Consider the following 288,358-nt stretch of genomic DNA (forward strand, 5'->3'; position numbering starts at 1 on the left):
AGACTGCCAGGAGCTGCAAACACCTTTCAGCAGCAGGAGGCTATGAGCCATGGCAGTGTACAAGCTTTTCATGACATTGCCTTCAGTGGTAGAGCTCCAAAGCTTTTCCCTAACAATATTGCTGCAAGTCTTCAGTTTAGAGGGGAAGAAAGCCATGCTACAGCAGCATCACCTGACTCTCTTGAAAATTTAATGTGAATAATACAGATCCTTGTTTCATGATTGTTTTCTATCAGACAGCTAGACTTCCATGACCTAGTGTTTTAGGTGATTTTAGATGTTACATTTTATACAAATATGCAAATAAGCCCAAAACAGTGAAAAACCCAAGCACAGGTAGGCAGGCTGTCCTTGCCATTAAGGTGTGTTTAGCAAAAGGATGGAGTCCCCCCAGCCCAAATTCACACCTTTGAGCTCTGGCCATCTCACAGATAAAATCCCTAGGAGTAAAACTCCATCTTTACTTAACCTGCCAGCTGTAGCTCAAGTTTGCTGATTTCAACTGGAGCTCCACTCACATTTATATAGAAGTTATTTGTCATCCTCCTGGCAATCTTTAGGGCAAATGATTGTTTTCCCCAGATTGTTTTCCCCATACATTTCCAAATATGGGAATGGGGGTTAAAAAAATCTATTGGTTTCCCAAGTGATCTCCAACGGGGTAATGATAGTTTGGCACTGGGAATGCTTGGCCTCTGTAGTTTGAGAACCAAACTGGGGAAGCTAGGATAGATGTTCAGGCTTTGAAAACACCAGCTATTTCTGTTTATTTGTATCTACATTTGCATTGGGATAAACAACTCTCAGAAGAAGAAAATGCAATTTGTTTAAGTATTTCAGCCAAAGAACAGCAATTATAAAAATAAGGCACTCCTTTCCCTACCTTCAAAGCATTTGCTAGTGTCAATACTAGGACCTGAGACCAAGTCCTGAGGCTTAAATCTCTTCTAACTGACACTTAAGAGATTAATCTCTTCTAGCTTGACACCTCAGAGATTTACTATTATGCATTAGACATTGTGAAATGTTGCAAGCACTTTCTAGTTAGAGCTTTATTTTGTCCCATTGACTAAAGAGTAGTCACACTGCAATGATGTCACACTGCAGTGATGTTTTAGACTCCTCCTTGAGAAATGAGCTGCTTCATGCTGTAACTGCAGATTACTCACAAGCCATCCATACATCTCAGTTGCTCTCTCTGGAACGTCTACAGCTCCCCACTTGCCAGGAATGGTGTTTCCTTAATAAATCACACAAAAAATCCTTAATGGTATTTTAACAGCACTGAGGATGCATTGTTTCTAGGAAAAAAACCCTAAAACCTCAAAAAACTCGGTGATCTAAAAGTGTATACCGGGAAGGACAATGCTATAGCTACAACTCACAGTAGCTTCTGATGTTGGCAGTGACAAAACAAAAGGGAGTCTTCTTGAATGTAACAAAGTCTTCCATGAGTTGATCAGAATATACAGAACTATTAGACCAAAAGTCACTTTTAAATAAAAAAGTCTGCCATATATAAACTATTATAAAAAATAAATTTTAAGGGCTTAATCAAATAAAATTTCTTTCACAAAAGATAAATTTATGGAGATTGAAAGTAATATAAAGGTTAATTGTTTGGTTTGTGTCTGTTACTGAAAAAGTTCTGCTAAAATAATAAAAAAATGCTTTCATAATTTTTTCTTCCTCTTAATTTTCAAGTCTTCTATATTTTCATTTTTGCATTTTCTCTCCAAAAAGCAGCTCAAATATTGGACCAAAATTACACTTGCAAACAAGCCAAATTGGTGTGATCTAGTGTCTCAATGCAGACTGCTGTGTTCAAAGACAGCAGATGGATCCTCTGTGAAACACTTCCCCGAAAATCTAGTCACCTCAGGCAAAGGCTATTTTGAATTTTATAACCTAAATAGTGCCAGACCGCCAGTCAGATGAGAAATATGCAAGGAAAAAAATGGAAGATATTTTAACGAAGTGTAATGTGGGGACACAGTAAATTTGGGTTTAGGACTTCCAGTGTCAGATCAGAAGTTGGCAGTTACACACTGTAAAACATTTTGGGAAAAAACCTTCATGCTTTTAACAGAATTGTTTGAAACAATCTTAACTCTGTGCAGGTGGCACTTGGGCTTATATTGATACTGTCAGAACAAATGTCATCAGCCAGTCTTCAGCTTCTTGTTATTTTGTCATCTGCAGGTTGGTGTTGCCAGTCAGTGTCCTTTACTTTCATATCCAAATCAAAATCTAATAATCTCTGTATTGCAGCCATTTCCATAATTTGCCACAGATACCTTGCATGTTCTTTTGACCTCTTCTTTTGCACCCACCCTTTGCCTCTCTCCTTGTATGCTGAAGAAAGTGAAGAAACTCAGGATGATCTCAGGAACAGATACGGGTTTCTATCTATAAAGAGGCACACTATAAATCATGTGCACTGTTTGTATTTCCCTAGCCCTGTCTGCCAAAATTCAGCCCTGTCCCAGGTTGTCAGCATACATAATGATAAAGTTTACATCATTATGAAGTTTACAGTGCCATTTCTATGTGGATATCACAGGATAGGCACCAAAGAGAGCTGGAGCAGTGCAGGGATGGAATTTTGAAGTGTGACTACAAGAAAGGAACTTGATGCAATAGGGTGCTGCTGGTTCCTGAGGTGACCAGCTCATCCAGAGAAAGTGGGTACAATGGGATCTTGAGGGCAGACTTCAAAGTGAAACTTTGAGCCTAAATCCTCTCATATCACTAAATAGAAAAGGATTCAAGGATTTTGAAGGGACTGTCCTAGGGGCAGCAGCCAAAGGATAGATGGGCAGTACCTTTTTTGTCCCTGCATGTTGTTTACAGCAGAATGTCAAAATAAAATAAAAAACAAAACCAAAAAACTTGCCTCTGACCCAAGTAAAGAAGCCACTGTGAGAGCTCTCTTTTGCTTGCATTTTTTATTTGTTTGCTTTATTTCTTTTGTGGGGTGCTCCAGTTTTCTGGGCACGTCTCCAGGGGTTGTGTGCTTTGCCAAGCGGCTGTTTCACATTCTCAGGCAGGCAACATCCTGGTTCCACCCTATCCTTAACACGGGGTGTGCTCACACACCCTCATCTACAGTCAAGAACACTTTATTTCAGATAGATGTCTGGTGGAGAGAAATGAGACTAAATCTGCATTTCTCCCATGAATTGGCCTTATTTGGTGTACTGGCACCTATAAACATGGGCTGTAGGTTGACACAGCAGTGTTTGAGAGATCCCAGAAGAAGAGATACTCCCCGAGATGTGCGCAGGCTCTTTCCACAGTCGGGCTCACAATGTTTCCTCAGGCATCATTTGCTGTGGGTTTATTGTGGCATAGTTTAAGTGACAAGGAACTTCAGCCGATTAGAAACTACATGAATCACTGTCACATTCTCCAGCGGGGCAGAGGCTTCACCTGTGGACCATCGCCCACAGACATTTACTGTCTCCAGGGCTGGCCCAGACAGGGAAGGAAAAAACCAGAGATGCTGTTTCTAAACAGAAAGGAAAATAGTTACTTATATGTGCAATAGAGGAGAACTGCTTAAATTTTACAATACTGCCCCGGAACAGGGATAATTCAAGGGAAAGATGATAAATCCACACGTGTAAAAGCTGGGAGAAGGTAGCTGGAGCGTCAAGGGGAGGGCTCAGCCCAGCAAGCACGTATGCCATCCCCGGTGCAGAGCTCAGTTCCCGGGTAGCCATGGGCAGCGGCCGGCTCGCTCCCGCACCTCCCGCTCCCAAGGAAGGGAGAGAACAACCAGCTTGGTCAGGGGAGCGAAACTTACTGCGCGGTGTGTGCCGCGGAGCCCTCACGGCCCGGCCCGGGCAGGCAGCGCCGGGCGGCGGCGGGCCCGGCCCGGCTCCCCGCGCTCTCGGGGCCGCTGGGCGGCGCTGCGGCAGCGCGGGCCCGGCCCCGCGCCCTGAGGGGACTGGCTTGCTCGAGAGGCTGGGAAGCTGCGAAAATTATAACTATATATATAGTATATATAAAAAAAGAAATAAAATAATGGAAAATCAAAAGGTGATTAAAAAAATTGGTTTAGGCGCAGAGGGAAGGTTCCGTGGGAGGATGACGTCCACGGCGGTGCTTGCGTACTGCAGCGAGCCCCGGTGGCCCTGTCCCTTTTCCCCCGGGAGCCCGGGCCACCGCCGATGCATCCATCCCCCGGCTCCCGAGGGAACTGAAGCACCTTCTCGTGTGCCTCCCACACCGAGGCAGCAGTGCCGGTGCTGGAGGGTTTGTCGGGATCTCCACGGAAGGACAGAGTGACAGGCGGCACGCAGCCAGGAGACGCGGCTGCCGTGTAGCACCACAGAAGGGCAAGGACGCCGCCGAGATGAAGAGCAGCATAAATACAGATAATAAACATTTCAGAAGAAGGTTTCTCTAAATGATGGTAACAAAGGGATTTTAATAATGTATTAATTGCTATATGGGGACAGTATATAAGTGACACAGCAACATAACAGTGACATAGGGCTTCAAGCAACATAGCTGTGCTCCAGTAGGAAACACTTTGAAGGGATTTGTTAAGACTGCCTCAGTTTTTACTCAAGTTTGCCCAGGATTTTTGCCTATTCACAATATAGACCAAACAAAGATTTGCAATTGGCCTGTTTTGGGAATTTCAATGACTACCTCAGTTCTGCATCTGGGAGTAAAAGCAAGTGGGGTCACTGCTGGGGAGGAAGAGTGGACATGTCAAAATGCTCAGAACAGCAGCCACTAATTCTAGACATTCTAACATCAGAAAATGTGTCAGCACCCCAGAACTTCCTACGAGCTGGCAGAAGCTTGTCATTAAAACTCACTTTCAGAAGACCTGGAAATCCAGGGGATCTCCTCAGGGTCAAAAGAAAAGTTCATAATGAAACAGTATTTGAAAGACACACAGAACAACCCAGGCAATTTAGGAAGTGAACTTCTGTCCAGCCCTGACATTGCCTGGATTCTTCTGGCTCTGGGCCTGATGGAAGTCCACATCCTGAAATATGTGCTGCCCAAAATGACTGTGTAAGTAAATACCAAGATAAAAGAAAGTATATTATTTATACTAAGTAGCATGGATTTACAAAAAACAGATTTTGCTGAGATAATCTGGTACCTTTCTCAGAAGAGTAAGACATTTTCATATAAAGCTGCGAGATGCATAAGGCTTTAGTTTTGTGCAGCTCTTTGATGGAAAGGTTATAGTATATCAGTATATCAGCTCACAATCCAGTAGTTAACTCTATCTTAATGTTAAACAATCATTGTGCAGTATCATTCATTGTTCAGGGGTATTAACTAGTGAAACTCCACCTAGACTGTCTCCTGGCTATTTTCCATTTTGATCTGTGGTACAGAAAAAACCCCATAAACTCATCCTATGGCAACAGACCAGAGGAACAGAAACAAAAATAGGCCACTGATGTAATCAGATGGTAAACAAAAAGCAAGCATGTAATATGCTATCCTATTACAGGTAAACATGAATCTATATAGCTAAGAACAGAGAATGAAGGCCACAAAATTATGCTTTGAAGCAGTGGCTCTGGAAAAGACTCATGAAAGAGGGACACAGCAACTGAACAGAAACTCCCCCTGAAAGAGGACCTAGAGGGATAGGGGAACCTTTAGATGTACAGGCAAGTGAGCTCTTGAGTTGGGCTAAGGAAGATTTTGAGATTTGCTAGTAATCTTGCCATTATGTGGAAATATTTGGTCTAGTTCTCCTAGTTTGGGTCTGGGAGGATGTTGCCACATTAGTGGGGGGAGAGGTCAGTGTCATTTTGCTATATTAGACCCAAAGCACACATTAAGGAGCTCCTAATGGTCCAGGGACTTCTCTTATAGACAAGAAAATGGTGTAATATAGCAAGCAGAACACTGACATTTGTGAAAGCAAAGCTTTTTATACCTGAAAGATTGATTTCTGGTTGTTATCAAGAATAACTTTCCTGGAACTGAAACCATTCAATACAACTGAATTTTCCTCCTAGATGGAAGTAAGTACCTTTGAGGTCAAGCTTTCCAGCTTCTACCTGTGACTGGGAACAAAATTATGTCCCATAGGATAGTTATCTGAAACACGAAAACCTTATGTGCTTCTGAGGATAAATGTAAGACTATTTCTTTACTGTACTTCTGAAAATAGCAAATTAAATCACAGAATCATGGAAACATTTAGGTTGGGAAAGACCACTAAGATAATTTAGTAAAACCATCAACTCAGCACTTTCAAATTTCCCTTCATTCTTTTTGCAAGGGTTTCCTCAACCTCAAGCACCCTTTCCTCTGCCCTCATATTTTGCTCTTGGACTGTTTTTGTGCAGAGTGGCCAATGCCAACACTTGCCTGTATCCCCGTGTGATCATTTATGTATTTGCAAGTTGCCTACACCTTGAACACCTCACCACTGTGCTATTTCTTTTCATTTTAGTGACAGCAGCACAGTGTATGCAACCAGGAGGCTGAAAGTGCCTAAAAGCGTCCTTTCTTTTTCACTGAGTCACTCTGCAGTTGCTTACTGATGATGAAAAAAGGGACAACTGGAGAGCACCTGCTCCGACCCCCTGCTCAGGACAGGGCCGATTTAACACATGCTACTCTGCGCCTTTTCCAGTCACTTGTAAATATGCCAAGGTATGAGATTCCTCAGTGCCTCCAGGCAACCAGTCCTTGAAAGGGCTTTCCCCCCACAAATGTTGTGATGGAATTTCCATTCTTGTTCCCTGATAGGCAAGTAAGTGTCAACTGGTGTTTACAGGGAAGGCAGTATGCTTGATGGTGATGCGATGAAGGACAAACGCAGGGAGGTGGCATTTACATTCTTCTGCTTGCTCTTGGTCTTACTGGTTGCTCCGCAACTCATCTCAGTGAAACCAGATAAGATTTGAGCAGCCACGTTGTTCTCCCAGTCAGCAGGCAGTTAAATGACCAGGTAGTTGACCCAAAGTGTTTGATGAAGTCAGAGCAGCTTCTGTTTTGACCAGGACTTTAATGAGCATTGTGCTTACCTGCCTCCATTTCATGTCCATCTTCTCAGGCCAGTTTTAGTGATTTCTGGTTCCCTCCTTAGTTGCATCTCTTGAAAGATTTCATAAACTGTTCCCAATATCTGTCTGTTTTCAGCTCTGACTTGCTGACAGCACTGGACTACTTCCTTGACTCTTCACCTCACAAGTGATGTGCTTTTTATCCTACCCTCAACTTTATTTGGAATTGAAAAGTTCAAAGTCTTGTGATTTTCAAGTTTATGTTTGCATAATGTTCACGTTCCTGATGCTGATGATTACAGCAGATGCAGATAGCATCCAAGCACCAAGAGTAGTCTCTGGCAACACTAAAAGCTGTCACCACAGCTGGAGCCCCTATCTGTAAGACACCACACAGCTCATTTGGTACTTTAGGAAAAGTGTTACTCTCAGGCAGTCTCTTGAGGAGGTTCCTGCTGAGACAGACAACAGCATGCCTTATTTTAATTTGGGGGTGTCAAAACCCAAGAAAATCTTTGGACTTTCAACTACAAAATGTTATGTAAAGCCAAACTTACTTATGAGGAAAAACCTTCCTCACAGACTAGAGAAAATAAAACAAAAAAACCCCCAAAATCAAACAAGACAAAAACAAAAGCCCAATCAATTAACCAACCAAAAAGCAGAGAAGGACAGGAATACCATATAAATTCATAGATTGCTAAATATGATGAGTGAACATACTAAGAGACTTAAATGACTTTTTGTTAATTCAGATGAACAAAACCTCTTTTTAAACAAACTGGAAAACCCAGAGGAATTTGTTTTGCATAACCTGGATCTGCCCTTTCTCTGGAGGTACTGGAACATGGGCCATTCAATACAATAAACATATAATAAGGTAAATGAATAGAGATTAATCCACAGCATTAATAAGTTCAGGTTTTGTAGCCCTCAGGATTTTCTTGCTCTTTTTGGCTGACTGGACAGCAGCTGTTTCTGGAACTGTTTCTAACCAGCGGAGCAAGCAGTCAGGTTTCCTTCCCTGGAGACAGCAATCACAATCCTGTCTGTTTCACTGTCAGGAGGTACCAAGAAACTGATACAAAAAAGCAATATGGAAATAAAACATGACCTGAAACTACACATTGCAGTCATGAGGATCCAACCATGTCTGAGTTGGGTCTGGGGGCCACAGATTGGCTGTTGTGGACTCCAGGGCAAAGCCATGCAGGGAGTTAGTGCAGCAGCCTTTCCTGCTGGCCAGCCCACATATCCCAGATTGCTTTCAATGCTAGCAGGGACTCTCCACCAGTTCTCTTTCGCTGATGTCACAAGAAGACCCACAGAAATCCAAAAGCTCTACAGCAAGTTGTTAGCAAAGGTAACAAACTCACTGTGCATTTTTTAGTACCGTGTGCTTGAGAGATGATAATACAGTAAAAGACAGAAAATTGCACTAATTTGATGAAACCGCTGGTTTTCCTGAGACACAGATGAATCTAACTCAGTATTAAATCCAGTAGTTTTGTGAGACATTGGCCTAAATTAATCTCCCATGAAAGTTACACCAGAGAAAGAGAAAGAAACAGAAGAGGGATAGTTGAGCAAAAGTATTTGTGATTAATACATTATAACTCACATACAAATTTATTTTTGCAATGAGATTTGTAGGCATATAGATACTTGTTTTTTAGGTATTTAACTTGGTTTGTTTTATTTTTTTCTTTTGTTGGAGAAACAGGAGAAACATCTGGGAGATGAGTAACTAAAGCATTCTTTGTCTGCACACCTGCAGAGTGCAGGTTGAGACATCTCAATGCCAAGACCCTGGAAGCTGCCCAAGAGAGGGATGGTAGGCATCTGACATGTTTCTGAAGCTCTGTGGGAAACCTTCACTGTGGAAAACCCAGCTGCTGGCAGGTCACACCCCATGGCACACACCCATTTTTCTTTCTGTGCTTCTTGAGCCAAGCTCTTTCTGCATTGACATATCTCTGTAAATTTTTCTGGAGAAGATGGAGATTTTATAAATATGGGAGTACATATCTGTGTAGGCTTAGCTGTTTGCCTCCACAAGACTAAGACAGCATTTGAGCCAGTTAAGATACAGTGAATGCTGGACTGAGTTCCCTTAGTGGGAAGGGAGTCTGGTTTACCATGATGTGTATGGAGCCAATAGGAAAACAGGGAGAAGAGTGAATTGCTGTTACTTCTGGCAGCTACACAAACCCAGTAACTTTACCATAGGCTACTTTAAGTAGGAAATTTTTCTGTGTAAAGGAAACAGTGACAAACCCATGAATAGTTAGGGCTTGTGAAGTCTTATCTACCTCACCTTAAAAGTATTTTCCGTTTGTAAGAACACCAAAAGCTCAAACACATCTGTGACTTTCTGGCAAAAACAAAACAAACTCACAAACCAAAATAAAAATTATTTTTGATAGATAGATAGATAGATAGATAGATAGATAGATAGATAGATAGATAGATAGATAGATAGATAAACCTACATAGGTAGTGCAAAACACTAAAAATTCCTTGCACTACAAATATTACACTTAGGCCATGGGTGACATTCCACTAAAGACATGGGTGATTTAATTGTGAGATGACTGTTTTTCACCTCTAAAATGACCAATTTCCATGTTTTGACTCCAGTATGGATTCAGGGACACTTTCTCTGCTATTGTTAACATACTTGTAGTTCATAAGAAGCACATCTTATGCAGTGCAAATATCTGTTTAAGAAAAGGGCAGTAAAAATAAAGTAGCAAAGGAACTAATTGCCATTTCCCAGCTGGATTCAGAATAAATATCCCAACAAATGTCAGCCAACACTAGCAAGGCAAATTAAATGGAGCTCTGAGCAACCTGGTCTAGTGGAAGTTGTCCCTGCCAATGGCAGAGTGGTGGAACTAGATGATCTTTAATGTCCCTTCCAACCCAAACTATTATTTTATGATTCTTTACCAACTTTTATGAGAGTCACTTCTCTTAGTGATCACAACTACAGGAAGCTTTGCAAATCTGAAATTTAAAAAACCAGCCATTGAGCTTTAATCCTCAAACTATGTCAGTGCCATGAGAAACCCCCATCTCTGTAAGCTCTAAATGTAAATGCTTATATGAAAATGCAACTTATCTTTTTGCCATATATTAGCCAGGGGACTCACAGCCAGCCTGTGAGTGGCTCTGTTGTGCAAGTCAAATGGTGAACAACAGGGAGAAATTTCTTATATCCCTGTTGTAAATGATCTGGTGATCCCAAGGAGACAGCCTGCATTCCCCCACCATTGGTGATGTGTAGGTACATAGACTCCCCTAGGTCTCTAAACTCACTCAAAAGTCAATGAGAACAAGAGAAAAGGGATTGCCTTTTGAAGGTGTTCATTTAAGAATGAGATGAAACTGCCAAGTCATTTTCACTGTCTATAAATAAAGATAGATTAGATCTCAAGTTTTATACCTCTAAAAGTTAGGGAAGACTGCCTCCTCTGTAAGTGAGGCCTATTTAAAAGGATTATTTCACTCTAGGCTATAAAATGATTTGATTCGAGTGGATGTGCTTGGCAATGGAGATGTGTCAATTAGAAGTAATGGATCTAAGTTCCAGTAGCGTCTCTGAAGGAGCAGCCCATGGTGAAAAATCCAGAGCAGACTGGATATTTTATAGAATAGCTAGTATGATGCATACCTTGTATTATGCATACCTTTTCCATTTTGTTGAGATTGCTTTTCGTATGGTCTCGCACTTTGAAAACATTTCAACAATAGGTAGTATTACCTTTTATTACATACAATTAGCTAAGTAGCATTGGCAAAATAATTTTTTTTAAACAGTATTTCCTGACGAAGAAAAGACTAATCTATATCTAGATGTCCCAGGGGGAAAAAACAAATCTTTGATCTATGGGCCTCATGAGTATACTAACTATGCACTCAAAGATACATGGAAATTCTTTATAATGTAGTTAAAGTGAACAAATCCAACTAACAATCAGAAAACACTTCTTGAATAGTTTCAAGCAGCCACCATGCTTTTAATTTCCCTTTAAAAATGATGGTGGTATTGATAACATTTTGTTGTATAGTAAAAAAATCTGTATCTTCTCACTGAAAGAGGTAAAAATGGATTGTGCTAATCACATGGTGTATAAAAACCAGGCTTGATCAAAAACCTGAATTCACAATGTGATTATTTTACTCAGCTATATTCTAAAGTAATGCACAGATTAGGTAACAAAAATGATTCCTTGATCATTAGCTAATAAAAATGATTCACTGAATGATCAGTGAATTCTGAAAGTGAAATATGGCATCAAAATTTGTATTAAAAAAAAAGGAAACATAAAAACTATGTAGACAGTCAGCTTTGACAAGTGCTCACTTAGAGTTTTCCATAACTGAGAACATACTTTTTTGCAATATGTGTGGTAGTACTAAAAAGGGGTAGTCCTTTTTCACTGCCTTATCTGAATCAAACATATTTAGAAAATTATGAAGAGACACACTGTCTCATGTAGTTCATTCACTTTCTCTCATGTAGTTAATTTTCCCTTTAGCTGGCATCCAGGCCGCTGTTAAGGACAGGATTCCTAGCAAAGGAAATGGCATCCTGCCATGCCTTTCATGATGGATGCTGTACAGTTGCCAATTGGTAAACCAGAGCTGACACTACTAAATATTTTATAGAAGTTTCTAAAAAATGGAGACTCTGTTATGGTTTCTAGAGTCAGTGTGACTGAGATCTAAGTGATTAACTCCACAACTTTGCTACAACTATCCTTTTCTTTTTGTGATTATCTCATTAACAATGGTCATTCTAAATGACCTTAAATCCTACCAAAATGGAATAGAAAGTATATGTCTATCACTGACTGTGTACTACTGCTGAATTTCCAGAAAAGCCTGATAATGAGTTGCTCAATTTCTATGGAGTGAGTAATGGAAAGGTAAAGCAAATATGTCCTTGCTAGTTGTAAGAAACACTCTTGTCTCCTTTATCTTGCTGTGCACTGTCAATTTTTTTGGTAGGAGGTGTGCTAAATATTCATGCTAAAAACACAAATGCCAAAATATGGATTTTAAAAACATTACCATGAAATAATAGTGATAAGGAAGTCTAGATATGATGACTTGGAATTGGAATTACAGCAGTGTCTGAGCATCAGATCTGAATTCAGTTTACCTCTGCCCTCAGACTGTCTGCATTAAAGACATCTAATTTTATGTACTTTCACACCCCATCTCTATCTCATGCTTTCTGGTTCATCCTATCCACCTATTTCACCCATTTAGAATAAATGTTTTTGGGGCAATAGCTCATTTCATAGATGCCTCGATGTTAAATAGACCAAATTGTATTGGTCCTAATCCTAATTACAATATTACAACTAGGGAAAGATCAAAATAATAAAGGGGTAAAGTATAATGAACCTTAAAAGGTCTTTGGTGATTCATATAGAAGGATAGAACTTATTTAGAAGGTTCAAACCAGAATTACTCATCAAGGATGGTGGGATTTGCTTTAGCCCCAAAAAAGAAATCAAAGCAAAGTCTGCAATCAGATTTTAATGATGACAATACCAGGTCTGTGGAATTTCAGCATTTCATTCAGGCAAAATTTAATACCAAAAGTTTCATAGGCTTGATCAACTAAAACATTGATACTAAAACAGGATAGAAATTACTGGGTTTAGTATGTATGAAATCAATAGTTCACAAATAATTAGAAATTAAAGCAGAGAGTTCTCTTGTGTGACTATTTGTTTATTTATTTGTGTTTTTTGAAACCAAATTCCTGAGGCTGGATACATCAGATTATCAGTGAATATTTAAATGTAACAGGCATGACAACAATCAACACAAGCTGCAATTCAGAGAATGATCTAAGATGAACTTAAAACCTTTGCTTGTAGGATTGAGAAAAAAGGTTGAAATCTGTTGGAAGTTTGCCTTTATGGCTTGGAAGAGGGAAATGGACTTCCAAAGCACTATATCATAAAGGACCTTATTCCTATTGCTCTCAAACCCAGCGAATATGGAGAAAGTGAAGAGACTTTCACTCATGTGCAGAGTGAAATGCGATAAACAATGAAGGCTCAGGTCGGAATGATACCTATCAACTTCTGCCGTTCCACTGGGCAGTGGCCCATCAATCTTTGCACAAAGTGTAGTATCACACAGTATTCTTATACAGTAGTCCTTTACAACACAGTAAAGGTGATGGTATCTTGCCTTGTGAGTATGGAAATGACCAAACCCCAACCTGTGATAGACAATTTTCTTCCAGGTTGCCTTGTTAGCAATCAGAAAATGCTGTTTGTTAGACAAGGTGCTTTTTTTTTGATGCTGTCTCTTTACCTCAGTATTAATTGACCTTGATTCCCAAAGTGAGTCTCTAATTGCCGTGTGAGTGCATATCTGCTGTCAATAATTCTGAGTGATTGACTTCAATTTCTCACTGCTTGAAGTTGTGCTTTCTTTTTCCCTCAAATGTTCTTTTGTTCTTGATGTCATCATGTTCCTCCAACTGTGTGGTCTCTCCTTTATTTCACTCCAGCAGCTGCTTTGGCATTCTGCTTCTTCTGTTTCAGATACACGAGTGGCTCTGCACATTTGTGTTGTGAATATCATGGCTTCAAACCCTGAAAGACTTTTATGTCCCAAAACGTTTTCTTTGCAGATTTTATCCTGCCATCTGATGTGCAATATGGCCCACAGATGGTGCAGATGAAACCACCCTACAAGCTGTAAATGTTGATAGTCAAAATAAGAAGTTAGAAGAAAACATATAATTAATCTCTTCCTTTTCAAAAAAGCAAAACAAAAAAAGTCCAAATAGGAAAAGAGTTACTGCATTAAAGCTACCAGAATAATTCTCACTCATTCAGTACGTATCTCTGATTAAATTCAAACACAAATTTCGAGGGAAATCTAGACTGCAATTACTGGGATCAATTTAGGTATAATTAAGTAATCTGAGTTAGAGTTATTACAAGCTATAGCACAGTATTATACAGGCACCTTGATATGCTTTCAAATCTCTCACAAACCTTTAATAACAACAATAGTTACTATCTAAATGTGTCCAGAGCCACATGGCAACATTATCTCAAAAGGACTGACACTGACATTACTTAATTCCATTATATTTGTGTGCAATATCAACAGCAGAATTGACATACACAGCATAAAAATGTACCTCTTAGAACTGGCAAAGTGACAAAAGTTTGATCCTGAAGCCCGACCTGCTTTGGTAAACTCTCTTAATCTCTGATTCAACTAAATTCTTAGCTACCTGTAGTTAAGGGTCATATTATTAGCAACCTTATAAATGCAGAGATACCAAGATATTTAAGCTAATGGAGGTAGCTTGTCTTTCAGGTAATCCATTTGAAGCCCAGCTTTAAGCAATTCAAGCATATGAATAGCCCTCTCAAAAACAATTGATGTAGCTATTCACATAAAATTTGCATGAAATCAGAATCAAAGTAGCCAACCAGTGAACAACCCAGTTGCAAAGCTTTATTTGGGAGGTGCCTTGGTTTTGAGCATTAAATGAATCTAGCCTTTTTCTGCCTTGGCTATAGCCATGAGTTCCAGAACTTCCTCACATTCATTTCCTGCCAGAAATGAGTTGTTCTCATTTCTGGACCAAGCAGCATTTTTGCAGTGCCACGCTGTTGCTGTGCCACCTCTACTTTCTCCAATGGGTATGGACAGTTCTTTTCCCTCCCACTTTTTGATGGGAAGGATGCTGGAACTTAGTGTTTTAACCAGCAAGTACAAAAGAAAAGGATGTGAGAAAAGTACTGGACTTCTTTTTCTCTATGTCACACTGCAGCAGGTTCCTGTCAAAGAAAATGAACAAACACTACCACTTTTTTGTCACCGTACATTTTTTTCTCAGGTGTTGAAGCAGAAAGATAAAACATTTTTATCATAGCATGGGATTGAGCCCTATGGTCCCAAGAGATGAGAAAGACTTTTTGAAAAGCTCTCAAGAAATACGTCCTGTGAAAAGCAAAAAGGGACATGGTTCATACACTTGCTTAATCCATCCAAGGCAGAAGGAAGGAAATGCAAAATAATTTTTTCCCCAGTTCAATGGATATTTACCCTCAGAGCACCTGGCTATATTTCTAGTCTCCTTCCCATGCTCCTGCTATGTCAGACCTTCATCTTTGTACATACCAAGAATCCAAACCTGCTTCTTCCCCATCCACTTGGACACAATTTACAGATCTAATTAAATGTTCCAGATCCTTCTGTTTCCAATCTCTCCAGACACAAATATACGCAGACTGCCCTTCTACTGTTTGCCTCCAGCAACCTCCTAGCATGCTAAATCCCTTCAGCTTCTACTTCAGCACCTCTGGACCAGCTCCATTGCCAACTAAACCCGAACACAACCTCCCGCCGAAATTTCAGCTCTGCCCACAGCTCTGACCAGCGTGCAGTGCAGGGCCATCTCCCACAGGGCAGAGGACACTCCCAGTGCCATCCTCTGCCCTACCGGCCACCGAGCCACGCTGAATATCCGACAGGGTTTTGACGTTTCCTAGCTTGGCTCCCCTCAGTGCTCTTTCCCTCACAGACTGGAAGCACCCTAGTTCGCTCCGTCCTCACCGAGTCTCTGCCGCTACGTCCCGAGCCTCACCTGCCTCCTCCCCTAACTCATGCCCACACTAGCTCCCGTTCCATCCCCTCGGTCCCTGACACGCCGCTGGCACCCCTCCCCAGCCCCGCCGTGACACGGGTGCTGCCGCCGGACACCCCCGCACCTGAGCGCGGCACTCCCGCGGGCACCGCTCGCTCCCGCGCCCGCCGCCCCCCGACCCCTCTCCTCCGGCTGACAGAGCAGGAGGGGCGGCACCTGCGGGTCCGCCCCATTCTCCTCCCCTCGCCTCCCCTCCCCTCCTCTCGCCGAGAGAGAGAGAGCGAGAGAGACCGAGAGACCGAGACCCGGAGGGAGGGAGAGAGAGAGAGGGAGAGACGGTGGCACCGAGGGCGCCGGGAGGGACTGCCTGAGCGCAGTGCTCGGCGTGAGGGGAGGGAGGGGGAAATTTAAAAGGCAAAACCAAACCCCCAAAATTACAAATATTTAAATTTAAACAAAAAAGTGAGGGAGGTGTAGAAGGAGAGTGCTTCAACTTTTTCTCTCTCTGCCCAGCAAGGTAAGGGAGCGGCACGGGGCTTTGCTTCGCTTTCTCGCCGGTTTCTGGGAGGGCCCAAAGGTAGCGGGATGGGGCGGCGGCGGCATCTCCGCTGGCGGAGTCGCGCCCGGCACTGTCACCCCGCGGAGCGCGGGCAGCCCCGGGGGCGGCGGCGGAGAGCTGCGGGCTGCCAGCGGCGCGGCGGCAGCACCCGTGTCACCCGCGGGCTGCGGGCGCCCGCCCCTGGGTGGGCTCCAGCCCTTTGTTACCGGCGTCGTGCATCGGGGCGGGGGGAATAACCCGAGCGGATGGGGCCGGGCGGGGGTGGGAGCAGCTCGGCCGGGGGGCTGCGGGAGCAAAGCGGCCGCTGAGGCCGGGCGGGCGGCGGGCAGCCGAGCCTCGGGACGGGGCGGGCGCGGGGGTGCAGGTGGCTCGGCCGGGGAGCGGGCGGGCGGTGAGCGCGCCCCCGCGCCGCGCTGCCAGGCGGGCGGCCGCCGGCAGAGGGCGCTCGGCCGCCTCGCCCTCCGCGGCCGCGGGAGGTGCGCCCGGGGCGGGGAGCGCCGGCCGTGGGTGGCCCGCGGGACGGGCGCGTTTGGGGGCGCTTCTGGACGTGTGCAAGCCGGGTTTGAGGAGGGAGGGGAGGACGGGCGCCGGCCCCCCGCGCGGGGTGAGGGGCTGTCGCTGTGGCGGGGGCACGGCGGTGTCCCCGGGAGACGCGGCGGCCCCGACGCGCGGTGGCGGCCCGTGCCCCCGGCGGCCCGTCCGTGAAGCTTCCACCGCGGGGCAGCTGACCCACACGGCTCCTTTGCTGTTGGGAAGTACGGGTAGAACGGGGGAAAGGCGGCTGGGATGAAGGCGGCGGCGGCTCCCAGCGGCAGCTGACAGATGTATCCAGGGGCCTTTAGGTACCGCCGGGTCCGGCCCTTCGCTCCCGGCGCTCCCCGAAACCCCCGAAAGATGAAAACTTTGTGTACACCACAGGATTTCGGCCAGCTCAGCGGGTGGGCCAAGCGTTGCTGTTTGTTTAGGCCCCAAGCCTGCAAATGTTTATCCGTATTCTGAAATTTAGGAATTATCAATAGTTAGATGTGTTTGAAGTGCGGGAGACTCTTTCAGTTACCCCCGTGGAAAAATATTTCCCATGTCTGCTGCTTGTCAGCATGTTTGCTTTGAATAGGCTCAACATACGACCTTTTTTTACATTATTCCATTTGCCTTTCTTTGAATTGGTGCCTCTTCATTCTTTTCCAATGAATGATACTTTAGGTATTATTGAAATAATACTTCATATTCTTCATACTTCATTGATACCTTGCTACTGAGAGCTTTTTAAAAGATGGAAATAAAAAGGCTGCTGAGAAGAAAGTGTTGTGTCTTATTGCTTGACTAGGAATTACCAGAGCTTTATTTTATTTAATTTATTTTTACAATTGTTACTCTTGTTTGAGAGGTGAAGCAAATAGGTGCATAGTTCAGTTTCAGGTACTGTTATATATGTTGCTTCTGAGACAGGTAAAGCTTTCAGCACTTTTAAATACTGTAAGGCATGCCTAAGTTTGGTTTTTATGAAGGGTTATGCCCTCTAAAGAGAAACAAGGATGGGTCTTATTTTGATTGAAAAACTTATTACATATGTGCTAGTGGATTAAAAAAAATCTTTACAGATTTTAAACATTATCCTGTTGAATTTGCTTGTGAGTACAACAAAAGCACTTACGAAGCTGGAGGATTAGCTTGTTAAATACCTCTTTGCAAAGGAATAGGGATTGTGTGAGTATTCTCAGAGCTGTTGAGAAATATTTAGTTATTTGTAATTTTTAACATTGGTGAATTTTGTACATATGCATACTTTTCTCACATATTCTCAAGTATTCCCAACAAAATGCTCCAGAAAGTCAATGAATAATGCTCAATATGTGCCTGCCTGTTTAAATGATTCGGTTCTGAGCCCTGAAGGTTTAATTCAACATCCATAAATACAGATAAAAAATACAGTGTTTATTTCTACTTACTGTTAGTAGTGTTTGTGCAAAACAATTTTTTTCCAAGTTGTTCAACAGGAAAAAAAAAATTAAATTATGTGAAGTTTCTTAAAATGGCATGAGGACATCACAGATGAAAGGAGGGGTGATCTGACTGTGTGAAAAGTTTGTCTAGAATTCAAAATAAGCACATTTGGTTCAAGGTCTTCCGAAACACATAGCTACTGGCATTGGTATTTGGCAGTTCAACAAGTCATGTCCCAAGTATTTTGCAGATACAATGTAAAGAAAATCTGGAGTCAAATTTAGGAGACTCTAATTAGTTACTATGGGATATAGAAAATTAGGCTTTTTTTTTTAAGGAAAAATGTCTGTACCTTGAAACCAGTCACACTATGAATGCTGGGCTGTTTATTCAGTGTAAAATTAGACTCAGTATAATGTCAAAAATATATTCCAGGAAACCTTTTAGTGAAAGCTGAAAAAAAAAGATTGAATGCTTTTCACTCTAATTTTCAGTGCTTCTAGGAAATTTGGAGTGGGCATAGGACTGTAAGGATTTTACTCTCAGTGGCGTAACCAGTTTTGTAGTACCTTTTATATTAAGCACGTGGCTTTTAAAAGTGCTTTTTTTGCTTTCTACGGTTCTGTACCATATGTTTTGTATTTAATTCTTTGAATGACCACTGAAACGTAGCCAACTTCGGGTAAATGTGGCAACTGTTAACTAGCGCTTAGCAACAGTGCACAATAATCAAGACGGGAAGTGAGGAAGAATACCATGTCTAATTGAAACTATGGGGGGCATTTAGCTAGGTAGGACGTAATTAACAAAACATGGAGCTTGGACATGATATTAAGGCATCACATCTTGACTCTTGCCAAAAAAGGATTGTGAAATCAATAATGTAAAAAAGCATTTCAGATACTTTACACCTTGGAAGAACAGCCTCATTGAGATGTATATTCTTTGCCTGTTCTTGCATAATCATTTCTTCTTGCATGTAATGCAAAAGATGCATTTTCTTTTGTTTCTAAAACATAATTGTGAGCAGAGGAACTGTTGGGAAAACCAACAAATGAAGCAGTAATAAGCCTTGACATTCTGACAATCATGTCTTTTACAGAATTAGTCCTGTGAACCGGAGTTCATTAGATATAGTGAGCAATTAAGAGATCTGTAATATCCTGAAACAGATTACAGCAGCACTCATAAAACAACACTAAACTTTTACAATTAATGTGTTGTTGGTTTTTTTTCAGAATTGCTGACTTTCCTCAAATCCTGTCTTGTCATTACTTTCCTTAATATGTTAAGAAAAGTATTGCTTGTGAGAATACTTACAAGCATGTGTACACTTACATTAGGCAAAAGCATTTTGAACATTTACGTATGTTCAAAATGCTTTTCCCTAATGTAGTTTCAGGTTTTATTTTTTAAAAATTCCAGACCTGATCATTTTGTTTCATATTGTATTCTTTGTGGAGATACATTCATGGACAAATTTTATGTCTTGTATAACCCAAGGACATCTTGTTTCTAAAAACTCTGAAGATATCCTCACATAATAAGGAGAGACCTAGTGAATAAACCATCAGCAAGTCATTGCAAAAGCTTATCTGCAACTCTGAGCAAGCTTCTATAGCCCCTGTTAATGGATTTGAATTTGTAGGTAGGTAGTGAAGATGATCTCAAATCAAGGAGCCATTCTTTCAAGGTGCATGTGTTGGTGAACTATCCAGTAGCATTAGGCTCTTAATAATTAAACAGAATCATTAGGGTTTTTATAATCTGGAAGTGAAAAACACAGGATATCTGTTGGAGGAATGTAGATGACAGAAATTTGGAGCAGTGTTTATTCACAGTGGGGACAGCCAAATTTCGTACACTGTTGTTCTTGGCTTGGAAGTATCAAACAGAAGTATGGAGCTCTTACACAAATTATAGGCTGGATTGATGGGCCAAGGCCAGCTGTATGAGGTTTAATGAGGTAAAATGCCAAGTCCTGCTCTTGGGTCATGATAACCCCGTGCAACACCACAGCCTTGGGAAGAGTGGCAGGAAATGTACCCGGTAGAAAAGGACTCAGGGGTATTGGCTGACAGCCTGCTGAACGTGAGCCAGAGTGTGCCCAGGTGGCCAAGAAGGCCAGTGGCATCCTGGCCTGTGTCATACTGTGGCCAGCAGGACCAGGGCAGTGGTTGTCTCTCTGTATTCAGCACTGGATGAGGCTGCACCTTTAATCCTGTGTTCTGGTTTGGGCTCCTCAGTTTAGGAAGGGTGTTGAGGTGCTGGAGCATGTCCAGAGAAGGGCAGCAGAGCTGATGATGGTTCTGAAACACAAGTCCTATGAGGAGCAGCTGAGGGAGGCAGGATTGCTTAGCCTGGAGAAAAAGAGGCCCAGAGGGGACCACCTTGCTAGATGGGTATTGATCTCTTCTGCCAGGTAACAGGGGATAGGATAAGAGGAAATGGCCTCAACCTCCACATAAATTCTGCATGGAAAGGTTTGTCCAGCATTGTAGCAGCCTGCCCAGGGAAGTTGCTGAATCACCAGCCTTGGAGATATTTATAAGAAGTGTAGTCATAGCATTTAGAGACACAGTTTAGTGGTGAACTCAGCAGCACTGGGTTGATACTTGGACTCGGTGATCATATTGGTCTTATTTGACCTAAATCATTCTATGATTCTGTGATTCTAAAATGTAATTAGGTTTGGTATTTGGATGACTGCCGAAGCCTGGTGAGCTGGTTTCTGTTGTCTTATTCTGTTGCACAATAATGTCACAATTTCTGTGAAATCCTTTCGGGACATGACAGACCATAGAGAATTGTGTAAATTACTACTTTCATTGAAATTTATTTAATGTTATTCTCATTGAGTTAGCATTTTAAGTTCCATGGCACCTCAGATGTTTAGTGAAAAATCTCCATATACTTGAGCTGAAAATATTGCATCATGTACTGTCAAGTGCTTTGGTTAATTTGGATTTAATTTTTTTTTTATATTTATATTAAATAGAAAAGATAGGAAGAACTATATGTTGTGACATAAAATCACTAGAAGAGTAAGAATGTAGGGAGCAGCCCGAGTCAGTATGACAAGATATGATTAATATTGGTCATGTAAGGTTTTAGAGAGGTTATTTTGAGGTAGTTTTTCAAACTGCTGGAGCTGTGCACAGAAAACAGTGTGGGCAGACCTAAGATACTGTTACTTAAGAGATTACCAGACATCTGTTGTACTGGTTCCATGAACAAGCCTGGAGTGACCAGTTTTGTGAAATGCTGTGCAAAGATCCTCTTGTTCTGTCTCCTATCTCCACCACTGTTTGCAATTACCTCTTTTCAAGACCCTTGGTGTGATTTGATCAGGGTACTTTGAGGCAAGTGACAAAGTTAGTTACTGAATGTAACAGTGGTCTGAAACACACTCCATTAATAGCCTTCCTTTTTAAAATGAAGATTCATCTGTGTGTGTCACCAAAAGTGATAATATTTCCCTAGAACTTACGGTGTGAAGCTTCTTTGGATGGTTATTTCAAGCTGCTGAACATTTTCTTGGTACTCCTGTCCTTTTGCACCAAATTCTGCTGCACCTCCCTCTGCAGCACCAATTTCTCTGTTGAATGGAGTGCACAGCACCAAAATTTCAGGGAAATCAGTAGCCTTTTTTGAAAGGCTCTGTTTATGCTGCTGTCTTTCTCTAGAGCCATAATAAATTTAAATTTGGCTTCATAAAGAATTAGTGTGCATATGAAACATTTTACCTCTAGAATTCTGCATATTTGAGAGCTATGATTTGTCCCTCCCCTTTCTTTTATAATGCTACCTCCAACTTCAAAACTTGCTTTCTTGTAGACTCCCAGGTCTGTAGGCATAAGGAAACCTAAGCACAATTTTTCTGGGAGTGTGATAGTTAAATTATGCTTTTAATTTGGTAGAATTCCCTTATGCCACCTCCCCTCCCCCCTCCCCAGCATTATTTCCAGCTGATCTTTAAGATAGAGGTGGTCATATGCAATTGTAATGCCAGTGCTCAGGGAGACTTGTGTATACCCTGAGTTGTATGGTCCCTTGTGATGTTATCACTCAGGAGTAATTGTGTAATTAGAGGAGTGTTTGGAAATTGCTGAGAGCCTGATCCTCCACAGTCTTCCTAGTGAAGAGGAAATGATCACTTATTAAAAAAAAAGTGAAGTGTGGCACAGTGAGATCCAAGCTCTGGGCTTAGTGAGATCCAAGCTCTTTCTCCATCACACCCACTTCAGAGAGATAGTGTAGTGGTAAAGAGCAGCAAATGCAGATAGCTGAGCAGCTGCCTCTGGTGCTGTAAGGACTCTGGGCAGCTGCCTCTTCACCCTGGAATCACTGGTGAAACAGAGGTGTTCACAGCAACATTTTATAAATATTACTGTTGCCTGCCCACACTCAGAATGAAGAGCCTGTGTGACAAAACTGTGTCTTGATGGCTTGGTTTGGGATTTGCAGAGCCAAGTGCTGTGTTCCCTGTCCTGAGCTCCGTGTCCTTTTCCTGCTGGTACAGTACTTCACTGCTATTAGTTCTCTTCTTACTTATCTCCTTGGTGATGATGTGTTTCACAGTGTACGACTGCATCTCAGTTTTGCCATTCAGCAGAGCAAGCCATCTACTTTTACTGCTTTTGTTCCTGCCTCGCTGACCATCTCTCTGTGGCTTCTCAGGAAGTCTCCCAAACTCTGTGTTGCCTTGCAGAATTAGATGGCTTTATTCTCCTGCTCTTTTACACTTTCAGTGCACTTGGAGAACAGCTGTTTAATAAAGAAAGCTTAATCTTGTAATTTCTTTAAACCACTTATGCAGAATCAAATTCTCAGTGCAATTAGGTGATTCCTTTGGGAAGACTGTGAAATAGGTCTTGATTTTTTACAGCTACAATGCACTGAATCAAGAAGTGGGAAACAGCTTCCTGCCAGTCGTGTTGTATGTGACATTTAAGAACATGGTGGTTTCCCATTCTTGTAAAAATTGCTTTCAAAAATTAATATGTATAGATAAGTTTTTAAGATACTGTTGTTACTCTTTTGAATCTTAACCTCTTAGAGGGAAATTTCTGGTTGTGAGAACAATTAGAAATTAGGTGGATTAGCCAAGTGATCAGTACCACCCCACAGAAGAGCAGTTATGAAGAAAATGTAGAGGAGAAGGGAAAGGCAAAGCCATTCAAGAACACTTTAATGCCTACAGGCATGCCAGAGGCACACTGAATGGGATATTCAAAGCTTCAAAGCAGAAGTCCAGAGTGAAAAATATGCATATCCTCAGAGTCCCTTTTGCAGCAGTTTTTGTAAATTTTGACAGTTAGTGCCTGCCATATTTTTTTCAGTAGAGTAATCAGCACTCAATTTCCAAGCCTTTTGAGAAGGATGAAGACAACTTGTCTGCCAGACTGTGGACTTGGAGGCAGAAGGTGAAATAACAATCATGATTATAGCAGATGTGGAAGGTGAGCTGGATTTCAAGGGCACGAAGATTAAAACGTTAGCAGTCACAAACTTTTGTGTCAAGAGCTATGAAATGACAGGGCATCTAAACATGCAGGTTTTTATGTTCTGTTTTGCTGCATTAACTTAGTAATACTCTTCCTTCTCACTATACATCTGAAAATGTTTTGAGTGCTGCATGGAAAATACATAGGAGTTGCCTTCTCCAGAGTACTCAAAGCTAGAGAGAATATTGTGTATGTTTGTGGATGTACATATATATATATATATATATATATATATATTAAAGAGAAGAAGACAGGAATTAGAAATGCTGAGGTCTAATATCATACGGGTCCAATTCATTAATAGGTCTTTAAAGAAGATTCTTTTTTTAAATGATTGACTGGCTGAGATTATTTATACTGGTTTTTTGTGTTGTTGACAGTTTTCCTTTAGAGACCAGAAGTTCTTAGTGGGTAGTAGATGTGCCACTAGTAATGTTATTCAAAACAGTATGCCTTGGAAGCTTTTAAACAAAGGCCACCACCACAGAAAAACAACAACCCAATGTAATTTTAAACAGCAGATGTGACCTTGTGGCAGAAAAGCCTGAGAAGGAAGGGGGAAAAAAGGATTCTTCTGGCTGCTCTCAGCTATCATAATGAACAGTGTTGCTTGTTGACTGTCCAGCTTGGCTGTTTTATTAAGAGAGGTCTTGTGTCTGGTGTCTGTGCAGATAGATGCTCAGTTTTCATCTGCAGCACAGCTGACTGGCTTTCTGTCAAGCTGGGCTTTGGGGAGATTCCAGTTGTCACATGGATTTGGTGTAGAAGGAGGGAGGCCATGCTTGCAATAGGAGTTAAGCACTCCCCTACATAGCACAGTGTAGGTTTTCAGCTCCATTTGCTGTCACTGTAGTAAATCCATTTCTGATTATGTGCTAAAGCCAGACAGATTAACTGCCAAGTTGAACTTGTGAAGTTGCATGTGTGTTGCCAGAGTCCCTCCTGCTGGAAAAGGCAGATCTGTATAACCTGTAGACTTAGAACAGTTGAAAATTCATCCTAACATTGTTGCTTTGATGTCTGTTTGAAAGCAAAAAAACATGTTTGCTTTTGATTACCATGTTTAAAGGATGCGGTCCCAGCAGTGTAATAAATGAGAATTGGATCTGGGACTTAGTTTCAGTAAAAAACAGTGTTCTTCCAGATGCTTTTAAATTGAATCTTCCTGTGAAAATGGGCTCAACTTTGAATTCAATAAACATGCAGTTCAGGGGTTTAGGGCTGAAAAAGACAGAGGAATGCAACAGATGCTGGGTAGTTTTGGTGCTTCTTATCTCAGACTATACTGATACTTTACTGATACTGTTCTCTATTCTGATTCACTGTATAAACAAGAACAGCATGAACCTCAGTGTATAACCTTGACACGACTGGATCTTTACTTTATAGGTCACTAACAGTTTGTCTAAATTGCAAAAACTGCATGTTGGGAAACAGATGAAGCATTTGCATTAATAAAATATTTAATTTCCTTTAACAAAAGCTGGCTTGTACCTTGGGCTTTTTATTTTTAAGAAACAGACCTTCAGTCCTTGGTTCATTGTACTCCAGCTGAGAATCACTGAGAATCTCACAGATTTGACAGGATAATAAGTCAGAACTATCAATGCAGATCAGCCATGAACCAAAATACATCATAATATGTGTTGTTTTAATGGGATTTCCAATATGGCCCTGCCAAGAGAGTGAGTTTGGACTGGTTGACCTTCAGAGTTCTGTGGTTTGTTATAAAACGGTGTAGTACAAAACCCATAAAACTTGGCAGTATTACCTATTGTTAAGATACAGCTTCCAGAAACAATTCATCTGGCCCAGGGCCTTTGCAAAAATACTCAAGGAACCAGGCTACAGACAGCCTGAACTGTTTTGGCAACCTGCTTTCCACTTTTCTTCTTTCTGGCCATTTTTCTGCTCTGTGCCCGATGTGCTTTCTGTATATGATCAGAAATGTGTGCTGGTTGCACATCCAGTGTTGCAGATGCTGGTTGCACATGCAGTCACACACACACATTGATGGAGAGACTCCATGAGTTCTGCTGCTGGCAGCTCTCTGCTGGTCTTGTCGCCTGGGTGGATGGCAACAGGAATGGTCTGGTGATTGAGGCATCGCTGGGCATGTGTTAATAGGAAGGCTGCAAAGCTTGAGTGATTTCCTAAGAGGTTGTTTGGCCTGTCTGAGATGGAAGATTGAGCATCAAAGGATAATAATGATACCTAATGGATTGACATTGTTGCATTGTCTAAAAACAAGTCTGTCTAGATTCACGTTCGTAATTGAATGTTTTACTCTAAGGAAACTTGGAATAAGCCCAGGAGTATTAATTTTAAACCTTTTTCAGGGCCAAAATAATGCACGCATAAAAAAGAGAGACTTGTTATTTCAGTCAATCACTTCTACTACTTATTTTGTTAATTAGTGAGATTTGGGAACTGCAGTTTTCAATGATGTGCCCTCCAGCATCTTTCTGTTGAGTTGTATGTGTGTCCATATGTTTTATTTTTCTGGACATATTGATTCTTATGTGATGATTCAGTATGTGGGTTGCAGTTTCTCCTTGACATATTCTAGCTGAACACACTCCATATGTAGAGGAAAACTGGCCAAGTGTGGAAAGAAGGGGGTTGTGCTTTTTTTTGTTGCAATTATAAAAAGAGGAATGGAGGCTGGATGATAAAATACCTTTTCCTGCTTCAAATGATTATCTGAATAAACAGGGAGTGATTAAGGTTTTGTAAAAAAACATAGCAAGGAGAGTGGAGGGGTGAGAGCTCGAAATTTGCAACTGCAGATTGAATTTTCTTTGAGAAATTCCATCTCAAGAAGAAGCTGACTGGCAAGTTAACAAGAGCCAGAAAGCAGAACTGTTTTATGATTCATTGTCCCGAAGACAGAAGCAAGTGCATTTTGAGGCCATATGCCTGGAAGGAGGCTGGCCTCAGGATGAATTAATTGAAACAATTCTGTCCTCCCTGTTCTAAAGTGCAGTTCATGCTGAGAGAGACTGATAAATTTCTCATTAGGAAATGCTTGTTGAAAATGTGGTCTATTCTCTGTGTTGTCACACTGCCTTTCTGATCAGGAATAAATTACATAAACTGTGCTCCTTTCAGCCAGCATGCAGAGATAAGAGAATGCACGGGTGAATCTTGTGTCCATTCTGTCATTATGTGTGCCAGGAAAAATAGCCCCAAACTAAATATATAAGCAGAAAATTGTTTTAAGCGAAATGTTCCCTTTTAACACTTTGATGTCAGCCTGGGGAGTAAATAGTTAAATGCAATGCCACCATATAGCCACATGAAGGATAATACTCAGTTTCTGATGTTCTTTGTTTTGGAAATGAGGCTTGCGATTATGTACTTGCAGTTTTTCACTGGCTTACCTATCCCTGTAGGTTATCCTTTTGTAATTGTTTCTCGTTTCTATGGATGAAGTTATTTTTACTTAACAGAGCTTTTAACTGATGATCACTGTTCTTTACTGTTCTATTCTTCTGCCCATCCTTTATTGAAAAGTAGTGCTATTATGATTTTAATAAGACTGAGGAATGCTCTTATCTTCTGAACACTGCTTATTGCTATTATATTTTATGGCAGAAAAGGGGACTTGTTTGGATCATTCTCATATACAAACTTTATTTTGCTGTTGAATGGCTCAGTTCAAGGTAAAGAGTCAAGTTAAACTAATTATTATAATAAACTGTGTTAGAAGACCTAGAGTTCTAAACCAGCAGTTTGAGAGATGGAGAATTCAAAGAAAAACTGTTGTGATTTTTCTAAGGAAAGGACACTAGAAGGCAGTTTCCTCAGACCTCATTTCATAGAATCATAAAATTATTGAAAGAGATTTAAGGTGAGCTTGTGTCATTTTACATTTCAACCAAAAAACATGCAATGTGTATGGAAATATCACCTTGGCCAGGGAATATGGAAATTTCTTTGGTCACTGAAGAAAAAGCATGATGATTTACTTAAGAGGGAAAAAGAAAACAACCTTGCTTTCCCCTCTTAGGTGGTTCCCTCTCTCTTACCATGGCAGAGTGGTCTAAAGTACATATATTTAATATAAAGGAAAACACCTCTTTTAAAACTAAAATAAATGCCTGTGCAAAGCTCTAATGTATGTTTTACTCACAGATGATGATCTGTGTATTAGAAGGTAAAGAATATGGAGCTTTTACTACCCTGGTACATTTAGCACTATTTACACTGATGCACAAAAGAAACAAAACCCTTGCAGTCCATAATTAATTTAATATCTATAGAGAAATTACTAACTTGCATTAGAGAAGGGTTATAGGTTTATGTCTTATTTAGCCAAATTCTGAATGTGTTAGAAAAATAAGTGTATCCATTCCTGAACAACTCTGGGATGACTATCATTGCCTGCCTGATTGGAGAGACTAGTTTTGGTAAAGAATTGGATTTAACCTACAGGTCTCTTGTTAAGCTGTGAAGAGGCCAAAAAAAAACCAGCTGTAAAAATGTTGATGTTGCCCATGAATTTACATAAATAACAACTTGCTTGCTTTCACATGCACACTCAGGGTGATATTGCAATGTGGATTGGGTCTGCGGAAGATCCAGTTTATTTCCAAATTCTGCCACTGAGAGATGGCACATGGCTTCTACATGCCTCAGGTTCCCTCTCTCTAAACCAAATATGTGTTCTTGGCCTGGGAGTTTTTGAAGCACTATAGGATAATAATGATTTGCTGTTAAGGTTTTTTATGGCTGAGGCTGGAGGGCCCTTAGTTCAAGTCCCCTGCTCAGGTCCTTGGGCTGCTAAGCTTCATGCTCCTGTCAGAAAGCTTTAGACCTCAAAGAACAAATGGTGTTCTTGGCACACGTACAAGCAGCTATTTGGCTTTTGTGTTCAAACCTTCTGTTTAATTTCAATTAACTTAATTTTAATTAATTGAATTTAGACATCACAGTCTCTGGTTTGCCTGTGAAAACTGTTTGCCATGTGCAGAAAGCTGGGGCGGCGTCTCCACTGAGGTGACTTTATGGTGAAATGGATTCAAAAGTCCAAGGCCTTTGGTCAGGGAAGCAGCCCATGGCCGTGTTTACCCACCATAGTGGTGACAACCAGTATCTGCACTGGTGTCAAAGGAGTACATGAAACACCCAGTGAAAATAGGCTGTGTCTTGCAGAAGGTCTTCAGCTGGCTAAAGCAAGCAGTACTTGAGGAGGGAGTAAATAAAGCTCTTGCAGACCACATGCTGTCACAACCTTTCCCTTCCCCCCACCCCCCTTTTTTTTCTTTTTTTTTTTTATTGGCCATATGTTTTAGTAGTCTAAGTATGTGTCAGCAGTAATCCCGGCTCTGCTTTTAAAGGATGATTACCCAGTTTGTTGCTGAAGTGAGACTTTTTCTTCCCCATTTAATTAATTTCTGTGAGGGTTGTAACCGTAAACCTTTTTTTTTTTTTTTTTTTAATTTATCACAGATTACGCTTTGTGTGGCTAAATTTAACTCTCATCTATTTTTTGCTGGCTGCCGATCTGTTCCCAGTTTGTATGATGGAGTGGGGGGGTCAAACAAACCAGTTTGTTCCCTGGATGCTAATCTGAATTTCAGAGGCGCTGTCCTTCACCCCCGGGCTCTGCTCCCCTCCCCCTGCTCCCTGATCTCTGCAAACAGCCTCTTCGGGTCTCTTTCTCCCCTCCATCCCACCCCCCACTCCAGCCCTTCTTTCCTCCACTGGCTCACCAGAATAGTAAATGTTGATTATCCTTTCCTACTCATCCCACACCCCAGTTCTCACTTAGGATGTTTGATGTACTATGGAATTAATGCTCCTGAAATTCAAATTATTTAAAAGCCTGCTGCGCTGTGTGTTGTATTAAAGATATCATGGTGGTTTTTTTTGGGAATTAAATTTTAAGGATTTTCATGGGTTAAAGCAGGTACAAGGTTTTCTGATGAATTAAAAAAAAAAAGGTGGTGACCTTTTGTCAGGATGTGATGAGGGTCATCTTTGTTTTATATAAAATAGTGATTAGGAACTCCCCTCTTTAGGGAGCAATTTCTCAGGTCACCTTGGCAGAGCAAGGAGGGGTTACTAACTAGCATTGGATCCCTGCTTGTAACCCGTCTTCATGGTAGTTCTTATAGCATGGATACAGTTAACCCCCTTCTTGCCTCAAAAAAAGGAATCATGGCTAGTGAGCATGCAGAAAGGCGTTGTCCTTGCACAGAATAAACCCTCCTACCTGATATGTGGAAAATAAACAAACCCACAAACATACCGCCCTAGTAGATTGAAATGTATGTGTGTCGGGGAGGAGGGGAATAACACGTAGGAAAAGATTTATGCCTTCCTTTGGGCTGTTGCTTGGTAACAGAAAATGCCTCTTAAGCCTATTTTTGGAGAGGGGAGGGGTGAAACTTGATTCAGTGACCATCTGTCCCAAGCTGGTTGATTTCCTGTTGAGCTCTCCTTTGTTTCTGTCAAACAATTGATTCTTACCCTTTACAGATAAGAATACTGTTGGTGACATTGCCCTGAATCAGCAGGTTGCCTTGTGGCAACCACAAAACAGACCTATTAATTTTAATAATTTTTTTAATGTTTAAGGGGTTTTGTATTTTTGGAGGCTACTGACCAGTTTTACTGGGATTTATTTATCTGTGTTGTGGTTTTGGTTTTTAGGTTTTTAGCTCTCTGGGAATGCCTGCAGTACAGTAGGCAAGTGTAATAAATGTAATTGAAACTTTCTCAGAGAAGATGTAATAAGCTGGTTTTTCACTCTGAAATTGTTGGGGAAAAGAAGCCATGGTTTTGGGCCCATTAAGCCTTTTGTCAGTCGGGGGGAAGCAGAAGTTAATTGAAGTCACTATTGAAGAAATCCCCACTGTTTCTGTGAAAACAAAACCCAGATTCTTGTTGCAAATGGAATATTTGCTATTGTTCTTGCTTAATTGTCAGAAAATCATTCTCTGTTTGACTGCCTCCTGATGTTTGCTTAGTAGTAGTGTGCTGGATAGATTTGAACTCGAGTTATTTTTAAATCATCTGTTTTATTTATATTGCAGAAGCCCGTATTTTTCCTTTAGTTTTATGCATGCAGGATACAAGGCCCATGCATATGCCAATATGTGTGTGGCCTCTGTAGCTGTGATTATTTAAAAGCATTCCAATGCCACTTTCTTCCCTGCCCTGAATTTCAGCATTCAGAGAAGCATTTCATAGTTCCAGGTATCTGCTGAAAGGGAACTAAGGCATGTGTGACACAAAGAGACAGGTAATATATGCAAAAAAACTAGTGAAGTCACCCAATGCAGTAGGAAGATGATAGTCACTGTTATTTCCTTCAGTCATTGAACCTCTTTCCTGGAGTATTTCCATTATGATGTGTTACAGAAGTGGGTGAGAAGGAAAGACTTTCAATACAAATGTCTTGGCATCTTACAGGTCTTTGCTTATTTGAGTTTAGCCTACTTGTCACTCAGTAGATGAAATTTGGAGGTAATTCCCAAAGGTCAATTCACAAACTTGGAGGTGTTAGAAAAGTTAATTTCCCTTTCTCTTCTACTTTTCCCATGTGCTTTCCAGATTGCTTTCCACAGGTAGGTTGCCTGCAGCTTTCAGCATGGTCCCGGATCCATGTGGACTCAGCTCCTTTGGAAGCCAATGGCAATATGCCTACTGGACAGTGATTTAGTGCATGGTGAGTCAAGGGATACCTGAGAGATTTCCATCCTTTCAAAAGAAAGCTGCATCTGTGATTTGGCTCAGTAAGGGAGGTTCACATGTGAATGAGCCCGTGGCTTGGGGTCCATCAGCCCTTGGCTCCTTGTTGGTTGCCCATTCCCTCACTCCAGTCTCAACCTTTCCCTCTATTTTGCTGCTGTTTGTTTGGAGCATGGTGGGATCTGGCAGAATAACTGATCTACTTGAAAAACAATGTAGTTTTCCAGGTTACTTTTCAGCTGGATTAATTCCTTGATCCAGTTTACCAACAGAGTGGCATGCCAAGCTTGACTGGTGCAGTGTAACACAATGGGGTGGAAGTGATCAGTACTGAGTAGATGTATTTTATTTTTTCACAAACCACTAGAGCCAAATATACTGTGAAGTGTTTTTAAGCATACATTCTCTTTTAGGTTGAGAAATCCTACTTTTGGATTTTACACTGGATAGGTGTAAAATTAATTGAACCTGCGTATATGCGTGCTGCTTTTTGCCAATTTTTTTTTGGTTAGAAAGTGATAGGTACCACCAACATGCCTTTTGGGTATTTTCTTTCTGTCTTGAAATTATACTGAGATCAAAAAAATCATTTGTAGAACTAGTGCTAACTAGGTTGATGTTGACCTGAGATTTTAAACTTGGCAGTGAAGGAACTGTTCTGAATTGTTTTAAGAACTGATTAAATTTTGTTTCTTCCTGCAGAGTTATTTTTGTGAAGAAAAAAAAAAAAACTGGGAATTTTATTTCAGGCTTGAAATAAATGAAAAATGGAGCCCTGTTCTAGATACTTGGAATTCATTTTTTTGTCTGACCCACAGAAGATGATGAGTGGTTGTTCTTCTCGGAACCCTTAAAAGAGCATTACTAAGCTGGATGACTCAAATGGTAGGGAACTGACAAAAAGTCCAGTTCTTCCGGCATCTGGGGCAAGCAGCTGAGTCTGTGACCTGTGCAGATGACACAGTTAGAATACAGTCCTGCACTTGTCTCTGTGCTTTCTCTGCCTGGGTTGTACTGCGCTTCTCCCCTTAGAACAGATCTGACATGGCCTTTGTTCCCAGATAAGAGCATCTCCAGATCTGCCAGTCAGGAGGCACAGTACCTGTGGCTTACCCTACAGACAGGATGGCAGTAATTCTAGAAAGGAAAGTTGGTAGAAGACTGGCATCTGCTTGCATTCACCTTCTCATGTTGCTTTTGCAAGGATGGAATTATTTATGAACGTTTTTTCCCATCTGAATGCTCTTCAGTCAACCAGAGTCTGAAGAACCGCTATTCAATGTCAGGGTGTTTGGCAGGGGTTTTCTTTTGGGAGGGGGAGCACAGAGGTAGGGTCACGATGAGCTGCTTCACCATGCTCTGTGAGTTCATTGTATGTGCCTCAGGTACTATGTCATTGTCATGCCAATGTCTCTATTGTAGTTCTGACTCAGCTGACATTTACAGAACTGACGGCAGTGCCACCCTTCGTACGAGTTTGAGAAATCTTCCTCTCCTGTGATAAAAAGGCCTATATGTGGTTTGCAGGACAGAGTTTGGTCACTGTAGCAATGACTTTATGCTGTAAGGATGAGAATGATGTGACCCTTCCCTCCCCAGCCAAAATCCCCAGTTCCAAAACCACATGCCTCAAAGGTGCAAGTGACAGGCTTCCCTTCCAGGAAGGTATGGCCATCAGCACCACTGACAGACACTTCAGGGAGGAAGCAACAAAGAAAAGGCTTTTAGAGAACCTTTTGTTTCCAGCAAATAGCTTTCTGAAACTACAAAATTGAAACTTTAACTTTGGGAAGGAAGAACCCCATGTTCTTCAATGGAGTTACTTCCTAGTGTACCCCAGCCCTGTTCTGTGTTAGAAGTTGCTGCTTAGGTGAACACTCACCTTTAAAAGAGCTCCAGGCCTTGGGCATGTTGGGCTGTATCCATCCTCTAATCTTTGCTTAATGTTCTGGGGCCTAAGCTAATGTTTCAAAACGTACCTTCTGCATATTTCTGAATAAAATGAGCTATTTTGTAACCTGTTGGCTCAATGTTCTTGTGAGTGTGCTTTCCTTTGTAGAGATGAGCCCATTTCCCACTCAGGAGTAGGGAATAACCGCTCCCATATATATCTAAAAAACATGTGAGTGGATCAGAAAGTATTCTTCCATTGATTTGATTTAATCTAGATCTTCTTTTTGATTTAACTTGTAAGTCGCAGTTGCCTGGAGATACACTGCTGTTTTGCTCTATGATCAGTGCTTTGAAAATGTAACTTTGGTGTTTACTCATAATGTTTAACCTGATCCAGACATTTCATATAATGCAGTATAAAACCAGAGAATCTGGACTATTGCATGTTAAACAAGTGTTACCTCTGTCAGGTATTGCTTTATATATGTGGGTCAAGGATTGCAGAAGACTGCAAGTCAGTGGAGGATGTAACTCTCACGTGTGTCTATGTTATCCTGGAATGGCAGTTTCTGTGAATAGAAAAGAAATACCTTATCAGCTGAAAAATAAGTGAACCAATGTAAAGCAAGGCTCTGAACTACTGTTACTCTCCAGCTTTTTGATGTAAGGGTTTTTGTCATCACATGATGGCCAAGTAAACCAATACTTCTACTTTTTCTTTTCCTTTGCTGAGCAAAGATATGTTCATTCCTTCCCCACCCTTATTCTCATGCAGTTGAATTTCTGGCTCATTTTTCCAATGGTTTTGCCTGGAAGTTTTTTCTGATCGCTTTCCTAAGGGAGTAGATAGCAGCAAGGAAAAAGGGGACAGAACTAAAATTAAACCAGCTAAAGCCAGCAGCTGGGAGATCTTTGTTCTGTTCGGTCTTGACCACAAGCTTCCCAACAGACATTGGTGGGGGTGGGGGCATGGATCTCACTTCTTTATCTTCTTAATTTTCTTTTCCCCCTTCATGAGTAAAATGGAAATAAAGTGTTACTTAAATAAGCAGCTAAATTATTCTTAGTGTTGGTGTTGAATTAACATACTCTATAAAGCCTTTAATAAACTGTGGGCTTACAGAAATATCCTGGGAGGATGTGCTGACTTTTTTTTTTTTTTTTTGGTTTTTTTTTTCTTGCAGTACATTTGTTTAAAGTGAATTATCTAAGTACCATGAAAGTGGGTCTTCATTTTACTCTTCTTTTTGGAATGCAATTTATTAGTGATATCCAGAGGGGTCAGCAGCATAAATAATGTTTGTTTCGAGTCATGTTGGGTGCAAAGGAGGGGGGTCCACAGTGAAGAGCTGTTTTGTTTGGTGTGGCTGATGAGGAGTGAGGCTGGAATTGCTCATAGCTGTCATTCAGGTTTTGTTTCAAAGTCCAAGGACCTACTGGGAAAAACAAAAAGCTAATGAAAGCTGACTGTATTTCAACCTAAACCCTGTGGAATCCAAAATGATGTCCTGACACTGCGTGTATTCTTATTCTCCTGCATTCCCATGGTTACTAAGGTAACAGGTTTTTAGAGGCTTTACATCTTCATTGTCAAGTATTTGCTACACTTATTGTTGCTGTTTGCAGATTAGGGCAATTTAAACAATGCCTTTTGAAATGGCGACCAAAAAAAAAAATACAAAAAGAAATATAGCAGAAATAGATGTAATGAATCAATTACCTTCCCTTGTGTAAATTTTCAGCTACATCTCAGAAGCTACGCACAAAATGTCACACTGGTTTAGTGTGGGGATTTTAGACAGAGGAAGATGCTTTCTTTTAAAGCATGTTAATTACAGAACTCTGAATACAGATGTGAGGAGTACCAAATGTGACTTGGTGCCTTTTTTGACTACAGAACTGTGAAGAAACTGAAGTTTGTGTTTGTGTCAGAGTGTTGTCACTCTATTTACAGTACATCTGAGACAGTGACCCGAATTTTGTAAGCTGTGTTATCTACTGCATCTGTGAAATCATACTTGAAAAATTAAGCAGCTGGGAAAAAAACCCACCTTTTTTTCTAACAAAGAAAAAGGCAGAACTCTTGTACTTGAACATACTTTATTGATGCTCCTCTGCCCATTTAGATCAAGCAGAAATATGCTCGTTCACATCTTCACTGTAAAAATGGATTATAGATGAGATGGTCTGGCTTGTAAGTGTATCTCCAAGAATACGATATTCAAATTGATTTACTACCTGCTGACTTCTTGCAAATGAGTGCATTGTGCAACAAAGATCTTTAGCATCTGTGCTAGGAGAATTGTTTTTAAAAAAATTTAGTGAAAGTAGTGAAGTCTTTACATCATGATGATTTGTGTTACACAGCTGAGGTATGGTACATAATGATTCCACTTTGTCTGACAGAAATAAAATGCTCCTAGTTGAGAAGAATCCTGCTAGACAGGGGAAATACAGGTAATGTTCTCCCTGAGTGTCCTTGAATTGAGTCTTTTGCCATGGACTCAAGAGCCCTTTGTTGGACAAACCCATGCAGTCGGTGACATCCCCGTGCTGCTGAAGGGAATCACCACCAATGTCCATGCTGTCCTCATCTGGGCAAGACTCAGAGTATGCCCTTAGACCACTTTTTTAATAAAGGTGGGTTACATGAAACAACTTTATTGCTGCTTATTGGCAGCTAAATATAGTTTCTTTGGAAGTATAAATGATGGTGGTGGAGGGGCCCTGTTGAGCACCATTTTATTACAGTTCTGCAGATGCTGCTGATGGTGGTTTGTGCTCAGCCAGGCATATGCCTGGTCTCAACCATCTCTACCCCCAATATCAGCAAGAGGCAACTTTCTTGAGGTAGACAAGACTTAGGAGTCTAGTGTTCAGATAAATACAGAGCAGATTACCCCAGAAAAAGGGAGGTGACAGATGGGTGGCTGACGCCAGAGGGGTGAAGCTGAATGCAGACTGAATTAGTCCCTGCAACCAAGGACAGAAGGTGCTTGGCACGCAGCTCTCACAAGTTATCATTTTAAAGTGTTTGCAGGGAAGCCTTTAATTTGATTAGGTCATTTCCTTAATAGTTTTGTACTTGTGGTTGTTACATTGCCCTGGACAAAAGTGTGATTTGACATCAAAATGGCGGCTAACATGTAGCTTTATAATAAGCCATTTATATATGATAAGATTTAAATTTTTCTGGTACATACAAAAAGCTGAATTATGAATGTATATGTATGTATGAAAATAGGTATACTTTTGTGAGATTACTGAAGGAAAGGTCATCTTCCTTCCATCTCACTTAAAAATATGTATAACGCATAAAAGAAATAAGGTATGCAACTCAAAAAATTATGTAGTGCATCATAAAAATGCAATTGTTTGTTAAATTTTTTATTTTGTTTTTATGGGATTTTTAAAACTTGTTTAAACCTGTTTTTTATACTTTCAGCACTTATTTGAGTTTTTTGAAAGTTGTAGAACAAGAGGGGAAAACAAATTTATTATTAGTGCTTTGCAAAGCTTTTGAGATTCAAAGCTACCAGTATTCGATATGTGTCAGTTGTAAGCTTACTAGGAGGGCTTGTAAATTCCTTAGTTGGAAAAAAAAAGTCTCTGAACTGTAAGGTTTTAAGGACAGACTCGAATGCAGAAGGAGCCACAACAACTTGTGTTTAAAAAATAAATCAAACAGAAAAGTCATACTGCTGTTTGCCAACTGGGGATAATCACTGAAAACTAATGTGGCAGGAGGCTGTAGCACCCTCTGGCAGAATTTTTCCATCCAATAATAAGTATCTTCCTTCCCTACTGGAACAGGGATGAACTTCCACCCATCTCTGATGTATGGAGTGTTTTAGAGGAGTTTGGAGGGAGCCTCCACTTTAGGGAGCAGGGAGGATATCAGGGTGTTTTGTTCATGCTTTGGCATTCCAAATCTGATCAAATATAATTTAAAAGCATTTGTATGGGCCTCAAAGGAGCCTCCCAGTTTGATAATGAAAATTAATCTTGCTCCTTCCTTCTTTTGGTCCCCCATCCAAAAGGCAGGAGCAAGTCTTGCACAAAAACATGTTTTTCAACCCATTTTTTTCATCAGTGCTACCTTTTTTTATATATATATATATATTTTTTATTTTTTTTTAGCATGATTCTTATCCCTTTTTGGTCAACTTTTTAGATTCCACTTTTAATTCCTGTTGAAAACTTCTCTTTCATGATAATCTTAAGAAAGGTTTCTGTTGGATAGGCTCCTTTCTTTTCAAGATAATTATTTCAGACAAACTAAAAGATGTTAATAGAATTATATGAAACTTAAACTTTAATGAGTCATCCGGTACATGTTCTCATGTCCTTCCCTTCAACGTGCTGGTAACTGATTAGATTCTAGGAGATTTACTGGGTGCTTCATAAGTAGCAGTGCCAGTCTTGACACTGAATTTGAGATCAGAGTTTGGCAACCTTGATTTTTTTTCAGCATTGTGTTTGTTGTTGTTTGGTTTTTTAGTTTTGATTGGTTTTTGGTTTTTTTAATGGAAGATGTTTGCATGCCTTTATTTTTAAATAGCAGCCAGAAGAATTTACTTCTTACTTACCTCTAGATCTTTCAACAGTAAATAATTACCATTCAGTGAGGAAAAGGGTATTTACTTCAGTAAGAACCAACTGTGGTTGAGCATCAGGGAAAACAGGAGGGGTTTCTTTTTCTGTATGGTTTGGCTGTTAAAAGCAAATTGAATTTAAACTCTGAGTTGACTTAGCTGTTTGCATTCTTATATATGGCATGCATTTCTGCAGTTGTCTTAAAAGATTTTAAAGACTGAAAGTGTGGGTAAAACCAACAAGATGAATTCGTTGCTGGAATGTTTAGTGTGCTCCTGGCTCAAACAAGGGAATGACTTTTATTCTTTGTGGATTAAAACAACTTAATGCTTTAGCAGACATATAATTTCTAGACTAATTGCATAGTATTTATAACCCATAAATGGGTTATAAATTTGCATTATCTGCAGCAGATGCAAATGTTTTCTTCTGAGCCATTAGGCAGCCTACCAGTTTATTCCCATTGATAATGATGGCTGCTGAAGAGGCACAGACATTGCAGGATCAACCTATAAATTTAATTTCTGGCACAGTGGAAGCTCTTCAAAGTGTCTTTTGTTGGCAGAGAAAATTCTTGCAATATAAATAAGTATCTTGCAGCCCGCATTGAAGAGAGATGGAATGAAATGTAAGAATATTCTTTGGGTTTTGATGAAGTGGCTTTCTCTGGGAGAACAGAACAGAGAAATAATTCAAGAACCCTTTTAAGGCTGCAAGATTTAACTACTTTATATCTTCTTCAAGCAGCCTGTGCTGAACGCCATTTGCTATATAAGAAACAGTGACTGAGTAAGTTGGAGGTTCTCCTCAATAACTATGCAGTTATTGCATAAAAGAGAGACTGATGAAAAGCAGTACAAACCTATTCTGTTCTAATCCTCTTTTTTTCCTATAAACTGACTTTTTGGAGTTTCCACACAAAAGTCTTAAAGAATGTCCCATTTTTTGACATGGCAGCTCTCAAATCTGTGTGGAAAAGCTGTTGGTCATGAACTAGAGCTAAAGTAAAGAATTCACTGAGTAATCTCTTCATCTGACACTTAGTGTTATAATAGAAAAATTATTATCACATCTCATTTATTCAGACTAAATTGAATGTTTCCAGTGATAATTAAATAGACAATTTTTAAAATGTTTGCATTAGCCTATTAATCTTTTTCTTAATTAAGTGTATGGGGTTCTACAGCCTCTGGTTAGATAGGTATTGGTTGAATAACCCTATGGAAAGAAATTTGGTGTTTTTCAGCTTTGTTTCACAAAACTAAAGTACTCCTAAGGCCAAAGAAGTACAAAAGATCAGTTGCAACTAACTTTGGTTTGCAGCAAGGAAACCAGTGGAAACCAGAAGGCCAAGGGGGTTGTCTTCCATCTGTGCTGAAGATGCAAAGTCATGCTATCTATAGGAAAAGAGAGATGACATTGCCCTTTAGCCTGGGTTTAATGTAGGTCAGTTGGGTCACCAGATGACATGACTTTAATGGCCAAACCGCTTTTAACAATTGCCTTGGGCAGTGTTTAATTTCACTGATCCTTGCCAGCCTCCAGGAGAGGAGAGAGGAGAAATCCACCTTATCTTTCGGTTTTCACACAGTGATGATTTAATCCTCTTTTGTACTGAAATTTCTCTAATGAAACCTATTACCTAGTACACACTTGTTATAGTTGAACGCAGCACAGGTTTGTATGAAATTTCAGAATGAGTTGACAAAGAGGTTTGTTTGTGTTCTTGGGCTGATCAGCTGCCATTTTTAAGTTGACCTATGGTTTATTATCTCTCTTTCACATGCAATGTCTTCCTTCTCCCTGCAAACTGGTGTAAAAATCAAGCATACTGTAATAACAGAAGAGGAAGGATAGAGCTGAATTCCAGTTGTCCTACTGTTTTTCCATCTGGTTGATGGACTGGAATAGCAGTTCAGGGAATATACAATGTTCTCTTTTGGAAATATCTCAGTATATATATATATATATATATATCTTAGAAAGTGCCTGGATGTCTGTCAGTTTTGTATAGATGCTCTGAATGGGCTACTGCCCAGAAACAATGCCATTAACGTGCTAGCTTAATGGTCTGTAATGGAGGGAGGGAAAGACAAAGAAAAGCAAATGTTGAGGCATTAATGGGGGAAAAAAAGGAAACCAAAGCAAAAAAAAATTATTCTGCCATGCACGTGCATCTTTAGGATACCTACATCTTGAAGGTCATGTGCAATTTGTCTCCTCCCTCTTGCTTTTGTGATAACACATATTAAGAGTGGAAAAATACAGAGAAATAAATAAGGTCGATCCAAGTGTAGAACAGCTACTATTATGTAAGGAATAACTACATTGACTAGACTTCAGCCCTGCAAGTCAGACAGCTGAGGTCCATAAAATACTGTGGGGCAGAAGGTGAGAGTTGTTCGTGTCTTCTGGAGGAAAAGAACTGAGGAGCATCAAATGAAATTAGCAGGGGCTGTGCTGAATGCAAACAAAAGGTGATAATTGCCAGTGTGAGGTGGGTTATCACACTCCTTTCTCAGGTCCCAGGCATGGTGTTTTCTAAAGCAGCTGGATAAATTTATGGTTCCTGTTAAATGAGCCTTGAGCTGCAGATCATTGGAGGTTGGGAGAATAGTTCAGATACTTACGACTGCAGGAACATCATGGAATTTGTGTTCTTTGAGTATCTGCTGTTGGCCACTGTGTGACCTAGGAAATGCAGCCTCTAGTCTGACTTTTAGGCGTGTCTGCTTTTAGGTTGATCTGACCCCTCCATTATTCTTCTTTGATTAGTGTGGGCCACAGTGTTGGGTGAGGTGGGCTGCAGAAAGTATTCCAGGTCTGCTCTATGCTCACAGTGCATTTTCTGCAGGCAGTGAGCCGGGTGAAAGCAGCATACAGGTGTCTTGTCTGCACCATGTTGGTTTGATAGGTAATAAAATTAAATATTAACAAGCAATTCCAGGGGTGCCAGAACTTAAGAAGCTAGTTTCCTAAAGATTTGTCTCTTTCTTTGTTAATAAACAATGATTTAAAATTTTTTCCTGTATTTAGGATGTGGTTAGGATCAGCCCTTCCAATGGCTTCCTGTTTTACTGCCATTACTGTCAAATGTCCTGCCTAACTGGCTAAGTTTCCTCATGAATATTGAGAAACTGAAATAATTTTCAGAGCTCTGTTTCTCTGTTTCATTTGCATGGAATTGTGGGTTTAAGAGGTGGTTGACAGAAAACATGTAACATGAGCCATGTTTCTTTTGGAAGCCAGGCAAACAGAAATAATGCAAAATAATTAGAAATAATACAAAAAAGCCAAAGGATCCTTCATCATACCGCAAAGTAGTATTAATATAGTTGAAAAATCACATTATTATAAAAAATAGATTAATGTTCATCTTTCTAAAGTTTTGAGTGTAATACAGGTTAGTTCAATGCTCATGGCTGTGCACAGGAGCAGTGGGGTATGTGTGACATCCTATTTTTCTTACATTATTTAGTAACTGACACACGCTGTGTTCTTGCTGGTTGTTAACAGCATGTGAATTATGAGGCCAAAGGGGTCTCCCTCATGACAATGGCTAATGTTTGCAGAAATGCAAAGGTCATGATCATGACTACTTTTTTTTTAATGCCAACTGGATACCAATGACAATTACTGAACTAGACAGTTCTTAAAGGGTCAGTTTATTGACTTATCTTCCCTGCTTTGGGAGGGGTGATGGAATCAAAGCAACTGCCTGGCTTCTGTTCTGATGTAAGTGACTTTAGCCTTGGATAGTTTTCCTTTATGTTCCTATGAAAAATGAGAGCAACTCCTTCACTAGGTTTATTTTTCTGTGTGGTGCTACTTGATTTGCAATATTATTGTAATCTTTAAAAGAGAATTAACTTCTTAAAACATACTTTGTGGTTTTGAGATAACTTTCTTTTCCTTCTAACCTCTATAAACTTTAATGGAGGAAAAAAAATTGGTGGTTTTGCACTTACAGATTGTAAGTGGTGACTGTAGTGTACTTTAGAAAAATAAGTTTTTAAAACAAATTTGAATATTGGTATCTTCAAGCTAAGCCCAGGATGTTAAATAAAGCTCTTTACTTACCTATGGCTGAAAATATGTGAATGAATTGTTTTGGTTTTCTGACAGACAGAATGTGTTTGGAGGAAATTGCAGCTGTAGGACAAATGGCCATGGGTTGTACCTTCTCTTTCCCAGCTCAGATGTTAAAAACTGAGTGTCCATGAGCTTAAAATTGTTTCTGAATTAATTCCTCTGCAATGCAGTGACCTTACATCTGTGGGATGCTGGAAGTCTGCACTGCAGTGTGTTCAGTTACCCCTCACAGTGATTAAAAATTTGAAGTGGAGACATGAAGGCTATTATTTGTTACTTTGAAAACCATACTTTCCAGTTACTATGCTGAGTGATTTCTGGAGTAGTAAAATCCTAGACTAGTATTTTGAGAGAGGGCAGGTCAGACATCAGGAAGCTGAGTCACAGTTGGAGTGGACACAGCACTAGGAAGTATCCTCCTTAATAGCCTGAGAAGACAAGAGGTATTAGATGACCTAATCTTTTTCCTGTGAAATTTTTGCTGTTGTGACTTTGTTTTCCTTGTTGCCAAGACTAAATGTGGAGGTCATCTTTTTTCTTTTTTTTTTCTCTTTTTTCTCTTTACGCAGGAAAGTTTCATCAACATACAGCTGGTTAGTTTGAACCTTGCCTGAATTTATGGCCTTCTGATGCAGGTATGGTAGGAATATGGTAGATGTGATACTAGAACTTAATTTTATCAGTTTACAAAACTGTTGATTAATTACTAGAAAGAAGACTTTGGCTTTATGATAAGAATCTTTGTCTCAAAAGAGGCTGGAAATTATGCAATCAATGACTTTGTGTTTGGTAATAGCAAATCCATATGAAATTTGTCTGAAGTTAAAGAAGTTGGTCTAAAGCCAGATGTATCAATGCAACAGCTGAGTGTAAGCTTAAATGTTCTTGTTTGCCTCCCTTTGGGAGCTGGGGAGTAGTGGTGGCAAAATGAAGGTTAAAAGTCTTGCCAAAGTTAAAACAGGCAGTGAAGGAAGAGTCACTTTCAAAAACAAACAGCAAATACCTTTCAACAAATTATATTATTTTATTGTCTATAGGTGAAATTTATAATCTGCTGAGATTTGCAAGTGGTTTCTGTGACACAATTTAGTATCCTAGTGCTTTACCAGACTTCAGTCATATGGCTGAAACTTTGGCTTGTTGAACAGCTGTTGAAGGCTACTCTGTGCCCTTACTTCAGCTGTTTGCAGTTTTTGGCATCAGGCACACAGCTGGAGCAATTGCTTTTCTTGCAGAAGGGAAAATACTGTGAAAACATTGTTCTTGATTGGTTTTGGTTTTTTATTTTATTTTTTTTTTCTTTAATCCTTGCTGTCTAATTACTTTGTACTTGGCAGGAGTAGATTTAATCTTGAGTTTACATCTTTGCTGTCTCTTCAGAAACTAGCCAAAGCTATTTAAGACCCAAAACTTTGAGTTTATTCATGCTCAGAAACTTGCTCATGCTGCACTGCTAAAGTTCCACCTCCCCTATGGTTCTGTTACAGCCTGCAGCTGTACAGCCTTTAGTTGTACCCTCTGATCCTTACAACCCTTCTGAAGATAACACACTGAAGCTGAGGAGGTTTTTAAGGGTGGCTGTTGTGTGTGTGTGTGTGACTGTATGACTTTACTGGTTGGATTTAGGTGATGTGTGGTGGAAGATGGTGAGGAAATGGAAATCATCATGGGGGGAGTAAACAAGGAGGCTGAGAAAGATAGGGAGTTTTGGAGTGAAGGATGTAGAACAAATTGAGAAGGAGATTGGACTGGCCATAACAGATTCTGAGGGCTTGGAAACTAAAGGGGAAAGCACATATTAAAAGAAATCAAGATTGGCTGGATGAGGAGGAAGTGTTTGAGAATCAGAAAGGGAAGTGAAGGGTGTTGAAGGCAAAGCTGGGCAGTAAGACTGAGAATGTGTTGACAAGGAACCTGAGAACTGCTGAGATGAGGGGGGAAAAAGGGTACTGAAACCAAGTGTTTCTGACAGATTTATATACAAATAGGCAATATCCTTTGTAATGAGTCTTGGGATGATGGGAGAGAGTTGATGAATTGGGATAAAACTTCAAGAGTGGGATGAAACCCCTGTGGAGTGACAAGAACTGGCACAGTGTGGCCTAGTAAACAGGATTCAGATTAAGGAAAGGGACTGCTCTGGAGTTTGACAAAACAGCTGGGAGTGGAAACAGTAGGGTTATATCAGAATAATATGTTTCCACAGAAATTTATCCATTGAAATGCCTAAAAAAGGATCTTTTTTTTTTTTTTGTTACTTTTCTGCGGTGTTTTGGGCTGACCCTGGCTGGACACTAGATACCCACCAAAATCACTCTATCACTCCCTTCTTGAGCTGGATGGGGGAGAGAACATCCAGCAAAAGGCTTGTGGGTGGAGATAAGGACAAGAAGAGATCACTCACCCATTGCCATCAAAATAGACTCCAATTGGGGAAGTTAGTTTCAATTTATTACTAATGAACCCAGGATAGGGTAACAAGAAGTAAACCCAATTCTTTAAACACCTTTCCCCAACTCCATCCCTGTTTCTGGGCTCAACATTATGGGTCCCCTCCCACTCAGAAGTTATATTCTGTGATACTTCTCTTCCTGCTCCCCTGCAGCAGCACTATCAGTTCATCACATGTTGTCTCTGCCATTCCTTCCTCCTCAGGGAGGACTTCTCACACTCTTCCCCTTCTTCTCCAGAGGGTCCCCTTTTCACAGGGTGCAGTCCTTCAGGAACAGACTTCTCCTGTGTGTGTCCTTTAGGGGGTCACAAGTCCTCCAGAAAATCTGCTCCAGCCTGGGCTTCTCCCTGCACTGGCCCACAGGCCCTGCCATAAGCCCGCTCCAGTGTGGGTTTTCCAAGGGGTCACAGACTCCTTTGAGCAGTGTTTTGGGCCCTCCATGGGCTCCAGAAGGGTCTCTGCTCCACACGGACCTCCCCTGGCTGCAGGAGAACATCCTGCCTCACGGGGAATGTGAGGTTCACAGGGGGTTCAGCTACTGAGCCTGGGGTACCTCCTCCCTCCCCTTCTTCTGTGACCTTGTTGTCTGCAGAGCTTTTTCACATATTCTCACCCTTCTTTCCAGCTGCAGTTGCAGTAGCGAATAAACTTTTCCCCTTTCTTAGCTCTGTTATGCCAGAGGCACTACCATGGTCACTGATGGGCTTGGTGTTCTTCTGCAGCATGTCTGTCTTGGACTCCACTGGCATTGGCTCTGTTGGACACAGGAACTTTCTAGCAGCTTGTACTTCAGGCAGTACAAGGATGCCTTCCATGCTCATGGAAGGCATCCTTGTACTCTTCCACCACCACGACCTTTCCACACAACCCAAATACATACTGTCAGTAAATATGATAAATCTTTTCAGTGACAGGGTCTTTCCTCGTTACTGGTGTTCCACATGAAGCACCTGACTCAAGGAGAGGAACTCCAAAGAGCTTTGCTGCTCCCAGCGGGACAAGCAGACATGGGAGCCGCAGTGAGCACCACAGTGTTCTCGCTGATCTGTGGGAATACTGGCTTGACTTCTGCTTGTCTCCATTAAAACAGACCATCAACTAATGGTTGCCCACCTCCTCCCCTGTTTGGGGGTTAGTTATCGCCACAGATACTCACAGCAGTCTGATCACACACTGCTGGAGTCAGGACGTTGGTGGGTTTGGCTTAGTTGTTGGGTCAGGCTGCGGCTGGGATAGAAAGGAGGTCACAGTCAGGGTCAGGAAAACCCAAGGTCAGAGACCAAAGAAGTCCAAACACATTAATCTTGGGGGCAAGGCAGGGGTGTGGATGCCTGGCTGTGATGTGGAACGTGGGAAGGGCCGGTGTGCCAGAGTAAGCATGAAAGCCCAGACGCTGGGCTGAGGCCGAGGCTGGACTCAAACAACGCACCAGAACACAGGAATGCTGAAAAAGGAGGCTGGTGAAGCGGGATGGTTGGGAATGAGTCCCAGAGTATCAGAAAGGCGGATCAAGGATTAGATGTAGAAATTGCAGCATAATACATAGTTTTAGGAAAATTGGCAAGCCCACAGAAAACCTTCTTTGAAGATCTACCTACCACTCTGAATTTGGGGCAGCTGTCAGGTGGGGCAGCACAGTGGGGGACTCCTTTCATAAGAAAAGTTCAATCAAAGCACTCTTGTAAAGTGTTTTTGTGTTTTTTCCTAACTTACTGCAGATGCCTAGGCCTCACTCTGTATGGAGCCTGTTCCACAACTGTGTTTGTAATGTGTGGTGGTTTCCTTGTTTTGTCCTGGGTATGGCAGGTACGCTGGCACAGACAGACGGTAAATACTTTTTATGCTGAAATCACATTCTGAGCTCTGATTTTACAAAGGTTTATGAAGAAGGTCCTGAGAACACAGTTAGGAGAGTAAAATCTGTTCTCTGGGAAACAGCTAAAGCCACAAATTATTACAATTATACGCTTGGCTGTTTCAGAAAATTAGAATTACTGACTTTTCATTGAGGAAAAGAAGGAGGTGTGTGTGCAAGCTGGTCTGAAATGTTGAAAGAAGAAAAAGTAATTAGTGAGGTTTCATGTAGGTGAAACCAATCTCACTTACGAAGGCTAACTAGCCCCTCATTTTCATGACTGTAATAAACACTCATTTATTCTTGGCTGCTGGCAACAAAAAGTAGCTGAACAATTAGTGTGGGATGGGCTCATCTGTGGGTGGCTTGTGAGGTAATACCAGTCATTCCTGAGGGGAAAACTCATACCTAGCTACCTGGCTCCAGTGTAGCCAGAATGGAGCAAATGTGGGTTTTGAATCTGAATTTCCATGGGATTTTGGCTCAAACAAATCAAGTGGCTTGCACTGCCCTCTGTAAGGTGGAAGCTCAGGTAGAATTAAGCTTAAAAACTTGAAAAAATAAATGCAAATTTACAGTTTTTGAGATGTGGGAATTCTGTTGACCTATTCAATGTTAATTCAGTGCTCTGCATGTGGAAGGAGAGGAAGTAGAGACAGAAGTGACTTGATGTTCCTTCAGACTGTCTTAGTGTATAATGCAGGTCAGAGGAGTTTCCCGGTGGTTTTCATGCTAAATCTTGGGACACAGGAGTGGTATAACAATTTTATTTGATTTAATTTGGTTTTCTATCCCTTAAATTTAATAATTATTATTGGCTGTTTGTTTGTCTGGGTTTTTTAACTTTTGAGGCACACACAAGGTGCTTTCCTACAACTTGTTTCGCAAGACTAGATGATATTTTGGTGTATGGACTTTGAGATTTTGTGGGTTTAGGGTGAGGTTGCCTTAAAAATGTAATTTTTTGCTGGTATATCAAACTGAATCTAAAAAGCATTTCTGTGTTAAATACAGTTAGCTTTATTTTCAAATATTCTTTCAATTAATTTATTTATTCCTTTCTTTTCTCCTCCCAACTCCGCTCCCTGAACTCTGGGAAAAGCCTATTCATTTGTAAAGCTTCATTCTTCTTTAAGGGCAGGTATTTTGGGAGGGCAGTCATACTGTCAGTTGTAAAGGGGCACATCAAAACCTGCAGTTTTTATTTCTTTTTTCTGCCTAGTGGGGTCATCCTGCCTGATTTAGTGCAGAGAGTGTAGAGTGTTGCACAGGATGGGATGGAGAAGGGAAACAGTGACAGAGTAATATACAGTGCTTAGTTTAATAAAATTTGGTTTTCTGTTTTAAAGCCTGAATTTTTATTTTGTCCTTTTTGTAACACTGGCTTTAGAGGAACATTTAAAATAATGAATCCATTTTCTAGGTTTAGAGAAGTGTTGTTTATTAGGCAGCAGTTGCAGGCAACTATAGCAAATTTTTTGTGCCTACACACAGTTTAATAAGGTTCTAATGACAGTAATTTTTACCAAAATATTTAGTATTACTTAGGAGAACTGCCAATCCACAAATTTCCTAAGTATGAAGATGTGCAGTTGGTGCAGCCAGCGTTTGCTGTATCTCCCCCTGCCCCCTCCCCTTTGATTCACTAATAACTCTGATTCTCTTGAAAATTTTCTTCCTTCCCCACCCAACAACTGCTTTATAGCTGACAAAAATAAGCAATTTCCTAGCCTTATCCTCTACCTACAGAGGTCATAAAAATTGCTAATGGAAACGCTGTTGCCTTCTGTTGTGTGATTCTAATAGGAAACGGATCACTGCAATTTATGGGGTACTTACCCTTTTCGGTACATGATGAATGGCTCACTTCAAATGATGTTTCCTCATTGATTTCCAAGTATTTATCACCAGAAAAGACAGAGCAGGAAGAACAGCATTTAAACATGAAGTTGATTTTGAAGATGTTGTCTTTTCACTACGGTGTGAATTCATGGCAATATAGCATTTGCTGTAGTAGAGAAGCAAAAGATGTGAAGTCAGTTCTTTACATTGCTCTTAAGATTAGGTCTTTAATTAGGTCTCCCACTTTTTGTTATGCTGTATTAGCTTTCTTGCCTGTTCTTTGATAGGGAGAGTGAGAGGCTTACTCTGTGTAGAGGTTTTGCTCACATTCTGCCTATTTGTTGCCATGTTCTTGAAACAAGCACATACGATATTTATGTGTCAGTAGTCTCTTTGCTGTCAAGCTTTTTCGGATATTTTCACTTAATTCACAGGAAAATCTATATGCAAATAAATTCCATGTAATATTTAGAAGGTGACTGAAATACTTGTACTGGTGTGATGTTTGTTTATTTTGCTGCATGAAGTATTAGAAGAGACCCTCTGAATCTGTTCCATTTCTGGCTGGTTGGACTGGACTGAATCAAAATAAAAACCATCTCTTAGTGCCTGCAGTGTTATACAATCTGTTTCTGTGTGTTGCTATATGAATCACTGGGCAAAACCACATGTAAGCAAGGTGGGTCATGGGCAGATACAATCCTACAAAATATGTTTGTTTTTAAATTGCCAAGAGTAGAAAATTGATACATCCCTGTTCCAAGTAGGATAACTTGCTTCAATTGAGAAGCATATTGCAGTTTTGCAGTTTGTAAGACTGGCTTAAATGTCATTGACTTGACAGTCTTTGAATACTGCAAATGGTCATAGCTATTCAGTAACTAAAATTTTAATATTTTTAAATGGTAAGGTTAAAACTTGTTTGCATTCTTCATTTCCAGAGTCCAGTACTAGATAATTAGATAATATGCTAGCAAAAATGAGACTGTGTTGGTTAGAAAAAAGCGTGGAGTTTCACAAGTCTCTTCAGTAGCTACTACTGCAATTAGGTTTATTATTAAATGGATATAAACTGATTTTTCATTAAAGACCTATATGAAACTATTGACGTAAAATGCACCTATTCCAGAGAACTTATAATAATTTTAACTTTTACTATGTAAGAGAACATCTTTATACTATTCTCTCACGTTATTTATCTGCTTCTTGAGATTAAAATTTTGCTCTTTTCTTTCTTATTGTAATGTGATTTACAAATTTTTAGTTTCAAGTCATAACGCAAACAATGGAAGTGAAGAATAAAATCTGCAGATGATAAGTGTGCAGTTTCCATTTTTTTCTCTTTTTCTGAAAGCTGTGTTGAGGAAATATCTATAAAAGCTACCAGGCTGCCCATGGATGACTGACAAAAACCACTCTGTATTGTCTGCTTCCATTGCCAAGATTTATAGAATTGGTCTTCAGATGTCTCTAGTGTAAACATACTGGATGTCAAAAGAAAACAAGTGAAGACTGTCATACCTCTCTGATCATATTTGCTCTAAAATGGGCTTAGTATAATGCACAATTTCTTTCTACATGAAAAAGCACTTTTCTGTAAAACCTTCCTTTTCAGCTGTCCTTTCCAAAATCAGCATGATCAAGTGTTCTGTTCTTAACTTCAGCTGCTTTCTCATGCCACACTGCAGTTACTTTCAAAAGAAAAGCTCTCATACTTGTGAGATGTCTCACATAAAATAGCAACAAAAAACTAGTTACCAGCCTTGCAGAACACTAGATTATATGTTCATGTTCTGGGCTAAAAGTTGTCCTATAAAAGGTTTCCTCAATTCTCCACAGTGTTCAAGTGGAACCACCACAGTCAGTGATTAATCTGTGTTTCTGTTGGAAACTGATGTTAATTGGTTGGACACTGAGGAATGGGTGATGGTGTGAAGAATAGGTGCAGCTTTAAATCTGTGTAATATTGGAACATAAAAGATAATTGAAATAGTATCTTCAAAACACAAAAATGGTGTCTGACTTGTTAAAAGGCAAGGAATAACGATATTCTTTATCTTGGGTATGTGTTAAGAGAAAGGGAAGGAAAAAATATATTGTTTACTGTACTTCATTTCAGTTAAAAACAAGCATTATTCAATGTATCTGCTTTTCTTTGTAACTTAGGGTTTGGTGTACATGCTTGAGGGGCAGAGGACAAAATGTACCTTTTGAAGATAAGAAATGTTCTAAATGATGAGAACAACATGCACTGAACAAGCACAAATCATTCAGATACCTCTCTAAATTGCGCATGTTGAATTTAAGTGACTCAAAATTAGGTTGAAGTAACAATCTAAAAATACATAGAACCTCTTTTTTCTAAATCCTGCTTTTAGAATTTATGTTCTTATTGTACATCAAAGAGCTGTTGACGGCAAGTCTCTAAATGACTGGCCCAAATCTGAGTTGAATCATATTTTGGAATGAGCTGTTCCTAGTCTTTGTTCTTCTAAACCACTTTCTTGTCTCTGAAAACGATAAACATCTATATTTCCAGTCTTGCCTTTTGCTCTTGGTGGTGGCATGGCTTGCATTGGAAATCTCACATCTGGAGGTCTGACATTTTGCTGCAGCTAATGAGCGTCTGAATCTTGATAGTCACAGAGCTGGAATGGGCTTGTTTGTAAGGCTGGAACAATGCTGGGTTTGGATAGTGCTGGTGAGTGTTGCTGGAAGATCTGTCAGTCGGGATTTCAAAACAAGGACAATTGGATTAAAATGTTGACAGAATTTTAGTGAAGTTAAAATTGCTTTAAGAGTGTTCAAACTTATTTAACTTGTATTTTTACCTTATTATCTGCCTCACACTGTTAATATGTAAATTTAAGAGCTGATTGCAAAAGAGATTATGCAGGTTCATGAAGTGTTTTGGCAGTACTACCCAATTCTTTCATTGCCTTTGCTGTAACTCTTGGTAGAGCTTCATGGAAACGCAGACCTCACTGAAAAATATTGACCTGAATTATTAACACCATGTACGGCTAAGAGTAGTCCTATGAAAGCTTTGGATATAACTTGGTTTTTCTTCAGTCAAATAATTTAAAATAATCATCTTAAATTATAAATCAGTAGTTTGTAGAGTATTTTGAAAACCATTTATATTGCTGTTTGTCATTTAGAGCACAGGTGAGAGAGACTCATAATTGAGAGGAATCATGTTTTCTTTGGCAATTCTAGTGGAGGGTTGTTTTTTGAGGTCTTTTGTGGAAAAAGAAATTAAATAGGTGACTTAGCAAAGTTGTGTTATCTCTAAAAACAATTATACTGGTCACGGTTGAAAGTCTTATTTTACTGTAGTCTAAAAAACATTAAGTTTTTTTCATTGAAACTGAATGTTTGAACAGAGGATTCTGTTGTAAATGAGAGTTGCTTATTGCTTTGAGTTTTGGAAGGGCAGATGGTATTTAATCTCTGCTAGCTGTGTACCACAGACAGTGTGAGCACTCCTCTGGGCTTCCTTCTTCAGGTGCCAGGTTCTGCATTGCTGGAAGGTACAGCTGTGGCTGTAAGCAAAAAGTCAGAGGAGCTTTCAAAATTCCAGTTTGTTCCTCGCTACTTGGTGCTGTTAAATAAATACCCAGCTAAGCCTATTTTATGTACTGGGCTTTTATCTGTTTATTCTATGCCTTGTTTTTCTTTCTGTGTTGTTTTCTGCTCTCTCTGAAACAAGTGGTATGTGTTTGCTGTTTAGTAACTTGTAGTTTCCCTACTTTTAATTTGTGGAAAGTCAAAACTCCTGCCATATAAACGAGTTGGCAAAGAAAAAGTTAACTTGTCATGAAACTTCATCACTGTCAGTTGCCTCTAGTACAGAAATACATTTTGTTTCCAAAAATGTAGACTAGCAAGTATTTGCATGTTTAGCACTCAGGGACCTGACTTTTATTTTTATGCATCAGAACTTAATCACAAGCTCAGTAAAATTCTCTGCTTGGATAAAGCTGATAGCAGGTTCTTGCCCATCAATACAGGGATGGAAAGTCATGTTCTTTGCTGTGTGAAGGGAAATGATCATATCCTACAAACAGCTGACTGGTGAAACCCCCCTCAGAGGGTCAGCAGGGAGAAAATGTCAGTCAGAATATTCTTTTTCAATACTCTGAGGAGTCATTCAGCTTCAGGATGGAGCTTCACTGCTGGAGTCAGCTTTTCCTTTGGTGCTCCTTCAGAGACTGATATTACACCTACAGCTCCTGGTGTTAATAGGACTGCACCTCCCTCTATCTGCAATTCAGACATCAGGATGGGAAGAAGCATTTGATGTGGTTAAACCTTGTCATGGTGCCGTAAATTATGACTTAAAATTTTAAGCAAGCCAGAAAGTACTAGTGGAAGTTGTTAGTAAAGCAGCAAGCAGTCTTTATTCATAGCTTTTTCTTCACTAGAATGAATTCATTGCCCAAGTGCCCTTTGGCCTCATCTTTCCAAAGGAATTCTGTGTTTCTGGTGAAGAGAACCTCACATTCAAACTCTGCTAGCTGGTACCTAAGTGCCCAAGAGGTATTTAGCATAGGGAGGAAAATGTTTTGTACTCAATGTTGTGACTATTACTTCCAACACAAAAGCATCCACAGCTCTGCTCCATGAATTTGCTTTAAATGAATGTGCATGTGCTGACAATCTTCTGCTTAATATATACAGGGGAATAGCACCAGTAGCAAATGCACTGCCTTCTTTTAAAGTGGCAATTTACTGTAAGGAATTTCCAGTTTGTGAATGTCCTGATCCATTCTATCATCACACAGAAAACCCACAGACATGGTATTTCTTCATATGCTTTTTCAGTGCAGTGCAAATGTACCCAAACGTGACTTTAGAGAAAGATTGGACTGGGATAGACACTGACCCCAGGACAGCAAGGAGCTCCATGTGAGCGATCCAGTCCACTGCTCAGAACATGATGCCCTCAAAGCTGCCTGCAGCTGTGGGTGGGCTCTTTCTGCTTCTTGAGCTGCCTCCTCCCTCCAGATATCTTTGCTCTGCGTGTGCTGGGAAGATACAGCCTAGTCAGGGCTGTAGGTCAGCTCCTGCTTTGTTAACAAAAGAAACAGACTCAAAGGCATGTCTTATCTTCACAGGAGCTGCTGCAGTGCTCTCCCATTCCACCACTGGGGGAGAGCTGCTCCTTTGTTTTCAGGCATGGAATGCAAAATTCATCAGTCAGATACTCTGAAATTGTTGTATTTGCTGTTAAACTTCACCTCTGACTGACAGCCCTTCACCTTGCTTTTGGTTTTTGCAAATAGGAAAGGGAATACAGACCAGTTGGATGTACAATGCTAGTGATTCTTGCATAGTTGGAGTCTCATTGAAAATAACCCTTTGCAGTTCTCTAGTGATTTTTAATGCCCTTGTCCAGTTCCTGTGATGCAGTAATACTCTATACAATGGCAGTAGACACTTCATAAATTTTTGCCACTGACTTGACAACAGAGAGGCGAAATGTTCAGCTGAGGAGTAGAGAGCTTTTATGGACAGAAAACTCTGTGATTTCCTCTACTCCAGGGAATTCATATTTGCCTGGCCCTGGGCATTTTTAAAGCTTGCACTTACCATTTATTGATCTATGTTTTTCCCCCCTCTAGTCTGACTCAGCATTCCCAGTTTAAGAAAATAGGTGGGACTGCAATCCAGAAAATATGCATTATTATTTCTGAGGCAAAAAAGATGACTTGCATATGGAGGAATACAGCTTTTTTGGTAGTTCATCCTAGGGATATGGGGAAGAAAGCAAATGGTCTTATTTGTATTTTTGCATTCCTTATATGACAATCTCCATTAGTAGCATTTGATATTTGGATTAGAGAATAACCTCAAATTTTGCACCCTGAAGTTCCAATATTCTTTTGTTTTCCATAGCCTTGTGTTTCATGGCCCTTGTGTTCCTCTGGACTCAGATTGCCTAGCTTTGCTGCTCTGTGTCTCATCAATTCCAGCCTAGCCCCTTCCAGTGTAGAAAGTCTCCTTTCTTCTTTAGCAACGTGCAGCAGAGACCACCTTGCTTCTTCAACCTATGTCCCTTTTGCTTCCCAGCTGGCATCCTCCCTGCATTTAACTCCAGGTCTTGGGATTTGGATGGTCTCTTCACCCATGCCAGTGTTCCCCATCTCTCCTTTATCTATCCTGTTGGCACAAGGACCTAATGGTCTGTTGATTTCTAAACCCAGCTGGGGAAACTACATAAGGAAAAGTAGGAGACTGCAGGTGGCTGTTCCTATTGTTGCCTCAACATCTGCAAGCATAAAATGCCAGTGAAGAAACAGGGAGATCTTCCTCCTTACAGTATTCTTGAGAGAAAGAATGTGTAGTTTTTTTACACTTGCTCCGACATAAATAATATTTAACTGCTCCAGCCTGGTTGGTATCCCTTGAAATTGCATGTAGTTTATAGCACGAACACCATGTTCACTTTTTGAATGGCTAATTTTACTCATAGAGATAAATAGTGGTAGTTGTTCTGGTATAAATGAATGAAAGAAGATTGCTTGGAGAGCTGGTCTGGGCCAGATAGCACAGGCAGCTATTTTTGTGGAACGGTAAGTCCTGAATGAATCAGTCAAGGTCAGAATGGTGTAGTTAAACCCAGCAGTTACCAAGTTCCTCTGACCCAGATGAAGGTCTTTTTCTTGGCAACTTCAGTAAGAAAACACTGGCTCTTATATGGCTCTGCCTTGGTTGTTCCATTGGTGAGACACAGATTGCGGTCTGATTTATATTTGAAACTAATATACATTTAAACTGAGTTGGACTTGCCCTGGCTGGCAACAGTTCACAGAGTGCCATGCCCTGGTCCTTTGTGACCTGGACTGGTTTCCTCTGTGACCAGCAATTATCAAAGAATTAGGATTTTTGTAAAGGTATGATTAACACAATGTCCACCCTTTATGTAAGTATAGAAAATAATTAAGTGAACATATAATTATGCCCAAATATTTTGCTTATCTTTTTGGGAAGGTGAGGGAGATGAGTGGAGAGAAACTACAAAATTTATATAAATATATACATAATATGTATGTAAGAAAAATACGTATTTCTACATGCAAACAGTGATTTATATACTAAGTATCTGTTTCTGAGCAGCGTGCAGAATCTTCTTTACATCAGGACACCTGTACTTAGGTTACACCAAATCAGTATCCTCAAAGATATGTTACTAGTGTGGGCTTTGGTGTATTTTGTAGTGTATGGTATCCCCCTTTAAGGAGCCACTGTATAATGTTTTCCCCTCGAAAACTGGAATTTCTTACAATCTTAACAGTAAGATATGTTAGAATTTGGGGTAAGTAAGGGAAAAGGAGGAAATTTCAACTGCTTTGTGAGAAAAATGATTTGATTCATTAGGAGTACCGAGCAGGCCCAGGGAGAGAAGGAAAGTGTGTGATCCTTCTCACAAGGGAGAATGAGAAGGAACTGTAATTCAATTCAGAAAGCATAATCTGTGCAAAACTTTTTTTCTTTACAATTTCTGCTCTTTCAGTATGCAGTAATGCTGACTGTCTCTACAATTTGTCTGGGTTTTAAATCAGATCAGTGTAATTAGCTAACTTTACTTATTAGCTTGAGCTGACTCTAGTGGCACAATGGTTGAATTGGTTGCCATTATATTTGTTTAACTGCTGTAAAGTAAGATTCTAACAATAGGTTCCTGCACTTAAATAGCACTGTTGAGCACTGGGCCCTATCAATCAGTCAGACCTCTCCCTCCTGCTGTCCGCTCTGATAGACAGTTCTGCTGATGGGGGGACTCTGGAAGAAGAGATCAGGAAGAAGGGATGATGGATAAAGACCATCTCCTGTCCTGGGAGGAAATCAGAAAAATCCTTTCTTTGACTATCAACAAGCTGCTTTGTCAAGGTGTCACAAGATTAATTATGCTCCTGCAAGAGGAGAGAGTGGCTGTTTTCCGTGCTGGTTTTGGTGTAATGGGGTGGCATTCTTCTGAACCATGGCAGAGAATTGTAAAGAAAGAGGCTTAAGAGATTTCAGCCCCCTAACATCACTGTCCTGTAAGCGTTTGTAAAGCTCTTAGGCACACATCCACAGTACTGTGAAGTTCTGCCAGTAATTGATTAATCAAAGTGTTTGTTCCGAGTGCTGTATGGACTTGATCTCATGAAACATTTGGTGCCAACTGCTGTTAAAGTCTGTCAGCATTATTGGTACTTGGGACTCTTTATATAGAATAAGCTTTCAGCAAAAAGATGCAGAAAACTTTTCCACAGCATAACAGTGAACATGAAAACATGCAACCACTCACTAGTTTTTGGAGTTTATAAATCAATGAAAGGGAAAATCTCCAGTAAGTGTTTGCAGTATTTCATATTGGAGCTGAGAAAATCTGCTTTGTTTTTTCTTTTATCCATTATCCTTTTGTATGTTTTTGAATAAATTAAAGTATAATAAAAAATTATTGATCTTACATTTTGAATTAATCTTTTTAGGAATAAATATAAGTAATAGCTTTAATTCTGAGCAGATTAGATTTTGGTAAAAAAGAAAAAATGGGGTTTTTCTTAGAATAAATCTAAATGGTAGACTTTAAGAAATTCACTACTTGAAATATGAGGTCATTTTAACTAAGTCACTTGATATATTAAAAGAGTATCTTCGAAAGCTCTTTAAATTTTGAACAACCTATGTCAGTAGAAGGACTCCTTCCATCTGGCCTAATCTGTCTAACTTAATCCCATGCTCAGATGAAGAAGAGCATTTTTTGTAATCTGCTAATTTGATACAGTTTTGGGTTTTTTCTTGAAAGAGTCAAGTCTTGAGTTAATAAAATGGAGAGTTAAAGAGCCACAATACTTTATTAGTTGTGGTTGAAGATATTTTGAACTCTTGTACACTGTAGTTGAAACTGTAACAAAACCAAACATTTTAAACATGACTGTGCCTGACCTTGAAATGCTGCTGATAAAAGCTAATGCTGTTAAATTGCATGCCAAATTAACCCTCATTTCCAAATGCTTTGTGTGTGTGTTTCCTGTAGGATAGGCTTTGATCCTGCCAAGCACACTTCTTTTACAATCAGTTATTTTTTAATGAAGTAAAATCAATGAACACGTTTCAGTAGCTGATTTCAGCGGTAGTGAAATGAAATGTTTTGTTTTACATCTTTCTGCCATTGTGCTTGGTGTGTTGTATCAGACAGCTGACATGATACAATGCTTTTGTGTTGAGGTAATGGTGATTTTCATCTTGAAACTTTATTTTGATGTGTGTAAACCTTATCAATGATTACAAGTTCGTGTGAGAAAGGCGCAAGAAACTGGCTAATAGACTGGGCAAGGAATACTTTCTAAAGCAGTCTTTTTTTAAAATCTTACTGAAGGTTAGCATCAGTAAAGTGGGGATTTAATCTAAATCAAGAGAAAAAATGGTAATTGCCTCACAAGTGTTTTTGCTTGAAGCATCCAGGTTCACATCATTTTAGCAGTTGTCCATTTTGGAGTGTTTGTTTTTAATTCAGAAGTTATGTTGCAGGAGCATCAGTCTGTGCAATCCATGGGTTTTTCATTTGCATCTTTTGAGAAATATAGACTTGGTATGAGATTTCATGGGATATAATCATCTCCCTTTTTGGACCAGCAGGCCTTGTAGGTCTGGTGATGTAAACTCCACTAAAATCAGATAACAGGCATGAGCAGAAACTGCTCACATACAGATACTGAATTTCTGTTAGTTCTTGTCTGTTGAGGACCTCAAGTGTTCTCCTTTTAAAATGGAAGTGGCTCTTTTTAACCCCTGACAAATGAACTGCCATCTGCATAAGTTCATTTGAGGGGGACATTATCTTCCTGTGTGAACTTTGGTGGGAAGTGCTTTCAGGCCATAAAGTGAATCACTGGTCTCCCTGGGCTGGAGCTTATATCTTGGTCTCTCTCCCTGGCATCTCCTCCAGGATGTTTAGCTCCTTGTCCTCTGTTGTGTGTCTTTTCTCTGCCACTATGCACAAGCCACCTATACCATGGCTGTGTCCTGTGTAAGGTCTCTGACCTAGCTGTATTACTTTTCATTTGGAGAGGGAAATACCATGGTTCAAACTTCCAGCTTCACCACATCAGGACTATGTTCATTGCACTGGGCAGATGTCTCCTTATGCCTGGTCTGTGTGGCCGTTGTTTTCTGAGTTTCACCTTGATTGTGTTCCCTTTCTTTTTGCACTCCTCTGCCAGCTTTTTCTTGTTTTCTTTTCTTGGTTTTTTTTTTTTTTTTTTTTTTTTTTTGGTCTTTATAATGTTAGACCAAGGTTTTTATCTTTTCTTTCAAGGCCCTCAAAAAAATCTCCAAACCTTGAGGGTTTTTTCTCTCTGTTATCTGCTACTTGTTCCCCTTTGTTATTGAGATGTCCGCCCCAGTGCCTCATAGGGCAGGTGACCTTGATCCAGGGCCAGCTGACTTTGATCCAGAGCCAGCCCAGCACTGGTGAGCCTTGTTGGGTGCCCACTCCCTGGCACCATCTCATTTGAGCTTTTGCATATGCTGAGATATTTTGGCTGCAGGAATGGAATTGTGGCTGCATGGAGCCCACCCAGACAGCTCCTGAGCCAGGGTGGAAGAGCCTTCTCCAAGCCAGAGGTGGCCAGTTGCTGCACCAGCCCTGCTCTGGGAAGGGCTTTTCTTTCACCCTGGTCCTGACCTGACCTTGCTGCTGTCAGGAGAGCTGCTGAAGCATCTCTGCTCTGTGGTCCTGCTCTCTGGAATTGGATTTTCCTGTTACCCAGTGTATTCCAGCACCCACTTCTCTGTGTACTGGGGGTAACTGTATTCCTTTGTGTGGCCTGTTGGCTCGTGTGGATGCCTGGGGAAGCAGCCAGTCTGTAGGTCAGGGCAGCATATTTCCCTGTACATGTACTGCCAGCTCCAAGGAACACAAACTATTGCAAACTGTATTGTGCTTTACCTACAAAAAGGTGCAGGCTATTTTAGAGACTTGTGGGGGTGGGGAGGTGTGAAGAGTGGTGAGGGAGTGAGCTCAGAGAGCTCAGGATTTTCCAAAGGCTTTGTGGTTTTTTTTTTGTGAGCTTTTAAAGCATCATCCCCTTTCCAACTCTAAATACAAGAATTAACACTGCTCCACACAGTAAACTTTGGTGCACAGCTGTTTCTTTATGCAAGCCCACATGGCTTTCTGCCTACTTTGTAGGACCCTGGATTTGCCTCCAGGAAAGTCCAGGGGCAAGGTTTCCAGTTTGTGCCTGGTGATGGGGATTTGCAGTGATGTGAATGGAAGCAGAGGGGATGCGTTGCCTCTGGAGCAGCAACAGATGCAGCTCGTGGGCGAGTGGATTGCTCAGGGCAGTGCTGAGGTGCTGTGGAAGGGCTGTCTGGAGGTCTAGTCCAGCTCCTGCTCCTAACAGGTCTGTTGCCAGCATTTGTGTTAGAGGAGGTTGAGAAGGTGATAGGCTATAACCAAAGATATTGCTGTATTATAGCAGAGAGGACCTTAGGAAATGCTAATAGCAGGAGGAAGAGGTGGGGATGGGTTTGTTGATGCCTCTTTTTAGCAGCATTTCTCTGAGAATTTAAGAGAAAATGAATTCTGCTGAAATGACCTTTTCTTCACCTCTTACTGGCTCTTGAAAGGCCTGTGCTCCCTGAGCTGTCCACACAAACACACAAATAATCCAAAGAAAAATCCAAGTGCACATGCTCCAAGGGATAGTTAAGCAGGTCTAAAAAAAATCCTCATCGCTGCTATTATATTAGAGGGCAGTTGTTTCTGAGTAAAATTGATTTTTTTCCCCACTTTAATACCTTAAAAATGCTTTTAATCTATCCCTAAGGAAAATGTGATAAGTTCTAAATAACTAACTAGAAGCTTTTTGAAGCCTAGAATATCTTTGTTGTTCTCCCTGTGCATGTTTTCCTGAGACTAAGGGCTTTGTTAAGATGTAGAAATAATATTTAGAAAGAGATAAGGTATCTGATCTTGCTAAGTCCTATACTTTTCTGTAGAAATTCAAGGTAATTGAAGATGCTGTTTTTTCATTTTAAAATTGTGTGCACAGCAGATAAAAGTGAGCTTCAAAAGAGGCTGTTCTGGAAAGGAAGTAACTTGAGAAAAATGGACAATTGAACAGGAATTGGTTTTTTAGCTTTCCTTTGAGCACAAAGCGTTCCTGTTACACTTGCTGACCTACCTGTCTCACCATTATTTCAGAACGTACTTATTTTCTCTTTGGTATTTTTGTCTTTCTATTCTTGGAGGAGTAATGTGCAACACTTGCCTGGTACCTGACAGCAGATCAGTCACATCTCTGCCTTCCTAAATGAGACTCTTTCTGTCTAATACTATTTTGGTTTTTTCAAAGAGGAGAACCTGTATTTTTCTATCTTGACAGATTAATGGCCATGAATGACACCTTGCAATAAAATCAGCATTCTGGCACAATCCCTGTTGGCCCTTTTGTTATTTGCAGGGTAGGAATCCCTGATCACCAGGTTGTTTTCTGTGCAAACACTGGGAGAATGCTGGGACCAACAAGGTTGAGCTGACCTTATGTGCTGGCCTGCTCACTGCCACTGACTGTCATGTTTCAAAGGTTAAACTAACTGTGGATGAAATGTAATCAGTAGTGCGCTGGATCCTTTCCAGAGCTCACTGGATGAGTGCAATAACCAGCATCGTTAGCTTTAGGAGAGCAAGAGACAGAGGTCATTACCTGTGTGCGTCTGAGCATGAGGAACCGACTGCCTTTCCTGCTACCTCCCACGTATGTTTATTTAAATCTTATCTGGAATTGTTATCCAGCTGGCCCCTGCTTTTTAAAAAAATATGTCTGTTTATTCTTCATACAATAATTTTCATCCTTCTGCTGCGTTCTCATAGTTTCCATGAGAAAAATGTGCTTCTCTCAAACCCTGTCATTAGATGGGATGAGAATTGATACTTGGGGAACCAGGAAAGGCTGAAAGAAAGAATTGCTGTGTTTTTAGATGACAGCCAAACCTAGGCCAGGGTAAAGCAGACACTGCTTTTAAGACAGACACATAATGCACCAGCAGAGGAAAGATGATCATGGTAAATTTTCCCTCCTTCACTGTTGGGTATGAAGGTAAAGAGCTGGTAAAATAGGAAGCTGGCAAAGGACAGAGAGCAAGTGTGGGAGGAGGAGGCCAAACAGAAGCACTGAAGCAAAGATAGCATTTCTGAGAATTGATTTCCTGTTTCTTTCTATAGCCAACCACTCATTTTCCCAACTCTCTGTCATTTGTGCAGTACTTTCAGTCCCCAGCGTTCAGATCTGCAGCAGGAGTCTGTTCCCAGCATCAGATAAAAAGGCTTTCTGGAAGGCACCAGAAGCATATAGGATATGGTGGGAAAGTATTGCTTATTGTCATATTAGGAATTTCAAGGGTGACAGGCATTGAAGTCAGTTTTGTTGGTTTTGTTTTTGTTTTTTTTTTACCTGTATAGCTTTTACGCTGCCTGCCTTCTGAAAATGCCTGTACAATAACAATAGATTTAAGTGAGGAGCAAAAAATAGTCTTCCTTTTGAATCCTGTGGAAAGATTATTTTTCATTCCATCAAAGCATTTTGTTTTCTTTATAGATTGGTGTGTGGGTATGGCCTTGAAAACCAATACATTTAGCAGAAATTGAGACTTTGCCCTTGAAAGAAGAGAGGGACAGATGGGGGACTTCCATTTCAGAGAAAATCAGAGCTGTAGAGAGGATTAGATTATCTTGATATATGTTTTGTTACACACTTGTGATTACTGTTATAATCAGCTGGTGGGAATATGAATGTCTTTTTCAGGATCTTCTTGTATTTGCTTTTCATTTTGAGTTAGTTTCTAAAATAGCCCTGACAAAAACAGAGCCCTGTACCTGTTCATAGGAAAGTCAGCTCCATTCAGAAAAGCTCAGTGTAAGTTGGTTATGGTTATCATTATCCTCCTTAGCCCACCTTTATCAGACTCACAGGTTTATAATCACAAGCAGAGAGTTCCTTAGCACTGTTTTTATCTGTCGCCCCCTCCTGTACTTCAAAAGTAGAATTTTTTATTTTATTATTTTTTTATTATTTTTTATTTTATTATTTTTTTATTCCTAGTCTTCATGAGATCTCTCTACTTCAGTGTGTGTGAGAGAGGACAAGGTATTCTCTTTCTATTTATTTTTCTTACTAAATTCTTATTTCTGAAAGGCCTTTTTTTTTTTTCCTGTGGCCATATTTTTTTTTTCGTTTCTCTTCATGAGAGCACTGGAGATGTGGAAGGATTGAATAAAAGCACTAACAATTGTCTTTTCCTTGTGAATGCAGAGCAGTATGCTTTCCCAGTCCTGCAGCTTTCACATGTCTCTTTGTCTATGCTAGATTTCTGTGTTAATTGTTCAAAAAGCAGCTTGATTTCTCTTCCCACTTTGAGGTAGAATGCTTCCATAGCCACTTCTGTAAATATTCCTGGACTTCTAGCATGGCACTTCAAGCAGTGTCTGGATTAGACATAATTTCTCTATGAATGGTTCCTGGTCTACTGGGATAACTATTCCAATGTCCAATATTTGTGGTCCAAAACTGTGCTCAAGGAAACTCTCTGGGCATTGTGAAAGTCTTCATATAAAAAGCTTCTCAACCAAAGCAGTTTTGATGTGAGAAAAGATGCAGACTCAAACTGCATAGAGGATGTAGATCAGCATGAGTAGTGAAGATGCCCTGGTCTCTTTGTGGTTTTCCTGTCAGGTCTATAAGGAACCCATCAATTTTTCTGTGTATGTGGGGATCTTTCTAGAGACCTTGTGCCAGCTCTGCTGAATGACCTTAGGAAGAAGAAACCAGTTTCTTCTACCTCCCAGGTGTTCAATCAACTGCCCAGAACTGGGTCCATGGCATTTCCAGCTAGGGGAGTACTTGTGAGTCAGGTGCTTGCCCCTATATAGAAATAACTAGAATTCCTCAAAGGGAGGAAAGGTTTTAACATTAGCATTTTTAGGAAGGTCTGGCCATACTCAGTGTTTCTGCACAAGCAACATCACATAAACAGCAAGCCCTGATGGAGTTTCTGTTTTTCTAGAGTATCTTAGTGATGGGAGCATTTAGGCAACACAACCTGAAATAAATAGCCTTGCTTGGGAAAGCCATTTGTAATTCCAATATGGGGTCTGCTTGTATTAAATATTTAAAGATGTTTTTTTCTTTTAATATTATGAACTGATCTGCTTCTTTGCTTAGAGTGCTCTGATATTTTATTAGAAAGATGCAGTGTAAAATCACTAGTCATAATCTAACTCTTCATGACTACCAAACATGTTGTTTTCTCTTTGCAGCACGAAGGCCAACTGCATTAAAGTGGATGATTTTATGTGATTACTAGCTGCATCCATCTTTGCATTCAGACTGGCTGGTTGCTATAAATACAAACACAAGTTTCTTTGAATGGTGACAGGCTGAATGTCCTCAGTATAAGGGTTCAAGATGAGCCAGGTGTGCAAGAGCGTCTTGTGTTTCCCCTCCAACTAGATTTCTACAGCACATATGTGTGCACATTTTGCCCACAAGTCATATTTATTTTTGAAATCTCCTTTCTTCTGGATTCTGTTCTTCACACCTTTCACATTTTCCTTCTGTGGATTTATAAAGGCATGTTTATGCCTGAGTGCTCTTTTGGGTAAGAAGATATCTTTCAAAGAACAATAAGAGCAGAGGGGCTTTTACTCTGTCTGTCTTGTCCCCATCCATCTTTTTCTTTTGGGTCATGTATGTGGCAAAATTACTAGAAGCAGCATGGATGCCATAGTAGTATTCCAGAGCAGAGTGGTTTGGAAGCAGGGAAGAACCGTATGTGCACAGTACCTACTCCATACCATTGGTCTCTTGGGCTTTGATGGGTATGATGGCACAGATGTCCCCAGAGATGGCCATGTTCTATAATTAGATGAGGGCATTACATCTTGCCCTTTCAGATGTGTTTCATGGCTCTGTATTTTGAAAAATTCACCAAGTAGCAGAAGGTGTTTGTAAAGCTTATTCTGACAAGCCTTTCACTGAGCAGGATTTCCAAGTCAGTGCATACCATATATTTATATCTGGACACAGCTGCAGGTTGTCCTTTTATGCTGTCCCCACCAGACTCTGCTGAGATGTTTTTCTGGGTCTGTTTTCTCTGCATTTGTCACTGAGAGGAATCAGCTGGCTGTGGATAGATACGCTGCATATGTGAGATCCCATCCTTACTGATGCTAGCGGGTTTAGTTGCTGTATGTGTTCAAAACCCAGGGAAGAAATGTGGTGTTCCAGGAAGGCTTGTTCCCTCACCATGTATCAGCCCTTCTGTGTTCTGTGCTAGCTGCAAGAGATGCAGAGAGCAAAGCCAAGCAAGCTGAAATGTTCTCTGCATTCCACAGTGTTCTTCAGAAAATTTCTTCTAGCCCGTGAGTATTTCATAGCAGGACAATTTACTGTCTTGTGAAGAAAGAAAAAGACTTGTTTTGGCTTTGAGTGTATAAGACAAAATTGCAGCAAATTTTCCAATTTTACCCTGGAAAGTTTTGACTTCTCTCTCTCTCCCTGATGTCTGCATATTCTTACAGACTTTTGCGTTTGAGTTTTGCAGTTTGGTCCTTGTGGTTATAGTGTGCCTGGGCTTTTTTTTTCAGGATAAAAATCCTGTTTTAAACTTCTGATAAGGAATATAATATGGTTCTTTCCTGTGTTGACAGTAAGTGAGGCACACACGTGAGGAGATGGGGACTGGGGGGAGAAGGCAGGCTTCTTGTGCAATTATGTGAGAATATTGTAGTATGTGCATTTTCTGCAGGAGACTTTTAAATACAGATCAAACTAGTGAATCTGTTCCCCCAGCCTAGCCATATGTGTTAAGTCTTCTAACTGAAATCTGTACAACAGATTTAAAAATCATTATTAGACCTTTAAAACGTCATAAAGATTCAAAGACAAAGAGGCCAGTTTGCCTCTTTAAATTATATGGCGTTCAAGGATGTGTTATTTCAGGAGCTTTTCCAAGGCACTGCACTGTCACAGCTTCATTGCTTCAAATGTCACTTCAAGTAGGAGCAGTTTTTATAACTACACAGTAAACTCAAGATGGTTTAATGGAAATGATTTCTTCATGTGTCAAAATGACCCCTTTGTTTCTCATTTTACTCTTTTGTTGCCTGCAGCTAATCTGGTTTTTGGGTTATCAGATCCAAGCATCTTACAATGCTGACTCTAGCAGCGGCATTCAGCTGGAATGCTGCCCTTTGTTTACTGGTTTCACCAGGCCTCCAGTGCTTTCTTTGGTCATCTGGTGGCTCCACTAATGTGATTTGCACTCCCAGGCTCTGCAGGTAGTCATGGGCTTTTAAAGGGAATTAGAGGAAAGCCTGCCACCCTGGTTGCTAATGAATCCACAGGGTATTTCTTACTGGTGTTTTGTTTTTCCAAATTCTTTTTTTTTCTGTTTTATGGTATTTTTCTTCTGTCTGCTTGGACTTCAGTTTCTAAAGTGGGTTTGCCTGGCTGTGGTGTGGTGACATTCACTGTGCTTGAAATAGAAGTACCAAGTCCTGTTGGTCAGTGTGTCCATTTGGGGTTTTCTCAGGAACTGTAAATAAGTATGGAAAAAATAGATGGCTACACAAATACTCAAAACTTCTTTATTACAATACATATTTTACAAAGCTTTTTCTTGGTAATAGGGGATGTGGTAAAAAGAGACAAACTTCCACCTTTATGAAAACTTTATTAAAATAGCAAATGTTGACTCATGTAAGGAAGTTGAAGTGTTTTGCTAATGAGGTGGCAGCTGGAATACTCAATTTTTGCAAGCACACCAGGAGAAAGGTGAAAGTTTACAAACAGCCTCATCACAGTCTGAGAAATGTGAACCAGTGAAGGACAAAGTCAAAGAAATATTCTATTACAGTTTTTACAAAAAACCAAATTATACTGGAGAGGGTTTTTTAATATGAAAAGCATATGCAAAAAGAGAATATATTATTAAAACATCTTTTTTTCTGGAGCAAAGGGGAGTTTCAGACTCGGAGGAGTTAAGTTGAGTAGCATGTCAGATGCTGAGTAAGATGCCATTCCTTCTTATATCCACAACCTCTTACTTAAGTATCCTTGTGGATTTAAGTGGGGATTAATAGACTGATTAGGGTTGGTTGGGGTTTTTTTTCCCCAGATTAGTCCTGCAGTTTTGTTAGGGCCAGTATTTGGCTTGCACAGAAACAAGCACAATGTCAATGTTTTTGAAGCTTCACTCTAGTCTAATTAAGACTCAGCCTCCTGTGGCAGGATGTGCAATGTTTTTATATTTTCATAACGTATTTTTCATCCATTTGTGTTGTTTTAGAATGGAAGAGAAAAAAATCAGTGATAAAAGCAGAATCTGAATAAGACTTTGGAAATAAATGGGCCCCTTCCATGCAAAAATATTTAATATTGAATCTGTTCTTATTGTTGCTTCCCTTGAGAGCAAGTCTATCTGTTTACCCAAGTCTGAAGAATTTAGACTGGTAGGAGTTGTGCCACTTATATGTGGTTTATAGGGTTGGGTCTTAAGAGCAGAAGAAAGCTTTAGAAAAGTTGAAGTACAAACAAGTTGAAGTAGAAACAAACAAGTTTCAGTGCCCTTGCTTTGTGCTCTTCCACAGTGTTGGTGCTGTAGGATTTATGTATATATTATATATGTGTGTTTATATTTTTAATATACAAGCTGAATATCACAGCATTAAACTGTGTTCAAAGAAAGTGAGTATAGTTGTGCAATTGGTATTTTTGCTTCAGAAAAAAAACCAACCCTGTAGAAATTTGGGTGCAGTGGTTTTAATAGTAGACAAATAAAACAAGAGTGTATTGATTCAGTACAAGAGTGTATTGATTCAGTTTTACTAGGCTGATAGCAGCACTGAAGGTCCTCGTGATGCAGAAGTTTGTGACCCATGAAATCTCCATTTTCCTTCTATTGGTAATGTACCTTGAAGTACAGAAGCCTGGAAAATGCATCCTGGGTGACCTAACACATTGATTATCTACAAACAGAAAATTATTTGAGCCTATTGCTAAAAATGTGTTTGGTACTAGTAAATATAAGGGATAGGCTTAAATTAGATTGTTAAACAAGTGTTCATGAGCACAAGTTCACTAAGGCAACAGCCAGTCCTTACAGGTATGAATAAGATCTGCTATATTTTCTTTTAAAATGCTAATTTTGGCCATTTTGCTGATTTAGCTTAATCAGCTTGCATGCTGGTGCCCAAAAATGAAAATTTTCCCTTATAAATGGTACTTGTGTCTGATGGAAGGAAATAAAGGGCAGTAAGGAATTGAGCAGAGTTATTTCTAACTAAAATGGGTAAGTGTCCAAGGTTCATGAAAAGGAGCCTGTAGCACACAGGGACACCAGCAGGCAGATTTTACAGCTCTGTCCAGAGCACAGAAAGAAGATAAATCATGGCCATCCCCCTCTCATTTTTGAAATGGTTCAACCCTGGGGTTTAGCTGAAGGACTTAAGGAGTTTTTGAAGTGCAAATAGACTGGTGAAGGGTAAACCTTTTCAGAGTTTCATTTAGATGGATTTTTTTTTTTTCTATGTGGATTTCTGGCACCAGCTGAGATCTGGAAAGCCACAGGATTGTTTTGTTTTTGATCAATCAAGCAAGCAGAACTTGCCATGGGGGTGTACATTCTCTGCATACATATTGATCCTATTGTGTTTAAAAGTAGTTAATTTAATCAGGGCTTTTTGAAACCTTCCCTGGTAAAACTTGCATTAATGAAGCTGTCATTTCAAGGTCATGTTTCAGTGTCAATAACTTAATGGTAATGACAGAAGTTACCTGTAAGTTTATTATCAATTTTTCAGTCATTCCATGTTAAAATTGCATTGAATGAGAACTGATTTTGCACAGATGCATGTAAAAATGCTCAGCTTCAATTGGAAAATATAAATCTCATGGAATGAGAGATTTTCAAATCAGTCTAGAGTTACCAAACACATTAATACTGACAGGTCTGGTACTGTTCACTGCTGTTTGGATCAGTACCCTTGGTCTGCCCTATTCCATATGGAGTTTGGCTCCAGTAATCTATTTTACACTTTGTCTCTTCCAGCAAAATGGTTGTAATAGCAGAGGTTTTTTTCAAGGCCCTTTCTAGTAGCTTTGACCTTTTACTCACATTTTGTCTTGTTTAAAAGCAGCAGCATGCAGAAGATGGATTGCATATTAATTATAAATACTTCCCTCTACTGTGATAAATATTTGGAGATAAAATGTGTAAGGGCTGGCTGCTTGATAAGATGCCCATTTGGGTGCAGAGTACAGATTTCTTAAGGCAGGATACAGTTTACTACTTTTTCATCATATCTGATGCCAAGATCTTCAAGTGTTTTGGGTGAAAGCATTGAATATTTTCAAGCCTTTTTTTCCTGTGAGGATGTTCAGTGCAGATGTCATTATTTACTTATTTGATTTATTTGGGTTGGAAGGAGCTTCAGAACGTCGTTCTGGACATGGTGACACTCAAGGTATAGTGGCGTTTGTGGGTTCAGGTACCTCAGCAGAATGTCCCAGTACAACCCCAGAGGCAATCTTCTCATTTCTTTTCTTCTTGGTGGTTGCAGTATGCCTTGAACCCTGCCAGTTGCTGAGATATGAGGTGGAAAGCAGAGTCTTGCACAAAACTTTTTCAATCATAGACCAGTAATGGTCTTCTGTAGATTTTCCTGTTCATTTTTTCCCAACTGAAGGGGATTTTGTCAGAGATTTCGGTGTCAGATCACTCAGGGGCTCAGAATGGGAGAGGAACTCTAAAGGTGGTCTGAGGCCCAGAACTGGGATCCTCTTTAGGAAAGACCAAAGTGGTTTTTAGTTTAATTTCTGTGTGTTGGATGTCCAAAATGGTACTGCAGAACCACCTACTGTGGGAAAATGGCCTATTTTTAAAAATGGTGTATTTATACTTTAATTCTGCATTTACAGTCTGGTAGTTTGATGTTATCTGCTATGAGAGCACAGCAGAAACACTCTACATCAGAATGGAGACCTAAAATCATACCTCATCACAAATTAATAAATATGGCTGAATAAAATCAATCAATAAATCTTAAGAAGTTCATGTTATGGTTTTTCCCTGACTTTACACTGGACAGATGTTTGATTATCAGGTCCCCCATTTTATTTTACAACTCTAACTTTACATTTGTACAACTCACATGTTCCCAGTCTCATGTACTGCAATGAGGGTTATTTCATGAAGTGAAGGGTTTGGAAACTGAACATGAGATGCTGTTTAAAGCTTTACTGAGAGACAGGGAAATTCTTTGTATCTCACTGCAGACAAGGGGTTCTCAGCATTTGTGGTGTCACCTTGGCAAATATATCACCAGGAAAAGCTAATATGACCTTCCTTTTTTTTTTTAAGTAATATTTTCTACCACCCAGGACTCTTCAAAAAGTCCTGTTCCACTGACTGGATGGAGAATTTTGGGATCAGCATTTTTTAGTTCAGTCTTACAAGCATAGAGGACAGATTTTTGTTTAGGAACAGGCATCACTCCATAGCTGGATATGTGGGTGTTGGCTGGAAAATCTATCATTCTAATTTAACTTTGTTTTTAAGTGTTGCATGCTCAAATGTCAAAACACTGAGGGGTTTTTACTTGCAGATTACACGTTTATCAAGCAGCTGTGACATTAAAGTAATCTTACTCTGGTTACAGTATGCATTTTTCAAGGGCACAGGCTTGCATGATGATTCTGAATTCCTGTGGAATTTAACTGAGCAACAGCTGGTCTGTAGGATGTGTAGATTTTAACAAGGTAATGTCTGTGTTTTGGCAAAGGACTTGTGTGACCTTCTGCTGAAGCTGTTCCCAAGTGCTTTCTTCCTCCACTCAAGTCTGTAGGGGTCCTGAAACACTATTTGTGTGAATTTTCTCCATTCTCTCTTCTCCTCTTGATTTTGTCACAAGTAAATTCTACAAAATTCTTCAGTGGGGTATTAGGGGGGAAAAAAAAGAAAATAAAAAGGTCATCAACACCACTCACTACAGCTTAGGATGGAAAGAATACTCTTTTTGCTTGTAATTGTGTCAGATTCTTTTTCCCCACAGTTGTTGGTTGGGTTTTTTTTCACTTGAGAGAGGTTTATGGTGCTGTCTCTGCCAGGATAACCATGTCTCAGGGCTGAAGTTGTATTTCTCCTGGAGTTCCTAGAGGTGATGTTATCTTTTGTTCCCTCAACAGTATGGTCATTCCTGAGAGCATCTGTCACTTTGGGCATTGTAAGATGGATGAGTCTCAAGTGAACTGCTGGTTGAAGCAAATGGTAAAAATAAGAAAAGACGTGGGGGTTGGGGGTCTTCAGAGGAGACAGGCAACAAGGAAGCACTGTTAAAAATCAAAAGTAAGGCAGACCATAGTGGAAGAAAGAGCCAAGATGTGGGTCACGTTAGCAGATCTCACAGGTCTTGGCAATGAAGATTGGTGGTTGATGAATTCTGAGGAGATCTTCTGCATCTTGGCAAAAATGCTGTTGATTTGTTTCTTATTTCATTTGCAAATAAGGAAGGATAAGAAGGAGATGACCTGAACATAAGACGAAAAACATTTTTTTTGTCATGTTATGTTATATGGTCAGGGCAAATTAATGTTGTCAATATTCAGGAAAAGGGTCAGTGGTATTTCATGTGTCTTAAATGTTGTGTGATTATCTGTAATTTCCGAGTGGGCACATAACAGTATAAAAATCAGCAGTTTAGCTTTTGGGGAAAAAAAAGGAAACTTAAAATTCATGGTTGATGGCATTTAAGAAGGTATTTAATATTTTTAAAAGAGATAAGGTTCCCTACAGCATCCCTGATTTAGCTGTACTAATTGAGTTAGAATTTTTAGCAGAGAGAAAATGGTGCAAAAACACAAAAACCCCAAGAAAACTCCCTTGAATGCTCTGACAAGCAGATCTGCACCCCCCACCCCTAAGCTGAGCAAAGGTCTGTGTTTGCAAAAGCAGCCAGCAAAGGACAAAAGGCACTCACAGCCCAGTGTGTGTCAAGGTTTGGGAAGGGTCCAGGAGGATCTTGGCTTGAAAAATTATTTTGTCACACTGTTGGCATTGGTCCATAAGGGGAAGCACTGGTTGAAAGGCGAAGAAATTAAGATGATTAGAAGCTTTAAAGCTTCACAAATGGTGGAGTATCTCTCTTCTCAATGGATATAAATAATAGATGAAAGACTGAGAGTGACAACAAAGGCTCAGGGCCTTTAAGAGAATGTGTGCAGCCTGAATAGAGGTCTGTGGCCTAGGGCCAAAGGTCTTAGCTTTGAGTGTAATTAGAAGAAAATACAAAAATGTCATTACTAGCAGGTGAAATGTTCAGCACGTGTCTGAAAAATAGCAATTTCAGAGCCAGGAGCAGTTGGAATTGGATTACTGACGTTCTGCAGTGGCTGCAGGCTGTGCAGAGCCCTACAGTTTGGTCGGGGGCTCTGTGTTATCCCTGCTGTCCCTCTGCTCCAGAGACGCTGCCAGCGTGGCAGGGATGGACGTGGGGGCAGCATCCGTGCTCCCTGGCAATAGAGCTGTTTAGTGCCTTCCTTCAGGACACAACAATCCTGCCCAAAACCTTCCCTGAGCCAGAGGAGAGCAACACAGCTGCTCTCGTAAACAGGCTGATGCTTAAAATTGAGAGGAGGAGGAGGAAGCTTTGAGGGCGTTAATTTTAAAACCTGGAGTTTGAATTTGGGGTGTACAGCTGAGTTCTGGTTTTGCCAGTGGGCCTGTGCCTGTAGTCCCAGCTTTAAGCCTTAAAATCCCATCTGCGAGCACCAGGGAAAATTCCTTTAAATCTTTTGGCAAAATATGGTCTGTTGCTATTGAGAAACCAAAGCAGTTTGTCTGCCTAAGAAAGTCTTGTCAAAGTCCACTCAATGACAACTTAATTTAAATCTTTTCCTGATGTTAATTGGTGTTCTGTACAGCCCTAGGTATTTCAGAAGTTACTCTTTTGCTTGCTCCTTGCTACACCATTTTTACCATTCCTTGGGATATTTCAGGTGTATTTTCTTTTATTAAGTGCAATTTCTACTAGTAATGTTTTCCCTTCAATATTTTTATGGAAAGACAGATAGGAGAGCAACCAGCTAATTCTGATTTAATTTGGAACATTGATCTACAGGACAGATAACTGCTTACCCATTTAGTTTGTTTCTTTATAAATAGTAAAATAATTGCTTCTGCATTATCTGCATTATTATATATTTTTTAATGTTTCTACAACAGTTAACTTTGTCATGTTAATGTGGTAAATTCCTAATCTGTCATATAGTGACTTCAGTGCCAAAAATGTGCAAATTCTGAGTTTGGACTTCTGGTAGAATATAGAGAAGCAACCAAGCACTTTCAACCAAGTATTCCTCTAAAGAAAAATGTGCTTTTTATAGTCACTGGTGCTCCTTTCTTCACCCTAGGCCAGGTTTCCACAGGAAGGTTTTTTGTCTCGTTATAAACTATATGCTGGCATGAGTAATTCTGATTATTTTCTCCCTTTTTATTTTTCAGGTGGTCAGGAGTTTTAAACAATGCAGCAAGGCTTCACAAACTCTTAGCTGCATCCTTTAATCATGACTGCATTTCAAATAGGTTGAAAGGAATCTGAGAAGGTACCGTACTTGCCTTTCTTAATAGACAATACACTGTATGTTTGTGATCAGCATCTCGGCTTTCATTTCCATTGACTGCATTTTAGGATCTGTGTGGACTGTAAATCATGATTTTATTTTTGCTTCAGGCATGTAAAATGTCCAAGTTCTTTAAAAAAATCATGAAATTCAGTTCATATAATCAAAAAGCCTTCAAGAGAGGGCTGATTTGTGCTTCCATTTTTTTCTTATATACCCGCAGTGAGGTCAACTTCATTATTTAATGACACTTCTTTTGAAGCTGTAACAATATTCTTCTGCTGTTTTGCTTAGAGGCTCTGCAAATACCTAAGCAACTAGTTAAATATATGTTTTATGCACTTGGAGGGTGAATGTTTGTTTGTTTATTTGTCCTCTCAAAGGGTTTAAAACAAATGGGAAGAAGAATGCAGATCTTGGTAATGATTGGGGTAGATTTGTGCTTCCAACTGAGATTCTCACAGGTCTTTTTTTCCCTGACTTCTGAGGGGGGGAGGCTTGCCTCCGTACACAATATTGGGCTCACATAGTTTCTTGCTGCATTTAAATAGCCAGTGTACCCAGAAGGCTGAAGATCTATTCCTGCTTTATGACCTGTTGTATCCCTGGGGGCAAGGGCAGCCCTGAGCAGAGCAAGGGGGTCATGGCCACAGCCCAGGTTCTGCACAGCCCTGGGGGCTCCCAAAACCTGCCCGCCGGAACATTCTGCTTGGCAACATCTGGAACGTGGCATAAATCTGGAAGAGGGGGGAACCTCCAGGATTTTGCTTGGCCAGGTGCTAGGAGGAAGCAACATTAGCCTTTTTGATGGGGGGGAAAGGCAGATTCTGTGACCCTGAAGTTAGGCTGGACAATTGCAGAGGTCAAAGGACAGCTGAGTGCGGTCAATGAGACACCCTGGGGTGTATTTTGTTACTTAGTAAAAGGAGCAGCATCCTAAAACCCTAAAGGATTCTCTTGAAAATCTGTGTTGTGAAAAGGTTTTATGAGTCTGATGGCAAAAAGTGCTGATTTAGCTAAGGAATGCTTGCTTTTGTCTAAATGAAAGGCTAATCCTTACCAAATGTTGGCAGCTATTGTAGTGCAGTCAATGCAGGTCTGAAAGGACAGTTAGAGTAGAAGTGTACTTTGGGATCCCAAATGTTTATCATTTTAATGGTTCTGTAACTGAAAATATTTCTGAAACTTTCACACTTTACCCTAAAATTTAAACCATGAACAAATTATCTGAAAAAGTAATAAGTAACTCTTCACTTATAATTTACAAAACTGTTCATAAGGGAGCTGTGCCTGCCTGGTTGTTCTGTATTCCCTGACAAATTTGCTTTAGATTTTCAGGGTACCTCCTGGTTTAAAGTGTAACTTCCTTTAATCTGCTAACACTTATTAAATGGCAGGGGGAAAAGTGTGGTTTTTTCTGGTCTTGAGTAATTTTTACTATTCTTGTTTCAATGCTCAGGACAAAAAAAATAAAAAATAGGCTTGGGGTAATTAATTCCTATAATTTGTTTAGCATTATCTTTCTTTAAAAGGACAGCTTATTAACACTTAACATTTGTCATAGAAACAGATAAGAAATCAATGTCAGAGCCAAGACCTTGTAAATAACCCGAAAGGAAATGTAATAATGGCCGTCTTCAGCACAGAGGTGGTGGGGGAAGGACTGGGCATGTGGCAGAAAAGGTTCAGAGCTTTTTGTTTTCCTTTGGAAGGGGGGGCTGCTGCAAGGCATGACCCGGAGCCTCTGACTCGCTGGCCCTGCTGTCTTACACAAACACTCGTGGTTGTGTTAGGAAGAAAAAGGTACTTGGGAGCCGGTGGTGGTGGTTGTGGTGTTTTTATAGTGACCAGCCTGGTGTTTCATCGTGATCTGTAGAAGAACTCTGTAAGAAGAGGAAAAAAAAGAATAAACTGCATAATTTTCAAGGTGGGGGGAAGTGAACAAAGAAGTTGACAAGTTGGTTTGGTTTATTTTTGAAAGAAACCTTCTTGCAAAGTAGAGCTCTTTGTAGAGTTTAATTTTTAAACTCTTCAGAAGTACTCCATACAGATGGCTAGCATTGATTTATGTCAAGGTTAAGGCACCTTTAAACAAATAAAGTCGGGAATGGATAAACCTACTAAAATACAAATCACCTATTAAACACAGAAGATGTTTGTATAGCATTCAGGTTGCCACAAAACTGACACATGTCCTGAAATTCTCCTGATAACCCCTTCTAAACTCATCAGGAAATGTTGGCATGTGTTTGAGGGGTACACAAGGGAGCAGCCAGAGAGGATAGAGATGGAAGGTCAGGCTTTAGCTTTGACTTTCTGGGCTTCAGCTTCATGCTTTTGCAATAGGGTGATGGCAAATGAAGAAAGGATTAAGTGATTTATTTATCAATGAGATTGTTCTGGCTTCTGCTGTAGGAATTCAATGAGAGGTCTGAGACTATTTTCAGCTTTATCCCTACAGACAATGACTATCACATTTTACATATATATCTATGTGGAATTAAGTGCTATATCTGTATAATTAAACTGCTTAGAGCTGTATTGTCTAATTTTGTTTCTAACTTCAGAATTTAACTACTCAGAGTACATAAAATAGGCTTAGATGTGTTATTATATATTTTCTCTCATCTACTGGAGAAAATTGTTCTGTGTTTATAAACTGTTTATTTAGGAGGGGTTTGAGTTTTTAAAAAATTTTTAAAGCAGATTTTCACCCGCAGTGAGAATTTTATGGATAGTATTTATATTCTGCTGTGGCAACAGTCACAGAAAAATATTTTGAGTATTAGTTTCTTGAGTGTCAGGATTTACTGGAAGTTTTATGTGCATGCCATCAAGAATGTGTAGAACCTGTAAATATTCTGTGTTACTGTCTCATTAAACCGTAACAGCAGCTTTGGGAATTAAAATTGCCTGTGCTAGCATGCTTATGTTGCATGTAAATTAAGTCCACCCTGTAAACATCATTAATATTTTGGAGAGAAAAGTACAGAAGTGTATCTATTTCCTCCAACAAGTCAAATATTTTATTACCATTTTTTTTTCATGTAAGACACAGCTGCCCCTCCCTGCCCCCCCCCCCCCCAAATTTATCATAGTGGTTGATGAGTTCCGTTACAGAGCAATATAAGCATTAGAAATTGAAAATTATTTCCTTCTCCTATTAAGTGTTAATAGTATGTGATTTGAATTTTTGGATTTCTGTTTTTAGTAAAGACAAAGGTGGGGATTTTTTCCTAATGGTGTTGTATAAATGTCATTTGTGGACATTTATCCCACAAACAACTTTTGAGATTCCTAAGTATCTAGAAAAGGTAGCTTGTATGTCAAAACTCTTCTTTTTTAGCCATATCTGGTGTTTTTTAGCCATATCTGTTGTTCTGTTGATTGCTTATTTCTTGAAAATTTCATCCTAACTAAAATCTGGAATATTCCAGATGGTCCAACAGTGATGTGCATCTTTGATCTCAAACAGGGTTGCCTCTGGTAATTTCGGAGATCCTGGACAGGACTTTGTTTATTTTACAGAAGAATTTGTGGTATTCTGGGGAGGGGAGAAAGTAGAGTCAGCTTTGACACGTGACAAACACATGTTGTGGAAAAGGAAGAACTCTACAAAGCACTCTGCACTTGGAAGTTCATTTCCACTAAAATTATCTATGAAAACTTTGGACACAGTTTCCCACCAGCAGGGAAGTTGCAAAAAGTGTCTGATTGATATTAAATTGACATTACTTGTGGATTTAAGCAGATTGTTACGGTTTTGACCTATAGAGGGTTTTCTTGTCTGTTCAGAGCATTGTTTTCTGCATAGAAGTGGCCATGAAAGCAGCTGGCTTTGCTGTGTTGGTCTTTTCTTGTCTCTGCTGAAAATGGGCTGAAAGTGACTGCAGAAATGTTAGATGTGCCTCTCTATCTAGTGGCTACACGGGAGCTTCAGATAAGAAAAATCTTGTTCTGTTCTAAAACATATTTTGAGTCCAAAAGAGCAGAAGCATGATCATTTTGACTTATTTGAAAATGGTACTTTTGGAAAAGCTGTGCAGGTACGTGCTCTGAGGGAACTTGACAAACATTTTGACACAAGCCTCTGTGGAAGAAGAGGGGCTCATTTCCACCTTTGCTGGTTCCTTTTTAGGGGTGACTAAGCCTTGTAAAACTGAGAAGAACTCTTGTTCAGGCTTGCCTGTTTTCAGACTGGGCTATAGAGGAAAAAACAGTCCTTTTTCAGAGGATGTGAGGAACCAACAGCTTACCTAACCTTCTACCCAAGTGCATTAGTGAAGGCTAGTTTAATTACTTAAGACTGACTTTATTTCTTCTTGATTAAATTTTATTTTTAAATCTAGAAATCTGTGTTAGGGATTCTTTCAATAATCTATCTGAAGAGGGAGAGGAACAAAGCTTGATGGTGCTTTTGGCAGAATTATGCACTTTACAAGTGAAGCAGAAGGGGGAAATGCCATGTGTGAGTCACTTGGATGCAGGGTGTTGCCCTTTATACAGAGTCATAAAGTCATTTTTCTTTTTTCTTTTTTTTTTTAATTGTAATCCTGAAATTACTTTCAAGTTGCATATTTGAAGAAGTGCCATGGTACATCTCCAGCTCTGCCAGCTTCATGGGGGAAAAAAGTTTGCTTGCAGCAAAGGAAAGGTTGGAGTCAACAACGTTTTACTCCAGGGCTTTATTTTTAGCCTGTTGCAGCTGTCAGAAACCAGAACATGGATCAGATAAGATGAATATGGTGGAAAAAGAAAGTATTAAGTGGGTATTTGTGAAGAATTGGGTCATCTTTGTTTGGAAAGTTTTAAGAGCCAATGTAATCTGTATTACCATTATGGCTATTATTCAGAAAGTTTTATTTTTATTAGTGTCAGTTTGTATGTGTTTGGAGAACTGAGAACTTTCAGAACCACTAATGTCTCTGTGAAATGAATAGCGATTTGTTTATATTGCTTGGCAATAAAAATATCTTTTCCTCTCATATTTAGCAGCACTTTCACATGAGAAAAGTTTAAAAAAGAAACAAAAGAAAAGAAAAGAACATGGGGAAAACCACTTTTATTGTAGATATACATATCTAAAGTTATCTTTATTAAGGATTTTCTTTTTAATGCTGTACAATCTGGTGTTGAGATGTGTCAAAATGGATTACATTTTAGCTTCCATTTTCTGTATCTTAATAGGGTTTTGTTTTTTTCTGTTTCCTATCAAGTAGTGTCATCTTGGTGAGCAGTCTTTAAAAATGTCAAGCATAAGTTCCTACGCAAATGGTACCTTCTGCCTACAATAAATAATTAGCATATGCTGTGATGTTTAAAACTTTAAATTTTGCAGCCCAGTGGCCTAAGGATTTACAATAATTTACTTACATAAAAAAATAAATAGCACATAAATGTATGCTAAGCCCTAATGCACAGTCCTACTCCATAGTCCTACTGAAGGCAGCGCCAGGCAAGTGAATATGAAGAATACTGAGTTCTGAAAGCAGATCAGGAGAACTGGTGTAGAGACAACTTGCAGGAAAAAAATGAAACACAAACAAGCTGAGCAAACTCAGTGGCTGGAAATTACTTCAATATCATTAGCTTCATATGGGGATCTTTGTTAGTCCAGTTGTGATGAAGAGTTGGTCCAAAAACTCAATTGATAAGGCATTCTAAGTGTGCCTGGGATTGTAGGTGAAGTGCTCAGCTTCTAGGTGCCCCATCCTAAAGTGCTTAATAGATGATCATTCCTCTCATTTTCACGAGCAATGCCAGCTGAGATGCCATTGTGATTGCTTGTTTTTATGGCATTACAAGGCTCTTTTGAGACATTGGTGACTTTGCCTTTCAATTTCTCAGGATAGAAGCAGCTGGAAAAAAAAACCCAAACAAAAATCTAATTCATAAAAGTCAGCAATTAGTGATAATTACCAGCATTAAAATTGGTGACAAGCACAGATTTCTGTTTATTTAGAAAGATCATTCACTGAGCTTCCCAGTTATAAAATTTTTTTTAATGGTGGAATATTAGACAGTGTTCTCTTGAAATTAACATTAAATCATAATTAGAAACAAAGCTTTAAATTAATGGGTGCATCTGAGAATATAATTTACTTCATAGATTTTTGTAAACTACCTAAATAGATTCTATATCTCTAATGCTTCTGAATAGTTTGTTTTAAGTGGTAATTACTAAATATAGTTGTTAGCTAATAACTTAAAATAAGATCTGTGTATTAACGTAATATATGTTGTTAGTGAATGACTCAACATTTATGTATGCAAGAAGTATATAAAAGTAACAACATTTCAATCAAAATGTATTTGCTTTGGGAACAGTTACTGAGTTTGAATACATTATTTGAGGAACAAATTTGTTCTTGTTTTATTATGTTAATTGCCTACATACTATATTAATTTTATCTGCTGTGTTATTAAGAGTGGTAGCTAAATGAATTCATAGAATCATAGAATGGGTTGAGTTGGAAGCGACCTTCAAAACCATCTAGTTCCAACCCCAGAGCCTCACCACCCTCACAGTGAAGAATTTCCTCCTAATACTTACTGTAAATCTATATTCTTTCAGCTTAAAGCCATTTCCTCTTGTTCTGTCACTCCTTGCCCTTGTCAGAAGTCCCTCTCCAGCTTTGTCCTAGTCACTGGAGGTCTGCTAGGAGCTTTCTCTTCCCCAGGCTGAACAGCCTCAACTCTTACAGCCTCTTCTCACAGAAGAGGTGCTCCAGCCCTATAATCTTATTCATGATCCTCCTCTGGACCTGCTCCAGCAGCTTTACATCATTCTTAGTATGATGGAGACTCCAGAGCTGGATGCAGCACTGCAGATGGGGTCTCACCAGAGCAGAGCAGAGCAGAGCAGAGCAGAGCAGAGCAGAGCAGAGCAGAGCAGAGCAGAGGGGCAGAATCCCCTCCCTTGGCCTGCTGGCCATGCTGTGTTTGACAGAGTGGGATGCAGTAGGCCTTTGGGACTGCAGGTGCACGTGGCTGGGTCATGTTGCTCCTCTTGTCCGCCAACACCCCCAAGTCCTTCTCCTCAGGGCTGCTCTCAGTCCATTCCCCATCCAGCCTGGCGTATTTAGGCCTGGGATTGCCCCAACCCAGGTGCAGGACCTTCATGAAGTTTTCATGTGACCACTTCTCAAGCCTGGGACATCCCTCAGCATGGGGTCCCTTCCCACCACTCTCGCCCCATTGTAGAAGATTACTAAATTTTCAGGCACAATTTGTCCTTAGTGAAGCTGTGCTGGCTGTCACCAGTCACCTCCTCATTTTCCATGTGCTTTAGCAGAGTTTCCAGGAGGATCTGCTCCATAATCCTGCTGGGCACAGAGTTAATTCGAGCATAACTGCCTGACTCTGTGAACACGCCAGGTTGTGAGAAGAATAAATTGTAATTCATGTCTGCTACTAATTGCAAAATCAAAATTACACAGCAAAAATATGCCTTGATCCTATAGCTAGGACTAAGCATCGTTGCTGATTTGGTTGCATTGCACTGGCATTAATAATGTGGTTAATAGTCCTGTTGATTTAGGACAGAAAACATAAGTGGGGAAAGCTATGTATGAGCGTGCATGTTTTAAGGAGGCAGGCTGGGATTTTCAAAACTGCTCCTTGGTGATTTATTTGTGCCATCCCTGCCACGACTGTGTGAGCATATACTCCTTTTAAAATAATGAAGTCTTTTAACACTACCTAAACTTCAAAATCAAAAGTGATGTTTGTAGGTTGATAACCCTTTTTTTCACACGTGAATGTTTTTCTATTGAAAGAGAAGTGTATCCATTTTGTTAAGGGTGCATAGTAATGTTCCTTTTCCTATGTATACTGTGAAAGGTCCCTGCAGCATAAAAGGATTTGCTCCATCTTCTACTAATTTGTTTAGAAAACCCTACAAAACCTCCACAGTAACTTATCTGCTCATTTCATAACCATTTGAAAGGGCTCCAAAAGCTTTGCAGTCAGAGTAGGCTAAATCCACGTAATTAACTCCTGAAAGCTTCATCTGCTTATTACATCTGGGTTTTTTTTAGGAAATGGCATCAAATGAAGCTTGGAACATGCTTAATCTTAAATCACCTCAGCCCTCACTAGAGGAATGTGTTGGTGCACTGGCTGCACCAGTTTTTCTCTCACTGTGTTGTAAGGTTTTTAACTCATCCAGAATGCAGCATTTTTTTTCCTGAGTGAGAGCCATAACCTGGAGAAAAGTAAAGCCAGTGCCATTTTGTAAAACTTGACTTGAGCTCAGCTTGCAGTGCCTTCTGTACCATTGTGTGTCTCAGTGTACTCTGTGTTTGATCGTGGTAGTAAACTGCTCTTTGTGTGCACAGCTCAGTGGATAACACTGTTAAAAAGAACTAAAGAAACATTTCAAACTTGAGGTAAAAGAGATGAGATGGTGTTTCAGTGCTATTTTTTGGTGGTTTTCCTTTGCCAGCCTCAGTGTCACATCACTGCTGGTTTATCCTGTGAAGCTGAAAACTCCCAGGTCACTGAATTTCTAAAACTGCAATTCAGACCTAATTTTTGCTTTAAATCACATGGGGGTGATTTGAAGTTCATTCATGTAAGTTCAACTTAGTAACACCATCCTGCATCCAGGTGTTAATTTTACCTTTAGTATGTTTATTATTTTGTGAGCTGTTCCTGAGGACTTTAGGAATAGTCTTGGGGTGGAAGGGATGGAGCAGTAGGGGCATAGCAGTCTCCATATTATGACCACTGGTGATTTGCTTTCTGTTTGATGTTGTGGGGAAACAGCTGCCCTCTTTCACTATCCTGCATTTGGCTGTGTAGAATATGCATTTTTCTGTCTCTGTGCAAGGAATTGTCCAAATCCCAGATAATCTGATGCAATACTCCCAAGTACAGATACCATTAATTGAGCAATAAGAGAAAGAACCTTGTCAGGAAAAAATATGTGTTCTTAATCCTTCCCATTCCTTTCACACAGTAGTGGCAACATTAGACTGAATGACGAGACTCTAAATGGTATTGGATGCAAACAATATTTTCTTAAAATTAAAGATGAGAGGAAACTGCACTGTAAATAGGGTAAATCCAAACTAATAATTAATTTCTCTTGAAAGACATTGTGAATGAGTTATTTATCTGTCACTTGCTACACAAGATCGTAAGCTCTTTTACAGTTGAGTTTGAATATCCCTAAATGAAGACAAAACAGGATGAGAATCTCAAGACTTTGAAAAGATTGTGAGGAGAGAGAAAAAAAGGGATCTTACAGTGGTTATGAATTAAGGCTTCTACTCCACCTTACAATCTTGTTTTGAGTCACACATAAGTCTTCCTCACTGAATGCTACTGTTGATGCTGTACATAGACTTTTGACTTTGAAGTGTGCACTTTTGGTGAGTATATATATTTGTTATTGTCATTATTACCTGACATTCTTCCTGCTGTATGCGTGTTCAGGGTACATCCTAGTGATGTTCTAATGGGAAAAAATAACACTCCCAGAACATGACTAAGAATGATGTAAACAATCAAAAACACTAGCTGTACCTGCAACAACCAGTTCAGTTTTTCTGCAGCACAAATAGATGCCTGCTCTCTCTTTGCCTGAGATAACCCTTTGAGATACAGAAGCTGTGCTGGGCCTGGCAGTGCCTTTGTGGAGCAACTTGCTTTCTTTTCCTTTGAAGAGAAACTTCTCTGTGGGGTAGGCCAGATCAGAAGCCAGATTATGTGTTTTGGAGAACACAATTACATTATTAGGTTAAACACAAAGTAAGGACTTGATAGAGCTGACTTAATGGAGGGTGTTTGCATCAGATTCATCATTCGCTATCAGGTAATTGTGAAATTGCTTTAAGCCATAACAACAACACTCACCCCTCCCTCATCCTCCTGTTCGGTTCCTCTCCTTTAAAGTCTCCGGGGTCATGACCCACCTGGAGGCCAAATATGTGGTATCTGGTGTACTGAATGATCTGATTATATTTTTACTAGCAGAGCCTTCAACTCAATGTGCAGTTCTGGCTCCCAGGAGTTATTGAGTCATGATCCACTTTTCAGAGGTGACTTTTATTTTTGTTTGTTTTGTTGTTTGTTTTTTTTTTTTTGGTTTTTTTTTTTTTTTTCCTAATGCAAAGAAGCATAGTCCCCTTTTTTCCTGTCTCAAAGTGGGTAGTGGTTACTGTACTTACACACTGCTGGACCTGGGCTCTGGTTTTTCTCAAACATCCCATGTCATGTTTCTGCACAGATCTTTTGAAACCTGGGTGAGCACATGGAACAGGATTGTTTGCTTGAATTGACAAGGCCTTTTTGTAAATTCAGCTTCTGGCTTTGAAAGAGTGATTAGAATTTCCCTGAGTCCTTCACCACACAGCAAAGTAATGCAGCGTTAAAATCAATTCTCTTTGAAATTTTGCTTTTGTTATTTCCATTTCTGTCTGCCTTGATAGAAGATCATGGTAATTGTAGTTTTGCTTTCCACAATGAATGCCCATATTATTTTATTTAAAGCTACTGAAATAATCCTCCTTTACCTGTGGTCAGGTTAGAGGAATTTCCCAATTGCCTTGTTCATGTGTCTTTGTAAGGAAACAGATGGAAATGTGAGAGCTGCCTTCCAGCTCCGTTTTAAGGCAGCTCTCACTCCAGGAAATCTCATGGTTACTCCTCTAGTTCAGTGATGGGCCACTGCAAAGAAGACTTGTAGTGGGTTTAGGAAATTTGCTTTGTAGAAGCACAGCAGAAATGGAGATGTGCTGGGTGGTGCTTTAGTATCTGACTCTTTTCAGAGAAGAACACTGAGAGTGATAGAGCCTGGAGGTGAGGGTGATCTAAATTTTAGGAAATTCCCGTATTATTTCATGTTTTCTTTCAGATTTAATTTTGAAATTATTAAATTCTGATAATGTCTTCTAATCCCCATAGTAAGTTTTGAGGAAATTAAATAAAATTCATCTCTGTGCAGTGAGAATGTTGTTGTGGTAGAGGGGAAGCCTTAGAAAGAGTGTTGCCAAATTGGCCCTCCTTCCTTGGTAGGGTGCTTGGGAAGGAAAAAGTATAAATACAGCTAAATGCACATACACTTTGCACATACTAGCATTCTTTAGGGCTCAATCCAAAACAGACCTTAAAAGGTTGCCAAGAGAAGTAGGCAACTTAAGAATTACACTGAGACCCATCCAGTGGTGCAGGTACAAGGAAAGGTGAAGGCTGGAATACTGAATTAGGGGTGTGCAGATGGCTCATTGCCAGGAATCTAACCAGCTCTGTGCTGAGTTAGCTACAATTAGTGTGCAGGTAGATATGGAAATGATTATTTACCCTCTCACCAAACCTCCTGCCCACTGGAAACCTCTCAGTGCATGCAGGTTGGCTCCAGCAGAATTCCCTGCCATGTTGCTGGATGTGGAGCAATGGACACGAGGGTGAGCTCTGATGTGCCAGAGTTGGCAGCATGAAAACAGGTTTGTGAGATCAGGGAGGAGCTCCTGAGTCAAGTCCAGCTCTGTTTTCTCAGTCACTGTGTCAGATTGGCTCAGATGAACTCAACAATGGAATGTCTTTCCCACATCCTCCTGATGCATCTGATGCACCTCACTGGTGCATCATCAGATGGGCAGAATTTTAAGAAAACTTTATCTTAATTTCACTATGAAAAGCAAGAGGGGTTGGTTTGTTGGGGTTTTTTTCCAAATGACCTCATATATGAATGTTGGATAGACATATTATTTGGGTAATTTTTAAACAACAAACATTAATTTAGTTATGTTAAAACATTGGCTTTGGTCATATTTAAATGCAGATATGGCAGATACATGTCTTAATAAGAGAAATGTTCTTTGGTTTTGGTGGTTTGGTTGGGTTTTTTGTTTTCCCCTTCCTTTAAATTCCGTCAATTTATTTTTCCTCCAGGCTCTGCTGCCTCCTCAAGCCCCCTCAGCACACTGGAGTCCATTTACAGCATGTTCTTCTGTCTCCTCTGCTGCTGCTGAGGTGTGGTCCCATTTACACTCTGAGGAGGAAAATTAACCATTTCCTAATTGCACCAGGCATCTAGGGCTAGAATCAAGTGCAGACACACTAAGGAGTTACTCCCTTGAATTGGTGCTCCAGTTTTGGGGAGGCTGGATCAAGCACAGCCTGACCCAGGCAGCAGCTCACTGCTGGAGGGTCCTGCCACCTCCTCTCCCCTCCCCGGCTCCATTGAGCTCCAAATGAGGCCCAGCTGCCCTAATGGCCTCGGGCAGTGTTAGGAAATCAGCTGCCCGTGCTGTTCTCCAGGGCTCCCAGCTTCCTCAGCAGGACCCGGGGCCACCCTGCCCGACACCTCTGCCTGCCCCATCCTGCACAGGCACATCCCTGCATCCCTGCACGCCATCCTCCTGCTCTGCTCCCACGCTGCAGGGACCAGAACTCGCCCCAACTGTGCTTCCCGAGCCTTTCTTTACTTGGCATTTCCACCAACAAGCTTGTTTTCTCTTGGCAGGCCAGAAACATCCTCTGGTAGCATTAACCATTAACCATTTCTCTGTGGCAGTCTCCATCCACAGGCAAGTCTCCTTGTAGAGATGCCAGGGAAGCAAATTAAATTGCCAGCACTTTTGCTGTGTGTGTGCGCTATGCTTTATTAATAGCTTCCCATCAAAATTAAAATAGTTGTCATAGATTTTATACAACAGGTAGGCTGTAGAAAACATGGAAAATGAACGGACTTCACGCAGAGTTTGTGCTGTGGGAATTGCAAATTTTCTGATTCATGAAGGTTGATTCATTTTCATTATGGCGTTTTAACTAAAGTCTTTTAATTTGAATGCAATCCTGAAACTTACCTTAAGCACCTCATAACTGACATAAATAGCACAGAAATTAAATTTTATTGCATGAAATTTGATAATAATCTGTCATGACTTCACTTATATTTATGGAAGTATTGTGACCAATTTCAGCAAAATAAGTATTTCAGAGACTTAGCTGATTTCCATAAATTCTTTTTTTCAAAGGCACCTGACAGGCTTTAGGCTACTGCAGCCTTAATATTGCTACTGGGGAAAACTTTTCTCTGTTGAAATAAATTTCTCTGAAAGTTCAGTCTTGTGTTCTGAATATTGGAAAATTATAGACTGCTTTTTCTTTGGAACAAATGTCACTTGAATAATGATTTAGCAAAGTGAAAAATTTCATATTTCAGTGAGTCTCCCTTAGCTCATTTTAAAACCTTCCATGGCCACCCTGTTAGTAAAGGTTTAAGTTTGAGTGTCCATATCCCAGTGCTGGGTGCACAAATATAACAGTCTTTGGGTTGTGTGATGCCATCCAAGGAGAAGAAATGGTCTACAGGTCTGTTTGTGCTTGAGTATTTAATTAAGTTCCTAAGTTCATCATCGATATAAATAGAAATATTAATTGTTAAAGCAGATATTTAAATGATTGTTATCACTCTCTGAGTGTAAAGCATAATTTCAAAGAAAGACATTTCACTGCATTTGCTGCATGTGGTTTAGAAGTTATTTATTTCTCTCTTTTTATGTTATATTTTGTTATAACTAGATACTTTGATAGGTCAGACTACATGTAAATCGCAGTATTGCATTGAAGACAGGAGGTGAAGAGATTCTGAAAGACAGAGAAACTGACCTTTCATGTAATTTCAGTTAATATGAACAAGAGCAAAAATTCAAGTTATTGGATGTCTTTGTGTAAAGTTTTTCTCCAAATAATGGTATACTGACAAGTGAAAAATGGTGTAAACATACTCTTTGGTAAAAACTGATGAAGCCCAACTTGATTTTTAATTTTTTTTTTTTTTTGTTATGTACTGTTCCATATTCTACCCTGAATATCCTAAAAAACCCCAAATAATGATGATTTTATCTATCCTCCATTAATTTTTTTTTATGCCAGGCAGCTTCTTGAGGCTCTTGAGAGGCTGTGTACCCAGAAGACACAGAGCAGTGTGTTGGAGATGTTCTAAAAGCTTGGTGGAACAGAAGGATGCAGTCTGCCAGACAGAGAGAAACACTTGACGTGTGCTGCTAGTTAGAGATGTTGTTTGCACAGCATATTTTCTTGCTGACTTTATATCACTGTCATGAATGATAGTGAGATCTCTGTCTTCATTTGTAAATTCTCTGTGCATGGGCATTCCCATCATTCCCATCCCCTTATCAGCTGTTTCCTTTGTGTTTTTAGATCATGGGGAATTCATATGCAGGGCAACTGAAATCTGCCCGTTTCGAGGAAGCTCTCCATAACTCCATAGAAGCTTCTCTGAGATGCAGCAGCGTTGTCCCACGGCCAATCTTCTCCCAGCTGTACCTGGATCCTGACCAGCCTCCTTTCCTGCCGGAAGGTAACCATGAAAGTATGGCCCGTTTCAGTTGTTTTTCTGTGTCTTGAAAAGGGTGGGGGGTGTTTCATTAAAAAAAAAAAAAAAAGAAAAAAAAAAAGGCAGAAACTGCACAGCAGTTCATTGTGTTACAAAATCTGAATCATGGGCATCATTAAGGGGAAATAATGGCATGCTGGTTATTTTAAAAGGAGATAAATATTATATTAAAAGGAGATATGTTGAAAAGTTTAACTTTCTAGTTTATTTTTATCTTTACTATATTTTATTATTTTTTCTATTTTTATTCTTCAGATGTGAAGCCAAAGGTAGAAGAGTTGGATAAAGAGTTAGTACATCGCTATTCACAAAATGGAAACCTGGACTTTTCTACCAACCAAACTGTTAATGAAATGGAAGATGAAGAAGAGGATGAAGACATGTCAGATTCAAGCAGTCCACCAATCCCATACTCGCAAAAACCTGCCCCGGAAGGGTCTTGCACTACTGATGGTTGGTATCCTTGTGTTTTACTGTATGATCTTCACTACTGTATGATTCTAATGATAATGTGCATTCTGTCTCTGCAGTTACAAATTCTTGAGCTAGAAAGTCTGAAAACACAGTTTGGTCAAAGCCATGGATCTGACAAAATACAGTTATAAGGACTTGTTTGAGAACATAAAGTTCAGTGTATCCTTGGAAAGTAGTGTTGAGAACTGGCTGTGGCACGCCGTTTGTTCCTGAAAGCCCCTTTTTTGTCTGTGGTTTTCATTGAGTCACTGTCCTTAGAGAGGTTACCTGAGTTGGCATCACTATGGCTGGTTCTCAATCTGTGCCTAAGTGATTCTCAGAAACATTGGCAAAGCTGGATTTAGTTGCTTCCATGGGCTGAAGGAAGAGTTTGGAGAAATAAAATGGGGGACGCTTAGTGTACTTTCTGCTGCTGAGGTGATAAGAAGGTTGGTAGTGGAAGCTTGTCTGTTTTGTCTTCCCCATGTGCCTGCTGGCCATTGCTTCCTCACCCTGAACTGCCCTGATTTGTTGTTGCTCAAGATAAGCAAAATTATTTGCTATATTACTATATACTATATACTATATACTATATACTATATACTATATACTATATACTATATACTATATACTATATACTGTATTTGTTTGGGTTTAAATGTGTCAAAGAAAGAACCAGCTAATTATGCATGTACCTACTTGGCCTAAGAAAAATTGATGTGATTGGTTCATCTTATCCCAAAATTGTTCTATTCTGAAGTTTAACTTCCTCAAAAAAGGAAGATCTGCTTACTGTTATCAGATGTGTTTCTTGTTAAAACATCTCCCTGCTGACTTCAGACACCTGAAAACAAGAACTGTTCCCACCAGATCCAAATGCCCTTTTTGACTTTTTATTCAATATCCCTCTGAATCATGGAAATCCTTGTGCACAGTTCATCAAAAGCTGTAATTTTGAAATGGTTTTGCACCTTACTGAAGTATCTGGTTATCTGAAGTGATAGAAGTAAGGACCAACTGCTGGTAATTCTTTGACATTTCTGGGGGGCGGGCATTATTGGCATGTATTGTCATCTTTGCCTTTTCCACTTCCAAATGCAGCTCACAGGAGCATGTTTACCCTCTCTAACAGCATACTGCCCATTCCCTGTAGCCCAAAGAACAGAAGGGCTGGCTGGCTACTGTGAAAATATGGGGAATATTGTTGGGAGAATTCGTTACTCACACAGAAGTGTGGTTTTCTGTCCTTTGAAGGCTTGCAAATTTGAAGGAGGAGGGAAGGAAAAGGTACAAAACAATATATTCCTAGGAAAGTGTTATCAGTTGAAGACAAGTATCAATAAAGTCTGCAAAATCTCCTGTGGAGAGCAGGAGCAGTGCCTTTTTCACTTCACATATTATATGTATGTAATGTTAAACTTCTTAGTATGTCCTGGGATTGACCTTTCAGGGGCAGTTTTGTGTTTTGATTTTTATCTATAAGGCTTTTATGATCAAAGCACTCTAGAAGAAAGTTTTGTGTGTTACATCTACGAAGTTTAGGGTTGTTCATTACTCATTTTTAAGTTTACCATTCTGAGTTTACAAAATCTGCCTTACTTTTAGATGTTCTCAAGGAACCAATTTAAGAGAGTAGTGGGTTTGTGTCTGGAAAAGGAATGGAAAACAGATTTTTTCCAAATACTTCTGGTGATCTGTTAGGACAGTTTTGCATAATTGTTTAAAATGCCCTGGTTCCCAAACATTCACAGTGCAGACCATATCTGAACAAGATATTAATCTGATAGCTCATCTTTCATCTCATGAGTATGCCTTCCAGAGATGTAAGACAGGATCACTGCCATTGTTTGCACCCCTTATCTTACTTATTTAATTGCAAAGGTAAATAACATTATGAAGATGTTAAGCAATACTGATAGACCATTTGAACTCACTGTATTTGGATACTTTAAACTAAGCCTGTATTCCATTGTTTATCCAAGAGCAAAATATTGGTACTAGAGCCTGCAGTTCATAGCTCTGCTTGCTGTAAAACTTGTTTCCCACCTTTTGGATCAGGTGGGATGAAACCTTTTTCCCTTTGAGGTATTTGTGCTGTTTGTTTTCCTGAATTCAGGATGTGTGCCATAACCATCATATTATTTTCTGTGGTGACTTGTTTTTTTATTCAGATGCATTTGTCAGTCACGTGGGTGCAGAAGGTAGATCTTAATGCCTTTAGTTGTCAGCTAAAAAAAAATTAATGCCTCACAAGTGAGTTTGTTGGAGATTCTTTGTCAGCTAGTATTAGATGTCTTAACTCTCTTCTTAGCCCATTGGAAAGAGCAACTGTATTTGCCACTGTACCTTGCTATTAGTCATGAAAGTAATTCACTCATTTTCAGGGGATTTGGGGGTTTGTTTTTGTTGTTTTTTTTTTTCCTGCTCAACACAAATTTTTGTAACTAAAATTTCCATGAAAATAGGGTTTCAAGAAAAATAATTTATTTGTTTTCATATGGGTTTCTCAAATAGTCACCAAAATTCTTGCATTATCAAGAAGGTGTTCTTAACCGAGTGCTTGCTGTAGCTTTAAAAGAGGCTGCTTCTAATTTGTGGAATAACATTCTATGCAAGCTGTGGGAAACACAATAGTATCACCTTTCTTTTGTTAGCAAATCCTCAATTTACCTGATGCTTAAAGAAAGGCCAAGGTAGTTTTAGAGGCAATTAGGTAAGCAGGTACTTAACACCTGATTACTTACTGTGAGGTTACAATAGCGAGTGACAGTGACCCCTAATTCATATGTAATTCCTGGAAGCTAATTCCTTATGCAAATACCCCATTTATTACAGTGCAACAAGGGGCTGGTGCCCCACATGGAAACTACCTCTTCTTACGGCGGGGAAAGGGAAGACAAATACAAGTTTCGTTTTTAAGAAGATTCTAGGACTTGTAGTCGTTGACAGCTGTGGGGATACATTTTCAGGAAGATGGGACTGGGTTACATTAAATGATGTTGGAGAATGCAAATGTGCTTCTCAGAAACAAAAACTAATGCAGAGAAATGCAGATGTCTGTAAAAGCTGTTAATATTCTAATTTTTTGGTGACTGCTCCTGGTATTTGCAAATCTTTAATTGAAATATAAGTTCCTGTTCCTTATTTGAAACAAAGCTGAGATCCTGTGAGAACATTTTTTTTAATAGCTCAGCAGTTACATATCGATAAAAGATTTCACAAAAAGAAGTTGGTTTGGTTTACTGACTCGTGTTTTCTTCTCTTTGTACTTAGATTTTCTTAAAACGTACACAAGTAAATTAAAGTGCCATTCTTTCTTCTTTAGAGGAACTGTTTTACTGCTGTTTAACATAGAAATGTAGGTGCCAGCACAGTTATAAATGAATAGCTATGGAATGTAAATGGATTTTAAATGTTCTCAGACATTGATAGCACAAGTTCATCTAGTACTGAGACATTGTCTTGTCTTTCCTAATGTGGAAATTATTATTTCTAACATATAATTAATTACCAATGCAAAAATCAGGCAAAACAGAAAATAAGGTTGGGGTCTCTGTGGTGCTTGCTAGTTAGAAAAAGACAATGTAACAGGGAGAGGGTTAATCTCCCCTTTATCTCCCCACAGTTACTTGCTTCCAAATCAATGTGTTTTGGGTGGAATTTCCTCATTCAGTTTCAAAAAGCAGCAGAAACTTAAAAGAGTGCTTTTCAGGCCTAAAAGGGAAAGAAGGATAATGAAGGGCTCTTGAAGTATCTGCATGTCTTTGAAGGAAACTTCAAACCTTTTACTGCACAGGGGCAGATTTGCATCCTCTCCCATCTCCTGGTGGCAGTAAGTCCGGCTGTGCCTGGCCAGGCTCTGCAGCCCTCCCTGCTTCTCCTGGGGCAGGGGTTCCATGAGCCAGAGAAAAGTTCCTGGAGCTCTGGGGGTCTGTCAGGGCTGCCTCTCTCCCTGCCCACCCATCGGCATCCCGTTCCCTCTCGGAAGGGAGCCAGGGGAAACCATTTGGTGTCAGCCCTGTTTATTATCTCACCACCTCAGAAAACGAGATTTTGGCAGTCGCCTGTGAGCTCTGGGCTGGTGGCTGCTTTCTGCCCTTTCTGGCCGTGAATTATAAAGGTAGTGAATTTCAGCAAGATTTGTGAAGTTCAGGAGCTGGTTGGATGACATCGGTGTCCCCAAACTGAAGTCCCCTGGGGCAGCAACATAATTATAGCTCTCTCACGGGCTGAACATCACAGAGGCATGTGCTGGCCAGCCAGTCTGCACATGCATACCTCTCTGATCCAGAGATGTCGCCAGCCAAAGCCCAGGAGGATGCCAAAGGAGATTGTGAAAGGAGGGAGAAGGGGGAGCGTGCAAAGGGTCTGGGAGCACTGGCTGAGTAAGAGATGATACTGGGGGTGAATCGTAGGTGCTGCTTGCAGATCCAGTAGGATGCAGCATTCCTACAGTCCAGTCCCACATATCCTAAATGGTGGGAAATATTAATATCTACGGCCTCTCAGCAAAGAGGCCGCTGTTCCCATGATAGCAGGCAGTTACTGAACTGTGCTTGTAAACTTGTTAACATGTTTTTCCTTAGGACTCTCCTGTAGCTTCTCCCTTGGGGACTGATGCAGAATGGTGACGCACAGATGCCCAAAGCATAGCTGAAGTTGTTTTGCTCGTAGCCCAGATAAAGCTGTCGTTTCTTTCACCTGGGATGTTGTGGAGCCCTGCTTCACTTCACTGGGACAACAAAACCCTCAAGCACCCCAAGGGGCTCAAAGCTTCCCTTGTGATATTCACCCTTCTCAAGGTTGTGTGCTCCTTCAGGAGGCAAGTCTGTATTGACACACAGCAACACTTGACAACCTTGCTTGTGCCAGTATTGCTGTTGCTAGCAATTCCTTCAAAAGCCTTCTCCTGTTGGGCACCATTTGTGCTTCTGGGCATTTCCAGAACATTTTTAGGTAGAGATTGGGCTAGAAGCTAATTGTGTAAAACATGGGTTTAAATCTGTGTTGAAATCTTACTGCACTTGCTGTTTCATAATCCTTATCTACAGATTTCCTGTTTGCCCACATTGTCAGCAGTGGGCAATTTTTCTGCTTTAAATCTAGATGTAAAGTGGTATTTTCTAAGCATGTCAACTACTCAGATTTCACTGAATGCCTAAATATTTAAAGTCAGTTTTGAAAATTCTGGATTTAATGCCCAAGTGACATAAACATTTGAATAAGCAAATATTATTTTGAATGTAAGGATCTTTTCCCCTGGGTTTATCTGAGACTGTTTCTTTCTAAATTATATCACAAAGTCTAGGTAATACTTAGCCTGGTACCTGGCTTTCTATTTGACTATGATCAATATGTTTTTAGAGAACATGCCTTAAGAAGAATTCAACAGATTAAAATCAAATGACACCTAATCAGAAAATAACTAATTGTGCTTTAAACATGCAGATTTAATACTTCTCTTCTAAAGCATACATAAGTTTTTATTGGTAAGTTATTGATAAAATCCACTGATTCGATACATGAAAACTTCAGGTGTTTCATTTCCATTCATTGCCTGGAAGAAGGTGTGTGTGAGGGGTGAATCCAAGCCAGCTTTCCATGAGCTGCTGCTGGAACTGAGCTGATTGAAGAAGTGAAGAAACCATTCAGCCAAGAGCTGGTTCAGCCGATTGTGAGTGTAGGCACAAGACTGAACCTGTGTTGGACCCTGTTTTCAGCAAGCTGCTGCTTGTGAGGAAATTCATGCAAGCTAAATCTGTGCATTCCGCTTTGCACATGCTCTGTGCCTGCTGCAGGGCTGAGATAAAACCAAAACCCATTAACTTCCATAATTTTTGCTGAAGTTGCTGTAGGTTTTGACCCAGGAGCTAAGAGCACAGTCATATGTACCAATAATGGCTGAGGTGGCTTTTGGTTAAGCTGTGATCACATTGTGTTACCACATGCTTACACAAGGTCTTTCTCCAGGATATTTTTCTTCCTTAAAATTTCTGTTACAATGAATATTATTTACATTAGTAATATTTTAAATCAAGTGTAAGTAATACGTATTTATAGCTATTGCAGTAATTTCAAATTTAGCAGTAATATTGATTATTGTGATTGTGGTTTTCTTTATTTATTGCTTATTTAGCCTGGACACTGCTCTGGGTTGCCTTGCTTTGCTTTTTGTGTCACCCAGCCTGCTACCTGCTCACTGCAGGGCATAGAACAGCAGAAACTCTCTCGGGTCCCCATTTTTGCCCACTTGTGCTGCTTTAGCTCCACACTGATATTAGAAGGCCAAGAGGCAATGTTATGTCCTTATTTTGTGGGCATATGTGTATTTGAGTGGACAAAAGACTTAACTGGGGACTGGAAAGTCCTGCAGTCCACTGAGATACTTCAAGAGACTCAACTGGAGACATTGCAAAACATGATTCACATGTCTAAAACTAGTGAATTATTTATTTGATGGAATTTCTAAAATGTTTGGAGAATTTAAAACTTAGATATTTAATTATTTTAATGTAATAAAATGATTTTTACTAGCCTCTACTAAACTTTCATCATCAATTTTTATTATTCTTTTGTATTACTTAATGGTGTTCATGTATCAACGCTCGCCTTCTGCAAGCAACTAAGACAAAATAGTTTCTCTTGAAAAAACTGTAAACTAAAGTTTGGCAAAGAAAAAATAATCTTTGGCATGTTTCAAGAGCTGTTTTCTGTCATTAAATCACAAGCTTATCCTCTTATTTTGATTGCTTTTGAAAAATTGGGTTTTGGAGCTATTTGATGTCTAATGTTTGGACACTTAAATTTCTTTTGTGCCCATATATCTTCAGCATATTTAAAATAATGTTATCTATTGCCTCTGGAACTCTCTGCTAGTGGTTCTGGTGAGATGCTATCTCAATTTCCTCTATTTCCCTTAAAAAAGATATATTAAAATTCCAGTTATAGCATCAAGTTGTGAAGGCCATTTGCTTTTGCAACTGATAAAGCAAAGAGAATTAAATGAATTCTTCTGAAGAGTTATCATTTGTTTTGCTTTGTTCTGTAGGTTTTTGTCAAGCAGGCAAGGATTTACGGTTGGTATCTCTGTGCATGGAGCAAATTGATATCCCAGCAGGCTTCCTGTTAGTAGGAGCCAAATCTCCCAACCTTCCTGAGCACATTCTAGTCTGCGCTGTTGACAAGAGGTTTTTGCCAGATGATCATGGAAAAAATGCACTTTTAGGTAAGAGATCTTTTTTTCTTTGTACCATAACAATTTGGAGGAAAAAAAAAAAGCCAGTTGAAAATTATCTAATGTCATTTCAGCTAATAACCTTCTATTAGAAATGTGTTGAGGAGAGGACTGACTTCATTAAATCAAATCTGTAGATGAACCTGCCTTAAAAGCCCATTTTAAAACAAGTCCCTGATTCCACCATTAATCGCAATTGAATCTCCCAGATTTCTGTGTGGGCAGAAGTCAATTGCAGCCCTGGCATTCTAAATGTGAGCTATCCATATTCTCTGTATCTCAGCTGGAGCTTACAGCATTTTCATTTAACAAGAAATATGCTCATGCAAGTACTGAAAATGAACTATATAATTTTATTTTTTATTATTAAGGGATGATTTCTGCCCTTGGCTTCACCAGGATCATTGGTCTCAGTAGAAGTTCTGGGAGCAGTTTGCTTCCCAAAAACCAATACATAGGGACACCCCACCTCACCTTTCCCAATTATGTCATAATCTGTTACTTTTATGAAGTTTAAAATTTTAGTACAATAATGAATACCTCTTGGTAATTGAAGAGAGGCCTATGTGCACCTAAATTTCCTGCCTGGGTCACAACTGGTGCACATTTTAACAAGCTAGTAAAAGTGATTTAATGTATTTTGGATTATTTAGCCAGTTTTGAATTTACTCTTTTATTTATCCCTCCAGTCATTGCTCTGCCTAGGATATATTCAGAAAGACCTTTCAACAGGAAAGAAATTACAACAAAGGATAAATACCCCGATTTAACTGCATTGCTCAAATTCTGGTGCAGACCACCAATATTTAGTGTAACTCTTGGAAACAGCTTTGTTTTGTGCTTTAATGTTACATCTCCATTAAATCAATTTGATAAATCCATACACAGCAAACCTTTGGGCCTAAGGCAGAAGTTAGATAGAGGCCTAAGGCCTGAGTTAGAGAGAGGCTGTGGTGTGATGTGCCCTCACTGGTTTGACTGGGGATTTGGGATAACAGGGTACACTTCAGGATTCAGAGGAGCTTCTCCCCTGCTTAGCAGGGGAAGTGTCAGGAGCTGACCAATAAGAACTGATAGGCAGATGGTGTTTAAACCTGATTAAATGTGGTACTGCTTGTCTTTGTTGGTAAGCTTCCCCCTCCATCCCAGCTTTGTATCCATCCATCCATCCATCCATCCATCCATCCATCCATCCATCCATCCATCCATCCATCCATCCATCCATCCTCTCTGGTCTCATTTGTTAAGGAGCCTGGTGACTCACACCTCTGGCATTGCTGGAGTTTCTGACACTGGCACCTGTGAGCAAAGAACTGACTCAGTAGCTCTGAGAGACCCTGGTTACTCTTTCTGAAAACTGTGGAGATGCGCCAGTAGATCCTGTGGGCTGCAAGAGAGTATAATAAAGAATGATTCAGTCCCAGGAGAAACAGGATGAAGGGATTTGCATCTTGGCATCCTCATCGAAGCTGATAATGAGGCATAGTAAGGCTAAAGACAATGGCCTAATTATTAAGAGTTTTATGGATAAGGCATTTTGTCAAAAACACTGAATATCTTTGTCATAAACCTGTTATTTTGGCTGACAGGTGAGTGTAGGAACCAGCATCCTCCAAGGTGTTTGTCACTGTGGAAAATAACGATAGTAGTAAGAATGAAAAATTGATTCTCTTACAGATCTTGAACTGGTTAGTAAATGGAATACAACCCAAACAAACACAAATTTCCACTAGGTATTAATCTGCTAGCACTTTTATAAATCATTATTGATATTTCATAGAAAATCTGTTTAATTAAGGGTTGAAAGCAGTTCAGAGATGAGTGGCATGACAAGTGAGACAACAGGGCTTAATTGTTTAGCATTAGATAATAGAGGGCTGATTCAAACCACAAAGATTTTAAGGCAGACCCATTTCAGAACATACCCCTGCTTTGTTCTATGAAATGTTAGACTGGTGCCATCGTTAATCCAGATTCCCATTAACATAGCTGTGAATGGCACTGGAAATCAAGGCTGCTTATAATTCTTAGTCTGGATTATATCCTCCAGACCTCAACTCAAAATTTCACCCTTTTCTGTGAAACCTTGTTGGGAATGTTGCAGAAAAACAGTCTTTGTCCCTAAAATGGTTACTTTCTTGAGAAGCTGTAGGTTTTTAAAACTGTTTTTAAGCACTCCTAACTCCAGCCATGCAAATCTTGACATCAAGTGATTACTTTCAAGACTGTAATAACATGTAAGGTTCAGCTTACTTAGAAAGTATTCTATGTAAGAAGCCTCAGGGAAATTTTATTTGATGTTAATTTCAGCCATATGAAATTGCTCTGATGAATTAGCCACTGTTTTGAGAGACATGTCTGCAGTTTGGAACCCATGGTTTTTTGATATAGAAAAAAATGGCTTTTTTTTTTACCCTCATGGAAATTTCCTAGTGTGACAACATAGTTCTCCCCCTGTCAAGTAGTTATTCTTCTCTAGGCTGTGTAGAGTGGAAAATTGGTGGCAGGGTTTTGGCATGGGTCAGTATGCCCTAAAGAGATGTAGGAGTTCAGAAGAGCTCAGACTGACACCCATGTGCTGTGCCCACAGAAGCTGGCTGCCTGGGGGCCTCCAGTCCCCTGGAACTGGAGGTGCAGGTGGCTTTAGATGGCCTTATTCCTAGCAGACAGTACAGGACATTTAATCTGTTTGTGTATCTTCTGCTTCCTTCTTCCAGGATTTTCTGGGAATTGTATAGGCTGTGGAGAAAGAGGATTTCGGTACTTCACAGAGTTTTCCAATCATATCAACCTGAAATTAACCACTCAGCCAAAGAAGCAGAAGCACTTAAAGTACTACCTAGTAAGAAGCTCCCAAGGTGTACTGTCAAAGGGACCCCTTATCTGCTGGAAAGGTAATAAAGGTGCCCATTCAGTTAGGGGTGTTTTATGCTATTAGGGGTGATGCTGAATAAAAAATTGAAAGTTGCTGTTGAAAATGTATGCATTCAAAAGCAACTGCTTGAAGGGAGAATTCTCACTGATTTCACTAAGTTTGGATTTTGCCAAAGAGGTTAAAGTCTTAATAATAACCATGTGACTCTAAACACTCTTCTTTCATCTCCCCATACTTTTGGTGGCAGCCCTACATCTTCCCATTTTAGAGTGTGCAGTCATGTTGGTAGAAGAGAAGAGGCTGCTCAGTCTGATGATTCCTTTATGTGCCTGAAGCACGCAGCCAGGCCTGCAGCATTGGTTTTCCACTGATATTCATCTTTGCAGGTGCAGTCCAATCTGTTTTGTGTCTGAGGATAACTAGCATGCTGTAAGATTAAGAAAGCTCAGGGAAAGAAAAGACTTGGATGCTCCTGCCATTTGTGGTGTTTTACACTTAGTCTTACCCTCTACCAGAGCAGCCTGTGCGACATTATGTGCTACAGGAGGGTGCATTTGTGACCCCAAGGCAAGGTAGCCATGGGGGTGTCTTATTGGAGGATGCAGGGTTTTGGAGCTAGAACCATGCAAAGACTCAAGGAAGGAGTGGTTTACCCACTCACTGTCTGCCAAGCTGGTTTGTGTGCAGACTTCTTGACCTTTTCATCTGTGGTCTCACTCAGTGAAGACAGAGTTTGATCTGGTCCCTGTTGTTCCAAAAGGTTGATGTGAGGAGAGGGGAAGCTCTGCAGGAGAATTGACAGACATCTGAGGAGTCACATCCTCATGTGAATAGCAGCATGACACCAGAAAGAGATGGTTATCACTGAGCTGTATGAGTGATTATAGTTTGTATCAGTCAGTGTGTCAGAAGGATCCTGGCTTCAGCTGCTTTTCTCTGTTACAAGGAGAATTAACTACAACTTTAGAGTGCATGTTGCTTTTCTACAGCATTTTTTCCACAAAAATGACACAAATATTTAATTTGGTAGTGAAATTCCAAATAAAGACAAAGGCAGACTTATTTTACTTCTGGAATCTTTTTTCTGAAACCCCTCCTGATGCTAATGCAGTTGGAGTTGGTGTGTGTGCTGGTAAATGCCATCAGGAGTAATGCTCATGTGGAAGAAGCACATGGTTCCACTTTTGGTTATATACTAATTGCAAGTGCTCTGGGCACCCATGAAAATCCAGAAAATCAACTAAAAGTCAACCTCATGGGCATTACTTTGATAGGTCCTATCTCTGTATTGCTGCCATCCATCTGGTAACCTTTCACTCTTCACTTACATTATAGGTCTAATTAGAAGAAGGGTGCTTTTAAACACTTAAACCCTTCTTTTAAATCCTGATTAGATCTCAGTTTTAAAATTGGATTAATATGTGATTTTCAAGGTGACTTTCTCCTCCCTCAACTCAGTTTTCATCCAGACAGACACTAACAGCACTGAGATCTCCTTGAAGGTTTGTGGAAGCATATTAAAAATCTGGGTTTCAGCACAATTTCTCCTTTTAAAGGGCAACATATGACAGTTTGTATACAGGTTGTGCCACAGAAGTCTCTGAGTGTTTTCTGGGACATGCCCAATACCTTCAAATCTCTTGGAAGCTGTGATCTGAGGGCTCTTGCCATTTTGCAGCATCTGCTGTGTATTTGCCTGGCCCCCTGAGTGGCCCCCAGGGAGGTTTTCCTAATTAGGAGACAAAGTTGACAAAACTGTGAATCCGTATTTTCCTTGGATGCTGCCATTTGCCGCTGTTTGTTGTACGTGCTCTGTGTGTGCTCCTAACGTTTTGTCGCCTTTCGCCACCGCGTTGCTGAACTTTGCTGCTGGGAGGAGGCCTTGTTAATATGTACTGTAGCTGCTTCATTTGCAGAATGTAGAAGCAGGCAATCATCTGCTGCTAGCCTCTCTGCTAAGCCAAATCCTTCGGTGTCACCGTCCGCGACCCCAGAGGGTGGATCCGCTAATGGATACAAGTCAGGGTTCACTCAGACAGGTAGGAGCTGAAAGTGCTGTAAAGATAACCATTGGGGGTGGTAAGTTACCTCGGCCACTGCTGGGTCAGGGATGCTGTAAACAACTGGGTATTTACCTTGAGCCATGTGGAGATTACACTGGAGAGGATGCCTTTCAAAATTTGCTTTGGCAAAGATTAAGACCCAGGTGAGGCTGAAGGTTAGATCAGTCTCAAAACAACAATTGATGTAAAAGCATTAAACAGTCTTTGATTAAGTTACTTGATTCTGTCCCTTCTTGTTGAAACCTTTTTGTTTCATTAATTTTTTTTGTGCATCTCAAAAAACTTCAATTACATCTTTGTAGGGAAGTGTTTGCTTAGTATATAAACTAGGGTATTTGTCTGGAAAAGGAGAATAATCTCCTTTTAGGGAGAGGGGACCAGATGTTATTTTATTTACTTGCTAATTTCCTTATTTTTTTAAATTTTATTGCACAAAAAGGTGTACTTAGAATTGAAATTTCGCCATATGCATAGAGTGGGTTTTTGGTATGTGAGCTAACAGGTCTCTCACAACTATTCTAGAAAGCTATTAATGATACCCTTAAATAAGGAGGAAATATAAAAATCAAATAGACATCGACTGACAAAGAAGCAACATCTTAATATCATGTATCTATTTATTTATTGCAAGTAGACAGAGTGCTTTTGTTTGAGCTTCCTTCCTCATTACTTTATTGCAGCTTCATCTATGCTGTTATATGTTTTTGTGTCTGTTTGTGCTATTTCTTGAAAAATTAAAAACAAGAGAAAATGGCCTGTTTGTTGTTATAAATTGATATGAATGTCCAAAACCACATGTTTCTTTAAAGGGAATGAAATGCAGATAGAAAGCAAGATGGTTAAAATACTTTTTACACCTAGAAAGTTTGTCAAAAGGAGTAATAAACAAAAGCTGAACACAGGCATTCATATGAGACTATAAATCACTGATTAGTATTTTCAGAGGCACTTCTCCCAGGTGGTTGCCCCTGTCCCTGTTGAGGAAGCAAAATGCTTTGGGCTTTGGGTAAAATTAAATGACAATGTGGTTAAAACACATCTGCTGCATTTCATTGCATGATCCCTTGGCTTCCAGACCCAGGCATGAGAACTGTGCAGATGCATGAGAACCTGTTTATTTGGAGCAAGAAGCATTCTAATATTTACACAGCTTTGTCTTCTATTGTATCTGCCAAGTTAATAGATACACCTTTTATATACGGCTTTCTCCTTATCACTGCCTGCCATTTTCAGTGTGCTTGGTGTTTCTGTGTGTCACTGTTTGTACTCCTGGGTCATGCTCATCAAAACCTTTTCATCTCCTTCTCCTGTTATCTCCTGGTGAAGATAATGCCACACACATACACATGAATCCCCTGTGACTGGGAGAAGAGGGGAGAGCACCTTTTATTCAGTGGCATAAATTCTGATGTGTCACCTATGATGTGGGGCTTTTCTGGCTTTTTCTCTTCTAGATTCTGCAAAGCTCTTTCTACTGGAGTTGGCTTCTAGGTTGTTTTAAAACAGGACTACTTATTAGCAGGTTGTTTTCTGAAATTGTTTTCAGCTCATCACCAATTCATACCCTTTTTTTCTTTAAAAGTTGTGTAAATGTTTCTGGTGAGCAGCTCAGTCTCTGAGTTCTACAAGATATATGTAGGTAGTTATGGGCAGACAGTATCAAAAATATGGTTTTGGGCAGACACTTGAGGGGAAAATTCAATTCACACGTTAAGCAACTGGAAACAAGGCTTTACAAGAGAAAGATGAAGAATTTTAATAACTTATATTTTAATAAGTCCTGATTAGGTAACAGAGTGGTGTTTAAACATATACCAGCCACACCCACATTCACAGATAAAATTTCAAGAAAATGTATTACAAATAGAGGGAGGACAAAAAAAAATCCCCAAAGCTTCGAGACAGTTTACTTTAAAGAAACTTTAACACTACATATTTGCTGCATCATATTTAATGGCAGACCAGCATCTCCCTCCAAGGGCCCAGACCTGGTGGTCTATTTTGTTAGCCTTTCAGTGTATTTCCTATGAGCATGGATAAGATTTTCTGGTGGGGCAGCAGCAGCAGAGGCTCCTGTGTTTGCTCTCCATGTCAGTTCTCTGTCTGGCAAAGAAGAGCTTCCTCCCACTCTCCTCCACCAAATGGTGTGTGGCCTGAGGGTGAATGTGTTTGGCAGATCAAGTTGTCTTTGTCTTCTGTTTTCTTTAGCTGGCTGTTTTACTGGGACATCTGTAGGTGAACTTAGCCTCCTTTGCCTACTTGCTGCAGACTCCTTTCTGAACTGGTGCTGAGTTAATATTCTTTCACTCTGGTTATAAGAATTTGGATTTGCAAGTGTATCAGCATCTGAATGCCATTTTTTTCTTGAAGTAAATTGCAATTGTGAAATACCTGATATTATAGGAACTTACATGTTGAGAGGTTTGGAATCAGTTTGATACTGGGCAAATTTTCAAATTTGTTTGTTCTTCAGTTTATCCTTCTATAAAATAAGATTTATAGGTTTTAGCTGTGGTAGAGTGCTCTATGAATTTTGTTAATTTATGCAAAGAGTTTGGGCTCAAATGCCCTTAATTTTTTACCCAGATTTATAAATGAGCATATGCTTGTTATAGTTTTATAGACAGTAGTGCTGTAAGGACGCTATGTTTTTGGGTTTGGTTTTTTCTGCCCTTAGTCAAGCTTAGCTGTGTCTGATAGAGATTCAGTAGCTTGTTGTGGAAAATCTCAGGTGATGGAGATTCCACAACCTCTTAGGTAACTTATTCCAGTGCTTATTCCCTGTGCTTGCTGGCTGCAATTTCCATAAGCTCTTCATCTTAGCTTCCTCATGTGAGCCATGAGAAAAATGCATTTACTTGCCTATCCCATGAGGCTATTTTGAGGAGCAATGAGATAACCCTTTCTACAGTTAAAATATCTTTTGAGTGTGCGCGAGTGCAAAATATTGTGGAAGTGATCAATCATGGGTTCAGTGGATTATAAGATTCTATAGAAACACCCAGTTAAGTGTTTGTTAAAACTCCTGAGAGATACATGGTAATTTCTTGGGAGTGTAAAAAAATTGTTTGCAATTTATGCAGAGATGAGTGTTGATAAATGTGTATGTAATAAAAAAAATTATATATATATGTAAATTTTAATAATTAATGAAACAACTTCTGTTCTCAGATTCTTCAGTGTTCAGTCCAGCAAAATCATCTTCTGCTGCTGTTAACTTAAGTGGAACACAAGACCCATCCCGGAACAAGAACATTGTGAAACCTCTGGCTCTGTCAGTACAGCTCGTAGGAAAGGCATTTGCTGCAGGTATGGCTTTGCTTTCCAAAACATCTGAGAGCCAAGGGAATCATCAGCTTAACAGCCAAGAAAAGAGGGTGTTCTTTTTTTGGTGGAAAAGGGAAAGGAAAGCATTCACTAGCATTCTCCAGAACTGTCATATTCTTGCAGTCTTTGGCACAGGAATTTTTGCAGTTAGTACTGTTCCCAAGCTTGAGCCACACCTTGGCTTTCAGATTTAATATCCTGGTAGGAGCTCTCTTCCTAACTGTAAGAGAGCATAAATGTCACTTCTTAATATCACTCTGATTCCTGCCTCAGTAATTGAGAGTTGTATGCAGTTCTGCATTTCTAACATTTATAGTTCCTCCACATACATTTGGTGGAATTTGGTCTTGTTTTAAGGAGTTTTAATATATCTGCTGTTTTAATTGCTTATTTCTCTATTGTGTGTTTAATAAATTGTAACTCTTAACCGTGACATCTAAGTCCCACACTGAACTCTATTGAGGTAATCTGATTAGGTGATTTGTCTTTAAGCAAGAAAAAAGAAATCATCACACTTATTGCAGGACAGTGTGCTTGAATAAGAAAATGTATCAATTTATTTAGTTTATATATGCACATGAGCATTACACTCTATACATTATGTATTACATCTGCTATTTAATACTATATATACTGTTATGGTACATAACACAATTGTGTTGTGGCTAATAAATCATTAACAGTTCTTTGTGCAAAATACCTTTCCCCCTCCACACTTGCATGATTTTATTTTGCACTGAAATTTCTTCTCAGCTTTTCAACCACTTTAGCTGACCCATGTCCACCATATCTGCCTGTACAAAATTGTTGACTCCGAGTAGAAATGAGGAGCTAGCAATGGACAAGTGAGGTTATTCATATTTTGTAATTGGCAATTGTACCAGAATTTATTTGGATGTCTGCAGCTGGGGAGTTGCATTGTTTTAAGCTGCATACCACATCTCTAACACTTCCAGTTGCAGCTGCCATCTGCCAGCTGCTGCACCATCTCCTGGTGTTCCTCCTGGAATGTGTTCTTGGGAGCTAAATCCTTGTGAAGCTGGCTGATTGCCAGCAAGGAACTGGAGTTTCCACTGGCCTCCATTTTGGCAGTTTATGCCATTTTTTTTCTTCTGCAAAAACTGTGTTCTAAAAAAGAGTGAAAACGATGAGTGATGGTAACTTCTGGTGATCATCTGTTGTGCATATAGCAGGTCCTGCTGAGTGTCAGGCTTGCTGGGACTGGAGAATCACCTTAGGCAGAGGTAGCAAAATTAAGCATGGTTTGCCTCAGTAATGCTCGGGCCATGTACACTTTGCAGGAAACTGCCCTGTCTTCCCCTGCCCAGTGTCCTTTGCTAAGGCTTTAGATGAGAGCCCTGTAATGAATTACTGTGCATGGCATAGGGATGACTGGGGGAAAATTTCTGAGCCACTTGTGGCTTAGAAATCTTTACAAGCTGAATTCGTGATGTATATTTAAAAAAAAATCGCTGTGTAAGAAAATATATCACAAACTTTGCAATAATTTTGTGTGTGTGATTTTTTATTGTATTTTGGTGGGGCTTTCTTTGCATTTTTTCTTCCACCTATCCCTCCTCACCTTGAAATCTGGACACCCCTTTTCAAGGCTTAGATTTTGCAATCTGAATGTTTCCCTGCCAAGTACATTTCATGCTTTCCCTGGAGTATGTTCTTTCTCAGTCACACATCTTGCCCTGTTCTTTTGCATCAGTGTGTGGCTGTATTATTTTATTTGTTTGTTTTCAAGACTGTCTCAAGCCACACACTCTGTATTTTATTATACTCAGCTCCTCTTTCACTGCGTGCCACGGATGTTGCTAATGGAAACGCTAATGGAGGAAGAAATAATGCCTTGAGTACTACAGTCTCTCGGCCAATGCCTCACTCGACATCTCCAAGTCCTGGCTGTGCAGCTGGAGATCAAGGTAAAGAAAACCTCTCTGTTTTTTTATTCTAAGCTGCATTGGATGGTGAGCTTGAAATTTGTGATTTTGTTCTTCTTCCGATTGTAGCTGTTCCTACTGTTCAGTCTTTACAGATCCATTTGCTTTTTGGCATGACCATTAATGATAATGCTGGACATTTTAACACAGGTGACAATGTTTTTCACATCACAGACTGGTTTTATGTAAATCTAGGTATGAGCTTCTGGTGCTCTGCAATGTGATACCTGCTCAACACTGGTGGGAAATGGAGGGTGGGCTGGAATTTCGTCATTTGGGAGGACAGGGTTTACAATTAGTTTTTGCTTTCCTTCCAGCATCCATGTCCAGTTCTGGACCACCAAAGAAACGCCACCGAGGATGGTCTCCTGGGTCCCCAGTCCCACCTCCTGCTTTAGCAGTACCTGTTCCTACGATCCGGCCTGCGACAAGAACAGGTAAAACTTGAATGGTGCTGAGATTTCATTTGTTAAAACGTGAACTCAGCCAACCCAGCAGCCCCTTGCTGCACCTCTCACGTGTCACACAGCAAACGTAACTGATCTTGTTGAAGTATTTAAGCGCACCATGGAGTATTTAAGTACACCATGCCCCCAAAAAAGCGCATAGGATTGCAAGGTCCCAGTTGTTGTAATCTAAGATGCAACACAGGGGAAGTAAAACTGCTGGGGGAGAGAGAGGAAAAGAAGAGGCAAATAATATTATTAAAAATATAATGCTAAAAGAAATCCATGGTTCCCCCAACTGTACCTCAGTTGTTCTAAAATTGTGCAGGTGTATGGATATATGAATATATTTCAAGGATTTTTCGTTAGCCTTCGCCTTGACTGTCGTGTTTCAGTGTGGTGTGGGATGATACAGAAGCTGTACACTCTGTTTCTGCATGGGAAAAACAGCTTTACATAATTTTGGCCTAACAAAGGACACTGATAGTGATACACTAGGTGATCTTCAGTTAAAAGCAGAAAGTGAGACCAAATGTTAGTCATGCATGGAAAAGCTGTAGGAGTTTAATATCATGGCAGGAAATAGAATTAATTACAAGTACTCATTGATTTCCATGTAGGTACCTCTTTATTCATAACTGTTCATAAAACTGTTCCCTATTTGAGTACTTTTCAGTTGTGAGATTTAGCATATTTTCTAAAGAGTAATAAATAGTTATTTATTCTTTTCTCAGTAGAGTGAGAGAATAAGCAACCAAGGAGTGAAAAAAACCATTCATCAATATGCACAATGCTTTTTTAACTCTGCTCTTGAGGACTTGGTTTTAAGATATTTTGGAATTATTTTCAGAGATACTCATCACAGGAGGAAGGGTTACATGGTAGTGCAGTCCTGCTTTTCTGAACACCTGAAATTGTAGCTTTTGTCAGTTTCTATCTTCAGAAACCCACTGAAGAGACATGATATAAGGCAATCTCCCCTGTTTGTTGAGTTTGTCTCCACTAATCTGCTACCTCTCTTGTGTACTCCATTTTCTATGAGTCTTTAGTAGTACTTTTTTCTGTTGGATAAACAGTTTCCCCATGTGAAACATTCAGGTATGCATTCATTCATCCTGACTTTGATGTTTTTCTCTTGGTGGCATGGTTTGAAAAAGTGGTTGCAAACCGCCAAATGAAGCCTAAGAAACTTGTGAAGCAGGCCTTACTCTGAAACCTGATTACAGATTACAAAATTCTTGCACTTGGCTTCCTTTGTTTATGAAAGCTGCTTCTGCTCTTTCATGAGTAAAGCTTGATTTTTATCCTTGTAGCAACTATCAAAGGGCACCTTTGAGATTTTGGCCTGCTTGTATTTTTCTTGTCTACATATATTCTGGGTCAGAAGTTGAAGCAGTTTCTTCCCTTGTATTGAGAGGCAGTATTGGAGGGTGGCCTTTTGGCTCAGTACTTGGCTTTGTTTAAAGATGCATATTCAAACCTGTGTTTTGCTCTCTCATTCTCACCAACAATACAGTGGCCAGAAAAAGTTTTATTTTGGGGGTGGGGCTACAGGAGGATATAGGCTCTTCATTTAAATTACTTAAAACTATAGCAGGAAATGCAGAGACCTTTTGAATTTTATTACAGTTAGTGGTTTGCAGTAATTTTTTTCTTATTTGTTCATAAGGCCAAATCACAGTATGAGCCTTTTAGTAATGGAAGTCTCTCTTTTCTTTATTTTATAGAGCCTCTTTTGTCAGTCCCAGTTCCTCAATCCATGTTAACTGGAATTTTACAGCCTCAACCCATCCCAGCAGGGGAGACTGTAATAGTTCCTGAAAACCTGCTGAATAACTCGGGAGTCAGACCAGTGATTCTGATAGGTAAGTCTTACACTGGGGAATCAAATGCTGCATTTTGTACTAATACACACTCCCCAGGACAAAGGGGTTTTTTTTTTCTTTTTGTCGGTCCTGTACAATACAAAGTTGGTTGTCACAGATAATTTCCTTTAGTTGCTCAATATTTAAAACTGAAAGTCAGGCGATTTCTGGAGAACCTGATTTGCAAACAGGTCACCACTAGGTCAAATTTATGCAGAACCACTGGCCAAATCTAAGTTTTATACGAATAAGATTTTTATAAAACCCAAAAAGAGAACAATTTCCAAGTAATGAAAATAGCTTTCCGGTATAAACAACTTATAAACCAAGCAAATATTTCCTGCAGCATTTATAGTTCAGATCTTGAAGCCCCAGAATTCTACATGAGAACCAGAAAATTGATTTGCATTGACTAAACAGAAGTAAATCATACTAACTTTTTGTCATTTATAGTCCATAGTTCTTGTAAGCAATTGAGATAAGAGATCAGGCTTCAGGCTTTTAAAATCCTTTAGCTGTATAAAGTACTTTGTTAACCCTTAGCAAGACATTGTTTTAAGAGTATGACGTTTAATGTGAATATGCCTTTCAACCTGAGCTATTTGGGCATAATACATTAAAATAGATGGGTCAGCTAGTGCTGCCAAAATTTTGATGAGTGAATTTTTTTTTCACTCTATATTTTATTTAGGTCCAATATAGTATAGATGGTCATATAAAGTAGCTTCAGTGTCAATAGAACATGCTTGTCAAAACAGTCTGTAGAATGATTTCCATGAAGGAATGGAGAAGTTCTCCAAGTCCCGACTTGCACAGATAATTTTAATACACAGAGCTCCTGGAGAATTACCAGGGCCATGTACACCAGTAAATCTGTCAAGGATAGGGTTACGCTTCTGGCTTGTTTTGCTCAGCGTTGTTTCTGGAAGCCGATTATAAAGCTCGAGCGTGGTGCTCTAATGGTTTTCAGAGAAACACTTCCTTATTAAAGATGAGGGTGCCTACAGCCATCAGCTTAAGTGCAAATTGAATGCAGCCCTTAGGCTCTTGGAGAGCTGCCATTAAGTCCTCAGTTAGGCTAAACTGTTAGTGGCCCTGAGAAACAGCGTCCTATTAATAGTACAGAACCAGATGTACCCAAAAGGATGGATTTGGCAAAATCTCTGTGGAAATGCTTCTTTTGAAATGAAAAACATTCTGAAGGAAAAGAGGAGTTAGCCTGTGCTCATGTGCTTTACCTTACAGAATAGCATGTTTAGTTGTCGATGTTTATTTTACCTGTTTATGAAAACAGAATGGGGAGGTGGCAAAAAAAGTGAAATCAATCCCAGCAATACCACAGTGGCTGAATCAATGCTAATGTGACTTATGCTGCTTTTATAATGTTAAGATCAATGTACTTTTGCTTTCATTGATTTTTTTTTTCTTTGTACACTATATTATGGAGAATTTGTATTTAAAGGTCAGGGTAAGACCCAAACAGATAATATTCTCAGCTGTATTTGGTTAACAATAGTTATTACCCTGCTGGATATCATGCAGTTAATGTTAGTTCTTGCAAATGTATGTGATCACTTCTTGTAAAACACAGCAGAGGATCACTGGCCTATAATTTATTTTTTAGGCTATTATAATGCCAAGAACAATCATTGGTGCAATGTATTTTACCAGACAGCTTTAAGAAAATGTTTGGAAATGTATTATTGTGCAAGATTTCATGTAATGGGCAAATTTTATGAATTTCTGTGGGGGTTTTGTTTGTTTTATCATAGGCTATGGCACTTTACCTTATTTCTATGGAAATGTTGGTGATATTGTTGTAAGTCCCTTGCTGGTGAACTGCTACAAGATTCCACAGCTGGAAAACAAGGATTTGGATCTCTTGGGCTTGTCCAGCAGTCAGCTGCTAAGTGTGGAGAATATGATACTTTTAACTATTCAGTATCTTGTCCAGCTAGGTAAGCAATTTGTCGTAAGTACTTGGTTTTATTTGAGACTGTCCTTTTTTCTTCATACCTTCTTTACGTCCCTTTTAGGGCCAGTTTTCTGGCTGCTTTTGTGGCTGGGAGAGGCAAGTGGCTCCATCTAGTGTGTGCGACTTTGCCACTTGGCTCCTGAAACGGAAGAAGTGAGGTGAATTTAAAGGCTGATACTGCTTCTACTCTCCATATGGGGGATTGACCAGGTCACCTTTGTGAAATGGATTTGCAATGCAGATAACTCATTTTCTTAGGGTATCAAACCATCAGTTATCACAGCCCTTTCTAAGGACACTCGGTCTGTTTTATTCAGTTTTGTGACAAATGCTGGCAGATGTGTGATGGTTGTCATTGTTTTGGTGACAGCACTGTTTACATGAAAACCACATTTGTTATTCAGACTAAGGCAAGTGATTCAGTGAATATCTCATTCTTGTAAATGTTTTTGAAATGGACTTTTTGCAAGTTTGAGAGCAAACCAGCAAGCCACATTTTTTTCCTCTTCTTGCAGGTCCAGTCATTTTCCCTACCTTAGAATAAAAAGAGCAGTGGTAGCAGCAAGGTTTTAGAAGTTAAAAATGCAGGATAGTGTTGGGAAACTTCTACAGTAGTCTCACCCTAACTTTTGTAATTGAAAAGATGCCACTTATCACAGGGGAGTGTGAAGTTACTTTTGTGAATAGCACAGTGCATCTGTAATACATAATGGTATGAAATATGCAGGTGTTCCAAAAGCAGCACAACTGCTGATAGCCTTACAGTTTGGGGACCAAATGTGCTCCAAACCCCAAACATGCAGGTTTCACCCATGAGTGCTTACACTTCTCTGCAGTTTGTGGAGGAGACAGGAAGGAAACCATTTTCCATGTTGTAATAATACTCTCTGAGTGACCTGTTAGCTTTGTTTGTCATTCTCTGCCTCACTAGTTCATTGGATACCATGTTAGAACTGACAAGGGGTTTCTTAATTTTTTACAGGATGTTTTTCTGTTACCTTCTTTCTGTGGGCCTAAATTTCTTATTTGAGATTTTCATCTTTATTGGGAAGTTGTAGAGTGTGTGTGGTAAAACCAGCTGCTTCACACAATTCTGGATTGATAGAGGCAGCTTGCAAATTTGAGGCCAGCTGATAACAGCCTTTCCAGTTAAAAATAAACTATTTGTTGAAACTGTGAGTCAGTGAATCATGCTCCATGAGCAAGTCTAACTTCAGATGGATGCATCAAGTCTATACTTGCTGCAAACTAGAGGAGGCTTCATGCAAAGCTTCTGTAGCAGAACTGTGTTCATTGAGCATTGTGACTTCAGCATAAAGCAGTTCTCTTATTAGCAGGTGTTTGGTTTGCCTTTTGTTCTTAGCTGGGCAAAGCTGAATAGTTTGCTGTTTGACCTCTTGTGGAGACGTGTGCCAGTGCTGTAAGATGAAAGAGCCTAATGAGGAGAAAAGTAAAAACATTCTGTAGAGGAGGGGATCAAAACATGTTGCTGGTTTGAATATTGCTGTTAACTTGAAACTGTTGGAATTGTGACGGCTGCACGGAAATGTAGCCTTTGTCCCATGTTGTTAAATCAGAGCAGATTAGAAATGAGTGGGGGGTGGCCAGATTCAAAAGTTTTTGACAAGAAGAGACCAATACAGATATAAATTAACAATTTATTAATATAAGCCTCTTTTTTTTAATTGAGAAAGTAGAACTAACATGTTTTTCTTTTCTCCACAGTATATTGCGAAAGAGTAAGATAAAGGCAAAGATAAAAAGCAGGCAAAAGCATGAAAGAGAGGCTTGCCTAATTTTTTTCAGATCTCACTACTTGTATAAAATGTATTTGCAGATGACTGTGATTACAGATGATAAGACTATTAGCTATGGAAGTGCTCCTTTTTTGGAAAAAAAAAGGGATATAGCTGAGAATTCCTGTCAGTGTTCTTGTGAAATTATGGCAGCCTTAATTGTAGGATGATGCTGTTGTGTTTTCAGGAATCAGCTGAGCAGCTCGTGATGATATTACAAATCAAAGTAAAAAAAAACCAAATGCATTTCTGATGCTTTAAACCTTATTTAAACCTGTTATTGTGAGCTGTAGCCTGGCTATAAATAAATTCCACTGACTGTGATGAAGGAATAAGTAAAAAAAGATAAAGAAGTGTGTTTGATTTTAGTGGTTTTTCTTTTTTTTTTGGTCTACCTCCAGGACTTATTCAGATTTCACATTTGTTATCTTTGGCAGCATTCATGGTGAAATGTTCTCAAGCTTTGTTTTTATGTATCAGAATGCCCATATTTGCAGTATGGGTTACATTCCACCATCTGCAATCATCAGCTTTTTACTGTTGTACTGCCTTTTCTACAAACACCATCTCAGCCTATGCAGTGCTAAGGTGGTCTGTGTTCTGGTTGAAAAAGATTTCTGAAGCCTTTGTTATACCTCCTGTTTAGGATTCTGAAATCATTCTCCTTTCTTTCTTGTTGTGGTGCATTTGAGTCATTTTGGCTCTAGATTTTGTGTGCTTTGACACCCAGAGGTGTTTTGTAGTTTTATGTCCAAATGCACATCCAGAGTCAAGGCTCTTGTAGGGCTTTGCTTTGAGTGGAGGGATAGTCAGAAACTAAAAGCAAGAGCTTATTCCAGCAATTCTCCTGTCATAGGTGGTTGGAGAAATAGTCCCTGTGGGGTGTACCCTGAAGTTTGTCTACCCAGAAATGAGTGTCGTCCAGAAGTCGATGGCATTTGAACATATTGACTTAAACTGTATAGAATAATGGAATAGAATCATAGCAGCATTGAATCATTTAGTTTGAAAAAACCTTTAAGATCAGTGAGACCGATCATTAACTCAGCACTGCCAGGTTCATCACTAAACCATGTCCCCAGCTGCCACATGCATGTGTCTTTTGAATGCCTTCAGGGATGCTGAGTACACCACTTCCCTGGGCAGCCTATGCCAATGCCTAACCAACCTTTCAGTGAAGAAATTTATCCCAATGTCCAATCTAAACTTCCCCTGGCACAACTGGAGTGGTTTTCATCTGTCCTGTCACTTATTGTCCAAGAGAAGAGACCAATCCTCACCTGGCTACAGCCTCCTGTCAGCTAATGGTAGGTCCTCCTGGCCCCTTTTTTCTCCAGGCTAAACAACCCCAGCTCCCTTTTCCCATAAAACTTGTGTTCCCCAGCTCTGCTGCCCTTCTCTGGACAGGCTCCAGCACCTCAACATCCCTCCTGCAGTGAGGGGCCCTGAACTGCACACAGGACTCGAGGTGTGGCTTCACCAGTGCTGAGTACAAGGGGAAGATCCTGCTCTGGTCCTGCTGGCCACATTTTTTCTGGTGGAAGCCAGGCATTGGCTTTCTGAGCCACCTGGGCATATATATGCTGGCTCATGTTCAGCCAGCCATCAACCAGCAGCCCCAGGTGCTTTACCAGCAGGCAGAATTCCAGCCATTCTTCCCAGGACTGTTGCTGCTAGAGGTTGTTGTGACCTAAGGGCAGGACATGGCACTTTGTTCAGTTGAACTCTCGGGCCTCTCGCTGGTCAGAGTGACCCAGAGAAGAGTTAGAAAGTCTCTTATCCCAGCCCAGTGCTTGAAGAAGGAGTCAGGGCTCTTCAGTTCTCAGTCTCAAGGTTGTTTATTGTTCCTTATCTATAATATTTTCCCCTGTCCAACTGAGGGCTGTTCAGCAAGACAGTCCAGGCACTCTGCCTGCCCCCGGGGTGGTGTTATGTCTTTATACTAAAAACTACAAATACAATGTTTACAATTACTTTTCAATACCTATCACCTGTGTTAGACAGTGAGCTTCTACTCTAAACCAATCTAACAGTGCCAACATCACAGCAGAAGATGGAGGCCAAGAAGAAGAAGGAGAAAGGCTGGACACTCCCAGGTCCTTCCATCTTGCCCCCTGAACCCCCATTCTAGAAACTCCAAAATCTACTTTTTCACCCCATGATAAATTCACTATTATTTTACTTAACTGTCGTGGCCTGCAGATCTTCATCTAAGGTTGGTAACTTGCTCCATGGGTCATTATCAAAACCACAGTCATCTTGGGCTCTGTGCCAGGGTCTCTGAGCCCCCTGGCAGGGTCCTGGCAGTTCAGGACAGCCAGAGGGATGTCCTGGGTCCCGACATTGAGCCTCAAACCATTGTCCTCAGCCCATTGATCCAGCCTGCCAGATCCCTCTGCAGAGCCTTCCTGCCCTCTGTCACCTGCAGGCTGCCGGAGGGTGCTCTCATACAGAATTACTGGATACTGGGAGGTGAAAGGGACCCATAAGGATCATCAAGTCCAACTCTTAAGGGAATGCCCCATGTGGAGTTTGAACCTACTACCTTGGCATTATTAGCACTGTGTTCTGACCAACTGAGCCAATCTCACTCAACCCCCTTGTCCATACAGATATTAAACAGACTGGCCCAAACACTGGGCCCTGGGGAACACCACTTGTGACCAGACACCAACTGAATGTAACTCAGATATTAATATTTTACTATATTGTTTATTTTGCAGTTTTGTTTTTGAAATCAAGGTGATAATTTGCATGCTCATTTCTGTAGAGAAGCTTCTATATATTCCCTTTTAGCATTGATATTTTTTAAGGAAACTATTCACAATCAAAATCAATATCTATCATTTTGTTTTACATCTCATCTGATATTAGTTCCATTATTTTTTCTGCACTGCTGTACTTTCTTATAAGTAATCTGAGTGAAATTCTGTGTATTCTCATACTGAGAATCTGCTTTTCCATTTGTACCATTATTTTAATCTTCTTGGATTCATGATGATGACCCTTGTGTTTAGAGCCTGTCTCTCAAGTAGCCTCCCTCAATCAGCAAAAGCTTGCTTTAATTTCTGTTAGTGGCTAGCATAATTTTCATTTGTTCCTTTATTTCTGCAGAGGAACATTCTTCTCTACTGATATATGTCTAGTTTTGTTTTTTTTTTTTTTTTTTAATTTGAGGTCTTCAAGGACCTAGAATGTGTGATGCTTTCTTGGAAGGAAAAAGAAAATCCATTTCCAAAAGAGAGCTCAAAAAGAGAGCGTTATGCCCATGCTGTGTTAAATTGGACTCTTCAGAATTTTTCAGTTTGCATCAAAAATGAAAACAGCCTTGCACTTACAAGTTTATAGTTGTCTTACTATCCTGTGGTAATTGGATGGTGGCACTTTCCATATGTTACTTCTCAAAAAGGCAAAAATGACAACAGGTGGCAGTTTTTACAGATTCTGTGCTGTGGGTTATTTACCCACACCCTGTTTCTCACACAACCTTTCTGTTTCTTGGCCTGAAAGAAAACATAAAACCAAACCCACTATTTCACATCTCTCTGATATTTAAGCCCTCCCTGTTTAGTCAGAGAAAAGCAAGATGCTGAAGTGTGAAGCTGCCTCCTTTAGCACTGATATGAGATCTTGGCAATATAAGCCATGATTACTTTTTTATTCTGTGTTCATGAATGTTTTTGACTGTTCCTGAATATCTTTGACAATGAGACAAACTGAACAGAATGTTAATTGAAGTTCAATTGGAGGACTGATGTCAAGATAGGATGGCTTATATTTCTGTTTTCCAGTTCAAATTGACAGTACAGTTGACAGAGTCTGGGGAATGTAGATTTAAACTTATTCTTCTTTAGGTTAGGTGCTTGCAGATTTGCTAAATTAATTCAATTAAGTTAAGGAAGAGGTTGAACATGTTTATTTGCATCCATGCTTAGTTGATTAGTATGCAAGATGAGAAAAAGCAAAACAAAGAGCACTTAACAGGCTTTGTCAGGCTGCATGGCTGTGATTAGGGTACAAGGATAAGCATTTTGGTTTTCTGCTGCAAAAACATATGGCTGCGTGCTTAATCCTTCTCTTCCAGGCAAAAGGCACATATTTTCCCACTCCGTTGTTTGTCCCACCAGTTGCTGAAGCTAGGAGTGAGATGGAATACCACATTGTTTGGAGGAGGAAAAAAAGAAGGCGGTGGTGGAAGAGAAAGGCTTCTAAAATAAAAAAGAATAAGCCACGTGGGTAGATATCCACTGAGCAGCAAGTGGTTTTTTTTTTAATATTAAAAAAAATATGGTGAAGGAGCTTGTCAGATCAAGACAGTCATGTAATTATTCCTGGGTCAGTAACATTTTTACATGAGACACTGTTCTTCTAATTGTTTGTTTTCATTGTAGGTCCTGACCAGATACCCCTGAGGGAAGAATTTGAGCAGATCATGCTGAAAGCTATGCAGGAGTTCACTCTGAGGGAGAGATCCTTGCAGATGAGTGCACAGTGTATCTCCGTGTCACCAGGTCAACTCCCTTGGCTTGCCAGGTTAATCGCCAGCGTGTCCCGGGATCTCGTGCACGTGGTTGTCACCCAGAACTCCCTGGCAGAGAGCATCTCGGAGACCTTGAGGTCTCTCAATGAAATGAAGCATCAGCAAAAGCTGCCAGATTATGTAGTTGCCATTTGTGCATCCAAGATTAGAGGAAATGAATTCTGTGTAGTGGTTCTAGGTGAGTATATTTGCAGACTGCTTCAAATGGCAATGCCAAATTCATTTTCTTGAGTTACTGATCTGGTTTTTAAATCCCTTTTGTTCTTTTTATTCTCCTTCGTATTGTTGCGCTGCAATGTCACAGCTTACTGTATCTTCAGCAAGATTTGGAGTACTGAAGTCCATGAGGATATAGAAAAATATCTTTATGCCAGTCATTACTACTTCTTCAGAGGCCTGAGAATTTATTGTTTGTGTGATTGCCTTAGAAAATATCTTGAAGTGACCCAATGACAAAATAGTTGCTTTGTCTTTGTTTCATGTAAGAACTGTAATATTTTACATGGCAGGGTCTTCTGTAGACTGCTCAGAACAGAATGTGCTTTTCATCCTTTTTGTCCTTATTTTTATCCTTTTTATTCTGCACGGATGACTGGCTGTGCTGTCTGTGTGTGAATGAGTGTGTCTGCATGGAAATGAACTTTGACTAGTAATCTTTCCTTTTTAGGCAGATAAATCAGTAATGCCATATTTTACTTTTTTAATCTTTTTTCTCCCACTCTTGGGATAGTTACTTTTTTGCTATTTATCCAGAATCCTCCATTTATTTTAAGGTGAAAATACTTATTTTGAGTATCACTTTGTCATACAAGTATTTAAAATGATGTGCAATTGCAAAGAACCTGCTAAAATTAGTTATATGAACTAATTCTCTAGTCACTAATGAAGTAGACTTGAGACTGCTCTCCCAGTCTACTGGGTAAAGGCAGTGGAGATCAATGATTGAAGATCAGAATGCCCCAGACTTCTAGGATGAGGAGGTTGTGTTGACAATAAATTGTGTTAAGGTTTGCTCTCACTCTTTCCCTCTCTCTTCTCCAGGTCAGTATCAATCTCGGGCACTTGCAGAGAGCATGCTTACCACCAGTGAATTTTTAAAAGAGATCAGTTATGAGCTCATTACAGGGAAAGTTAGTTTCCTGGCATCACATTTCAAAAATACATCTTTAGGTGAGTGATTCTAAGAAGCAGAAGTTCTAGCCAAGACTTTAGGGTTGGTGTGTCTCCTGTTTGGCAGTTAAAACGCACGTGGATACAGCTCTGCTCTCTCCATTGAGAGGCATGCTGTTTCTCTCCTCCTTGTTTGTAAAAGAGTGCTTGTCTCCTTCACCTGTGGTGGCAGTTCATAACCCTCTGGCAAAACATTTTTAACCCTGTTACCTGTTGAATATAATAGCAAGGCATGTAATACCTATGTAACCCATAAGTGCACAAGTGTTTTCTAGTTTGTGCTTTTAGCAAGGTTTTAGAGGTTGTTTTATGGTGTGTATTTCTTTGTAATCATCAGATGTCACCAGCAGCTGTAAAGCCACAGACCTGAAATTATACAACTGTGGCTCCTTTTTAAAAAAAAATAGAAATTAATCCAGCTAGTAAATCAGTAGATAGAAAAGTATTCTCCCTCCTTCTCTTCTCTGTATGCCCAGTCCCTTGCCTAAATGCAGATTTGACACCAGCTGTGGGAGAACATGGGTGTGTGTAATGTTCAATGGTGTTTCTCTGAAATGGTTTCCTGGTGCTGCTCATTCTGATCTAGGTGATGATTTGGATAAGCTGCTGGAGAAGATGCTACAGCAGCGAGGGGAAAGTGTCATTATTCCTTTTAATGGAGATGTTAGCGAGTGTGTGTCATCTCAGGAGGCAATTGCCATGGTTTCTACGCAAGAACCAGGTAATTTTTTTTACATGCAAGATATGAATTAAGTGAGTAGCTCACTAAACGTCAGAATGCATACACCTCAGGAGAATCTGAGGGCACATTTGCAGTCAGTGTGCCAACCTTAAAATACTAATACTGCCAGCTAAATGTAGCAATACAGCAGTTGCTCAGACAGAAAATCTCTGTAATAACCTTCAGCAAATTTTTTCCCCTGATGTTTTTATATTCTATTAGCTAAAACATGTTATCTTCTGTTAGGCATCAGGCAGAGTAGAGAAGATGTTTCTTTGTAGCACTGGCAGAGTGGATTCATCTCATCTTTTTGCTCAGAGAAAAGGAATGTAACCTTGAGTTTAAGGCAGAGGGGAATTGTGTTCTCCTTCTGATCTCCTCAGCTGTCCTCCTGCCTGGTAATATGCATTAGACCATTGTGCTCTGAGGCTTAAACTTCTATGTGTTTTAATAGCTTGGGCTGAAAGGGCTAGGGAAGTGTGATCTGTAATTTGTTGATCTCAGATGCATCTTATTCAGCATAATGTGATAAGATTCTTAAGTGCAAAAGGTAAGCTAGGATTTCCTGTCTAAAATTGCTAATTTTCAGAATTGTTTAGCTATTCAGAGTTCTAAACATACTTTTCATATCATGATACTGGGAAAAGATACACTGAGCTGTTGTGAACACTGAGATTCTTTCAGGTCCAGTATCAAAGCAAATTCAACCTCCAGTAAAGCTTTTTTCTGTGAAAGAAAGGTATGCTATTGGTTCATATTAGTTAACTTAAATTCATCTATTTGGTATTAAATCTGCATGAAAGCAAAATGGTTTATTGTCTCCACATGGATCAGGAGATCCAACTAGAAGGGCTGCCAGGCACTGTGTTCTGGCACCCTCAGAAGTACAAGTCTCAAGCTTCCTCAGAGGATTAATTTGAAGGGAGAATGATCTTTAGATTCTGGGGTTTTTTTTCTTCTTACTGTGTACTTTTTTTTAAACCTTCATATTTTCTCAAAGAATTGTTCTGAGTTAGCTTTGTCCTTAACATGTGGCTGTACAGTGGTTGAAGCTATTCAGAAACTGCGTGAATAAAAAAAAAAAATAAAGTAGTAAGTCTCCTAGGCAGTGAGAGGGACATTTCTTCCATAGCAGACCTGCTGAAATGGACACTAAAGCATATTTGAAGAGGAGATAATCACATGGGCATATGCACACATGAAAGCACATCCTTGTGTAAAACCAACACAGTAGTAAAAGTGGCACTGTAATACCATTTTAAGATTTAATCTGGTAATCTGCAAGTTGAAAAGTGGTTAATGAAGCATGGATTGTTGGACATAGAATTTACCTAATGGAAATACTGAAATGGAACATGCTTTTTATTTTGAGGAAACATGAGTGCTCTGGTCAGTCTCTCAGTTCTCTGCATCTAGTGTGATACTGACATTCATTAAGTCCAAATAAATCTGAGTTTCAGGAGAACATTAGAGCTTTGTACGTCTCTCTGTCTGCTTTTTATTAAAGGTACACATGCACATCTTTTTCTATATCTAGGTATGTGCATGCATATTATGTATGTGTTGGTTCATTTAACAGAATGCATTTCATTGTGTTGGCACTGAGGTTTCCTTGGGTTAGAAATCCTTAAAATGCTTAGGACATATTAAAAAATGGTCAGTGCAGTACTTGAAGTCATCTGATATATTACCACATTTTTATCAAAGAAAGAAAGTTGGCATTTGTGATCTGGACCAAACTTTCCAGAGAGTTGAGATTTATTCTGGTGAGTGATGTTTTTTTCCTGATAATAGAGGGTAGGCTGTTTGGAGGGTCACGTTTTGCTGGGGGGGGTGGGAGAGTAAACATGTTTCTTGCTGTGTTTTGTTTTCTTTTTCAAACAAACACACTCTAGATTTGGATGTTGATACCTTCCAAATTTACCAGCCACAGCTCACAGTTGCCAGAAAGCTCTTGTCCCAGGTTTGTGCTATAGCAGACAGTGGCAATCAGAGCCTGGATCTGGGCCACTTCAGCAAGGTGGACTTCATCGTTATCGTGCCCCGTTCGGAAGTCCTGGTGCAGCAGACCCTTCAGCGGATTCGACAATCAGGTAAAAGGGAGGGGAGGGCAAACAGGCTGATAAACACCAGTATGGGATTTTACTCCGCCATTTCTGGTGTATGGGGAAAAGTAAGCTGCCCCAGCACATCTTTTGTCCTCATAGTTGGTCTTTTATTGTACTTCTTAAAAAAAAAAAAATTTACAACATCATTAAGACCCTTAAAAATACCTAATTGATGCATATTTCAGAATAGTTTACTTCTTTAATCCAAATGGCATTCAACGTCGTATGCATTGCACCATGCCTAATATATGAATATGACAGCAATATATCTTTACAAAGACTGGTTGTATTGACACAAACATTGAAGCAGAGCATGAAAAGTATGATATGATTGATATGATATGATGTATGATATGATGTATGATATGATATGATATGATACAATACGATACGATACAATACGATACAATGCAATACGATAGGATATGATTGATATGATATGATATGGTAATAGGAAGAATCAATTTTACATAAATTAGTGATATTTGCAAAGGAAAGGTCAGGGTGACTTTTTCTGGCTCAAACAATATTAATATATTAGCTTAATATAGGTAAGTTTGGCCTAGGATTAGTCATGGAGTGTAACCAACTGAGTGCTGCTTTGGAAATATTTGTGGAGGCCTGATGTTTTCCCCCCACTTTTTTATAATGCGAGAAGTTTTCAGGCACCTTCTGGAGGAAATCCAGAATCCAAGGAGCACATTTTGGCTTCCATTGTGAGAGAAATCGCATTTGGATAATCGTCTTCCTACTGGGGCCTATCAGTGGTTTGGCAGACAAGTGGCAACTTCCCATTGACCCTTCATTTTTGGATGCACTCAAAGGAAAATATTTCTGTTGTATTCTCCTTTTTGACAGGTGTGCTTGTGGACTTGGGCCTAGAAGACAATGGGACAGCCTATCAGAGAGCTGAGAAATACGTGGTCCGGCTGGACAATGAGATTCAAGCTAAATTTGAAGTGTTCATGAGGCGGGTGAAGCAGAACCCCTACACGCTCTTTGTGCTGGTTCATGACAATGCCCACGTGGATTTAACCAGGTAGCTGCTCCAATCTGCTGAAGGCAAACCACCCTCTCCCAGCATCTTCCCATTAGGTTTTTCAGAAGCCTTACCATCTTAGACACGTATTACTTTGCCTAGGTGTTTTTAAGGCATTTTGTGCCTTATAATCAGAAAGAATCTCTTTTGGTTCCCCATGATGTTTGTTACCTAATTCTGATTCAGCTGAAGGTAGGTGAGACTAGTTTCAGATTATTGGATGCCTAACAGGACTCTTTCTAGGGTTGTGTGCTATGGTGCTGAAATCTAGGGGAAAATGCTGGATTTTGCAAATTCCTTCATTCTTCTTGTCTTTTTTTTTTTTTATTCTTCTTTTTTCTGTGCTCAGACCCAAATGTATCTGATGCTCACTAGCTAGTCATGCTTTAATTCATGCTTTTATCCCTGATAATAGTGTTGTTTGTGATATGAGAAAGTTTACAGACATTTTAAGTCATTATCATAAGAAAGATGCCATAGCTTCTGTAAGAAAGAGATTTTAAAAAATCAGCTGTATTGAATTTGGCTTTAGGTCTAAACACAACATGTACACACATGCAAAAACATTTATTCACACCAAGTCACAAGTTCATATTGAAAGAAGAAAGAAATAAGTAAAGCTGATTATTCTGTTCTTGTTCCGTGAGTAAACACGGAGAATATGTTTAAGAATATGAGTAAAAAAGGAGAATATGTGGTTTAAACATGAACTATATAGTTGTGGAATTTTTTCCATATTAAAAATAGTGAAAGGTGTCCCTTCCCATGGCAGAGGGGTTTGAACTAGATGGTCTTTAAGGTCCCTTTCAACTCAAACCATTCTATGGTTCTATAATAAGCAAAATACTCTCCTTGAAGGACAGCTGAAAAGAGAAAAAAGCAACATTATTTCTACCTGGTCTTCCCATTCACTTTTTTACTGTCCTGGCTATACTTTGAATTTGGAATTTCTGAATATATAATGGAAGTAGAGGCAATTTCAGGAGCTCAGAACATCAGTAGACTTTCAGGCTCCCCAGCCTTTTCGAAATTTGTTATTTCAGACTGGAAATGCCACTGGATTTCATAAAATTGCTACTATATCCTATCCCCACAGCTCATGGAACAGTGTTTCTTAATGAGAAGGGTTTAATCATCTTTGGCTTATTTTTGGTTTCCTCCATGTTATGCTTTTTTAAATTGTCACACTAATCCACCTTCTCACTGTCAACAGATTTGATCCTTTATTTAGGTGTTTGCTGTTTTTCTTTTTTTCCCAAAGTTTACCCACAGAGAACAGTCAAACATTTTTTGAAGTCTTTTACCTTTCCAAAGAGATTTTTGAAAAACAAAAACATGGTTCTCTGTGTCATGTTAATTTAGAGATTTTTCTGTAGGAAGAGAGTAATCCATTGAATTTCACAATGTCTGTAAAGCAATTCTTTGCATTCTTATTTCTGCAGTGCCATTTCAAGTTCCCTGTCACATGGTGAGCCTAATCATGGTCTGGCTGATAGAGTTATTAATTGCAGGGAGGTGCTTGAAGCGTTCAACCTCCTTGTTCTTCAGGTCAGCTCTTTCCCTTATGCCCTGCAAACACAGCAGTCCCGGATCAGCTCTAGCAATGAGGTACATTGGATACAGTCTGACACTGTGGTAAGTGTTTAACTGTGAATTTTAACTGTGAAATTTAATGTGGAATTCATGCCTAACAGAGTCTAGAAAATGTGTGTGTTGGGAGGGAGCTGTTTCTCTGCTGGAGTTTATTCTCTCAGATTCCAGATGGACAGCCCTGAGACAGTGATGGTAGAGGTAGCACCTGATACTTAGGACCAGGAATTAAACAGTTTCCTTATCTAGTCATGCAAGATGAGAATCCACTTTCTGTGCTCTGGTCAGACAAAGCTATGTAGATGTGCCATGAAGCTCCAGAGCTGGCTTTTCCTTTTCAAGCACTCTGACTTTTGTATAGTTATACATCTGTATAGTTATACATCTGTAAGTTATACATCACATATCCTGTCAAGTCTGTTCGTTTCATTCCCAGTCCTAATTAAAGTTGTGTGCTAGGTTAACAAGTTTTGGTGTAGTAGATGCTATCATTGTGCAGAGGAAAGATCCTGTTGGATATTCTGCACTATTAACTTTTTCCATCATTTCAGCCAGCTGATTCTGAGGATGTTTTGGATAAACCTGCTAAAAATAGCATTTTCTCCAATTACTTGTTTGGTCTATTTATATCAGATTTGACTTTACCGTGCTGAGTGGACCATTAGTTTCTGCAAAGTGTCTTAAAATGGGAGCTGTAAAAAATAGTTAATCTAAAATGACAGAGTGAATAAATATTCTAAGTTTGCTTTTTGGTTGATTGTTAATATAAACCATGTGGTGACCTTCTAAAATGGTCTAGACATTTTTTTGTTTCCCAAAAGTAAAAAAAAATTAACAACTTTCAGTCTCCTAATTAAAAAAATAAGCTACAAAAAAGCAGGGAGACTGTAGGTGGTTAATTATATTCCTAGGGATTACTGCTGATATAAATGTACTGGAGAACATGCTGTGTTTCTGTCAAAGGCTCATGAAATTTGAAATACAAATATTCTGTCTTTCTGATAGCTGAATGCAGATTTACATTCCAACAAAAAAAATTACTAATTTGTGGTTTTCATTAGAAAAGCATGTAGACTCTGACAATCAAGAACAACTTTGGAAATTAATAATCCTTCTCTTTTCAGGTTCTACTCTAAATAGAAATGAGATGACAGTTGTCAGTAGATTTAAAGCCAGAGATAGGGAATCAGAAAATAATTAGCAGAATTCTAGAAACCCGCTGCAGTCACAGGTAGTAGGTAATGCTGAAAAATTTGTAAGGACCTGGCAAATAATAAGTTAAGTAAAAACACAATTTACATTTTATTGTATTTGTTGAAACAAAAAAATAGCATCACTTAGGGAGAATGGATAAAAAGAGAAAGGATTCTTTGGTTGGGAAAGTGCTTTTCACTTATTTTTTGAAATGACACAAGAAATAAAAATTTGTTCTAGAATACCTTATATTTTTGCTGTTTGTGCATGAAACAGGATGATGCAGCAAGTGAAGAAAAGCTATACTTTGGTTTGAATGAATACAGCAAATCCCTCCAGTGGGGAGTCACAAGTCCCCTTTTGAGATGTGATGAAACCTTTGAAAAAATGGTCAACACGCTTTTAGAAAGGTAAATAATAACATGGAAACTTGGGATTCTGCCCAGTTGGGATCTTAAAGATACATCTTTATGAGCCCCATTATGGGGAATGAAGACATGATGACCTTTGATGTTGATCTTGGGAAACATGAAGTATGTGCAATTTTATTTTTGTAACAAATTTAGTGCAGTTGAAGAAGGGAGTGGATATCCTTCATTTGTTTATAGAAGAGATCAGGCCCATTCAGCAGCAAGCTGGGCTCAGCTGTGCTTCTCTCTTCTTTTGGCTCAGCCCTCACTGAGCTCAGAAGGTGGCACAGGTTTCATGCCTCACCACTTCTGGTGTCTCTCTTGTTGGTGGCGAGGGTGTTTCAAAAACAATTTTGTTATTTCAGTAGTTGTCCATGGTTTTGGTTCCTGCAGCTCAGGGCCTATTAGTACCCTGTAGCTCCCTGAAAAAGCTACTTTCATGGCACATATCCAAGATACAATTAAATGTGCCCATTTCAGGAGTGAGGGGAATACTGTCATTTCCAGCAATGTGGAGTTAATCTGCTGTGCGTATCACCAGGACAGATCCCTTATAGCACTTCAAATAATAGGTCTCACATTTTCATATTTGCTAAAACAGGATTGTTCTGTGTTCAGTACTGTGTTTTCTGTTTTAATTAGGTCAATATAATAGTTGTAAATGCATCTGTATTTATTAAGTAAAAATCAATATAAAATGTGTTAAATCAGCAGCATTAATAATTAAGTACATCATAAATACTTAATATTGTTATTATCTACAAATAGACAATAATAATTAGGTCAGCTCCTTAGATTTCTCCTCTTCTTTCTGGTCCAATCCAATGGAAGAGATAGTGGTCACTATCACTCTATTTCTGTTCAAGTGCGAGTGGGATGAATGATGAAGGAGGATTTATGTATGTGCAAATAATCATACTAGATTAGGATAATACTAGAAATTGATGGCGGGTGAACCTCTCTGCCTTGGAGCCAGGCTATGTTTTTGTGTGAGACAGTTTATCAGTTTAGGCTCTGTTTTCAAGAAACTGGGCTACTGTCTAGGTGGATGAGCCATTCAACCTTACAAGCTGAAAATATTGCTGACATTTTTGTATTATAAGAAAGGCTCCATTTGTTTTAGTAGCAGAAGTGCAGTGGGCACTTTTATGGCAGGAAGAGTAAAAAGTATTTAAAAACTGACTGGTTTAATGACTGGCTTATGGTATCCAGAACAAACTACTGTATCTACTGGCTAAATGCAAACCCAAAACTTTCTTTAAATGGATATCATGTTGTCTATTAGATTACTCAAGAAAGAGACCAGAGAAATTTGGAACTTCTAGTTATTTTAGTTATTTGGACTTATGTGACACAAGACTGGCACTCAAGGCGTAATAGTGTAGTGTTTTTCTGTATTATGATGGCAATGGAGCTCATGGGAAATGTCACGAAATCGAGTGGGTTTTTTTCCTTTAGTAGGTTTTAATTTTATTTCTCTTAAAATTTTACTTCATATTTGTTGTCACTGCATGTAGCTGCAAAGAAAGCAAAGATGTTGGCTATGTAAGTTAAAAGGCAAAATGGCAGTTCAGATTTGGCTCAGAGCCAGCAATTCCTATTGGCACATCCAATAGGATGAGAGATTGAGAGTTGTGATATGATGAAGTACTTCTCCCACAAACCACTTGAAGCCATGATGGTCCTCAAGTTTGTAGAAGAAAAAGCTTGTGGAAAGCAAATCAATTATAAGCATGTGTTCTGGGAATAAATTGGATCTGAGGTTTCCTTATCTCCATCAAGCCAAAAATCTTTGGCTGAAATGTTGGACTAGATGAGGGTAACAGAAGTTTATAATTCCTGTTACTTGAGCTCAGGACTTGGACCAAATGCAGAGAATTTTTGTTCAAAATTTTTGTCCATGAAAATGGAAGACTTCATTCTTTGACCACTACTGGAAAAAATAGTCACTTCTCCACTATGCAGTCCTGCATTTTGGCTGATTTTCAGACAGTGCTGTGATTTTGCACATGCTAAAGCAGAACTGTGTCTCCCCCAAGGTACCCGCGGCTGCACAGCATGGTGATCCGCTGCTACCTGCTCATCCAGCAGTATTCCCAAGCTCTGATGGCCCTGACCACCATGGCCTCTCTGAGGGACCACAGCACACCCGAAACACTCAGCATCATGGACGACCTCATCACAAGTCCAGGAAAGGACAAGAACGGCTGTGGCCACATGCTGGTCATTCGGGTGCCGTCGGTGCAGCTGGCCATGCTGGCCAAGGAGCGGCTGCAGGAAGTCAGGGACAAGCTGGGGCTGCAGTATCGCTTTGAGATCCTCCTGGGGAACCCTGCCTCGGAGCTCACTGTGGCCAAACACTTCGTCACACGGCTCAAGGTCAGCAGGAGCTGAATGTTTGTTTGTTTGTTTGTGTGCTCACTGTAGTTGTCTGGCTGTTGTAGTTGTTCTGTGGTTATTCTCATGTGTTTATGGGTGAATTATTCTATAGGGAAAGGGCAGGTGTTCTGTATCTGTCACTTGGAATGCATTTCTGTACTTTGAGCATGAAAGGTAGAGAGACTTGGAGCAAACTGAATTGTTACTGGTCCATGAAGTCAAACACCAGCTGTTATTTCACTTCTTAAAGGTGAATAACAGCATGCTTCAGATAGGGTTCATCTCTAAAAGCAGAGCTCAGATCTCTGTAGGCAAACTAATTATTTCCACCAACTTATCTGTCTGTCTAGTGTATCTGTTGTCTGCTCTGTTCATCCATCTTCTGCCCTTCTGATAACTGGTAAAGTATGCTGTTTGTCACAGATTTCTTTCCTCAACCCTTGCATGCTGAAAGCCTGAAGAGGCTACATGCATATATGCCTAGCGTATCTGCACCTGCCTAAAATTTTGCATGGATTTACAAAAGCATGGTTCAAGTAGCCAAACCCACTTCATGTATTGACCTCACTACATTAAACAAAGGGGCAATGGGTTGTCTGCCTTAGGTATCAGCCTGAAAGTAGTACTGGTTATCTGTCCTGATCTTTGCTTACAGAGAGTGTAATTTTCTGCTTCTACTATGAGTTATACAGTGCATTCAAAACCACGGAAAAGAGAAATGAAAGCCACAGAAAAAAGGAAGGAATTTTGTGAGCCTGTCTGAGAGAGCTTGCCTACAGCCAAAAGCAGATAAAATGTCCTTTAAAGAAGCTATGACTCCTGCTTCTCAAACTTTATGTGCAGCAGGACAGGGAAGAATGTAGTCATAAATGAGACAATGACATGTAAGATTAACTGCTCTGTGCTGGTGGTTTTTATTTGATAGGCATGAATCCCACTCTTAAATAATTCTGAGTTGAATCCTGTGAGGGCTTCTTAATAGTGCTTTGCCATAATGAGTCCAGCCCTTACACACTGCTGAAGCAGCCTATGAGGCCTCAACTGTGGAGCTGTTGCAGGTGGATATCCATGTAGACATTGGTCTGGAATAGAGGAATTTTATCAGGTAGAGAGTGAAAAACCTTCTAAATAATTCTTCTTCCTCTCTCCAAAACATAAGATGTGTTTTTGGACTAAACGGAGCTGTAGGATTCTTTCTTCTTTTCTTGCAGTTTACTGCAAGAAAAGCCCTCAAATCTGAGCCATGCATATGAAGGGAAATTCATCAGCCTAGGTTATTGCAGCCAAATTTGATTTAGTCTCTATGCTGCTGGGCATTTGTTCTGACATTAGGTGGAGTACTGAAACTACAGGACTAGAGCCAGTGGAGAGCTTTCACTATAAGCATCCCAGCCCTTTTTTTGATGTGTGTATGGGGAGAGAGCAATATGAGGCTACTGAGGGCTGAGGCTCAAAATGTGGTCCCACCAATAAATATTCTTGGTTGCAGGAAGGATGAGACCTCATCATGACCATTTTCAGAGGCAGGGAAGGAAACTTTACAGGTGTTAGTGAGCCCAGCTGAAAAGTGTGGCTTAACTTAGTCCCTCTCTCAGATGGCATTAGCAGGGCGTGTGATGCCACAGCAGGGCAGGGAGGGTGGGCAGCTGTCTCTGCAGTGCTGGTGGCTGCATTGTTCTGTCAGACAAGCCTGCTGATCAGCCAGACCAGCCAGACAGGTCATTCCTCTCCATCAGGGAGTCAGAGCCACAGAATAAAACAAGAGATGGAAGACAATTTAAATAACTATTTCACTGACAGGGATGCTGACATGGCATGCCCTTTAAGTGTAACCAGAATCAAACTGTTTGGGAGACATGCAGAAGTGAGGCGCCCTGAGGGTTGCACCTCTCTGACCTTCCTGAGAAAGGTGGTCAAGAAATATATCTGCTGTATGCAAGTGTACATCTCAAAGCCCCAGGCACTCATTATTTTTAGGTTCTTATGCTAGCAAAAAGAAAATCAAGAAAAATCAAAAGAAAAATTGTCTTCCCCTATCTCACTTTCCAGTCATGCACTTTCACAGAAACTTTGTTCTGTGGAGAGGCAGAAGAACACAGCTGGACTAACCCTTTTGAGCCAGAAGTTCTCTCTCTGCTGCCAAGGCTGCTTTCCCAAGTTATTAGATACTGCTAGTTAATTGGAGAAATAAATTTTTTCAGTAAGCTCTGCTGAACCAGGGGAATTGTAAGGTATAAGGACATGAGACTGATGCTGCCAACCTTTCCAGTGCTAAGGGAAAATTGTGCAGTTTTGCAGTCTCAGGCCTTGATAGACTGTGGGTAAGGACTTCTTTTAGGGGGGATTACCTCCAGGGAAAGGTGAAATGTGTTTCTGTCACGTAGTCTTTCATTGTATAAAATAATTAAACAAGGTTCATTGTCCCATTTTCATACTCCACTTCAAAGTCTTACTTTAGCTTTACATTAATATCTTTTATCCGTGCAAACTGAACGCATCAATGGCTTTTTTCTCTGACAGGCCACACTAATGCCACACCTGGTGAATATTTCCAGCACTGAATAACGTATGCTATGCACCTGTTATTCTTTGCATTTAATGCTTGGCTAACTGTTGGCTACCAGAAAATAAATGCATGCCTGCACCCAAGGTCTCCTTCCTGTTGGCCCTTGAGTAAGCAAGCCCTGTATACAAAGCAAAAGCAGGAACTGGTGAAAAAAAGGAAACAGATGAAGATTTAGAAGATGTCATTTAGGTGTGACTGGAATATTCTCTGTTCACAGGCTTGGAGGGGCAATGAGCAGGATGACTGGATTCCTCGCACCTATCAGGATCTGGAAGGTCTACCTTGCATTGTTATTCTCACTGGCAAAGACCCTCTGGGAGAGACTTTCCCCAGGTGCTGTTATTACTCTTTCAATATGGTTGCTCTCTAACATGTTTAGATAAGTTGGGTTTGATACCATCTAGCTGTCTTTTCACAAAAGAAGTGTATTTTTGTAGACTTCAGTTAAAACTGTTTAAAGGTTTGCAAAGTGCAGTTTGTGAAAGGTCACGTGTGGGTCAGTAAATGTCTGTGCAAAGTACGAAGGAGCAGACCTTATGTGCTAAATATTTAAAAATCATTTTATATGTACGGGCTAATAAAATTGTTAATTTATTAACATATTAATATATTAACATAAATATTAATAATTGAATATTTAGTAACCAATTAAAGATAGGGAGTGTTCTTCAAAGTCAGAGAAAACAAAACTTCTTTTTTCATTTGAGTTGGCTTTCCTAGGTCGTTGAAATACTGTGACCTTCGACTGATTGACTCCAGCTACTTAACTCGCACTGCGTTAGAGCAAGAGGTGGGCCTGGCATGCTGCTACGTCTCCAAGGAGGCAATTCGAGGGCCTATTGTAGCTCTTGACCTCAGTGAGAAGGAGCAGGAGAAGGCAAATGGCAGCGAGAATGACTCTGATGAGCTGCTGATAGACTTGGACCGGCCCCAGAGCAACAGCAGTGCTGTCACTGGAACCTCAGGTCAGTTATCCTGCTGATGGTCTGGAAAACAAGTCTTTATTCCTGAGTCACTGGAATCTGGATGCAAACAGTGAGATGTTTTCTCAAATGTGGGTTGCTTAGCTGGATTCAGCTGCAGGCTAGACAATGAAATGTTAGTTGCAGATTCTTCACACAGTGAGCAATTTTCCTGTCTACTGCTAAAAGGAGACGGTGTTTCCATGGAAGGGCTGGTGTGCCATAGCTTAGCGTCCTTTGTGATTTTGATTTTTAAACTTTCATTTCACATTTGTTGCTGGCTTGGATCCTGAAAAGATCTTAAAAATCAGACCAAAAAGGGCTAGTATAAAATTCTAGGAATAGAAAAATGCTGTGTAACTCTGGAAATACCTATGGATGAGGATGGATATCTGCCTCCTTATCAAGATCAACAGAATGGTTGGATCTTGTCCTACCTCTTCAGGCATCACCTCCCACCAAGCCTTCCCTTCTTTGCCTTCTGCAGACACTTCTGGTTCCTTCCCTTTATTTCCCTATGAGTCTGAGGTATGAAGGCAGCTGAACTGGGTCTTTGCTATGCACCAGGTCTTCCCATACACTAACTAAACCTGACAGGTAGGGAGGAGGGGACATAGCCCAGCTCATGTCCAAGTTGCAGTGAAATAAATGCTCTGTTCTTCATAGAAAGGAAGATGCAATTGATCTGTGTATACAGTGGTTTGTTAAACTTGACTTTCACAACGTTGTATTATCAAATTCCAAATCCTAGATGGGAAATGATAGCTAGCATACAGAGATGAGGAGTGAGCACTTGGAGTCTGACCCGTGTTGCAGCAGGGCATTGCCTCTCCAGCCAAAGGGACAGACAGATGTAAATTATTTCTTCTTACATGGTGAAACACTGACCTAAGCCACAGCAGCATTCACTGAACAGAAGTGTTTATGCATTAGGATTGTTACATAGATCAAATGAATTAATGGACTTCTTTCATCAGTCAGTAACTTTTCATTGCCTGCTGTTTGTTTTCCCAGGCTCCCTGGCTGACAATGGTGTGAGCTCCTCGAGTGCCACAGACAAGTCTCAGAAGCAGGCCCCATCCCTGAACTTCCAGGCTGTGGCACACAGCTCAGTAGATGAGGGAGCTTACTCCAGCTTTACAGCCAGAGAGACCCTGAAACAGGAATGTGACTCGCTGGGTAACCAGATGGCCAGCAGCACCACTCCCAAGCTCTCCTCGCTGTCTTCAGTCTCCCAGACCTTCCAGTGGCCTGCCCAGTCAGCCAAGGACAGCAGGGCTGTCCGTGTGGCGCTGCCGCGCATCGTCATCCTGTCCAAAGCCGCCTACTGCCTCCTGAGCTCACAGAAAAATGGGAACTTGCCTTCCTCCTCTTCCCTCCTGCCTCACGCTGACGTGTCTTGGCTGAGCTCCCTGAGGCCTCTGCTGCACAAGGACATGAGCAGTGAGGAGCAGTCCTTGTACTACAGGCAGTGGACGACGGCCCGGCAGCACCACGCGGACTTCAGCAATCAGGCCGAGGCGTCTGGCACCAGGACTTTCCACCCCCGGAGACTGCTTCTGACAGGGCCACCACAAGTAAGTTCCTCCTGCCTTTTGAGCAGTCTGAGGGGGGCCAAGTTTGCAGTGATGTGTTCTGAAGTCAAAAATCAAAGTCAAATTTTAAGGCCAAGTCCATGCTGAAAGTGGTAAGGAGAGGAAGGGTCATGCTTCATGTCATGTTTTAGCCTAAGTGAAACACGTGTGGGTGGCACTGGGCATAACATTGTCATCAGGAGAGAAGCAATTATCACTGCTGATCTCCCTGCATACCAAAGTGACACAGACTGTGACCAGGTTGTGCTCAGAGACCAATTTAGTAAAAGTGTTTTCAGTATAGTGGGCAATGCAGTGTTTTCAGGCAGAGCTGAACACAGAGCTCTGGGGTAAGCCCAGAGGCATTTATCTGAAATTTACCAAACTTCCACTGTAGAACTTTGGGTTGGCATTTAGACTTTTTTCCATCTCTGGCTCAGGTTGGAAAGACTGGTTCATACTTGCAGTTCCTGAGGATTCTCTTCCGCATGCTGATCCGGTTGCTGGAAGTGGATGTGTATGATGAAGAAGAGATTAATGCCAGTAAGTATTTAGTAGGTATTCTTAAGATGTATCATAAAGAGCCTACTTGTGTATTAGTCAGCAAGGAAGTTTTTAAGCTCACTAAAAGTCTATGAATTACACCTACTACATGTCCTCTCCATTGGTGTGTAGCTAGACTCTAGGTGTCTGCATATTTTTCAGTATACATTGATAAAAAAGTGGACTTTATGATGGGCTTATCTGAGAATTATTAAATGTATTTTAGGCTGATACATCTGTGTAGAACTCAAACAAAAGTGAGCACAAAGCTTTAAATGGGTAGCATCTGCCCATATTCTCTCTCCTTGCAGGTTTTTAAGTGCTGTCTGCTTTTAAGTAGACAGGACATTTAAGAACATTTTGTTCCTGGCTGAAACCTAACTATTACTTATATTTATTTAGAAGTTATGTATCCTTTTTCAGTAAGATTGTCTCCTGTCTGCAGTTTGCAGGTTTTATGCTGAGGATAAAGGGGAATGGGATCCTCTTTGGATTTGTGCTCATTTGTCAGATCTCGCAGATCCATTAACTGCCATGGCAGGACTTTGCCTTGAGAAAAGCAAAACCTTTTAAAAATTAGTCCTTTTCATGGTGTTCTGGTACATAATTCTTATGATCATTAGACTGGCATTCTGAAAATGTAGTTGCTGTTGGACCTTTGAAAAGACTAATATTTCTGTTCTACAGTGTTATTAATGCAAAAAAGGAAAAAGAGAAAAGGGAAAATATATTTTCCTTTGATTTTGAGCTTTGGGGGCAGTTATTCCCTTGTTATTTGAACTAAAGTACCTCAGAAACTTGGGATGAAATGTGAAAATGCAGGAGATGTTCTGCACCATGCTGACTGGCCTGTTGAGATCATGGCAATGTGTCACACCCCTGCCAGGAATGCATGGAACTCCAGCAGAAGAGCAGTTTGGGTTTGGTTGGGTTTTTGGTTGTGGCTTTTTTGCTCCCACTACTTCTGTTGGAATGCTTCTCCAGAGCCCTTGTGTTCTCATTATTTTTAATACTACTTTATTCTCCACTCCAAATATGTTTCTGTCCCATTTATACACATTCTGTTTAGGATATTATGTATAAACATAATAATTTAAATTAAAATACTTTTTCTCTTCTTTGAGGTTTGTTTCTTTGGAGTGGTCAGGCAACTATCTTACCTCCCCTTCAGCATTCATCTAGGTAGTCTGGATCTTCTTACAGGATTCTCACAAATGACAGGCTCTTCATTCTCCTTATCAGTTTGGTACTCTGGCCTGCACATCTATTTTCAATTTATTCTTCTGGTGCATGGGTGAGCAGAACTGAATGTTTAACCAGCCCAGCCTATGACAGCTCATGTGTTTCCCTGCCCCCACTGAAAGCCCCATGATTGATGAAACCTGTGAATGGTCTTTTCCATTCTCCCTTTTCAGTGGCATTGATGCTTAGCTTGTACTCCAGGGTTTCTCAGCAACTCTGTCATTTCCAACCAAGGTGCTCCCAACCTCCTGCAGAAATGCTTGTTATTAATCCTTTAATGTACATATGACTCACAATTTTTCTGTTAAATATCACCAAGTTTTTGTTGTCACAGTTGTTCAGGCCATTGAATTCTGTCCAGCAATTCCTTTTCCATGTTGACAATGACTCTTAGGAGTGTGCCACCAGCAAACTTAAACCAAATTTTTGTTTAAACTGGTGAGAATAGTGAAAATATTAATCAATGTGCCCCTCTACTGACCTTTTAACTTCACTGGTAATCTCACCTGCCTTACAATGTTTTATGCTGCCATCTTCTATTTATTTAGTCAACTCTTTCAATGTACAGACCATTCTCCATTTTCTTCAGCTGCATTAATAATTTGTCCTATAGTATCATGCCAAGTACTTGAGTCCAGAAGGATAAGATTCATTGCATTTCCTTTGTTCAGTGAATAGGTATTTCATAGCCATATAATGAAAGTAACACAGGATTTATTGAGTCAACCTATATTCATTTTACCACATTTTTCATTTAATTCAACATCTTTAATTACTTCTTTCACCCTCTCCAAATTTTGAATATTACTCAGGTCAAAGTAACGGATTCAGAGCTCTTTAGATTACTGTGTCTCCTCTTGCATCAGGGCATGGTGAGCCTGTGCTTGTCTGTAGACCCAACCTTCATTTCCCTTGAATTCACTTTTCTAAAATCAGTAACCTCAGTTACACACCTATTTTCAAGTGTTCTTCCATCTCATTTTAATCTGAATTGACTCATGTTCAAGCTGCACTCCAAAGCTGTTTTCTTAGGCCAGTGTTTTCTACCATTCCCATTGCTGAAACATGATTTTCTACTTTAGACTTATGTCTGTTGGATCAGTACAGAAGAGTTTCATTTGATCCTTCCTAGCCACATCCTATTCTGTAATAGGAGCATTTCTTCTACTGCCTTTATCATGTACCACCAGCTACTATAAATATACACAGCCTCTCTTTCCTTGCTTTCATCCTTCTCCCTTTGGATACTTTTGCTTCTCATTTACCCAGTGCTCTTCATTCCATCACAGAGGGGCTCTAAACTACTACACCTGTGCCTTCTGCACAAATAGGACCATTCATCTGAGCATTTTAAGCTTAAACCAGAGTGTATTACACCTCAGCAGCATGAAAGATACTTAGGAAGCTTCTTCTCCTGCACATAGTTTCTAAGAAATTGCCATTTCTTTGAAATGGCTTTGTGGATTGTAATTTCACTGGTAGTATTTATGATGTTCAGAGATGTTGCTCTGTGTGTGTATGTTTACCTGTGTGAGTTCCAATGCAGCTGTAAAGCAGCAACCATCACATAAGCATCGTTTGGTGGGTATCTGATTCTGCTTACCTGAAGTGTGTTGTTGCAGATCATACAGAAAACAGTGAAGTTACTCAGTCTAGCAATGACCACTGGCCAGACATTGAGATCTTCAGCAAAATATCTTTTGACCTGAGTGTACATGACCCTAAGTACAGAAATATAAGTCCTGTGTACACAGAGCAACTCTCAAGAGTGAAACAAGGTAAGTAAAATGTAGACTTTTTAAGGAATACTTTCCTACAGAGATTCAGTGTTTATTGGTTCATTTCAACACAAGTTCACAAGAACCTTTAATCGCCACAATGAAATTGAAAAAATACATTTATGTATTCTTCACATTTTTTACCAGGATCACAATCTCTGTTTTTTAATGCTCCTAAAATTTCTGTTACTTCTTTTCTTTGTGCACAGAAGCAAGCAAAGAAACAAAATCAGAAGAACCTAAGAAAAGGGAGACCGTGTCCATGATGCTGACTAAATATGCAGCTTACAACACCTTCCATCACTGTGAGCAGTGCCATCAGTACATGGACATTAATCCTGCTGCCCAGGTTGGTGTCAAGGTGCAAGGGGAAACTGCATCCTTGGTTTTTTATTGTGGTCTCTCCAGGCATACTGCTCTCATCTCAGGACTCATGCTTTCCACTCATCCACCTTGCCTCAGATGGAATTGTTTAATTCTTCCATTCTCAGGGGAGATATTGAGCTACAGACCCAGGAGCATCAACTGTGTCTGCCTCGTTCTGCATGAGCAGTTTTCCTCTGCAGCTGCCTCTGGCAAAGGGTGAATATTGTGATTAGTTTTCTGAAGCCAAAGCATTATTCAGCCTGCCCAGAGGGTTTCCAGTGTCTCAGCAGAGAAGACTGTAAAAAATAAGAGAAATGCTTGTCTAACCTAAATGCCAGCCGTCCACACCTGTGATGGGAGATGGCAAAACCTCCTTCTTCCTTTCTTTGTATGTAACTGTGCATCCTTCTCAGCAGTAGCTTATGAGTCACTGGACCAAAATGAACATTTTAATCTGTTTAGTTAAAAAATCCTTTCATTTCTAAAGCAAACAGTTATGCTCACAGAAGACTGGCAAGTAAGATTATTCCTGGTTAATAGCTCACACATTATTTCTTAACCACCAGCAGCAATTTACCTGGAAGTTTCTATCTCCATTCATTCATTCCTTGCTTGCTAATGTTTTCCAGCAGCTTGCTATTAAGATATGGCAGTGTAGACACCCCGACCTGGCAGTGCACAATGCCAGTTCCCTCAGAGCAGCACCAGCAGGTCTGATCTAAACCTCATGCTTCATTAAGTCCATTGACAGAAGCAAATCCTCCCCAAGGACATCTGTTGTTCCCTCCACTTATCTTTGTGCATGTGGTTAAATATAACTAGTACTAATAAATATAAACATCTACTTCTATGTGCCAGTGTAGGCTGTGTATATAGAATTAAGATAATTAAGCTCAGGAAAATTACACTTTCAAAGGGGAGTCACTGGATAGCGAACATGAAGAGAGAGGGATTCTTAAATGCTTTAACACAACCTAAATAAAGTCGCTTGCATTTTCCATCTTAGGCTAATTATTTCAATTTTTAGCAAAAGATTATAGAAAGCTCATTGGTAAGAGTAAGTGATTTGACTTTGTAGTAAGACAGATGCTTTTGTAGGATGAAATCTATCAGCTGTGTAGGCATTTGTATGCACTTGCATGGTTCAGTGAAGTGCTGTGCAAACTTAAAATCACCCAAATTCTTCATAGCCTTGTTAATGGTGTGGTCTGCTTTGGTCACACTACTACTTAGGAGAGTATTGCCACAGGATGAATACTATACTGACACCAATACAGGAGTGCTCCTACTGAGGTGTCTGAATGACAGTGCATGCTGCTGTGGAGGCGCCCCCACATACTGCACTGCTCTTTGAATCTTCTAGGTAAATTGATGTGGACAGTTCTTCTGATGTGCATATTTGTGTGTGTGAGAGTGTGTATGTATCTGTGTATTTGACTTCTCTTTGTAAATACTGAGAAATAATTCCTAGCTGAAATGGACTTCAGAAGAGTCCAGTTTGGCCAAAGACCATTACTGGTACAGAAAGCTGATTCCTTTAATAGCAAGGCCTCAATAATGTACCTTATTGTGAGAAAAATTATTACTGAAAGAGAGTGGTTTGGATGTTCTTCTCTGATGGCTACCAGTACTGAAAGAACTGAAAGAACTCCTCCTCCTTACATACTCCTTCTCCGTTACCTGCTTGGAAACCTCTTTTTGCTGCTTATTTGTCTTCAGGTGTCTGACTCCACTCTGCATGCATTCACGTTTTCATCCTCGATGCTGGGAGAAGAGGTTCAGCTGCATTTTATAATCCCCAAGTCCAAAGAGAACCATTTTGTCTTCAGCAAACAGGGAAAACATCTCGAAAGCATGCGACTCCCACTCGTTTCTGACAAGGTGTGTTCTGTGCTGCTCTCACCCATCTGCTGCATGAAGGCAGCTTGCAATACATATGCAAATTAATGGGGGGAGGTTTTTCTGTTGTCTTTTTGTTTTAAAGTCCTTTGTGTAAATCTTTCCTGACTGTCCTTAGAATGGGTTTTTTGATGGCAGACATCCTGTTTTTCTGTTCCTAGTGTCCAGATCATATGTGTTGCAATAATCAGTGATGTTAAAATCTGGTATAAAAAATAAACAAATGGAAGTCCCTACCAGGAATAACCTGCTTTTTTACCTAATGTTGCCAAAATACCTTGTGTTCCGGCAGAATTTGAATGCAGTCAAGAGTCCTATCTTTACCCCATCGAGTGGGCGTCATGAGCATGGGCTCTTGAACCTCTACCATGCCATGGAAGGCATCAGCCACCTGCACCTCCTGGTAGTCAAGGAGTACGAAATGCCACTTTACCGAAAATACTGGCCCAACCACATCATGCTTGTCCTGCCAGGCATGTTCAACAACGCTGGAGTTGGTAAGAGACACCATCAATGCATTGCTGTGAAGGTACCAAAATCTATGTTGGACAATGTGGATCATGCTGTTGCAGGAAATGCAGCAGCTCCTCACATACCTGCTGTGATAACAGCAGCAATGTCTGTGCAAAAATGTGGAAGAACTGCTGTCAGGGGCATGGAATATATGTTTGCATGGATCACTGCCTCCTCAGCTTAAAGTCTGATGTTTTATGGGCCTTATTCACTCATTTTACTCAACCCTGCTGTGTAAATTCTAGATGTTTTACACATATTCAAGTTGCAATGTTTTTGTTAGCAGAAGGTAAATATTAACTGCAGCTGAACACTGGGGTCTTGAACTTTGGAATTTGTTTTCATGGATGCTGAGTTTATTCTGCAAGAAGTTTTACATAGCTTCAGTTTTAGAATCTTAGCCCCTTCTTGGTTCAAGTTACTTCATTAATACCCAGAGAATTGTGTTCTGCAGAGTGTCTTAAAGCATCCAGTCTTCTTGGAATCTGCCTTTTAGATTTAATCACACTGAAAAAGGACATACAGATTTCTTTTCAAACTAAGGTGATATGAGCACTAAGTTCAGAAAGGGTAATGACTGCAGATGTTTGTGTTACCTTTCTCTGGAAAGAGCGATAAAATCTAATAAAGATGTCTGCACATCATCTTTATGGTATTTCCTCAGGTGCTGCCAGGTTTCTTATTAAGGAACTTTCCTACCACAACCTGGAACTGGAGCGAAACCGCTTGGAGGAGCTGGGAGTGAAGCGCCAGTGCGTGTGGCCCTTCATCGTGGTCATGGACGACTCCTGTGTCCTGTGGAACATGCACAGCCCCCACGAGCAGTCCAGGTTGGTGCCCACCCACGCTGGCTCCTTGCACTGCTCCAGCACTGCCAGCAGCACATCTGTGACCAAGGCTCATCTCCAACATCTGGCAGGGATGCCAGCATCAGAGCAGTAGGAGGGCCGAATGTTTGTCTTGTTGGCCACCAGCATTCAGTTCAACACCTGCTGTTGAACACTTCCACATGGCTGTGCCCTTACATCTGTGTCAGTACCTCCAACAGACCTCTGCTTGTGTTTGTTCTTTGCCCAGAGCCACTCTTCTTTCTAGCCACTGTTTGAGGGATTTTTCAATATGTTACTTTCTTTTGATTCAATTTCTGCTTCCCAGAGCAAACAGTTTATTTGGGGAACTTAGAAGGCATTAAGCTCTTGACCTTCTCAGTGCTTACACTGTCCAGTACAGAGAAAATAGCATTCCAAAAATTATGTGTAAGGTGACTTCTTTTCCCTTCTTAAATTGCTGTGTAAGAACTTACTTTGCTGAAAGGCTCATTTTCTGAATGGTTGCCCTGATGAGGTGCAATTATGAGTCTTCATTTATGTACATATTTTTACAGCATCTGGAGTAAACATTCTCAGTTGTCAATGTAATTTTTTGGTCCTTTTTATACACACACATGTATGAATTTTCAGTGTATGTAATATAAAAATAATAAAATATGTTTGTATGTTGTGTATGATCATGTTTTGCAGCCAGTCCCTGGAGCCTGGGAGTTTCAGCAAGAATGTGTCTTTGAAAAGTGTCCTCCAACACATTGAAGCCACCCCCAAAATTGTTCATTATGCAATACTGGGTGTTCAGAAATGGAACAGCAAGCTGAACACCAGGAAATCAAAGGCTCCATTCTCCAGGTGCCATGTGCGTGATTTTATACTGCTCAACATAGACCTGACCCAGAATGTGCAATATGACCTAAACAGGTAGGCAGCACATATATATATCTGTGGAAAAATAGCACATTGGCTTGATAACAACCTTTTCACAATGTTTCTGAATGCTGTTGAGATAAACAAAAATATCCTACCTTAGGTAATGAGTGCAGAATCACAAAAATAAAACACAACGTGATATACATTTCATCTGAATGAGTAAGGCATCAAAATAAAACTGCTGTAAGCCAAGAAAACCTGGGGAAGACAGATCAAGGGCAAGGAAGGGCTTCAGAGGACTGAAAAAGTGAGGAAAGAAGAAACTTGAGGAGAAAAAATAATTGGGACACCAAAAGTACAAGAAAGGAGCCAAAATGGCATCAGTTACAGGAAGAATGGGGAGCTTCCAGAATGCCTAGAGGGAGGGATTCCTTGTATTTCCTTCAGAGATAGCTGTCCTCCCTCTTGCCACTTGAGTTTGCAAGAAAAACAGATGAAAAAATTACTTTCTACTATTTCCTTCCTTCCTTCCCACCCCCCCACCCCCACTCTCACCTGACTTCATCCTAAAGCATTTTCAATAAAGCACCCATATCATGGGCCTTTATTGCTAGCTCTCATCACAGATTGAAGAAATACCCAATAATTCTTCTCCCCAGACAAGCGAGTTCCAAATAAACCCTGTCTCTGCTGGCCATAAATGGCCCTGGAGCTTCTCACCCTGGGCTTCTGCTGCTGTTTTCAGGGATGCTGTGTGTTTCAGTGAGGAACTGTGGCCTTTCAGTGCAAGCTGGTGTGACTTTCGTAGCTCTTAATTTCACATTCTCTGTCAGATTGAATCATGAGGTGGGAGTCAGCCCATAGAAATGAACAACATCATGAATAGTGGAGGACTAGGATTACTTCCCAGCAGCTTTTTTCCCATAGCCAAGTATTTGTTAAAGCCATATTTTTCCCCTAATTCCAGTTTATGGAGAAATATGTCATATGGAACTGGTTTGTTCAGAGGTGGAAGTTGGTCACTGCAGAGCTTCTGCCAAGTCCAAAATACATAATACAAAAAACCCCAAACATAAAAATAATTTCAAAAAAAGAAGTAAAGGGTGGGGAGGAAATGATTGATGCCAGTGTGTGATGAGCATGAGTGCAATCCAGATTTGGTGTGGGGAAGAAGCACACAGGCACGCTGAAAAGTGAAGACTAGTTTGGGTTTAGGGTGACCAGCAGCTGCTTTCCTTGACCAGGAGCACATTGAAGGAATGAGTCTTTGGAACTCTGCAGAAAATTTGTGGCACCATATCAGATGATCTCCATAAATATCTGCTGAGCCCACAGTGGTGCATTTCAGCAGGGGGTGTGGGAATAGCTGTGCACAGCAGCCACACAGCTGCTTTAGTGATCTTGTGTTTAATGTCCAGGTACTTCTGTGAAGATGTGGATTTTAATCTGAGGACCAACAGCAGCGGCCTCCTCATCTGCCGCTTCAACAACTTCAGTGTCATGAAGAAACAAATTCAGGTTGGAGGACAAAAGGACTTTGTTGTTAAGCCAAAAATCATGGTAAGTCTGGTGTACTTAAGGGGTAAAATCAGTTTCCCCTAGAAATAATGAATTCTCTAGTTCTTAGATTTATTTTGTACTTATTTGACATCTGACATTCATGGCTTAATCCATGGTAGGGCTGCTGCATCAAAAATAGAAAACGAGAAACATTTTGCTATTTATAAATTACTAAACAAATCCTCCTAATCTATTAGAATATGGACTGAGATTGGGAAGAGTTTGGTGTAGTTTTTCAGTGATATCTCTGATAGAGGAAGATTTTGCAGACTGATCCAAAGCAAGCAAGTTGTACCAGATTCAGTTGCAAAAATTCAGCACAGCTACAAGTTTCTGGTGTTTGCTGATTCGTGATGGGTTTCAGTCCTTGCACTTCCTAACAAAAAGAGGGCTGAGGAAAGGCTCTGAAAACTACAACCTTCTGAAATCTCCCCAGGAAATCCAAGTATTTTTAAAAATATATAAAATATTTTACACAGAATTTGTTACACCTATGCCTATGGAGATGTATTTCAAAGGATTTTCTTTAATCTAGGAATCTTACAGTTTGTGTTCCTGGTGGTTTTGAACACATCCCACACCATCTTCCTATAGAAAAGACACCTCCTGTACTTCACAATTTAACTGACTAAACTCTGGGTTTAAGTATTTCTGGGTTTTTTAAGAATTTTTAAGATAATTTTCCCATTTTCCTTTTCTTGTGGTTGCAGTGGAATCTGTAGTAACAGACTGGCCTATGAGAAAACCCCATTGAAAACACTTTTTGTGGATGACTCCGCACAAGGAGTATGTAATATATAATGCCCACAATAAGGCAGGATGAAGGCCACTGTGACAGTTTGAACTCCCCATTTTATGTCCCTTCTTTAGGCAACCAGATATCCACAGAAGTACATAGCAAGCACAGAATGAGCAATTAATTTATTTCTGTGCTTTGGTGCTTTGTGAAAATCGAATGGAGAGTTTCGATCCTTTTGTTCCTCGTCTCTCTCTTCCTGCTCTGTCCATGGCAATCCCTTCCCCAGTTAGAGGAACTCCAGCAGAGCAAATACACAGAGCAGGTGGGTTAAAAGGGTTCCCCTTGGTATCACTGCAGGTCTCAGACAGCGTGGCACCAATAATGCCTCTTCAGTATGTCTGTGCCCCTGACAGCGAGCACACATTGTTGGCAGCCCCGTCTCAGTTCCTCCTGGAGAAATTCCTTCAACATGCAACATACAAACTCTTCCCCAAGGCCATCCACAACTTCAAGAACCCGGTATTGGCCATCGACTGCTACCTGAACATCGGGCTGGAGGTACAAGAGATTTGCAGGGATGATGGGGACACAGAAATGCAAACCTTTACTTCAATATCTTTGTTGTGTTGAAATGCCCTTTCTCAGCATCAAGGGTAACGTTGGAAGACTTTGGTCTCAAACAGATTCTGCTGCTGGAAGTAAAGGAGCAATCCACTGGAGGAGCTGGTGGTGAAGCCTCCAGCTGGCTGGTGTGGGTAGAGACCAGAGGTCTGTGATGGATTAATGTGGCTGCTGGGCTGTGCCAGGTCCTACACTTGGGTCCAACAACGCCACGCAGTGCTACAGGCTTGGGGAAGAGTGGCTGGGAAGCTGCACAAAGGAGGAGGATCTGGGGGTGCTGAACATGAGCCAGGGTGTGCCCAGGTGGCCAAGAAGGCCAATGGCATCCTGGCCTGGACCAGGAATAGTGTGGCCAGTAGGACCAAAGAGGGGCTCATTCCCTTGTACTGGGCACTGGGAAGGCCACACCTCCAATCCTGTATTCAGGTTTGGGCCCCTTAGTTCAGGAAGAACACTGAGGTGCTGGAGCATGTCCAGAGAAGGGCAGTGAAGATGGTGAAGGGTCTGGAGCAGAAGTCTGATGAGAAGCAGCTGAGGGGGCTGGGGGTGTTTGGCCTTGAGAAAAGGAGGCTCAGGAAAGACCTTATCACTCTTTGCAACCACCTGAAAAGGAGGGTGTAGCCAGCTGGGGATCCACCTCTTCTGCCAGATGACAAATGATAGGACAAGGGGGAACAACCTCAAGTTGTGCCAGGGGAGGTTTAGATTGGATATTGAGAAAAATTTCCGTGGAAAGGTTTGTCAAGCTCTGGAACAGGCTGCCCAGAGTAGTAGTGGGTTCACCATTCCAGGAGGTATTTAAAAACTGTGTAGATGTGGCATTTGGCAACATGGTTTAGTGGTGAACTTGGAAGTGCTGGGTTAACAGTTGGAGTCAGGGATCTTGGATCTCATGGACCCATGATAACAGTGGGATCTCAATGAGTGTAACCTAAACAATTCCATAATTTGCAAAGGAATTGGGCATGTCTATCTGAAATAATATTTCATACAAAGCAAAACCCCAAAAGTGATGCCATTCTTGACAAAACCTGGTGTTCATCCTTTGATGTTTTTCTTTTTATGAATCTGGGTTTCAAGGAAATTAGATTTTTGCAAATATGTTCTAGATGTCTGTAGGTGGGGAGTTTAGAATTTTTGAACCTAATGGTCAGCTTGAACTGGGTCTGGAGCAGGGTCAGTGTCTAGCAAGGGTGTTGTTCAGACAAATTTTATGGAGGTCAGTGGTAAGATAGAGGAGGCACTCTTTGTTATATAACAGCCACCACAGCACTGAGACACAAGAGTGCTTGGAACCTCAAGCATCAGGATTTCCCCTACTTATGGAATCACTTTGTTTGATAAATGTATCCTTATTAAAATAGCCTGTATAATCTATACAGTCATTATAAGCAGGTAATTTGTAGAGGAAAAAAAAAAATCAAACTGAATTACAGAGAGCCCTGAAATAATATGTTGCAGACTTAGTGACCAAATTTGAATCTAGGTTTGTTCCATGTGTTACTTCTTTGGAAAATTTGCTCAGTACTGCAATCTTGTTGGATTGGATTTTTATCAGAGCACCAGCTGACTTGCCTGTTATCACTTAAGTTACATTCCATTCCATATAAGTCATCCTTAGACATTTCTGAGACATTTCTTTCCCCCTTGTGTTTCAGGTGGCCATCTGCTACATTAGCTCTCGCCCCCACTCAGTCAATGTCAACTGTGAAGGGGTGTTCTTCAGTGGACTTCTGCTCTATCTCTGCGACTCCTTCGTCGGTGCAGACCTCCTCAAGCGGTTCAGGTTTCTCAAAGGTAACCTCACTTCTCTGCTGGGCATCCTGGCTGCCTCTCTCCAACTAATAACAGCATGGATGAAAAGGGAAAGGCAGAGGAATAAACAGCCTGATTAAACAGCACCATTATTTTCACAGTTTGTTTTGGCACTGTTTTCAAAAGAAATAGATGGAGTGGTTTTTGAGGGGTGTGTGAAACTTCTGTTCCTGTTGGCAGATAATTGAACCTTAGGTAAGCGTTGATAAATGACATTCATTAAGTTATTTTAAAGGGACATCAGCAAGGATTTTGGAAATCAGGCAGTGAATTGTGCAGTCAGCAACTTGTGAGAGTTGCGAGCACAGATGTTAGTGATGAGGTTGGGAAATTCTGCTCTGGCAATCAGTTTATAATAGCAGTAAATCTTCAGTTCTGTAATAAGGAAGGCTCTTAGCTGAAGGATGATTTTATCTGTCTCACCAGAACTTGATAAATCTCATGAAAATCTTTATTTTTGTCTTAATGCTGGCAATTAGCAAATTGCCAGAGGAATTCAGTAATGCTGAAGTGAGTTGCAGAGCTCCAGTGCAGTTGTGGTGGCACAGCTGAGCCATTTCCCTCTCTTGCTGACTGAGGATGGTCCATGTGCAGGGTTACCTTACCACAGGGATGACCCTCAGCCAGTTCCAAGAACCACATTTTGAAGTGTGCTCCTCTGCCCTCTTGGGCCCTGCAGGGCAGGGACAGAGGAAGAAGGCTCAAAGACACGTTGGGTATGGTCCTGAAGGTGTCCAGTTCTCCTGCTTATTAAATGATCATGTATAACACCAGGTGGAACAAAGTTTGTATATTTGTCAAGCCACAGAAGAAATTACAGACTCAGAGTGCTTTACCTAGGGCAGCTCTCATACTTAAGGAAGTCAGCAGATTTTCTTAAGTCAGTAATGAGACTGGTTTGGCTTTGTAGAATTTCATCATTGACCTTCTACAAACCCAAATGTCCTATGAAATAAACAGAAAAGTAGGCTTTATTATTTGGGCTTAATTATCAATAGTAATTTAAAGACCTACTTAATGTTCTGTCTGCTGCAGTTGATGATACTAACACCGCTGTCAGGCAGTGACATCCTGTGATCCAAAGCACATCCCACACCATGCTGGCTTCTCCGTGTCTGTGCCTTCCTGCAAATGGACACATTCATTTCTGTCCTGAGGCTCAAAGGATTGATCTGAGCCTGGACTGGCTGATGGTGATATCACTAATACTACTTTTTTCCTCCTTAGCAGCAGAGATTTCTTTAAAATATCTTAGGAAAATCAATGAAGGAAATGAGTTGTTATTGTACCTCGAGAATCTAACGTGCTTTTCAATTGAAGGTGCCACCCTGTGTGTCATATGCCAAGACAGAAGCTCGCTACGGCAGACAATAGTCCGCTTGGAGCTGGAGGATGAGTGGCAGTTCCGACTTCGGGATGAGTTTCAAACTGCAAACAGTAGTGATGATGAACCACTCTATTTCCTTACGGGACGCCACATATAAGCTTCGCTGAGACACTGCTAACAAAAGAAAAAAGAACTTTTTTTTAAAAAAAGTACAATCACTGTGGAGCAAAGTGCAACCAATATTTATCTTGACTGCTCTAAAGGATTCCCCACATTCTGAAGTAGCTTTATTCTTTGGGGTAAAATTACCACATCAGTTATGATTAAAAGGATCCTGGATTCCAGTTTATTTTCACATCATTCACAACCACCGACACCAATCACACAGCCAACCAAGCTGTAGGATCTGGGAAGAGGATGTTGTTTTGTCAAAGAAGAATCCTTTTTATATTCAGCTGAGTTAGGGGAAGAAGCTGCTCCCCTCTTGCAGCTGTAAGCTTGAATGTGTTACCCTAGCATGTGGAATTTATCGAAGATAGGTGGAGAGCCCACCACGTCTCTTCAGCTCTGTGCTGTGGTACAGGATTACTCAGGGGTTTGAAACTACAATATAAAGTAGATATTTGTATTACGAGGAATAGTCTTGTTCTCTGTGCAGTGTTAGTTTAAAATTTGTAATTGTGTACGTATTGAAACTGTCTTTGGCAAAATTTCCACAGGTGTTCAAAGTTTACTACTTAAACCTGAACAAATGGGCAAATGCATGGCAGGCACTGTGCACCCTCAGCAATGGTATTTCGCCCCAGCAGGCACCCCCTCCTCAGCTCCAGGGCCCAAAGCAAAAGGCTTCTCAGAGCTGCTCTCTCTTCAGTTAGAGGCCAGAGTAACTCCCCAGCAATTCACCCTCAGTTTCTCACTCTCCTCAGAGCTTTGGAAACTTGCAGTCCATCCCTCTTTGTGTATGGAAATGCATCCTCCTGTTCGTCCGGTGCCTTTGTGGTGGACTGACTGCCTGCAACTCCCTCTCCGTTTCCTTTACACTCAACTCCAGCTGGCTGCAGAGCTGAGATCAGGTCTGAGTTGTACCTGTATGAAGCAACACACCAAGAAATGTGCAGGAGAGTAACAGTGCCTGAGCTGGACCCAAGAGAAACAGAAAATATTCCACAGTAGCTCCAAGGGGGGGAGCAGAGGAGAAATCCCAGGGAGCTGGGAGTGCTCAGGAGGGATTCTCCAGCAGCAGAGATGTGTGACCACATCACCTGAAACCATCATCCACGTACCTCTATAAACACTGGCTCTGCAGCAGCCACACACAGTTGTATTTCCAGCTGCAATACTGCTCCTTGTGAAGGTGTTCCAGAACTAACTCAATGCTGTAGCATTTGGCTGTCAGAAGTGGATGCAGCAGGGCTCTGTTCCCCTCCCACTCAGCAGGTGTTGTCTCACTGAGGTTTGCACACACACCTCCCAACAACTGTCCTTCTGCACATCGTGACCCCCTCTATCAATAAAAAAAATGCCAAGTGTTCTTAAAGGCTATTCAGGAATATGAATTTACTCCCCAAAAAAGCAATGAAATTAATGCATCTTTATACCTGACTTGCAGTCATTGCAGAAGGACCTGCCAAAGCTGCATTTTTTTTTTAAGGCATAGTGTTAATTAAGCAACTTTTTTTATCTTGCAAAGAGATGTTTACAGATGAATAAACATAATATATTTGACAGAGGCCAAAGTAAAATGGTTTGCATATGTCTGTGTTGATGTAGCATTATTTCTGATGCTGTAAATTTAGCAAATTTCACATGAACACCCCCTCCTTTCAGTAAATCTATTTTTATTTTCCTTCAGAAACAACCTGCCTTACCTATTTTAACACAGGGAAGATGTAGGGATATACAAGATGATTCTTGCGGCGTTTGCTACATGCCTGAATGTATTCCAGTAGCTCTGGTTTTGCCAGAGGGCTTAAGGCCAGCCCCCAGTCTTAGCGTGGTGTAGAAAAGTGTCAGGTACTACATGTTCAAAAATGGTTTCCTTTTTGTTCGTGTATTTGATGTTTGCACTAAGTTCTTAAAATTCCAGGTGCTGAGACTACCAGGAGGAGCTAGCCCACTGGTGGAGCAGAGCAAAATCGTCCTGAGGGCTGAGAGTGCATTTAGAAAATCAATGTATTTGCCTGCCTTTACCAGCTAATAGTTAAACCCATTTTCTTAGTGCTGTCCCCTACGGAAGCAAGTTTTGGTAATGCTGTGGCCACAGTGCACTACACCAGCCCCAACAGCACAGGCCTGTCCCATGGAACACTTTAAACTGGCTGCCTGTGAATTCCTGGCAAGGAGACCCTTGGTTGACAGGCACATGATTGCTATTCCATTTTGGTTTTAAGCCTTGCCATTAAGGCCATTCTTATGAATGTATGAAAATTGGCCAGCGTTATATTTTACCTGTAGATGTTCTTGTCTATTCACAGGTTAAAACTGAATGTAAACTAAGATTTAAAGAATCATATGCAGATGCTTTTTGCTTAACTTATGTAATTGCTTTTTGTGAATTTTGGAAGAGGGTTAAAAACGTTGCTTTCCTAGTGTAAAGTTTTCTTAACCAAAAACTTGGTGAATCTAGCTTCACTAGTCAGTCTACCTCATGTTACTGTTTATGAACTGAAACTGTCTGAAGTTGTGGCTATGGTATGTTTATAATGTGCTTTCATTAAATTTGAATATATTAAGTTACCATTCCAGACTGCCTCTCTCTTAATGGGTCCTGCTCTTCCTTTCTGAGCCCACCACAGAGGATCGCTTCTAGAGTTCCTGTGCACCTGCACCACTTTTCTGACAAAGCTCTTTACAGGCACAGTCCCCAAAAATCACACATGGCAGCTTGGAAACAAACAGCCTCTGCAGCCCAGAATCCAGCACTGTTCTGCTACTCCAGCTTTAAGTACTCTTGAGCATTGTTTGGGATGTGGTGGCAGGTCTTAGCTTTAGCTCTAGACCAAGGACAGCACACCATGAACAAGCACATCCTGACTGCACACAGGTTCCAAAATGGAAACAAATGTTAAGTTTAACCTTAGCTAAATCTTTCCCATCTTCCATTAGGGCTTTAAACTGTTACTCAAGACTGAAGGCCCCCCCACTCACCTCACTATAAAACTTGTACCAGGATGGTCTTGATCCAGAGCTCCTGGGGGCATTGAGCATCAGCATGTTATTTTTTTCCCACCAAGAAAAATATGAAATACACTAAAGATTCATTCACACTTAGTATTATACAGAGTAACTTTAAAAAAGCTATCAAGTATTTTATTTTTAATCTATCTACATTATGTACAGATCAAGAAAGGCCACAGCAGTTTTTCAACATACAAACCCTTTGAAAGAGGAGAGATTTATGAAGGAGTGACAAGTATCAAAGTGAAGTCCACTAACAAAGGTATATACTCAGTACAATACTTGAAGAATGACGAGTACACCAGTCCTTGGGCTTTTCATTCCACCTTTAACTCCAAAACTAATCTGGGGGAGAAGGGGACAGGGGCCACATCAGGATTCCAATGCTGCTGCCAGGGAGCAGGGTGCAGGGGCACCCCGGAAGGCACCGTACAGCCTGTGAGGGTGGTTGCCCACACTTCCTGCCCCAGTTCCACTGGGCACAGCCTGGAACTCTGTCAGACAAGTGCTGGTAGTGGGAGCTGGGGCAGGAGCCCAGCGCTCCAGCACTGGGAAGCACTGGTATATCACCTCAGTAAGAACTTCAGCATGTACTCGTCAGCCAGACTAGAGTCTTTGCATTAGTTTACAGTCCACTATGAACAATTTTCTGCTGCATGTAAACATGAATAACTAGATAAAATACAATCAAACTTTTGTAAAAGTTAATAAAATATCTTTCTTTTAAAAAAACAAAGTTAGCCTATTACTGCATTGTTTACAATTTTAATAAAATAGTACAACCGTTTGGTTGTTACCAGTCCTGAGTTCACTGTAATAAAAATGGCCCTGGCTTCTGCTGAAGGTCTGCACCAACTCCATGCAGTTTGGCAGAAGTCTCCAATAAAAATGGAATTCCTGCAGAGCAGTTAAGTCTGGTGCTGTCCATTGAGGAAGTTGTACACCAGGAACTGGCCAGTGCCACAGTACTGTGTTGCAAAGAGCTTTCCATCAGGAGTGGGGTCAGAGAAAGCAATTTCTTCCTTGCTTAAGTATGAGCCATATATGAAGTTGCTCCTGTTTAAAAAAAGGGAAAAGGAAAAAATAAAAGATGATAATTACCCTCAGAGAATCATGAAAAATATTTATGCTATTAGGTGACAAACCATTAATTAAGTGGCACAGACACTCAAAAGGAAGTTCTGTTATGAGGAGATGGGTCTATTCACAGGATTTATCTCCTCCTTCCAAAGAGCAAGAAGGACCACTTGCTCTGGGAGACGGTTTTACAAGGGTCTGGTGTTTTAGAAGGAATATTTGTACAGAACAATTACATCAAGAGTTCAAATCCAGAGTTTAAAATAAAAGGTTGGAATTCATTCCAAAGATTTTTTAACAGAAATGAGAACACTAGGGCTGCGCCTACAATCACTTGGTATGAAAACAAGCTATTAATCAGTTGGGGTGCTTATGGAGGGGCCTCAAGGGACCAACCCCAAGGCATAATTTCTAAATACACATTCAGTAATTAACTATACAAAAAGAATTAACTTGTTCATGAAGAGTATTTCCTATATGTTTTAGTCTTATTTGAAAGGAGAATGGGAATCAAGTGATAGCATTCTAATTCCCTGGCTGGCTGTGTGAGCCATTTTAGAAAACCGAATTCAGGGTTTAAGACCTCAAGTGGTCTTAAAGGGAGGTGTTATTTTATCCTTAGAAACAGAAGAAACTCCCTTTAGACTTAAGTTCTTTAGTTTCTATAAAATAACCAGAAATGTACTTGTAGAGCAAGTAGGAGCTTCACTCATATGGACATCACCATTAAATACTGAGGAAAAGACAGAAAGACCAAAATCCTTTTAATAACTACCAGCTTTATTCTCTTCTCTTTCATGTGTTCAGGAAGATGATTTGGCAAGGCTAAGGCCAAGTGGATTTCTGTGACTCCAAAGTACTGTGATAGCCTGAGTGAAATGGGGCAGACATTCTCAAAATGAACTTCAGTCTGTTATGATGCCTTCAACATTTTGAAGTCAGGATTTAGCTGGTTACCAAAATTATCCCATTCCAAGTACCTTTTGCTATGGAAAATGTTTAGGTTTAGGCAGCTGAGCAGACGTAAGTGCTTACTGCCATCCCAAAGCAAGTCTGACTCCTTTCCTTTGCCTTCTGTAACTTCCTAGGCTCCCTCATCAACACCAGCTCTAGAGCTTATCAGATCTTTCTACAAACCAATAATGCACCAAAATAATGCAAAACTTTTTAGTGAATACAGCAGTGAGCTAATGGAAGGCCAAACAAGCACCAGAGCACAGCAAAAGGGGAGGTGCTGTGCACAGTAACAAGCAAAACTGAGGCCTTGCTATCTGCAACAGGTCATCAAAATGTATTCTAAAGATCCTTTAGGGCTGTAGCTGAGGAAATAACTTCAGCATCATTTTGGAAGAGAAATCTTTCCTTTAGAAATAGTTTCTAGGAAGCTACAGAACACACTATTAAAAATCTGCCAAAAACATAAGCAAATCATCAAGTTAATACACTTCTGTGAATACAGCTTTACTGTCAATAGGTCAGACAAAACATGATCTGATCATGATTTGCTCCACCAGCTGGGCAAGATGAAATGTGCAGGGCAAAACAGCTTTGCTGAGCTTTCCAAATACCCAAGGGGGTGAGGACTGGCAGAGGCAGCAGTAGCCATTCTAGAAACTCCAAAAAGATGAGGCGAGCACAATCCTGACAACCCAGCCATCGTTAAGATTCGAACAGTTCTTGCCATTACTCAGAACTGACATTTAAACTTCTTGGAAAGAAACCTAAGGTTTGGAGATTCAACATTTTAACATTTATCTAGACAATAGCACAGATGTTTGAGTCCTTTTTATGGACTCAGACATTCAGCTGGAATACAGTCACCACTAGCTACTAAAGCTCCATGGAAACCGAAAATATCCAGAAGGTTCAGTGAACCTGAGTATACATAAAAGAGCTAAAACATAACAACAGCTGGAACCACCAGACTGCACCCAATAGTTTGGTGCACTGGGTCTCTGTTGCTTCCATCTTGCTACCTCTAAGTAATGGACAATCAGCCAATGGTTGGGTCCCAGTCCATGGGTAATCTCACACTTGGACCAAAGACAGTCCTGTGTCCTTTACTCATAATTACTGTGGAGGAATTTCCCCCAGAGTCTGCCAGGGTGACTTGTTACAATTTACACTCAAAGATTTCTGCAAAAGACAAACGACTGTAGAGTACTGACATGAGTTACTGAACTCTCCCTAATACTGGAACTGTCAACTGTGCTCAAATCCGTATCTCCAGTAGCACCAGCAGCTTGGAAATACAAGCTTGGGATAGGCATAACAATCAGTGTCTTGCAGGGAGTTGTGTGTAAACCACGTGTGGCTGAGGAACGTTGCCCTCTCACCTGAGACACTCTATCATGCGAGAAGCGATCTTCTTGCGGCGCATCATGCTGAACACCCAGATCCGACTGATCCCGCAGATCGCGGGCTCTGGAGAAGTTGAGCAGCACCATGCTTTCTGTCTCTCAAATATCACTTTCTCATTTTCTGAACTGATTTCTGGAACCTTCTCTTCTATAACTCTGTAGCCCTGCAGATGATGTAAAAAACATTCGTCACTTTATAAAAGCATCACTAATGACTGAAGAAAAGAATTAATGTTTAATTTATTTCAGTTAAACACACTTGGCTGCTAAAATGTGTTACCAAAAAGACTGTATTTTTGCATCTCATTTAACTTCTCATAACAGTTCCAAAAATCAAGAAAATTATAAAAGATTAAATAAAGAAAAAACCCTCTGAAGTTTCTCTCACTTAAAATAACAGCAACAAATAATCCAAACCTTATTACTACCTGTATTAAAGTGTTTGCATCAATTTCTCTGGCTTTGGCTAGGACTGTTTTGCTTGTTGTCTGATACTCCCAAGGGACAACAGAAAACAATACACTTTGGAATGAAGAGACAGATTATGTGACATCAGTGATTAGCACTACAATGATCTCTTGTACTGCCTTCCAGTGCAGTTCTGTCCTCTGCATTTATTTCCTGTGGAGCTGTTTGACCCTGTGGTGATTCAACTCAATCATACAGAACATCCACTCTTTCATCCATGTTGGATTTCTGCTGGGTAGGGAGTTGAACCTGCTTGTTGACAAGCAAGAGCACAGCCAGAACTGTGTAACAGCAGAGGAAGAAAAATTCCACCCCTCAGCTATATCAAGTTTTTAAATTATGAGGTCTGAGCCAAGTGTGACATCATCTGTGTGTCTCTGCTCAGTGTCAACGACACAAAACTGACTAAACACATTTCAGAATGGTCCAACCACCCAGTCTCTTCCTCTGTGGAACAGGCACACACAGAATAATAATTTGCTGTGTAAAACAGTTATTAAGCACTGACATAGATTATCTTTCTCCAATTCAATCACTTACCCACTGGATATGTTCTGCAATTAAGCAGCCAATGACTTTTTTGTCATTCGAAATAAAAAGAAGAGTTTTAGTTCTAGAGTAGCACATGAGAGGAGTTTGCTGAAATCCCAAGTCATTGTCTACCATTTCTCTGATTTCTTCAACCTGTCAAAATAATTGTAAATGCTGTATAAGAAACACATCTAAATGCACATTTTTATAAATTTCCATTAAAATCACAGATCTGCAGAAATGTATTAGGGTATCTAGAACACTGAAATCTATTCCAAAAGTTAAGGATCAGCCCAAGTAACCTGCAACACATCATCTGCATAAATGTTCCTTCAACAATACTGGTCTGGAAATAGGAAGAGTAGAGACCCTCAGTCAGCTTCCATTAAGTCCAAACTTCACTAGACAAAGGCTAATAGAGAGAATGCAGATAATCAAACTGTGAGCTCTGATATTTTAGAAGTCAATTAGATCGCCAAGGAAAGTTAAAGCAGTTTAGGATTTTTTGTTATTTTTGAAGTCTTGAAAGAACTAATCCATTAAGGGTTTTGAGCAGATACCAGCAGGCACAGTGCCAAGGCAGGTAGAAAATACAGGCATTTGTTTTAAAGGAGTAACTATTTTCTCTTTCCTTCAGCTTTTTACTCCTCCACTGGATTTTCAAAGAGCAACTGAAACTAAAAATAAAATTTTGTTTAGTATTAGCAAGTTTAGAAGAAATAGACAAACACCAGCATGAACATAAATGAAAGCTTATGCATGAGCTTATATTTTACTGAGGCATTCCTGAACCTACATCTGGATGTTGGAACAGCCTCTAACATCCCTCATCTCCTGTAAGACAAACAAGGTGCCCTCACCTATGGAGCATTAAATGGCATAGGCTTCTTGAAGGCAAGTTGTAGTTACAGCAGAAATGCACAAGGAGAATTACTGATGCTGTTTCACAGAATCACAGAACAGGTCAGGTTGGAAGGTACCGCATCTGGTCCAACCTCCCTGCTCAAGCAGGGCCATCCCAGAGCACAAGGCACAGGACTGCATCCAGACAGTGCCTGAATATCCCCAGTGAGGGAGACTCCAAACCCTCTCTGGGCAATCTGTTCCAATAAACAGGCACCCACACAGTAAAGAAAGCTGTGTTAAAATGCTTTAAAAATAAATTTTAACAGGTATTAATTACTCTCTATTTTCTCACCTTCAGGCACTAATCATTTAATGACACATCCTATTATCTGAAACACCAAGTAAAACTATTCTTGAAATCAGGCACCCATGGTTTTGACAGCTGTAAGATTCTATCAACTTCAGCTACACAGAACTAGAGAGAACTCTGTTCCTAAATGACTTAATTTGCTACAGTCTTCCTTCTTTTTCTGCAGCCATTATATTAAAAATGCATGTACAACTAATGTAGTAAAATTAGGGGAATCCCACAAGAAAAATAAAACTTAAAGAATAAACTTATCTGCATCAAATGGGAAAATCTGTAGTTTCTTTTTAATTCAGTAACTTAGACTAAAGAAACCTGCTACAGCCACACCAGCAGCAAGAGCTGTCTTGGGCATCCATTCAGCCTCCAGAAGCGCCTTCCAACCTCAACCATTCTGTGACCCTGTGACAGGGATACTGTAAAAAGTCCCCATTAGCCACAGCAAATCCCCAGCTAAGCTGAGTCAGTGCCAGGCTACAGTGGAATGACACTTTCAGATGTATGAACACAGGTTAGCCAGCAGGACACTGAAGTACCAACTGCTTTAAGTCCCCACTAGTGTGCTGGGACCAGTTTTAGAGCTTCAGGGAAGACACCAGTCATGGCACAAATGGAGATTAGCTAGAAGAGAGCATGATAATGAATGGAGCTCTAAAATACATTATTTAGGAGTATAAACTAAAAAAACCAGCACATCCAGTCAATCTCCCTAAGCTAAAAAAAAATCAGTTCAGGCACAAAAAATCGGCTGCCAGGAGGAAAAGAAGAATGTTTTCTTTAGCTGTGGCAGAATGATTAGTACTAATGAGCTTAAATTGCAGTATGGAGATTCTGTTAAGACAGACATTCATCCTAATGTTATGGTTAGCAAAGCACTGTAATACAGTCTGAAGAGGTCAGACAAACATTTAGTGGTAGAATTTTTAGAAAGTCGTCAGATGCATCATAATCAGAACAAATTCTGCTTTGGACATGGCAAGGGACTAGATGACTTTAAGGCCGCTTTCCACCTAATTCTGTTTTTATCAGAAAGTCACCCAGAGAATGGTGCCACATTTGTGCTATGTTATAAAGTTAATAAATTTCACTGCATTTAAATAAAACAGGAAGTTTATATTACATAAAATATCTGTCAGACATTCTGCAAGGATACTTAAAACAAACCAACCCCAAACTTTAAGAAGTCAGTTGGCTGATGCTCTTCCCACCCCTGCCCAGGCCCAGCCTCTCTATGAAGAAACCAGCAGTGCTTAAGAGTGAGGTACCTGACCTTCTGGGGAAAAGGGCACAGAGCCACTGCAGTTTTGAGTCCAATTTCAACTGTTCACATGTAATTAACACAAAATTTTCCATGAACATTCTCATTACTTATATGAAAACATCAAGCAAAGCAAGACATACAAGTCCAGTCCTTCTCACCATACCTTTTTAAGTGCATACTTCGGGTCATCAGGAAGAACCATTATTATCTTCCCATCGGGATATTCAGCCAAGATTCTCTCCTTTTTCCAACCCTAAATAAAACAAACACTTATCTAAATCATATACACGATGTACTTTTACAAACAGAAGTGGCAAATTATTGTTCTAGACACTGAATTTATGCAGATTTCTCAGAATTTAGCAGTTGCTTTGCTAGAGAAGTAAACTTCATCTAGCCTTTTAAAATATGCATAACAGATAAAATGTTATTTATACAATAATTTATACAGTAACCCAACTATATCTAAAAACAATGTGAAAGCATCTTACAATTTCCCAACTAGATTCTCCCCCAGAAGTGCAGAGTAAACTCAATTTTAGAACAGAACTAACAAATTCAGCTCACATAACTGATTTCCAAACCATGTAAATACTTATTTTTTGAAGTCCAGTGAATGAGAAAGCCCTAAGTTTTATTAGAAGATTTCTTTTTAACATAGTTACCTCCACAAATACACACTCAGTTTTAAAAGTCTGGCATGCGAAAGACCTCCAGGAGGTTCTAAGTGAACTGATTGGCATGCAGCTGCCCAAAATGTAAGGAATAGTTTATTTTGTTACTGATCATAATTGTTAAAGCCACAAGAAGGATACTAGAAAAAAATTTATAACTACCTTCTAAGAATCTAATAGGGAAGGAGACTACGTTGTGTGTATCTGAAGTATAAACATACTCAAAAAAATAGAGGTAATTAACTCTTCTTCAGATCCACACTCGTGGTGAATAATGAGCAGTACCTGCATGGAAAAAAACAAAACAAAAAAGCCACTTAAATCTAGCAAGATGGGACTGGTAGATATTAGAACTCAAGTTGCTTTGAGGGGACCTAAAAATACTGAATGCAGAAGTAACTTCAGCCACTAAAAAGGCTGATCTACAAGTCTTACTTCAAAGCAACTTTAAATAAAAAAGTCTTTGAAGAAACAATACTGATGGAGTGATTCTCATTGAAATCTGCACCTTCCCATAAAATAACGTTTGACTGAAGACCAAGCAATGGAATTTGGCACTACATGAATGCCATATATACTACCACAAAAAAAATGTTAAACTTCAGTGTTGTAATACTTGATCTGCACCTCATTTTATTCATACTGATTTTACTTCCTTACCCCAAGGAGCACATGAAGTGAAAAATTTGAGATATGTATCTACTTGCTGCTAGCCCTGAATCTATTTAAGTATTAGTTTAGCACCCAGCACGGCAATCATTGCAACACAGACACAATTTTAATCCTGTCTGCTTTTCTTCTCAGCAATAACTGAACAAAAGAAGATCCTACTTGAATTTATTTATATTATGGGCTTAACACAAAGGGCAGTAAACAGCAGTGTCATCATATTTAGGGGAGCAGGAAAGTGTAATTTGTGGGATTGTAAAATGCTTCTTGAGACTGTCATCAGGAAAGGCATCAAAAATCAGGGAAAGATTCCTACTCTCCAACCTCAAACCCTACCTCTCTCAAATTTTTGTCTTTTTCTGCCTTTTGGCTACCTGTTTGCTCTACAAGAGCTTTTTACAGCTTATTTTAAATCATCACTCAGGATATAAATGCAATCTGTTTGATAATCCTGCCATTACAGCATCCAGACTGCCACAAGATTAATGAAGAAAATTCAACACTAATTTTCACGTTAAGGTATCCTGTTAATGGTATAGCCAAGTATTTCCACAAAACGAAATCAAATAAAGAATACAACACTTCCCAACATCATAGTATTCATGCCTTTAAGCAACAGTATATTAGCACAAGTCTAAAAATCTGTAAAAATGCAATAATTGGTTCTCAAATGTATAGGACTCATTATTTTCCTTACTGTCCACCTGTTCATCTTCATAAATGATCTGTATAATACAGAGACTGATGATATTCACAGGAGGAGTCGTTTCTAAATGGAAGTATTTTGGAATTCAGAAATACATCTTTTAGATGCAGCTTTCCAAAAAGTTTCTGCAAAGCCTAAGCTCATCCAGATTTTTAGTGAAGCTGTTTTACAGCCATATTGAGCCTTTAAAGTCATATGAAGCTCTAATAATGTTATAAAGAAAAACTATGATTTTATATATTTATCTGCACCTTATTGCAGAGTTTTGCTTCCTTTAAACCATGGAAGAAATGCACAGGACTGGTCACAACTCTGTGATATTATAACACTGAAGGGAAAGTGCTACAGCCGCAGCTGGGACTAATCCTAGTGGATATTTACAGTACACAAAATATGCTTTAGTGTCAGCATTCTCATGTGGTCTGAAAATCATTTCCCTAAACACACCTATTAACAGTTTTTAACCAATGCCCCACAATTTTAACACTACTAAAATACTACAGTCTGCAAGGTATTTCAATCATTGAGAACTACAGTGGGACTCTTTCAGCAGGCAGATAACAAGAACATCTCAGTAGATTAAGAAACAGAAGTCTTATGTCTGCAATATATAGTATTCTACTGCAATGACAGAAAAACTGCTTTGCCTTTACTTTTAATTGACATTACTTTAGGACATTAAGACTTATTTACTGTTAAATCAGATGCCCACTGATACACATCTCCTGTGATGACCAAAGAAGTTAAAAGGGAAGCTACTGTCTCACAGGGAAACATGTTCTGCAAGTACACGTGTTCTGGAGTAAAAGCAGATGATTACAGCACTCATCCCTGATGCTGCAAGTCTGTGCCCAACAACAGATGACCTGCAGCCAGCAGCAGCAAGGCAGGCAGAGACCCTTTACCACAGCTGGGCAGGTTGGTGCTGCAAGGGGGTGTGTAAGCACTAGCAACCCCTTCCTCTCTCCATGTTGGGACTATTGATCCTACAAGTATTTGTAACTGCTTGAGAAAGCAAGGCAACTCTGCAATGCACTGTTAGCTCCTTCCCAGTCTACCTCTAACTTCCTCCCAGTTCAAACACGAATAAAGGCTGCTTAGGAGTACAAAAGACATCAGTACAAAAAGGGCAATAGAGAGAAGCACCTGCTACCAGATCATGAAATAGTGTGGACAGTAGCTACCACTACAGAGTGCAGCTCATTGTTTTCACTGGATATGATGTAAGTATATAAAAAATGAGGTAAATGAGGTGTAAAGATGGCTCCAACATTAATAATACAGTAACTAAATGTTCAGTGCTCTGTTTTTCATGAGTTATGTTCTGCTTATAGTTTAAAATAATATCTGATGTAGATTTGTCTTTAAAAGTGTAAGTTAGCAGATGTGATAGCCTGCTTTCCATGAATTTCCTAAGTTTTTAGAAATTCTTACATATGAGTAGGAAATGATACAGCAATGCTGATGCCTTTCTGTTTATGCTAGTTCTGGCTTTTCTGTACTCACTGTTTCTCAACCGAACACAAAAAGATGAAAAAAATCAGTGTTATTTTCTTATAAAGCTTTTTGCCTCAAAAATACTGAGGAATACATGGTTAATACTGTATAATTCCTGATCTTCACTACAAAAAGTATTTATGATTTTTTTTCCCTAGTAATGAAGTCTAGTGTGAAATTTTGTAAACTATTGTCCTCGACAATTTGCAGCAGAGAAATGGGTCTGCTGCGTTATTCTTCCTGACAAGTACAGATATTCTGCCTCTCCTTCCTAGGCATGGAATGTAGAGAATGAGTTTTTGACTGCAAAACACATTAAGATCCTTGGATATAACTTCTAAACTATTAAAACTTCTCACATTAGAAACTAATGGTAAGAACTTCATTTGTAACATTATTTTTATGTCATAGAGATACACTACTTTCGGAATTAATGCAAATCAAGACAAGTATGAAATCTTCTAAGATAACATGAAGTTCAGCACCATCTTCAATCCAAATATCCTATTAACTTCAGATGCCAAGAAGTCAAATATTGCTTTTCTTTAAATGTGAGAATCCTACGAAGCTCAGAGACTAACTTAGGTACAGTTACAGCAGAATAGCTATAAACTTATCAAGATTACACAGCCCAAATAACAGTTTCCCCCATTTTCTTAAGCTCAAGATATTTTTAACCAAGAAGATGAGCTTGAAATACAAACACATTAACTGCAATCACATATGACACCTGAATCCACAGGCATTTACTAACAAGGTTTTGGCTTTGCAACTTTAGAACACCGTTAAAAATGCCTTGTTCTTAAGAAAGTATTTTTCAGAAATACTAAGTTGATCCCATGTGGTATCAGAGAGAAGATGCAGAATTGATACAGTGCAGTATCACAGCTAGATAATTTTATAAAACTGAATCATTTATCCATCCCACAGAGCTGCCCATCCTGCTGGAGCTAACACCTGATGTGTACATCACTGCTCAGTGCACACACACACAAACACTAGAATGCATCATTTGTCTGTCTGGAGACTTTCAGATGTCTGAAACCAGAGGAAATTGAGACACATTGCTCCATTTGTCTGCAGCTGGGGACATCTCTCATTCCTGCTCCAGCACTATCCTTGGCCATCTTATCTGCTTGCTAATTTATTCTGCATGCTTCTATTAATAGAAAGTGTCACCCTTAGGAAAACAATCCTTGCCAATCTTCTCAAACTTAGAAAATGTCATTACACTTGTCAAATTTCCTCTCTACACACAAGGCCTACAATTACCTTAACATCTCTAACAGACACCCACGACAAAGTAAGCATCCAATACTAATTCCTTGTTAGCCTGTCCCTCTTCTGGGGTCACCATGGTATTTCTAGAGATCTAAACAGATTTTTTTACTATAAGGAGTAAGACAGGCCTTTAAAATAACCCACCGAACAAAGTTGTATTTTGTTGAAGATAAGTAATTTATTATTTATATGCAAACTACCTTCTGGCTACTCAAGACTTTTTTAAAAACCTACAGAGCACCTCCAGGCAGGTGGGAAAGACACTAACAATAATGTCCATTTTCACAGTTCACAGCAAGGAGGTCTAGAATGACAATGTACACAGACCTACTTTTTTTGAGTCTGTGAAATGAATCATAGAACTACTAAGCCCACAACAAGAGGTGCTTAAAAGGGAGAAAAAACTGAGAAAAGTTTTCTCCAGTCAGACTGGGACATCATATGGCATGGAGAATGTGAATGACAAGAGAATGACAAATACTTATAAAATCCCTTAGAATGGCCTCTGAATCACAAGTAATGCCAAACATATTAACTACGTATAAAGAGTGTCTGGAGACCTAAGAAGTAACACGTCAAGGTCACTGAGACCACGTGTTCCTGGACCAGGATGCCTAACCAAGGAGTTACCAGGACTTTCCCAGTTAAGCCCCTGATGCTACTGTTCAGTTAACACTGTCAGGGCAAGGAAGACAGTTAAAATTTCAATTCAGTTAGCTATATCCAGAAACCATCCTTCCAACAACCCCCACTAAAAACCTCCTAGCAAAACCAGGAAAATTAGCAATCATTCCAGTATTTCTGGCTGACTAAGAATTAACAAGTAGTCACTTGGTATACTAATTCGCTGCCAAGAAGACTTATCTTAAATTGAAGTTATTTTCTAAGAGGAGGCGAGAATGTTTCTGTCACAATACTAGCAACCAAGAACCAGTGACTCCAGATCAAATGACTGGTGGTAAAAACTCATCTATTTAGAATGGCTAAAGTTACTCATCCATGCAGAAAACAGTGTTAAGATTGTTAAGAGGGGAAAAAACCCAGAGGGGAATTTGAAGACTCCTGTGAGTTCTTCTTTCACCTCTTACTCTAGTTTCCATTCCAGAATAACCATCTAAATCATGGCTCTACAGTCATCTACAAAATACAACAAAAGTCTCAAAAGATTACAGAGAGACAACTCTTTACTCATTGAACTATACAAATAATTTGCTTGAGTACACATTGTTGGAAGTTTTAAGAAGATGGTTAGCAACTGAGAAAACAATAGGGAAAGCATTTTTCAAATTAAAAGCATACCTAACTCTGTATGAAATTATTTATGGCTGGTTTAAGGCAGTCCGCTCATTCACGCTCATGTTAATTATGTACTACCCTAGACATACACACAAGTGTGAGATTTCAGCTCATTCAACTTCCAAAATATCCAAAACTTCAGTGCAGCTTCTTACCTACGTGAAGCTACTGAACTCATGTGCCAAAGAGCTTCTGTCCAAAAGAACTAAACATCATCTTCTGTGAATTATGTTTACATCTTTGGTAACATTCAAGATCTGAAAGCACTTGAATGGGTGGGGAGAGGGAGGACAAACAGGAATAAAATGGGGAAACGTGTTTTATGCTGCCATTTTAATGTAGTGAGTCCCATCACAATTTCTGCCCAGTCCCACCCAATGATGTACCTAACGTGTATCAGAAGAGATCTTTCCAGATGTCCAGATAATTTGGCAAAAACTAACCAAGGACAGAATAAATACCAAAACTATTCTCCAGAGACTTTCAAACACTTTAGGGATGAAGTTATATCTTTATATTTGCAAACAGTGGGATAAAAGTATGCTTGAGATTTAAGAGTAGCCCAACAGCCATTTGGTGGCCTCAGTTCAGTTATCCTGGAGGTCTTATCTACTCGAGTGTAGAGTACTGAAGGTAACATGTATGATAAGAAAATAGACTTTGTGGATTCTGTTCTGGATTTCAGACATGTGAACAGGCATTTCCCAGGTCTTGTAATATCAGCTAGTGTAAAGTAGCTGATTTTACAATACACTTGAAATTATACAGAATTTTTCAAATCTGAGATTTAATGAGAGATACTCAGAGAAAGCATATATAATGAAATTTTCAAATGCATATTTTAAATATCACATTCTCATAAATTCAGAATAGCTTCAATATGCTATGAAATTGTATCAGTTGAATTCCTAGGCAGTGTCTCCTCAAATTACACATAATTAATGGAAAAGTAATTTCTAAGTCTTCTAAGATCACACACTTAAAAAAACAGGACAGTCAGCCCTTCATCTGACTATTAAGTCAACTGCTGCTATGAACACCAGTTGTAGAGAAACCTGTATTTAATACTTTCAGAACAGTGACATTCCTTTGTTTTCCTATCGCTACCCTCACACCTCCCCAAGATCAGGTAATTGTAGCAGAAGTAATAATATGGCAATGAAACACCATTATTGTACTAACTATTTTTATACATAATATATAACCTGTCTATCATGGATCTTAAAAACATTTATTTCCCTAAGTGCATGATTTATGCCCTACCATGATAATAATTTAATTAAACACAACTTAATGTAATATGACTTGTAACTAGTACAGAGCAAACAAAAGATGCTGCTTATGTCTTTCAAAAGAGAAGGTTTTCTTACCACATATTTAACAGCACTTATGAACTGGTTGTGGAATAACAGATGTTGGGTTTCATCCTCTGGATTTGACACAGTGTAAAGCATTCCACAAATATTACAGGAAATAGCACCAAATCTCTTCTGTCCTCCATCCTATTAAAAAAAAAAACAAAACCAAACCAATAACCCACAAAGCAGCAACTTATCAATTCCTTGCACAGTAAATACAGTCAAACAGAACTTTCATTGAATCAAGTATCCCTCCTAATAGCATATCTCCTGGAAACTCAACACAAAGACTAAAATGGGGTGAAACAGGAGAAACAAGCACAGAGTTCAGAATTTCAACAACCCATATGCCCTTAAAAGGCACAGGCAGCAATCACAAGGCAAACTCTACCTTAAAATAGTAGCTCCACTCCCATTACTTTTGAACAAATTACTTTTATTCTGTGACATATAAAGAACAGAAATTTCTTCCTTCATTTCACCATCTGCTGAAATACAAACATCTTCCACAAAGAAAATTCCCATATCCAGCCCCACACGACTTAGTTTTTCCTACACTTCTGCTGCTGCCTTTGGTTGTGAGCTGCTTTGAGGTAGGCCACAGGTGAGCCATTTTCCTCAAAGTCTGGAAGCTTATCATAAAAAACAAAAGTTATGGAAACAATTATTAAGATCAGCAATATGTCTGCAACAGCTGATCACTACCTCCTTTGGTTTTTAATAACAATCAAATGTTTCAAAGCAATTTTTGAGATACTGCATAGCAGCTACACTGCAAAAGGAAAATCATACCACTTATGACTTCTAGGTTCTCCTGCTACTCTATATGCAACCAATACCAAACTCATGACGCTACTCAATACCTACTGCTTTATGTTTATGCATTAAAAGTGAATTAATCTGGGAACGTGCTGAGATTTTGGAGTTAGTGCCTAATGAAGAGTAAGTGAAGTATCAGGCGCTGGGGTTGCCTTTTGCAAAGAACAAGAGACTACCAGATAGAATAAAATCTCTAGCCAAAAAAAGCATGTTTTAGTTACAGCTTAATGCTCAACTCCTTTTCTTCCTCTTTAACTACATCTGGAAATTGAGCTTATATAAGAAGCAATAAATGTCACTTTCAATTTATTTTAACATACATCACAAGCAATAGAGAAACAGGAATTTGCTGTATGCTCTAAACCAGTATACCACACAAGCAAAAAGAGATTTGAGGATGTTTTTTTAACATTAAATTGATCTGTGTGCACACTTTGCAAGGAAACAGATCACATGAATGTAGTATTGTTCTCTAAGAGCTGAAAAGATTCAGAGTAAAAAAAAAACCCCTACTTTACAGAAGAAAGCATTTTGCAACACGTAAGTGTTTACAAAACATTTCCTATTCCTTCCATCTTCAAAGACACATCTAGCAGCTAAAGAACAGTTCAACTCTCTACACAACAGCAGCTTATTTCAAAGAGACATGAGTGCCATGTAAACTGTAGGTACCAGTATTTTTCCAAGAAGAGACTAAAGGCACAACAGGCCAGACAAACTCAGAGCTGAACATCTTAGGAGCACATCTATGGAACTCGGCCAAAAGAAAGAAGCTGAATCTGGGAAGTCATTGCTTTAACCATATATCAATGTACAGATCCCTATCATACACAGAAGGAGAAACAGGAGTACACGATGTTTCTGAATGAAAAGGGAAAGATGAACGCTGAAGTTAGATTTGTCAAGTCAGAATAAGATGAGCTTTCTAGAAGTCCAAAACTTGAACCAAACACATTTTATTTCACTTGCAGATTTCCTTTAAAGCAGCAAAAAAAGTACCCACCAAAAACAAAGTAGTCACCAGAAGACACTGCATTTCAAGGGTTAATACAAGAAAGTTAAAAAAGGCAGTGCAGCTGACTATCTGAAGATGAACCCACTGAACCAGATTTAAGAATCCTACCTTGAAGATGGAGAACATATCCCCTACACCTAGAGTAGGATAAGTGAAAAGGAAGTGTATTTTGATGCTTGGAATATTTGTCAAAAAAACATCTCCATCACTTAAATTAGAAAACTGGCGACATAAAGCAAGTCTTAAGTGTTGGTATGCATTAAGACTTCTGACACAATTTCTGCTCAAACCATAAAGAATCTAAAGGGATTAAACTAACCTGTAAATTTACTATCAAAAAAATCTCAAGCCAAAGAAACCTCAATTATGCAGGAAGTAATCAGAAAACTCAAGGCAAGGATATCCTCAAATCTGTCCAGCTCCCTAGCTCACCCCGTTTTGCCTAGTCAATACAAACAGTTTTGCCAGTTTCCAGGAACAGATTAGTTCCCGGTTTACAATCAGACTTTGTCAGATGTTGCTGGTATCAGTGGCTTTGAGTTTTGCAGGGGGAGATTTTTTCATTTGGATTTATTTTAAGGATTTCACTGATTTTACTATTCTACACATGTTCAGTTAATATAAAAACCCTGTTTCATCAATTATCAGAAAATACACATTGTAGTATATAAAGCAATCTTTTGAACTCTGTACCCCTAATAAATGTGGACTATAGCCTTTAGGGAATATTTTACAGCCTCCTGAAGACAAGGAAGAAGATTTTTGTAAAACTGAAGTACTATTTCAAAGCCACAGCACAGGACATAATGTTTCAGGCAAAAATTAAACGCAGGAGGTTTGAAATCCAATACAGACTGCAGCAAGCAACAAAAAAAGACATGCAAAATAAAGTCAAGAATTATGATGAATTCATGTTTGTACCTCAACAAAACATCTACAGGATGACTATTTTTAAAGTGATGTCGTTGCATAAGCAAAAGTGGAAAGGGCATGTGCATCCAGAGCAAAAAAGTGCTCCCAAATCATAACAGTGCATTAAAGCTTGCCAGACTTTTCTAAGGGGAAGAGATCATCAACAACAACCACCCAAAAAACAAAATGAAACAACGCCAAAAAAACCAAAAAACCAAACCAAACAAAAAACCCCAAACAAAACCAGAAACAAAAAAAAAAAAAAAAAAAGAAAAACCAAACACCTACAACCTAGGAGCACCTTCTGTACTATGTATGAGAGTAAATATAACAGGGATTTGAAAGTGGAGGGGTGGAATCTTCTCAGCAAGCATCAGATACTGAAAAATAAAGTGCTGACTTGTCACAACTAAAAAAATTTGGAAGAGGTTTGACTCTCAGAACTTAATGTTTTTCAGAGCAACAATATTCAGGAAAATGTGGGTTTTCAGGCAGAAAAAATATTGTTATTCCATTTACTACTCAGTTTTCCAAACAACAATAAAGAGAAAAAATACTTTTACTTCTAAAGCAAATTCTGTACATGTACATGGCAATTAAGAATTCCAGTATCTCAGGCAATCCTAAAGTACAGGATATCCACTGTTTTAAGGCTAACTGTAATTGAACATTGAGACAATACTGCCTTAACTCCAGAAGGTTTCTTAATTCTGTGATAGACACAAAGAAAAATCTTACCAATATCTTCTTTGAGAAGATGCATGTCTGCTGATCCTCCATATGTGCAATAAGGAACCCTGCAAGCAAAAAAGGCATTTGGTGCCTCTGTAGGAGATGAAAAGGGGCCTTTTTTTTTCTTCCTTCCTTTTCTGTCTCTTCAGTCACAGACTGGGTCACCTCCTTCTTGATTACCTAGTATTAGTTAGAGGAAAACTGCTTTTTCCTCTTTTCCTCTAGCATTTTCACAGGACAAAGAATAAAGCCTAGCCAGAGAAATAGGCAGGCTGAAAAGGAAATACAAGAAATGCAGGAAGAAACAACACAAAGATTTTGGGGCTCTCTGCAGAAAATTAAAAGGTCAAAGAATGCTATTTCAGTGAAAGACGCATTCAAGGCTGAAACTGATGGATAGACCCCCTTGCTGACCAGGAGGATCAGAAGACATGTCCCAGCTCAGAATAAAATCCAGTCTTCATTTTGAACAAAAAACCCCAACCAACCAAGAAAAGAAAAAATCCCAATCAATTACCAGTGCCCATCTTCCTTACAAGGCTATTTTAACAAAAGGATATAAATCAACTTGAAGCTTTCAAAGCTGTGATACATCTAATTTTCCTTAACATATTTGAAAAATGAAAATGGAGGGTCATTATCCATCACGAAATTATATCTTCACTGGTCGTTGGCTAAAGCAGTATGAAAAGCAATACGAAGTAAGAAAATAAATCTGCGCAGTATTTACGATGGACAGGTAATCCACTCTGAACTCATATAAAAGTACTGAGCAGGACTATTACAGAAAAGCGTCCTGATGAGCACAGGATTTGGCTTGGATAAGGTTAATTTCCTTCACAGCAACTGCACTGGTGCTGTGTATTAGATCTGTGACCAAAACAGGGCTGATAACACAGGGCTGTTTGAGCTACTGCTGCACAGTGCTTACACAGCATCCAAGGCCTTGTCTGTTTCTCACACTGCTGTGCCACTGAGGAGGGGGGGTGCCAAGAAGTTGGGAGGTGACAGAGCCAGGACCAGCTGATCCCACCTGAGCAGAGGGGTATTCCGTGCCACACGGCATCCTGCCGAGCAGTAAGAGCTGGGGAAAGAGGGAGGAAGGGGAGGATGTTTGGAATTAATGGCATTTGTCTTCCCAATAGTTACACATGATGAAGAGAAGGCTGAACATCTGCAAGCTGACAAACAGCAGTGAACGAATTCCTTGTTTTGCTTTGCTGGCACGCACAGCTTTTGCTTTACCTGTGAATCTGTTCTCCCCCATCCTACTTGGGGCCGATGAGGGAACAGCTGCACGGTGCCCAGCTGCCTGCCAGGGTTAACCCAGAGCTCAGCGTCAGCAGCCTTGCTGCCCGAATTCCTGCAGCAGCTCAGTTACAAAGCATTCTCACCTCCCTTCAGGACAAAGGACACCAAGAACAACCCACCTGAATTTGCAAGACAAAGCTGGGCTGCTACAGAGGAGAAGAAATGGGAAGAAGTGATAATAAGAGAGGATACCATCCCTGTAAGAAGAGAGCACCATTTGTGTGAAAAGAAAAAAACCTGCTCACAACTACCAAAATCTCTCCCTTTGGCTTACGAAGTAGACACTGTCTTGTCTTCTCTGGGCTTAGAGGACAGAAGAGAGGCAGTACTTAACTAATGAGAACAATTAAAGATTGCCTAAAAGCCATTCTCTGAATCTTCAGAGAAATTGCCTAACCAGACTATGCCAGTTTAGGGAAGAAAATAGTAAGTTTAAATGATTGCTATGTAACTTTCTTCATGAATTATTCTCATAAGAAATTACTCTTACACTTATTCATCTTAAAGAAAAATATTTTTTCGATATATAACCTATTTCAGTCAAGCAGGAAACTATGCTCAAATTCAATCAAAATATTTGTAAGGAAAAATTCAAACATGATATCCAAATGTGTGAACTGGATTAGCATGTATTTCACATCCACATGTAGCACCAAATCAAACCTCAGAATCAAAAACACCCTCCCATCAAGCAATCCTGATCCATGCACTTGCTGATACTTATAAGGATCAACTACATTCAATCACATTTGCTGGCATCCAGGCATTAACTCAAGAGTTCTAGAAAGGCAAAAAAGTCCCCGTAACTTAAAACTATCCTTCTATCACTTCAGTGATTTGTTTTCACTGTTCATCCATTTTAGATGTGCCTTCCTAAAACTGGTAGCTTACTTTCAAACTAGTCAAATGCAAAGGAACAAACCTCAAAATGGAACAAATATCCCTGGTGCTTCATAGGTAATCATTTAGGAGATTTCTTTGTAACATTAATGCTTTTATCAATTCTTATTTTTATGGTCAAAGTTTTGTCCTAGGTCTGAGAGGCAAGCAGAATTTTTACAGGACAAAAACAACTGACTTTCCTTGTCTTGCTTGTAGAGCATCTCTCATTTGATGAAAACTGAGAACACATGCTTTGTGCATTTGTATTTCTTTCCATTTCAGAATTTAAAGGAACAGATGATTTCATATTCAAGTTCTCATATTTGTAAATCACATTCAAGTAATTGCAAAGTCAAGAACAATTTTAGTGCATTACTCTACAAAGCTTCCTATGGTGCTTCATGCAACCTGAAAACCTACCAACTGAACACTTAAATGGAGTGTAAGAGGGTGAAGTTCACAAATATTCACAACAGACTATTCCACCAAACACCAAGTCACGGATTTGGAACACAATGAATTTTTAGCCTCAATCTTAATTTCTTGCCCCTAAGAGTGGGGAAAGAAAGAGAAGGATTTCTTTCTCCTAAAAGAGACCATTTCAGACTCTCTTTAGTCTGAACCCAAGTCTTTGCATATCACTTCAAACACCACTGTTTTCTGGCACTGCTTGCTTAATGAAGTGTCTTGGAGCACTAGATGCTTTTCTGTTCTCAGCTAAGTTCTATGCTCTGAAGAGACTTGCTTTTTAAGACGTGTGACAGCAAGCAAATCTGAACAGAAAAAACCCATCATTTCACTTAGATGTTCCTCTACAAAATGAGAACTTTATGTTTGAAAGCTGCCCAGATAACTAGATGATGTGTACTAGGAAAGAGAACGGTGCAAGTGCAGCTACTAAGTATTTCTTCTACAAACAGAATTTGTGTTATTTTACTTCTGTTACTCAAATAGCCTTAAAGCTTGTTAAAGATTATATCACTTAAGAAAAAAAGAAAATTAATCTATTCATTCTAGTAACCATATGGGAGAAGAAGGAAGCTAAGATACATCTTTAAGGATTAAATATAAAAAGCCCAAAGCATATTGTGAAAAACAAAGCCCAGGTTTACCATAACACATCTCTAAATACAGCTCAGGGACCAAAAAGATTAGAATACACAGACAATACTGTAACATTCCAGACTCTGAGCCTCAGATACCACAAAAAACTGAAAAGGACAAGGGTCAAACTTTTATATAAAAGACAAGGAAAATTCAGCAGCAAAACAAAAATTTTGCATTATGTGACTAGACAAATAAAAAATTAGTTTTTCAGCTTTGGTTAAAAAATGAAAAAAGGATTCTGTACATACATAAAGATGGACTGGCTTGACACATCTCTGAAAGAATCAGATCTCATACTGGAGAGCACTAAATTGCATCTTTCAGGTATTTAGTTTTTTTTAAAAGTGTAACAAAGCTCTAATTAAATGTCTCTTGCTAAGAATAAAAGCATGACTTCCCAACTTTGCTCAAGGTAAAGAACAACGAAACTCCTTCTCTTAATACACCGTGCCAGAAACTTGAAACAAAAATGATTTCTAGCTATTAACTATAATTTTTTAGACACTATAAATGCTAATTTAAGTGATTTGACCTTGCATAGTGAGACTGCTCTCCACATAGGAGAAACTTCAACCTCAGCAGTTTTTAAACCAAATTACTAATTTCTCTGTTCTCACAGGAGCATTGTGGAACTACATAAACACCTTTGAAAATAATTACTACTAATAATAGAAAAATAAGCCCAGCCATTCAGAATCCAAATTTTAAAAGCTCACCATGGTTTTGCAAGCAAAACTATTAATTACAAAAAGTACCATAAATTATACGCATTTAATCCCACATCTTTTGAGTATTTGTAGGAGGAGAGCTGGTAATTTAGAAGTTAATTTAGCCACTTTTCACCTCTAGAAGCTGGCACAAACTATTCTAAACATAACTATGTCTCATCCCCACTGTAACCAAGGTCAAGGACAGTATTTAACAAAGTGGCTTAACTAATATTTGGGTTCTTCTACATGTTTTGACAAAAAAGCAGTTTTTCCCAAGGTAAAAGAGTTACAGACCAATACTCTAGCTAATGTTGTCTTGGTAAACTGAAATATAGGCATTATTAAAATTCCCTTTCCACACAATAAAAAGCTTACTCTGAACTCAATGAAATCAAAGTGAACACAGTATGAAGCGCTGAAATATGTAAGATATTGTGAAGCTGTGACTTACACATTTAGAAATTAAATACCCACTTGCATTTTCCAGAAATACCCATAGAAAACCACAAACCAAGTCTCTCCCATTCTTCCTCATTTTCTCCATTGCTCTACATCAATGAACCTTTCTTTAAAATTTTGCTTGGTAAATAGCTTTTATTGTTGTATACCTGAAGAAAAAATTACTCTCCTAATTCTAGCTGAATATAAGGACACTACCAGCATAATCAGTAACTTGCAAAAAACCTCTTTGTATAATAAACACTGCAAAGAGCTACACAAGCCCTCTTCAGTAGCCAAGCAGGAAGTTCTGTATTTCTTCATGTCAAAGATCCTAGCAAGTTCTATCACTGTATGAGTAAAAATTAAGTTAGTTTCACAGAAATGAAAAGGGATATTCTGACAATTATTTTAATGCAGTTAAGATATTTAATAATTCATTTTAATTCTGTTGGTAAAATAGATTTCAAAAAGGCAGTAATTTAAACACTTCTTAAATGTTAGATACAGTTCAGTTATCCTGTGGCTGGGCATTCACATGCCTAGATTTGTATAACATCAGATAACTGGAGGATATCACTTTAGATCTTAGAAGCTCTGATTTTAAAATACCTCACTATGTATATAACAGACTGTTCAGAATTAATTTGGTTCTATTTCAGTTAATATTTTCATGTGTATAATCCATGTAATATATGAAAAAAGAAAAACTTAGTAACACCTCCAATAATATATGTTAGAGGTATCATTTCAGAAGAAAACTCCTTCCTTCCTAATGGCCTGGATTCCTCTCCCTCTCTTAACTCTTCATTTCTCAAGGATTATGGGCATTATTGAAAACACAAACCAAAACAAAATCGAAAACTCCCAACTTTCTCACAATGAAGTTGTGTGATCCTACACGATGACAAAACAACTGTGTCACTCCCTTCTCATTTCATGTCTTCTTGTTACCTGTATTTTGTAGCCAAAAGGGTAAGAATAAATAACCCAACTGGTACTACTGCTTAAATTGTAGGGTAAAAAAAGTGCATGCACTGGGAAATCTTCAGGTTGGTCTCAGAAGAATTGACACTTAAATTACACAGGAACAAATCTATTGATGCTAATTCTGCACACAATCTGCCAGATGCACCTCCCCCTATAATTCTGAAATTTTAAGAAACTGAGAATTTATACATAAGTAAAGGCATATTCATTCTCCCTTCCCTATTTTCAATGAAAAACCACTCTAGTTAAAAATTGCAGAAATTTATTTTAATAAGAAATCTAAAACATTAAGGCTTGCTGACACCATTTTCCCATCAACACTGAATGGCAATCTAGTACAGGTTCTACTTTTACAAGTCATTTACAACAGTGTTAAGTAGTATGTATAAGTAATGATTTTTAGACAAGTTGTAAGTAGTATGTATAAGTAATGATTTTTAGACAAGTTCATTAAACCACAGCACGGCAAATTCAGAGGTAATTTCTTCAAGAAGCTCTAACCCTTTCAAAAAGGGTATTACTTACTGTGATGAGCTGCTTATCACCATCTTTTCCTGCTTCTTTTAGCTTCTGAATAGGTTCCTCCGATGATGGCAAGTTAGTGCATTTTGATGCTAATGAAGGATTCGACAATGGAGCCCTTGAAATACAAATATATTTCATGTTAAAAAGGGAACTGCTTATACACGTCATGCTAGATACTCAAAACGTTGTGATTAGCACAAACTCTACCAAGATGCAAATCCAAATTAATTAAATAAAATACAGTCCTGGTATATTTTAACGTGCAAATCAAATGGAAAAACAAGGAAAAAAAAGGATTAATCAAAAACAGTTTGTAACTAGCCTAATTACAAGGGTTTTTTTGTTTCTGAAAAAAAATTTATTATCAAGTGGGTAGGCTGGCCTCAACATTAACACCAGCATTTAAAAGAGGCACTATCAGAGCATGACTGATGGTGCCTAATGCTATGTATTTCCAAAGTAAGATTTAGGTATCATACATCAGGCTGCTAAAGGAGACCATGTAAATATATTCTCACAAATCTAAGTCAGATGTCAAATCCCTACAATTCAAACTTATCCTCTTCTAACAGGTGGCAGTGAAGGGAGGAAGACCCAAGGAATAAGTGCGTCGGTATCACTGCAATCTTACTCAGTTTAAACCTCTCCTTGTCACAGCTGAAAGAAATACTGGAAAATAGAATAAACTATCACCAAAACCATTCTATGAACTTGCTCCTATATTCAGGGGGAAAAAAGTGACATTTGTTCCAGGTTTGGATAAAATTCGTAGAGATTGCCAAAGCAAAGCACACACAAAAATACACATACTTCAACTAGGTATTGACATATTTTTCTGCTTCTGAACAAATTTAATTGTGGCACCTCCTGTAGCACAGGCAGCAGGTTAATCCAGTGAGCTTTTAAAAAAATTAACTCTTGCCAGACATTTTTAAAACAACATTTTGTGCGAAATCATTACACAGGGGTAATTTTTTTATTCCACTCCTGTGCCCTAAAATTTGCCTTATGTAGCTACATCAAAGTTTGCCTTTTCCTACAAAGCCCTAAAGAGAGCTACAAGGTAGATATGCACACAGGTAACAGATTACTCTATTTTATGGTGGGATTACCACAGGAAGAACGATGGCTTAAGTGTTGGATATCATACAGAAAGCAGGGTAAGAAAGGTCTCAGAATTAGAATATATATCCAGATAACAGTAAAGCAATACAAGCTCATTCAGGTCATAATGGTAATAAATGTAAGTATATACCATAAACCTGTTTGGCAGTTGAGAATAAAAGTAAAAAAAAAAAATCAAAGTTATTGCAGTGCTTATCAATACATTTTAAACCACTCATTTAACTAGTTTGCATCTACCTTGTCAACCATCTTCTGTCAAGTTCCACAGAAGCAGAGTTTTCCAACATGTACAAAAGCTGGTTAGTGAGAATTGTTAATCTGGCCTCAGAGAGGTGTACTGAAAATTACCTGAAACATTTCTTCTTGTCCCCATTATGAATATAGAAAACAGTAATAACACACTGGCCACTGCTGCTGCTCAAGGTATCAAGTACAAAGAAATTTTTGTCTTAAGCTTGTAATTGTCTAAAACCAGAGCCTATGTCAGAACTGCTCAAAAATGGTAGCAGTCAATGTGATTAAGGCTAAAATACAAACTAGAATTGTAAGACAAATTCAGCACTAAGAACTTTTTCTTTTTAAAATGGCTGCTGACACCTTCCTTTCACAGCAATCACAAAATTCTGAATTAAACCCCCGCCTCCTCACCTAAAAAAATTCACACGTACAACACTCCCATAGTACAAGGAAAAGAAAAACTCCTCCAGATGTAAGTGAAATAATTCAGTACATGAAAATCACGTGGCAAATCCTTCCCCAAGTCCCTGGTTCTCATCTGATTTGAGGAAGAGACCAGTATAAACGTTTTTCCAACTCTGTTAAATAATACTTTTTGAAATAAATGTGCAGCTACAAATATCTTGATTATTTTCTTAGCAAACTAAAAACATGCCTAAACAATGGGATAAAATGAAAGTCTGTTTTTACAAAGGACAAGTCACTTATTTGAAACTGAAAACTGAAGCTAAGAGAAAACTGCTTTATAATGAATTCTCTCCTAAGTCTATCCATACAAGGTTACTGTAATTTCATAATTAAATACCATATTAAATACCATACCTGTTCTCAGATTCAGAAGTTTGACCTGTTACTGAAGTTTGCATCAACTGTGTGGGAGCCAAATCTGCAATTAATCAAAGATTATAACTTTATAATGAAGTTTTTAGTTGCAAAAGAAATTTGAGTTACACAAACAGCGATTTTCAAAAAACATATTCAAAACAATTTTGCAATCTGTTCACGGCCAATAAAAAATATTCAAGTTTGAGGCAGTATTCGTGTGTTTCTCCAAGTATATTTAGAAAAAAAGGCATTTTTCTCCTTCTTCTCAACATTTTGACAGCAGTTCTGCAGGACAGTTTGCCAGAAGCTAAACAAAGCCAGCAGTAAACTACACAGGAGTTTAAATATGTTTATGCTGACACACATATAAATAGCTGTCTATATTTTATTAGAATCATAAATGTACAGTATCCCCCCATCTGAGGCATATTCTAGCACACTTAAGGAAAAGAAACAATCAAAAACAGCAAAAGAAAGAAATTTTTTTTTAATTCTGTAACAGAAATTAAGAGTAGTCACTCTTCAAAAGTATCCTACAATGACAGGCAAAAAACTCCAACTATTTGGTAAAGCTAAATAATAAAACAGTGCACAGTGCAGGGTCAGATTTAAAAAATACATGAAAATCCCAGAACAAACCCCTCACCACTAAGAATAGAAAAAAAAAATAACGAAGAGACAACTTAGTGATTTATTGACAATATTTCTTAGTCAAATGTACTTCAGTCAAAATATTCACATCACACTCATCATAAACTTTTACAAACTGCATTCACATGCTGATAAATGAAGAAATAATAAAAACAGGAGAGTGATTACCCAATCAATAATCTGGTTAAGATCAAGTAGAAAAATTTAGAAGAAACAAATGTAGATACTTATTCAAAGGAAACAGAGCAGAGAATTAACAAAAACCAAGCCAAGAGAAGAAGCCAACAGAAATATGCAAGTTTTACTGCTTTATTACATGGAAAAGGAAAGAATTTGGTTGGGTTTCTCCTCTTTCCTACTCCACAGCCCAGAGAAGAAAGTGCATTTCAGTGCTGCTCAAGTGGCCCTGGGTGTGACACAAAGGAACACAAAACCCTCTGGCCAAAAGTTGCAGCTCCTGAAGTTTAGTTCTGCACCAGCTAAGCCTTACTCTGCAAACCATTCCACTTAATGGGAGACTTATCCTTCCTACAGAACTGATCAAACCAAGTGGAGAAATCTGCAGTACACAGTTACCTTGAGGTTCACTTTCTCTGGGTTCCTTTTTCAATTGTTTTGGTGGTCTAGGAGCTGTAACACACTTTACAGGGGAACTTTCCGGACTCGATTCCAAATGTAATCGAAAGTTCTAAGCAAAAGAGAAAACATTAAATTAAAAAATGTCTAAATTATTCAATGCCTTTAACCATAAAACCTCTAATTGAACTAAGTATTAAAAGGCATCAGTTTTATGTTAATTTAAGCAGACAAAATGCAACTTATTAGCTAGTCTATACTGAAGTTTGTGATATTAATTTAGAAAAAAATCTTTTTCATTTTATATATAAGCTTGTAAAATATTTTCTATAGAAATGTTATCCTTAAAATCCTAAATTTTAGTAGAAACACATTCAGATAAGGAAATGAGAGGAAAACAAGTTCATTTACTCCCAAGGTGTAATACAGCTTTGCAAAACAAAACTGCTAGAGAAGCTGAAGCGTCCATATGAATCCATACAACCTTTGGCTCCAGCACAAAATTTTATTGATCATCATTTAGTTAACAACAGATTCTAGGAGGGTGGAATCAATTAATTTTTCAGCTTACTATCACCCATCTATAACAACACAGCAGTAAATCTCTAATACATTAGAAAAATTTAAGTTACTGTAAAAGAAAGCCATTGTTCAAACAATTCTGAACATGGGATTCTCAGAAAACAGAATAGATTTAGAACACCCTCCCACTATACACCATAATTAAAATAACTTACCTCATCTGGTCTTGGCTCACATAAATGTTTTGTCAAGTTAGGCAACAGACCATTTTCTGCACCTTTCCTTGTGGGCTGCTTTGTTTCTAATGTTACTTCTTTAGCTTCAGCTCTTTCAGATGAAGGATGTGATTTCTCCTGTGCACAAGTTGTACTTTCATTCTCAAAGAGTCCTGTTGACAGCTTGCCTTGTGCCTTTGAAAGCTCTGCTTCTGCAGCCATTTGACTTGCCTCTGAAACTTCAGGGAAATCTTTTAAAAAAGGAAGCCTGGGGACATTTGGAAAATTTGAATTACTTTGCTTCACATTACTAGCTTTCAGCAATTTAATTTTGGTCCATTTAGAGTTTTTGTTTGAGGAGTTATTTCTGCCATTCAGAGTGCATTTGACAGGCATGGCTTTTTTGCTAGGGAAAAACCGTTTGCACTGAGTACTTTGACTGGGTTCTTTCTGAGTAAGCATTTCACTTTGCTGCAACTGTGTGTCATCGTGCTTTTCTTCTGCTTTGCTATCCTCTGCATTAGGGGAGTCTTTCCTCACTTCTACTGTATCTGACTCAATCTCACCTGCAATTTCTTCACAAAGTTCAAGGATGCTCACCCTTTTGGATTTTGCATCATTCTCTGGTTGATCAGCCACATTTGTGTCACTTACAGATGGCTGTGAAGTATTTTTTGGTTTTGTACTGGGTTTTATGTTCTGATGTGTCTGTTGCTTTTCCTTAGATGCTGTAGAATTTGGCTTAAGAGAATCAGTTTCCACTTTCTTTGTGTTGCTAGAATTGGGAGACACAGAGCCCGTTTGGTCTTTCTTGACTTCCTCAAGACTCTCAGCAGGACATGACGAGGATCCTTGAACATTTTGTTGAAGGCTACTGGAATTATCCTTTTTATTGTCTGCTTTACATTTTTTCGCTTTCAGAGAGCTGGTCACTCCTACACGTATCTCTTTATCCTTGTTTGTATTGTTTGGCTTTATCTTTGCGTTTTTCTGTTCCGTTTTCCCTCCAGCAGATTTCAGTGGTTTTGCTGCAACGCTGGGAGTGTGTTTTTTTGCCTGGCTACTGTGCTTAACTACTGGAACTTTTTCTTCTTTAACTTCTCTGCTGCGCAGGGATCTTGCTGGAACATGCACATGTGTTAACTGCTGCAGTCTCTGTGATCTCCTCATTACTGGCTCGTTTGGTGCAATTAAGCATTTTGACTTAGGAATTTCTTGCACAGATTTCTTCTGGCATACCTCCTTATTTTTTGCAGATTTAGGTTGCTGCTGTTGCACTGTTTTGCTAGGTATTGTTTTACTATTTGAGTTGAGTGCTGATGATCTTGTAGTCATGCATGTTGCTACTTCAGGTTCATTGGTGTTATTACTGAAAGAGTCAAATAATATTTTTTTTCAGCATCCAGAAAGTACAATCTGTTGTAAGATTCTTTTCATTCCTCCTCTGCCTCTTTCTTTTCTTTTTAAAAACACTAGATCTTATACTTTCACTATTTTTGGAATAATTTGCTCAAGAATTATCCCAAAAAGGCGTTCACTTCCATCTAGTTACGCTTAAGTGTTGTATTTAATGTTTTTTATGCATGGCAAAACTGAACTATGAACCCCAGCTAAATGCTTTTTAACATTTCTACCAGTTTTTAATCACTGACCCTTGTGACTTGCAAATGAAGTATGAGTTACATATATAGATAGATAATATTAGATTTATTTTTGCTTCAAAAACTTTTTTGAAGGAGGTCTTTCTGGATTTCAAGGCACTTAGATGGTTCCAGGGAAAAATCGTGTAGCAGTCAGCATACATACTGATTTAAATCTGATCTCCCTTCTAGCACTATTTAACTATTTACTGAATCTTTAACTCAGATTCCCTCTGCTTAGATTGTTTCTGCACTAATGTAGTCTAGCAAGATAATGCAGAATTATGTAATTTTTTGTCACTGACCTGTTTGGTTTGACAGAGGTTTTCAGCACAGCTTTCTCCTGCGCTGCACACTGACTGGGCTTTGATTTATTTGAGCCATGTTTTGTATCCGACACTTCTTTTTCCTTCTTTGACAAAGAGGGTTTGCTGTTCTTGTCCAGCTTTGGACGTTTAGCAGAAGGTTCTACTAACGTAGACTTCCTTTTCTGAGCTGCCATTTCTGCAAAAAAACAAGCAACTCAGCATTGAGACTCTTTGCCAAATATCATATATTTCCATTTTTTATATATTCACTTTCCTTTTACAGCCACATCATGCTGTGATCAGAAAGTAAATCATTAAAGCAATCTCAAATCAAATGACACTCATTTTACTTACAGGTTTTTACAAGAGGCAATCGATGTTTAGGCCAAAGTAACTTATCAAGGTGTGACAAGAGCATTCCTTATGCATATGCTTGCAAACAGGATGTTTCATGCCACCTATGAAGAACAGAAAATGTTCATGCAGTAAACACTTCACAACTTCCAATTCAAGACTGCATTTCCACCCTCTTCCATCCCCTCAAACAATGCTTAGCTTTAGAGTTTCATTGATAAGGAGCTAAAAAAAAAAACCCAAACCAAGAATCAACAAAAAACAACAGACAAATTTTATTTTTTATTACCATAGCTAACAATTTTTGGCACTTTGCTCTCTTAAGTGCTGTCCTTTTTACCTTTTGAAACGTGGCAAGTAACAGTACAATTCAAAAGGAAGTTTCTCAGTCTTTCACCTTCTCCAGAAAACAGTGTGCTGCTCTCTTTCAGAGCTGGCAAAAAACGTGGGGCTGCTGTCAATCCTGTGCTTCACAGCAACAGGGAATAAATCCATTAGACTCAGTTACCAAGTTCTGTGGCTGCTACAACAGAACTTCACAGACTCCAGCAACCACCTACAACTGATCCTTCTAATATGACTTAAGCTACAAATCAGAGATGGAAAGGCTAGAAAATAGCATTGTTAGAGACATTTGCCTTGGGCAGTTAAAGACAATGTTTTCATGAGAACTGAAATGATGTTAACGATGCAGAAGTTACTCTGCGCAAGTCTGAGAGCTAACAGAGATTCTTGAGAAAAATATCCTCACAGATTTGGCTGATCATCCCTTTCATATACATTTCTGACTTGTGAAACTTTTCAGTTCCCTTATTTAAAGACACCGTTATTGTATTATTATATAAGTAATAATTGTTCAATAAAGTTTCACTAAAAACTTCATAAAATAAAGTTTACTGGAAGATTCAGGGGTCAGAACTTCCACATCACCTTTTTCAATCACAAATTACCTATTAATTTTTGTCACTGACAGACTTAAGGATTATATAGAGATTTCTATAAAACTACATTGCTTTTCAAACCTGAACTGATGCTAAATATGACACATTTTTAAGGTCAAACATGAACAATTCACCAGTTTTGTAACACAGACCAGACACTTTCAGTTAATTATAACTAAAGTACAACTTCAGTATTGACAAATGTATGTCTTTCTCCAACAACTTTAAAGATATTTATGTTAAGCTCCTTTTAATAACTCATCATTATCCAAAAGGAAAAAGCAAACAACTGCATTTTTTCTTTTCTTTAGACTTTATATTGTCCTTAACCTCATTTTCATTTATCCACTTATGAAAGCATTTCTAACCATGAAAAACTTCTAATTTTGTCAAAAAAGCTGGTGAAAAACTCAGATTCCAGATACCAGTGCTGTCTTCTTTCTCCTTTAAAGAAGATACATGATAAACAACCCATCTTTGAGGTATAAATTTTTTAACTCTACCCAAGAAAGCAATCTCTAACAGCACTTTTTGTGGTGCTACTTTCATGTCTCTCCCTAAGGACTAGGTGGTAGAATTGCATGCCTACATTCTAATAGCTCATGACATCTCCCAAGTCTATGGGTTTCCACCAGTCAAAGGAAACCCATCAGAGATGCAGAATGGTCACTCGTCCTGAAAACAGCAGCCCCAGCGGTTGAATAGGTCCTTGGTCTCTTGGAGAACAACACCGACCCTCCGAATCTGAGAATATCATGACACTGCATACACCTGGACCTTCTTTGGATTTTTGCAGACATGACAGGGCACACTCGTGAAAGACTCAGAAGTACAAAACAGAAAGTACAGAACTTCCCTCGCTGGTACTCCTTCTCAAGCGACTAAAACATACACTCTCCTCCCACGGAGCTCTTGAACGTTAATTTCTTTCCTGCTAATACTTTGTACAACAGAGCAAAGTCTTTTCCAGACATTCCAGAACTGGCAGTCTCTGCCCTGGAGAAGTCACCCTCGAGTAAAAGCCGGATTATGGAAAGCAGGGAAGACACAGAAGTGCAGGAACAAACTAGAACGCGAGCAAAGAAAGGACTGGTGCAAGAAATACGGGGCGGGGGGGGGGGGGACCCGAAAACAAACCCAAAAAATCCAAACCAACAAACGAACAAATCAGAGAAACGCGAGCCGCACAGCTTGCAGTCTTTAGAGCAGGGGCTGAGGCAGGTTGCCCACCAGCTGGACAGGGCGCGGGGCTCTCGAACCTGAGCGGTCCCGGCTGAGGGCCAGGGCAGCGCCTGGCAGCCCCTTCGGCACAACTCAGGACGAAGGGAAGGGAAGGGAAGGGAAGGGAAGGGAAGGGAAGGGAAGGGAAGGGAAGGGAAGGGAAGGGAAGGGAAGGGAAGGCCTCCAAGCGTGGCCCGGTGTCAGCCGCCCCAGCGCCCCGCGGTGACAGCCCTCCCGGGGCAGGGCCTGGCGGCGGGACCCCACTCCCGGCCGGGAGCTCCCGCGGCCCGGCCAGGGCCGCCGGGGGAAGGGCGGCGGTGCCGGGATAAGGCCGGGCGCCCGCCACGGCTCCCCGCTCCCGAGCGGGCACGGCCAGCCCGCTCCCCCCGCGACAGCGGCGGGCAGGCCCGAGGAGGAGCCGCCGCCGGGCTCTCGGCCCCGGGCGGGGGCGCGGGGGGCAGCGGGCACGGGGCAGCCGGGGGTGACGGGACCCGGCGGGACACGGGTGGGGTGAAGGTGGGGGGAGTGTGGAGGAGAGCAACTTCCTCAGCGCCCCCTCTCCCACCCCACGGTCTGCCAGCGGCCGCTTACCTCGCGAGGGTGTCAGCGACGTGCCGGCGCTGGCGGAGGCGGCGAGCCCGAGCCTCGAACCCGCCCACAGCCGGGCACCGCCGCGGCGCCGCCCCGTCCCGCCCGCCCCGGCGCGCCGCGCCCCGCCCGCCGCCGGCCCAGCCTCCCCCAGCGGGGATGGAGCATCTTCCGGCGGGAGTCGGAACGGGCAGGGCGGGAAGCGGCGGGGTTCGCGCATGCGCAGCCGCCTGTGAGCGGGCACCAGTAAGGAATGCAGAGACGGGACTAATTAAAACACGCATCTAAGGACTGGAGGGGCTTTACTAGAGCGCCTATTAACAGGACTAGGGGGAATAGCTTCAAACTGAGAGAGAGTAGGTTTAGGTTAGGTATTGGGAAGAAATTCTTTAATGCGAGGCACTGGAACAGCTTGCCCAGAGAAGCTGTGCATGCCCCATTCCTGGAAGTGTTCAGGGCCGGGCTGGATGGAGCTCTGAGCAGCCTAAGAGACCAGCACCTCCTGGTCTATTAGGAGGTGTCCATGCCCACGGCAAGGGGGTTGGGACCAGATGATGTTTAAGCTCCCTTTCTGGCAGCAATGTCCCAGTGGCTCAGCCTGCTCACACTGTTGGGCACCCGAGCCTCGTCCTTGCGCTAAAAACAAAGGGGAAAAGCAGCGCCCATGTGTTGTGGGGCCAGTGGGGACAAAGTGATTGCGGTGGCGGCCTGTGCTGTGTCAGGGGCTGACACCTCACAGCTGGCAGCCGTAGCTAAATAAAGAGAGTCATCTGGGAAGGGGCTTCATCAATGTGTATAAATATCCAAAGGGTGTCAAGAGGATGGAGCAGGCTCTCCTCGGTGGTTCTAAGCAGTAGGACATGAGGCAACGGGCAGAAACTGATGCACAGGAAGCTCCACATGAACTGAGGAAGAGCTTTACTGTGTGGATGACTGTGGACTGGGACAGATTGCCCAGAGAGCTTGTGGAGTCCCCCTCACTGGAGATATTCAGGAACCATCTGGGCACAATTCTGTGCCATGTGCTCTAGGATAACCCTGCTTGGGCAGGAAGGTTGGACCGCATGACCCTCTGTGGTCTTTTCCAACCTGACCGATTCCGTGTTTCTGTGATTCTGAGTCCCACCAAGTTCCTGGTGGTATTACAGCAGATGTGCTTCCAGCAGCATTTCCTTAGTGTTTGTGAGCCCCTTCTCACAATTATGTTTGCAGACACCTTTGAAATAGGTTACTCAGCTGCTGCTCAGCTGTGCAGTTGTGCAGACAGCTGCCAGCCCCTTTGGTACAGGTGTGTCACTGTGTCAGTGTATGTCACTTAGGTGTAAAGCAGGATGGATGCTTGTTTGTGTCTGGAATATTAAAGAGGGCTCTTGGGTGTGACTTGGTCCCGCACCGTGTCCACTCCTCTCTCCCAGAGCAGTGAATTCACTCGGTGAGCTGCCCTTTTGACTCCATTTGTCCAACTGGCTAAGTCCGGCAGTAACTCTGAAAGTGCCAGCTAGCTCAATTCTGTGTATTCTGCACCACAGAATACACAACTCACTCTATAGCATAACCACCTATTTGTGATTTTTGCCATGGTCTAGGATATTTCAGTCCCTGCTACACTTGTGACAGGTGTAAACACCTCACCAAACCTTATGTCATGGCTTCTTTGCCTCAGGATATTTATGTGTCTGCACAGGCAAGTATGAGAAGTTCTGAAGAAAAAGCTGAAGATCTGACATCCACACCTCTGATGTGGCAGTCCAGCTTTTGTCGCTGTGGATGCAGTGACAACTGGAGTTTGAATATATTGTGTTCTGGGGGTGTTACTGTGGGTTTGGTTTCCTTAAAAAGGAATCCATTATGTACACTCCAAGACCCTGGATGGTAAGTGGGAGCCATCAGAGGATTCCCTTCAGAAGTGAGCTGCTGATCCTATCTAGAATAGTGATGCAGAGGTACCTCATGCATACCTAGTGTGCTCCATCCATATTACCTTCCTAGGGGTAACCTGGAGCAGGTCCTACCTGAAATGCACATAAGTGTGTCAAGATCTCAACATTTGGTATCTTTGCTCTGCATGTCCACTCCTATCAGTCTGTACTTGCCGGTATAGACAGCCTCAGTTTATTTGACTGTGAATTCACCTAGTGGTGATGTGTATACACCACTGGAGAACAGTGTGATGAACCGCAGCCAAAAGCCATGAAAAGTTTTAGAGGAAAAGGTAGTGTGTGACAGGGTTTCTCACAGAGATTTCTGATTTCCTTCACATTTTCTGGTTACAGTTCACTGATCTAAAGGAGACCACGGAAGTATTTTATTATTTGGTTCTGTAAATATTCATTTGTTAATGCTTGAAATATTTAAAAAAGGGCTATTTTTGTTTTTATAATAAACATTCTAGGTCTGTTTTATAATCTTCAGAACATTTTAGTGATTTCTATTGTTATCGCATTTATGAGATTGTTGGAAATTGCTGTCAAGTTTCCAACTACCATAAATTTGTTTATTTAAATATCAAATTTACCTGGAGACACTCTGTTTTGCTTGTAAAGTTTTCTGTCTCTTTGTCAGCTGGAACACAGAACTGCTTTCCTTGATAAGTCCTCTTTCTGGACACACTTCACTGAAGCACAGTTTGTACTGGATAAATGGGAATTTTCAGCAGCTGTAGTTTTTTTTAAAAGCTGATAGGAGGAGATGTTATTTATAACTCCCTGTAGCAGCTCCTCTTTAATGCATGATAATCTGCTGTGACTTTACAATGAACGCAGCCACATGTGGTCTCCTGCTCTCCTTCAGTAAACGACAGAATATTTTCCAGATTAAGGATATTTTAATCACTAGCCTGCACGTAAATTTCCTGACGGATGATAAAAGCTTTTTTTTATGTTACCATTATCTTTATGAATTTAAACTTATGTTTTCCCATGTCTCTTTCTTAGGAACATGAAGCAACTAAACTTAGATTTTCTTCCATCCTTCCATGAAATAAATTGCTGTACAGCAGGGAAATAGTAAAGTAGCAGGCATTCTTATAAAGTATTAAATTGCAAAATTTGGAGAAACTTATTTCACGGGATAGAAGAATATCAGTAATTTTCCAGTTTTCCACAGAAGGTGGCAGCATTCTGAAGCACTGATGTCAGTGTTAACTTGCTAGCAAATGCCGTTGTTGAAAGAACACAAACTTTACAGAAATTTACTCTCCTTGGAGAGTATTGTGGTGAATATAAACAGGAGTGCTTGGGCATGAATTGTTGTTGAACTGGGGAACCTGGGGAGGGAGGAGAAACTACAGTCACATAAGGGGAGTATATCAGTTAGGACAGATTTAACTCCAGAAGATTTAACCCCTTTGTTAATTTAGCCGTGTTTATTTACCACTGCAGTAATACTGCTGGAGTGACTCTTGTCTGAAGCTATGTGAAAAATTACTTGTTTCTACGTTATGCCTTTTTTCACGGAATAACTCAGCTGATAATGGATCACTCCAGTAATTGCAGAGAATGTCCTGTTGGGCTGCAGCTTTGGGAGATGAATGTCACCAGAGAGTGGAAGCTTCTATTATTTTCTCCACTTCCTTTGCCCACTGCCAGCAGCGTTCTCCAGCTCCTTAACCATGTCAGCCTCCATCTAGCACCTGAGGGAGCCCCCATAGACATGCAAATTTGCTCCTGAGCTAGCAAAAAAACCCCCAAACAAACAAAGCCAGTGGAAAAACTGTCATATTCTACCAGAGTAAGAAAGGCTGAGGACCGTGTGACTGCAATCAGGATAAGGAAAGACGGGGAGGAAGAAGCGCAAGCCTTCCCCTTTTGGCATGAGGGAGCTGTTACCATTGACAGCTGCTTGTGAAACCGCAGCTTTAGGGCGGGCTGCACAGTCACAGGATTGGGCTCCTGATCCCAAACTCCATCCCAGCGCTCCTACCAGCACGCGGGTTTTACAGCCCCCTTTGACATGCAAACACGCTTCCCACTCTGCCCTCCTTGTTATCAGACATCTCATCTGGGCAAGGAAGTGGTGACAGACAACCAAAAGGCAGGAGCTGCTTAACCTTTCACCGGTAATTAACCTTGCAGGCACCGCTCGAGCCTCAGAATGCCTCAGACAGGTGAGGTAAGGCCACACGGGAAGCTCATTTGAACCAGTGGCTTTCTAATCACTACATATGCAGAATATTTAAGGAACTGGAGGAGCAGCTGAGACAGCTCAGGGCTCCGATTTTCCTCCTTTCAGCAGATTCAAAAAGTCTCACTATCCTGGGAAGAAGGGAGAAGCTGATTTTTGCATCTCCAGTAGAAGGAATGAGACAGGAAAATTGGATCCTTAAGAGGAAGAGATGCTTGCCAATGAAGAACCACTATCTGCTTAGCAAATTTTTCCTTTTCTTCTGTTGGAATGAAAATTAAAGAACAACAACAACCCAAGCCCCAAAAGTGCCTGAGATATTCCACAGCAGATTGGCTGCAGCAGTTACCTGGGGGGACCCAGCATGTATGCTGGACGTCAGTAACAAGTCCACAGGGTGAGACTCTTGGGCTTCTTTCTGCCTTTCTTATTCATTGCCATGAGCACTCCGAGGCTCTTTTTTACAAGCTGGCATGCTGGGATGAGAACCCCAGTAAGTGGCCCAGGTTGAGGTGTGCCTGTGTGTTACAGCAACTCGATGACTCAGGGAACAAATGTTTCCTTTTTTTCCCTCGGGGTGATGATGCATTTAGCTGAAGAGACCCGGGGAGAAGCAGACTGCAGGGCTAAAAGTCTCCTTCCTGGCAGGTGTGAGTCATTGGCAGGAACCAGGTAGCTACAGGAGCTGTAGGTGAAAGGCAGTTCCTCTCTGAAATTCCTGTGTAGATGGCACGTGGGACAGCAAGGAATGCTGAATGCCCTGGCTGCCTGGAGTTAAAGAGCTTTACAGGGCAGTTCGTTGAAAAAATGGGGGGCCATGTTTGAAATGGGGAGAGGTAGAATTTCAATACTTGGTTTTCTTTTGGTGTTTTCTTTGTGCAGGGAAGCGGGACAAAATATTGGGCTGGGACTTGTCCACTTTGCTTGCATGCCAAATGTGAATTTGGGTTTTCTTGGGTTGGGTTGTTGTTTTTTTTTTTTTCAGCAGAAGAGGGTAACAGGAATTTTAAAAACTGCAGATAGTACATCTGGAGGGAAAGCTGGTATAGTTGGCTTACAGAGATTTGGGTCTGGGACAGAGAGTCAATATATGTGTAAGTGGTACACAGGGGTCTAGACCATTGCAGAAAAAGGGGAAGAGGCTGTTGTATGAAACATTTGGGAACTGCTGAGATAAAGTAAGCTGCTCCATTCTGTTGATTTGAAGATCTCAGCTGGAAATTGCAACTTGCAGCATGGAGAAGATAAGGAGAAGCTTCCTGAACCACATCTGGGGAGCAATTCTTGAATGTGGAGCCCTTTTCCAATCTCTGTAATGATGAGTCTAGGCCTCGGAGTGACTGCACTCTGCAACAGTCAGCATGTTGGTACCTGAAGTGTGACGCTCAGTGCCACATTGACAGGACCATGTTGACATGCCTGGAGTCACTGCTGCTTTATTGGCATGTTTTTGAAGCCAGTTCTTGTGGAGTTGTAGACTGTCATCCACAGCCCTTTCTGCTAGGTATTTTCAATGGTGCTGTTAAGTTTCTGAAAAGGGCATTAATTCTTCTGTTCGGTGTGAAATGTGTACCATGGATTTGTTTCTCTGTATTCAAAGAACCATATTTTCCGATTGGAAATTTTCAGTTTTTAAAGTTTTGGGTTTTTTTGGTTTTTTGGGTTGGTTTTTTTTGTGGGTTTTTTTTTTTGTTTTTTTGTTTTGTTTTGTTCGGTTTTGTTTGTTTGTTTTGGGTTTTTTGTTTGTTTGTTTTGTTTTGTTTTTGTTTTTTTTGCCAAGAGTGCACATAATAAATTACACCTTTAAGTCTTGGTCTTTTATGATCTGGTGCTAAGACAGCTGAGGCCACAAATGGCTCTTGGGTGACTGAAAGCCTCACAGAGAAAAAGAACTGTACTATACATTGACTCCAAGGGATAAATGTTAAGAGGTGGATGTTCTGGAGCACGTATGTGATATGTCCTGTCTTAGGAGGGTGGAACCAGATAATCTCTAGAGGACCCCACCAGCTTCAACTCCAGCTACTTTGGAATTCTGAACTAGGAAAAAAGACTTTTTAAGAGGTAGGTGTCTGCAGCCTTCGTGGGCAGGAATTTCATTTTTGTTCTACTCCATCTTTACAGTAAAAAGTACATTGAGAACTAACAACTTTCTCCCACCTTCAGCATTACCTATCTCTGTTGATGCCTGGATACTCAGATCACATGAAAAGCCAAATAAAGACCCTGTGAATTCACACTGTTTTGAATAGAGGGCACACTGTGGACTTTGGCTCACTTTATAAAAACTGTGTGTGAGGTACAAAGTTACTACACAGCAAAAATGTTTATGGCACTTGCTTCTAGCTTGTGTGTACCCTGTAAGAACTGAGGTGTCTGCATTTTTTGTTTCAGAAAATCTGGCTGGGAAAGCTTGAAGATACTCATATTAAAATTTGATTGTTACCACCTTGCACACTGTGCTTTTTCCCTAATGAGATACAAGGGCACTGTACATCGGGGGGTTGGGGGGAACACCAGCTTCACAGATTTTTGCTTGATGCAGCTTTAAAGATAACTGTCTCATGGAGATCTGTATAGGGATCAGGCCTAAATTAAGACAGTGCAGAGAGACAGAAATTCTGGCATTAATCATAATACTTTTATTTAAATGGTAAGGTGTGATTTAATGTAAGTGGTTTTATTTTTATTAATACTGTATGCTGAAATTTGAACAGTACTGTACCTAAACAATTTTACAAATATAACACTAAATACACTGTTTATTGCTCTTTTTTTTTTTCATGAACATAAAACCTGGAAATGAATACAAGAATAAATAAGGCACCCTACTAATATGCTATTTTTCTGTATTGTAGTAGCATGCAAAAAATTTCATTTTGCTTTTGCAAGTCACTTTCCTCATTTTTCTTACTAGAGAAAAAATAAGAGTTCCTTATTTGGGGAAGTGCCTGTTTGAAAAGTCAAAACTTGAAACACTTTTTAATTTTCTTAATTCAACAGTCTACCTTACAAAACAGCTCTTGTATAGCATGTCCTAATTTCTTTTTCTAAAGACAAAAAGTATTTTTGTTCTTCCTTTGCTGTTACTAGGAAACATGCCTTGCAAGAGGAGTGTTCACGTACTGCTTGAGACAAAAGACCTGACTTGCTTTTTTTAGCTGCATTTTCTTCTTGTACTGACCCCGCTCAAAAGATAAAAATAAAAATGCAGAGGCATCTTTCCTGACTTCTTGTACGTGGCTAGGCCAAATCAGCGATCAGAAAAGATGGCAGCTCCAGAGATGCTGCTTAAGGGCCTGTTCTAAATTTCAGTATGCCCTAAATTAGGGCTTCCCAGTAGTTTCAAAATCCATTCTGTCCAACTGTCCTTTCTGCACACCAGCTGTCACTCTGTCAGGGCTCAGGAGAACCGCGATGCCTTGGCCACCCTCACAACTTGTCAGCTGCTAGGGCAGAAGTTGGTTTGCAGTGGCTCCAGTGATTTGGCAACCTACTGCCAACATGGTGACAAATGACCAAATAAACAAACCAGAGGCACGACTATGACCCTCCATCCCAACTTTCTTTAAACAGTTTGTTCCATTCTTTTCAGAAATGATATTAGACAAAAGCTTTGAATTTTTCTTTTTTAATCTAAAGCAGATTATATAATAATTTCTTGATGCTCTAATATTTATTCTTTAAAACTGAAATGTTCTTGCAAGGTAATATAAACATAGCAGGTTCAATCACCAAGTTTACCAGTTATATGAAGTATGTGTTACTTACTTATGTGACAACACCCAGCTTTACATAAACTCTGAAATGCAAAATGTCTTTTAATTACATAAGTTATTACAGTACTGTTTTAAAGGAATCTTTTGGTTATATGTAAACACTATAAATTAGCTCTTTAAAAAATAACCATGTAAGACAAGTATGGCATTGACATAGTTTAAAAAACAATAAACAGTCCTAAATCTGAATATTCTCAGGGCAGAACAGCAAAAGCAGGTATCAGTCTAATGCTGTGGAATAACATGCTGAAATTTCAACTTATTTGAAGAATCAGTACTTTTATTTGATCCCTCCTTTTGTTGTAGTATTTTAATATTTTCACCTTTAGTGCTCTAAGGAATGGGCCAAGTGGTACTATATGTGACAGGATAATATAAGCTCTTTTGAGTATTGCCATTCTAATAATAAAAGCCATCTAAATAAAGTCTCCTAAATACATACTGATTTAAATTAAAATCCTGAGGAATTATAATCTCTCTACTTGATAGTTTTGGTTAAGTGCAATTTGATGTATGCAGAACGCTGTTTCATTTAAGGTCATTCTTAGTAAGGCATATTAAAAATAAATATAAAAGTGACAACATAATGTTTAATTTCTTGCTACAAAATCTTAGGCAAAAATATTTTTGCATGTAGTAATAGACTTTATCCATTTGCTGGCTTACAGGAGTTAAAATTTGTGCACTAAGCTTAACTGCCCTTGTCAGAATGTGCCACTGTGCTATTACAGTGGTCCAAAGCTACATGCTAAAGATTTTATTTCCATGCTCAAACACAGCTTGCACAAACTGCTTGAAGACTCTGTCCATGTAAGTGCACTTCCTTGGCCATATTCCTTCCAGAAAACCGATATGGCCTCCACATGAAGTCAGAACCAAAGCTACGTTTGCGTTTTGTTTGGCAGTTTCTACTGGTATAGCTAAAAGGGAGGAAAAAACATTTTAAGTCCTTTACCTTCTATGAAATGCCAGCCATTGAAAAACTTCTCTTAAACATTTCTCATATTATGTACGAATAAATAGGTACAACATTAATATACACTTAAATGTATTACTTAATATTCACTTAAATATCAGGGTTTAGAACCATAGCTGTATTAAAAACCATTTTTCTCTTCATCATTAACTCACCTTAACTGTGTGATTTTTTTTTTCCCTGGCTGCTGTAAAAATTCCAGCTTCATCTGTCTTTCACTCACACTGATGGAACAGCACCCATGTTAATGCATACTTAGGATTTGCTATAAATAGTGTAAGTAAAAGGACAATCAGCCCTCTTAATTTTTAACTGTTATTGCAATATTCAACTTTAGAAAAGCTGATGAACTGGGACCTCAATTGCAATTGTGTGAGACTCCACAGAACCTTTAATGTCAGGATAAGATTTAGTCTGTAGGATATCCTATCAGCTAATATAAAAGATTACATTATATCTGATCTGCCATATGTTTACACCTGCGTGTTTAGAGCACACCATGCAAACACACTGGGGGATGGTTCTTGCCCTGAGGAGCCCATAATCTAAGACACAAGGTAAACAGAGAAAGAAGAAGGGGCAAACAACGGTACAAGGACACAGGAAAGCTGATCCATGCCACCCAGGAGATTAGTGGCTCTCTACTGAATAGTGACTGCTAGAAATTATTTTAGAATGTAGATTATTAGACTGGATAGTAGAAGGATTTTTCTTTTGCTGGGTTAGTTTTCCTGATCTGATTAGCACCCTAATCTAGCTCCCCATATTAATGCCAACATCTGAATAGAGGCAGCCACAGTCAGCCTTCAGTGAGGTGGCAATGGCCTACAATTAGCCTAAAGTCATCAGTAAATGACATCTGAGATATGCACTGATCTGGAAATGTGTAGGAGGGAGGCTTCAGTGCCTCCTATTTTGACTCTGCATAGATGTGTGGCTTAATCAGTTTCACCACCTGGGCAGTTCCCTTTCTGAAGGAAAATAGAGGTCACTTAGCACAGACTGACACCAGAGGAAGCATATGACGTTACAAAGGATACTTGGTGTGATGGGATCACCCTGGTATCATTTGAACTGGCTAACAGCAGTGCAGCTTTACATGAAGACTGCAAACACCACTGATCTATAAAAATTAAGTCATTTAAGCAAATTCCTCTGGAGTTTTAGGTATGCTAAGTAGACATCTGAAGGAGCAGAAATCTCAGCACATTTCAGTAAAGCATGCATTTCAAATTTCCAGTTTTCAAGTAAGAAACTTTATGAAACAGAAAAAAATAAAAATCGTACAGATTTTGGTTATTCAAGATTGACAGAAAAAGCGACAGCAAAACAAAAAAGCTGTGTCCAAAGAAGGGAATAGTAGCAGTTTCACTGTGTTGTCTAAAAAAGGTTATGACAAGAAAATAATTCTGTTTTTAAGTCATATACTGCTCAACTAAAAATGCCTTGTCACTACAACTAAGCAGCAAGTTGTTCGCAAGATTAATATTACTTCTTCATTTACTTTAAAGTATTTTTGAATCAGATTCAATTTTGGCCATGTTCAGTTGTTCACATCCCTTTCTGACTGCACTTCCTGCAGAGACACCTTCCACTCATTCCTGTTTCTAGGAGTCTGTTCCTTTACCCCTTTATACATTTGCTGTCTCAAAGGTCATTATCCTTCAATAGTCTCTATCTCTGCATATTACTGCCTTCTTCATAGATGTGCTCCTTACTTTCATTTGGGTGCTGGCAAACTCATAGCTGTGTCCTTGAGATGCCAGTTTGCCTTCATTTTCAGCAACTGGAGTAGGAGCAGAGTAACCCTTTGCTTAGCCAAAAAAGGACCCCCAGCCAGAGTAAGTCACAGGAGAACTTGAGTGCAATGACTGTGGCGAACAGCTGTGCAACTTAAAATAGATCAGGGCAGAAGCACTGGACCTGTGGAGCCAGGGGAGCAGCCTGTGCCTCAGAGGTCCCTACCAGCAGTGCCTGGAACGACACGCTCTGTTCCACTTCAGGGCCTCAGCACAGATGCAAAACCGACTGCCTGCACAGCTGGGTTAGTGTCTGTTGTGAAGGTGTGTTACAAACTCCTTGCCTATAACATAAGGTACCTGACCATACCCTGGGGGAGCACAAACTGAGCTCCAGAGAGCAATGGGAGCTCTCTTGCCATGTATGTGAGGTTCTTTGCTACTCAGTGCTATCCATTTCTTCCACTCTTTCCCTCCTTTAAAAATTGCAGGCATCTAAGTAGTTTGTAGATTCCAGCATTTACTAAGTGATTTTGATTCCTTACTAGGAGAAAGAAACTGTGCTTCTTACTGTTTCTACAAGAAATCCTTGGCTTTTCTTTTGTTCAGTTGGAAAACTGAAAATACTGTATGCAGGATCTGGCCCTTTTAAAGCAATACTGCGGCCAGACTAAAAAGTCAGTGATGTAAAAGCCTAGACTGGGGAATAGCACATGCTGAGAACATGGGATGCAGAAAACAATGTGTTATTTCTTGCAATCCAACACATGCATCATTTTCAGACTCAGCACGCGCTTGTCTGGAGTTTTGCCTGAGCTAATCTGCTCAGCAATCTCTGATCTGCCTCTTTTGGATTCTGTGGAGGAATACATTGCCATGTACAAAGAGGGTGGCTGCAATTCACATCACCTTCTGCTGACTGCATAGAAATTTCCCCACTTATCTGTACCAAGCCATCTGCTCTTCTTCACTCCAGTAGTCTGTGGTCCATGTTAAACAGAATCCCAAGAGAGAATTGGGGATCAGACACAAACCCCATGCCTGCTTCAGGCAATGAATCACACTTCCCACACCCGTCCTGCAGCTGTCTGCCTGGTCACTGAGGGGACTAATAAACAGGCTTCTGTGCAAGGGTATGAGAGGGAATATGTGAGGAGAGACAGATTGACCTCCAAGTATCAGAGATAGGCATGAGAACCACATCAGTAGTAAGAGATTCAGGATCAGCTGCTAACTGGCATGAACATACCTCTTCACTCACTAAACAGGCAAAAACATGAGCGTCATTCAGTTTGGCAGACTAGTCGCAATATGTAGGGAGAATGTCCCTTCCTGATAAGAAACTGCTTTGCTGGGGGATAAAAAGGAGATCATAATAAATGTCTCCTCTACTGTGCCAGCCCAGCTGGGGAAGCCTTACAGGCCACCAATCTCCCCATGACCTCTGCATGTCTGTCATTCAGAGGTTGCCAATGTAATCATAGCTCCCAAATCAGTTTGCTGGTGGTCATTCATTCCCAAACTGGTTGGCAATACTGTAGTGGGTGCCACGTGCTGCCTGCCTCCACACAGCTACAGTGGCTCTTTCCTGGAAGCCTACCAGTCCTGCGCTAGGATGCTGGTTATTTTCCATGCCTGGAAAGGTGCAAGTCACATGCAGGTCTTTAGAAATGTCATCTTCCCCATCCTGAAATTCCTTCTATTTATCTATGTTACTCCTCCCCAGCAGAGTTTCTTGCTCTGGAGGTTCTCAGAAGAGAATTGAGTTGCTCCTCAGTGCCAAAATGCAAATGATGCTTGGCAGTGCCGTGGTACTTTTCTCAAGGCTGTTCCTAGGGACTGGTAGCCATCCAGTAAATAAAACCACAATGCAACAGAGTAAATTTTGCAATGTAAAAGGGAGATGAATGGAGCACTGGATGTATGCGTTCTAGGAGATAGGATTGCATGCCAAAAGATACCACTGTTCATTTTTCTCCACACATAACCTTGTACTTGAGTTTCTTTTGGCCAAAATCTGTACTGCTGTTTGATCCAGCAAGCACAGACCTGATTTGTGATCACAGAACAACAATGTGAATACTTATATGCAGAATTACTTCATTCAAAACCAATTTGTTGTACATTCTTTGCCAAACAGAAGTTACTATTTTCTTAAAGAAAAAAGAAAAAACACATAAGTCACTCCTGTCAGACATTCCATTTTTTGTTTGATTTCTCTCTGTTCCTTAAACTTTTAACTGAATTATTATCTGTCTTGGTCATTTGGTCTCTTCTGACAACTGCATCCAACAGTGCTCTTTTACATAACAGATGTACACTAACACCTAAAACAATTCAAGTGTGAATTCAGGGGGACACAAAAGCTTCAGAGAGTTCAATAAAATATATATAACTGAGCTCAGACATGCACTTATTTGTCACAGTGGATCAGGAGGGAGCTGGCATGGTACCTAGCTCCAAGGGCAGGCTTCCAGCTCGGGCACAATGCTCATCGGCAGCAATTAGCTAAGCCTTAGGACAGTGAAATTCAAGTCAGATGCCTAATACACTGCTTAAAAAGTCTCTTCAGAGAAAAATGCCACTTCAGATGAAAAGTTAAATGTGACAGTGATAATGAATGCTATCACACCATCTTCCTGATTTATTTTTCACATTTACAAAATACAAGGGCTTGACTTGGCTTTATTACATATTTCCTGAAGCAGTGGTTTGTTTAAATGTTATGGTGAGAGAAGTGCCATGCAATGAAGAAAGCATTTGTTTTCATTAGTCAGTATTATGCAATATGAGAATTGCATTCCAGAATTAAACTACAGATACATCAGCTGCCAAGCTCTGTGAACTTTAAACAGCAACATTAAGGAAGGACTGCAAATTGATTGCTTCTTCATAATACTGGATTGAGGTCAAATGGCACATTTTCACAATATATTTAAAAATAACCGCTGGGAAGTACAAAGTGTACCAAAAAGCACATGAGAAGAAATTATCAGGTAGTAACAAGCAACTGAGGCAGCATCTGCACTTTTTAAGGGAAGTGTCTCTTTAGGTCCACAATATGTAGTGACAAAGCAGACTTGTTAGTATCCCTCAAGCTCTGTTACTGTAAGATACATGTGCCTGGCTTTATGGAAACTATTTAAATACAAAAGAATTCTGGCACAGCTTTCTCCCTGGTGAGTTTTCTAGGCCAGTTTCCCAGCTCTTGGAAATTACAGCTATCTACAAGAGAACTGGAAGGTAGCTTAAAAGCTGGTAAGTATTACTGGGAGAAATGAGGCGTGAAATAACCAGTCCCCAAAGTTAACAAAAGGCTGGGGTTTGGATGAGTATGAATTTTGTGGCTTTGAATCCATGATACAGTTGTGAGTGGAAACTGCCTTTGGTTGCAGGCTTCTGTGTGTCCACACATAGAAGTTTTTAAGTTAGAAAAAAAATGCCATTTGCGAGAATAAAGTCATCTCCAAGAGTAACACCAGCCCTTAATGTTTGCTAACTTAAAACAGCTCACAGAAGATGTCAAGATCAACAAACTCCATTAACTAATGGTAGCAGACATAAATCCCAGGCTGCTAATTGGGATGCTCTGTGTCTCCTGCCAGCACAACGATTCCTACTGAGGGTACACAGCACAAACGAAAAGGGAGCCAAGGATAGACAGAAATAACAGTCATGCTATTAGCAGGAAATCAGCATCGTCCTGGGGGCCCTTTCTGAGGTAAACTTGTCTCCACAAGTACAAGAGTTTACAGCTAACAGCATTAACTGTCTGGACAAGGAATAAATGGATGCCTAACCACCCAAATATCTTCATGGAGAAAGACTGGTTACTGTCAGAGTTTTAAGAGAAGATGGACAGTCATTACAATAGACTCTTACCAGTTCTTGTTTCAGAAGTACTGGTGTTCTACCTCAGCCCCCTCTACATGTCAAGACTTCTAAGGCATCCTCACAATAGTTTAGATACCTAATTTTACACAAACAGCCATACCACTGTTCACCACGACTTGTTAGTTTAACAAAAGAGGTTCAAGGATTGAGAGATTTACTACAGCTGTACTCTAAGGGGACTCAATCTTTGAGAACTCAAACTACACATCACAGAACTGCTGAGGCTGTAAGAGACCTCTTGAGATCATCTAGTCTAACCTCCTGCTCAAGCAGGGGGTTACCAACAGCAGCTTTTCTAGGGCTGTGTCCCATAAGGTTGTGAGTATCTCAATAGATGGAGACCACACCAACTATGCCAGCATTTGACCACTCTTACAGTAAAATAGTGTTTTCTGGTGTTCAGATTGAATGTCATAGGGCCAGATCAATAGCTGGCTCTTGAGAGCTGGAGATAGAAGGGGGCTGGAGTACCTGCACTATTTTTTATCTAGGCAACAAATGTCTCAGTCCCAGTCATAATGGGCTGGGAAAGGTTAACAAATTTTTTCAGGAATTGAGGCACACTGACTGGTTTACTGCTGCTGTCACTATGCCAACTAGGTAAACCCTGCCACAGTTATTACTTAACTTTAGGCAGAAACCACAAACTCACCTAATGCTAAACAAAGTGGTGAAGCCATTGTTCCCTCTCTCAGATACTCTGTGAAAGAAGCAAGGCACAGCAGATGAACTCCCTGCAGTGCTATGGGGAAAGTCATGTCCAGAGTCCTAAGACCTATTAAAATTATCTTCAGAATCACTAGCCAGATTTTATATTTGGACATAGATTTTAGGGTCACAGCCCATCCATTCTCATTTTCAGGCCATTATAAGCTTATGAGAGAACAAGCAACTGTCTGATTTCAAGGAAAAAAAATCCCACAGAGAAAATAAATACAAAGGGACTAACTCTGTTTCAGAAAGCCTTTGAACTGCAATTTTTTAAAGTTACATACAGTATTCCACTTTAATACTGCTACGTTTACCCAGACCTTATTTTTTTTTAAGCCTCTGTTTTGGCCAATGTAAAGGATAGGTAGTTTGGCTAATCTAGAGTCACCATTTTTTCCCCTCATACTAGGTGTCTGTCACCTCTTTACACTGTTCATGCAAAGCATGGATGCTTTTTGTTCTAGGGAAGAAAAAAATCAGACTTTTTCTAGTGCAATCTACTGGAGCAGCCTTTTTTATGTCTCTAACATTTGTCTCTAACTGGTCTTCAAACTATAAATAGTAACATGTGTGCATGTTTTTGCATGTATTGTACATCTGCACACAGATAAACAGTACACACAAAGAGTCTCTTCCAGTTCTTTAATTTCTGGCTGTTGTTCTGATCTGTTTGCCTGCTCACTTTGGTTCCATGACTCATTCTGGAACAATCTCACTCCACTTGTGGTGGCAGAAGAAAACTTCCCTGAAATAAATCAGCTGTATAAACTACATTTTAAAGGTGTCAGGTGCTCATTGCTGAAGACAGTTGCCTCAAACAGCTGTTCATTTTAGTGGTTTTCTCCTACATTAGCTTTTGTTCTCCTTCTCTTCTCAGAAGCTATAACCAATACACAGACCACAGGAACAAGCATATATTTTCAGAATAGTTAGCAACGGGGTTTTGATTTTCAGAGGAAAAGAAAAATGTTCATAATGACCACATGTTTGGCATGAAACAGAAAGAAAATAGAAAATGGAGTTTTCAGCCTGTTGCTTAGCTGATATTGATGGTTCTTATTCATTTCAACCTGCCTCCATCTAGGAGCTCACCTTGTGTGCATCTTTTTCCTTACCCTAGATTTTGGCCTACAAGATTAGATGTAACTAATCTAATTTAGTTGGTTTTTTTTTACTTTTAATTTACAGGGACGGTAGGCAACTCTGAGATCAACAGATGAGGATTTCATATAATCTCAAACGTAAGAAACTCCCACACATTCTTTGTAGGGAACTCAAAGAATGGCAATTAAAAAAACCCACTTGTTTACAGTTTGAATTCTGAATGTCTACATCCAGACAGAATGACATCAGAATCCAAGTTCCTTTTTTATGGGTTCTCCTCCTACTTGGTAACAGAAACAGGCGCTTCTGAGAGGGCACTACATCTGGTATCTTTCTTACAGTGAGAAAACTCACATCCTAAATGTGCCTCTTTCTTTCTTTTGACTGTAAAAACACCACTAATGACTAATGAGGCCATCCCATATACTTCTGCACTAATCAAGTCTCTCCATCATCATCTGTTTTATATGTGCAAGACTGAGCCCTGCATGGAAGTTTTGATCCTACGTGCAAGTAACATTTAAATACACTTCTACACATAGGTCTGAGTTTATTCTCAAACCTATGTGCTTTGTCTTAATGACTGCATATACAGATAAATATATTTTAAAAAGCCTAAACTTACCATGACCTGGTGAGAAAACATCATCCACAGAGTTTAGACATAACACTGGAATTCCTACTGACTTCAGCTTGCGACATGGGCTAGCATCTTCATAGTAATCATCAATTGAACGGTAGCCAAACATGACTGAAGTGAACTGCTTATCAAATTCTCTAATAGTTCTAGCCTGAAGTACAGAATTCAAATAGGGAACTATGTCAGCATTTGGAAAACAGCATCCAGCTCAAGCAGAAGTAACAATTTCACATACCTTCATCACAAGATCCATATCAAATAATTTCTCCAACATTTGTCGATGCCTAAAAAGAAGAATGTAAAAATTTGAGGGCTTGTATTTTTGTTATATAAACAAACGTAGAAGTTCTCTGCTTTACAGATACATTTATAGAAGTAACTGTGTAACTTGCTTGTTTTTAATTTTCTATCATATGAATAATGTGGAATCCAAGACCAGAATAATTTTTCATCCATATGTAGGTACATCCAGCAACATAGTAAAAATCTGCATAAGCCATGAGAAAGATGACAAAGATAAGAGAACTTAATATTTGGGAATACAAAATACACCCTGGTTTTATAAAGCCAATGATGAACTAGGTCTTTCTGTGCTTTTGCAGCCAATACCAACTTAAAAAATTATTATATATGCAAATCTACTCAAAGTGAATATGTACAAGTCTAAAAATTTTAAAAATCCATTTACTTCATCTATAGACACAGAAGTAAATTGGGCTTGTTGTGAGTCCCTTGAGCAGCATATAAATTTTGTCACATTGATGACAAACTTTCTTGAAAAGATCTTCTGATTTCAAAACTTACCAAATAATGCACAAAGAACAACTAGAGGTCTTACAGCATTAATTTTGCATTTTTTTTTATACCTCCTTTCCATCTCATGTTAAAATCCTTCCACCTTGCTAAATAGTTCAGAAGGCAACTCACCTGCTGATAGAGGATTGTAGACAAGTGGTCAGGTAATAGTTGAAAAGAAGCCAGTTTAATGGCTTCTCCAGAGATTCTATAGATTCAAAAACATTCCAACCCGCAGAGAAAATTGCAGCTGCCATTAAAGGAGTGTCTCTGCCAGTTTTTCCCAGGTAATTTAAAAGAAGCATGCTACAAATGAAAAACAGAAACATACATACTATCAAACTGTTTGCTTCAATTCAGAGTAAATGTAACAGCCATGTTTTTGTCTGTTTTTCTATAGTTTCTTGTATGAGTCCTACAGTTGTGCCTAGTACACCCAGAAGGCAGTCACCTAATCAACATATGACTCATGAAGTTTACTTTCTCCACTATCAGAGAGGAACAGGGTAGGGTGTGAGTAGGAGTGCATTTAGAAATAGAAATGTAGTTACTAGTCTTACTTAAATCACTAAAGGGAGGGAAAAGTCAAATGATTCTTACTCATGGAACAAGTATTCCCAAGTGTTAGTAAGTTTTATCATCTTACAAGCTCTTGGTCTCCCTGATGTGATAAACCTGATCTGTGTGCCTGACAAACGCAAGCTGGCCCTGGCACACCTGCCTCACTATGAAGAAGTCTTCTGAGATTAAGGTAGTGCCATTCCTCCACCTCACACATAAGAAAGAACATAGCTCTTCTTTAACACAAAATATATCAAGTCTTGGATAATGAAAAAAACTAGATAAACAAAATTATGACCCAAATAAATGGCTCAGGTCTTGTCTTTCTGACCAGTTGCAACTTACAGTCTCTACTGCTAATGTTCACTTGAGTTGAAAAGGGGGGAGTTGACAAGTATCTACCCTTCAAATGTAGAAAAAATAAAACAGCACGAAGAGAGTAAAACAAAAATACTGGAGGAAAAGCTCTAAGTCTTACTTTATTGCCTGAGACCATAAAGTTTCCAACAAGCATTTTAATTCCAGATCTTCAACACAAACAACTGCAGTTGATTAGTAACATTAAGATATCTCCCTGGATTGCCACACTCTGTACCTTGGCTCTACTGTACTTCCGGAGACAACAGCCTTTAGCAAAGACATTATGAACCAGTCTTCCATCACAGAGACTTTATCCCTCTGCACTACCTCCCATGTCATAGGATGGCAGTCCAGTAAACCAACCAAAAAAGTTGCAGTAGCAGAAGCAGCACTTCCCTAACAGAATTCACAGAGAATATGTGGTAGAGAGAAGGCATAGGAATCTTTATGTTACAAAATGAACTCCTTTTCCACAATAATACCTACAGAAGATAGTAGAACAGGTGGTCTTTCATTTACATTTATATATGTCTGTGAAGTGAGCATCTATTTTAATTCTTAACTGGGGCAAATCTGTCTTATACAGATTATCTGACTATTCAGAAAATTCTGAAAAGCAATAGATGATAAAAAATTCCTGTAAGCTTAAGACAAGTGGATGATTTTTGCAGTATGTCCCTGTTGAGATCCTTGCTCCTGCTTAATTTTAAATATGCAATGCTCCAATTAATTTTGAAGCAAGGAAACAGTTCTCATGTAGATGATTATAGACTATTCCAGTGTTCTGTACAATTAAGCATATGCTTTCTGGTTTTGGTTCAGGATTTTAAAAACATATTGGAGGGGGGAGATGGAACACCTTGCCTAAAATTGCCCAGTGATGCTGGTTACATATAAACCAGGTACACAACCCAGATTCCCTGTGCCACTGTAACAGACTTTGCCAGTATTTTGGATAAGCCAAGGACAGAAATGACACTAAGGGCTGATGTGGCCTTTTGTACCAGTCTCAGAACTGCCAGCTTCTACCACACTTTCAGCCCTTCATAATTGCCAGGTACAGGGAATTGTAGCTATCCCAGCATCAACTGCCACGGCAAGGCACAAGCAGACCAGATTTCTGGAGAGTGTTGAGGACAATATTTTTATATATAATCAAGGATCTAAATAGGAAAAATATTCCTTGGATCGGCTATTCATATGAAAGGAAGAACTGGTCAGGTAGAGAACAGTCTTGGCCACTGAGATTATTTGATAGTGGTTTTTAAAGATGAGAAGTAAGTGGGTAAAGTAAGCAGCAGAATTATAATACTGGAGAGAGTTGGCTTTCATTTACCCAGGGATCTGGTTGGCAAGATCTTGCATTAGATGGCCCTGATGAGCAAAGGGAACTTTAAGGATAACCAAACATAAAGCAGAAGTGTGATACATTCTGATATGCAGGAAGTTGAGCAAGAGTAGGAGAAGACCACATGGAGGAAAAAAACCCTTCTGACCAATTTCAGGGAGGAAGTATCCTTAAGGTGGAAGACAGGTCATCTACCTGGGAAAGCAGTCATTGCCCAAGCATGCAGGGATGCAGTTAGGAAAAATGAAGTTCAGCTGGAGCTGGAACAAGCAAGGGATGTGGAAGACAAGGGAAAGGTTTCTGCAGCAAGAACAGCTTCTGTAAGTCTTTTGGTGCAAAAGATGACTCAGAACAAACAATATCTCCAGAACAAACAACACTGTCTTCTTTCCCCTCATCTGTGAAGCCAGTCATCTCCTCATAGAATGCAATCAGATCACCTGGCCATGTTTTGTCCTTGATGAAAACAGTCACCATTATTCCCCATATGCCTGGAAATGGCTCCCAGAGGATTCTCCTAAAGAACTGAAGGCTGACTAGCATTTTTCCCTCCTGGAACTACTGTTCAACAGAACAGGGAACCTAGTGACTAAAGATTTACAAAAAAGCAAAAAATACCAGTCTTGAACAAATATGTATTTATCTCAAAGCTCCTACAAGTCATTGATAGATTAATGTCAATATACAGTAATCTATATTAATATCAATGTATGTGGGCTGTATCTTCCCATCCCCCACAAAATTTATCAGAGAAAAGGGAAGCCTCAGGAAGTTACCACTGTGTCTGCAGTATTCCTAAGGAAAAGTCTCCTCTGCTACGATTTTTGTTAAAGAAGCTGCTGGAATATTTCTGCTAGATTCTAGCACTGTTTTTTTTTTCCTAAGAAACTGTGCTATCATTGTTCTCACTGTGCTTTCTGGAGAGAAGCCAGGACACAGCAAGTCTTAACACAACATGCTCTACCAATCCATATCAGTTTGAACAACAATACTGCTTCTTGCTTCTGAGCCAGACAGAGCAGATATCCACACCTCTTCCAGCCTAACCTATCCACACACTGCAGAATACAGAGTGAAGAAAAATCTTATTCCCAGAGGTTGCTATGAAACGTGGTGTATTAGCTCAAGATCCTATTTTATATCCCTCTGTTCTGAAGACAGCCTCCCTAGTTTCCGAAGACTGTATTGCCTGTTTGGCTGTCAATCTGCCTGTCATTGTTTCCTGTCTTTCTCCACCCCTCTCCCCCCAGTTTTTAAATGTTTGCCAATTTCAGCCTTCCCTAACACAGAGGCAAAGCCTCAATGATACAAAGTTTCTAAAAGTCTTCTGCATACTAACTGTTGGAGAGAAACCCGACTTGCTTGCAGGTCAGTAAGCAATGCAAGTATTCCAGAGTAATAATTTACAATCAGGCTACACCAGTCTTATGATCACAGTTAAGCTGAGGCTTGTGTTACACAACCTTACCCTCCCATAGAAACACCTGCTGCCATAAGTGGAGCTGAGGGGTGCAAGCTGTGCACGTGATGAATAACAGTCTCTAAGTCCTCTGTGTTAGCTGCACAGTAAGTCCTTGGTGTCTGTAAGGAGTCAAGAGGGAAAAAAATGCCATCATAAGCTTTTGTATTATCCTTTAAGGACAAAGCAAACTGAACAGTGGATCATTATATAAGAAGATAAATTTAGCATTTATTGTGAAGCTTCACTATATAGCAAATAGAAATCCAGAACGTTTCACAAGGAGGTGAAGGAAGGAGTTATACTTGTTATCATTACAAAGTAAAAGCAGTGACAGGTATCTTCAGCATCTGCAACCTCCAGGTCATTAGACAAAATCTGAAGAGAGAACAATGTGCTAAACTAGACAGAACTAGATCAGAACTAGATAGACACTGATATTTTTAAAATACCCCAAGGAAATAGAAACATTATAAAGGCTGTAGTATACAGAAAAGGAAATTATATTCACCCACATTCAAATGCAAAAAAGACCATTAGATTTCAAGTTCTGCCAGCCAGCATTTGAAAACTAACCCATATTTAGATTTTATGTACAACACAACCAAATAAACAGGTCAATAAATTCTCCAGTGTGGTTTACTTAATTTAGCAAATTATTCAATTAACTAAAGCAATGAAACATATATTATCTGTTCTTTATCCATCATTAGTGTCTCTTTAAATCCTGAACTGAGACTTGGAATGACTTCTGCTGGCATCAGGTCTGGTAACCCTTTGGGTAAGATTTGGTTAACCACTTCCCTGCTATTGAAGGAGAAGCACAACTTTTGAGCCTCTCCTGCACAGATACCAGGAACAGTCCAGCCTGAGGGACTATCTGGAGCAGTTTGAGGGAGACAAGTCCATTGAGGCACCATAAGAATCAGTGACATGAGTTTTTTTTCTAATGGTGTTGTCCAGACCTCATCTACAGAGAAATAAAGATTTTAACTTTAGAGCTGCTCGGAACATGTTAGTGACCTGGACTTAACTATAGGTACTGGCTGAACTGCCAAAACTCAGTGACACATTAACACTAAATATAAAAATACATAACTATGAGTGAATGGAACTTTTCTGTTGCCTGAAGGAACAATGGATTTCAAGGGTGTTTTTTTAAATTGCTTTCAGTTAAACTGCTTAGCTATTTGTGGGTGATTTTAACAACACTAAACTAATTAGTTAGAACACCTTTAACAAGAATATTGAAATGTTGACGTGAAAGATGAGGAAATGGAAAGAAAAGCTAAATCTAGATAATTAAAACTAAACACATTTTTAATTTCCATTTATGTTGCATTTCCATTTCTCATCCGCATTAATCACTCTTCACTGTTTAACATCCTATTCATTATAAACAGTGTGAATGTGTTTTATTTTAATTAAATTGTCAACCTTACAAGGAAAAATAAATTATTTTTGGTAAGTAGCATCTAATATATTTTAAGTGAAAGTGTATTTGATTAAAATTTATAACACTAAAGATATAGCATCCGTTTTAAATTTAAGTAATTCCAGACAGTTTAATGTTTAGCTATTTACACTTTGTATGAAGATATTTTAAAATACCATCTTAGCTCACAGTGGCTGTGGTCAATATGATATTTGATTATTCCACAGCAATAATTCACAATAGTTTTCAAGAATCAATGAGTACAGTATTCTTTAAGTAACTATTATTTGTTGCAAATTTGAATCTATCTTTGAAGTGACTAGAAAAAGAACTGCTTACATAACTAACTTCTACTGTGGTGTTTAACTATGCTTCAGACTCATTAAGTAGGGATTTTATACTAAAGTGTTGAAACCTCTTTGCAGAAAATGTGATAATTTTAGCTGGCTTGCTGCACCACAAGAACTTATAAAGCTTAAAGATGTAAATCCGATTACAGTAAAATACACACAATGTATCCAAACAAGGGATCTTTTCTCTAAATGTTTCAGAAATTCATCAATAAGGACTTTGTGTGTCACAAAACTGCTTTGTAGATCCATCTCCAAAAGTATGCAGAAAACTACTCTTAACATGGCAATATTTGCATTGAAATGCTTTATCTGATTATGGAAAAACATTCTGAGCTTTTTAAAGTTTGAAACCAGGGGATTAAAAAAATGCTAAACAATACTGAGTATTATGCACATTCATTCCAGCTGCAGAATTGTCAACAGAACGCATATGAAAAAACAAAGCTTATTCAGCAATATTTCATCATGCCTTGTCCCTAGCTGCAAAAAACGTTTAGCTGCAAGATTTTTTTCATCTGAGGAATGGCCAGTTATTTCTAAGCCAACATGATGTTTCTGTCCCCCAAAAAAAATGTCCTCTGTAGCTGAGTTTGTGTCATGATTGCTGAGAAAAATACAAGAACGCATTTAAATTTCAGGCTACTTCTATCCATGTAAAGCTGGCTCATTAATTTACTAACATGTAGTATGGATCAATTTTAATGGCACATCTTTTTAACCATATCAAAAACAGAGTTTAAACTGGGAAAGAAATTACAGCGGATTATATCTGGATATGTATGTTAAATCAAGGGGAGAAAATTGCAATGATTGAGCAGAGTTGTGCACATTTTAGATACTGCACTATTTTTGGAAAGGAAATGTAAGGATTGTTCATTTTAGTGTTACAGATATTATTAATTGAATAATTTCCTAAAATTAAATGTTCAAAAAAACCTGTGTGTTGACCAGTTGACCCTCTAGGGTTTCAAAAAAAAATTAATATTGGCACATGATTGATCTACCAGATGGCTGAATTATCTTCTCTGCATTTTCAACCCATGCTCTGAGTTTCTCTCATTTAAATCCAACTGTACAAATAGGCACAAATGATTTCATAATTACCACTTATAAGTGAGAGATGTTTATCTTAGAAGGCATCCTTACCAAAAGCTCCTCGCCAGCAATTCCCCGATTGTTAAAAACCACGCATCTAAAAATTGAGACAGTAAATTCAATTGTGCACATTGTTAATTTCACCAGAAGAGATAACTTAAGCACACAAAAAAATGAAAGCGCATAAAGGAAAATGAGCCACATCTATGAATAAGTTCAGCACATAAATATTTACAGACCTACAGATCCTAGAGAGGGTGACCTGTGCGGAACAAGCTTTATAGGAAAATGGAGTTCGCTGAGGTCAGTGGGACTACCAGAGCTCTGTGATTTGTCCAGGTCAGACTGCAGGGTGAGAACCCCAAGGCTTAGCTGAAGGTGGTACAGACATGTCCTGCCTGCACTCTGCAATGAGCTCTGACAGTGCAGGGCCCAGCCTAAAGCTGTGCTCTGAAAAAAGAATGTCAGAGATCCGTGTGTAGACATCCCCCAAAGCTACATAATTCTACTAAATTGGAAGAAATGAGCCAAGTCAAAATGATAATGACAGCTGGATCTGTTGCAGGTTCTTGGGAATGTTTTTTTTTTTTTAATCTGGTACAACAGAAGTTTCTGGTCTCTCTCTCTTGGTGGGAGTCTCTGAATCTTCTAGCAGTATTACCATGATTTAAGAATCCATACTTTCTCAATAAATATTACTTTTCTATTGCTCTTCTGCCATCTCACTGAAATAATTTTATTAAATAATATAAATACTTAGATAGGTTAAAGGCATGAAAGAATATTTATTTTTATGTTTTTATCAAATGTTGCTATTTAAAAACAAAATTAGAGCATTCTCTTGAAATCTGACATAAAGCTTCACTTTATAATATTCTACCTTCTTCCCTTAGGGGATGACATGCATATAAAACTTCCAGTTTAAAAATTAATAGTAACAAGTTGCTGATTTCAGGGTTTTCCTCTGATATTTTTTACTGCTAAGTTTTAAGGTGATTTAAAAAGTACTTTGAACTATTAAATAGTTTCATAATTTAGTAAAGTAGTTATCTAAATAGAGAAGAGATAGCCAAACATGTAGATAAAAGCTAATATATACATATTCGAAGAACTTACTGGAGTCAGCACCAGAAGCCAATCTGCAAAGACAAAATCTAATATTCCAAATACAGATCCTGGAACAATGACAACTTATTTTAATGTGCAGCAGCAGCATTATGGTTACATAAAGGAGTCTACTCATCGACTAATCCACTTATTTTACCCAAATCTGACCAGAAGCCTTAAGAATGAAACTAAATTACACAGTGACAATGAAGAGGTGACAGACCCCCTCAAAAGCCATCAGTAACAGTAGGCTAGCTCTCCTTTCTGCACCCAGGAATTTGAGGCTGCTGAATCAAGCAATTTTGGCATTCAGAAGCTGACCTCCTCCAAGGCCTACTGCCAGCAACCCATCCACACAAGTCTTCTTGGAGCTGAATACAAACCCTTTCTCTAGAAAGTGTAAAGGTTACCACCTAGTATGATATAATAACTATAGAAGCAGCAGCAAAGCCCTGTGCAGACTTAGCTGGCATTCACTGCAATCTCTGGGGCACATCTGTAGATACTAATGTACTGCCTGTTATATAATTCCACTATGATTATTATTACTAATAACACTTTCTTACATAAACTACTGCATTCAGATCTCATTTGCCTTAGGATAGCATCTGATACATATACATACTGATACTGGATCCTACCAGAGGCAGCAAAATGAGCAGCAATGAAAAACAACAGTACCTATATCCCAGTGTTTCACTTTGATGGATCATATGAAGAATGTAGGATTCCTTGCTTGTTCCTGTCAGGCCAGGCAATAACAGGACAGTGGGTCTTGTGCTGGCATCGGGATAGTATGAGCTGTCATTATTATCAAACCAATCCAACGAAATCTGTCCTCCATCTGCTGTTTTAATGAGCTCACTGAAAGGTACATTTTAAGACAACACTGATCAGATTGAAAAATACATACATGCTATTAAGAGTACTTGCAGTTTACAGATTAAGAGGTATGAATTCTGCATTTTTCATTATGTTGTAATACTCAAAGTGCCACCTGACTAGGCATGTCTGGAGTCAGAAAGAGTTACACCTACAGCTGACAAGAGTTAGAACAGTCAATTTGCAGGGTAATTCCTGTTCAGTAAATGAAGTCAGTAAATGAAGACATGGCCTTTCATAAATTGCTGCTGATGTACTGGAAGCTTGTAACTAATGGATTTTTGGCACTGCCTTGAGTTTTATACAGACATTTTTGTGTACTGCAGATTTCCTTTGAATCATCTAAGAATCTTTTGATAGCACACTGGGTAATGTTGTAAGCATTTACCACAATTTTTTTCCCTCTTCATCCAAAGAAGTAGAACGTATAATGGATGGTTATGTTTTAAACATGCAGAACACAGACACACACTACGGCATCTTTCACCCCATATCACTACAAACTGTGCTAGAATGCACTCTTATAGCATATATCTTAACAATGCAACAAATACTGTAATATCTCTGGAACATATGCATGCATTAAACAATGACAAAAAAGTTTCGTTGTTTTTTTTTTTTTGAAACATTCAAATCTTCCAACTTCCTGGAAATTTGAACAGATAAAGTGCTACTTTACTTTCATAATTTATAAAAGCAGTTATCCAAATAGAGAAGAGATAGCCAAACATGTAGATAAAATATAATATATTCATATTTGAATGGTTCGAGGGAGTTGGTGTGGAAAGTGCTGAAATATAAGCCTACCTGGCATTTGATTTTTCTTTTGAAATTCTTGGTAGTGACTACTGCAGATTTCAAAGGTGACCAGCCTTGTCGGACTCATTAGCTCAGCTTTGCCCTTTTTCAGTAATGGGAAGTAGATGCACTGCTAGTACTGCCAACACAATCTAAAACGGTGCAAAATAAGCACTGCTCCATGGAACTATGTTTCTTTTCTCAAAACCCTTGAAATAAAAGTGTACAAGAAGGACTAGAAGAAGTAGACATGGCCATACCACTGAAATGTTTCCTAGTTACTAAAACTAAGGGAAGCTGCTAAATGCTAAATCTATTCTACCGTGCAAGCAGAGCTGAAACAACTTGTGTTGCATCCAGGTTCCGGTGCATAAAAGTCCCTCTCCTTAGGTCTTGTGCCAAATGCCTCATTTGCCAGACTAAGTCTCATTTCTGTGTGAAAGAGATCAGCTGAGGACAAAAAATAAATATAAGGGATTTTTCCCCTCTTAGAATGAGGGAAATGTTGCCTCTTTAGGCATGCCTCTTAGGCATGAAAGAACACAACACAAAAACTCCACAGGTAAAAGTTACTCTGGAAATCCCAGAAGTCCTGTATATTCAAAACAAGGCTGAATGTGGCCGTGCTACGGTTAAGGTAAAATGTATTGGTTTTATGGACAGATACAGTGACTGCATGACCTTTGCAGAATTATGGCATTCGAACACCAGAATGTTTGATAAGCCAAGTAACTGTGCTGCCATTCAGAGGGCCTCTACAGGCTGCAGAAATGAGTCGACAGGAATTTCACAAAGTTCAATGAGGGGAAGTGCAAAGTCCTGGGCCTGGGAAGGAACAACCCCATGTACCAGGAGAGGCTGCCCATCTGGAAAACAGCTTGGCAGAAAAGGACCTGAGGGTGCTCCTGGTGGACACCATGTTGAACACGAGCCAGTAATGTGCCTTTGCAGTAAAGATGGCCAAATGTCTGGAGGCTGTGGAGGCTTAGGAGGAACTATAGCCAGCAGATTGAGGGATATGATCCTGCCCCACTGTGGAGCACTGGTGAGGCCACATCTGGAGTACTGAGTCCAGCTCTGTCCAAGGCAGACATGAACATACTGGAGATAATCCAGCAAAGGACCACAAAGATGATGAACCAACTGGAGCCTATCTCCTACGAGGAAAGGCTGGGACAACTGGGACTGCTCAGCATGAAGAAAAGGCTCAAGGGGAACTTAGAAATGCATTTACGTACCTGAAGGGAGGGTGCAAAGAGGGTGGAGCCAGGCTCCTTTCAGTGTTGCCCATTGACAGAACAAGAGGCAATGGGCCCAACCTGAAGCATGGGAGGTGCCCTCTGAATATCAGGAAATAAATTTTCAATGTGAGAGTGTGCCACCGAGCACTGGCACAATTTGCCCAGGGGTATCATGTAGTCACCATCCTTCTGGAAATCCAAAAGCTATTTTGACATGATTTGGGGCAACTGGCTCTGGGTGACCCTGCTAAGGCAGGGCAGCTGGAATAGCTGACCTCCAGAGGTCTTTTAACACCTCATCCACTGTGTAAACCTGTGCACACATAACCACATCAGTTCCTATATTGTCACCCATATTTCAGTGCTACAAAACTCTGAACTAAAATAGGGCCATTTGGGAACACGGACGTTTCAAACCTACTTCATATTGAATCCACGATAAAGGTAGTTCCAAGTCTATGACAAAGTTGTAAAGGTGGGCATAAAGCAAAAAAAAAAAACAGGCACAAACTTGAGCAAAGACAGTGGGTGTGACACAGAGTAAGAGAACAGCTGGATATCAAATCAATCACTTTCCAGAATGAAGGCACTTACTTCCTGTACTGTACTTGGGGTCTAGATGTGATAAAGGGGCGCAGGAGTGTCTGCACCCGACCTTCCCAGCACCAAATCGTGGGATAGTAAGTTTCTGTCACAACAGGGCAATATTCCTCGAGAAAGCGGCAGAAACGGTCATTGCTTGCCACCAGCTGGGGTTTCTAGGAAAAGAGACTACAGTCAGACATGGACATTCTTCTAAAACAAATTAAAAAACAAAGAAATAAAGCTTATTTAAATCCTCTCTCAGTGAACTAATTTATTTCATATAATCATTTGCAATGCTCTTACCTTTAATGGTACAGAGAGAAGTAAATGAAAACCAAACAAAATGCCAAAATGCCCAAGCAAAAAGTGAAACCCATTAAGCATAATGGATTCCTTACCCATTTCTAATAACATACTGATCTATCTCTAATTTTACCAGCATTGTATCTTCACTGACATATTAAAATCATGCTGTTTCTTAGTAAACAAGAAAGGTTTTACCAAGTCTGTTTTCTTGGACCACACAAAAATGACATTTAATTCATGCATGCACTTTGACCGCAGTACCTTTTTTAACCTGGTAGGATGCTTCTCCTCCCATCTCATTCTACAGTACACAAGTGCATCGGTTCCTCCTCTCTAATAATGCTCTGCATGTAGACAATTTGCTTACAGTTTCCATTTGTTTACCAATTAACAAGGAAAAGTCCCTGTATTCCAAACAGCTCAGGTTTTACCAACTATATTTCTTATACCTCTCTGTCACAATGACTCCTCAACATACAAGCATTAATAGGACCATAACACTTGCTTTGAGAAAAACCATTCCACATAAACAGCTGTAATGGCACATCCTCCCTTCGTTTTTCTCCTCTCACCAAAATCAAGTACTCTCTTCTCTATGAAGAGGAAGGCTATGTTCCCAGCGGTTCTCTGAAGGACTGTGGCAACACTCAGGGCCTCGACGGTCAAAACCCTTTTGATATGCGTATTTTCAATTGATTACGCATTCAACGAGGCGCTCTCACCAGGGGGCCACTTCAGATCTGGTCAGGCTCACTGTATCCAAGTAATTTGCGATTGCCTAATTCATCTGTAAAACTACTGCTGATGAGGAGATGCCCAAGAGTGCTCCAGCCCCCAGAACGCTGCCATGGTGCCCCCAGAGGTACTTAGGATGGTACCGACGGGGACACAAGGGCAGCAAAACTACTTGATCGCTTGCCCTGTTAGTGAACCAAGTAGGTCGGGTTTGTGTTGTGCAGGGCAGTCTCCTAACCTCCCTTTCCAAAGCATGGCACCCGGCCAAGCTCTCCAACTGGTACAAATGCATTTTGGGGACTGCCGAGACCGGAGCCCCTTCCCCTGCCAGACGGAGCAGGACCAGGGGAGCCCTCCCTCACCGCAGGCCGGCGGCCTCCGGGGGTCACCGGCGGCCCCTGCGGAAGACGCAGCCCCGGCGGCCGGGGAGGCTGCGCTGCCGGGCCCGTGTGGGCTTCGAGGGGGGTTTCGGCCAGTCGGGACCCCGGGCCGGCATCTCCAGGGGACGGACGAGGATTTGAGGAGGATAGTGCGGCCGCAGAGCCCTGCCCTCCCCCCCAGCCGTTTCAGGTGCGATCCCCTCGCCTGCGGGCGGTGGGTCGCGGTGACCTTCGGGACTGTCCCCATCGGCGGGACACCTGCGGAGCCCGCCCGCCCCGCCGCCCTCCCGCTCACCTTGGCGATGCTGTTGAGGTAGTAGCAGGCGTAGGCGACACCGAAACCCAGTACCAGGGACAAGCCCACGCCGGAGCCGAAGAAGCCCACGCGGACCTGGCTCTCCAGGTAGAGGGAGAGCTCCCTGGTCAGCACCTGCCAGTCCATCGCACACGGGGACGGCACGGCAGGACACCACACCCCGGCTGCCGCGGGCGAGCCCACCCCGGCGCCGAGGGAGGAGGAGGAGCGGGAGAAGGAGGAGCCGGCGCCCGCCTCCCTCCGCCGCTGACCGCGGCCCGCTCCGCGCTGCAGCGCCGCCCCGGGACCGCCCCCGCCCCGCGGCCACCGGGGCCTGGGGCTGCTTCTCAGGGGCCGAGGCCGGGGCTAGGGCCGGGCTGGCTCGCAGCTTGCCCCGCAGGGGCCGCAGTCCTGAGCCCGGCTCCTCCGCGGCGGTGCTGCCGCCATCGGCCGCCCCGCGGCAGGTGACATCTCAGGGCTCCTTCGGCGTCACCTTGCCCCGTCGCTTTGCCGGGAGGGTGGAGAAGGAGTGTGGGGGTGAGATAAGAAAGGAACCCGTCCCAAACCGTAAGGAGCAAGTGATGCAGGCCTGTGGAAACTCAGTCACTGCCGGGCAGGGAAGAGGGGACATGGGCTTCCAAATGCAGCAGTGGTTAATCAGCAATCTCTCTCTAAATATTTTACGTGAGACAGAAGTGTGCTACTGCTCTTCCACTTATCACTGCTGCTACAAGGCATTAGTGAAGATCAGAGAGGAGTAGAGGTATCTCCAATTCCCCAGAGAATTTCGGCTAGCTCCCTTTTCAGCTGTATGGATTGTTGCTTGGAGGCCCTCGTGTTTGCTAACTCAGATGCTCCCCCCTTCAGCTCCATAAAAAGACTCTCAGTATCTGCGTCTTTTCCTTGGCAAAATCCTAGGAGCACAGCTGATAACACGAAGATCCTGGAGCTGAGCATCTGCTATTTGAGATGCATCCATGCACCACAGTACACAGAAGTACTTTCCCTCTCCTTATTTTATGGCCCAGCTCCATGAACTGCTGAGAGAAGACAGACGTTGCTCAGTGAGACTCTTCACTTCTTGCCTTATCTGTGTTTTCCTACTCTATCCAAATTTCAAAATTTCCAAACAAAAAAAAAAGAAGAAAAAAGTGTAACCACAGAAAAGGAGATGTGGCGTTTTTCACTTACTCCTCCTAATTAAGACAGTTTACCAGAGAGATTCTGCACTGATGTAAAGCATCTCGGTCCAAAATGTTCTTGTTCACCATGGAAAGATTAATAAGAGTCTATTGCAGAGATCTGAAGAAATTTTAAAATACCTGTTTTTCCTATACAGTCAGCTGTCCAAAGTTGAAAAGAGTATGTGAGTTGATAAGCAGAGGCAGGGATGGTCTGGGGTTTGGTTTTTTTCCCCCAGAGCTGTTACAGAAACAGGAAATCGAATGGGTGGAAAACTACTGTCATCAATGCTGCCCTTCCTCTGCTGATGGAGAATAACCATACCCAGGTTTTGGTCCTGACTTGCTGGGAGTGTATGCTGTACACCCCAGATAAAAGGATTTATCATGAAGGGACGCTCTACTGGGAGAGCTGGTGTAGATAGCTCAGTTTGAGAACATGTAGGCCTCATCTGCAGTGTGAACTTAGGAATCTTCAGAGACAATAATGTGGCTGAACTGACAACTAGATTTTAGGTTGCAGAGGAACCTGCTACATCTGAAGGGGGAACTAGTTTTGCTTGCAGCAGACTGTTCTATACTGAGCCCTATCCTCATTAAGCTGAAGAATCCTTGAGTCACCCAAAATCTAGAGAAAAGAAAAATCCCAGATGTCTGAGAAAGAAGAGGACACAGCCTGTGTCCTTGGGTCTAGAAGGCTTCTAAATGCATATCCACTCATTTGACAGAAAAGTGTAAGGTGTGGCTGTTGATGGTTAGAGAAAGCCTTTGAGTCATACAAATCCAGTAGTTTAATGATTTGATCAACAATCAAGAGAGATTGAATGTCTGAAAAAACATCCGGACACAAAGGTTGATGACGTTTATCTGGTCTTGGACTTCCACCTACCCTGTGTTGGTTACTCATGGGAATATCAACAAGATCAGGCACATGTGACATGCTGCTGGCAAACTGAAACAAATGACATGTACTGAGAAGGGCTGAGGGGTTTGGGTTTTTTACTGTGTAAACATGTTGCTGCATTGACAACAGCAGAAATGTTAATAACTTCCTTCTGCTTCAAGCGATTCCTATCAGATCCTCCAGTTCTGGTGTTGGGCTTTCTAAGTCTTTAAAAGGTTGTACTTTGGCCTACAATACATTTTGCAGAGCTGATAAAGAAAAGGCTGTATTATGCTCATACTACAACCATTTCCAAGTGATTGAGTCATTGCAAATTGTGCGTGTGTGCAAAAACGAGGTGGTCCCTACAGCGTTTTGAACACTTACTGCATTTTTCTTTTTCAGAGAAGGAGAGCCCGCATTCCCAGAGAGAGTTCCTGTTTGAAATATGCTCTCTTCTTTCCAAGTGCTTCATAAAACGATTGCCTCAACCCAGTACTAATGGATTATAGATTAAGCAGAAATGAAAGGGCACAGGACTGTTCTTTCATATTGTCTCCCAATTTATCTTGCTTAAGCAATAGATAATAATTGACAGAAGCAATTGAAGAGTCACAGTCTGATTTGCTTTTATCACTAGAAGTCTGCACTATGTTTATGTTATCTTTTGTTTAGGGAGATGGTTCTATGATCATCTGGGGTTTGGGGCAGAATCATTATGTTCTTACTGACATTCCAACGGACAGTTGCAAGTTGACCCCACTGCCGTTCTCTGGAATGGATTTCAGTGCAGTACCTCTGAGGAGGGGCAAAGTGACTTTTAACCTCAGAGCTCTAAATTCAAGGTTCTGTTTGATTATATTCTTTTAATGTTTGTTTAACTTTAGTATTCATCTAACAAAATGGGATAAATACCTTTGTGTCAGCATAAACTACTTTGGGATACTTAAAAAGTGCAAAGTCCATGCATAAAACATCTGAAAAGTTTTTTTTCCATTAAGGAAAAGGCATCCAGTGTTGGTGATATTTATTATCAGCAAGGGAATGGGAGAAAAAAAGTGCATTTGAAAAATTCAATTCAGCATTTCTCAAGACTTCCTCATGCATATTATTTATTTGTCTTTCCTTAAAATATGAATGAAGTCAGTGAAAATGCTCTGTGTTGGAGGCTCTTCAAATTTCAGATGGAAAAAGCCAGGCTGTGTTTGTGTTTGTACTCTCAGTGCTCATGAAAAAATCAATGATTGTGGCATTAGGAAGGGCTGCTTCTGTGTCCCTTTCTTAAGCTTTGCTACTTTTACTATTATCTTCATATTCCCATGCATCCATGTATTTTTCCTCCATGGTTCTTTTCTTCACTCCATCAAGGAGTATTTCTCAGCTCTCCATGATGGTAAAATTGGAAGGAACAAAGGATTCAAAAAGAACTTTTTGGGACATGTTGGTGGATGAGAAACTCAACTTGACCTGGCAATTGTTTGCAGCCCAGAAGGCCAACAGCATCCTGGACAGTATCAAAAGAGTGTAGCCAGCAGGGAAGGGAGGTGATTCTCCCCCTCTAATTTTTCCTTGTGAGAACCCACCTGGAGTGTTGCATCCAGCTCTGGAGTCCTCAGCACAGGGAAGATGTGAACCTGTTGGACGGCCACAAAAATGATCAGAGACGTGGAGGACCTTTAAAGACAGACTGAGAGAACAGGAGTTGTTCATCCTGCAGAAGAGAAGGCCCTGCTGGGGACACTAAAGCAGCCTTTGAGTACTTAATGGAGGGCTACAACAGAGCTGGAGAAGGACTTTTTACAAGGGCTTGTAGTGGTAGAACAAGGGAGGATGGCTTTAAACTGGATGAGGGAAGATTCAGAGATTTCAGAGAAGTTTAGGATGTGCCCTCTCTGGAGGTATTCAAGGCCAGGGTGGGTGAGGCTTTGAGCAACCTGGTCTAGTAGAAGGTGTCCCAGCCTATGGCAGGGGCGTTGGAACTAGATGATATTTATGGTCCCTTCCAACCCAGACCATTCTATGATTCTGTTATAATTTATCTTCTTCCCTTAACTGTGTTTCCCTCAATAATAAATGTATTATCAAATATATTTCAATTCATCAGGCATAGCATGTATTGTTTTACTTTCTGTTTGGGTGACTGAAGATTCCTTCAACAGCTGCTGCAACAGGAAGACCGCTCAATATTTGTCTCCCTTGGGATGAGGCTTGCAGGATCTGATTTGCATGAACCCAGCTCCCTGCCTTTGACTACAGCTGGCAAACTGCTAAATACAAAGTCAGGGTTAATAGAGGACCATTGAAAGTGAGCAACTATATTGACGACATTTGTCCTATCAATTTTTTCATTAAAAATATTAACAGAAGCTGCTACAGAACTTAGAGAATTTTTGAAAGAGCACAGTAGATCTGGATGTTGAATCCACGTTAAATTTCTTCCTGTCTTCAAGGAAGATTTATTGCAGTAAAGCCTTCTCAGTTTTATTTACCTGTTTTCATTCCTTCATCATCACTTCGAAGAAGTGATTATAACAAAAGGATAAATAGTTGCATTTCACACAAAAGACCAAAATATCTTAGAATGCTTTATAATCATGTAACACCTCCCTCCAAAATGAAGTAACTTCCTTATACATTTGGTAAACTCTTTTTCTATGTACATCAGCACTATGGCACCAGCTGAATTTAGTGGAGTCAAAAATAAGCTCAATGAATCTTCTTCCTTTAGGCAATTTCTTAGATTTTCTTTAGCTTGTTAAGAGTGAAGATTATTTCTAAGAATCGTATACAAGTGTAATTTTTAATTTTTAAAAAATTTCTGGCCATGTTTTAGATAAATACAGATTTCAACAAGTCTGTCACAGTGTACTGCAAACATTACTTCTTAGAATTTAGGATTACATAATGTTGTGACTGGAACAATTTTCTTATGACAAAACATAGAAAATTTAGATTGTTCTTGAGTTGCTCAATGTTTATTACTATTTTGGAGGATTGTTAAAATTAAAGAGAGGTATTTTTTGGTACTGAAGTCATCTTTCAGGCATTACTTGGTGCATATTGAATGCCTTTGTAGTACAAGACTACCCTGTACTTGACCCAGGACACTCTATGCACATGATTGGCCCCATTGATTGCAACAAAAATTATCATGCACATAAAGTAGGAACATCCTTAAAATATCTTGATGACTTGTGGAGATGGTTTATTTTCCTATCAGTCTAAAAATATGACCTAGCTGGTTCTGATTACATCTTAGAATTTCAAGTAAGTACTTTCTTTACAATCTTTGCAATCAGGAAATGTAATACCAGGAAGAAATTAATCCCTCCTTGCAATGCATCACCTAATTTAAAAATCATCTATAAATTAAACAACAATATTTGGCTAAACCCTTGGAAATATCAGGTAAGTATACGTTTTTGAATCCTTTAAGGTGTGCTAAAGTAGGAGAATTTGTATAGCTGTGCAGACATCAGTACATGGTATTGTAGTATGTATGCCCTAGATTGCTACATAATTTTTAGTTATTTTATTTTGGTTTTGACTATTTAAAACTTCAGGATTAACTTCACAGGTTTCTGGTTTTCTCTCCACTCAAAAGAGTTCAGCACAGTAAAAGTTAAAACCTTAACTAAGAAAGAAGATTCCAGGATGCTCATTATTATTGTTACCCTAAACCACTGTTTTTCAACATGTTGAGGCTTTTAGCTACATTAAAAAAAACCAAACAAACAAAAAAAAAAAAAAAAAAAAACAAAGCAAAATCAAACCCCAACAACAAAACCCCCAAACTTGCTTGTTTATCAGATCTCCATAAGAGTGCTTCTGTTTCGCAGCAGAAAAATGAAATTATGTCTTTTTATTCTGTTCTCTGCTAAGCTGTTTTTCTTTTCTAGAAAAGGAGATAAAACTCATTAGAAAAAAAATTCCAGTGTCATAGACATTGTGGATTAATACATCTGTTCTAATTAACAGTTTCACAGAGGATGCCACTAGCATAGTGAAAAACAAACCCACCGAAGCAATTTGCTCTGGTGCGTGACAACTTGCTCACTGCCTGACATTAAAAATATTTTAATCTGCAGAAACTAGGGAAAAAAAGCAATGCCAATTATTCATGACATTTCTGAAAATTGAGGAAGAAAATTGGATTGTGCCGGGGTAACGATACTGGTAAATAAAGCAGAGGAAATAAGAGCGCGACAAGTGCAGACGACGGGCGAGTTTTAGCACTAATGAGAGATGGTTCAGGGCCACGCGATGGCAGCAGAGGCTGCGGAATCAGGGTTGTTTTTAACGCTAAACCACGAAAAAACAGGATATGCCCTGCAGTTCCTAACTGGTACTTCGGATTCCAGAAAATATACATTGTGTACATTTGCACTTAAATTTGCGCTTAAAGAAGTGTCATGTTTATCAGACCAGAAGTTTCTGTGGAGTGGGGCTACATACTTTTCATTACAAAAAAAAAAAAAAAAAAAGAAAACCAAAAAAAAAAAAAAAAAAAAACAAAAACAAAAAAACCAAAAACGAAAAACGTTTGGGGCAATCTTTTTTTTTTTTTTTTTTTTTTTAATCTCATTTGCCAATATTTCTGTCTGTCTTCCTCAGTTACTCGAGTTAGTTACACAAAGAATAGATAACTTCAATAAAGCAAGACAGTTACTTCCTTTTCCCTCATTTTTTTCCTAGTACTTTAGTCCACAGGAAAGAACTGTGGTGAAAAATCCCTTTTGGGCAAAACCAGAAAATTAAAATCTAGAATGCTGTCAGTTTTCAGAAGGAGGACTAAAAAAACATGCTTATTCTAAAATAGAGTCTTGAGCTAAGGAAGCAGAATTATTTGACTCAGATCAGTATAGAGTAATAAACTCTATCTCAGTAATTTATAAAGAAAACTGCAATCTGCTCATTGTATCCAAACTAGATGTTCTTTCTCAATTCCTAGGCAGCTACTTATATATATATATCCTTCATATGACAAATTCTAAGAACTCAGGATTTGTGCAAGATAGTAAACAAAACCTTGCAACTCTACAAGTTAAAAAATATCTTTCCAAGAAGTCGAGATTTTTTTTCTTCTCAAATATATAAAAGCAAGACTTTCCTCTAGAATTCTTTCCTGCAAAAGGCACAGTCCCCTTTCTGTGTTCCAGATAGCACAGTTTCCTTTCTGTGGTCTGTTTCCATTATGTGTTCCAGATACTACGCTGCAAGTTCAGCTTTAATCAAACAAGACAGTCCACAAAAACCTTAATCAAAGCCTCTCTTCAATCCAGGCAAATACTTATATTAGAATTTCCTGCTGGAGCATGACATTTTGCAGATCTGAAAGGCAGCCAGGCAGAGTTTGGACAAGCAGCTTTCTCTATGGCTTTGATGGGCAGGAGCATGCACTGGATGTTCTCCAAAGTCCTATTTCCTGTGACTCTGTGAGAGTTGTCTTGAGAGTTGCCCTATCATTCAGAAAGGTGGCAGCTGCTCTTACAGAAAGTCACTCTTACAAAAGTGTTTGCTTTCCAACAAAACCAAGGAGGCTACAGGGTACGCACAGCACTGAATTCTGCACAAACCAGAGATCTTCTCTCTTGGCCCCTTACTGGATTGCTCCAATATGGCAGAAAGTGGTGAGGAAGACCATAACCACCAGCTGGAGGACTGACTCAGCAATATACATAATTTTGGGTAGCCAGAAGAGAACTTGTTCACTAGTTCATATTGCACATCCAAACTCTTGCACTGGATGAATATGAATGAGTCCTTGCAATTAGAGAGCCTTTGCCTACAGCACTGTGGATTCCCTTCCTCCAGCTTCTGATTCAACTGCTCTGCCATGACTACCTGAGGTGTTCACAGCAAGCACTGTCTCACAGGGCCAGCAACACTGTAAATAAGCCTTTCTCAGATAAGCCTTGCTTGCTCATGATGCAGCAGCTTAAGGCATTACTGCTCTGCCAGTCTGAATAGTAGAAAAAACCCCATAGTCCCATTCTTCTACTGGTCCTAGGTTGGAGGAGGGTTATGAGTGCAATTTTGTAGACTTGAAAAGCAAAGAAATAAATTATCTGTCAGATCTAGTACTGACGGTTTAGATAGCATTTTCCCCCACAGTCTGAGGACTGATAGATTAAATTACCTGCAGTGTGAGCAAATGGATTCACAAGGGACAGTACTGTTTAACCAATTTGGTTATGATACAGTCACACATCTACTGGCTGAAGGGAAGATAGTGAATGCAGTTTTTCTGGATTTTAGTAAGGCTTTTGATATTGTCCTTCACATCATCATTTTTGACAAGTTATCCAAACATGGGAAGAGCTGGTTCTCAATGCACTGGGTGAAGAACTGGCTGAGGGATAGGGCTCATGTGGTTGTGGTGAATGAGGTCACATCTGGCTAGTTACTGGTCAGCAGCAGTGCTCCTCAGGGCTCAATTCTCTTCTCTTCTCTTCTCTTCTCTTCTCTTCTCTTCTCTTCTCTTCTCTTCTCTTCTCTTCTCTTCTCTTCTCTTCTCTTCTCTTCTCTTCTCTTCTCTCTCTTCTCTTCTCTTCTTCCTCTTCCTCTTTCCTTCTCTTTCTCTTTCCTTCTCCTTTCTCTTCTTTTCTGTAAAATAGCTGTTCTGTGCAATAAGGAGCAAATGCAAGTTCAGGAGATATGAAAGTTCTCAGTATACATCAGAAGAAAACAGTTCTATTGAGGGACCAGAGACTTGTTAGAGACAACTACAAATCTGTGTGCATTTATTCTGTGTACAACCAGCCAATTAAGGAGCTAACTCATTCTGCCTCACAAAAGGCCTTAAGCCTGCAAGGGTTTTTTTCAGCTGAAAAATGAATATGAGTTCTTTCCTTAAGGTGTTATGGTAGCTAGTTTCCCAGTTTCTAAAGAAAATGCTGACACATATCTGAAAATGTGGTGCCTGTCACTTTTCTTGTCACAATATGTTAATTGGATCCAACTTCCTATGGAATCTCTATCTTGTTTATACTTTTGCTTGTTTTATTTCTTGTCTTAGTTCAGCTTCTTTTCAAAACTCAAAGCTCTCTTCTACCTCTTGCTATTACATTCTGATTCTTCTATCTACACCTTTCTGTGAGTCTCCAATAGTCTTCTGGTCCTTACTCAGAATTAGCTTCTCTTGCTTATTATTCTAGCACTAATGCTGTTGTATATTCTTGTGACTGATACCAGAAAAATATCAAGATAGAACCACTAACTGTCCAACTCAACTTGAAAATCATTCCCCAAAGCTGTATCCTTTTTCTGTGCCCTGCTGTAACTTTTTAAATCTCCATCTGAAAACAGTATTTACTTCTTATTTTGAAGGCTAATGAAAATAAAATATTTAAGAGCTAAATATCTTTTTTTTCTTTACTAGTTGGTGAAACAGATGCACAGAATATGGAATATAAAGTATGATTCAAAGAGATAATACAATAAAATATTTGGGATTCTGGAAAACCAATTGTGGTAGCCAATGACAATTTTGCACCTTTCACAACTTTGTAGCCATATAGGAGTAGAAATAACAGGAGATTAGAGTGCAAAAATTAGCCATGTACTTATTGGCATGTGTGAATGCATCAACCCAGTCTATCCAGCCTTTATTTTCTACCACTCAAATAAACGTAGTACAAGGCTCTGTATTTTGAGCTGGTAAAGAAGTCCCTGTCAGCTATTGAGGGAGCAGTCTCATTCAGTCCAATAGATACTGGGTTCCACGTGTGTGTTCCATGTCCTTGTGTGTCTAAGACACCTCTGAAATGATCCAGGCATTCTTAGAGATTCTGGTTTTTGCAAGTAAATAATCTGATAGAAAAAGCAGGTGAGTAGGAGGAGAGGCACGGGTTATTGTGATAGAGCGTGAGCTGTCAGAAGGAGGATTGGGAGAGAAGAAGCTCCAGGATAATATCTACCCACATGCATTGCTGCTGAACTGCAGCAGCAGCAGATTCTCTTAAGGTCTGGAATTTAGGATATAGCCTTTGTGGAGAAATTAATGTAAGGGATGAACTTCTCAGATTCTCTCCAGGAGAACTAATTCTGATCTCAGACTTTATTAATTATTTCTGGCATACCTTTCCTGATTACAAAAAGCCTTTTTTATCTAACTGTACCAGAGAGTAATAGAAAAACATGCTCTGGGTTATCCTTAGGCATGTGTGAAATTTTTACTTGTCCATAACTATCAAAGCATGAAAAAGTAGAATGAGGCAGATGGGCAAATTTTCCCCACAAGAGCCCAGCTAGATCCCTTAAAACATCAAGAAACCTCCAGAATTTCTGGGAAATTCTGCCATGTACCAATGTAATAAGCTAGTACAAGCTGTGGGTAGCTTTTGTACAAGTAGAAGCATCTGCTATAAAACCCACACTGCCTGGCAACTGTGTGGTATCTGTTGGGCTTCAAGGTTTCCACTGCAGGAGCAGAAATCAGACACTGCTTGGGATTACCTGTTGTCAGGACACAGCATCATGTTTGAGGCAACATTCTTTAGCCTTAGCAGAGTTTAAAAGGGAATAAATTATGTGAGGAATGTGGTGGCCTGGTGGTTACATGTTCATATTATTATTCTGCTGTGTTATACCTTTTGTAAAATAATGCACAAAAGAAGTCAGGAGATGACCTCATAGACTCTTCTAGCTGTATTAATAACCACAGAGGGGGAAGAAAGCACAGAAACAGTAAAAATACCCTGAACACAAGGTAGCTGGGCTGCCTTTTTTCAGCCATATCCCTGTTGACTAAGAAACAGTTTTCTTTTGTCTGTTTCAGACTTGTCTGTCCTTTAGGTTATACGCTTTTTAAAAGGTGACATTATAAAAAAGGAGAGACAAAAGTAATCGCGGACCATTTTTGAAGCAAAGAATTATATTCTATAAAAGATTAGCAAGGTTGTGTGGCGTTAAAGGAAATCCTTGAGTGTGATGAGAGTGTTAAAAAAGAGGGTAGTTTATAAAGAATTGCATTGCAGGTATAGGCTCAGAGTTTGAGCAGATACATCCCCCGTGAAGGATCCTCCGAGGTGGGAAGGGCAGGTGGAGGTACTGATTCCTCCCTTGGCAGACTGGAGCACCTGAACACCAGCTTAAAATGCTCCTGGGTACCAAAGTATGGCCCCACCAACCTCACCTCGGTAGTACACAAGCCTCGCATCCACAGTTTGGGATGTGAGGACACAAAAGTGAATCGAAAATGGGAAAACCAGTACACAAGTTTAGAATCATAGAATTAGAATCGTTTAGAATTATAGATTCATAAAATGCCCCATCACTGGAAGTGTTCAAGGTTGCATTGGATGGGGATTTGAGTAACCAGCTCTATTGGAAGGTGTCCCTGCCCATGGCAGGAGTGTTGGAACCAGATGACCATCAAAGACCTTTTCAATCCAAAACCATTCAGTAATTCTATGGTTTACCCAAAGTAGATGGCTCATTACTTAGTTGATACAATTGAATTGATAATCCCTCTGCCACTGAAGCATAGGCGATAGGAGCACCCTGTGCATGGAGAAGGAGGCGGCCGATTGAGCCACCGCATCATCACCTCAGGGCCGGGCGGGGCGGCGCCACAGCCCTCGGCGGCAGGACGCCGCGATTCCAGAAGGAATGGCCGGGCTGGGGACCAGGCGAAGCCTCCGGCAGCCCTCCCGGCAGCGATGAGCAGCCCCGGTTGGCTCCTCGCCTCCCGGCCCTTCCCTCGGGCACAGCCCCGGGGCCGGGCCGGGGCAGGGCCAGCGCGGCAGTGCCCGCCGCGGCTCCGCAGGGGGCGCCCGAGCGACGCGCCCGCCGCCGCCGGGCCCGCGCATGCGCAGCACCGCGGGGCGGGGGCGGGCGCGCCGGTCTCCCTGGAGCCGGCGCCGTCGCGGCCGCAGGTCCCGGATGTAGCGGCGGGAGCGGGGCCGGCGGTGGGAGCGGGCGGGGGACGCCGCTGGGGCCGGGGAATGGGCGCGTAGGGAGCGAGGAAGGAAGGGAGGAGGGGAGCGAGCGAGCAAGAAGCGATCAAGCAAGCAAGGAGAAGAGCCGGACGGAGATTCCCGCCCGGCGCCCGAGGTAGCCGCCCCCATCGGGGTCCCCCTCCGCCGCCTGCGGGCTGCGCGCCCCTTCCATCCGCCCCAGGGCTCCGCCGCCGGGATGAGCAGCTCGCGGAACAACCGGGTGATGGTGGAAGGAGTCGGGGCCCGGGTGGTCCGCGGCCCGGACTGGAAGTGGGGGAAGCAGGATGGCGGCGAGGGCCATGTGGGCACCGTGCGCAGCTTCGAGAGCCCCGAGGAGGTGGTCGTGGTGTGGGACAACGGCACCGCCGCCAACTACCGCTGCTCCGGGGCCTACGACCTCCGCATCCTGGACAGCGCGCCCACCGGTGAGCGGGGGGGAATGGAGGCACCCCCGCCCCCAGGGCGCTGGGTCGGGGGGCAGCGCCCGGGGTGCTCGGGGTCCCGTCCTGGGGAGCGGATTGCGCCCTTCCTTCTTCCCCTTTTAGAGGTTCGCCTTTGCCTTGGGTTTGGGCGGGGGGAGTCTGCACCATCCTCCTCCCCGGGCGTGGGTGTCTGTCTGTCTGTGCGCGTCCGTGTGTCTGTGTGTGTGTGTGTGTGTGTGTGTACACGGAAACTTGGGACAATCTACGGCGCGGGGCCGCGGGGACAGAAGTTGTCCCGGGACCGCTAAATTGGAAACAAAGCCAAAGTGATCTGCCACAGACAGCAGGCTCCTGTTGGGCTGGGGAGGAGGTGGAGAGAGGGTGATACATCAAGGTTTGGGTTTGCTTTCACGCCCCGATCCCCACTTCTTGAATTTCTATTTCGGAGCAGTTTTGTAAAATACTGGCAGTCATCCTTGAGTCAAGTATAGGGATAATTGCAGAAGAGATGTGTACTGCCTTTTTTGTAAAGGTTACACTAAGTGGTTGAAATACTGTGGATTTGTGCCTGTAATCTGCACGTTGTCTTTTATCTGTATTGCCAGAGCTGCTGTAAAATAGTAAAGGTACTGGGAGGAAAAGAAGTGCATGAGTTGATTCTTTTAATGACTTAGCCGCTTGATATTTATGCTTTAAATCCTGTCATTTTGGACAATGGAATTTGATCTGCACTGACATTATGCGGCAGTGTTAGTGTTGCAAACACTGCAGGGAAATGTTCATTTTAGCACCTGTTTTTACAGTGAAAGCTCACGCAGAAAGATGTAGATATTGTTAAGTTTTATCAGAAATATTGTGAGGTGACTTTTGGGCCGGTCAGGGCCTCAGTAATGAGGTGTTTGCACTGATTTATTGAGGCACTTGAGCTGTACTCTTTTGTAATATGTCTTTCATTTAGAACGTGATGGAGAGACCATCTTTGTGCCAGCTACGTGTAGTGTTACAGCAAGGAGAATTATAGCAGTACTTAAAGCTAAAAGACTTTTGAGGAGACACAATCATGGAATTCATTCTAACTGATTACAAAAAACCTTGCTAAGGAAAGAACCCCAAATATTGCATGGTTACCCTTTGAGATGGATTTAATTTTTCAGTGACTGGGTATCTTCCTCTCTGCTGGCGTGATGATGACGGTTTTTTTGAAAATCCTTTTGCAATAGACTTTAAAACAAGAAAGAGGAGTCTTTCAAGTTGTCAGTCCTTGTCTTGCGGATGTTTATGCTTAGGAACTTTTACCTGTGTTTGATGTCCTGTAGAAACCAGTGGAACTACTTCTGCTTAGAACTGAAGCATATGCATAAATGTTGCATATGAGCCTCGAATGCTCATTGTTCTAGCCCTGCCTGACATATTTGCAAGCAGATGGTGTCCTCTTAACTATCTGAAGCCTAGACTTAATATTCAGTTTTAAAACTGTCATGTTTTTATTTCCGTTTTTTGCTTTATTCCTTCTGATTTTAATTTGTTTATATTTTGTATTAGAATTCTAAGTTCTATTTCAGATAAAACTGTGTATATTGTGTCACACACATTGCTATTGTCAGGCTTAGCAAAATGGTATTTCTCTTCCTGAGGTTTCTGGTGAACATCATCCTCATCTTCATGGAACTGTTCTGTGTGGGTACCCAGGGTTGCTTTTTGCAAGAGGGAGTTACTTTTGAGGGCTTTATTCCCTGGAGATAGGAAGAGTAGAATTCTGTAAAGTAGTTGTAACAAAAGGGCAAAGTTAATAGAGTTAAGGTGCTGTCAGTTTGGACTGAAGTCCTCTGTTTACTGCTGATTCACTTTGTAGTCTTGTCTAAGTCACTTTCCTTCTTCACCTTTTGGTAATGATTTGTTTTTTCTCCGTGGTGGTGACTGTCCATTGTTTAGAGTAAGTGACTGACTTTGGATGATATAATTTGATACTTCTCTAGGGACATTAATGTAAGTGGGATTAGTTAAAAGGAATTTCTTGTGGTAGTATTAATGATGATGTTGGGCAAGGAAATGTTATAAAGGATGGGGTGGCTTTTTGTTTGACGATACTTAGTGGAGTGTGTGTCATGGCTCTTATAGTTTAAAATGAAAAAAAAATTCTCTGGTTCATGAATTTACAATTACAATGTAAGTTTATAGGGAAAATATATATAAAAGTAAAATAGTAAAAATAAAAATCGGCTATTGCTGGGAGTTCTTTCTATTATGTATTCAAAACTAGTCTTGATGGTAAGTTCTTAGAAGTGGTGCTTGCAGCTGGAATTGCTGCTTTAAGTTTGAGGCCTGTGCAGCCAAGAACAGTAGGGGTGCATCAGGAACTTAGAGTGTTATAAAAGTAATGTTTGAAGGTCATTCTATTAAAAAAAAAAAAAAGGCAAGTTGAGTTTGATTAATGTTTGTACTTATATATGCCAGAACTATGCTTCATAGACTTAAAAGAGAAACTGTTCTTGTCTTTCAGTGGTTGTAGGCTACTACCAGCATTGTGACACTATGTTAACATCTTAGAAAACTTTAATAGCCTTAGTGCTATTAAGATTCTAGGATGGTCTTCTTAAAATAAAAACTCATTTACATGAAGAATGTCTTATAAACTCTTTACTCCAGATGTAGTCATCTGGGTCGTGAGGGACTTGTGATACGAAGTTTGGGGTTGTGTTGGTTATGTCTACCAGGCTAGCTGTGTTAGCTGCCCTTTGGTGTGGTCATATTTACATTGCCCACATTGCTTTAAGTGCCACAGAGCACTTGAGAGGGATTGGTAAACCAAGGATTTAAAAAGAATCAAAATTTCACATGGAAGTAACACTTCAGGTAGATCCTGCATAGCTGGCTCCTCAATGGAGAAAGTGGTCAGATGTGATACATCAGTAGTGCAGTGTGCTTGTTCAGTTACTTGCAGATAATTCCTGTTTTTTCTATGAAGTAGACTTTTGCCAGGATCTATGAGTCTTGAGTGTCCCCCTTTTTTGACAGTGTTCTGAAAAAGAAACAGGAGTTGTTTTCTGAGTTGCTGAAGAGAAGCAAGAAAGTTAAAAATCCAAACTTTTTATTTAGAGAGGAAGGCAGCCTTTTGCCTGAGCTAAAGGCCAGACAAGTACCATGTTTGTAGAGAGCACATCTGGCTATGTTCACATAATAGCCATGAGCAATACAGAAACTTTTTCTGTTTGTTCTCCTTCTGAAGATTTGCTTTCTATAGAGCAGAATTCATTTGTCATTAATTTCCTTTTTTTATACAGTTGGTTCAAAGTAACAATATTATTTTCCTGCTGAAAGAATTTACCAAGTTGTGTTTGAATAAGGGGAGTTGGCGGAGGGGCTGGAGTCAGGAAATGGAAACCTTGATACAGAATTATCCCCCAGCTGGAGCGTGCATCAGTGCAGTGTGGAAAGCATAATGTGCTGTATTCTGGTAATACTGAAAATCTGGGTGTTATCTGCAGGAGATGAGTGGCTTTCTGTGTTGTATTAATAGGTTTTTATACCTGAAAAGGGGCATAATTGATCATTAAGTCAAAAATGTCAAAGCATTTTAAAAGACAGAGCACCCATGATTTATCCTGTGTGTTTGTTTATTTGTTCTTGCTTTTAGAACATCTAATGTAATTTACAGCAAGTTGTCTTAGTCAAGATTTTTTTAGTGGCTACTTGTAAATATCTACAGGATATTTGTGAAGAAATATCTTAACAAATTAAAAAAATTAACAGCTTCCTGAGTAGTGGTACTTGGGAGACCTGTTTTTTTAAATAAACGTGTTCTTTGTTCTCCCTGCCCTTCCCCCATGTCTCCTACACGGTAATCCTCTCCCTTCCTGTGTATCTTGTGATTCCCTTACCAGATAGGACACATGCTTTAGCAAGTCTGGCATTTTGTATCTGTAATAATAATTGGTCAGCTGGCTACTTCCAGATGGTGTATTTAGTAGAGGAGTTATTTTTGTGGGAACACTCATTGGAGTTTTCATGCAGTTTTTCAGAATCTAACTGGTTATCGCTAAGAATTTTTTTTTTTCAATTTACCTGAAGTCTGGCCCTAATGTAAAAATGGTCTGGGGTGAAGGAATAGGAAGAACAAAACATTGTTACTGCTTTTTAAATTGGAGTGTATATAAATAATTTTTTAAGTTGTTTATGGTATCCCTTACTTGATGGTGGTATTGTCATTGTGGTATGAAGGGACTTTAGTTCATTACAGTTCTGTGGAGAGTAATGACTCCATTGGAAACCAGATTTTGTTTTGTCTGAGAAGTGAAATCACTACTGGTGTCTTCTGTTTAACAGGTGAGTGAATGTGGATACCCCTTGTACATCTGATTTCACTGTTAAAATCCTTTTATTGGACAGCTGTATATTGCCATCTAATTATCTTCAGTACAAAAAACCTATTTGTAACAAATTCAAAGAGCAATTTGAGCAACACTGCTTTTATTTCCTTTGGCAGCTGTAAGAGTGAGCATGGGTTTCAAAAACTTGTGAAGAGCTGTGAAATTGATGTATAAATGAGTGATGACAGAGGAATGCTGGACTAGGTAATCCAGGGAGGATTTGGGAAGAGATGAGAAAGGTGAAATTAAGGTATGGCATTAAGGTAGAAAACTAATATTAATTTCAAATAGTAGAAAGCATTAATGACAAGTGGACATCAGGAATATTGGATTTTATGGTGTACTAAAGGTGAAGGGACATAAGGACATGACAGTTATTTGAAAGTAACTAGGCATAGTGAAAGTACCATTCTAATTACCGAGTTTGTTTTGGTTTTTAAAGTTATATGACACAAAACATGTTTCATTTGGAAATAGAAAATCTTGAAGAATATTTGGAAGGTTAATTTTTTTCATGATCTCGGTTTAGAGAGCTAAAGTGCTCTTGGTGAACAGCTGGTCAGCTGTAGGCTGCTGTTTGAACTTTGAAGTTATTATGGCACTTCAATTCATTCTAGTAGTTTAATGAAGGCTTTCTTTCCTAATATAAACTTTGTAACATTTGTGTTTCTCAAGCTTTCTTAAACAGCCTTGAAGAGGGGAAGAGTTTATGTGGCAGATTTTACTTTTGGGCCAGGATTTTAGTTTGGCTCCAGAGCCTACACTTGGTGCAGTCTCCTGGTTGTTCTTATGACTTAGGTACTATGCTTTGATTTACGTCATGGATGGTTTGGGAGTGCATAAACTGCTTTGCTTTTTGGTAAAAGTAAATTGAAATTATCTCAGGGCTGATGAGCCTTCAGTCTACTGGGGTAGAACCAAGCTAGTGTGAAACTGTGGACATAACTGTGGACATAATGTGTCCTTTCTTCCCCCTGAGTGTCACTCAGTGCCAACTCAGTGCTGAGTTTTGGTGTGTGGACGGTGAGCCAGCAGATGGACACCTCAGTGATGCCGGCTGTCCTCGTGCCACCCAGGGAGGGCCACAGTGGAGCGGGGACCCTCACTGCAGCGCACGGGGGAGCCCATGCTCAGAGTGTTTTCCTGAAGGAATAAAGCTTGTGGAGAGCACCCATGATGGGGCTGGGTAAAAGTGTGAGGAGCTGCTATGGACTGACCTCTGTTCCCCATCTGCACCAAAAGGGTTGTCAGGCACTGGAGCAGGCTGCCCAGAGGAGTGGTTGAATAACCATCCCTGCAAGTATTTAGAAGATGTGTAGGCATGGTGCTTAGGGATGTGGTTTGTGGTGATCTTGGTGGTGTTAAGTTAATGGCTGGACTTGATGGTCTTCAGGGCCTTTTCCAACCAAAAGATTCTGTAGTTTTAATATACTCTGGGAAGAAGTAGGGAGATAGAGGCATTTGGAATGAAGGAATGCAGTTGTCTCTGCAAAGACCGTGAAGTATGGGGAGAAGGTGTTTTAGTTTTTGTTTTCCTCACCATCCTCTTTTTTTTTTAATTAGCTATAAATTTTCTCCAAGTCAAATCTCTTTCGCCTATGATGGTGATTGGTAAATAATTTCACTTTTAGCTTGACCTAAGCTGTTTCATTTTGTTTTCACTCTTGGTCCTGTTGAGGAGGTAGAGTGAGAGACTGGTTGGGTGGACACCTGACAGCCAGACAAGGTCAACCTACTGCCCTTGGTGTACCTATAATATCTAGTTGAACTTAAATTCTTTCAATCTTCTTTAACACGTATTTTTGATCTAAATAATTTTGTGTGTATTATGACCATGAGTAAGAGTTTAGTATCACATTATGTAATCAGTAGTAGCGCCTTGTTTTATCCTGTTTTTAGCAGATGAAGTTCAAGGTGTCTTAGTCCACTGTCACCAGAAGCATACAAATCTGCTTCTCCCCCCAGATCTCTGGTGCAGTAGTTAGACATTCTCATTCTGTAGCAAGATTACTTGCGTGCTCCTGCCCTGCAATTCTTTGTTTCTCATGGCAGTAGTGTTGTGCAGCACCTCAAAGAATGGGATTGGGAAACCAGTTCAGCTGAATATTTTTCCTCCTGGCTGTTTTCCAGCCTGGTGTGTTTCTTCATGCCTACAGATGCAGTTTGCATCCCAGCTCTGCAAAAACCATTTGCTCACATAATGGAAAGAATGGAGCAGCGTGGTCAGGTGAGGCATGTGCTGAAGTGGGTGTTGCTGCTGGAATCATGTGTCGGGGAATGGATGAAGAAAGGCCATATCTATCAGGATGGTGTTTAGGGGTCTGTGAGATACAGAAACATTCCTTTAGATCAGATACTTCAAGTACAGACTTGCACTGTTCTTTTTTTAAGTCCCAGACACTGTGGTCAGTAAAATGACTTGAGTCAAATATCTTTGTACGATTTTTTTTTCTTGATCTTTCCTAAGCAAATTTTGCTGAGTTTTGCATAGCTGCTTTTCCCTCACTGTCAAGAAGTGTTTAGTTTTTATTTAAGTTTACAGTGAGATGACCTATTCTGTATCACATGATTCCTAATTATACTGCTCTTTTGCTGTTTCTTCCTGCTGTTTAGTCAAGTGGAAGAATCCTACAGCACCCAATTCCTTAGTTCCTTCACATCCAGAAGAAATGTATTTCTTGGCCAAATGCCTTCCCAAAAGTTCAGCAGGCATTAAAAAAGAATATCATCAAGAGATGTGTAACTTCTGTTTCTATGTGAAATACAAATTTAGCAATCAGTTAGAAATAACACCAAAACAAATACTACCTCTCAACCCCAAGCACTGTAACTAGTTAGCCTTTTTAAACAAGGTGACAAAAACACGAACAAGAACAAGATATCTCAGTGCTTTTAGTGCATCCACTCTTGAGGACTTCAGCTTGGAAAGCAGAAGAATAGTAAAATGCTTCAGTACAATCTCCAGAGCAAGAGGGATGTGGTCATACTGAGATTCAAGTGAAGGGCTGCAAGTGTGCCGCAAAGAATCTTAAGGGTGTCTGGTACAGGATGAGAATGAGGGATCTGGTGGTGCTTAGTCTGGAGAAGAGGAGGCTCAGGGAGATCTTAAGAGTTTATATAAATGCCTGATGAATGTTGTAAAGAGGATGGAGCCCGGCTCTTTGCAGTGGTGCCACATGACAAGGCAAGAGACAATGGGCACAAATTGAAATACAGGAATTTCCACTGAAACAGAGGAAACAGTTGTTTTCTAGGGATGGTTGCATATGCTCTGTTGTGGAGTATGTTCTTGGTGGTGCTCAAAACCTTGAATGGATATGGTCCTGGGCAGCCAGCTCTAGTTTACCCTGCTTTGAGCAGTAGTTGTTGGAAAAGACAATTTCCAAATGTTGCTTCCAACCTCAGCTATTACGTTTTTCTGTGAAATGATCAAACAAGAAGGCATTTCCTTCAGTTTTGCCTTTCCAACTGTTGACTTTTCTTTGCTACAGATGGCTCAGCTGTTGGGTGTAAGTGACTAATAGCTTTATAGTGAATTTGGCATTCATTTCTGAAAGCATCCCTCCTGGAGGAGGCAAAATCCATTCTTTTTCCTCACTTAGTTTCAAATTGATCTGGAATTTTTTTAAGGGGAAGTGATTGGGAAAATTCTGTGTTACTCTAGCTTCTTAGTGCTCATTTCTGTCTAGTGCTACAGACTGAATGCTAGTGCTTCTCTCTTCTATTGCTCAATTTTTTCCAAACAGCAAAATTTGGTTGTTTTTTTTTAATAAACTTGTGGCTGTTCCCTGTATTTAGAATGGGTGGATGGAAACTCTGTGACTGACCATTTTCACTCTGCTGTAGCTTGGCAGAGTTGTAAGGCTAAAGACTTGGGATCAGTTTTTGTGGAAGGCTTGGCAGAGCTCATGCTAGTGGGTTACATCTGGTCTGTCTCTGGCACATTAATTTTAGAAACAAAACCAGAATAACAGTAAAATGCTTCAATAATGGTAACAGATTTTCATGAAGCTAATGGCATCTATCCAAGAGAGCTTAATTTTTTTCCTGTATAAAAAAGAATAGAGACAAGCACTTTAATTTTCCAGTGTACAAAATGTGTAAGTCATAGCAGTAATTTTTAGGCTGCTCCAGAGATAAAATTCTAGATTTCCCTGTGTGCTTTGATAAACCCATTTCTGACCCGTTGACTTGTAGTTAAACGATTTCTCATTTTCTTTCTCTCCTTTGTATAGATGGAAGGAAGCAGACATAGCCTTCTCAGCTTTTTAAGATAGAATATTTCAGGAACAGACTGCCAACTGGAGATAGGAGGCAAAGTCCGCTATCTTTTCCCCTCAGTGGTTCAGGCTGATAGGGTATAAGCAGCAGCCTTTCTTTATTGTTAAATTTCTACTATATAATGTCAAATTATAATGATGTGCAACAGAAGTCTGTAGTGATGCAGCAAAGTTTTTGGGTTTTTTTCTTTTTTCTTTTCCTTCCACAGGTATCAAACATGATGGGACTATGTGTGATACTTGTCGGCAGCAGCCCATCATTGGCATCCGATGGAAGTGTGCTGAATGCACAAATTATGACTTGTGCACAGTTTGCTATCATGGGGACAAGCATCACTTGAGGCATCGTTTTTACAGAATTACCACACCGGGAAGTGAAAGGTAAAACCTAACTTTTTCCTTGTGAAATCAAGTAGAAACAGGTACTTTGAAACTGAACATTTGGTTACTGAAATTTGGATTAGGTAAGAGAGTAAGAGGCTTGAGGTTACATTCTGTTTCTGGGAGACAGATAGCTAGGATAAGTCTTTGGATCTTGGAAAACATGAAAATTTTAGGAAGAACAGAGTACAGAAAAATGTTAGGATATGATTATTCAGTTTTGCTTGAGGCTTTCCTATTTTTTGTATTCTCATATAGCAGCTTTAAAACAAAGGCAATTACCTTTATACTATGCGTAATCACAAAAAGATTTGTCAATGAATTATGAATGTGAAGGTTTAATTAGATTCAGTAATGGTGTGGACAGACTGAGGGGAAATACCCTCCTTGAAGGTTATGGGAAACAGGATGATCTGGACTTGGAATTGAACTGCTTAAACTACTCACTACAGGAAGCAGAGAAAAGATGCTATGAAGGGTTGTTCTGCTCTTGCCTTGGTTTTCATGTTCTTAAGCATCTATTATCATCTCTCAGTGGAGAACTCGGAACAAAATTGCATTTAGTGTGTCCTTTTATAGGTGTTCTTGACTTTAAATAACTTGTCTCAGTCCAAAGCTCCTCTTTGTCATGATTTATGTACCAGTTAAGTGGGAACAGTGATATTTGCCTACTGCTAAATACTTGGAGAGCTATGGAAAAACACTGTGTAAAGGCTACACACTGTGGTGTCACCTCTGTGATGTTTCCTCAATGGTCTTTCATTAAATCATCAAAATCTTTTTTTTTTTTTTAGATATGGTCCTCATTTGAATGTGACATGTGTAAGACAACATTTATATCTTCTTCTTGGAGAAGTTAGATTTACAAGTATGCTGTAAATGAGTGGTGTGCTTTAATCAGTTCTTGTACAGTTAAGGGAAGTGGCTGGAGCACACAGCCTGAGGTCTCAAATTATGTCTTACAGGGTCTGTGTTTACATTCTCAAGTGCTTGCTTAAAGGTTTTAACCGTGGCTCAGATGTCCAAGTCAGTGGCTTAATCAAAACATAAGAACTTTTTGTTGGTTGTTTTTTGGAGGCTCACACCAGTAGCTTTAGGCACCAAATAAATGGGTATCATAAACTTACTCTCAATTGCAATGTTGAATGCAGAACAAGACTTACAAATTGGGCTTGGAGATGCTGTCTTAATTTAGTTAAAGGAGAATAGGTGACAAAATACATATGTTTTCTACTTATTTGGTTTTTTTGAAGTCTTCTTGCTTTTGAGAATGCTTGCCAGACTTTTTTTTCTTTCTTAAGCTGAGGTTTCCTTTGTAGTTTTAAGAGATTGGTTATGGTGAATACAGTACAAGTTTAGTTTTGAAGATAGATTGTACATTGTGTAAAATATTGCTGGAAATTTTTTGCATCTTGTCACTTTCTTCCTTTCTTTGTTTACTCTCACTGAGCTCTTATCTAGAAAGCAGCTTCTTCTGCCAAGGAGCTGTTTCTATTGGATCAAGCTTAGCTGAGAACAAATGATGGAAGCTAACTATTTTGGGGAGGAGAAAAGGGCAAAACAGTGCTGTTGAATTTGAGGGATGTCTCACAGGAAAAATGGCAAGAGACATGTAAGAACGTTTTGATGAAGGGAAACATAAGCTCTTATGTTTTATTTTTGGGTCTGGGATATTGTATGGGTGGCATAATGAAGTAATGTATGTAGGTTTTTGTCTCAGTTTTGTAAGTTAAGAATCTTCTCTAAAAGAGATTACTTTGTGTTTTTGGTAACTTTTATTTTTCTTAGAAAAAAAATGGCCAGTGTTTTCATGTGCTCTTTGCATTGATTGTAACAGTTGAACTCTTTCCTTGTGTGCCATCTGCTGGATGTTAAAAGTTAGCAGGATGCTGAGAAATTTCCTGAAGTGGTCAGGAAACATTCCGAATGTCAGCTGAAAAATTCTTTTGTCTGGCGACATGTTCCTGGTATGAAGCAAGAAGCCTTGTTACATGAAAATTGGTGACTTTTGAGATTATTATTTCTAGTTAAAATATCATGAACCATTCTGTTTAGGCTTCTCTACTTCAGTTCTGCTGAAGTCAGAAGGAATAGAAGAGGTTTGCTTTGAAAAAAACACATTATATGACTGAAGAAATGGATACTACTATATTGACTGAATTTGTTAAGTGATGCTATAAAAAATGTAGAAAAACTGAGAGGAGGGAAAAGAGATGCTCTTAGCATAATTCTGAATAAAAGTGACAGAGCAGTTGTGGGACAGAAGTATTGGCTTAGAGCACATCTAAGAGAAACAGAGATGTGTTTATATGACTTTGCACGTACTTTAATGATTTCAATAGTATAAGTACAAATCTATATGCAAGCATTTACAAGATGAATGCTGGTAGTAGGAAGTCTGGAGAAAGAATGTTAGAATTTTAAAAACTAATCATAAACATTCAATGAATCAGATTTTGGAAGTTCGTGGGGTTTTATCTTGTGTGCTGCTTGTGTGATTCATGCACTGAAATCTGCAGTTGTGGGTTATTTCTGTTTTAAGATGCTCTCCTTCCCATCCCCAAAGATTTGTTTTGGACTTCCTTTATTATTTTGACATTTGTGGGTTCTTCTTTTAATAACTTCAGGGTATTGTTGGAGTCTCGACGTAAATCAAAGAAAATTACAGCAAGAGGAATCTTTGCAGGTGCCAGGGTGGTGCGAGGAGTTGACTGGCAATGGGAAGATCAAGATGGTGGCAATGGGCGTAGAGGAAAGGTAAAAATAAAACTGGTTTAAATAAGAAACTGCACCTCTTTTTGCTCATGTAATGGCCTCAGTGGCCTTTTTAATTGTAGAGCAAAAATACAATCATGAGAGCTTGTATTTTAGTTGTCTGGGCACTTTTAAATCTTTTTTTGTAATATTTAAGCATTTTGGAGGAGGAGGATGTGTACACTGTAGCCAGCTCTTTTATATTTTAATTTGCATTTTTTACAATATCAGCACAGAATTTTTTTAATTCTTAATTTTTTGTCATTGTTTGTTTAAGATTTGTAACAACAATTTGCAACATTAAGATCTTGAGCATATTTCAGCATTACTAGAGAGCTGGTATAAAAACAGAGCTATCAAGAGTAGCCCTTTCTAGTCATCACTGCATTCTGTAATCTTACTGCTTGTGGGCCAGCACATTTGTGTATCTCTTGCTCTTGGTTTTCAGTGCTTTCACCCTAGGGTTTTGTTTTTCACATAATGATTATAGGGATTTCTCCAGTTTAAAATCAAAAAGCTTTGCAAGTTTTGGGTGTGGCTATTATGTTACTGGCTTAGGACAGTCTTGGAGTGCTTTTTATGCAGTGCTTTAGTAAAAATATTTGTATTTATTGAAAATTGCATGGAATGATAAGTTACTAATCATAACATTTGTATATTTTACTTTTACAACTTCCATTTACCTTGAGAACTGATGAAGGTTTGGTATAAGTATGAACTTTAAACAGGCAGTGTAAAGTACACTATGACTTTTATCACCAAATTTGAGAATTGGATGCCCTTGTATCTTGGCAACCTGGTGTTTTTTGTTGAATTTATTTTTAATACACTTAAACAGCATTTAAAGGAGAGTGAAAAGTTCCTGACCATGATATTTAGCCTATTTTATATTCTTATTTAGCTTATTTTATATCCTAGACATTTATGGAAGCCTTAGGACATTTGAGGATTTCATTTTGAATTTTACTGAAAGGAAATAGTAAGTCTTAATCTTTTAAGACAAGAGATATTTAAATGCAGCTTTTTTCATGTTGGTTATTTACTCCTTCCCATGTCAAAATACATTGAAATCTCTGAAACTTCGCAAAATAAGTGTCTTATCCTGCACAGTCTGCTTTGTGTACTAAATTTGTATTAGAGAGATTGTTTACCTGTACATCTGAAAAAATATATAAATGCATATAAATGTTTTTAAACGTGGAAAGGTAGGTCGTAGCTAGCAGAAACATTGTTTAATTAAATATAAGTAAGAGTGAAAGCAAAATCTGTAAACTGACTTTATTTTCTGTTTTTTAAATAATGGAAATGTTTTCAGAATTTGATGCATGGCCTCCTGATTTCAGAAATGTCAGGGAAAGACATTTTCACTCTCCTTTTGTACTGTTGTTAAACATACTGGCTCTGGAAATAAAACTCTGTCTCTTAACATAGTGCATAGCCACCAGGCTAATGCAAGTTAAACCAGACATATTAAAGCAATTAGAATAGTTTTCATCCTGTTTCTCTTAGTTAATGATGCTTCTGGTAGGAACACATCAGAGCTGTTCAGATTTTGTTCTCTGGTTGTGTAGTTAGATAACCTCCAAATATACAAAAGAAAAACAGACCTACAAAGTATACAGTCAGACTGCTGTCTTAACACACCCAGGGAACACCTGCATCAAGCAGAAAACAGCTTCAGAACAAATTTTATCAGGTTTAGTAAAACTACAATATCATTAATTATTTTGAAGAGATGAGTAAATTTTGAAGTTCAAATTGTACTTCTGAGTCTTTGCTCTAGAAATCAGTTTCTTATTTTCACAACTGAATAGGTGACTGAAATCCAAGATTGGAGCGCGTCAAGTCCACATAGCGCAGCATATGTTCTTTGGGACAATGGTGCTAAAAACCTTTACAGAGTTGGCTTTGAGGGCATGGTAAGTATAAAGGAACACAAAGGGTAAAATGCATGGTGGGGGAAGGGCAGTAAGAATAACTTGTGCTTTATGGTCGTGCTTTTGTGATATGCTTTGTCAGTTTGCATGCTGGTTGTCAGGTCATTGTGAATCCAGCTGTAAGGGTCATGCATATGTATTAGTAAGGAAGTCTGATCTGGGAATTTATTAAATGGGCATAACTACAAGTTAAGAGCTGCTTTCTGGCACAATAAATATTTGCCTCACACACATCTTTCTGTGCTACTGTTGTGTTTAGATTAAAATTCAGAAAAGAATGAAGGCAAGCATAGTTAAAAACTTTTTTTAAAACCATGTTTTTCAACTCCTGAACTGTTCCGTTGACTTCAAATTTTGGTGTGATTACTGCAAGATTTGCAGTTTTTAAATTACTTCAGTACTTGGAATGCTATTGAGAGCAATTTTATTTTTGCAAATGGAAAGGTGTTGAGTTAAATTACAACCTTAAATTTGCTTGGCGCTAAATTTTTCTGTTTCCTTTTGAAGCTTCTCCAGCAACTTCTTCAGCTTTAGAAAGAAAATGGGTCAGACTCTAGCCTAAGTGCCTTCTGTTGCTGGGTTTTCTTATCCTAATGTGGGTCAAGGAAAGGTTACTTTGATTATCAGCTGCTTAAAACATCTTAATTAGCATTTTCTCTGCATGATTTTTGTTTGATTGTGAAGAGGAAAACCATGTTAATTTAACATTGAGGTGTCATCTTGTCAGATGTGTAACAGTAATAAAATGTTAAACAATGACCAGTTACTTTTTTGAATGTAAACTATTTGACCTTACAGCCTCAATTACAGCTAATTTTAATACTTAAAATGAAAATAAATACCACTTTTGCAGTACATACATATTTTAGTGTTACATTTTAAAAGAGTAAAGTAATTTAGTGTAGGTCAGCTTTTCTGATGCATTGAGATCCTAGGGGCAAAATATGAGTCAGTATTAAATTATATGCTTCATGGTGTCCCCCAGTTCTAAAGAAAATTCTTTATATACTGGCAAAAATGAATGTGTGTTGTGTTTTGTAGTATAACATTAAATAAATGTTTGGTGTCTTCTCTCTTGTGATACATGGAAAGGTAATGGTTACAAAATCTAGATAGAATGAGATGCAGATCAACTGATTTTTTTGTTGTTGTAGTTGTTATGACTTCAGTTGCTATGTTAAAAATTTTTGGACTACATAATAAAAGTGCTGTGGAATCATTGAAGATTCCTTCTGGTTTCATGAAAAAAGTACATTTGAGATAAGTTACATTCTGCTTTGAAATTGTTATTCCCTTAATTTAAAAAAAAGTTATTATTTTTAAATCAACTATACTGTTTCCCAACTTTTGTCACCTTTGAAAATGTTAAATATTTCTAGAAAACTCCATTAAGTACTGCAGCTGTAAATTCACACAAAACTTGTGTGAATAGTGGCCCTTCACACAAGTTTTGTAGACATACAAATATTTGCTTAATTTAACAAACAGTCTGTTAAACTGTGTGTGAGACTATGTATGTAGATGTTATTTTTAGGATAATAGAGAAAAAAATATGTACACGTGGATGTACAGAAAGGATAATTGGAGGCTGTGTAAGTAGTGCTTACCTGAATGTAATCCATTCCTACACTAATTTTATCTTTGGTGTTTTCAAAAAATGCAATTTTCACTCAGACAGAATGGATTCTTGAATATCTATGAGAGTCATTTGAATGTAATGCTTAATTTTGTAACTGGTTAATAATTAATTAAGTGTACAATTCATTATTATTATTTACTACTATTTATGTGCAGTTATATAAAGCTGAGACTGTCAGAAAGTTCACATAAAGTTGGGGAAAACTTGTTTTGGTACTTGGAAATTGGTTTAAAATGTCCAGAGAATGTGGAATCAACAATATTCAAGAGTGTGTAGCCATGTAAATACAGCTGGGAAGAGACCCTGACTTGCAAATGGGTAACACTTGACTCATGCTAATGGAGCTGATTAAAGAAACACAGCTCATTATTGTAAGTCAGTGTTCTTGTTTGATAACTTATAGGCTGCATCTGGTCCTCAAAATTAATCTATGTGGCCTGCCAGCTTTGGAGAGATGAGGTTTGCTTGGTGGGGCAGCAGGTGCTGACTGAAAACATGCATTTATTTCTGGTCAGATACTTGGAGGTTTTACTTGTGTTTGCTGTGTTTACATATGTAGTGGCTGAGAAGTGCATCTTGCCTCTGTTTTTTGGAGTTTTTTTGGTAAAGTTTGACATTTAAGTCTGGGAGTTTCTGTTGCCACAAGTCACAAATTCCTGAATTGAAATCTGTGTTTATTATGCTGTTAGGTCAGATAAAATGTTTGCTACATCCTCAGTAAGAATGAACTACTGTTGGCTTATATGGTTTGTTATGCTACTCACATTTCTTACCTGTATGTATTCAGAGTCCTGAGCCAAACTGAGCTGTCAGCCAAGTAACCTGCTTTGGGCATTTTTTCATTTCCAAAAATGTGTGAACACATCCTTTTGCAAGAGAGGTCATATGGAATTAAAAAGTTAATGGGAAGATTGTGATTTTGCTTTTGGGACTTGTGGCTGGATTTTATTTCTTCCTAGCATGTGAGCTGAGGATGGTGACTTCCGTTGGTTTTCACTGGAAAATAGTTCCAGCTACAGGAGTGTCCTAAATCAATTTCATTTAGGAGTCTGTTTCTTTCAGAATTTCTTTTCTCTGTACCACTTGCCTTATTTTGCTGTGAATAGCCTCTCCTAGTTTCTCATTTTGGAGGATTGTGCTTTCATCTGTGTAGCCTCTGAAAGAAGTATCTGTAGTTATCATCCATCATTGTCACTGTGATATGTAAGCCATCTGTGCTGGTGTACTTTTTTCCACAAATTTCAAATAGTGAGTGCATAAGGGAAGTTGAGATTGCTTGCCTCTTGGTGATTGATAATTAATGTCTGTTCATCAACTTTTATTTGGATTACCCATGAAGTTATTATTTGAAAATGCTCTAGAGGATTTTAAGAATTTCTTGTTACCAGTTCCTTTCTTTAAATAAAAGCAAGGTAAATATCTTGATATACTAGGCATTTTATGTGAATGTAGTAGTAGTTCTTCCACTGTAGTTAAAACTGTCAGATCTGTAATGTCAGTCAAATCTTCACTTCTCTGGTCATTTATCTTGTGCATTTATTTGCATTTGTCAGCAGACTTTGTTTTGCTTCTTTTTGATGTAGTCACATTTCTCCTGTAGTCTCAACCAAGTCAAGTTTTTCATCTTTCTGTATTGCGAAGAAAAATATTTCCATTGAGGAGAAATGTACTTGCTGATCATTTTCCAATTTATTTATAGTATTAACTGACAGGGAAGACTGTGCCTTCCTTAAAAAAAATGTTGCACATGCAAAGTTTTTATAAGTGTCTATAATAAACAGTAAGGTCACAAACCATTCACCAGTACTTGCCTGAGGTTTTGTTTCCTCTGTAAGAAACTGTTATTATTGTTTCTTTGCCTCACACTTTTTTGTAAATTCAGTAACTTTCTCTACCATCTTCTACCTTCTCCATTTACTGCTTCACTTTTCCCACCTTCTTGAGAAGGATTTGAGTTGATGAAATTTGAAACATGGCATTTCTTATAAACCTTTAGCTAAAGCATACAGATTTATGCAGTCTCTTGTTGCCTTAATCTGGTGACAAAGCAGCATGCACTGAACTTTTTCCATTTGCCTCCAAAGGGCTGGTTTCCTTGCCAAAAGCTGTTGTGAGTTTAAAGACTTAAAGTGACCTTTACTGTGTGTTTTCAGTGCTACCTTGAACAACTGCAGCTGTGGCAATATTCCTGCTGGTATATCTGTAAGATCAGTATTAATTTCTCCCCTGATATTTGCTGCTGATGTTAGATGCTGCATCAGTGCATCTGGATCAAACATTCCTCTTTTTCTCAGCAGCACAGCTCGTTTTCTTACCAAGTCTGTAGATCCTTCCTCCCTGGTATTGATGGATGGCATTCCATATTGATTGGAATAACTTAAAAGTTATTTCTGTAGTCAGCTGCTCCTTCAGCTTTGTTTTCCTCCTCAAGGTCAGGGATAATGGTGCTTTTACACCATCTGGCAGCGCTGCTGACTTTGCTCTACATTTTCTCATTCTCTGAAGTTTTATGAAGATGAAATTGCTGCTGTTTGTTTCCATTGGTATAATTGGATGATATGTCAAAGTGCATTTACTATATTTCCTGTTTTACTGGGCAAGTCGTGATTTCTGTGTAATAGCACCACATACTGCTAGAATGCAGATTTTAAGGAAGTTAAAGTGGGTGCTAGAAAACCAAAGTTCTCCATTGTAGGCAAAGACTATTATTGCCCATTGCTCATGTGCATCAACTGACCTGCAAGTTGTGCAGTGCAATGTCTGATTTGCATGCTTTTCCTTGAGTTCTGATTTATTGCCTGCTTAACTGGGCTTTCTGTGTCTAATCATACACAAATTCTACAAGATCTTTAGCTTATTTTTCTGTTTTCTGAAAGAATCCTACTTGGGGTTTATCAAATGATTTCTCCATCAAGTCATTGTAGAAAAGCTGATTTGTTCATCTCCACCATGTATTTACATTATACCCAGCCTCACAGTTGTTAGTTCTTTTTCTGGTGGTGTCACTGTGAGTCTAAAACTTGTATTCTAACATCCCTTGTTTTGGTACTTTCCCTTTTACACTTGTACGTATCATCTCCAAACAATCTGCTATTTTGATTGACTTTGAAGTCTCAGGGTGACTCATAACTTTTAGAAATCCCAGTGAGATTCTCTGAAGTGCAAAGTCTGGTGCATCTAGGCTCCATCTATGTGTGGTTTTGCTCCATGTGCACTAGGGGGGCCTCTTGCCATGCAGTCTTCTGAGTAGTGTGATGACGAGCTTACCATCATCCCTGATTTTTTACTTAAATTACTTGGGCAAGATAAAGCTTATTTTCCTTCTCTGACAAGTATAACAGCTGAGTGCTAGAAGGAAAATTGTAGTTGCTTACCCAGCTTTTGTGGCACTGAAATACAGTTAACTACAGTTTTCTGTCTTAAAACTCCAGAATCTTGTTTGGTTTGGTTATATTTTAAGGTATTTGCAGGCCTTTATCATGTTGATAGTACTTTTCTTAGTAGTGCTGTTTGCCACGTGTCCAAAGGCACTCTGCTTTTATACAAGTTTGTTTTGTGCTACTTTAGTATCTGTCAGTGTCTTATCTTTGTGTGTTTTGGGTCCTCCATTATTTTGTGGAAGGCTTCTGGGAAAGAAGAAAAAAAAAAGCCACGCTCCCTTGCTTTTCTGCTATAGTTAGATCAGACTCTTGTTTTATTCTTTAGCAATGTAACATTGACTACATCATGTAAGAGAAAGAAAGACAGTTGTGAAGCTGAGGTTGGACACCAATCTACCACTTAGTCTTTCAACCAAGCATATCATTATACTCCAGAAATAAACTGTACAGGTCAGTGCAGGCAGGGTGAAATTCAAGTGCAGGTTTCTGAGTTTTGGGGTGTTTTTTTCCTTGAAAATTTAGAGTACCGTAACAGGCTTCCTAGTAATGTCAGCTGCAAAATAGTAATTAGCCTTTTAATGAACATTTTGTTTCTTCTGCTAGGTTTTAGCCATCAGTCTTCTCAGTGCACTAACACTTGCAGTCTTTCACCCTGATTTTGCCTGGCAGGGGGGAGAGCCTTTGGACTCTCCTGCGCTCTATTCTTAGTGTTCTGAAGAATGTGACGGCAGCTCTTGCATGTGCACCCCTCCTTGTCTCCTTCACAGACAGCTGCTTGTGCCTGACACGGAGGGCTTGTATTCAGCGGGTGAGACGCAGTGCTCCCGGGCACGTTCAGTCTGCCTGGTTGCGGGGAATGAATGAGTTTTTGCCATCTGGGATGGGCCGTGCAGCCCCTTTGTCTGCGGCCGGGCTTAGCCCAGCACCTGCCCACCGGGTGGCAGCATCCTGCCGCAGGCCTGCTGCTGCTGTGCCGAGCGAGCTTTCTCTGCTCCCTCGGGGGATTTGAAGAGAGGCTAAAAGCTCATTGTTTTCCTCTGGCTGTCTTCATTGTTTTTCCAAAGTGACGGTGCATTCTTCATAGATCAGGACATACACTGAATTTTGTATTGTTTCTGCTTACCAGTTGCCAAGGGTGGTATTGTGCTCATCAGAGGCTTGATGATTTGGAAGAGTTCAGAGTTTGCGTTTTAATCCTTTTGCAGGGGGACTGTCTGTCAGTAAATCTCGGGCAGGGGTAAAAGAATTGTTCAAGTATGTTTAGTTGTGGTTAATTATATCATTACCACCGCCTGTCCCCTACTTCCTCCCCCATGCCATAGAATATTCTGACACATTTTGCAGTTTCTGATCTCCTTCCCAACTTATTTTGCACACAAATATGTCCTTTGTTTAGCGAGACTTGTTTCATAAGGAACAATGGCAGATGATAGCTATTTGGAATTAAGCATTACACATTATGGAAAGGAGAATTAGAGAAAATCCGCTGGCTTTATGAGTAGGAGTTGGTTACCACACTTGAAGCATCTCTTTCTCATAATATGAAACAGTTTTATGAAGGATGAGCTTTAAAACTTTTCTCTTTAAAAAGAACATGTTTAGCTCTGTGTAGTATTTTGTAGGCTTTTTTTGAAGTAATACCCTTCCTCATATTCTTAATTAAGAAGTTTTCATTTTATAGAGTCTGAGTGGCAAGTTTTCTTCCAAGTTAAACATGGATCTGTCAAATAGTGTTGGGAAGAGTGGGCAGCACTGGCAGGCATTAAATGATGTTTCCTTGCTTGTGTTCACAGAATTATTTTTAAAAGGAAAAATAACTAAATAGAACAATGCAAAGGTACTTTGTGTTAATTCCTGTCTTTGAACTAAAAATTTCTCATCCTTTATAGCCTCTTATATTTTTAAATGTTATTAAAGTCTTGAGAATGTCAAGGCTGATAGATTGGAAAGTATTTGAGATTATGTGCATCATAGGACATGTTTTTTGTACCCATAATTTTCAGCCTTTCTCAATTAAATATTTCAGTTCTAGTTTCACTGACCTGGAGACTCGGTCACTGAGGACTAAAGTTTTCTCAATCTCTCTCCGTAGTCTGACCTGAAATGTGTTCAAGATGCAAAAGGAGGCTCTTTCTACAGAGACCATTGTCCTGTGTTAGGTAAGCTGAAGTAAATTCATGTTGATAAGTATTAATTATACTCACTCTGGATTTCCCTTTCTTTTCTAAATGTCATCCAAAAGTACTGTCCTGATGCAACAACTAGTGAAGTGTAAATAGTAACATTTCTATGTACTAATGATAAATTGTCATACTTTTCTAAATAGTATTTGGTATCAGTGTGCCAAGGGGATGGCAAGGGAGCTTTTAAGTGTTCATTAAGTTATAAATTGTGTGTCCTGTGCAGTGTATTTCTAAAAAGCCAAACATAGCTGTTCATTCTTATAGAACTGGCTTAAATACTAAGAGATGTAATAAATCTAACTCCTTGCACAAAAGCACTGTTGTTTTATTGACACCAGAGCTTTTATGTGTCCAGAGGTCTAACACCATATGATAGCTTTTAAGATCCCAGTTAGAGTCCATAGTGGAACTTGTCACAAGTATTTAGCATTTGCCAGTGTCACTGCTATTTGCCTTGAAAACTCAACAAGAAACACATAGTTCTGTTGCCAGAGGTTCCAAAGTTTTTTTTACCTCTTGGCCACTATGGTTGCAGAGACATTGGTGGGGAGTCACCATCTCTGGAAGTGTGGAAAACATGTTGATGAGGTACTTTGAACAGGGTTCAGTGGTGAACATGGTGGTGGTGCTTCGTTGGTGGTTGGACTTGAAAATCTCAAAGGTTTTTTCCAACCTTAATTCTGTGAGTCTCAGAAATTAAATTCTGCTCTTTAAGTTACTTGGAAAATTAGTATGCTGGTGTAAACTTTTTTTTTCTTACTCCCTTTCAGGTGAGCAAAATGGTAACAGAAACCCTGGTGGGCTGCAAATAGGTGACCTTGTAAACATTGACCTTGACTTGGAAATTGTGCAGTCTTTGCAGCATGGTCATGGAGGATGGACTGATGGCATGTTTGAGACTTTAACAACAACTGGAACGGTTTGTGGCATTGATGAGGACCACGACATTGTAGTACAATATCCAAGTGGCAACAGGTTTGTTCTATAGCCTTCATCATTGCTTCTCACAAACTTCCCTTGCTTTCAGTGATTGTGATTACTTGGTGCCAGAAGCTTTCTCTTCTCCTTTTGTGTATGTTAAGATTTCCTTCTAGATGTGTAATGAGGACTTCACTTTGAGGATGCTTTAGTGGGAAAAGGAATTTTGCTGTGCCTCTCACTTGTGAAAATTTATGTTCACAATAAGAAATTACATTCTAGACTATCTTATTTGCAAAATGCAGTGTTTTAAGCAGTAGCTTCCTTTTTAATTAAAAACTATCTTATCCCATGGTATCAAGAGGCAAGGTAATAGCAATTCATTGTGGGTTTTCAGGAAAGTAGTTTAAAAGGACAGGTGACAAACTTCAGGGGAGATCTTGTCTAAACTAGAGTCACCTTGGCATGGTCCATATCTAGCCTTTTATTATTCAAAGAAATGTTAGTTTATGTAAATACAGACCAAGAATAGGAGGTATTGGGGAAGCCAAAAATACTCCCTGCAAGCAATTTAGGTTTGAATTTTGCTTAGCTGCGTCCATGTTAATAAGACTCAAACCCAGCTGTACAGCGGGGTTTGAATCTAATATGGCCACGTGGTTTTCTGTTCTCTTGCTCTCAAGTATTGGGCTTATCTTTAAAAAGTAGCAGGTGAATGGAATATCATTTCAGTTGTATATGGAGTTTGATCTGTTCAGTTTGTTCTGAAAGAATTAACAGTGTACTGGTTATTCAGGATACTGTTTGCTAATATTGTAAAGTAATGCAGAACAAAGCTGTTTTCCCAACTAAAGGGATTTAAGTGGCTTTTCGTCTGGCAGTCATGTCAGCAGAGTCAGTGACAGGAGCTACTCTGTCTTGTGGTCTCCTCCCTGACAAAACAGTGTAATTCCTCTAAATCAGTGCAATTTAAATTACCAGTAGGATAGTTTGATTGAAAATTGAGGTATATCTGGGACATCCATTTAATTGAAAAGTATTATTATAACTTAATCTTTTGACTTGGGGGGAAGGGCCAAAATTCTGTGTTCTTCTTATGTTGTTTCCTGACACTTCAGTCCTTGTGAGACAACTTGGATCTGCTGCTTTCAACCAGTTATTTCCTATCCCTGTAAAAATAAAGTAACAGTATAGCTACTTTCAGGGCTTCTACATTGCTGTCAGCTTGCTTCCCCATAGGCAGGATATTTCTTAATTGCCTTAACAAATGTATATCTCTGAAGCTTATCCTTGAAATTAATTAATGAGCCACAATTAATGAATCAATGAGGCAAGTTGATGGACAAAAAATGGATAACAGCAAATATAGTATCTATAGTATCCAGTCACAGAAAGTTTGTAGGCATACAAGCAGAAAATTACACAACAGATGATTTTAAAACATATGTTTCAAATAGTGTGTTTAAGATCTTCTTTAAATGTTTATTTGTTTAGGTGGACATTTAATCCAGCTGTTCTCACCAAGGCCAACGTTGTCCGAAGTGGAGATGCTGCTCAAGGTGCAGAAGGAGGAACCTCTCAGTTCCAAGTGGGAGACCTTGTGCAAGTGTGTTACGACCTGGAGCGAATCAAGCTTCTCCAGAGAGGTCACGGAGAGTGGGCTGAGGCAATGCTTCCAGTGAGTAACTGTGTGTTTGCATTCACAGAATGGTCAGGCTTGTGCAGTATTTCTAGTAATGTACCTGTACATTATTGGTATGTACCTGTGTTTTATTGTATTGTACCTGGACAGTATTGTAATGTACCTGGAGGCTGCAGCAGTCTAAAAGGAATTTTCTTTTAAGTTTTGGTCAAACTCAGTGTAATACTTGATCAGGTGCAGCAATTGGCTTACCTAATGAAACCTATATAAAAGTAGTAGTAGAATGTACTGTTAAACAATGGACTTCATAAAATTTATATAATATTAAAAATAAAATATTAGGTATCTGAATGTTTCACTTACATTTGATGTTTTCATTAATTCAGACTTTAGGTAAAGTTGGTCGGGTCCAGCAGATTTATTCAGACAGTGACTTAAAGGTAGAAGTTTGTGGGACATCTTGGACCTATAATCCAGCAGCTGTCTCAAAGGTGGCATCAGCAGGATCTGCTATAAGTAATGCATCTGGTGGTAAGTTTGAAGAATAACTAGTAATATTGCCATATGTATGGCAAGTAATTGTGTTAATTAAAAATTGTTAATAGATATTAATACACTCTTTGTATGAAAAGATTAATAATAGCCTTGGAGTTGAGTAAATGAAGTATTATGTGAGAAAGATAGGAAAAAAGCTTGCAGTCAATATGGAGATGTTGTTATATTGATCTGCTTCTATTTGGTTGCAGTGCAGGTGTGTCTTTGGAGGTCCACTCTAAAGACTTCAAAATAGTTGGAAGGGACATCAGATTGAAATAGGGACTGAGGCATGCAGAGAGTGTCACTGGCAGTAACAAGCAGCCTCCTTGTTTAATAGGGGGTTAAGACAGCAGGCACAAGCAAGGGATCTGTTGCAGGTGGTTATTTATTATAACTCAGGATATTTATTTCCTTAAAATTTCTATCTTATAATTTAGTCAGACATCCTGTGACTAATTACGGTGGGATTTTTTGGTGTCTATGTAATCACACTTCACTTTTGTTGAACATGCTGTCATTCATATAATAACAAGGCAGAAAAACTGTCCAGTGTGTTTTGTGTTCTGTTGGCACTTTTCAATTGAAACTAGAATTTTTCCTTTTTTTAGTCATAGCTAGTCATTCTTTCCTCTTCACATATTTGTTTTAATGCCAAGAAAACTTTCTACATAGTTTTCTAGATTTTTTCCTAAGGAGGCATAGATGTCGTGAGTTTTCTCAATAAAGAACCGAGTACAGTGGCCATAAAACTATCTAGAAGAGCAATACAACTTAGTGTTTCAAATCACAGAAGACATGCTATACCCAATGTTAGAAAGTCTGTAATAGCAATACATAAGATCATGGTTTTACCTTGTGCCACCCTTTTGTGTTTTGCAGGAGAAAAGCTATTTATGGTTCAACCATCTTTGTTTTGAAGTGTCTAATGTGCAGTCTCCACTGTCTAAAGCATACTAGGGTGCAGCTCTTATTTCAAACACAGTCATTTTACAGCTGCTATTTTATGGTAGTCTGTGTATTACTATGTACATGGCCTTAGAAACAAAACAAATGTAGCTGGGTTTTTTTTCTGTTCTTGTGTAATTAGAATTGTAATCTTAGTTGTCGTTTGGTTAACAATTACAGAGAGATTGTCCCAGCTATTGAAAAAATTATTTGAAACCCAAGAATCTGGAGATCTCAATGAAGAATTGGTTAAAGCTGCTGCCAATGGAGACGTTGCTAAAGTGGAAGACTTGCTAAAGAGGCCAGACGTGGATGTGAGTGTTCTGTTTTGGGAATATCTCTTTTGGGGGGGCCTCTAGTACTAAAGGAAGGGCAGCTGTTCTGAATACTCCTTTCCAGTAGGTAGTGTGTCTTCTTAGAAGTAATACAGCTAGTTCCAGTATCTGTCCTCCCATTTGCTGTCCTGTGAAATGTGTGTGGGCTGTGTGAACACAGAGCTGTACATACTTTCTTGTTGGACAGATTTTGTAGTCTTTTGTCTGCTGTAAATCAAGATACTTTTCAGCCTCTGACTGCCAGGGTTGCTGCAGAGAACCAAACATTCACAATTACTGAAGGATATTCAAATTCTTCTTTTTTCAAGGGGCATAGAAGGAAGGAGGGTAGATTTTTCAAGATGTTTTTGCTGTTGTTGTGAGTTTGTTTTATTTTGTTAAAACTCACAAGGTAGATCATCTAATCTGTTCTCTGTCAGATTTCTTTTACCAACTTGTCTAATACTGAAAAGTCTAAAATAAAATGCTTAGTAATTATAGGATTCCATTTATAGAACATATTTTAAAGTTACAGTCCTCACTAGAGTAGTAGTAGTGCTTGGAGATAAGAGTCTGAACTTTGGTTCTGAGCACTGATTTTTATCTTAAGATTTGACAAAACATGGCTTTTTGTTCAGACTCTCTCCTGTTGTTGCCATAAATTTGGCAAGGAAGTTGTACCATAGAGCAGAGGACAGGTATACATCTGAGACTTGTTCTCAAAGATCTTGCCTTTACAGGAGTCCCCCAAAGATTAATGTTTTTAATTCAAGCATCATTAATGTTTGTTATAAATCCATTTCTTCTTCTTTCCTTCAATCTAGCTAATATAGAAATGAAATAGAGAAGCTCTAGGTGATCTATATATGCTAAGAAGGCATCTTAAAATTGTTCATTTGATTCTGTTATGTATGCTGTTGCTTTGAGTTTTCTACTGCTGAACAGCCTTACAGGGATATGTGTGTGTGTCTTGAAACTCACCTGCAAGTGTTGGCATTCCAGGTGAATGGGCAATGTGCTGGACACACAGCTATGCAAGCTGCAAGCCAGAATGGCCATGTCGACATTTTGAAGTTGCTTCTGAAACAGAACGTGGATGTAGAAGCAGAGGTAACCTAAAAATTTCAAAATATGCTTTGTGTGTCCTTAAACTTTGTTACATGCATAACAATTGTACTCAACTTGCCTTCTTTTTAAATGCCAGAGTGAAAAACTGCTTTTATAACTGTGATTGTGACTCCTACTCCTACTAACAGTATTATGAAGGGTCAATATCGAATTCCTTACCACTTCTTATTAAATGAAATACAACAACTAACATGATAGAGCTATGTAAGCCAGCATGCCCTTCTTTCTTTCCTTTGGTTTCATTTCAACAGTAGAATACAATGGGAACTCTGCCTGTGGCATTGAGGGGAAAAAGATGTTTATAGATGCTGCATCTCCAACTTCAGATGCTTGCCATGCTTCTTATATATACAAAGTTCAGTTAGGAGAAATCTTTCAATTCTTAACTAAAACAAGTTTAAGCAGAAGGTAATAGCAGTATCTTTGGGTATAAACTGCCATCTCTGTGACCAGTTTTTCAGTGCCTTTTTTTTAAAACTCACTAAAAATGGAAGTTTAAGTTTAAACCTCTTGTTTAGGTTTTTTAGAATAATTTTTCATGAGAATTATCTATCAGCATACTCTGATATTTGCATTTTGAATTGATTTTTACTCAATTATTTGCACAGAATGCACTCTGATATTGCAACCATTTCTTGTTTTGCACAAGGCAAGAAGCACAAGAAGGATCTGTCAAATTTGATTTATTATAAATTATATATTATATTTATTATTTATTTATTATTTATTATATATTATATTTATTATTTTTATTTGATTATAATAAAAACTGAAGACTAGTGGGATGCTGAGAAATTAATTGTGCACCCAGTTGTTGTTTGCATAACAGAAAAATAACTTCACATGCTTGAGCATCTAGCATTATACTGTGTTTGATATACAGAAGTTAAAGAATATTAAGACATTAATGAGACAATGTAATTCTTGGAATTAAAATTATTTTATTTTTACAAACACACCATTAATTTATAAAGCTTTCATGCTTGCTTGAATTGATGCAATACACACTTGCTGTGGTCTGATTTCTGTGAAATAACTTCATGATAGAAGTAGTGCTTTCACTGTAGTACAAAGCAAATACTGGTAAAATTAGGCTAAACTGCTTTTTGTCTGTACTCTGGTGTTCAGAGCTGCCATGTTAATCAAGTGGTGGACTGAAGGGACGGTTAGAAGCGTTAAAGAGATAGGTAGAAGCACTACTTAAACAGTTTGAAGACAATCCACCCGGTAATCTACTAGCACTAGAATTGTGAAGGGTTTCATGTTTGCTCAGGCTATAGAAGCACCATTACACTAGCATTAAAAAATTGTCAGGGATTTTGCTTGACTTTTAAAGCCATCTTCATATAACTGTGTTGCTGAAGTGAGGATGGTTTTCCCACTTGATTATATAATTGCCTTGGTTATTATAATAGTAATAATATTCATAATACTATTAGATTTGTAGTTACATCTTTAAAACTTTAAAAATGTAAGCTGTTTTATCAATATTTTAAACATATATATAATGTTTATAAACATAATTGTTTACGAAATGCAAAGGTCAGCAGAGCCGTCCCATTAAGCAGAGAGCAAAAATGTCGTTCATTTACTTCACTGTTGTGGTCTGAGGCATGGAAGCAATGGATAAAAATCCTTACTTTCCTTGCTTTATAGCTAAGTTGGATATTTTTACACTTAAAGTCATTACTTCAGAGTATATCCATTCATGATTACATTTTCTGGGAATATCCTCATTGTTTTCTCCTCTGTTTTTCTCTAATGTCTTAATGTAGACTACAAGTGGCCTCTGTTTAGTCAGAGAACAGTTGGTTATTGGTGTAGCTCAAAAACCCAGTGCAGATATTGCATGTTAAGAATATGTAACCTTCTAGGCTGAAGGCATTAATGGTTGTCAGTTATAATATGAAGAGTATTATATTATACTGTTGGCATGTATAGAAATGTAGTGCTTTTAATATTTAGATTTAAATTTAAATGTCAATGTAAGTCTTAAGGACAGATGGTTTACTAGCTGCTAGCTTTTTCTAGATGAATTATTGCTATTGGGTAGGATTTAGTTTCTGAGATGATTTGTTTTGATGCTGAGCTAAAAAAAAGGCCCGCATGATACTGGACCTCTGCTTATTAAAGTAGGAATTCTGTACATTAAGACTTAATAAAATCAGGCGGTTGTGTCTCAGAATTGAAATATGGTAAAACTAAAACAGTCAATAATTATACAGAGTTTCATCCATAAATATCTTGGTGTACTTTTCAGACTGCAAACATAAAAAGACAAATTACCATGCCTCTGTGAAACCAAGTGCTCTGTAAATACAAGTCTTGTAGCAGTTTAGGACTACTGTCACACTCTTGATAAAGATTGCCTCATAATGATCCTTATAACCAGATGAAAAATATAGAGAAGGTCCTCTTTCTGATCCTTTTCCCTTCCAAATGGGCAAACTTTGGCTTTTTTGGACTGTTGGTTCTTGTTAGATGAGCCTTAGAAGTAATCCTGCAATCTGAGAAGGCATTTTGGTAGTGTGAGTTGACTTGGAATGAAACAAAGTATCTTTTCAAAAAGCTGTTGAAGCTGCTATGTAGTGCCCTATCTTGAAAGCCATATCCATGTTTTCAAAAAGATACATTTGATAATTAGGTGATAAGTCTTCTTCCACCATTGTAAATGCTGTAACTAGTCTCATTGTGCAAATAGAGTTTGTGCTAAGAGCTACTAATTTTTGCATAGGTTTACAATGTTTTAGAAATGTGCAATATATAATAAAAAGTACTTAGAAAGATGTTGCTGAAGAAGCAAATTGATGAGAAACCTGAGCTCACTCAGGAGAGGCAGTGAGCCATTGATCAGTCATTATTTTATTTTACAATTTTCAGTGTTTCTCTGTTTTCAAAATTGAATCCTACAAATGCATGGTTACATTAAACTGTGCAGAAATACCTAGCTAGAAACTAGCTTATGGAAGTTATTTAATCATGTAAACTTCCATTTTACTTCTATCTTTTCTATACTGTCATTAATGCTGAAATCGCTTGATTGATATTTTAAAATGTTTCATGTTGTACAGTCAACTTCTGTGAATGTTAAAATTGCCCAAACTGACAAATTTGACTTTCACATTTTAATTCTCAATTTGTGTGAAACTGAAACAAACTGAATCAGAGTTTTAACACTGTGAATCATCAACACAGAATCAGAACTTCTAGTTAATGTCAGCATCAGTCACAAATTTCCTTTGGAAAAAGTTTTTTTAAGTGAAAACCAAGACACATAATAAATCCTAATAAATACTAACCTAATTACATGAACAAGAAAATACTTGTGTCTTGCACTATGGTTTGGATCTGTAACACTTCCCAGATTACAGGAAGAGCTACCCGGGGATATTAAGTGTAATACTGTTTGGTCATTGGTTTTAATCTGTGGGGTTTTGGTTCTTTTGTTTTGGATATTTTCTTGACAGTGATTGTTTTGTAGTAGGAACCCAAATGAAACGCATTTGAGTTTGATGACCAAACCACACAGATTCAGGGCAATAGTTATATATGCTGTGGATTATCACGTTTTAGAGCATATGTATTTATATATGAAGTGATTCTTCATCCTCTATTGCTGCAGTTTGAGCAGTTATTTAATTGGATATTTTAATGGAAGTCTCATTTTTCTTATTCCATCAAATTGTTTCCACTTTAGGACAAAGATGGAGACAGGGCTGTCCATCATGCAGCCTTTGGTGACGAGGGTGCTGTGATTGAGGTTTTGCACCGCGGCAGCGCCGATCTCAATGCTCGCAACAAGCGCAGGCAGACTCCGCTCCATATTGCTGTCAACAAAGGTCATCTGCAAGTTGTCAAGACTTTACTGGACTTTGGCTGCCACCCCAGTCTCCAGGTAAAGTAAATTTTAATGGAGAGTCACTTTTCAGCTACTGAATTGTGTGATTCGCTGCATGTAGGTGATAGAAAAATCATGGTAAATGGGATTGAAAGGAACAGAGATGGTAAAGTTCTCTGTCTCAACCTTTACCCCACCATGTGATCAACTGTAACAAAAATGCTGTTCAGTCTGTTTGTTTTCTTGACAGCTAGATTGACTCCTGGTTTATTCTATAGTTGATGCTAATTGCTATTTTCACAGTCTGTAGTTATTTCTAATTGTTAACTTTCCTTCCTGATTAATTACTCCTGTATCGAACCCACAACTCTGTGCTCCTTCTGCAAGCTACAGTTTAGCAGGCCAATAAGGCTGTGGAAAGTTTTGTTAAAAGAAACCTTTAATTTTTTTCTCAAAAATAGACATATCATTGATAGAACTCTTTAGTCCGATTCACTTTCGAATATTCAGCTTTTTATCTAGAAAGCACTCGTGTAGGATTTGAAGTACCATAATTTCATAGGGAATTTCATCTGTAATGAAGGTGATGGAAGCAGTAGCATAAGTGCAGTGTCCTGTTTAGCAGGTAGAATGGAAATGTGCTATCAGATAAGCAGGTATCCCACTGCTGAATGCAGCTGCATGAACTGCATTAGTAAAACAAATGAGAATGGGTAAGTTTGAAGAGATTGGCATCAGAAAAAGCTGTAGTGGCCTGGGCAAATCAAGATATGCAGTAACAAGACATTGCCTCCTTGCTTTGCCGTGTCAATAATCAGATTTTTTTTGGGGCTCTATATCCACATAAAAGATGATGAGCAAAAACTTTTTTGAAATTAATGAGCATAGTGATTGTTTATTTATCTCCTTCTATGTGACTCTTGAGGTACTGTCTTGATCTTGCTGAGATTGAGCTGTTCTATCCATCCAGATCCTGTTTAGTATTTGTTGAACAGTAGGTATAATAAGGAGTTTCATGTGCTGAGACCAGTGAAGGGTGATTGTAACTCACATAGGAACTATGGGTAGCCAAAGTGGATTTACCCGAGTCTAAATTACAGAATTTTGTTTCAGTTGAAAAAGTCAGTGGAATGGTGCAAGGATGCTGCATCTGGAAAATATAATTGGCTATTGAAAAAAATGAACTTCCAGATTCAGCATGTGTGCTGAGGAACTGCGATGTGCAAATGTGAGTAGGTGATTGATTTTGTCAATGAAAACACAGGGGAGTGAGACTGAGGCATGACTGGAATTTAACTGGCCAGCACTCTACTACTGTGGCCACTCACTCTGTAAACATATATTAATTAAATGCGAGCATTTAAACAAAGTAAAAGCTACGTGATTTGGTTCTGGCAGATTGATTCACACTGGTTCAAGTGCCATATTCTGGCACTTTTTGTTTGGCAGGTTTTGATTCTCACTGTAGAGATCTGTTTTTGTACTAGTGAATTGCTAAAATGTTCAGTTTCTGTGTTAGCTTGCAGTTGAGTCAGTGTTGGTGGCAAGAGACTTCCTGACTTACATGGTGCAACAATTTTACTGGAAGCATCAGTCTGGAGATTTTGCCTATGTAGCTGGAAGTAAGCTTAAATGGATGTGTTTTCTCGCTGTTGTAGGTCTAGGGCATTTCTCTTCAATCCAACCATTTGCGTCCTTGAATAAGTAATGTACAAAATGCTTCTAGGAGTAACAAGTATTTTTTCCTTGTTTGGGATACTTGAAAAATAAAGCATTAAGCTACAAGTATAAATTCTTTGCTTGTTCATTTGTGCTGTCAAGTATTATCATGTGCCTTGTGTAATAAAATCTTGCCATAACAAGTTAAAAGCTTAATATTGCTTTATGGCATTGGCTTTTGCTTCATGGAAAGTTATATGCTTAGTTAAAACAACAGATATGCCTACTTTTAGTACCTGGACTGCATTTTATTTTGATTTGCTTATGCTTTAATTTCACACTATCATTTTGGTATTGTCTTCTACATGGTTAATTGCTGGCTAAACTTAGCATTTATTACTCAAAATTCCATGCCTCCTTTCGCCTGTCTGGTTTTCCCTCTGTCACATTAGTTTTTGTTGCTGTCCTGTTATTTATAAATTGTAATTTGGGCATCCAACTCCATCTGGATGAACAGCATAGAGAAGTCATTATCTACCCCAGTGTCTTCAGCACTATGGGGTACAAAGCATGGTTCTGGCAGTAATGTGTCTGTACAATGGTGGAGCTCAGGGTGGGGCTTCCCACTGAAGCATTTGCAAAACTGGAGCAAGATGAGAGGCAGCTTGCTCTGAACTGTGCAATATAGCAGCACTCAGGTCTGGAAGAGCTGTTTTGTGTTTATGCAGTCAGTTTTCCTAGTGATATTTTAGCCTCTTTTTAATGTGGATGCATGCAAAATTGACATAAACTGTTTCTGGTTTTAGGATTCTGAGGGAGACACTCCACTTCATGATGCAATAAGTAAAAAGCGTGATGATATCCTTGCTGTACTCTTAGAAGCTGGAGCAGATGTTACTATCACCAACAACAATGGGTTTAATGCTCTTCATCATGCTGCACTAAGAGGAAATCCTAGGTACAGATTTCTTTTTAATTATTTTTTATTGTATGTAGAAGGAAAACAAATACAGGTGAGGGTAGAACCATGGTATTCTTTCAGAAGGTCCTTATATCTGCATGCAGATGTATTTCTTAAGTGTTGATGTTGCTTAGCTATCTTTCTAATGTTTGGAAGCCCTTACTGGAATGAAGCTAGGAGTCTGCTCAGTTTAATGCCTGTATCCAGATAACTCCAAATTTCTTAGAAATCTCCTGTCATGGCTATAAAATTTTGCCAATAAAAGTTTTGATAAATAAGTTGTAAGATCTTGAAGATGAAATCGTGATGTAGGATAAAAACAGTAAATACTGCTGTTTCCCTTCTTGAGTATTGGAATTGATAAAGAAATTTGAGGTTTTTAGAAATACTTACTTGTGGATAATTATTAAGTCAACCATATACTTCTAAAGCATTCAGGATTATTGCATTAGATTATATTTGTCAGTATTTGAAACAGTTAATTATATTTTCATAGAAGTATATCTAGAAGGAATTTTGTATTTCAGCTTTTATATAGCAGCTCAACTGAAAAAATTCATTTTAAAGCACAGTTTGTTTTATGCTTACTGTATTCTATATGTCTATATTCAATTTTCAGTTAAGGTAGCTCTTGAAAAATCCTTCATAGATAGAACTTTAAAGAAAAGTTGTGTTGCTGGTTCCTTATTACACTGTGGATAAATAGTATTTTTCAAAGCTGTCATGCCAACAAGACTTCAATAATACTTTATCCTCGGGTGGAGTATTTAGTATAGTTTACACAAAAGAAGAAATGTGCATGTTTCCTTACAAAATTTGGCTTTTCAGTTGAGAGGAGTTGGAGAAATAATGCTGTAAATTTGTATAAATTCCACCCATTATTAATATATGGGATTAAAATCTAGGTTAGTCTCTTAGAACACAGCTATCAAGATTGATGGTTAAAAAGTAAACATAATTAATTATCTATGTTTGTAGAAAGGAATCATTTCATGAGGTAAAAGTAGTGGCTGGAAGTGTTGATAGGACGAATAAATGTTTACCATTTTCTACAGTACTCATAAAAGGTCTTTATGAGAACACGTCAAGGACCAAGTGAAGGGAGCTTATTTTTGGCATTCAGAAGATAATTCTTCCAAGTCTCATTTGGTAATTTGGTAACTTCTTCCTCTAAAGTGAATTCTTCCTACTTATATAACAGCATTAGCCTGGAGCACTGTTTCCTGTCTCAGTTACCCTGGTGGGGTATATTTTTTTTTTTCCTGCAATGCTTTTCCTCAGCTCTTGTGGTAGTTGGTTTGTGTGACCATAATCTCAAGATGAGATGTAGGGAAAGTGTATGGGGGAAAAAATGTTTTTCATAGGCATGTGCTGGAGATTTTTCTGTGGGTGAATATTTTAAAAGTGACAGACCATTCATTTAATGGAGGGATCCAAGTTGTAGTTCAGACTGGATCTGTTTGATAGTTGGTAGAATGTGAAGTATAGTGCAACTTTAACCAGAATCCTTCCTCCTTTACAAAAGTTTTCATTGGAAGTATTGGAAAATGTTTCCAGTATTAGTGATTTGAATGCTGTGTGGGTTCCCTCCATACAAGAGGTTTCACTAGTATCTAAAACAGATATTTAATATTCTTTCTTGGTTGCAGTTCCATCTGAGCACTGCTCAAGCATGCGGAAAAAGAATTTTGTCTCCCATCAAGGAAGGAGTAGTTTAATCTAAAATATCTAATGCTCACAGTATTAGATATATTACCCATCAGCCTGGCAAGAAATAATTGAAAATGAAACCAAAATAAATCTATTTTGATTTCTCCCCCTGGCCAAAAGTTGTCATAATATTTTCATTCATCTAGGAGTTGAGTTTTATATTCCTCAAGACTTCAGTGATGCTCCTTTGTTTCATTGCTGATTTTGTAGTTCTGCCACTTGCCTGTTTCTGAATGAAACCTAAGTTTTTGTTTTTACCACTTTGTTTTTCTAATCTGATATAGAGCAACGGCTATTACTGATCTGTTAAATGCAGTAAGCAGAAGCTGTTTAAAACACTGTTGAAAAAAAACCCCTCATCTTTAGTTTGTTACTACTGTGGGTCACAGACAGTATGTAATAGGTTCTGCTTGAAACCTTACTTTAAGACCTATCTTTCCTCATCTAAGCTGCCCTGCTCCACCTAAACTGAAGTTTTTGTGGCTTCAGGATGTGGTGCCTTATATTAATACAATGCATTAAATTCTCCTTATATTCAAATATATAGATATATTATGTAATTTCTGTATTATTTTATAAAGCTTAAACATGTATTCAAATATATATATAAATGTGTAGGCATTTGTGTGCATAGCTATAATTTTAAAAATTAAAAATGTGCTGTGTATGCAAGAATTAATGAAGTTCACATGCCCCGTCCTTGTTGAGGATAATAAAAGAAATGCATGTGTTAAGTGCATGAGTATCACAATAAATGGAGGTGGATTTCTGTAGTATTTTTTCTGGTTGATGTCAAATAGGTATTTGGAACCAATTTCATTTTCAGAGCAAAATTTCTTGTTTTTTGAGTTCTGACCTTTATAAATAATAGGGAGATAAATGTCCCAAGACAAAACCTACAAATTATGCTGAGAAGAACATGCTAAAGTTTTTAATTTTTCATATGAAAACAAATACATTCTATTTTAAATGTTTGAGTGTTGGATAAATAATATAAGAAAGATAGTGATTTATGTCAAATACTGCTGAGATTTTCTCAGCACTTTATCTTCCATGGCAGTTTGGCTGTGTTTTCCACAAGTGAAGGTACAGTGTGTTTCAGAGAGCTTCCTATTCTTAGAAGAATATTTCTCCTTTTCATGTTTTGCTTCTCTTTGTACCTTGTGAATTGGTACAGAAGGCACTTTCGGTTTTTGTGCTGATGTATAATAATGAAATGTAGAATGAATGTTAGTTAATGCTGTAGGTAGCTTTAAACTTGTGCATGGGAGATAGAACTAGAAAGAAATTTTAAATTAAGTATGGGGAAGTTAAACTTTTATTTAATACATGGTTTCTTGTTCGTGATTTTTAACTGAGTCAGTCATATTAAAAGTGCATTTATTTTGGACTTTTTTCAAAGTACTGTGAGCCTCAAAGCTTGGCAGACTTTGCCTCTTCAGTGTTAATGAGATTTTTTTCAGACAGAAAAAAGGAGAGTAAAATTTGAAAATACTGTACAGATTGGTTATTTTTGCCACGTTATCATCTCTTGCTTATGTTTGATCTATTCGCATACCTGTGACTTCAGATTTTGAGCTGAAGACATGACTGTGAAGTGTAGGCGTATTTTATATCCGTTGCCCCAGTTAGTTTTAGATTTGCATTGTATCTTGTGAAGAGAGCTTTATTCACTCTGCAGCTAGCATCTTAAATAGAGGCTGCTCTTGGAGCTGACCTGACTTCACACACGTGCATGATTAGTTCTTCAGGGCAATAAATTCTGCTGGACTTTAAATCAAAAAATTAAAGTCCTGGAGTAAGATACAGATCTTAGGTATTGCTCTCCAATAGCAAGAAGTATGTCATCTTTATGTTCCTAAACTGGCAAGCAGGAGATTGTGGTTTAAAATAGAATTGTAACTTTTCCCCATGGTTTTCTTATTATTTAGGAGATCTCAATTTTTTTTTTTTTTAGATTTGCAGATGGTTTGAACGGGTTGGCAGTGAGATTTCTAACTGTAGCAATTTAATTGAGAGGTGGGGTTTCTCACTTCTACGTAGTGTTAATGAGTGTCTTCAGGAAGTGTCTGCAGGACTCACAGGCCATGTTGTCATGGAGGTCTCAGAGAGACAAGTTCTGAGGAAATGAGAGTGGTACAATTATTTTCTATACCAATCAAAGTGGTTTTTTGCCTTTGTATTTGCAGTTCCTGACAGTAAATGTAGGTTAAGCTCTAAGTGCAAAGAGAGTCTGTTTTTAAAACCTCTTATTAAAGTATTATGTTAGAGAATGCTTTGGAAGAATACTTTTGTTCAAGCTGGTTTGGAGGAAGAGTATAATCTTCATGAGCAGACCTGTTATTAGGTGGCAGATTAGCCTGTAGTTGTTGAGGTCAGTAACAAATTTATTATCTTTAAGTAGTAAATAATGTGCCCAACAGATACAAAATGGCAAATACAGTTCCTGCCCTGGGGAGTTTCCTTCCTTGTACAACATAAAAATGGGGAGAGGAATGTCCAGAAAGTAAACCTGCCCTGCCAATACTGTTCATGATTGTTTCTTTTTGGGTTTTGGGCTTTTTTGGTAAGTTCTGCTAGAAAGGGCATGAGACATGAGGAAGAAAACAAGAGACAATAAATAATTAGGAAGTGTTTATTTCACTGCTTACCTATCTTCTTTATAAATATTGTAAGAGATGGTTTTTACTGCATATGGACAAAATGTTAAACACCGGTTGCTATTTATTTACAAATACAAACTTGAAATTTTGGAATACAGAATTCGCTACACTCCTGGTTACCTTCCATCTTCAGGCTGCCTAGAAGTTCAGCTGGACTGAAGAGAGGACTACATAATTGCTCTGAGCAGGTTTCATGTCCAGTTTTAACATCAGAAATCCTGTAGTGATCAATGCATAGCTACAGCTGGTTGAAGGGGACCAAATCCATTGAAGAGGTGATTTGGTTCCATTTTACCAGCTTTAGCAAAGCATTGGAGTGCAGGGAGCTTATAATTCACTAACACATTTTAAAGCACATGAGCAGTGCACAAAGAACACGCAGCTTTCTTCTGTGTTACACAATTTGTCTCTTGTCAATGCAAATTTTTAACTCTTTCCTAATTTGGAGATGGTATAATTAAAAGCTGTACACCAGAAAGGCCTGTACAGATTTGTTCTGTCCTTGTGTATTTCCTTGAGGATATTTGGATGAGTCTTACATCAAATCATAGTTACAGTTTAAACTTTGTCCTGTCTAGTGTAGTCAGATTTTAGAATAGGTTAGAGACTGTAGTCCTAAAGTTTCTATCAGAAATAGATAGAGCTCCCTTACTTCTTTATGTTAAATTTTACTGGGGAAGAACGTTTCAGTTTCCTTGTCACCCTCCTCCCCCCCTTCTCCTCATTCATTTTCTGGCAGGTTCCCTTTTGCAGCTGCTTTCATGCTGTAGTTGGTTAGCACAAATATAAATGCCAAGTGCTTTCAATTCCATTGCTATATCTCTGGTTAGTATTAACTTTTTAGGAATGATTATATAATATAGCAGGATAAATTTAATTTTTTTACCTTGATAACATATGTAAAAATGTTTAATGCCAGAAAAAGACAGCTTTAAAAGATTTATTTGGGGTTGCATTTCTTCTCAACTAAGGTCCTTAATACAAAATTGTGTGAGCTCACATAGCTTTTTTTTTTTGTATCATACTGAATTCTTTCTGAGCTTTGTCTGCAGTGGAAATTAGGGGACAACCTTAGTTCAAACCATTCTCTAGTAATGAGTATGTCAAGGATAGTCGATGCGTGTTTGTTGCATAGTCTGATGATGGTGAGAAGATCTATGTTAATATATTCCCCAACACTATGTATCCTAATAGAAATGTAGCAGGTGTGTCACTTGGACTTAAGCATCAAGACGGCTATAAAATGAGTTTCTATTTTTACCAGTTATAGAGGAACTGTTTTACAGATACAGCTGCTCAAGTGCGCTTTTGGATGGCAATACAGTTTCATGTACTGGCCATATCGGGACAAAAAACGGCTGTGGAAAAAAAGCCGTGTAGCATTTGATAATGTCAGCATCTGTTATCCCTGTCAGTCACACAGTTGAAATGTTTGAGTTACAACTGTGTCAGCAGATGCCCAAAGTTCAACGTGTGCTCGGTTAAAATTGAACAGCTGATCTAAGTGATGGATGTGACATTTTAGAGTGACTGGGTATGTATTCTTAGAGATATGCTAACGTGAACTAGCAGGAAGCAATGTCAACATATAATTTTAACTTTTGTATCACTCTGAACTGTCATTTTGTGTCAGAATAACATTGCAATGTTATACAAGGGAGAACACAGTATAATAAATTGTTACCAAAAACCTCTTGGATAAATTAAAGCTGTTAAAAAAATCTGTCCCATTTTATAGAAGAAGTTAAATCAATTGGTGCTGAGTGCAGGAACTCATCAGGAAAAGAGGAAAATGCTTAGCAATTAACCCCTCAGTGAAACTGCTAGCTATACCAAACTGCTTCTGTGAGCATGACTGAGTTTAGTGGCCTTGTTTTATTCAGAAAAGCTACTGCAATTTGATTTGTTTCCCACTATAAACCAGGTTTTAATTTAGATGTTAAGATACTGTAGCCTTCGTGTCAAAATATCTGCTCGTAAGAGAAAGAGGTTTAAAAAAAGTATTGAAACTTTGCTTTCTTAAGCAGGTAAGGTAATATTTCTGCTTGCATATATATATATTAATATGTAGTCTCAGGTGTTAAAAATATCAGGCTCGGATATTGTTAGCTGTTTGAGAATTATGTATTTAAAAATTAGTTCTCCATCTAAAAATTGTGAGTTGCCTTTGTTTATTTTTCTTGTTTGTTTTGGTTGGAGTTTTTTTCCTCACAGACATTTTAGTAAGCAAAGGGCTACAGTTAGAATCTTTAATCTGGGCCAAATGTGCGTATTTATCATGGACATATCTTATTAAATAACTGCTTTTAGAAGGCTGCTGTCATGAATAGAAATGGCTGAATTGATGAGTGGGAAGTTCTTTCCTCGCATTTTCCCCTTGTTCCTGGATTTGATGTCGAGTATCTTTACCTAGGGATGGTATGCATCAGTGCATTTTAATTAATATCACTTTTAGAACTTGAAACTATTGTGGAACTATTTCTCATGCAGTTCTTAAATTTTTTTTTATGGCAAATTTTCTTAAATTTGGATTTAAAATAAATTCAGCTAATTTGAAAAGAGTATTTAAGATACCTTACCTTTAAGGCTGTAGTTGTCATTTGTGTTTTCATTTAGGAATCTGTCAATAGCTTTAATCCGCTGACTAGCAACTCTGGCCTAGAAATCTCTGTATTGTCACTTTCTGTGCATAAACCTGACACTGCACTTTGTATCGAAGAGCTCAGTGAGCATAATAAGTGCTGATTTGGAGAAAATGTTAACTTAAGTCTTATTAAATTGCAGAAGTTATACTCAATTATTTTGGCTGTCATTTTTTGTAGATTACACTGTAATTTCTTAGCTGTTAATACTTGTCTCAGTTGCAACCTGTGGATTTAATGTTCTATGGTAGATGTAAATTTAAATACTACCATCTGAAGTACACAGAACAGGCTGTGATTGCTGTAACAGTGGCTTGTTTTTATGATATGCATTTTGATAACTAGGCTTTTAAGTTTAGTTTAAAATCTATGAAGTGAGGAGTACTGGTAATGATGAATTTTGCAGCTATGCTGCAGTCTTAATTGGTGCATTTCAAGGTTTCATTTCCAGCCCTGCTTTGAATTCTGTTTGCAACTAATATTCTGTTTATCAGCTGTTAACAATTCTTCCTACCCACTTTTATAGTCACTTAATTTAATGTTTTGTGATTTGTTACTAACAAGTATGAGTTATTTTGGCAATACCAGCTGACCCTTAGCAAGCCAATTTGTCACATGAATGTCATTCAAACAAGAGTTTGAACCTGTTTCTTCCAGCAGCTGTTTAGTTTCCTCTTACTGGTCGTTCCTTGCCTGCCAAAAATACATACTTCTTTACATTCCATAGCATTGTATGTTCATATGGGTACATAAAGAAGTATGTGCTCTGAGCAGGTACACACAGAGTTGCTTGACTGCCTGTCAGATGAACCTAAAAAGTATTTTGCTGCATTTTCTTGCTGTCATTAGGTAAAACTGGCTAACAGTTCTTTGGAAGGACAACAGTTCTGATAAACTGATGGTAGAAAATAAACTTACTATGCTAACTGAACTTTGCAATGCAATTTACCTGCACAGTGTCTTAAAGCTGGGCATAGTTCATTATTTTGGGATGGCACTGATGTTAGAAGTGCTTTTCCATATTTTTGCAGCCTCTTCTCTTCTAAGTGACCGTGTTTAAGTAGAGAGTTGAATCGCTGATAGGTTTGCAATGTCTTTTCTTAGAATTCATAGTTGTAGTCCACTGTAAAAACTTCAGCTTCCTCCCAGGTCTTTTAGCAAATTTTCATGCTGGGGTACAGTTTGCATCTGGTGTCCTGAAGGGAAGCATAGGCTGATATAAAATAGCAGTTATAAACTTATTTTCTTACCCCAAATCCCACTTCTATGCTTTTTGTATCCCATCCATTATTCTGCAAACTCTTTGCAGCTTTATCCTTATTTACACTGTATTTCAGAGTGATTTCAAAAACAAAAAATAAAGCAAAACAAACAAAAAAACCCCACAAAAAGCCAACCCAAACACAAAAGCACATGTCACCAGTGATCCTGCTTATCCTAAAGATGATGACATTGAATTAAGAAAACAACCTCTAACTGCTGTGACAGGATTTGGATTGTTAGGCCGAAGGTCACATGTGAAAGCTAATACCTATTCAACACTTCTGCAAGCAGCTTTTCTCGTTTTTTAAAACTGGCACTCACCTGCTTCAGTCAAAGTCTTGTCCACCCTTGAAATATTTATGACAGCTAAAATAATTAACTAAAAAATTAATCCAAACCAAACAAAAAAGCCTCATAGAAACAAAGCCCAAGTTTAACTCTGTTTTGTAAGATTTTCTGCAACTTGGTTTGGAGCAGTGGTTAAATATTTGATGTGCAGTACAGCTTTGACTTCTAAAGGACTGTCAGATATAGCTTATGGTTGCTTAATCTGTATTTCAGGAGTTGGTTTGGGTTACAGTAATGAGTAAGCTTTATCTGTATAGCATTATAAGGTGAATTCGAAATAAGCTGAACAATTAGTAACTGTAATAGTTGTAAGGAAATCTGAGGGCAGAGGAAGTAAGAATTTCTGCAGCTCATGACAAAAACCTAGTGCAGCTGATAGAGAGCAAATCAGAGTGTAGCAGTAGCTAGCACAGTAGTACAAGGAGAATCAGCAATGCAGCATTAGAATCACAGCAGTCACATCCTAGTTTTTAAGTAGGCTGTTTTCATGTACGTCTGATATAAAGCACCTTGAAAATTTTGCCGAGACCTATTTGAGAACTCAGCATTGCACTACCACACTGTTTATTAGGTTGTCTTTTTCAAGTTTGTACATTTTTAGTTGTGCATAGGAAGATAAGAATACATCTCACTGAAATGAACAACCAGTTAATGGCATTGCAATTTACTAGTTTATCTTCTTTAAAAAGAATTCTACCTACTAAGCAAGTTGGGATTTGGTTTTTTTTGTTTCTTCCTTTTTTTTTTTTTTTTTTTTTTGCTATGAAATTTGGACTAGCAGTTGTTTTCTTTCAACCTGCTCTTTACACTACAAATGCTTGGTACTTTAGCACACTCAAAATTAAGCTGTCCCCAGAGTAGAGGGATTAATACAACAATTTAAAAAACAGTCTAGTAAATAAGATATACATGCAGAAAGTCATAGGCATCCTTTAAACGTGCAGAATAATGCAGGTCTCCTGATGTTCTGTTACCTGTAAGCTTAGTATCATGCAGCATTTGCAGTTGGAAGAGAGGTAATGACCTAGAGACACATCAGCAGCAGCCATCTCATCCTGAGTGCTCTCACTCTATTCGCTGAATCAGCTCTTCGTTACATGGGAGGGGGAGGCAAGGGGGGGCGAATGTCGGTGCATACAGTACCTCACCACCTTAAATAGATAAAACTTAAAAGAAAAAAAAAAGGCATGAATATGAGTGCCTAATTGGCACCTTCTTCCTTTCTTTTGAATGCTAAAATATGGATGATGTTGTATAGAAATTATACCTTATGTCTGCTGGACTGAGAGTTAAGACTCCAAGGATAGATGCTAGGAAGCCAAGGGAAGGTGAACTTAGCCCACTGTCAGATGAAGATAATCACAGGCAAAAAGAAAAATAAAAACCCAACAAAAGACCAAAACCAAGCCCCCAAAAGTTGGAGTTGCTTCCAAAAAAAAAAAATTAGAAAAAGGCACCAAAAAAATAGCGATCGTCTCCCCCCTCCCCCGGCAAATATTGGTTTCTTCTAGTTCCTTAGATATTGCACTGCATCTTTTCTTGCTTGAGGTTATGTTTCCAGGCTTAACTGTAGGCAGGTCTGTGTTGAAGCTACTTTCCATCTTCAGAGGTCAAGTCTGCTCGCGAGGTCAGGGCTCCCGCACACACACTACAGAAGTCACCAACCGTATTTCCCACTTAGAGGGCACGAGCAAAACTGTTACGGCTTTATAGGCAGCTAAGCATTTGAAACATGCACTCCCAGGCAAACAGGCTCTCTTGTGCCTCTCTCTTCCCTGACCATATTTAGTCAACCATTGCAAAAAATAGTCTCTCAGCTGTCGATTGTCGATCCGGCAGCGAAGGGAGCCTCTATCCAGCTCTCTGCCTATTGATTGTGCAGCCTGCACTTCCACCGCCGCTTAGCCATTTGTCCCCAGGTTTTTTTAGCACTGCCAAATAAAGCTCTCTCTCATGTTTCCAGTTAGATTTCCCAGGTTTTCACTGAGCTTGCGCTGCTACTAGTAAACCCTGATGAGGTTGTCACTATACTTAGAAACATTTGGGGCGGGAGGGGGGGGAGGAGTGGGAGAGGGGAAAAAAAAAGGCAGCCCTGCTAGTAACAAGGCAGGGACTTCACGCAGATATAGAACAATAAATATCCTGCGCTGCCATGGCAGGTTGTGTAACCTGGTTTCTTGATCACTGACAAATGCCGTGACTAACGCGTTGATTAACCCAAGGTCTGAGCAGCCTCAGTCCAAGTTTTCAATTGCAAATCATACAGTTATTTTATAATTAAGAAGTCAGTGCCCATTTGTAGCCCTGCATTTCCATATTCAAATCAAGTTAGAAATTATTTTTAAAAAGTTTAATTAGTAAATTCATATCATTCCATACCATTACGTTTAATAATGCCATAGTATTTTGTTCCTAATGCTTATCCATAGAATTGCATCTAAAGAAAATAAATGCATGTATAAATTAGGTGCTACTGTTCTTTAAAAAAACTGAATCATTTTAGAAGAAAAGAAAAAAAAGAAGAAATCAAGGGAACAGCTCATTGCATTAATCTTTCATGTTTACAAAATTGGCTCATGGCAAGACTAATAACTGCACTTTCAAAATATGAAGAGAGATTTTCATATTCATGGGGAGTATATGCAATGTTTTTTTTAAAATGAATAACTGAAATTTATCATTTAAATACAACAGTTGGGAACCCAAATACTTCAAGACTTTGTATTTTGCAGACAAAATCTTTGCTTGGGAGCAAGAAGGATGAAAAAGGTGAAAATATGTCAATCTAAAATGAAACAAACTTATTAAATGAAGATACCATTCAATTAATATTGATGTAATTAGTAGTTACAAAGTTCAGTATGGTAGGGTAGAGAGTGAATTGCGAAGTCCTGAGCAGGCCAGTATATTGGATTTATACTTCCCTTGGTGCTTCTTTTTGTGTGGATTTTATCCTGTGCTTGGTTACTGCTTACCCTGTAACTTCTGTTGCTTTCTGGTTGAAGTCACATTTTTGCTTTTCTCTTTGTTTTCATAATTATACACTGAAGACAAAGTGTTGTGCAATACATTCTTGTGAATTCCATGTAAATGTATATACCTCATTGTTTCTTTGTTACATGTATATTGAAACTGATTTTTCAAAAGCAAGAGATGCTTGAAAATCTGAGAAGCAGAAAGAAGGAAACAGCCTGCCTTCTTAAACTTTTACTAACTAGACCATTGGTCAGATTGGTCAGGAATTCTATCTGCAACTCTCAATTCAAGGTAAAGTAGTACCAGTCTAAGGTAATAATCTCTTCCTGTTGCTTGTTCCTGAGAGATAGAAACTTCCTTCTTCATTCTTCCAGTGGTTCTCTGTACTGCACAGTGAGTATGCTGTGAATCAGATCAGGGAGCTGATTTGGCTTGGAGTTGTGTGCTGACGTGCACTTACGATCTTATGGTTGCCAAAAATAGTGCTGTCCTGCTCCTGTGTTACTTCTTGCACTATGTTGGTACAAATGTTTCTTTGGCTTCACAGTGAGCAGGCTTGGAGTACTATTCCAGATGAGAAGTAATCCAGCAGAAAGGGATGACCTTTCAGATGCTGTGTTGGGACCACTTTTTGTGGGAGCTTTTTTTGAGCTGAGGTGGTAGTCAACAGGACAAGAAAGGGATTAGTAAAACATGTTTTTTCTTCAGTTATGTTGTAAAATGCATGTCAGACTACTCAGTCTTGAAAGAAAACTTTGCCATGGAAGCTATCTTTAAATCTGAATTGTTCCTTCAACTATTTGAGGCTCTAACAGGAGACAGGTGAATGGGTTTAGCTGAGCCAGGGTTAGGAGTCTGGAGAGGAGTATGTGGAGGTGGTGCATGTGTATGTGGAGAATACTTCAAGCCAGGATTACTGTAAAATACGTTATGAAACCATGTCATACTGAGACAGTGAAAACCTGAGTTGAGGGAGGAGAATGGCATGAAAGTAGAAAAGCCTGTAATAGAAAGTGCAGTGAATCATTACAACCTCTGGTGATAGGATTGCTGATAAGTTTATGCTGATCTAAGACTTTGCTTCTGGAAAGGGCGGTGTGCCCTCCCTGCAGCTCTGGCTTTGTCATTCCCTACTCCTATTGCTTCTAGTGATCATGAAGTTGCAGGGTAGGTTGGATTATCTCATTGATCTGTCTGAAAGCAAACTTGCCAAATCAGGAGTCTGGCAGGTTGTTTCAGTTGCTAGAAAATGATGTGGCTGTACAGCCAACATAATGCAGGAACTGAAGTGCAGGGAAAAAAGTGGGATTGTAGCGATTTAGTTAAATGTGCTTATGCAGATTGTGGAGTAGCCTTTCTAATTTTTTCTGCCTAAGTATTTGTTTCTATGAAACCTTAACAAACAAACTCTGAAAGGCTAAACAAGCAAATCCACTCTACCACTATCCCACAAGCCTTCAACCTTCTTCATTTGCCTCATTCTGCAGTCAAATTGCAGTTGTTGGCAGAGAATCTTCTCTAGTTTTTGTACATGTTGTTTTAAAACAGGGTGCAAGGATGTTTTTGCAGTTAAGACTGCTAAATCTGGAATTTTTTATACAATGAGGCGTTGGCCTCATCTTGTTTAGAAGTACTTTTATCTTGTAGATTTTCCAAATAGATCTGTTATTGTATGGTGCATTCTCAGATAGTACTGATGACCATCTGCAAAAACTCTGTGAGCAAAGTACTGCATAAAACCCAACATTTTACATGTAGTTTGGTAATGAATAATACACCATATGCTAACTTTTCATCATAAGAATAAATTTTTTTGTATGTCTAATGTTGGTGACTGGTGTTGAAACAAGTGCTCTGTGTGGCAGAAAGTTAATTAGTGTATTGTTCAGATCTGTGCCATATCTTATATTGAAAATACACGGCTCATACTGCTTAATTTCCATGGCAAGGGCTGGAATGAGATAATCTGTAAGGTCTCTTCTAATCCAGGTGATTCTGTGGTCCTATATATGTTAAGCTGTGCTTCCAGACTCTCTAAAAACCTGAAACAGAAAAAAAAAAGTACTACTTACGTGGCAAGATCAAATAAAGATGCATGCAACAGCAGCATTTGCTGTTACTCTTCTGCATCTCAAATTAAATGTAGCACCATATTTGTGGATGTTCCTTTGACCAAATAACTTGTAACTATTAGAGTCTGGGCTGTCATTTTATGGGGATGAATTGGGCAGTATAAGGCAGTGTACCCCCAGCAGCTGCACCTGGGAGAGCAGCACATACCTCTGTCTCAGCCCCCTATGCACACATGAGCTTTCTCTGTCCTTTTTGACTGAGCACGTGTTTAGTACCTAGAGAAGAAGCAATAGTTTACTTATCCCTATTAAAGCTTTGCAGATAACTCCCTCAGCAATTCTCACTGGAGTTTTTATCTTCTTGTTCCATTAGAAATGTTCAGAAGTTGCAAATGGGCATCCAGGTAAAAAAGGCCCAAAATCTTTTTATGAGCTTCCTGCTAAGCTGAAAATACTGCAGACCAATAAATACCAAAGCTTGCCTATTAGAAAATTTTTTTATTGGTGATGCTTTAGTAATAATGTACAAATAGCACAGTGATGGTATAAGTTCAGTGTTTCAATTAAGAGTTTTAAGCATTTCATCAGTAGTCTTTGCAGCTCCTCAGCCAGCCATTTAATCTGTTACTGTTGAATACACTGAAGATGATAGTTTGCAAAGTTTTCTTCAGGTGTTTTCATGATCAGGGTTACTAATAGATTATTTCTTGATCTTTGCAGTGCAACTACAGTGAAAGCAGTCTGTGGTTTGTTTAATGTATACAAGATAAAAGCCAGTTTTCACGTCTATGTTGTGGTCTTCAAAACAGCTTCTTCTGTAATACTTCATGGGGGAGAGTGAATCATGAATTATGTGTAATTGGCAACATGAATTCTCTAATTTGACTTTTTATGATGTATGCCTGTTCCAGTGAGTGCTGCTCTGAATGGTAGCCACTTAGCTGTCAAAATTTTGGCAGGAGCTCTAGAAAATCCTATAAAAATTGAAAGAAACTACCTCTCATCTAATGAGGAGGAGGATGCAGCCACTGAGCTGAATTTACCATTGTAGCATATTAATATCTTGCAGAATTTTAAGGTGTCATTCCTTGAAACAGTCCTTCTAGCCTGCTGTCCTGTATTATAGCATGGTCTGAAAGAGAGATATAGTCTTTTTCTGAATAAAAAGAAACAACTGAGTAGTGGTTCCTGACCCTTCAGTGATTTGCTGTGAACAGTAAGATAAAAATGTATTCCATACAGATGCTATTTGTTTTGGTGGTCCTTCTGCTTTTCCAGTAAGACCAATGTATCTTAAAAGCATTCAGAAATGTAGCAGGCATCTCATTTCTCTGAAAGCAAGATATCTCCAAATATTTTTCAGTCACACTTCAGATAAAAATTTTTCTGGTGCAAGACAGCAAACTAAAGAGTTCAAAGAGGATCTGGTAAGGATAGCATTCACATGTTAAGATGAGTGATTTTTCTTCACAGCACACAAAATGCTGAGTCAGTTGGTTTCTTATTTTTGTTTCAAAGATGAGATGTATTAAAGAAATGTCAGTAGTATTTCTGAAGTATATTTACATATTGAGAAATCTGATAAAGTGTGTCAATGGACTTCAAATTTTGTTCATCTGTAGAACTGGCAATTTTCTTATTTCCTTACTGGAAAAAAAAGGATATAAAATATCATTGAGTTGGTTAAGACAGTTTGTTGTTTAGTGACTGGAGCTACTTTGGAGACATGCTGGCTGTAATTGGTGTTGATGCCCTTTCACAGTGTTCCTCAAGTTGTAGTTGCAGTTTTAAGAAAAATTTCTTGTTGGTCTTTTTTGTTTCTTTGTTTTGTTAGGTTATTGTTGCCCCACCTTTTCCTCATTACTCATAGTCATATTGCTTCTATCAGTCATAGGGAATTTTCAGGAATTTTTTATTGTGGTTTTAGACTATCCACAATAGATAAGAGCTTTATGGGGTCTTTGGAAGCACTGAGCCTGGCAGGTGAAGATAAAGAGCTTACATGACATGATGCCCTGTGGGAAGCCACTATAGAAGGCTAGTTGTGCTGTTGGGACTGTGTGCTTTGAATCAGCCCAGCATTCTGAAGAGCTGGTGTGGTGGTGTGCCCAGATACCAAGCAAACCATAGTGCCACAGGCATGGTCCCCTAAAGCAGCTAAACACAGTTCTGATGGTGCCAAGATTTGTAGATATGGCATCTTTGCATTACAAAATAGACTATGTTTATCAGTGCAACTTTATACTGGTTAATTTTGCCACATTTCATAAAGCTTTGGTAACTTGAGTTTTATTAAATTATATCGCTAATTTTGAAAAATCCTGCATAAGTGAATCTCCCAAAGAATTAATGTTGCCATTGTTTGGTTTTTTTTTCTGAAGTATTCTAGTCTTTTCTTCCTAGTACATGAGAGCCTGTAGAAGGTGTTATGAATAGAAACTGAGCAATGGCTTACAATGAGCAATGTACAGTCTGTTAAGTGTTGTTGTCTTATATTGCTGTGTTATAAGTGGTTTGGACTGTGAGGAATTGAGAAGCAATCTGCCAGGAAAACAAATAATCCTAAGAGGCTGAGAATGGCTTCTGTCCACTCTGAGGAGGACAAACATCCAGAGCAGCATGGCTATGGGTGCTTCATGTAGCAGTTGGTTTCCTGTGGGTTTGTATGACCTTGTGGCTTGAAAATGCAGTTGGTTAGTTGGGATTCCTATAGACACTCTGATTCTGGGGACAAAAAAGTGTCACTTAATATGCTATTCTGGCAGCTGTAGCATAGGTGTGAAACCAGAGGTTTCTGTTGTGCGCTCAGTAGCAGGAGAACATGGAGATGCTTGTTAAGCAGAGTCTTTTATGGGAGCATTTGAGCAGAGAGTAGGAAAGAATGCACTTCCTTACTGTTAACTCACAGACTTCCCTGCTTTCAAGGAAGGCCTATTAGGGTGATCTGTGCCCAGACACAACTTTTAAGGTTTTTTTATAGGGAACTCATTGGCTTGTTCTAAAAGAGAGCTTAGGAATGAATACTACTTCACCTCAGTGTGGATGTTCAAGGAAACATGTGATTGGAATGAACTGGAAGCTCAGTTCTTACTTGACAGGGCAGTCATTCATGCCTTATGAGGGTATTTTTAAGTAAAAGCTGAGAGGTTCAATCATGAGTCTTTTTCTGAGGATTATTGAGATCCCACATTTTTGATACCAGAGCTCTTGAAGAACTCTTTAATTTAGATACATTATCTGCCTTGCAATGCACTGTGTGACTGAGTGGTTCCACTTGCATTAGCAAGGATTACTTGGATTTTAAAAATTTGAATTTTGTGCAGAAGCCGTGTTTCTCCTGTAGATATCATGTTCCTTCAACAGTAGGGAAACATCAGATGACAGAAGAGGTTTCTTGGCACAGGATTGTAGCAGTTTCTGGTTTTGTGTTTATCTTTAAGGAACTGTCATAAGGGAGCTGCATATGCTGTTTATAAAGATAAGACAATAAGGGGTTTAAGTTTGGTAACTTATGTATTCCAAAAGCTAAGTGAAGACATATAAGCTTACAAAAACCGTATTTCTCAGAGAATACAAGATTGAGCAATTTGTTTATCTAGCATTGTGTTGTTAATACCCTTAACTGAAGGTTAACTTTGGATTTTATGGATTTTAGTGTGCTTTAATACTTGTAGTAGTCAAGTTGCTTTTCCCCACCCTATTCCCTGACTACCAGACACTGCCATGGTATGTTATAGTCAACCATTATTTGTTAAGAAAATATCCCACTAGTTCTCACTTAACAGTTTCAGCATTTATTTTGTCTGTGCTTAAGAGGTCTTCCTCCATTTTCTTTCCTAGAAACTGAGTTTTAACTGTTACAGCCCATGGCATTAGTTTATAAAGTGATGATTTTAAAGAAATCTAATGTAGTGGAACTTGGTCACTAAATACTGAAGTAAAGGATGCTATAAGGATTTTGAGGGAGAAAATTATTTTCTCTACATTTCAGAGATTGTTTGAATGCTTATTTAATGTAATTTTTACTGCTAGATAGCATTCTTCTAAAAAACAAACCTGATCCTCACACTGTTCCAGGCATTGTATGGTTTGTTTGTGTGCTTTAATGAGAGGGAAATGAACATGAAATTATTCTGCTTTGAAACTGTTGGTATAGCTTTTCACCCACTCTCTCTGTTTGAAAAAAGATGAAAATTATTTTAGCCACTAGTACATAGCTCTGAGATTTAATGTTGTTCTACTGTTGTCACTCAGCATACGTTGTAGGGGTGTTTATGCCATCTCTGCTTATGTTTTTCAGCGCAATGCGTGTGTTGTTGTCCAAGTTACCACGACCGTGGATTGTTGATGAGAAAAAAGATGATGGTTACACGGCCTTACATCTGGCAGCTCTTAATAATCATGTGGAAGTGGCTGAACTTTTGGTGCATCAGGTAGGACTTTTCTCAGGAGGATTTAAATGTCATGCTTTGGTTAACCATCTGATGTGAAAATAGTTGGCTGCTTTACGCCTGCAGTCGCAATGCAGAAGCAGTGGAGGAGGGAAGGACGTGTTGAGCTCTAAAGGTCAAATTTGCCTTTGAGATTGTTACAATGGCCTAATGGTGCAGAGGGACTGAAAAATTGGATACCTAGTTTCATTCAACAGATTAACATCTGTACAGTGAATAATTGAAGTTTTCAATCACTTTTGTTCTCAAATCCCTTAACTAGGAATTGTATTCAGAGTCATAGTCAGTGTCCTAATGGACTGCCTTGCCTGTAGATGAGTTGCTGGGGTGATAATGCTCTAATGTTTTGAATATCTTGCAGGGCAATGCTAACCTGGATATCCAGAATGTTAACCAGCAAACTGCTCTTCATCTTGCTGTTGAACGACAGCATACACAAATTGTTAGGGTAAGTATCTTATTTGCAGTAAGCCATATGGTTAATGGCATTTGGCTAAAGCTGATGGTGGCTGTTAAAATATGAATATTTCATGAATGTTCAGAAAATTATTTGACAACATATAGTCGCTGCATGTTTGTTTGATTGGATTTTGTTTCATTCAGAAGCCTGCCAACTTGCACAGAAGGTCAGTCAGCAATATGAACGCTGCTTGAAGCATGCTAAATTTTTGTACATGTACATTATGGTTTCCTCTGTGTGGTTGCCAATTCCAGCATCCCTTCTTGTTTAGTAAGGAAGAATATGTTCAGCTGTTACTTGTCTGAATCTTGTGGTGCTGTAAGGGGATCTTCAAATAGCATTTCTGATGCCTCCTGCTGTATGAGTAATTGTTCTTGCTCATAGCTTTTGCAAATTATAACACGAAACATCTTTTAGGACCTTAACTCCTTTTCAGTCTCTGAGTGTTTGACATTCCATGCTCTTAGCTTGGGAGACCTATAAGAAGTGAACAGTAGTGCCCTATTGGTGAAAGGAATGCTATCCTGGTTTTTTGCTTGCATGGTTGCAAAAGTGAATGCTTCAACTTAACAAAGCTTTGTTGCTAGCACAGGAAGTGCGATGAGTCTGGCATAGCTTGCTGTTTCTGGCCTGTCATAGAGGACCTGTGTGACTGTTTGCCTTGCTGCTGTGGGATTTTGAGGCTTGGAGAGAGCACTCACTGCTCTCAGAGTGAATACATCAACCTGGCCTTGGCCTTTGATGTATTTTTTTTTTTTTTATGGAGTCATCTTGTATGGAAAACTGTCTCTTATTCAGGCCTACACAGAATTGTTCCCCTATGGAGACGTGCATTCTGTTAAGTGTTATTTAGCCATAAGGTTTCTCCCTCTCTGCGGGCTGATGGGTGTGATCCCGTTACAGAGAAACATGTGATATGGCCCTATATCTGGAACTGCTTGCTACCAGAAGAATGGTTTCCTAGAGTCAGTGCCACTTGCATCCTGTAAGCTATTTGGCAGCTGTGTTTGGTGAACTCTTGTGCCCTTCTGGAATTTACACAGTACCTGGGAATACAATATTAATGTAGCAGATGAGAGGAAGGTAGGCACGTAGAACAACTAGCATGTGTGTTTCACTGACATGCTTATATCTGAGAATGTTTAAGTGAATGACCCTGTAGAGTATCCGTTTTTCAGAACTGGATTAACTTTTAATAAGTCCTAAAATAGCTCATGTAGCCATGCAAAGAACATGTTGGCTCCATATTCCAAAACTAATTCCTATTGGATAGCTTCCAGGGCTGGGTTTGTACCCTCAGGCATTTGTGGAATAGTGGTCAAAGGTAGCACGGTTCTTTTAAAAGTCCTACTGCCATGACAAAGGGCAATGGTTTGCTTTTTTTTTTTAAATCATTTTTTTTAAACTTCTGCAAAGACTCTGAAAATCTGTGGTGGTCAAGGATTCCAGGAGAAACTCATAGCAGTAAAGAGCTAGTGGTAGACACAAGATATGAATATGAGAAAAGAAATTGGTCCAGAGTAAATCCATTTAGAGAGTGTAATAAGTTGAGACTAGACTGTGTCAGCTATTAGCTGGTCTTCTTGATTTCACTTGTGGAAGAGAAGGTTGGGGAAAATGATAAGCTGCAAACAACTGCAGACAGATACTTCCTTGAAAATTAGGCTTTCAATTCCTTTTAGCCTGTTCTGATGTTTGAGGTTCTTTGGTTCTGAGAAACTGAAACTCCTTGCAGGCATGTGGGTTCCAAAGAGGGAGATCCCTCTTTGTATATTCTTGGTTCTGGATTATGCCTTTTGTCTCTACTGCTAATCCCAATTTTGCAGAGTAGCAGAAGCTCAAAAACTGAAGTTAAAACCTCAGCTGCTGCCTACAGGCTTCTGAATGGCGACAGTGATGGAGTTTACTTTTTAGGGACAGTTAGTATTTTTTTGTCAGCATGTGTTGCTCTGTTTTGTTCAACAGTGTATTTAAGCAGGTTCTGGTAGGCTGAATTATGGAAGGGCTGTATACAAAGGCCATAGGAATAGGAGGGCCTGTGCAGCCTTGTGCTTGTTTTGTGTCATGTGAATAGGAACGGGTGTCTAAAATTAGCTTAGAGACAAGTCTTACAGTTCATTACTTTCCAAAGTGTTCTGAGAGACTTTTTAATAGTGTCATTGGTTTTTATGTCTTCTCCTGAATTAGGGTTAACCAAAGTACATGCTTAACTACTTTGCTAATGTGAGGACACTGTAAATTAAGTTGTAAAGTTTACTATGGTGTGAAAATGATGATTTTTGAGATCATTGAAAACTAATAGTAAAGAATATATACGTATCTCAAGTATTGTACATATTGCTCTAATAAATTACATTGTTTGTAGGCTGTCTTACAAGAATTAAGTCTAAGGAAGTAGAAAGGATCCTCTTAAATTATGTCTTTGTAGCATTCAGAGCAGAGGCAAGCATTAGCCTTCTGCTGAAATAAGCTTGATATTTGAAACAGATAAATGTATTGGTTGAGGGCTGAGCTCCAGGTAAGGAAAATTAATTTAAAATAATTAAACAATGAATTGTAGCAAGATAGGAGTAGCCCTTTTGAACCTCCTAGAGAATCCTAAACCATAATTTTTTTAGAATTAAATTAGTTCTAAAAGGGAGCTTTTTTTTTTTTAATTTGGTTCTCTCTCTTTTCAGCTCTTAGTTCGTGCAGGTGCTAAATTGGATATTCAGGATAAAGATGGGGATACTCCCCTGCATGAAGCCCTGAGACACCACACCCTGTCACAGCTCCGCCAACTCCAAGACATGCAAGATGTGGGCAAGGTAGATACTGCTTGGGAGCCATCAAAGAACACAGTAAATAAAACACATTTATTTATTCTTTTTTTCCCCTGTATATTTGTCTCTTGGTCTACTTCTGTACTGTTGGACTGGGTTTTGGCAGCATTACTTTATGTAGACATTCTGCATTAAACTGCAGTGTAGGCAGAAATCATACTGTTCTATGTGGCTTTCCACATGAAGTCATTACCTTTTTTGAAGAAAGAGGGTTATGCAGCTCAAAAATATTTCTAAGAATTTATCTTCTGTAGTGAACATATATGGCTGCCAAAAAATCAAAGTAGCATTTTTGGAAAGAGAATTCAACAGTATTACAGTACAGAATAAGACTGAAATAGTTTTTTGTGATTCAGCGTCTTGCATGTCTTTATAACTTTAGTTGCTTAGTTGCTTCTCTAACTTTCTGAAAGTATTTTCTGTTAGAACAAGGCATTCTTAATTTAGTATGTTTATTGAGATCTGTATTTTTGACAGAGTTCACTTCAGAAATTGTGCTGTAGTAAGGGAATAGTCAAATAGCCTCCAGGTAGTAAAAGTCAAAATGTTTTACTGGAAAAAAGAAACCCTCACACCCAAGAAGCTGTGTGAACCCCATATATAGAGGTGAAGTTTGTAGTTTACCTGAGAGACAAAGGAGGAATAAAATTATGGAGCAATTCAGATTGAGAAAAAGAAACATTTTTTTTTCTTTAGATATTAAAGATGCACAAAATAATGGTGTATCAGTGTATCAGAACTACCGAACCGTTAGTTGTTAGTATAATGTTTTTTCTGATTTTTATTGAGGGTTAAAATTATAAATTTTTTTGTTGTTGCTTTTGCGTTTCATTAAGAAAAAACAAATACACCAACTTTATGAAAAGTCTTTGTTCAAAACTATAATTCCACTGTACCATTTTTTTTTCAAATTGGTTACTGAATCTCACTGAAATACACTGGAATAAGCCTTGAAAGAGATTTGAAATATGTCTAACGTGTAAGAAAATGTGTTTGTCCTTTTAAATGAGACAAGAAGAGCAGTGACAGCTCAGTTGTTTCTGTGATCTGAAATGGACTCTATGAGAGCTGTCTAGAATACTTTGTGTTTAACTGTGAAATGAATGAAAGGGAATCTTTTTTCTCAGATTTGGCATTTCATAAATTGGTGTCTCTGCTCAGTCTTATTAATGGCTTTCACAATGAAACTAGAGTTGTGCATTGAGTTTTGGGGATTTTAACCGAAGCGGGGTTTTTTTCCATCACCTTTTAAACTTCTCTTTGTGGGGGGGGAATTTATATTTTAAATAATGAAGTTTTATCTCTAGTTTCATTTGAGAAGTATTCTTGGTTTAAAACAAAAGTGTAATTTTTTCACATTTCTATTGAAGTAATAAGACAAAGATAAGGCAAAAGATATGCGGAACAAAAAAATTCCCTCATCATTGTGTCTCTGATCACCTAAAAATGTTTTAAAGTTTTAAAAATTCATGATCAACCAATACCTCCTCTCCTTTGTTAGCGTGATCAAACTACTGGTCATTTCTTTGCACTTTGTTTAGCTGCAGAGAAAATTTTTGCCAAACTAACAAATTTGGGAGGTTTAAGTGGTGTGGAGAAGATAAGTTCTGGCAGAGAGGAGACAAAAACTTGCTTGTTTTTATTTTATGTGAAATGTAAAAGATGGAGTAAATATATCTGAAAACGCTTTAAGATGATCAGCAAATCAAATTATCTTGAAAACGTTTTCTGAAAACAGGAAATGAGAACAATACCTGTACCTATCTACCTTTATTTAAATAAGAGTAAGGTAAAAATTCTATGAACTAGGTTTTACCATTAAACAGTTTTAAATATTAAGCTGCCTTTTCCCCAAAATTGAGTATCAACAAAAATGGAATTGAAGCTGTAAAAATACGTGCAGGCATTTGGATGTTTAAAGCTATCCAAGGACACGTTGGTAATTTGTTTTGTGTGGAATTGCAAATACAGGTGATGGATAATAGATGATAAAGAGGATTAATAATTTTGCCTGGGAATCAGTAAGGTTTTCTTTTCGTAAATGTTTTGACTTAAATTGAGAGTTTGTTTTGAGAGATTTTTTTTATTCTTCTTCATTAATTCCTTTAAAGGTTGCAAAATGTGTCAGATTTCATTAGGCAATGTGATAGCAACACATCTCTGTAAATATTTAGCTTTTAGAGCTCATTTTTGCTTGGCTAAATTTTAATTAATTTTGCACTGCTGTCTTGGAGATTCCAACCTACTGAGGCCTGTAGGGCGCCTCTTTGTAGCACATACATACTTAATAGAAATAATTATTTCTATTTTTGTTTCAGTTGAATAAACTGAAAAGAAAAATCTCACTTGCAGGATTTTAGAGTTTTTTCATACTTGATCAAGTTTGTTAGACAGCAACTCATTGAAATTGTATGATTTGTTACTTTTTACTTTGACCACTGTTAAAAATATGAAACCATACTTTTTACTGATTATCATTCACTTATTTCACAAATGGAACTAAATTGAAGGAATTCTTTAACATTGATTTTTTTTTTTTAGTAGTTCCTTCTGAATGCCAATGTTATGCCCGTTGGAGCAGGCTCCCCAGGGAAGTGGTCACAGCACCAAGCCTGCCAGAGTTCAAGAAGCCTTTGGACAATGATCTCAGGCGCCTGGTGCAACTCTTGGGGCTGTCCTGTGCAGGGGCAGGAGCTGAACTTAATGATCCTGTGAATTCCTTCCAACTCAGGATATTTTATGTTATACATAAAACAATTTTTGTCAGGTTTCTTCAGCTGATTTTTTGATAGACTGTTTAAATGCTTACATTCATGCATGTAGTGAGCAATCTTGATAGTACACAAAGCCCTACTCTTTTTAGGTACCATTCTGAAAAATATTACTGTGCTCAAGTGCTATGAGCAGTGAACCCCATTTCTTTAAGTAATTTTTTAGTTTTCATCCAGCATATTGTGGTGACTACAGCTGGGAGGAGGAGAAATTTTCTGAAGTATAGTCTGCACCACCACAAAAAAGTCATTTGAATTGCTTTATTACAGATGCACTGTTCTAGCCTACAGTACTTCTTATCCTAAACAACTGTATTATTCCCAGGGTCATTTTGTGTCATTTATTTTAATATACAAGTGTCTTTAAGGTGTATTTCTGACTCTTAAAATGCTTTTAAGTGATGCCACCGCCTAAATCCTAACTTAAAAGAAAGAAGCTAATGGAAAGTGTTTACTGCTTCAAAGGTACAATTACTTGGATGATGTTTGTACAGTTTTTGTGGATTGCACTGAGACTTCTCCCTCACTGGTGCATTGGCTGGGTTTGCCTGTGTTGATGCATTTCAGGGGTAGCCCCCTCCAGAGGTATACTGCAGCCATACTGGGCACTGAGACAAAATGGAGAGTATTTTGTGCATGGGTTCTTTTGTGGTGTTCTCATTCTTTGTGCCCGAAAAGTTGCAGGCTTCCTGAGAAATGTCATGGGATGCAACATTGTCCTAGTGTTTTCAAGTTGTACAGCATGCAGAGGCATTTTAGCTCCTAGGGTTTTTGTGACTAATGTAGATGACTGTTCCACAATGACTCTGCCAACCTTGGAGCAAATCAGTTTCACTGGGTGTTGTGCTGCCTTGGCTGGATTAATAATGCGGTCCAAAGTACCAGGACTGAAGCTGGAACACATCTCTGCTTTGCTTCAGCCAGTTCTGCAATTGAAGTGCAGAAAAACAGTCTCAATTGATAAATGAAAATTTTCTGTTACCTGAACACCACAAAAATAATATTTGTTTCCATAACTTACTGATTTTCCTGGTATAAAGCCTTTGGAGCTGTACTGTTCTTACCTAATCATGAGGAAGAATGCAGGAGGAGTATCTGACTTCATAAAGAGACCTTCAGGAGTCTTGTAGCCTCAGTGACATGTATTGATATAAAAACTTCTAATTTAAAAAAATAACAACATATAGACTGAGGTTTATAAAATGCTTCCCTAAGCAACTGGGTTTCCTTGAGTTGGAGCTGCCCTAGCTTTGCCAAAGCTCTTCCTTTGAATACAGTGTAGTGTAGTTTGCTGAGGGACTCTTAGTGATGCCAGCAGTTCTGGCATCTATATTATGCTTAATGCATTTCATCTGATTGAGCTTTAATACAAAAAGGTGTTGGGAGCCCAGAATGCTTTGGGGAATCCACTCCTTGCTGGGCTGTGGTTGGGAGCCTTCTTAGTGTTTCTGGCTGACCCTGTGAAGCAGTTACACAAGGATACAGTAACAGCTGTGAAAGGGCAGAGTAGCATTATGTGATTAGATAGGGACAGTGTGTGGGTTTTAATCCATCCAGGCTGGGAAAGTAACTGAATTTCAGTCTCTCTTGGGCAGGTACTTTTCTGACTGGACTAAAAGTAGATGTGCATTCATTTCTATGCTCAACTGTGATTTCAGTCCAAGTGCAGTGGTAGCATTTTGTCTGAACTGAGCAATTTGACTATATACTGAAGTGTGTTCTGAATATACCCACTGGAACTTTGCCCTTTACAGTGCTTACATAGAAGGACAGCCACTTCACACGTGAGTATAGGTGTACAGGAGATTGAGTGCTTCAGTAGACCTATTCCTTGCTAAATTTTAGTTTCTAAAAGAAAGCTGAATATAGCTGACTCAGAATGAAGCAATTGTTTTGGTTTTAGTTCTAGAGACGCTTCCTTTGCCTTACACATTTACGTATATATGTGCATGTGTGCATGTCAAGTAGCTTTCCTTTAGCCAGATGATTCTTAACTGTTTAGAGAGTCGTTCTTGCTTACATATTTGTTTTCTTTCAGTTAATTATGGGACTTGGCACTCAAGGAGCAGAGAAGAAGAGTGCTGCATCTATTGCCTGCTTCCTGGCAGCCAACGGGGCTGACCTCGGCATTCGCAACAAGAAGGGTCAGTCCCCTCTCGACCTCTGCCCTGATCCAAGTCTCTGCAAAGCATTGGCTAAATGTCACAAAGAAAAAGTCAGGTTTGTATATTCATAAAATACACTGTTTCCAAATGTCTGCTTTCCACAGATTAACTGATTTTTTTAAAATGTTGAAATTAGCAATAGCTAATTAAAACATACAAATTTGGGAGTTTGGTGGGGGTTTTTGTGCGTGGCAATTTTTTTTTAACTTTTAATTCTTTGGGTTTTTATGGTACACTGAATGCTATTCAGAAATACATTACTTGAAACTTACCCAAGCTTTCATGCATATTAGTATGGGAAAGGTGAGAATGGGAAGGTGATAGTCTTCAGGGGAGGAATTGGTAGAACTTCACAAGGCAGTCAGGGGGAAATCCCTGGAAGAATAACTAAGCATTGCAAACAGGTTGGCCTGGAAAGTTGTGAAATCTCTGTCCGTACAACTTTTAATGACTGAAATAGGCAAAGCCTTGTATAGACTGATAGGAATTCACTGTTGTTGCTGCTTTGAGAAGGTCACCTACTGAGTGCCTGTTAATCTGAACAACTGTATGATTCTGTGAAAAGAGAACAAGGGGGTAGGTCTGATGTCTCTAGGAATCACAATTTCAGTGAAATACCATGTTATCAGGTCCATGCAGTATCAGAGGATTCACCTTGTCCTAGTTACGTTCCACCCGTTGCCACAAACGATTCTCATCTTTAATTCCTGTATGGAAAAAAAACCTGTACTCTTAAAATGTGAAAAAGAGACGCTGTTTTTATTGGTGTTGCCTGGTAAAGAGTAAGGTGCTTATTTCCTTTCGGAGTCTCTGTGTGTCCGTGTGTGTGTGTGTGTCCGTGTGTCCGGCCCCATCCCATGGCGGGAGTTGGGCACGGGCGCCCTCTGCGGGCCAGCGCAGCGCGGAGCTCCGGCACTGCCGGGCGTGCGGATGGATGGGCGAGGCTCGGGGGCTGCCCGCCGCAGGGCACGTCTCTGTTAGTAAAGCAAGCTCTTAGGATGAGAGAAAGCGACGTTTTACGCTCACAACACGATATCCTAACCTGTGTGTCCTGTTTCTGTACAATGCCTTATCCAAGTGTGTAACCTTGCACTGCAGTCTCAGCTGTACTTCTGGGAAAAGGTAGCTCAAATCACTGTATGATCATACATTGATGCCCAAGTGCATAGGAGTATAGAAGCAGCCAGTTGATGTGCATTTGAATTTGAGTGAGTTTTTTTAATTATTAAAAGTTTGACTGCAAGGTTTCTTTGTAGTGGCCAGGTTGGTTCCCGAAGTCCATCTATGATCAACAATGATTCTGAAACCTTAGAAGAATGTATGGTGTGTTCAGACATGAAGAGAGACACTCTGTTTGGCCCATGTGGCCACATTGCCACGTGTTCCTTGTGCTCACCACGGGTGAAAAAATGCCTCATCTGTAAAGAACAAGTTCAGTCTAGGACAAAGGTAAAAACCTTTGAAATTTATTGGTTCTCTTACTTTTATAATGGAAATGTAAAAAAAAAAAAAAATTAAAAAAGAGGTCAAAGAAATATACATATTTTATGTGGTATTATGCCCAACATGTCTCACTGGATAGTTAATTTTGCATCATAATCATATCTTGCTCTTTTCTGTTTGCCTGTCATACCTACCTCTCCCTGCCTCGCAATGTCTTCATTGTTCAGGTCCTCAGAGTTCCTGATACAGTCACCTGAGGATGCTTTATTGAAATAGACTATTTTCCCCCTGCCATGGTATCTTTTCTTCATATTAAGATAAATTGCTGTTTCTTCTGAAATATAATTTCCCTCAGTAATATTGAGTTCTTCTATTCCTTAGGGCTACTTGAAGGATGATTTGCCTGTAAACTGAGTTAATATGTACTTGTTTCTGTAGTTAATAATTACTTTCAGCATTCACTTTCTTTTTCTTTGGAAACATGAGTTTCATTACACTGTCTTTTTCCTTCAGAGAATCAATCAGTCATGCCCTGTTTTGGAGACCAAAGGTTTTTCAAATGGTTATTCACAAGTAGTTTTGACTATATGGATACCTCCCCATTGCTTTTCTGTTTGAGTATTCTTTTATTCCTTGTAATCACCAAGTCTTGTCCTGTTTTTTTTAGCTGCCAAAAAAAAAAAAAAGAAATCATATTCTGCATTTGGATTTATGTTTGATTTTTAGATTGGCTTTGGGGTTTTTTTTCTTTGTTTGGGGTTTTTTTTGGAAACCAAACTGTTTGGTTTTTTTGGGTTGGTTTGGGTTTTTTTTTCTTTTTTTTTTTTTTTGCTTTTTCCAAATATATTTGATTAGTCTGCTTCTGTAGTATGTTGTTTTTTCCTCCATTTCAGAGTAAGTATTCGAATTATAAATATAGAGTTGTAGAGTTGCACTGTTTTTACTACTCATTCTCTTATTCTTCCTATACTATTTGCTGTTCGGCATTGTGTATGTTCAAAAGCCAAATGTTAACATAGTGGGAGCTCCTTTTCTCTAAGACTTTCTTTACAGTCAGTGAAAGGGTCTGCCACTGGGTGATTTGGAGTAGCAAAGTGAGGATTCTGCCCCTACTCATTGATCTAAAGAAGGTACTCTATGGAAATTAGCTTTCCCAGGTGAAAGCTAAGCTTTATGGATAGCCTTCCTTTGATTTCTTTTGCTGAATTAGTTTGAGAGATTGGAATATCTGGTCAATACATCTCTTATACTTTTCTGTATAAAAACTGCAAGGCCAAGAAATGAATGAATCAGAACAACAGTTCTATGAACTGAAAGAGGTGGTGCAGGCCAGTATAAATGGAATTGTCTGTGATGTCTATGATCATACTGCATATGCCCCATCCCTGGCAGTGTTCAAGGCCAGGTTGGATGGGGCCCTGAGTAACCTGGTCTAGTAGATGTCCCTGCCCATGGCAGGGGTGGGAACTGGAGTATCTATAAGGTCCTTTCCAACCCAAACCATTTGATGATTCCATGATATATACAGCTCTCACACAAAACGACTTGAGAAAGCCTAGCCCAGAATATTAAAACATTTCTGTAAAAGTACTTTTTAAGTTAAATTTCATAGGATCATAGAATGTTGGAAGGGGCCTTTAAAATCAGTAATGTGACTGACATCTGATATTGTGCGACGAGCTGGAACATCTTCAACGAGATCATGTTGCTCAGAGCCCTGTCCAGCTTGACCTTCAGTGTTTCCAGGGGTGGATCATCTGCCACCACTCTGGGTAACCTGTTCCAGTGTTTCATGACCCTCATCATAAAAAATTTTGTTCTTATACCAAATTGGCTTTCTTTTAGTCTAAAACTATTACCCCCTGTACTACTGCAACAGGCCCAGCAAAAAAGTTTTTTCCCATCTTTCTTATAAGTCCCCTTTGAGTACAGAAATGCTGTAATGACATCTTCCTGGAGACTCTCTTCTCCAGTCTGATCAGCCCTGATTTAAGTATCCTTGATGGAATAAAGAAGGAGAAAAGAAAAATAAATATATGGTGTTCTAAATGCTTCTCTGTGCCTGTCATTGTACTGAATGTGTAAAAATTGCCAGCAAATACCTGTTCTTAGGAGTTAATGTGATAACTTAAGTTGCATTTTGAGATGCTGAATGTGTTAAAAACCCCACTAGATGGAGATTCTTGAGGCCCATGTGCCTTGCAAATTAATGTAGAGAGCAGGAGATGCACTTTGCTCACGTGTGTATGTTGTTCTTTACAGATTGAAGAATGCGTAGTATGTTCAGACAAAAAGGCAGCAGTGCTCTTCCAGCCTTGTGGTCATATGTGTGCCTGTGAGAGTAAGTAACTTTACAAAATTCTTTTGGAAGTAATTGTGAGACAGAATGTTTTTAATCAGATTGCTAAAACCATTAGCAAGTGTGTGTTTGTTGTGTGTCCGTCTCAACAGTGACAATTAGTAATCTGATTTCAGGTTCAATTTACTTGGTAATCTGGTGTGATCATCAGAATTTTGACATTATTAGTCGTGCTGGTAATAATTGGAGGACAAAGTGGAGATTTTCAAATATTTAGAAAGTGTGTGCTCTGTCATCTGAATAATTTAACTGAGTAGGCTTTCTCACATAATAGAAGCCTACTGCATATCATTAACACTTTGGTAGTAGTTAGAATCAATTTTGTTGTTTTGTTGCAGCTTTTTGAAGGCATTCAGATGTGCAAATGGTGTTTTAAAATATATTGTCAATAAATACTTAGTATGCTTCATTATTAATCTACAGATTTGCACAAGGGCTGTATTTTGCCCCAGAAGTCACATCATGTATCTTTGCAAAGAACACTGGTTATGGTTCATTTTGATTTATCTTGTGTAATGGTAAAATAGGTAGGTGAGCTCTAGAA

At 39.5% G+C, this 288,358-nt stretch overlaps 4 protein-coding genes and 1 long non-coding RNA gene across 11 annotated transcripts in view; 2 read left to right on the top strand and 3 right to left on the bottom strand.

The window, feature by feature from the left end:
- Positions 1–15,980: 15,980 nt before the first annotated feature.
- On the top strand, positions 15,981–148,203 carry GREB1L (GREB1 like retinoic acid receptor coactivator). Of its 4 annotated transcripts, XM_058019370.1 has the most exons (35): positions 15,981–16,162; positions 42,507–42,572; positions 72,645–72,745; positions 86,939–87,110; positions 87,390–87,587; positions 94,636–94,812; positions 97,539–97,715; positions 99,613–99,735; positions 102,931–103,068; positions 104,877–105,014; positions 105,350–105,469; positions 107,206–107,343; positions 109,116–109,301; positions 115,506–115,832; positions 116,696–116,824; positions 117,411–117,545; positions 119,441–119,638; positions 120,512–120,692; positions 122,135–122,327; positions 123,753–123,886; positions 125,926–126,265; positions 129,049–129,164; positions 129,552–129,796; positions 130,808–131,370; positions 131,808–131,910; positions 134,775–134,930; positions 135,140–135,279; positions 137,016–137,177; positions 137,488–137,692; positions 138,373–138,538; positions 139,229–139,456; positions 140,824–140,965; positions 142,062–142,262; positions 143,984–144,122; positions 145,461–148,203. In XM_058019370.1, the coding sequence occupies exons 4-35, from the start codon at positions 86,942–86,944 to the stop codon at positions 145,622–145,624; spliced, it is 5,931 nt and encodes a 1,976-aa protein (XP_057875353.1). In that variant the 5' UTR covers positions 15,981–16,162; positions 42,507–42,572; positions 72,645–72,745; positions 86,939–86,941; the 3' UTR covers positions 145,625–148,203. The 4 variants fall into 4 exon arrangements, with proteins under 4 accessions (XP_057875353.1, XP_057875342.1, XP_057875362.1 ...); XM_058019359.1 differs by lacking the exon at positions 42,507–42,572; XM_058019379.1 differs by lacking the exon at positions 42,507–42,572 and having other exon boundaries at positions 86,939–87,098.
- Positions 148,204–148,761: 558 nt separating this feature from the next.
- On the bottom strand, positions 148,762–181,765 carry ESCO1 (establishment of sister chromatid cohesion N-acetyltransferase 1). 2 transcript variants are annotated; one of them, XM_058035436.1, is made up of 12 exons: positions 181,683–181,765; positions 178,930–179,033; positions 178,573–178,771; positions 176,628–177,996; positions 175,891–176,002; positions 174,661–174,724; positions 172,477–172,591; positions 163,048–163,179; positions 155,718–155,807; positions 153,090–153,233; positions 152,058–152,245; positions 148,762–149,700 (listed from the first exon to the last, which is right to left on the bottom strand). In XM_058035436.1, the coding sequence occupies exons 3-12, from the start codon at positions 178,767–178,769 to the stop codon at positions 149,553–149,555; spliced, it is 2,559 nt and encodes an 852-aa protein (XP_057891419.1). In that variant the 5' UTR covers positions 178,770–178,771; positions 178,930–179,033; positions 181,683–181,765; the 3' UTR covers positions 148,762–149,552. The 2 variants fall into 2 exon arrangements, with proteins under 2 accessions (XP_057891419.1, XP_057891427.1); XM_058035444.1 differs by lacking the exons at positions 148,762–149,700; positions 152,058–152,245; positions 153,090–153,233 and adding an exon at positions 156,391–156,513 and having other exon boundaries at positions 155,728–155,807.
- A 6,655-nt stretch (positions 181,766–188,420) lies between these two features.
- On the bottom strand, positions 188,421–212,597 carry ABHD3 (abhydrolase domain containing 3, phospholipase). Its single transcript, XM_058022399.1, has 9 exons — positions 212,380–212,597; positions 210,673–210,836; positions 207,839–208,021; positions 206,102–206,147; positions 203,177–203,289; positions 199,572–199,745; positions 198,880–198,928; positions 198,630–198,795; positions 188,421–190,500 (listed from the first exon to the last, which is right to left on the bottom strand). The coding sequence occupies exons 1-9, from the start codon at positions 212,524–212,526 to the stop codon at positions 190,322–190,324; spliced, it is 1,221 nt and encodes a 406-aa protein (XP_057878382.1). The 5' UTR covers positions 212,527–212,597; the 3' UTR covers positions 188,421–190,321.
- Positions 212,598–224,371: 11,774 nt separating this feature from the next.
- MIB1 (MIB E3 ubiquitin protein ligase 1) overlaps positions 224,372–288,358 on the top strand; it is a 77,385-nt gene continuing 13,398 nt past the window's right edge. For 2 of the 3 annotated variants that reach the window (XM_058018931.1, XM_058018939.1), the window contains exons 1-18: positions 224,372–224,809; positions 233,663–233,834; positions 236,462–236,591; positions 238,403–238,507; positions 245,637–245,703; positions 246,498–246,702; positions 248,140–248,323; positions 248,674–248,818; positions 249,950–250,083; positions 251,086–251,193; positions 254,909–255,106; positions 257,515–257,666; positions 275,644–275,776; positions 276,156–276,242; positions 278,933–279,094; positions 283,886–284,067; positions 285,269–285,461; positions 287,718–287,796. In XM_058018931.1, coding sequence (XP_057874914.1) covers positions 224,581–224,809; positions 233,663–233,834; positions 236,462–236,591; positions 238,403–238,507; positions 245,637–245,703; positions 246,498–246,702; positions 248,140–248,323; positions 248,674–248,818; positions 249,950–250,083; positions 251,086–251,193; positions 254,909–255,106; positions 257,515–257,666; positions 275,644–275,776; positions 276,156–276,242; positions 278,933–279,094; positions 283,886–284,067; positions 285,269–285,461; positions 287,718–287,796 — 2,665 coding nt within the window. In that variant the 5' untranslated portion in view covers positions 224,372–224,580. The remainder of the gene's footprint in view (positions 224,810–233,662; positions 233,835–236,461; positions 236,592–238,402; positions 238,508–245,636; positions 245,704–246,497; positions 246,703–248,139; positions 248,324–248,673; positions 248,819–249,949; positions 250,084–251,085; positions 251,194–254,908; positions 255,107–257,514; positions 257,667–275,643; positions 275,777–276,155; positions 276,243–278,932; positions 279,095–283,885; positions 284,068–285,268; positions 285,462–287,717; positions 287,797–288,358) is intronic. The other variant, XM_058018948.1, reaches the window with a different exon arrangement.
- On the bottom strand, positions 262,003–267,451 carry LOC131080581 (uncharacterized). The gene is made up of 2 exons (XR_009114173.1): positions 267,270–267,451; positions 262,003–265,880 (listed from the first exon to the last, which is right to left on the bottom strand). It is a non-coding gene; the product is annotated as an uncharacterized LOC131080581 (long non-coding RNA).

The sequence above is a fragment of the Melospiza georgiana genome, chromosome 1 (genome assembly GCF_028018845.1).
Source record: "Melospiza georgiana isolate bMelGeo1 chromosome 1, bMelGeo1.pri, whole genome shotgun sequence".
Taxonomy (NCBI): domain Eukaryota; kingdom Metazoa; phylum Chordata; class Aves; order Passeriformes; family Passerellidae; genus Melospiza; species Melospiza georgiana.

What these genes read in the sequence shown, in the direction of transcription:
- GREB1L (XM_058019370.1), top strand. Translation starts at nt 86,942, where the DNA reads ATGGGGAATTCATATGCAGGGCAACTGAAATCTGCCCGTTTCGAGGAA. An exon ending in TCAGTATCTTGTCCAGCTAG is followed by an intron (nt 109,302 to 115,505) that starts GTAAGCAATTTG and finishes TTTTCATTGTAG; the next exon opens with GTCCTGACCAGATACCCCTG. An exon ending in TTGTTAAGCCAAAAATCATG is followed by an intron (nt 140,966 to 142,061) that starts GTAAGTCTGGTG and finishes GTATCACTGCAG; the next exon opens with GTCTCAGACAGCGTGGCACC.
- ESCO1 (XM_058035436.1), bottom strand. Translation starts at nt 178,769, where the DNA reads ATGGCAGCTCAGAAAAGGAAGTCTACGTTAGTAGAACCTTCTGCTAAA. An exon ending in ACCTCTGTCAAACCAAACAG is followed by an intron (nt 177,997 to 178,572) that starts GTCAGTGACAAA and finishes TGACTCTTTCAG; the next exon opens with TAATAACACCAATGAACCTG. An exon ending in GTGATAAGCAGCTCATCACA is followed by an intron (nt 163,180 to 172,476) that starts GTAAGTAATACC and finishes TTTTTTTAATAG; the next exon opens with GATGGAGGACAGAAGAGATT.
- ABHD3 (XM_058022399.1), bottom strand. Translation starts at nt 212,526, where the DNA reads ATGGACTGGCAGGTGCTGACCAGGGAGCTCTCCCTCTACCTGGAGAGC. An exon ending in ACCTCAACAGCATCGCCAAG is followed by an intron (nt 210,837 to 212,379) that starts GTGAGCGGGAGG and finishes CTCTTTTCCTAG; the next exon opens with AAACCCCAGCTGGTGGCAAG. An exon ending in CCCCAAGTACAGTACAGGAA is followed by an intron (nt 208,022 to 210,672) that starts GTAAGTGCCTTC and finishes TGTACCTTTCAG; the next exon opens with TGAGCTCATTAAAACAGCAG.